This window comes from Carassius gibelio, chromosome B7 (genome assembly GCF_023724105.1).
Source record: "Carassius gibelio isolate Cgi1373 ecotype wild population from Czech Republic chromosome B7, carGib1.2-hapl.c, whole genome shotgun sequence".
NCBI classification, from domain to species: domain Eukaryota; kingdom Metazoa; phylum Chordata; class Actinopteri; order Cypriniformes; family Cyprinidae; genus Carassius; species Carassius gibelio.
This window is the reverse complement of record NC_068402.1, coordinates 6,500,494-6,788,851: the sequence shown is the minus strand read 5'-3', so window position 1 is coordinate 6,788,851 and position 288,358 is coordinate 6,500,494. Positions and strand designations below refer to the sequence as shown.

Genomic DNA, 288,358 nt, shown 5'->3' with positions numbered 1-288,358 from the left:
TTAGCAGACGCTTTTATTCAAAGCAACTTACAAATGAGATATATACATAAATACAAATATATATATATATATATATATATATATATATATATATATATATATATATATATATATATATATATATATATATATATATATATATATATATCATACATTCCTATCCAAACAGCAGTATTTCTGCAAATAAAGCTAAAAAAAAAAAAATTGAAGAGGAGGATCATTGAGGCAGAGTCAAGGACTGTGGTTGGTTCAAGGGAAGGAAAAAAAAGAAGAAACATTTGCAAGTCTATCAGAGTGGCTTTTAAAGCATCACACTAGCAGAAGCAACAACATTTGTCAAGTAATATTATTATTATTACTTTTGCCTGGCTGTTTTCATTATTATTTTTAATAAGACCTGATTTTTATTGTTTTGTGTTTTAAAATTAAATATATTATTCACAATCCATCTCATTTGTCTAATAAAAGTTTGTACAGGATGTTTCTCACAACTCTGTTAGTAGGTAAGTACTAAAAATGTTTGTTTATTTGTTTCACATTTAAGTTTAAAAAAGAATATTAAACAACACTTCCTTGCATTCCATACATTGATTAGAACAATACTGAAACGTTTCAATGTGTGTTTTTCAAGGATTTGCATGTCTTCCGTGGTGCTCTTCTTATCGTTATTATATCATCGATGAGTTCATGAACTGGACTGAGGCTCAAAATTACTGCAGAAAATACTACTATGATTTAGCAACATTTAACAACATGGAGCAACATGACCAAGTCGTTCAAACGCTGAAGAGCAAAGGTAACACTGACTCCGTTTGGATAGGAATGTATGATGATCGCTACAGCTGGAGATGGTCCAATGGTGAAAAAAAATTGACATACATCAACTGGGCAGTAAACGAACCAGACAGCTATCAATCAAAAGAGGCTTGTGCTATTTTCACTAACGGAGGAGATTGGTCTGATCAGCTATGTGAAAATCCCCATTTTTTCTTCTGTTACAATGGTAATTGAATGTGCTTTTCTAACTTGACTAATATATTTAAAAATAACTAAACAAATATCATGTCTAAATGAACTTTATGCCCACAGACACAACGAATACAACTGTCTTAATCCAAGAGAGGAAAAATTGGAGAGACGCATTAAACTACTGTAGACAGAATCACACTGATTTGGCTAAAATAGAAAACCAAGATGAGAACACAGAACTAAAGCAGCTGCTCAATGACCAGAATGTGGATAAAGCTTACATTGGTTTATACAGAGACACCTGGAAGTGGTCAGATCGGAGTAGCTCCATGTTCAGGGCTTGGATGCCCAATGAACCCAATAATGTCAATGGAACTGAATTTTGTGCACACTTATTTGTGTTTCATGCACAATGGAATGATGCACCATGCTCATGGAAACTCAGATTTGTCTGTGGCACTGGTAAGAAAACCTATTTGTTTGCTGATGTGTGCATGATCTTAGCCATCTATGGGACTCATTGTGAATTCACAGCTTGAAAAAATTATTGACTTTATATTTTACATATATTTAGGAGTAAAATTGTCCAAAATTTGTATTCTACATATGCCCTTTTACCTTTTTGGGGCACATTATTTTGTATTCCACATATGATCTTTGACCCATTAGGGTACATTATTTTTTGTAAAATTGTCTGAAACTTAAAGTGTGATTCTTTAGGGTCTATAACAATTTCTCAATGGTAGGGTAGTGTAAAAAAACATCCTTTTAACCTTGTCAAAATCAGCTCTGTTATATGTTGCATTAAATGTTAATGAGCTCTGCTTCTGTGTGGTGATGAGCATACTGTAAACTTTAGCCACATTTAGCTAGCATAAAACTTGCTAACTAGCACATTATTAGGAAAGGCGATTTGCAGAGATTTATTTTAAAAAACGTATACTCACTTATTTTGTAGGTAAAGTTGGATCTCAAATGATTTGCTCAAATATAGATGAATTTATGTAGTTGGGGGTCACATTCCCTTCAAAAACAAACTATGCTGAACTAAGTGACTGCTACGTTCATTATAACATCCAACTACAAAACACCTCAGTCACTTAATTGGAGATATTCTTGTCTTCCCCTGCACCAGAGTCAACACAATGGAGGACAGCTCCCACTCACACTCTATTTTACAGATAAAAGGTCAGCGTGGCACGAGCTCAGTAACATTGATCTGTTTTGTCCCACTTTCAGTGCATTTGGCTTCCCATATTTACAGCTTAACAGTGGTTCTCTCACTCTCAGTCATGTATCCCATAATAAGGACTTTGTCAATTATGCATGACGGTCAGATGTTTCTCTAAGATCTCCAACTTATTGTTTTTATAAAAGTACATAAAAAAAACTTTAAAAAAACACATTTGGATGTACAAATATATTTTTTCTAACTTTCATTTATATGTATTTTCTAGTCTACTGTAAAACGATTTCACTCTGGAGCTTTGAGAGCATGTGACCTAACGTGTGCTAATGTCTCCTTTACTACTCTGTTACCAAAAATGTGAAGCGAATGTAAATAAACTTACATTTTATTGGTTGAAGGGGATTTCATATGTCACAAAAAATACATTTTGTTAGGTGAACATTAATATTGCATTTTATTTGCTATTTTCTCGTAATTACATCATTTATAAATGACTATGTCCACATAAGGTTAGGACAGACAATTTACTGTTGCAAATGACTGATTTGAATATTTTGATCCCTGTAGCAAAGAAGATTAAAATACTGAAGATAAATATGCAGGCACCACTGAACCTTAACGTCAGTGATTTTAACAGCACCATTTTACAACAGGTCAGTGTCAAATAATACACAGTTGTTTTTGCAGCAAGGGTAATCATGTTATTTCATATGTGTCTTTACATTTTATAATATTTAGCCTGTGTTAAAGTAATGCAAAAGCTTGAATGACACTTTAAACATGTTTGATGGATCTGTTTGTCTTCAGTTGCAGCAAAAGCTGGGACTGCCGAGTGATACCAAATTAACGTGGAGGACACAACCTGATGGACAAATATTTCACACCCTGAAACAAACAAATATGACAAACTTGACAAACGTGACAAGAAACAAGAAATGTAAAACTGTAAACTGAATGTTTATCAGAAGAAAAGTTCAGAATGTGGTCAAATTTATGTGTAAAACTTGTCTTGTATGTGGTGCAAGTAAAATAGCATATTGCATTTTTGTACCTTATTGCATTGTTGTAATCAGTGAATTTTAATGGGACTGGACACTCACACAAAATCAACCATTGTAAATGTGAAATAAGCATTGTACATCATATCTCAATGTACAGAACATGTCATCAAACAATGTAAAGTATCTAAATGTTACAGGGACAAGAGAGACATATTATCAATAACAACTTAGAAATGTTTCATTTAGAATTAATAAAAATGTAACATATCCATGTCAAGTCTTGTTTTGAGGGATGGGGCAAGGACTGCAAAGAGATAATGGGTTTTTATAAACAAGAATAACAACAAAAACACAAACAGAACAATAACTCATTAATAAGGAAATGCACAAGATCCTCTGACAACACAGGACATGTCAAGGCGAGATAGTACAGTGGGAAAGTGAGCTCAACGTGCTGCAACTTCAGAAAACACATGCCACAAAAAGCATCAGCAAATCAAGAAAACCTCTTTATCAGTTTGACACCAGGTGCTGCAAATGCTCACAATACAAGCTAATAAAGAAATGCACTAACAGTGCTCACAACACAAAGAATTAAAGAATTTTATCTGCAGTGCTTTTCTTTGTTTGGTGGTATTGTGAGCATTTGCAGCTCGTGACTTGTCAAATTAATGATGTTCTTTTCTTAATCTTAATCTGCAGGTGTATTTTGTTTATTGTATTTTATATATACATATATATATATATATATATATATATATATATATATATATATATATATATATATATATATATATATATATATATTTGTCTTTTAGAATAAACAGTAACATATGCAGAGGATTGGTGGGGCAAATTAACTAATAGTCAGATAACAATAAAAGCACACATATGGCACACAGAAAAAAGCATAACAAAAGCCACTTGATCACACAAAACATGATGATTTCAGAGTATGCAGTATGCACCCAATGAAAAGCCTCACATGCCACATGCTATGGAGAGAGCAATTACAAATGTAAATTAGCATTCCAATTAATCTAAATCGAGTTGTTTTGACTGGTGCAGGTCACACTTCCCAAATTACACTGAAATTTGGTCTTCTATGAATATATAAATTCCTCATTTATGAATTTTTCAGAAATGCATATTATTCAGCAAAACGCAAGTATTTCATTTACTACTTGCATTTACTAACAATGGCAGGATTTCATTAATAATGCGAATCTACTCACTTTTGTATAAAATTATAACTGATTTTGCAAGGTAAATGTTGCACATGGCTCTTACATAATCAGTTTAATGTCAAATCAAAAAGTCCTTAGAATGGGAGGATCTTAAGGCAAAGATCGAGAGTCGAAGTCAGTGGAGTGCAAAAAAAAAAACAGCACGTCAAAGCTAATTATTACTATTGGCTTACTTTATGTATAATCAGTATTTTCAATAGAAAATTCATGGTTTTGTATTTCTCCACTAAAACATTCAATGTTCTTCATAATCCATTGCAATGATATAATCTCCATATTCATCCGGAAGAAGGAGGCGGGAACCGGCGGACAATCAAACAAAGACTTTAATTCAAAATAAACACAAAACAGCGCACCAGCCCCTCACGGACCACTGGTGCGCGCAAATAAAAAGCAAAACACAACTAAGACCCAGGCCTGTTCCTCTCTTGTCCTTCACTATCGTCGCTCCAGTTTTATATCCTTCCATCTCCTACGTGGGACTCGAGACCGGCGGTGGGGCGCAGGTGTCGCTGATTTCCCATTCATCCCACCGGCCTCACTCCTTGTTCCCACGTCTCTCGGCCCCGCCCCACTCGCCACATCCATCAATATATGTCTAAAAACGAAGCAATGGAGTTTGTACACAGGATGCTTCTCACAGCACTAGTAGTTTAATCATGATTATAAAACAGATAGTTCTGGTACTTGATTCCTATCAAACAATCCTTGTACGAGTATGTGAATTTCAGGATACTGAAGTGATCTGCCATGTAAAACCACAAACCATAGATAATTGTTTTTGTTGTTGTTTTCACTACATATTATATACATTAAGAAAATCTATAAAAGTACATCTGACCTAATCCAAGAAAAACAAACTACTTGGAGAGATGCTTTAAAATACTGCAGACTGTTTCACACTGATTTGGCTACAATAAAAAGCCAAGATGAGAAAAGTAATAATGGTACATCATATTACATTGTATAGAGACACTTAGAAATGGTCAGATAAGAGATAATAAGTCTCCTGAAGCTGACAATCTGGGAAACAGGGTTTGTGCAAAACTGTCTTCGCCAAATGTGCAGTGGAACGATGTATCAAGTTCACATAAACTCAAATTTGTCTGCATTGCTGGTAAGAATATCTCTTTATTTAGGCATGTGACCTTAGTATAAAGTCTGAAAAAAAGAGTGTTTTCTTTTGCAAATGACTAATTTGTATATTTCAATCCCTGTTGCAAAGAAGATTAAGATAAATATGCAGTCAGCATTCAACCCTAATGCCAGTGATTTTAAAAGCACCTTTTTAAAGCAGGTCAGTGTCAAATAATATGCAGAGGTTTTGCAAGTCACATTATTTTATATGCTCTTTACATTTTATAATATTTTATAACAATTGGGTCAAATTATGCAAATGCTTTAAAGGCTAATGAAAACAAGGTTTTGATCAATATAGCCTTAAATCTCTCTGTTCAGTTGCAGCAAAAACAGAGGAAACAAACACGACCAATGACTTACAATGTAAAACTGTAACATGAATATATATATATAATTGCCTTTTTTACTGTACATTTAATAAATTAAAAATAAGTTTAACATAACTAAAATAACAGATTTAACACACGTTTTATCTTTATTCTTCATGTGGTAAGTAAACAACTGTAGCTGTTTTGTAATGTTGCATTCAGTTCAATATCTTTGAATAATTTATCATTCATAATGCAATAATTTATCAGAATTAATCATAATTTATCATAATGCTTAGGCTTATAAATAACAAAAAAATGCCTTTTTGTTATTAATAAACCTAAGGGATGAAACTAGAGTTAAACTGAAAGGGTTAGTTCACCCAAAAATGAAAATAAGCCCATGTTTTACTCACCCTCATAGCAGGTGTATATGACTTTCTTCTTTCAGAGGAATCTATTCAGAGTTATTTTAAAAACGTTCCTTGCTCTTCCAAGCTTTAGAATTGGAGTATGCGGGGTGTTATGTTCAACAGGCCAAAAGTTGTCAAATGTATGTATGTGCATCCATAATGAAACGCGCCTCACACGGCTTCTGGGTGTCACGACCGGTGATACAAGAATTCACGGAGAGAGAACCAATTGCGAGTATGTTTTTATTATGGGGTAATCCAAAGAGAATAAGCAGTTTAGGCATGAGTCGAAACCAAAACATCAATCCAAACATAAACAAAACATGAACACAAGGCAAAGGCAAGAACTGACGGACATGAATTAAACAAGGACTCCGTGACACATGCTAAGACAGACCGGGTTAAATACACAAGGAGAGACAAACGCTAAAGGGGGAATTGAGTGCGATGATTGGTAACTAGTGACAGCTGGGTGCAATAATTAAGCAGAGAACGTGAGGAATGTGATTCATAAGGTGACAGACACCGTGGGGAAGGAGGACACCTAGTGGATTCCCAGGGAACACAACCCAGACACTGTGACTCGGGGGGTAAATAAAGGCCTCCTGTAGCCAATCAATGCTTTTTGTAAGAAAAAGATGTAAAATGTTAAAATGTTATAAATTTAGTCTTTACCTTGTCCCTACACCTAATCCTAATCCTAATCTTAACCATGAGTCCGCCCTAAAATCTGAGGAAATGATGAACAAGCTGATGCTGATGAACAAGCACCAAACACTGATTGTAAGTGTATACATGACAAAAACTATAAAGTGGTTCTTCAAATCTGATTGGATAATCACAATGTTGTTTCATGGTCAACCAGGAACATGTCACACTTGGTAAAATCAGGTTCTGTGGGTCAGGGGTTGATATCAAGGCTTTATAAGTACTGATTTGACAATAAAATACAATACATTTTTAAACTCATTTAAAATGCAAAGCAAACGTTAAAAATGTTTCCTTTTATTTTTTAAACAAATAAGCTTTTGATTATTTGTAACATTTTATTGAGAAGATTTTTGAGAATGATTTCAGCAAAATTACGCCAATTTTATTGTTGCAATAGTTCACTAATTATTACAGTAAAGATGCCAGTGGGTCAGTCCAGTGGTTGGAAAATGATCAAACCACGCTGCAAGCAAATCATGCTTGCAAAAGTAGGTGCAAACAAACCAACCTGCCCTCCAACCAATATGATCGTATAGGTCGTTTGTCCAAATCCCTGAAATACGACCCATCAGAGCGTACACTACAATTGTGCCCCTATAGGCAAAAGGTCGTTTTCATATTAATGTTTTGTACTCTTTTATTTGCACTTGATTTGTGTTTCGTGTATCTCAGTTGGTAGATTATTGTGTTATACCTTGATATGTAATCATGCTATCATGGGTTCGATCCCAGAGAATGGAGGTGCATGTAAAATGACTATTCTCAATAAATCATAATTTAGCATGATTTCTGTGAGGGTTAGGTTTAGGGGTGGGGTTAGGTGTGGTCATTCGAATGAATAAGCCACCTAGTAAAATATGTACAAATTACTGTGAGATCAGTGTAAAAAGTCCACACATTGCATTTAAATAAACGTTCGTTTCAAATGGTAATGATGTTATACAGTACGTCATTTCATGACTACAGACGCAACGCAATACTGTCAACACAATATTTTTACACCCGCTTAACTTTAAAACGTAAATATAGGTCGTAATAAGGTGATTGCACAAACAACCTATATGGTCGTTTTTTGTTGGAGGACAGGCTCTCTTATATTAAACCAAATTACTGATTTTAGTTTTCTAACATTTCATTATAATATAATATAATATAATATAATATAATATAATATAATATAATATAATATAATATAATATAATAATAATTGTGTTGTGTTTATGTCAGTGCAGAAGTTCAATATTCAGCTTCTTCCTGTCAGCCATTCCACAGGACATGATGTCATACACTGTGGCCTCTGACTGGAACTGTTTAGCAAAACATCTTCTCCTTATATGGACAGAATCATTTTAAGCATGACTCTGTGTCATAGCCCACAGTCCTTATAAGTCAAGGCAAGCATTGTTGCACATAATTATCATTATAACACTTTAATGTTGTGATATTGCAATCGCTTGTGGATGTTTGTGGTGAACATGTGGCTCAAACTGCCTATAGCTTTCAAGCTGAAGGTTCAATCAATTAGGGACCTCTGATGTGGTACAGTGGCTCTATCTTTAAACTCTTATGTTTTGTACAGTTGTCCTTTCTAGTGTTATGGTGCTTTACATGGAAAATAATAACAGGACATTAAAAACTGACTTTTCTGTATCCTATTTTTAAAACCCCTTTTGCAGATATTATTTAACCTGCCTGTTGTATCACAAAGTCTGACTGTTATTCAATAGTAACATTACCAGCGTCCAAATTTGTCTAATTCCCTTTAGCACACGAAACAAAGTACACTGTAAAATCCAATAGTTTACCTTACTTAAATTTAATTAGTTATAATTACTTAGTTATAAATAAGTTACAGCTACTTTCAAGGCAATTAAAAAAATGAACTTTCTGATTCGAGTGACACTTACAGTACTTAAAATATTCAAGTAACCACAAAAGAACCAAATTATACATTAATAAACCAATGAGAGGCAGCTTTGCACTAATATGTTAGTTGAGCAACATAACAACAGAAGTAGAAGAAAAGAAGGGTCTGTTGTTATCTTTCACTAGTTGCATTCACTCATTTCCCAAAGTCATCTTGAATGCTGAATTTTAAATAAAACTGAAATATTTGAGAGAACATCAGATGTGTTAACTTCATAAATTGATGTTGATTTGCCTACCTTTTTTTTTTTGACTAACCATTATAGTGGTTCCAACTTTGGTTGAGCACTTGGAACTTTGTTTATGTTACACTGATTTCCTTGACATCATGACGTCAGAGGTATTTGATTTTAAGAGAAGAAAAGAAACAAATTAATATGTTATGGTACCCTTTTTACTTGTTGAGGTGAATTTCCAGAACAACAGTGTGTATTTAAAAATAGTTTGCAACAGTAAGCAATCTTTCCGACCACAACACTGACCTCCCTTTCTACTCTTTGATCAAACCCAACCTTTCCAGTCTAGACCCTTTTTCAAGTATATAAGTATATATGTACTACACATATGCAAACCCCCCCACACACACTTAGAATCATGTTAAAGTTGTTCTTCATTAGCATAGGGAAGTGTGGCCTATATAAAGGCAAGCCTCTTTGTGTTTCTCTCTTTCAGTCTCACTATCAAGGAGGGGCACGAAACCTGTCTGATGATTTATATGGCACAGCCGCAGCATGATATTTAATTATGCCTGTAAGTATACCGTTTAAAAACAGACATTGGTTTGTTTAAGAGAGTATTTTTTTTTAGTATGTCAAGCTTATTTACTAATGGACCACAGTAACAGATGTTTTGAATTTCACTAACAGTCTCCTATTAAGTACTTCCTTGGAATTTTTGGTCAAATGAATTATAAATTATATTATAGAAAATATATGAATATTTTTTAGTAGTAGTAGTAGTGATATTATACATTTGGATATGTGTTTTCTTCCCCCTCTCTTGCTAGAGATTTCCATTTGTGGCCGTTTGTAGACACTTCTTTAAAATACTTCATTTTTTCATCTTAATTCTTAACATTTCAAAGGGTAAGTATTTTGTTACTAAATTCTTACCTATTTTTACTTTGCTAAATGATTGTTCTTAAAAGAAAGCAAAACTAAGTATCCTCTCACCTCTTTCTATTCATACTGATTTAATTTAGGCAGATCAAATAATGCAGACGTTGTGGCTCAGAATCATCTGAAGATTGTTCAAGCTGGAGACAGTGTTGATTTCACCTGTATTTTTCAAAGAGATATGAGACCCTCCATAGTTTGGGTCAAACAAAAAGTTGGAGAGAAGCCCCTTCCGATCGTAAAATCATTTCAGGGTTTACCTGCCAAATTTGAGAATGACTTTGACAAACATAACCGCTTTTTTGCAGAACAAAATGACAGCAGTTTTAATCTGAGGATCACAAACACAGAAGAATCAGACACTGCAACATACTACTGTGTTCAATATTCATATGATTTCAAATTTGATAAAGTCACTTATCTTATTGTTAAAGGTAAGATTAACAGTCACAGAATTTTTTTACATGTTGTATATTTATGCTAAATAATTAACTGGAAATAAAATTTAAAAAAAATGTTTTTAGGCAAACAACTGAACATGCAGTCTGATCATCAGACACCTGCCACAGATCCAGTGCATCCAGAAGACTCTGCAGTGGCGCTGCAGTGCACCGTCCTCACACAGAGCTGTGCAGGAGAACACAACGTCTACTGGTTCAGACGTGAATCTGGAGAATCTCCTCCAGGAATTATATTCACTCAGGACCGCAGGAACGCTCAATGTGAGAGGAGATCTGATGTGAACTCTACTGCACACAAATGTATCTACAGCCTGCCCAAGAGGAACCTCAGTCTCTCTGATGCTGGGATTTACCTCTGCGCTGTGGCCGCATGTGGAGAGATACTGTTTGGAGATGCAAGAAAACCTATCTTGACAGGTGCCCATTTAAGTTACATAATTTTCTCTGTCTGTTCTTAGATTTATTACTAACTTTTTTAATTACCTTAATTTTTAATTAAGGTTTTGAGACACCTTGGAGTATAATTGCCCTGGTTTTGGGAACTTTAAACTGTTTATCAGCAATTGTGATCATATTCTTGTGCACACAGTTGTACAAGCAACGACAAAAAGGTAGGAATTACTACATAAAATGTATTCAATATATAAGCAAATCAACATTCTTCAATGACAGTGCAGTTCCATTTCTTTCTTTTTTTTTCAAGATGGGACTCAGAATATTCAGACTGGTCACTTAATGGTAAGAGGTTTAATATTCCATGTGCTTTTATACCATATGTCGCCTATGTAATTCAGCAAAGATGCCTAGAGTTCATAGGCAATATATTTGACTGAACATAATTGACTGAAAACATAATTGTTTTAGGATGAAGACAGAGATGCTTTGAATTATGCTGCTTTGAGCTTTCAGCAAAGGTCCTGCGCCCCTAGAAGAACCAGAGAAAAACATACAAGATAACTGAATATATGCACTTGACAAATTTTGCAAATAATCAATTGAAAAGCTATAGGCAAAAAAACAATGATTATTGGAGTACTATTAAAATACCATTTCATTTTTTTTTACTTCAAAATTGCACATTTTATGCAGTGAGTTACTTGATGTTTTATTTGTAATTAATTGTGAAATTTACTAGCAATATCCTGAATTCAGTGAAAACTGTTTGTAGACAAATATTTTTGGTGTATGTTAAATTATTCTGTCAAATAAACTGAACTGATTGACATTTCATTTTAAGCAACCCTTATGGACACTTGTTTTTTGGATTTCTACATAAACATGTTTTACTAGATTTTTTTTAATAGTGGAGGAGTCTGATCAGCACATGCTAACATACAGCATATCAGTTTTAGATAGACTGATTTGTTGAAAAGTCTGAAGTTGAGAAATAGTGGAAGAGTTGAGATCCCTGTCCGTTGTACTGAAATGTGACAATTGTGACGCTTTTATGCAGATTCCTGCTTTCATAAGGTTATATTGTGCTACTGTATAAACACGTGCTGATAACATTTACTCATGACAACAACATGAATTAGTAAGTCAAAATATACTAATCATGTGTCTAGAATGTAGCATAGCAATATTTTCACAGGAACATTAAACAGAATGTTGAAGAAAAATGTTTATTGACCTATAGGATGCTACATACCCTTGTGGTAACACAAAATAGATAAATGGCTCACGAGGCCCCTCTAGTGGGCACCTGTGGCAAATCTCATTAAACCAAAATATGAGGCTATGATGCCTGTATACTACAACAGACTAAAGGTATACGAAAATCTCACATTCATGCTAAAATGTTAAAGCCTAATGTTAAAATTCAATGATTACTGTCAGGTTTAGGAGAGTGTTTTTTTTTAAGATATGTCTTATAAAGACTAGGATATGTCGTCTTTGACCATAACTAAAAACTAATACATTTAAGGTTTTTGCTATTTCAATTTATTGCTTTATTTTAATGCTTGCATTTTCCTAAATAAAAATGCTTACATTTTATGTTTATATTATATTTCATGGGCATATTTTAAAAAGGTTAATAAAGCACATTAGTTTAAAAATACAGTATAGTAAAATGGAAAATAACTTGATTTGTGTCCTGTCAAATGCATGCATTGTACTGTAATTTGCAAGCCCAGCTGAGCACATAAGGTGTTTCTAGTGTTAAAATAAACTGTTGCTAGTTATGCAATGTTTTTGACACCCATCAGTTATCATTGATAGATAATTTAATCCTTTACAAATGCAAGGTAAAATAATTACTGATTGAAAAAGATGCATGTGTGATTTTTGATTAAAAGAGAGGTGTGAAACACATTAGTGGGTCAGTCCTGTGGTTGGAAAATGTTCAAACCACACTGTGCTCAATCATGCATGAAAACATAACACATACAGAAGAACAAAGGTGCAAAAAAACAAACATCTGAACCCACAAACTAAACATCTCAGTGTGGTGGGTTATTCAATAAATAGTTAAACAGCTAAAGTGTGCACTCTACAAACAGTATACATATTTGGATAATTATTTTTCAGATCAAATTATTTTATATTAATAAAACACTTGAAAAATATAGTACAAATATATTATATATATCTTGTCTATTAAATAAACTAATTTTCAATTTAGAATTTAGAATGTTTTAGAATTTAAATGTATTCAGTGCTGACAATCATGTCAAAGGTTAAATGTTTCTCCGCTGATGTTCACCAAAGCAGTTCTCATTCTGTACTGAGCAGCTTCTTCCTGCCAGTCACTCTACAGGAAATTGTGTTCATTGTCTTCTCTTATGACTGGTGCTCTAGTTGGTGTCATGTGTTTTTACATGGGCATATGCTGACTTTGTGGAGTCGGTATTTTCTTGTAATAATGGCTTAAAGCCCAGATTGTATTCCACTACATAACTAGGGTTGTTTTGGGCTCCAGTGCAAAAACACTTGATGTGGCCTCCACCACCATGTTTTTATGTAAGTATATATGTACTGTACACACACAAACAGACACACACACACATACACATAGGCATACGCACACACACACATGTTCGTTTTTGTGAAAAGTGGAGACATCCCATAGGCGTAATGGTTTTTATACTGTACAAACTGTATATTCTAACGGCCCTCACCAACCCTACACCTAACCCTAACCCTCACAGGAAACTTTGTGCCATTTTACTTTCCCAAAAAAAAAATAATAATTCTGTATGATTTATAAGCGTTTTGAAAAATGAGGACATGGGTTACGTCCTCATAAGTCACCCTCTACTTGTAATACCTGTGTCATACCCATGTCATTTTACAGAGTTTTGTCCTGATATGTCACAAAAACAAGAGCACGCAAACACACACACACACACACTTAGAATCATGTTAAAGTTGTTGTTCGTGGCCTATATAAAGGCAAGCCTCTTTGTGTTTCTCTCTTTCAGTCTCACTATTAAGGAGGGACATAAAACCTGTCTGATGAGTTATATGGCACAGCCGCAGCATGATATTTAATTATGCCTGTTAGTATACAGTTTGGGTTTATTTAAGAGAGTAGTTGTCTACTTAAAGTAACTTTTAAAATTAATTATTGATTATATTATAGAAAATATCTGAATATTTTTTATTAGGATAAGTAGGGATATTATACATTTGGATATGTGTTTTCTTCCCTCTCTCTTTCATGCTAGAGATTTCCATTTGTAGCAGTTTGTAGCCACTTCTTCAAAATGCTTCATTTTTTCATCTTAATTCTTAACATTTCAAAGGGTAAGTATTTTGTGACAAAATTCTTACCTATTTTTACTTTGCTAAATGATTGTTCTTAAAAGAAAGCAAAACTAAGTATCCTCTCACCTCTTTCTATTCATACTGATTTCATTTAGGCAGATCAAATAATGCAGACGTTGTGGCTCAGAATCATCTGAAGATTGTTCAAGCTGGAGACAGTGTTAATTTCGCCTGTATTTTTCAAAGAGATACAAGACCCACCATTATTTGGGTCAAACAAAAAGTTGGAGAGAAGCCCCTTCCGATCGTAAAAACATTTCAGGGTTTACCTGCCAAATTTGAGAATGACTTCGACAAACATAACCGTTTTTTTACAGCGAAAGATGACAGCAGTTTTAATTTGAGCATCACAAACACAGAAGAATCAGACACTGCAACATACTATTGTGCTCAATATTCATATGATTTCAAATTTGATAAAGTCATTTATCTTATTGTTAAAGGTAAGATTAACAGTCACAGAATTTTTTTACATGTTGTATATTTATGCTAAATAATTAACTGGAAATAAAATGTAAAAAAAATGTTTTTAGGCAAACAACTGAACATGCAGTCTGATCATCAGACACCTGCCACAGATCCAGTGCATCCAGAAGACTCTGCAGTGGCGCTGCAGTGCACCGTCCTCACTCAGAGCTGTGCAGGAGAACACAACGTCTACTGGTTCAGACGTGAATCTGGAGAATCTCCTCCAGGAATTATATTCACTCAGGAGCGCAGGAACGCTCAATGTGAGAGGAGATCTGATGTGAACTCTACTGCACACAAATGTATCTACAGCCTGCCCAAGAGGAACCTCAGTCTCTCTGATGCTGGGATTTACCTCTGCGCTGTGGCCGCATGTGGAGAGATACTGTTTGGAGATGCAAGAAAACCTGATTTGCCAAGGCTAGGTATCCATGCTAATATATATATATATATATATATATATATATATATATATATATATATATATATATATATATATATAGAGAGAGAGAGAGAGAGAGAGAGAGAGAGAGAGAGAGAGAGTAATAATAGTTTTATCACTAATATCTTTGACATATGATGCCTTTTTCATAACTACAGAAACACCATGGAGCAAAATTGCAGTAGTTTTAGCATCTTCAAACTGTTTATCTGTGATTGTGATCATTATTCTGGGTGCACAGTTACACAAGCACCAGCAGAAAGGTATGATTTACATGCTTTATCGCCCTCCAAGTTACTATAGTCAAATAAGTATATATCCGTTGTAACATGAATTATTATTGTTCATTTAAGACAGAATCACCCACATTGTGCTGGATAAATCAGTGGTAAGCCCTTCTTTATCTGTAGCTTTCAGACTCAGCTTAATGTTGTGCCAATATACATAACACATGAAAATGCTAAGTGACTACATTACATTTTTATTATTTTTTCTTAATTATAATCCAGTTAGTCAGTATTTCCATAGTCAAAATATTCAAACAATGCAGCATTGTAATTGTGGTTCTGTTTCAGGCTGATGTCACCACTACTGTCAGTTATACAGTGAACGGTTGAAAGAATAAAGAATTTTAAAAAATGCTAATGCTTTTTTAATGCTAAACAAATAAATAAATCATCATCATCATCATCATCCTAACCCATCTCTTAGATTGTTTAAAACTATTGGAAACAAATAAAATAAAAAATAAGACAATAATACAATAATGGAATCCTGACTGGGTGAATCAGCATCAAGCCAAATGTTGTTGATAAAGATACTGTATAAAACCTAAAATGTTTTTCTAATACTGGAACGCTTTTTTATATTCCCATGTTATATTGATAATGATTATGGTTATATGTAATCTATGTATGTAAACAAAACAAAAATACTTTTTTAACTGAAATATTAATGTCTTGTGCTTCGGAATATTATTTGAATGCATTTTGTCTTATGCTGCATGTCTCTTGTTGTCTCATGTGATATTTAAATAAAATTTAAAATAAAATAAAAACCTAGTGTATTTAATTTGTCTTAACAGATGTTAGATGTCAGGACATAAAGACAGCAAAGTGAAGCAAAGTTTAGAGGTTGTCTGGTTAAAAGCTGTTTCTGTGGTTTCAATTTGATGTATGGTGCAAAAAGATAAGGAAAAAAAAACAGACAGCGGCCAGTCTGCGTAGGAAATGGCTTCAGCCATGCTGTGTGTGTGTCATGTGTCAAACATGTGATTGCAAACAGAAACATTCAAAGACATATGTTCAGTATATATAAGCTTCAAAACTGAAATTGTATCTGCTGACATTGACCTCAATACATTACACTCTACAATAAGCAGGTTCTTCCTGTCTCTCATTTAACAGGAAATTATGCAATTTCAGGGACAGCAACAGTCACATCCTCTCATCATATTATGTGCACAGTTTGATAGGGGCATAAACAAGGCGAAAAATTTGCTTAAAATGATATTTAAATAGAGAGACCTACTGTATACAACTTATCGAAACATTGACCTTGCAACTTAAGTTCATGTGTGTTTCATAACTATCCTGATTCACTGCTTTGGGAAAGATTTGGTGTGTAGTTTTAATGTTTTAATATTATTATTATTATTATTATTATTAAAGTGTTGCAATCTTGAACGAATAATTTGTTAAGCCATTTCTTACAATCAAAATTATGGTTGCACAGAAACTTTGTGTCTGCCTGTGTTTTCTGCATAAATACATATATGAGTTTGTTAGGTTATGTTGTATTGCAGAATAAAATAACTCATTATGTCTCTCTCCTTGGTGCTGAAATTACAAATCTGTGTCCCATAAACTCAACAAATGAATTAATGTATGAAATGTAGGACATGAGGACAAGAGAGAAATGTGTTTTTAATAATAATTTAAAACAGACACACAACCCTTCAGCAGTCTTTGATAGACACGCTTCATCCAGGGGATTCTGTGAGTTTGCAGTGCAGCATCTTCACTGAGAGTTGTGCAGAAGAACACAATGTCTACTGGTTCAGATGAAGCTCAGGGGATTCTCAGGGAGAGATTTAAACAAAGGGAGAGATAAATGGTCAGTGTGAGAACAGCACTGAGTCTCAAACACTGCAAACACAGAGCTGTGTCTACAATCTCTTCAAGAGAAATGTCTCTCTGATGCTGGGATTTATTACTGTGCTGTGGCCGCATGTGGAGACATACTGTTTGGAAAAGGAACTGAATGAATTCCTTAGGTTTTTGGTGAAAAAAATAATTCATGTTTTCACTCAGAAGTATTTTATTCAAATATTAGGAGAAATAATATCAATGAACTGATTTAGTATTAGCACTCCGAATTATATTTTTGGTCATTTCAGAGAGTGACGACATGAATCCAATGCTGTTCGTTCTTGGAGTTTTGAACATCATATGCTTGTCTGTTTTATTAGCCATAAAACTATGTCAGGATCCAAATAAAAGAAAGTTTATTTCTGCCACACAAACTAATAACACATTTATACAAACATTGGACCACAAAACCATAAGAAATTTTGATTTATGGAGCTTTCCATTGATGTAGGGTTTGTTAAGATAGGACAATATTTGGCCATTATATTACTGCCTGAATATCTGGAATCTGAGGGTGCAAAAAAAAATCTAAATATTGACAAATTGCCTTTAAAGCTGTCCAAATGAAATCCTCAGTGTGGCTGTCACATTGGTTTGAAGAAGCCTAAATCACAATTAATTTCATCCAACAACTAGAAAAATATCCCCCAAAAGGACACACAGGCAAGTTTAACAGTTGAGGGCAAAGAAATGAGAATGAAATGAGATGTGGGTACCAATACAAAATATATTTTATTATAAAATGTCAACAATAAGATATTCTCTCCCATACCACACACCACAAGTAAGAATTACGTATAAGGATAAATCTCAGGACCAGGCTTATAATTCTCAGAAATAAGGCAGGCCGGCTGCAGCTCAGGTCATTCAAATTTAAACCAAATGAGGCACTACGCACACACACCACAAGGAAGTTGTTAACACACCCCACACTCGGTGAAAAACACACCCAAACAAATGCAGCTAGCCTCCCCTGTTCCACACCACTCCCTCACCAGCTCCTGAAGGAAAAGAAAGAAAATGACACACGCATGCAAAAATGAACTTCACACAGTTTACAATAAATAATAAACAACATAACCAGTGTAAGGTTTACAAACAAAATGATGTGTGGTGGCTATAACACCTGGGCCTCCCAGCATCATCATGTAGAACACAATAGATAAACCTGAAAGCAAACAAGAATCAATCACTTTACAATAATACAAGATCATACATTAGGCCGAAAGAAATAAAAACAAAGAGTAGAAAAAACACACACAAAGTAGATCAAAACCAAAATTAATAACCAAGAAAATATATAAATAAATACAATTTTATATATATAAATACAATCTGAAAGGAAACCAAACTTGTCATAGCTCTTTATTATTTTAATTTGGTTTCTTTTCAGATTTTATTGTATTATTAATAAAGAGCCTGAATTTCTCCAGCCCAAATAACCAGCCAAATAGTAAAACCATAAGCAAAACAGCAGTGGCGTCATATGTAACATCTTCAACAAGAGATAGAGCTAAGAGCAGGGGTGCCCAGTCCTGCTCCTGGCGATCACAGTCCTGCAACTCTAATCAAACACACCTGCCTTTCATTTTCAAGTGATCCTGAAGACCTTAATTAGTTGCTTCAGGAGTCATTGATTAGATTTGGAGCTGAACTTTGCAGGACAGTCAATCGAAATTAAATGCTACAGCCGTTACCATCTCATTGGTCTGCCAACAGCTTATTAAATCATTGACCCTGCTGCATTCGCAATGCACATTACCAATCAAAAATTAAGTTTTAATATATTTATGGTAAGAAATTTACAAAACTATCCTCATGGAACACATATACGAAAATCTCAAAAGAGTCAAGTTCTTATTGCTTGCCATTTTGAAAATTGAAACAAATTTTTTTGTATTTATTTATTAGAATTATACGGTCAGTCTTATTAAGTGCAAATAATTATGCTTAAGTGCCTTCTTAAGATTCAGCTTTACATTTATGTGACATTGTAGTCTCTGATCTTTCATTATTATAGGGTGAAGATATTCTGAGTTATGCGGCACACAGTTCTTTCATGACAAATGAACCCAAAGTAAAAATTACTGAAGGACACTCCTTTGTGCCATACAGCATGCATACTAACTTTATCACTGCTGAGTCTGATTTGGTAGCAATTACAAGTGTACTGGGCAAACATTATGTCTAAGATTTTCCATGAAATGAGTGTTAAAATGGTATGCTTGTTAAGTTGGTTAATAATGTCATCAAAATATGGATTACAAGACGATCACTATAATGATCAAAATAATTGTGGGAAAGAAAGGGCAGCTTTTTGGGAAGCTTTGGAACTTTTTTTTTTTTTTTTTTTTTTTTTATAATTAAGAAAATGTAAAGACATCCAGGCATTGAACATCAGAAAGGCATTCAACAAGATTAAGGCATGTCAAAGAATGTTTCAATGTAAACTGTAATAGCCGTTACTGTTTATTATATGACCAAATCAAACTAAAATTATTATACAGCATGTAATTATTTCGATTAGATTTTGGAAGTTATTTAGTTTGACTGGTTTTTCAATCATTACAATAGCTACAGTACAGCCCATTAATAACTACTTGAACACAATTTATTCTGTTTATCGAAAATAACTGGCTTACTTAAATTACTCATAATTATGTTTTTAATGATTAATATGAGCCAATATACAACAATGTTTCACCATGGTCTTGTTTTGTCAAACCCAAATATCATATGTCCTTAAAGCTGGTGTTTCTTTTCACTCTTTGAGCATTTGGCGATGACGGGTGAAGAACAAAAGCTCACTTCCTCTTCCTTATACTACAAGAAAAACAGCATTGCAGACAAAATAATTTATATTTCCATATAATTATTAAAGTGATCATAAGTGTTTTTTTTTTAATCTGGAGAGTGACAAACCTCAGTTACTGACACATCATTATCAGTAGTCTGGATCGGCTTATATGTGCTTTCTGTTGCATTAATAGACTCTGTAATAAATGAGAAAATGGTCAGCATTAAAATGAATTAAACAGCAATAGAAGCAAGAGATTATTTCACCTAAAAACACCTACCATGTATCCTCATCAAACACAGAAGAATACTGATGGTAATATTTGATGTCAGGAGCACCGTGAGGACAATTACAAAGAGTAAGTGTGTGTTCTGGTTATTGAAGTTGTCTAAATCATGAGGAAAAAATATTTGATATATTTTAAGGAATGTATACACAAGTATTCAGAATGAACAATTTGGAAAGAAGTTGATTCTTCATATTAAAGATAAAAATGGAAGTGTTTTTATTCAAAGAAGTTTAGAATTTAGAACTGTACGGCTAAAAAGAGTTGTCTTGGCTAACCAAAGGTGTAGGATATGTTGAAATGCTCACACTTACCAGGATTGTGTTTATAAATGTTTCCAAATAAAGCCTCCCCACATGTGGCCAGTGCACAGTAAATTCCCGTTTGTGAGGAACTGATCTTTTTCTTTGGAAGGATGAATTCACAGGACGGTGAAAGACAGTCAGCTTCAGAGCTCCTCACGCATCCATCACTTGTGTTTCCATGAACATGAATGAATCCTGGAGGAGATTCGTCTGATCCATGTTTGAACCAGTAGAGATGATTTTCACCTCCACTGCTAACTATTTCATTTTGGATTGAACATTGTAGAGGCACGTTTACCTCTGATTTAACAAGTTCAGTCTTGGGCATCTTTAGACTCGTGGGTTTGCTGATTTCTGCTCCTAGAATGGATGATGTTTTGAACAGATAGCTTTTTTGTTTGTTTGTTTTTACTATAACATAATAATGACCACTCAAAGGTTGTGAGCTCTTACTCACCTTTAATAACCAGACGAGTACCATTTCCAAAATTAATTATATTAGAGAAAGATGTAGCACAATAGTATGTGCCTGAATCTGATTGTAAGGCATTTACAATTGTCAGATTAAAACTGTCAGTCCCTCTTACAACTTCAAAATGACTGCTGTTAAATTCATCATGAAATTGGCTTCTTGATGAATGGAGAAGTGAGGAAACAATGAGACGTGGTTCTCCTCCAGTGACTTGCTTGTACCACAATGCCATACTTATTTGTCCTGTTTTAATGAAGCAGGACAAAACCACAGGATCTCCATCATGAACTGATACAACTGGGTGAAGTTGTATAATGTCGCCATATAGTCCCACAACTGTAAAATAATTAACATCACACATCAAACAACTAAAAAGAAATGATCTGAAACAATGTCAGAAAATGTTTAAATGGAATTATTGAAATATGCACTTACACACTTGAGTTAAGAGTAACACCATCACACAAAGGTGTTTACCCATTTTCTTCTTCTGGCTGAGTGGAGAAGCTCAACGAAATGCAGGTATATGTTATATGACATACAGTACAGTTTGAAGTACGGCACTGTCACATGATCCTGTTCATTTAGCACTATCAGCTATTTCCTCGACCTGACACAGTTCTACATACACCACACTTGAAACCGCAGATTACAATCATGCAGTATATGCTAAAATAGAAACAAACATTTCATATGCATTATTTTCTGGGTAAGACATTCTTGTTTTTCAAGACCATTCAAATGAACATGTAAAGATGGGTTATATGAGTATTTTACACTTAGCACTGAATTATTTTCGATAATCAAGCTTCACATAGAGCTTCCTTAGTCTAGGCCTTGTATAGTGACTAGTTTATTTAATAGAAGAAATTAATGATTCAGTGTCAAATAGACAGTTACTTTGAACAATGTTATTATGATTTGTTAATATCAGCTCTGTTTCGTGGTCTGTTTTCCATGATCATATCTGTCATGAAGGCCTCAGTTTTTCACCATATAACTTATATTTTCACCAGTTTTCTAAAATTTCCATCTTGGATTTTTTGAAAAATATACTTGAAATTCTCAAGATCAGAGAGTTTATACTAAACTGATCTCTGTCTAGAAAATACATATCTGGCATTGATATAAACTAAATATACCTGCAAACCTAGAAATGTAACTAAGGTCATGTGGCCCCTTGCCCTGAATGTATAGCCTCTGCTGCCACCATGTGGATGTTTGATGCTGACTCTATTGTTTTTGTTAATTTAGTTAGTGAGCTATTAAAAAATAATAATAATGCATTTTCCTTATAAAACCTTTTTTTTTTTTTTCAAAAACAGTTTACATTAAAATTACAAATAATTTACTTTTCTAATTTTGAATGCTGATTAGGACTGTTTCTTTTCAAACTGATATGTACTACCACAGTCATTTACTGTTTTTATTTAATAGGTTAGATGACTCAAGACTTTAAATAGACACTTTAATCTGAATAAGCATGTGTGTGTTGAGAAAGTAATGTGTGTTTCTAGTAGAATGGGCCTAAAGTTCATCTTAAAGAAGAATGCTATTTTTTTGTTTCTAAATATTAACTGTAAATGATCCTCAAAAAAAAAAAAATTATATATATATATATATATATATATATATATATATATATATATATATATATATATATATATATAGTACATTTATTTGTACTATTTATTGATTATGCATCTTTTTTGCGAGAGAACAAAAAATTCTAAAATTAGATTGTTTTCATTAAAATCATATAAATATAATGGCAGTGAGGAAGGAGGGTTTTTTTTTACATTTTCAAATACTCTGCACCATATTAGCAAAATATTGTACCATGTCAATGTTATTTCATGTGTTGAGGAAAGTGATTTCTGCACAAAAGCGGGTCATTGGAAAGCCTGAGTAGATCGTATACCATTTTTTGTAACAAATATTTATTATGAAATTGTCTGTACGTTTTATAGTGTGATTTCTTTTGTCACTACACTAAAGCCAAGAAAAGAAAAAAAAATGAAAAAAAGATTTTCTTAAGTAAGAATAATTGTTTGTAAATCAAAACGTAAGCAAACATGTTGACAAAGCAATAGAAATAAATTAATGCAAATATGGTAACATTTGTAGTTTTCAGCTTTGTTGATGGCATGATAAACCAGAATACAGTGTGTCCTCAGGATGGCTCTCCCTCTTCATTCTTGTGTGTTTGGCGGAGGTTAGTACAGTAGCGTAAGTAATTTCCTTGTTCTAAAAAAAAAGACTTATTAAACCATTTATCATATTACTTATTATGTATGCTTCTCAGTGGCTTTAAGTCTGTTTCTTTTCTCTTTTTATTATTACCTTCATTGACACATCATCATTATCATCCTCGTTGGTAGTTTGTATCTGTTGAGACTTTATCCCTGTTTAAATAGAGATGTAACAGTTTGAGGATTTATTTTTAAAAGAGAATTGCCATTGCTCATACTTGGCTTAAAAATAAGAGAATAATACAGTATATTAGATTAGGGACAAAAATGTAATTACATTCATACAAATACTTACCACTTTTCCTCAAACAACAAAGTAGGATATTGATGGTAAAACTTATTGACAGTAGTGCTGCAAGGCCGATTTGGATGTAAAATAGTATGCGCTGATTCTCAAAGTTTTCTAAAAAAAAAAAAAAAAAAAAGAAGAAGAAGAAGTAAAAAAGATAAATTAATGGTACTTTGGAAAATGTCCAAATACAACATAAATAAATATATACATATTCCTCTGTTGTGCAAATACATCTTTACAACTTTACATTAGATACATACATAGTTATGGGTTTTTCTTTTTTCCTCAGCATTGATGCTCTTACTGATGAGATCACGGAGAGTGGCAGCTTTAGCAGGCTGCATTCACACCGATTAACACTAATTTATATTTATATTTCAATACATCATGATGGGTTGTCCTGTTCTGAAAATATAACTGACTGTGTTTCCATCAGTTTCGTATAAAATTATTTGGTGAGCCATCAAATACTGAAATAACAGGCAATGCGCAAGTGTCTCACAAACCATGCTCAGGGTCGATTTAGAATTGTTGAAGAGAGAATCGCGATGCATCAGAGAATCTACCTTTTTCTCCCACCCCTATTATATTTATGAAGGGTTCAGGTGCAAAAGCCTCTAAATGCTGTATGAAATGTTCATCTAAAATTTGAATTTTTATCAGGCTCCTATGTTTAGGTTTACATTTATTCTAATGGCAATATATAGATCCTTTTCTGTGCAATTAAAGTGAAATAATTAAAAACAAATGTAGGAGCCTGATAAAATTTTTACATTTTTAATTTTTAAATTTAAAAAGAACAGATGCCACTTAGAAGACTTTAGATCTGAACTCTTCATATAATTATATGTAATATTCATGATCAGTCACATTGTCAATTTTGTATTCAAATTTTAATAGGTGACCAGAATTAATATTACATTGGAATTTTTATTCAGCATTGTAGAAGTATATACATTTAAAGGTGACTTGAATTTATAATATTTACTTATCTGTTTTGTAATTATTTTTTATTATTAATTTTTTGCACTACATTATTGCAAGACCATATTTCCTGCTGTACAACTCTGCGTGTTTTAAAAAACACTTTTTATAAATACAAGTACAAAGACATAATAAAATGCTCACACTTACCAGGATTGTGTTTATAAACCTTTCCAAATAAAGCCTCCCCACATGTGGCCAGTGCACAGTAAATTCCCGTTTGTGAGGAACTGATCTTTTTCTTTGGGAGGATGAATTCACAGGACGGTGAAAGACAGTCAGCTTCAGAGCTCCTCACGCATCCATCACTTGTGTTTCCATGAACATGAATGAATCCTGGAGGAGATTCATCTGATCCATGTTTGAACCAGTAGAGATGATTTTCACCTCCACTGCTAACTATTTCATTTTGGACTGAACATTGTAGAGGCACGTTTACCTCTGATTTAACAAGTTCAGTCTTGGGCAACTTTAGACTCGTGGGTTTGCTGATTTCTGCTCCTAGAAATGGATGATGTTTTGCATAAATAGCTGTTTTTCCCACATCATCATTATAAACACTTTAACATGAAGGTGACATGCACTGACTCACCTTTAATAACCAGACGAGTACCATTTCCAAATTCAATTACATTAGAGAAAGATGTAGCACAATAGTATGTGCCTGAATCTGATTGTAAGGCATTTACAATTGTCAGATTAAAACTGTCAGTCCCTCTTACAACTTCAAAATGATTGCTGTTAAATTCATCTTGAAATTGGCTTCTTGATGAATGGAGAAGTGAGGAAACAATGAGACGTGGTTCTCCTCCAGTGACTTGCTTGTACCACAATGCCATACTTATTTGTTTTGTTTTAATGAAGCAGGGCAAAACCACAGGATCTCCATCATGAACTGATACAACTGGGTGAAGTTGTACAATGTTTCCATATATTGCCTTAACTGCTAAAAGATTGTAAACCATGCATAAATTCTGATGATCCTTACAAAAGCATGACCATTATTTGTTATATTTATGTCAAAATTATTGAAATGAAACTTACAGATTTCACACAAGAAGAAGATCATCACACAAACTCGTCTGTCCATTTTATCATCATACAGATCATTCTGTGTTCAGGCTAAAAAAAGAATCTCACACAAAGTTAACTGTTATATACACTTATATCTTAAGATCACATGGTTCTGTTTGTCAGCAAATCATCACCCATTTCCTGAACTTGACACAGTTTTATGTGCAGTGCTTCCAACCCACACATTAGTTCTGTAGGCAAAAAAGATTGATCCATGGATGAAGTCTTTACCTTTTTCCCCCAAATAGTGAATTTTATTTGTATTTTGTTTTCAACCTCAAATTATTAAAAAGCATAAATTAAAATTATTATTTATTCTAATCTCATCTTCAAGTATCCACATTTGACAATTAAATATATCTACATATGTGCATATATGGAAAAATAAAGTAAATTGGGCAATATTTAATTGTCATGCTCTACCAAATGTTTATTATTATTATTATTATTATTATTATTATTATTATTATTATTATTATTATTTTAATATTAGTTGTTTGATTCAGGCCATATGTAGATTAAACCTGACACAGAAAAACCCTGTCCATGGTCCTGAAATTACACAACTTTTGGATGTTGTGCTGATTTGTCAAAACAAAAGGCAATATCATATTTTGATGCACCATATTTAGTGTTCTTATTAATAAATTAAATGTGAAATTATTATGCATCATATTTGATTAGCTTCTATGAATGGGCCATTCTGCAGTAGTACTAATGACTAATAAACATAATTTGTATATATTTAAATACAGTTACTTACATTTTCTGTTTTTTTAAACATTTAATGAGTCTGTGGTTTGAATCTGTTTTATTACTTAATTTCGCTATCGATGAACCACAACCTAAAGGTGAATTATGTGATTGTTTTTCAATGTTAAAATACTTTTTAAAATACTTGTAGCATGATAATTATGTTTAAATCTCTTTTAATGGTTCATGTTGAGACAAGATTAAGCAACTTTAAGTTTAAGAAACATTAAGCTATTAATGGGTTATTTATTGAATCACTGTGCCTCTGTGGTGCTATCAAAACTTTGCCGGGTTTTTTTTTTTTTTTTTTTTTGTATTATGATGTAGCTCAACACAGCAATGTTGGCTTAACTGATGGTGTGAATTTAAGGTGGGACTACCTGTTTGTCTGAACACGAAACCATATGAGAGTTATGTTTGCAATTTAATTTGAGAATTACATATTGTAATCAAATCATTAAATTAAAATTTAAAAAATGTAATCATCATTAAATTAAAACCCTTATGCTCATATGCAAATTTGTGCAATTCATGTCTGTTTTTGGCCTGCCATAGGCAGACACATCACGTTGATCTAAACTATAATTTACACAAACAATGAGCTGATAATCATGCACATCAGAAGGTGAGGTTGAACATTTGTGTGTATGAGCAGGCTAAATTGTATTTTTGTTTATTGTAAAACATGAGCAGTGTCCTATGAGTTGGTGTTTTTTTTTCTTCTTCTTCTTTTAATCTAGAGCAGTGTCCTGTGAGAACAAATGTAACACTTTAAATCAAAAGTCTTTGTAGTTCAGTCTCACGCTTTCACAAGTGATAGTGATGCACTAAGTGTAAGCAACTGTAAAGGCATGTGACTGCTTTTGACACCTTTATTTTAGCAACATCAGACACTGTGGGGAAAATTTTGACCACTAAGATTAAGATCTAAAGAAGCCTGAAGGCTGCTTGATCTTTCCATTCTGTTTTCACTTTCATGCACTGACCACAAATGCAACACAGTGACTGACAGTCTGCACTGTGACCTCATAAATGAGATTGCTGATCTGTCTGCTCTGTTTTCCACTGTACTACTAAATAACACATAATATTAATAATAATTATGATCAGGGATGGGCAGTATATCAAATATAAGTATTTGAAATACTGCCCATCCCTGATTATGCTAATAATAATAATACAATATAACACTGTTACGCATTTGTAAGATGTTATATATATATACATGCATTTATATTAACTATTTTTAACATTCAATTAGATTTGTTTTTTTATTTGCATTTTACGAGACAGATCATTGCATAGCAATGGAAAAAACAATTAGAGGCGTAATCGAACAGACAACTAACACTATTAACAGCAATTATTATGATGCAATCAAACTTATAGCAAAATTTGGTAGTTCTCTGTATGTTTTTTCAGGGTTGGCATCATCTGAGGTTCTCTCATTTAATACACATAATACATATATTACCTCTGTGAAGATAGCTTAAAGAAGCATACACAGATCAAAATATTATATTTAGAAATGTACATATATTTAATGAAAAAAACTACCACAAACCAGCGTACCCTTACAATAATTTTTATGTCTGTTGTGTCATATTCTAACTTGGATGGTGTTAGTTTGCTATTCTCGCTCAGTTCTTCCTGTTTTTAGCAGCAGGGGGAGCAGGATAAGTGAAAAATATTAACATTTACATTACTATTTAATTTATGAAGTGTGATTAATTGTATGCACTGAACATATTTTATTATGTATTTATTTAACCCTTATGGTGTGCTAGAAAGCCTTTCCTGAAGTTGGTTTTCTGTTTACACAGTCCCAGCTTGTATATGACATTTTATCTTGGATTCTATATTTTTGCCAGCTTCGTTTTTATATTTTTTTCTTTTCATTGGCAATTGTATTAATTTTTTGAATTGATTGCTCATAGGGTTTATTGATCTGATATTATGCACAATAGTTCTTGAGTACAAATAAGCATCATGGTGAATAATTTTGACAAAATTCACATAAAAAATGCATGGCCTACAACCAGTTGTGCTTATTTAATTTAATAAAATTTTGGTGCTAACTTTTTCTAAGTGAAAGAAAACAAGCTATTTGTGATTTTGCTAATGGAAAGGGATGTGAACACAAAGGTTGGCGTCAGTATTTTTGTGGTTTTGAAGCAGCAAGTGAAAGAAAAATAAATGGGTCTTGTGTTGTGGGTGGAAACTACTTGATGCATGTTCATGCTCACACTGAGACCAAAGGTGTTGATCCATTTTTACTTTGTTTATTTTTAAGGTGTTTTATTTGTATAATTTATATATGTATTCATCTATTTATATTTATTTATTTTATTTTATTTGTAACATACTATAATTGTAATGTGCATACATGTATGTGTGTGGTTTTATTTCACATGGACAATTCAAAATAACATTACAGCAGCAGTTGCTCTATTTACTTCTAGCACAAAAATAAGAACAAACCCAAATTCAACACACAGTAATACAATATGTGTAAAAAAAAATACAAATAACCAATTATATAAAATAATTCTACCCTAAATAAAATGAATAATGTCCTCAAGATTTATTCTGTTTAGGCCAGAAGGATTCTGGATCAATCAAATGATGTATTTTGATCAAAGTTGTAAGCATACAGTACAAGATTCAATGCTGATCCGCTGATGTTCACCTCAGCAGTTTCTACTCTACACTAAACAGTTTCATCCTGTTACTCACTCAGCAGGATATGATGTCATTCTCTCACTCAGCCCCTCTTTTAGTTTGACTCACATGTTTAACCTGACCAGATTTCATTAGATTTTTCGAACTTTTCTTCTGGTCTTGAAATGAAATGAAGAGATTTTCCTGGTGGGAGTCATGTTTTCTTCTGTATCTGTATTCTGTATCTGAGTGAGGAGGGAGAGAATAGGCTGAGTAGGAGTTAAATAGACCAAAGGTTACTGCAAACAGTCTTATGCACATTGAATGGAAGAAGACTGTCTAAAACTCTTTTGCATATTTTGAGCAACTGATTAAAATCTTACCACAGAACAGGTGTGTAAACTGGGCTAACTATCTGTGGCATGACCTTGAGGTGTGTGGTATCGATCTTATCAAACTTTAATCAGATCCTTGCACCATTCACATTATAAAATAAATTAAATCCAGCAACAACAAAAAAATGTTTTATCACTTATCATGTTGCAATGGTGTCTGAAAATAAAATACACAGAGCATGGGGGTCTATTTCTGTTTTTATGAAAGAAAGAAAAATAAGACAAACATGCCATATTGCTCAAATTACAGTTTATTCACATACATTACACCAACACTAAAGCACATCAAGCATGACATAGATGTCTCTGGTTGTTTACAGAATAAAAAGATTGACTGTAAACATTTGAGTTTCATATTTATTCAGAACATAAGAATTATGATTTATCACATGGTATTCTGTACCAAAAATTTGCATATACAGTATTAAAGTACTAAAATTTGTATTTATTTATTTCCATCCAGAGTATTCTTTATGTCTTTGCCTCTCCTCTCACTGCTGTCTTTTGCTTTGGTTTTTGAATTTTAAGGCAACATAAATCAAATCAGAGGTCCTGTGGCACTAAAATACAAAAATATACATTAAGTGATACATCGTCAACACCAGCTTTATCAAAATACTTTTAACCGTTGCACTTGACACTATTTCATCTGTAGCATGAACATGTGGCCTGTTATAACATAAAATATCAGATAATTTTTAATGCTTAAAAAGGACATTAATAGTTTATACTGTCACAGCCTTCTGTCTTTCTGTCACTGTCTTCTGTGAGTGTTGTGTTTGTTTGGTGCCATGTGCTCTCTCCTGTCTTTTTCTGACCCCACCCACCTTGTTGCCTCATTATTGTTTAGTTGCTCTACCTGTGTTTTTCCCTTGCTCCCGGACACTTTACCTTCACTCCGCACACCTGTTTGACCCACTCTCACACACACACACACACACACACCTGGTGCCCATTGCCCCTTGGCAAAATATTCGTTATTTTAAAAATTGTCTTTGATCTTTCAAGCTGTTGGATGCAACTCAGTGGGTGTTGTGCTCCATCGATCATTGAGCAGTTTAATAAAAAGGTCATCTATTTTAAGTAAACATGACTCCTGTGGGTGAACAAAGGCCTCCCGTAGCAAATAAATGTGTTTTTGTTATATTCAAAATGTAATAATCACTTTAATCTAGCTTTAGAGAGACTTTAAATGTCTCTGTCTGTTTGTGATTCCTCACTGCCATCATCTGGTAGTTTATAATAGTTGTATGTCACATTGTTGTCACATGACCTCATGTATTGTATGTTTAGGAAAATGTTGTCCAGTTGTCATCTTGGAAAATTAAAACAGTTTAAAATTTTGTTAAACCATGTAGTCAATATGAATCAAAATGGACAATTTTTTATTGCAAGATTTCTCAGTGCACAGAACTTTAAAGAAAATTATCATTTAACCTTTCCTTTTTGCAGCATTAACAATCTCATTTATTTTTCAAGCCTTTCCCTGAAACTAAAACCAACATGTTTCTCCCACTTTTTCTATCACTTTTCACGAATTGTGAAATCAAGTCCCATCCTGATTTTTTCCCACATTGAATATTCTGTTTCACTCAAAACACATTCTGTTGAATTATTTGTCTGATCAAGTATTGAGTAAAGAAATATGTTTAAATATTATATTTGATATTTGTACCATATTCCTGAAACTAAAAATGGAAGGTCAAATCGAGTGCATTGTATTGTGGGATTCACTATTCAACACAGCATGCTCTGTCATAGAGGAAGTAACTATATTGTGTTGACCAAATTAGAAGTTTGACCTAAATCTAATTAGCCAAAGTTAAAAGGTGTATTGTCTCTGTACAAGTGATGAACACAGTACTTTCACACTTGCAGGATGTGGTTATTATTTTTATAGAATTTTGCACGTCGTCTCCCAGAAGTGTTTATCTTAACACATATAACACATTGCAAAATAAGCACAGTCGTGCATAGGCAGATTTGATCTTTATCTTAATATGGAATATTATGGTAAGTTTTGACAGTCAGCAGCAATAAGTTTCAAATCTCATCTCCTCTAAGGTCCTTTTTCTCTGACCTCTTTTTGTGGAAGGGTTCAGGACAGCATCAGTGTTGCAGTACTAGAATAAAAATAAGAATAATTTAAAAAAATTATGCACTCTATTACCCCATTTAATCCCACCGGTCAAAATAGTGAACGTAAAAAAAGGTTTTTATTGAAAATTATACTAATAGTTTAGCTCCAACCCTGATCAAACACACCTGAGCCTGTTAATCAATGTCTTTGGGGTCATTAGAAATCACACTGTATCGTCATTAGTTATCTGGATTTGTTGAGCCGATCTATCTGTTAGAATTAAAATGATAATAATAATAATGCTTAAACTGAAAGATTGCAAAAATGAAAAAGAAACTGGTTCTTACCTTTTTTTCTCAGTGTTATACAGAGTAAAATATTGACTGTAAAACTAACTGTACACAGTACTGCAAGGACAATTAAAATAAAATACTGCATCCCCTCACTATTAAATTCATCTGAAAAACATAAAAAATGATGCAAGTTTATGAATTTTGAGTGTGGGTTCAACAAATATTTTGTCAAATTAAATCAAATCCAAATAAAAGTTCATCACAAGTGACCACAGCATCAGAGAGACCAACATTCATTTGGTGAGGTTATACAGACAGCTCTGTGTAGGAAAGAAGGTACAGAGTTCTTCCCACACTCATTTTTTTCATGTCTCCATGAGTATAAACCATTCCTGGATTGATTGTGTCTGAACTTCATCTGAACCAGTAGACTAATTTTACTCCTATCTAACACATCTTTGCCTCTACTGTGCGCTGCAGAGTCATATCGCTTCCTGGCTTCACAACACCAAGCACAGGCTGTTGAATAACAACAGGTTTGATTTCTGCATCTATAATGAAAAAATAAAAAATAATAATAATAATTAACACTGACAATAAATCGTCCATCCTTTATAAGTTTAAATATCAGAACCCTCACCTTTAACCAGCAAAACACTTCCAGTGCTGAAGGAAATAATATTAGCATAGACAGTGCCACAGAAATATGTGCCTGAATCAGATTTGAAGGTCCTCAGGATGGTTAAATTAAAGATATCATCTTTTCGCACTTCATGAAAATGATTTGCTTCAAAGTCAGGGGAAAATTCATTTGGTTGAGAGTGGTGATATGATGACACTATTGAGACAGGTTTCTCCTCAAGAACCTGTTTATATAATAGTGCTCAGTGTTACTGAACATCTAAAATAAGACAAGGTAACAATACATTGCCTCCCTCTTTTACAGTTACAACCTGATCCACACTAGCAACATTGCAGTTATGTTCACCTTTTAGAATAATGATTAACATAGTATTCAATAATGACATGAAGATGATTAGGAAAAGAATGAATGAATGATGTAATATTTTGTACTTCATGAAGAAAAAGAAAGAGTATTATGTTACTGCATTGTTTCTCTGCATGCACAAATTACCGCTGGTTTCCTGAAGTAAGCTGCTAAGTATGGTGTGTAAACAGCTGCAACTAGTAGCCATCTAATCTTGCCCGCAGGCCAGTTGAATAAAATTTAGAGAGATGTTTAGGGGGATGTCATGCAAAAATCTCAATAACTTTTTTACATTGTTTTATGATATATGAACTATAATATGAAATGATTGTTACATTGTAGGACAAGTGCATGGTATGATGATGATACCAAAACCTCAGAGTAGTCTATAAGGGGAAGAAGAAAGAAAACAAACATTTGAAGAAGAGTTGTATAGTTTCACAAATGGAAACTATTGTATGGTACATTATTGTTATCTGACTGCCATCATCTGGAAGTGACTAGTAGTACATTTCAATATATTGAATCAGTTTGGACTGAAATATTTTTTTCCTCACATGCAAAATGTTGCCACTCTCCATGGTGCTGAATTCTATGGTAAGTTATTGTAAACCCACAATATGTATTTTTTTCTTGTGTTTAATGTGTACAATTAAAACATAATAATGTACATTTAGACACTGAATTACATGATAACCACACACTGCTATTGCCCTTTAAGAAAACAGCATGTAAAATCTACATAAGGCAGTCATTTCCTTAATCACTTTGTCAACTGTAAACCAGCATGGGACAACACTTGATGGGTGGGTAAAGATTCTTGTGTGTTCTCTGGAGTGCATTTGACCCCCAAAGTCTGGTCCAGCACCAGAACCTTTGTTATTCCTCTCTCTTATGCAACTTTTCCATGGGGCGTAATAGAGTGATAATTAGGCATTGTTCCCTGCATAAGTAAATTAAACTGATTTGCCATTGATTTGATAAGGAAATCTATGAATGTCTTATGTATTTTATTTCATTCAGCTTTTTAATTAAATAAAATAAAATACAATTAATGATTTTACATCATTAGCAAGTGTAAAGTGGCTTTTTAACTGGTGCAAGTCTCACTCCCAAACTGCCCCAGAACTAATATTATTTAATTATTCTACTAAGGTTAACTGGATTTATTAAAATTCATTCAAATCAACTCATTTGTGTGTGAACTCCTTTTGTTAAGTAAATTTTGTACATGGATCTAACATGGCTCTAACTTTTATGTCTATCAGATCGAAATAGGATACAAATATGTATCCAGATCAAAATAAGTTGCTGATGGTAATTTGATATGCAAATGAATTACCCTGAAAAGGCTCTTTTATTGTATATAAATGTATAGTTACAGTGGCTGCCATGTGGAGATCACATGACCAAATTCTAACTTTTTAGTGGGGTTTGTAATATTCTGGTCTGATAGAGTTAAAGTTAGCTTAGAAGGGGAGGATGATTGAGGCAGAGTCAATGACTGTGGTTGGTTCTGGGGGAAAAATAGAAAAGAAACATTTGCAAGTCAATCAATGTGGCTTTTAAGGCATGACACTGGCAAACAATGACACTTCAAGTAGGATAATATTATTATTACTACTATTGTTAGGCATATGTGTTCACATTATTGTCGGTATTGTATTTATTAAGATTTAATTTTTGTTGTTGTATGTTTTTTAATTTAAATATATAATTCACAATCTAAATAAAAATGGATTTTGTACATAGGATGCTTCTCACAACATTGTTAATAGGTAAATATAATATATGTATATTTTTTACATCTAAGTAAAAAAAAAAAAAAAAAAACATTTTAACAGCATTGAGAAATCTCACAGTATTTTTTTTTCAAGGATTTGTACTGTTTCCATGGTGGAAATTCCAAGATTACTGAAGAAAATACTACAATGATTTAGCAACATTTGACAACATGACAACTTTAAACTACTGCAGACTGTATCACACTGATTTTAAATCCCTGTAGAAAAGAAGATTCAAATACTGAGAATAAACATACAGTCATCACTGAACCTTAACTTCAGTGATTTTAACAGCATCATTTGACAGCAGGTCAGTATTAAAATAATACACAGGGTAATCAAATGTTATTTTTATACTCAATTCTCTTTGTCTTTCATAATATCTGGCCTGTGTTAAGTTGTGTAAATGTTTGAATGACACATGAAAACATGTTTATGATGACTATAAGCTCCAGCGGTTGATGGATCTGTTTGTCTTCAGTTGCAGCAAAAGCTGAGGAAACTGGGACTGCTGAGGGAAACCAATCTAACGTGGAGGACACAACCTGATGGCCAAATATTTCACACCCTGAACCCAAACACAACAAGACTAGCAATGTAAAACTGTAACATGAATATTTCTCAGACAAGTAGCTTCGATTGTGTTATGATAAATTGATAGGACTTGTATTTGGTGTAAATTAGCTTAGTTTCTAACAAATATAGTTTTGTATTGTTGTCTTCAGTAAATTTTTATGAAGTTCTACCTGCTTAAATTGAGTTGCTTCCTATAGTGTCAAGGTCTTTTAAAATGTTTTCTAAAATATGTATATTTCTGTCTGAATAATATGTTTGACATGTATGGGACATTGTGTTATAGGCCTAACTGAGTCAACAAAGATGGTGGGGGAAAATAAAATGATTTGTGAAGTAAAAGCATACTGTGGCCTGTTCATTTTCTGTTGTGTTACAGCACTAAATCACATTGGATTGTAAATATGATATAAAGAATATTCACAATTAAAAGAACCAAAGACTTAAACTACTTAAGTATGTGTGCATTGGATTTATTTAATACACGAGTTTCACAATTTGAGTTGAATTACTGAAATAAATGAACTTTTCCATGTCATTCTAATTCACTGAGATGCACCTGTATAGTTTAAAGCTGCAGTAGGTAACTTTTGTAAAAATATACATATTTTTACATATTTGTTAAACCTGTCATTATGTCCTGACAGTAGAATATGAGACAGATAATCTGTGAAAAAAATCAAGCTCCTCTGGCTCCTCCCAGTGGTCCTATTGCCATTTGCAGAAAGTCATCCGCTCCAGGTAAGAAACAACCAATCAGAGCTGCGGTCCGTAACTTTGTTTGTGTTCAAAATGTAGAAAAAAGTATATAATAAGCGAGTACACCATGAATCCATTTTCCAAACCGTGTTTTTGGCTTGTCCTGAATCACTAGGGTGCACCTATAATAAGTGTTTATGTTCGGACTATTTTAGATTGCTTCGGGGGTACCGCGGCGGAGTAACCCAGTACCTTTGTGATTCTTCATAGACATAAACAGAGAGAAGTAGTTCCGGCTACGATGTTCTTCCGCAAGACGCAAGCAGTTGTGTTTATTAACCGCTAGAGCGTCAAAAGTTCCCTACCGCAGCTTTAAAAGAATTTGCGTTCGGCAGGATGCATAGGCTGAGTCGCTTCATACAGCGCACCAGTAGCACTTCAACAGATCAAAACACTAATAGTTATACCTAAATACACCGTTTAGGCGAGTTACCTTGTAAACTTGCTCTTAAATCAGTTTTAAAGTCTTAAATGATCGTAAAGAGTTGGGAGAAAATTGGATATGTGTTAGATCCACGTCATGTGCATCAGGTTTTAAAGAGACATTGCTGATTTTAAAGTGAAACCTATTTAAGTCTGTCATTGATGTAAATCAAAGATCAAAGAACAAAAGAAAAAGAGAAATCATTGGACTGTTCTAGCACCTGATTAACTTTAATAGCTTGAATAAAGATTATTCTGTATAAGTTATGTATATATAATATAGTTAATGTGAAGATTGTTTTAAGATCACTTAAATTAAAAGTCGTTATATACTTCAGAGCCTATTAAATATTAAAATAATGGCTTTCAATTATACTGAAATGGGGGGGGGGCAAAAGAGGGAAGGGAGTTCAGAGTTCAGTGGTGCCTGAGGGCAAAAGATGATTGAAATATAATATATACCACTTTTAATAAGAGTGGATATATATATATATATATATATATATAATCATGTTTCTGTCACTAAACTGAGAACAAACAAAACTGAAAGAATCTTTGGAGAACCCTGTAAGACTCTGTTCCTTGTCTGTGTGTTTTCTTCCCCCATGTGCTCCATGTGATGTTTATGTCCTATTTCTGTCTTCCTTTTCCTGTTCCCTGATTTGGTTAATTTGTCCTAGATGTTTCCAATGTTTATTATGTCATTGATTTCAGGTGTTCCTCATTGTGTCCCTCTAGTACTGTGTATTTAATATTTTCCTGGTTTGAGTCTGTATTGTGAATATCAATTTCCTCAGTTATGTGTGATTTCTTGGTTCCTGGGATTTAATTAAAATCGCCATTGTGATTAATTTTATGTTCCTCACTTCCTCTCAACACTGGGGCAAATGTGACACACCCAAAATACTTTGTCCACGTTTTTAATATTAAATTTTAAAGTGTGCGAACCAAATAACAAAATGATGAATGCCACAAATCTATGTACAGATTTCAGAGAAGTTTTCTTCATTATTGTCTATCAGCAGCACATAAAAATATATTTTTGGTTAAGGAAGGACATTTGGGGGTTTAACATGTTGTGGTACGTGAAAAGGGACAGTCACTATTAGGTTCATTTTTTTCCTCATAGCTTACTTGAGGTCAGTGTGTTTGCATTTGTTCATACTGAAGTCATTTTCATCAGTAAACAAAATTACTGTTTTTACTATTCAGACAAAATGTATTTGCAACATCCTCAAAGATTCAGAACATGTTTTTGTTTTATTTTTGTTTTAGTTGAATATCATTAAACCTGATCTTAAAAATGAGTGAATTTGTTTTGGATTTGTAGTTGAGTTGTTCCCAGTGCAAGGATTAAAACTGCTTTGATAAGGAAATCTGAGTCTCTTGCACACAACTGCTTTTGCATATGGCGACAAAAGTTCTTTACAGACACCATTCCCTGACCCATTCTGAAGAATTTGCCTGCAATCCCTGGTAGTGCTGCTTTATTTGTATTGAACTGAAAAAGAAATATATTTTTTTAGGTCAATAACAAATATACAGTAGCATTCCAATTAATCTCAATGACAGTTGCTGGTTGCTGCAGGCCCCATTCCCCAAACTGCCCTGAAATGTATTTTTTCTCCAGAGTACAGAAAGTATTTATTGTACTACTAACTAACAATAACATAATTTAAATGGATTAAATCAAATTTACTTGTGAGTTAATTTTAGAGTAAAACTTTTCTGTCTGCCATTTCATTTTGCAATGTAAATGTTGCACATGACACTTGTATAATCATTTTAATTTCAAATCAAAAGGATCCTTAGAAAGGGAACAGCTTTAAGGCAAAATCAAGGACTGTGGATGGTTCTAGACCAAAAGAGAGCAAAGTGTCAAGCAAATTATTATGTGTATTCACAGTATTTTCAATAATGCATTTGTGGTTGTGTATTTATTCACTTAAAGTTGTCAGATATTCTTCATAATCCACCATATTTGTCTAATAAACAAAGTAATAAAGTTTGTACATGCTTCTCACAGCACTGTAAGTTTAAATGTGAGTTAACGTGTATAGAGAATTAGTTTGACCACAACAACTATTTCCCGTCCTCTAATCCGATTTCACATGTAGCAAAACAACACACTGTTTAATAAGCTTCTTATCACTAATAAACTAATAAATACTTTGGGATCAGCTTACATTGGTTTAAACAAAGACATCTGTGTCACGGTTATCTGCTCTGAAGGAGAAGGAGGAGTCTTTAATACATAGTTGTACACTGTTACATTCCATGTTTATTTATGATATTGTTGGTTGTTATGTGCTGCTGTGTGCTCTTTCTCTCTTTTTTGCTATTTCTCCATCCCAGCGTCTCAGTGTGCCAATACTACATCCTTAAAGTATATACTCTTTTGGTGCAGAAAAAGAACACTTTTTTTGAGTGTGTATTGAAGAGTAGGCAAGCTTTGGGACATACTATCACGTCACACAATTGCATATTTAAAGGACAGCTCTGTCACACCTGTTACATGAACCCTGTTACTGTAAACTGGCCTTTCAATCATCTTGTCACAGTTAAAATCCTCCTCATTTAATTTAATTTAATTTAACTTCCTACTGTTCTGGAGAGAAATGAAGTAGATCGTTGATCTTGCCAGTTGTGGGTTTTTCATGTGGAGAACTCTGCACATATTTTATGCATAATAATGCATTTAAAAGTTAATGACCAAATGGATGTTTATAAAAGTTCATATTACTGTTGCAGATGAAATATAACACGGATAAGGTTAAACATTGATTATTAGTAACTCAAACCTCTTTTTAGTACACCGTTCTACCTAACCAGAGATAGACACTGTGTAAAACGTCTCTAGGTTACGTATGTAACCCTAGTTCCTTGAGGGAACGAGACGCTGTGTCAATGCACTTTGGGGAACCGCCCAGCGTGCGCGACTCTGAATATCGTGTGAAATCAGTCCAATGGAAGAGCGTGACGTCACCGGCGGGGTGACGTTAGCGACCAGGAAGCTATAAAAGCCTGGCCACGTGCCAGTACTCAATATTGGTAAGCTTCGCCCCCTAAAGCGAACCTCAGAAACTTCCTGTGTTGTGGAAGGCTTTGAGGGCACTGCCGGGGCCTTTAGAGATAATGCCGCGCCAGGGGACAGATCGCTCTATAACCGTGCTCTCCCATCCCCACTACATTTCCATAGTAGTCTGGCGAGGGGATGTAGAGGCGGGCCGAAAATGGACGTTTCCACGACCTGGCAATCTCTTCATGCAGGTCGGGAAAAAATGGCAGGCCCCGGCTGGGAGGTGACTGACTCGCGCACAGGAAGCGTTCGTCAAGCTAGCTTCTCTGCGGTTCAGCTGTTTTCTCGGCGGGCCAATCGATGCTTAATTTGGCCACCGCGCGAGTAACCACCTCCAAGAGCACCTCATACTGGAGCGAGTGGGGTGGTGAATCCCTGTCGATCGACTTCACGTCAACCTCCTCACAGTGCGGGCAGTCAGCGTGCTTCGAACCCAGGCAAACCACGCACAGGCAAACCCCACCCGTTATATATCTCGGGCAGGGAGGAACACACAACCTATAACGCGATTTGGAATCGCCATCAGAGTGTTTAACTTTCGCCTTGCTTTTTGGCATGTCTAGGAGCTCTGAACTGGACAGACAACAGTAAATAAGACTCACAAGACAAACAGTTTGACATTCACACACAGAGCGCTTGCTGAAAGACGCGAAGCTGACGCCAGCTGCGTGGCACGTGATTTTATAGCTTCCTGGTCGCTTACGTCACCCCGCCGGTGACGTCACGCTCTTCCGTTGGACTGATTTCACACAACATTCAGAGTCGCGCACGCTGGGCTCGTTCCCCAAAGCGCATTGACGCAGCTCGAGTTCCTGAAGAGGAACTTACTCAAGTTATGGCTCATTATAGCCTTCTATATAAATAATTAGCATTGTTGTAGCGCTACGTCTCTCTTTATTGGAGGCCATGGGGGGGTGGGTGCCATTATGTTTCTGTGAATCTTTTTCTCTTGTTTTTGCTTAGTGAGTGTACTTTTCTGTTTTTCATTTTCTTTTGTTTTGTCAGTTTAGACAAAACTTTTTTTTTTCTTTTTACTTCTATTTTAGTTAGAGGGTTCTCTGGTTTGTTGTTTGGGCATTTCCCCCTACTGAAGTCTATTTTTGCTTCCAATTTGACTTTGTCATTTTGGAAATCTTAACGTGTTTGTTGTGTTGAGCAGGGGACTGGTTCTCACTCACCCCAGCCAAATTTATGATTACTTTTCTCTGTTATCCCCTTACCTTAGACCCCTTACATCTGGGACATAACAAACAAACCAAGGGGTTACACAGGGCAGGCAGTTAAAGTAAGGTTAAATCTGCACCTATACAGTTTTTTTATTATTATTATAAACCAAAGTGCAATGGTTGCAGATCATACAGACACAACATTTTTATTTAGGTAATTTATTAAGGAAATCAAAGTCACTCTTGTTGATGGGGTCTTAATGTCATCTTCTGCTATAGACATTGTTTTGCAAAGCACCCCAAATGAAAACCCTTAAGCCAATAGCAATTTATACATTTTAACAGGTCACCAGAGCAGCTACTGAGGAAAGCCAGAGGACAGAACCTGTAAATAACATGCATGAAAACAAGAGAGAATGGGGAACACCTCATCGTGACCCGTGTCTGAAGTATACCATGGTTACATTCGCAACCTGAGATGTTACCTTTCAAGGGAACTTCGAACTGCCTCCTCTAGGATGTTGCTATGGGGAACAGTATACCCACGCTGCCATGCTGAGGGGAGTGCAGGCCAGAATCATGGTGAACACTAAGTACCAACTCTACCATTTCCATAGGAGTTGCCCCTGGGACATTAGATAGCTGTCCGTGACATTATCCCTTACAACCAAAGGCCTAGGCTACATGCCTAACTTACTTGTGAGGGGTATTGCTGAAGGGTTGGAATCAAGAAAGTTTTCTTTAAAGGGATACGGCAAAGAACCAAGCATTTTATACTAAGTCTTGCCTGTCACACAGGGGTTACCGCTTGCTTTTGCATAAACTTGCTCAAGGATCAACAGTCTCAACAGATCCCTAGTAGCAACACCCTGTTTAGATAGGTATCCGAGGATACATAGGTGGAGTGGCACCCAAGATGAACGGGGCTTTTACCAACTCAAAAAAGGGCACGAAGCAACTGCGTGAAGCCCTTACCATATAGGATGATGCTTCAAGAGTATAAATAAAGACAAACTGGCTGAGTGGAGCCCAAGGAACCAAGGTCTAACCATCTCAAGAAAGGGAATGAAGCTGCGCGCGTAACCCTTAACTCCCTTTAGTCCAGACCATCAGTAAGGTGGGTACTATGAACATTGGACCAACCTAAACATCATAGGTCCAGCATAGGAGACTTGTTATGCAAGAAGTTCCCACCTAACCTCAGTCAGGTGGAGAGCTGGGATTTACAGGGGAATTATTTTGTTAGGGCTCAGACCTGGACCTTTTGTGTAATAAAGGATCTGAAGGCAACTGAGTGCGCCTTCGCTTCCCTGAAATTTTCGACTACCGTTTCAATGAAGGTACCCGTAGATGTCTCTACGTTATCACCATGGCCACCATAGACCAGTCCATGGTGGAGGCGGCCTGCTTGGTAGCATGGAGAGAGGAATCTGTGGTGCGGTGTAGCTCGGCTACCTGATCAGGAGAAAGGCCCTCGCCTTTATCCAGGTCTTTTAGCAAATCAGCCTGATATTCTTGAAGCACTGCCATCATGTGCAATGAAGCCACAGCCTGACCTGCTGCTGCGTATGCCTTGTTCTTTAAGTGAGATGTATCCTGAAGGGGCTTAGATGGCAAGGAGGGAGATTAAGAGAGGACATCTTCCCCACAGAAAGATAGCTCTTCTACAGGGGGCATCCTCTCATCGCCTCGATGTTGGCATAACTCTTATGCTGAAATTGATGGATGCAAGAAGAAATTGGCCTCTTGCATTCCTTTTCGATCTCTGGCATGGAGATCAGGCAGAAATGGAAGGCTCACCTGAGCTGGGGGGCTATGGCCAAAAAGATAACACTTGACCTTGCGGCATCACCTTGTTAGCGCACTTCCATGGCACGTCCAACTTTGCTGTTGATCCATAACCTCCAACAGAGGATTTAGAAGGCACAGCCTCTTCTTTCCTCGTCATCATTGGACATCTCCTGCTCTTCCTGGGTAGAGGAAGTCTAATCCGATTTGCACCTCAGTATCGGAAAGTGTCAAAGATATAACATCATCCTTCCGAGACTCTATCTTGTCCGCCGCCGACAAGTGCAAAAGGGAAAGTCCCTCTCTAAACTCTTCAAATAGAGCCACCTGTGATCCCCATGAGCTCATTCTCCTCTGTGCCTCAGCAGCGTCGGGTACTGAACCGCAGGAAGCAGATGGCTGCCCCTCTTTCCTCGAAAAGAGAGACGAATGGGAGCAGAGCATTTTCATTGAAATGCATGCAGATTGCCCCTTCAAAGACATCGCATGCGTGCAGAGCCGGCCCTAGACCTTTGGGGGCCCTAAGCAAAATTGGTTGGAGGCCCCTTTGACCGTTTTAAGTAAGGCCTACAGAAATTAATGACTACCTTGTAACTATACTGTACATATTATATCTACTATGTTATTTTTAATTTTTTTTAGTCTATTAAATTATGTTTTAATTATTCTATGTATGCTGTATGTTAATTATCTTTTTTCTTTATCTGCTGGCCCTGAGTAAGTATTTCGTTCTTATGTGGCAACATGTACAGAATGACAATAAAAGACCTTGAGTTTTTGAGTTGAGTTCCATGTTTGATGTCTAACAGGAAAATTATGATACCACTGAGCTGAATGGCAGTGCAGTGCAACGAACACACACTGATGAACTTGCTGAATAAAAAGACTGATAAAGTTATTTTCACTGACCATAAAATAAACATTTTTAATTGACACCAGAGTTTAAGAGGCACAAACAACAGCCTTTATATAGAATTTAAATGAAATAGAGCAAATAGAACTGAATACTGTGTTGTGAACCAGGAAAAGTATTATGTTATTAGCATTTCTTACATGGCTTGGTTGAATCCCAATGTAGAATGCGGTTTGTTATTTCTTAATAACAGACCGCTGCGAAGTAGAACACACCATTGCCATAAACAGAGCGTTGCTATAGACGCGGAGCGGACTATTTTCTTTAACATGGAGTCACAGTGTGCAGCGCTGCGCTGCTCAAGTGCGCATTTAAAAGTTCACGGCACAAAGCGAAGAAATGTCGAGCGCACAAATCCTAATGTATATCTGTCCAACAGTTTATTGATCATTTGTTTCTTCACAGTTTTAAATTCCAGTTAGTGTGTGTTTGATGCCTTTTCATAGTCCTTGTGATGTGTCCGTGATCTATCACTACACACGGTAGCGAGTCGTTTAAAAACAGCAACAAACATAAAATACAAATACACAAAATAAAGTCATCTTATGCAAATCCACAGCCTTTTATCTACAGATCAAGCATTATAATGTGAATATATCATATATTGAAGAGAGTTTTACCATGCACGAGGCGCGCGCGCTGTTTGAATAACCTTACTGAATGGAGAATGATTGATGAGGAAAAACGAGTTTCCGTAAACTTTAATTTAATGATGTAAATAGTCTTCTGTCCCTCACATTAAGCTATGGAATGGCTTCAGATGACTTCGTGAAATTATAATCAGACGGACCCTCTCAGATCCAAGTCACCCAAAATGACGAAAAAAAAGCGGGAGGCGCCGAAAAGCGCGCTGTAAGTGTTTGCATCCCAATATAAGACTTTTAGACTGCAGATTATCTATACAGGTATTGGAAAATTAAGCCTACAGGTTTAAGTACCTTTATCTTCTTGCTTCTTCTCTTCTTCCAGCCTTTTCTTTTGTCGTTTTTCATGACCAGAAAGATATTTTCGTTTCTTGTCTAAATAAAGAACTAAATAAAAAACAACTGTGCTTATCATGATGCCTGATAAAGAGCCCTGTAGGCCCATTTCTTTTTATTTATTTATTTTATGTTACTTTTGTTGTATGATTTTTTTCACCCACTATATAGCAGTGACTTTGCAATTGCAAGGGTCGCTTAGTGGCTTGGCCGGCTCTGCATGCGTGCTCTTCACCCAAAAAAATTATTGTGTGATTGTGCAAAGATTGTGTGCGTCATCAGATGTCAAAGACGCCGACACAGATGCACACAGTGTCTAAACGCTTTGCTAGTAGTCACCATAATAGACAGAGAAAGATCACTCTTACCATTTCTTTCAGATGCATGTTTCAAACAGAACAGTCAATATATCCAAATCCATAGCTGCGCCAGTAGTGACGTCAGGGGCTGTCACCGGCCAACTCATTGGTGTTTTTTCAATGTATGCTTCAGACACGGGTAACAAGGAGGTGTTCCCCATAGCAACCCCTAGGAAAGGAAACTGGTAATAAAGAGAGTTTCAGAGCTGTGCATCTGCCCTGTGCATGTGTGAACACTGTGCTTCATTGTACCTCAATGGTACACATTGTGAGGGGACAGAAAGGAAAGCCCAAAGCTTTGTTCCTTTTTAATGTGTTTTTGTCTTTGTTGTCAATAAACTTTCATTTGAAATAATATGGATTAAACAAATGTATTTAAAGTATATAAAAAAAATAATGTGATAATTTTGTATTTGAGGGATTGTGATGATTACTAATAAACTGATACAGTAAAACCAAACTGTACTAGACGTCTTAATCATATCCTGATTTTATTTTCAGTAAATAGTTGGCAAATAACAGAGGAGTTTGTATAGTTTGGAAATAAGCTAAATTGTTAATCTTTCTCAGTTAAAGGGATAGTTGACCCATATAGCAAAATTTTCATTAATAACTTACCCGGTTACATCTTCAGTTCTCTCTTCACATTAGTTCAGTCAGTGTACTGTTTGAGTAAAAGAATTACTCCGGGATATTGGTTTGTTTGAACTCAGAGGGAGTGTCAGCCACATTAAAAAAGTTAACAGCTTAAGTCATTTGTGGATTAATGCGTATTGGAGTTGCGAAACCGTTTAAAACAATTCAGTTTGATTTGGTGAACTGGTTCAAAAAGATCCAGTAACATCGAATGATTCGTTCGCGAACCAGATATCACAAACTACTTTGTTTTGAACTCTCTCTCACAACAGACACAGAAGAGAAGACAATGCTGAAAAAAATGTTATAGTTTTTGCTATTTTTAACCAAAATGTATTTCCGATGCTTCAAAAAAATCTAACTTACCCTCTGATGTCACATGAACTATTTTGATGATGTTTTTCTTACCTTTCTGGACATGGACAGTATACCGTACACACAGCTTCAATGGAGGGACTGAGAGCTCTCGGACTAAATCTAAAATATCTTAAACTGTGTCCCGAAGATAAACTGAGGTCTTACGGGTTTGGAACAACATGAGGGTAAGTTATTAATGACATCATTTTGCTATTTGGGTGAACTATCCCTTTAAGTGATCAGCCTCGTTGGTTAATTTTTAATCACTGACTGTATCAATCCTCAAGAGGGAGCTAAAACTATAGTAGCTAAATATTTTTATAATTTATGTGAAAAATTTTTTTTTATTAAATACATAATATTGTATATAATTTAAAAATGGAATGGAAATGTTTAATCTCGAATTTTTTTTAATTTTTATAAATACACATACACAAATGATGTAGAATTTTATATATATGTTAATATATAACACTATGATATATAATCAACTCTGCTATAGTGCTAGAGCAGAAAAGGACATTAAGACCCCATCAACACAAGTGACTTTGATTTCCTCAATAAATGACCTAGATGAAAACTTTTTGTCTGTATGCTCTTCAACAGGTGTGCTCTTGTTTATAATAAAAGATACAGGTAATTTAACCTTACATTAACTGCCTGTCCTGTGTTATCCCTTAATTTTTAAAAGTTTTCCTGCAACTTCTACCTCTCCTCACTCCTACACAGCAGATAACTGTGACACAGGTGTCTTCGTTTAAACCAATGTAAGCTGATCCCATAGTATTTTATAAGTTTATTAGTGATAAGAAGCTTATTAGTGATACAAACAGTGTGTTGTTTTGCTAAATGTCAAATCACGGGAAATAGGACGGGAAATAGCTGTGGTCAAACAAATTCTCAATGCACATAAAATTAACATTTAAACTTACCTACTAACAGTGCTGTGAGAAGCATCCTGTGTACACACTTTATTACTTTATTAGACAAATCTGATGAATTATGAAGAAAATTCATAATAAAAGAAAATCTGGCAACTTCAAGTGAAGAAATATACAACCACGAATGAATTATGTATTAGTTATCATTCATTATGTGAATACTGTGAATACACATAATAATTTGCTTGAAATTATGCTCTCTTTTGGTCTAGAACCATCCACAGTCCTTGATTTTGCTTTAAGGTTGTTCCCTTTCTAAGGATCCTTTTGATTTGACATTAAAATGATTATACAAGAGTCATGTGCAACATTTACATTGCAAAATGAGATGGCAGACTGAAAAGTTTTACAACTCATAAGTAAATTTGATTTAATCCATTTAAATTATGTTATTGTTAGTTAGTAGTACAGTCTGTACTCTGAAGAAAAATACATTTCAGGGCAGTTTGGGGAATGGGGCCTGCAGCAACCAGCAACTGTCATTGAGATTAATTGGAATGCTACTGTATATTTGGTATTGACCTAAAAATATATGTTTTTTTTTTTTTTTTTGTTCCATGCAGCACTACCAGGGATTGCAGTCAAATTCTTTACAATGGGTCAGGGAATGGTGTCTGTAAAGAACTTTTCACACCATATGCAAAAGCAGATTTGCGCGTGAGACTCTCATATTTCCATATCAAATCAAAAGCAGTTTTAATCCTTGCACTGGGAAGAACTCAACTACCAATACAACACAAATTCAATAACTTCTTAATCTCAAGTTTCATGATATTCAACTAAAACTGAAAAACCATGTTCTGAATCTTTCAAGATGTGGCAAATACATTTTTATTGATGAAACTGATGAAAATGACCGGTGTGAACAAATGCAAACAGAAGATGCTTTTTATATGAGTTTACATCTATTGCAAAGAAAATCCTCTATAATAACTTTGTTTTTTTTATATATATAATAAATATTTTACATAACAGGTTTTACTCTGTTTGTGTAAAATTAAAGCCTTATGTCTAAATAAGTTATGTTCCAAATTTGGAAAAATGTAGGTTGCTGTAAGTTTTTAAATATGAGGCATTATACCACTTTATTTCCATGGTAACACAACATCCGATTTCTAAATGGTTTTCTAAGCTTTCAAATGATATATAATTTATGATGATTACTAAAAGATTTGACAGAGAAAAAGGACAACAACAAAAGCGTTAGTGTATAATTTGTAAAAAAAAAATTACATGTTTGTGCTTGTTCTATATATATATATATATATATATATATTAGGGGTGTAACGATACGCGTATTCGTATTGAACCGTTCGGTACGAGGCTTTCGGTTCGGTACGCGGTACGCACTATGTACCGAACGGTTCATTGGACTAATTAATTATATTTGGAAAAAAGAATTGTGAAATATAATGATATGCATTCAACAAGGTAGCCCAATAACCCAAACGACGTAACAGGCAACGCCCCTGACACTCCCGAAGAAGAAAAAAGCACCAACTTATATGTTTATGTTATGCTGCTCAGTCAGGCGCTCGCTCACTCAGTACGCGCTGAAGGCTCGTTTAATAAACGGCCAATGCGTTTAAAAGACCAGAAATAGAAAATCCTCCAATAACCAACAGGTCTCGTGTTTGGGTGCACTTTACCAATCGATCGGGGCATCCAAACAAGCACGGAAATCAAAATGGACTAGTACTATACTGTGTCGGAATTTCCTGAGCAGTACGATACAATTAACAGGCCTGCACGTTATTAGATAGAAGAACTGTTATAAATAGAACGTATGCAAGGGCAGTTTTGAAAACTCCACCTACTTTGCTCTTGGTATGGTGCAGCGCAAATCGCGTTGTATCTGAAGGGCAACGCTGAGCCCAGGGTCCAGCACCGCGCATACCGCGTCCTGTGTAAAAGACCCTTTGGCCATTTTCCAACGAGCCTTCAGCGCGTACTGAGTGAGCGAGCGCCTTACTCTGTAGTGGAAAACGCAGGTTTTAAGAACATGCTTAATGTAATTGAGCCCCGTTACAATATTCCTTCACGAGCCTATTTCAGCCAGAGAGTAATTCCTGCTTTGTTCCAAAAAACATAAGCCCTATAGAGAACCAATTGAGTAAAAACACACTCAATATAAAGAGTTATAGAGTTCCATATAAAAGGTTACATCTTTCTATGTGTTCATAACTACTACAAAAATATGACATTTTCATTTTTTTTATTTTTTATAAGGAGCTGTTTTTGTTTATACAATATGCTGCTAAGAAAACACCATAGAATATGGGTAAAGAATAGCTCCATCATTGTTCAATGTAAAAAAAAAAAAAAAAAAAAAACATACTTTGTTAGTTTTAATAAATAAAACATTTTTTAAAAATCAAGGAAATTTATCTGCCAATTTTTCTTTTTGCTGTATCTAAAACGTACCGAACCGTACCGAACCGAACCGTGACACCAGTGAATCGTATCGAACCGAACCGTGAATTTTGTGAACCGTTACACCCCTAATATATATATATATATATATATATATATATATATATATACGTGGAGGGCTGCTCTTCAAAGGGTTGGTTCACCAAAAAATAAAAATGGTCCAGACTCAAGACAGAGACAGAGACAAACTCTGCTCATTTTTGGAACACATATAGATATATGTAATATTCTCTTAATTTTTGTCCTCCATTGCTAGTCTGGGAGACCAATATCTTATTTTGAACATACATGTTCGCTATCATATAATTTAAGATTTATTCATATATAAATATCAGAATGGATTTTACTTCTACAATAACAATAAATATTATTTATGAATCTTGAAAATACAGATTATCTAGACTCTCATTGGATTAACTAAAAATTATGAGAAAATAAAAAATATATTCATTTGTGTTGTGTTCTTAGAGGTTTGGAATGACATGAGGGCAAGAAAATGATTTTTTTGTATGAACTATTTCTTTAAGAGGGAAGACCAAGAATGATGACTCTCTAAACCAGACTGACGAGAGGATGTATTTATTTTATTTTATTTTTTATTTTTTTATTTTTTTACCGCTTTGACTAAAATAATACGAAAATGGCTTCAATTACTAATTTCTGCAGTTGGTCTGGTGCTTGCTTCTGTAGTGCTTGGCCCTGTATTTGCTGCTTGCAACTGTATTTCTAATCTGGGCCCGGTTCCCCAAAATGTTCTTATCGCTAAGTAGTTCTTAACCTATTACTTAACCTCTCTCTTAACCTTATGGCATGATTCCCGACACGTTCGTACTCTAAGTATATCTTCTATAAGTCACACTTTCATAAGGTTGGTGTGGACCATTCGTAAGCTCTCTCTTAGCGTTGTTTGAGCTCAAGACACTACTGTACAGCAGTCTTTAGAAATCAGTGCAGCGCAGTACAAGTCAAACTATGGTATGTTGACAATGTTTTGGCTCAACAACGATCTTATGTTATTGAAATTTTAAGATTAATAATAAAATGTGTTCGCAATGGATACAGGACTATTTATGAAGTTGACTTTATTTGGTATTAGAACTAATATGTTGGTAATTAGCCTAGGCTATTTCATAATGTCATTAAAGCGAATTGTCAATCACATTTGATAATGAAAATATTGCAAACAATTTGGCTCTAAATGGCTAATCTATCTATAAATGGGTAAGCATGTGGTGTCCAGTAAGCAACCAACTATGGCATTGATCCAACGTGTCCTTGTATTGAATCAAAGACGGCGCCGGCCACGGAGCCCATGTCAATTTTTAATTTTTTTTTGGCAAAACTTAAGCCCTTTTGACATTTTGCCTGACGTGGCTATATAAAAAAAATGCTTCCCAAGACAACTCATTATGGAGCTGCTGGACCTTCTCAGACCCGCGCTTGCCAGGCTAACATGGGAGAATTTTGCTTTAAGCCCTGAAGTCCAGCTGCTTGCAGCGCTAAGGTTTTTTTTTTAAAAAAAATAATTGCTATTTTAAAAAACAATTGCAATTGCTACAGGGAACTTCATCGAGGTCGTGGGAGAGGGCCACGATTTAAGCTAGGTGCCATTTTATACGTTGCTTCCCGACCATATTCTGTATCTAACTCTCTCTCTCTGTTCATAGGTTGCTTTTTATTGAAAACATTAACCAATGACAATCAATACCGCATTAAACAGAAGTAACTTCAGCTGCTTGCCAATCAATTCTGAATGTAAAGGACCTTACCATTAATATAAAAGTGTATTACATAATTTTTAGAAGTCGTTAAACCCATGTGAGAAAGCAGCACAAGTGGCACAACGGGATAAGGAGAGTGGATGATTAGCGAGGGATACCCGGTTCGTCTAACCGTCACAACATATCGTGTGAACATATTACTGACCATTTGATAATTTAATTTAGTCTATATTTTACTGCTAACTTAAACTGTTAAACAAATGTTACTGGAATAATTTGAGGGATGTTTTATTTGTATAGAACATGTTGTCTTTCTTAACGCTGTAATGCACCTTCACGTGAAGTGGAAAATCAATTCCTGAGCAATCGATGCCAACTAATTCAGCACCCTCACTTGGGACAGCGCTCTTGTAACATCGGACGTAAGAGGCAGCGTGCTAAGAAGTTTCCCAAGGGACACTTTAGGGAACACACTTAGGAACATAAATAACTTTGGTAAGATATGTCTTTCGAGGTCTTCTTAGCGCGCTAAGAGTGAGCGTTATCGGGGAACCGGGCCCTGGTCTTTTGTTTCTTCACAATTTAAAGCTGTGAGGCTACACAAATTAAACATATTATAAATTCTAATTGACATCATAGAAAGTTATATCACTCTTAGCACATTTTTTTTATATATTTCCCAAGAGAAACCAGTTAATGAAGAAATTCATTTTACCTTTCTTGTAAAGATTTACAAGTGCCTTGAGTATTTCATCTTTTCGGTTTGATATTTACCTCATATTATCCAAGGGGCACCAGTGATTATATGATGAGAACAGTGGGATCTTCTCGGCTACAATTGTTTTGCAATTTCTAAATTACTATTGAAAATACAATACAAAAGTCCCTGTAAATTTCAGATACCTTTTTCTTAACCTCAGCTAATATCTTTACTTTGGTTGATGACATTTTATGTTGCATTGAGGTATAATTCGTATTGTTTATATCACATTTAAAGTGGTTAATTCTTGAATTTACTCATGTCATTTATGTAAAACATGTAGGATTTTCACAGAGGTATCAAAAGGTGATGGCGAAAGTTAAATCTAGTGTGAACAAGTGCTGTAAAACAACAGAAAATGAACAGGCCACAGTATGCTGTTACTTCACAAATCATTTTATTTGCCACCACCATCTTTGTTGACTCAGTTAGGCCTATAACACAATGTCCCATACATGTCAAACATATTATTCAGACAGAAATATAAATATTTCAGAAAATAATTCTTAAAACCATGACACTATAGAATGAAACTCAATTTAAGCAGGTAGAACTTCATAACAATTTACTGAAGACAACAAAACAAAACTATATTTGTTAGAAACTATGCTAATTTACACCAAATACAAGTCCTATCAATTTATCGTTACACATTCTAAGCTACTTGTCTGAGAAATATTCATGTTACGGTTTTACATTGCTAGTTTTTTTTGTGTTTGCCGGGTTCAGGGTGTGAAATATTTGGCCATCAGGTTGTGTCCTCCATGTTAGATTGGTTTCCTTCAGCAGTCCCAGTTTCCTCAGCTTTTGCTGCAACTGAAGACAAACAGATCCATCAACCGCTGGAGCTTATAGCCATCATAAACATGTTTTCATGTGTCATTCAAACATTTACACAACTTAACACAGACCAGATATTATGAAAGACAAAGAGAATATAAAAAATAACATGATTACCCTGTGTATCATTTTAATACTGACCTGCTGTAAAATGGTGCTGTTAAAATCACTGATGTTAAGGTTCAGTGGTGACTGTATGTTTATTCTCAGTATTTGAATCTTCTTTTCTACAGGGATTTAAATAATCAGATCAGACATTTGCAAAAGTAAACACTGCACTGCTTTTATTCTTGAATCACACAAACACCAGCAGACAAAGAGTTTTTCTTACCAGTGCAGACAAATCTGTATTTCAATGAACATGATAGATCAACCCATTGGGAATATGGCAAATACAGTTGCGCACAATATTCTTCTCCCCAAGAATTATTGGGATCAGGGAACAACCAGGCCCTGAATTCAGAGCTACTCTGATCTGACCACTTCCAGGTGTCTCTGTATAAACCCATGAAAGCTTTTTCCACATTACTGATGTTGAGCAGCTGCTTTAGTTCTGTGTTCTCATCTTGGTTTTCTATTTTAGCCAAATCAGTGTGATACAGTCTGCAGTAGTTTAAAGCATCACTCCAGTTTTTTTTCTCTTGGATTAAGACAGTTGTATTCATTGTGGCTGTGGACATATAGTTTATTAAGACACTCTATTTGTTACATTTATGTTAGTCAAGTTAGAAAAGCAAATTCAATTACCATCATAGCACAAGACAGGAACGAGCTCTCCACATGACCGATCGAACCAATCTCCTGTGGAATATAACATACCACAAGCCTCTTTTGATTTATAGCTGTCTGGTTCGCTTACTGCCCAGTTGATGTACGTCATTTTTTTTTCACCATTGGACCATCTCCAGCTGTAGCGATCATCATACATTCCTATCCAAACTCCATCAGTGTAACCTCTGCTCTTCAGAGTTTGAACGACTTGGTCATGTTCCTCCATGTTGTTAAATGTTGCTAAATCATAGTAGTATTTTCTGCAGTAATCTTGAGCCTCGGTCCAGTTCATGAACTCATCGATGATGTAATATTGATGAGAAGTGCACCATGGAAAAAGTACAAATCCTTGAAAAAAATACAGTGAGATTTCTCATTGCTGTTAAAGTGTATTCTTTTTAAACTTAAATGTAAAACATATACATATTTTATACTTACCTGCTAGCAATGCTGTGAGAAGAATCCTATGTAAAAAATCCATTTTTATTTAGATAAATATGATAGATTGTGAATAATCAATTTAAATTAAAAACTTACAACAATAAACAACAAATCTTAATAAATACAATAACGACAATAATGTGAACACATATGCGAACAATAGTAGTAATAATAATATTATCCTACTTGAAGTGTCGTTGTTTGCCAGTGTCATTCCTTAAAAGCCACAGTGATTGACTTGCAAATGTTTCTTGTCTATTTTTTTCCCCCAGAACCAACCACAGTCATTGACTCTGCCTCAATCATCCTCCCCTTCTAAGCTAACTTTAACTCTATCAGACCAGAATATTACAAACCTCACCAAATACAACAAAAAGTTAGCATTGCCATGTGATCTCCACATGGCTGCCACTGTAACTATAGCTTTATATACAATAAAAGAACCTTTTCGGGGTAATTCATTTGCATATCAAATTACCATCAGCAACTTATTTTGATCTGGATACATTTGATAAGAGATAAAAGTGAGAGCCATAGAAGCCTTGTACAACATTTAACAAAACAATTCCTCATAAGCAATGACTAACTGATATATTTTGTTTATCAAGATTAAATTATCATCTTGATTGTTTTTGGGCAAAAATCATAAAAACGACTTGATGAGATATTAATATTGAAAGTTTTAACTCCAACGTTACCTGTGAACCTTAATGCAATGAGCCATTTATTCATGATTTATAAACATTAATAACCTGTGAAAGTGCACCTAATGTAACGTGAATAACTGTGAACCAGTTATTAATGAATTATAACCATTAATAACATCTAAAACTTAACCTTAATGTAAAGTGATCACCTGTGAACCATAATTAATGATCTATAAACGTTAGCCTGTGAAAGCAAACCTCATTTTCAAGTGAACACCTGTGAACCATTTATTAATGAGCTATAAAAGTTATTAACCTGTAAAAGTGAAATTGTATGCAAATGACGTACGCTCTACTGCTGCGCCACAAGGATATGTTTTTATCAGGTATCTATGCTTTCGTTTTAAAGCAAACAACACATTGGCGCAGCGTGGAGCGTACGCCATCTGTGTACAGATCAGATTTACCAAAATGGCACTACTCTGATTTGGAGAGACAAAGAGGAGAAGAATTGATGAAAAAAGTCATTGTTTTTGTTTTCTTTGTGTACAAAAAGTATTCTCGTCGATTCATAACGTTACGGTTGAATCACTGATGGCAGATGGACTATTCTGACGATGTGTTTCATACTTTTCTGGACCTTGACACTGTTATTTACTTGGCAGTTTATGGGACAGTCTCAAGCCTCCCGGCTTTCATCCAAAATATTTTAAATTGTGTTCTGAAGATGAACCAAGCTTTTACAGGTTTGGAACAACATGGGGGTAAGATACTGATGACAACACTTTTATTTTTGGGTGGAGTAACAGTTTTGAGAAAAATAATTAAATCAATGACTGAAAGCTGGGTTACAGAACTCTATCATATTAACAAGCAATCAGTAATTACCTTCGGATATCATGATAAAGCCCACTGTAATTTCAATATTAGTTCATCCACACATTTGCAGTAACTTTGCCTGCGCACAAGCAAATCATTTGCAGGTGTGCCAGAGCATTTATTTATTGGTATGGTAACTAATTAATTCAACTAACAAAGGGATTACACATGTTAACACTTGAAAAATATACTCTGCAGTGTCACCTCCCAGTTAACTGAGTAGTCAAATGAATAAACACAACATGAGAGCAACACAACAACAACAACAGAGCACGCTGGAACAATTTGACTTCTTCCTCTTCTTTGAAAACATGACTTTACATTGGATGCTCGCTAGCGCCATCTACAGGCTTTGGTGATGTGATCCTGAAAGAATATAATAAAATGCATTACTGTATATGGAGTGGACACTTAAGTGGATAGAGTGGACACTTAAGAACAATATGTTTTTGTAGGTTGTTTATAAACAGGTAAAAGATACAACTATGGGTGCTTGCTTTGCTTTGAATTATACAAAATTATTTTTATGATTGTGGGAATATAGATATTTTTTGAGTCATAAATCCTATTTTTGATAAAATTGTTCTGTGGGGTAGATATAATGAAGATGTCTTGTCTGAATTGCTCCTTGTGATGTTTATGTTCTTATTTGATCTTCCTGTTCCTGTTCTCTGATTAGGATAATTAATGCCAGGTGTTTATTATGTCATTGATTTCAGGTGTTCCTCATTTTGTCCCTCTTGTCCTGTGTATTTAATAGTTTCCTGGTTTGAGTCTGGTATTGTAAATGTCAACCTCCTCAGTTATGTGTGTTTTCTTGGTTCTCTAGATTTAATTAAAATCCCCATGTTGATGAACTTTATGATCCTCGCTTCCTCTCAACACTGTGGCAGATGTGACAAACCCAAAATGCTTCTTAAATGTTTTGCAATATTTCGTTTTAAAGTGTTCGAACCAAATAACAAAATGATAGCCACAAATCTATGTACAGATTTCATAGAAGTTTTCTACATGATTATGTGTCAGCAGCACATAAAAATATATTTTTGGTTAAGGAAGGTCATTTGGGGGTATAACATGTTGTGGTACGTGAAAAGGGACAGTCACTATTATGAACTATACAGTAAGGTTCATTTTTTTCCTCATGACTAACTTGTGGTCAGAGTGTTTGCATTTGCTCATACCGAAGTCTTTTTCATCGGTAAACACAATTACTGTTTTTACTATTCAGACAAAATGTATTTGCATTTTTTTTTTTTTGAATATCATTAAACTTGATCTTAAAAATTTGTGAATTTGCATTGGATTGGTAGTTGAGTTGTTCCCAGTGTGAGGATCAAATCTGCTTTTGCATATGGAGGCAAAAGTTCTTTACAGACACCATCCCCTGACCCATTCTGAAGAATTTGCCTGCAATCCCTGGTAGTGCTGCTTAATTTAGAACTGGGAAAAAAAATAGAAAAGAAAAATAAAACCTTTTTAGGTCAATACCAAATATACAATAGCATTCCAGTTCATCTCAATGGCAGTTGCTGGTTGCTGCAGGCCTCGTTCCCCAAACTGCCCTGAAATGTACTTTTCTTCAGAGTACAGAAAGTATTTGTTGTACTACTTAATAACAATAACATCATTTAAATAGATTAATTCAAATCAAATCAACTCACAAGTTGTAGATCTTTTCAGTCTGCCATCTCATTTTGCAATGTAAATGTTGCACATGACACTTGTATAATCATTTTAATGTCAGATCAAAAGGTGCAGAGGAGAGAAAGGTGATCACTCGCAAGGTCATATATCGATTGTTGTTTTCACCTTCCCAACACTCCTCCCCTCACCCCAAGTCTTTTTTACTTTGTCATTTTGGAAATCTTGTAAATAAAATATTAAATTTTAACGTGTCTTTGTGTTGGGCAGGGGACTGGTACTCACTCACTCCAGCCAAATTTATGATTATTTTTCTCTGTTACATCCTTACCCTAGACCCTTATCTACATAATAAAATGTATTTAATAAAAACATGCTATAACATACATTTCTGTTATTTACATTATGTTACAATATTTATCTACTGTAAAGCAGTAAGTTTTAGCTCCCTCTTGAGGATTAATACAGCTAGTGATAACAAATTAACCAACAATACAGATCACTTAACTGATCTGTATTAACTCAAAATTGCGGCTTATCTCCACACAGTCCTAAAAAACCTATACAAACTCCTCTGTTATTTGCCTTCTCTTTACTAAAAATAAAATCAGGATATGATTAAGACGTCTAGTACAGTTTGGTTTTACTGTATCAGTTTATTAGTAATCATCACAATCCTTCCATTACAAAATTATCACATGATCTTTTTTTTAATATACTGTAAATTCATTTGTTTAATACATATTATTTCAAATGAAATTTTATTGACAACAAAGACAAAAACACATTAAAAAAGAACAAGGCTTTGGGGATTCCTTTCTGTCCCCTCACAATGTGTACCAGTGAGACCGACTGAAGGACAGTGTGCACACATGCACAGGGCAGATGCACAGCTCTGAAACTCTCTCTCTCTCTCTCTCTCTCTCTCTCTCTCTCTCTCTCTCTCTCTCTCTCTTGTTGTCATGCATGTTATTTACAGGTTCTGTCCTCTGACTTTCCTCAGTAGCTGCTCTGGTGACCTGTTAAAATGTATAAATTGCTAGTGGCTGAAGGGTTTTCAGTTGGGGTGCTTTGCAAAACAATGTCTCTGTAAACCAAGATTGGAGGGGGAAAAAACAATAAGAAGAATTAAATTGAGTTTTTAATTCAAGTTAAAAAGAAAACAATGAGAAGAGGTGGAAGAGAGTCAATACCTGTGCGTGCCTAAAACTTTGAACACTCGGCTTTCGTCTGTGATTTCTTGTGTTACCTACAAGGACACACGAGGATGACTTTTTAAAATAAAAATATTAAATAAATAAATGATGACAATATGTACTGATACATAGTCTTGCAATGTTTACAATGACACACACTGTATAAAGCTTCTACGTTACGTATTTTTTAATGGGATATGTCTTTATTAAAATTATTTTATTATTATATTATTAAAATACACAAAACATCATAACTCTTTACCTCACAGTTGTGCAGACTAAGTCCTTTAAGCCCATGTTTCCAGAAAGCTAAAACACTTTCTTCTAAACAAACTGTTGAAAAACAGCACATGAAAACTTATGCCACTTGTATCATTTCATTGTGAGCAGATACTATGTTTTCCTATCATGTCAGATTTGTACCTAAAGTTTCGATTGGGAAGTCAAACTCCAGTTTAGATGCTAACTCCTCGCTGGGGACACCCTGCATATTGACAATCTTCACCATTTCTAGAAGATGACAGTGAGAATTCGTTTATAATGTAAGTATCAGTGCATGCGTTAGAAGTTGATTCATGGATTATTTATACATATAAATCATACATACTTTCCAGTGCAATTAAAACCGTGTCTCTGTCCAGTTGTGTCACTTGTACAGCTCTTACTGTCTCACTGTCTAAAGAAAGGCACAAAGAACACACATTTTCTCAAAATGTAAGCCCAAACAAAAGTTGTATATTTTTCCTATTTTCTGTACTGAAAGGGAATAATCTGTTGAAATCATAGGAATGTGTTCAAATGTGATGTTTGCTGTGAAATGCTTTAGCCCTAAATTCATGCAAGGCCAGCAGCCAGTCAATCACTTACCGGGCTGAGGGCTTGGTGTGCCGTTCAGGTGGATGATGTCAAACTTTAGCTGTCGTTCATTTTGCTGTTGGAGGCTTTCCTGGACGCCCACACAGAGCTGAGGAAGCTCATCTGTCATTAACACCAGCAGCTCAAAGATGGGCAATGGGTCCGGCAGGGGCACTGCAATGTGCTTCAATGGGAAGATGATAAGAAAGGAGAAATGTAATCAGAGGACGACTACAAGTGTTCGACTCTTATTAGTGAAAGAACAACATAGGTTGTTTTGTAGCAATAAATCATTTACTTGTAAATAAAATTGCATTACATTATTAACTGTAAATTCAACATCAACATAAAGTCGACATGAGTATCATATTTGATACATCAGACTTTTTTGGTCTCATATAGTGTGTTACAGCAGAGTATGGTGCTTATAATAAAAGAGGGGAAAAAAACACCAAATAGAGCAAAAATATGCAATTTGGTGCAGCTGCTGATATTTCTATGGCCAGAAAGTAAGATGAAATTCTGATGCTTTCAATGTAAATCCATGAGATCATTTTAGCAGACTTTATATAAATATCAGTTGCCACTCTATATCTCCCAATAATATGTCTTAGATGATATTTAAATGCTTAAAATATTTTGTTTTATCATAATTTTTGTTGTGGAGGGCAAAACATATAATCAAACTCGATGACTGAATGAGAGATGGACAAGTACCTCAAACGTCTGCTCTGGTGTATAATATTTGGAATTCTTTTTGTATATATTCTTAAAAAAAAAGTATAATCAAAAGTATAATCAAGTAAATCATAGTTGCTTCAGTACAGCAAGTGTTCATCCTGAAATACTATAACAAAAATAATCACAACCCAAAGGTGGAAAAGGCTAAAAAATGTGCTCAAAAATATAAACCATCACTCTAACGACAGAAAACATGCATTTAGAAATAATGTACCATATATATTACAGTAAGCTTTATAGGGTTACTGTTACCTTGAGATGCATGAATTTCTGCAGTGGTTCATACCACAATAGTAGCACAAGGCCAGAGGGAACAGCTGCACATAAGAATGTACTATCTGTGTATGGGTTACGAGCTGAGGGAGAAGAAAAATCAAGAAAACATGGCTTTTAGCATTTTTCCATCATAACCAATAACAGAAGGTCAGCAAAGACATTCATCGGGATGAAATGAAAAAACTTTGATCTATTATGATGTAGGAATTGACCCTCACCCACGCTGCACCTCCGACATCCCTTGGTGTCTGCAATCTTCACAGACACAGCAAACTTCCTGTGAAAAGATTATTTTAAGTTCCAAATGGACAACATATAAGCTGAATTATTAAATGTGTGTGTGTTTATGTGACCTGTGGATAATTCGTTCTGTGAAGCGGTTGGTGCCGAGGGACAAGTGACCCTGTTTCCTCTGCAAGTGCCCTCGCTGCTCAAACAGAGCTGTCAGTCTATGAGAGTAGAGATGAGATGACTTACCTAAGAATAGAATAGAATAGAATAGAATAGAATAGAATAGAATAGAATAGAATAGAATAGAATAGAATAGAAATAGAATAGAATAGATAAGCTGTTCACAGCCCACTGAGGTGTATATGTACTGTTTATTTATTTATTCAGTATATGATCTCTAAAAACAGTTGGCTGTTACTGGTATCACAACATCTAAGACTTCAACCATGTGACTATGCTAATGTTACGTACCAGAGATGGACATTAAGACATTATTCATGACGTAAAGCCAAGTGCATCTCTGTGGAAGCAGCTGCAATGGAGATCAAGTGTGAAAAACATATTACCCATTAAAAAGAAGATGTTCTTCTCTCATGTTGTATTTTATGGCAAACAGTTATTTGGTAAAAATGCTAAATACCTTTTCTAAGGTGTCTTCATGCAGTTCATTTAAGTTAAGGATATAAACACCCTCCTCCGCACCCAGAATTAAATACTGATCTATGAGGAAATGATTGATAAATCAAACAGAATTCAATAATACTCTGATTCTGTATTACGTTTTTAAATCTATATTTAAATTATATTTTATTTTAATCACAATTCTGGATCAGTGTGATGAATGGAAATCTGTACCTCTTGTTTTGGGCAAAACCCATGTTTCTGCACAGTGAATTGTCAGTGGACATCCGTTAAATACTTTAGTAAAACAGGCTCCCATCTATGCAACATGAATTATACAATGTTTCATAAATATAAAACATCAGATGTAAGTTTTAAGATAAATTCTTAGGCTCATACATAGATACTGCTCCCAAAGGTGAATTAATGATAAACTAGTCCTTAATTATATATTAGTATGCATACTGTCACACTCAAATTTAATAATAGCCAGGTTTATCACTTTTAAAAGGTGATGTTAGGTGGTTAAACTTACATAGACTTGGGGAGTGGGAGGAAGTCCATGAGAGTCGGCTCTCTATGAATTAAATGTTAAAAATACAAGGAACAGTTTGTATATGTCTCTTTTTAGTCTGTCAGTAATACTTTTAGTTACTCAAAAAAAACAAAAAATGTGTATTAACATAATAGGTTTTTGAGATCTGTCCATGGTGCTGAAACATTTATCATTATCAAAATAATGTGATAGATGTAATGAAGTAACACCCAAACATTTGATCTAATAATGTTTCAACCAGTTAAATCAATTTAAAACTACTTAAAAGTGGTGGTCTAATGTAGTTTCTTCAATGAACAATTTAATGCTGATATCTACCAATATATAAAAGACACAAAATCTGTACAAGGAATGCATTTGAATCAATTCTTTATACCTGACACAGTGATATACAAAAGGACATTAATGTACCTGAGATGCATTAAAGTGCGGGATACACAAATAGTTAAGTGTAAGTCTGTTATATGTAACATCCAACAGTGTGTAACTCACAGAGTCCTCTGTTTTCTTCCTCATGGTGCTCCACTCGGGAGAGAGAGCCGTGTCTCTGCTGAGAGTCCTTGTAAGAGTCCTCTGTTTGTTCTGGGTGTCATTACCATCAGGAGCACAAGGGTCGCTGCACCAGTGCCGCACATCCTGACTGCCTGTACACCTCAACAACACTGGCAAAATACAAAGAGAGAAATGTTTTGAAAACTCTGTAGGGTGAAATTCCTAGGTGTCTTGTATATGCACATAGCAATACCTGTTTTCGGACTTGATACTGTTTCAGGGCAAAGAGTAGCACTGGGTTGAAGTGTAAGGTCCTTATCCTCCAGATCAGAGTCTAAAGAGCTCATGGGAGGAAGTGATGTCGTAGCGGAGACGGGTGGTGGGCTAAACAGTTCACTTTTCCTCTTACTCCACTATGAAACATCAGAAACTGTTTACAGCCTTACATCATTTTTATATCACCATGAATTGATTATAAGAAAAGGTTCACAAATACCTCAAATTGTGAGAGTCTTTTTACTATCAAACTCCTAAAAGTAAAAGGAAGTTCAATGACAAAATATTAATTATACACATTAATAATATTTCTGCAGGTGAGTTTTAAATTGTGCATAAAAACAGGTACTAAGAAATTGTAATTGAAATAATTGTAAAAAAATAAAAATAAAAAAGGAAAGTAGAAAATGATGTTAGAAGTAAGAGACTATGACTAGAAATACAAACACACACACACACACACACACACATGATATCTACTAACAAAAATATAAGAATCAAGGCATAATTTCACTTTTTTTAGCTGACTCTTTTTTTTCACTCCACAAGATGGCGCAAGAATATAAGTTTGTCCCACCTCTGCTGTAACTCCTCCTCCACACTTTCCAAAAGACCCCTGCAATAATTATGAAGGTTATAATGACCTATAGTGCCTAGTGAACCTATAGTGCAATTATAAGTCCACTTAAATCAATCAGCACTCACGGTGACTCTGGTTCATCTCCAGATATGCTCCAATCATCACACGATCCCTGAGAACATAAATATACTTGATATACTTGACTTTTTTTTTTTTTTTTTTTTTTATAAACATGTAATATGACACAGAATATTTTATGAAGTGTAAAAGAATGCGGTTTGTGTTTTGTTTGTCCCATTAAATAGATAACATTATAGAGAACATCATAAAGAGAGAGTAATAAAACTGACCAGGTCAGGATAGGGTTCAGTCTCTTTCCTCCTGGGAGGGGTAAACTTGACCTGGTTAACTAAAACAAACAACAAACACATATTACATTTTACTACACTTGAAGTTTTTAAAGTCTTTTAGTCACTTATAGTCCTGGTAACACTTATAGCCTTCATTTATCAATTTTTACCATTCAAAAGTTTGGTATTCAGTCATGTTTTTGAAAGCAGTCACTTATGCTCACAAGGGCTGCATATATATATATATATATATATATATATATATATATATATATATATATATATATATATATATATATATATATATATATATATGTATGTATGTATGTATGTATGTTTTATAATGTCATTTATGTCTTTGATGGCAAAGCTGATCATCAGAATCATCACTCCAGCCTTTAGTGTCACATGACCCTTCAGAAATCATTATAATACTGTATGATGATTTGCTGCTTAGCAAGTTATCAATGTTAAAAACAGTTAGTACTTCTTCGTAATCATGTTGTTCAGATTTTTTTTCACATGTTTAGAACATCCTTCTAACATGTTCTTGTTGTTGCATATATATGAGACCTCCAAGAACTTCATTCATACTACATATATTAGTTTGAAAATCCCTTCCTCGTCTATTCTAAAGTATTTTCATTGTCAGTCTGCCTGATTTGTCTGCCTTTGAATGCAGTAATCTTACAGTCAAGAGTGGTTACAATGGTTTCTCAGTGAGAGTGGCATCAACTTGCCACACGATAATACACACACGCATCACAATCTCTGCTTGGCCTCGAATGTGAGCACTGGATCCAATTCACACGAGTGAGTGTGTGAGGGGGATGGATAAGCACATGCCATAGACGTGTGCTAAACAGTACCAGCTCTATGAGTTGTGTGCCTATTGACATCACTGAAGCTATGCTCAATAGCAGTCTTGTTAAAGCACCACCTCCTCTGCTACACTTCTATACATTAAACATTCTAATCATGCACACGATGCAATGAAAATAGCAACTGAAAACTAAATATAATCAAGAAACATTTTAAAAGATATAGCCAAAAATGTGTTTGCTACTCATTTTTACAGATAATACATGATTGCATATCAGAGGTATTTAATGACTTATTATAGTATAATGTAAAGTGTAACAAAGTATATAATACAATTTAATGATGAAAAAGTAGGATGCACATAGTATTTCTGAATAAAAAGACTTGTTTTATCAAATATTTATTTATAATGTCTGTCAAAACAGAAAAGAAAAGAAAAGAAAAGAAAAGAAAGGAAAGGAAAAGAAAAGAAAAGAAAAGAATTTTTTTTTATATAGGACACAAAAATAGAGATTAGGCACAGTTATCAATTGATACAGACAAAAGAACCAGAAGGGCGTAAGTGCAATTTCACCAACTTTACAAGAGGACCAAAACAAAAATTTCAGACAGTTTCACATTTCAGTCATTTATAATAAAAATTAATACACACATGGATATACAAACTTATGGATATACACACATCATACATTTATTGATCACTATTTTAACATTCATTAAGAAATTCTATAAAAAAATGTTATTTAAAAAAAATCACATGCACCTTTTTGGCACTAATGTTTTATTCCATTTTGCGTATAAAAACATGGGCGGATCTGATGACAGTATGAACAAAGCATTACATTAATGAGTTTAAAAGAAATAACTATCTATTGTGATAAAATAAGATATCACATAAAAAGTCCTTATATCAGATTAGTTCATTGAATGTGATTGATTTCACTAAAATAATAATCCCAGCCACTTAACAAAATGGCCAATGAAAAACTTTTATAAATGCCTTCCCTATAAAAAAGAAAAATACAGAAATGTATTTGAAATAAGTAAACTACATACATTTACATATTACTAAACTGGTATACTTAAAGTCTGCTAAATTAAAACAAGTCATTTTGTGCTTTATGCACTTTAATGCTAAGAAAGTAGTGCTGAAGTCCAACTAAAGATACACTGAGGTATATTTGATTGTGCTAAAGTGGGACTATTGCAAGTATACTTTATGTACACTTTAAATATCTTACATTTATAGAACAATATTATTCAAATTTCATAATCCTCCAAACCCATTTAATATTGAGAAATGTGTATTGTGCACAAGTAGCATTCCAAATAAAAGTTTAATTATATTTTTTATGTGTATTTGTAATTCTTGTGATATGTCAGTACAACATACAATAAATAAAGCATATAAAAATATTAGTCTTTTGGTTTAATATGAATAACTCCAAAATTATTAAGAGTTCACTTGTGTCCTTTTGGTAGTAGAAAAAGCTCATCAAGAGCTTGCATTTGATACAGTATATACTGTACATCTCAAATTTACCCAAAATGTCTCTTACATCCTTCTGGTTCTCACCCCTCGATACATAAAGAATTAGGAATTAATAGTGTATATTGTAGTATGTTAATAGTATGTTGAATATAAATGGTTATGTACAATTTCTACTGGAAATAGGGACAATGTTAACAAGAACTTACATTGTTCTTCTGATAAGCTTCTCTCCACTGGCATATGTTTCCCTTTAGACTGGATTGTATCTGGAGCTGTAATGTTTGCCTTTTACACACACACACATATATCGGCACTAAAAAAACTGTACACTTTGACAAACTGAACTCTGACATGACAGAAAACATTAAATGAAGTTGAAATAATTTAAGTAATATTAAGTAAGTCATTTGAAAGCTTAATCATGCTTTTAAGAAGTTCTGTCATTAAATTAAATTAACTTCTTAAACAGCTCGGATAAGATGGCATACAAACTCCCAGGAGGAGTTTAACACAGATGAAAACGAGTCTGTGAGAAATACAGTCTTTACAAAGGCACATACTGTATGTGATTTTCACAACTTGACTTTCAAAACTGTTTCATGCAGTTTCATCTACTAAATGTTTCTGCAAGAAAAGATGCTTTGTCAGCTGAACAATCTGTATATTGGTATGAACAACCATGCACTAACTTCAAAATACTATACTTTTGACCCTCACAGCCTCATTTTCATTCCTGTCAGAAATTAAATATGACGGTATCCCTGTGTTCATGTCATGTCCAAATTACTATAATTATGTAAAAGTTGCAAAAGACGTTTTGCATAAAAACATGTAATTTCTGAGCCTGAGTACATGAATAGCTCAGAGCAGAGTTGATATCTCATAATTACAGTAATTGCATTGCAACATAATGTAAGTGTGTCTTATTCTCACCTCTTCATTCTCTTCAAGATTGGGTGGATGATGGAGGTCTGGATTACTTGCCATGTCCAGTAGCTCAATCATCAATTTTCTGGTGAGTAACTGTGTTACGAAAGGGTGCTGCGGAGAGAGACAATAGCAAAAATTATTAACTTTTCTAGAAATACATTACTGTACATTTAATGTTCTCTTGTAGGGATGCTCCACTCCTAAAAAACAATCCCAGATTTTTCTTGATCGGCCAATCCAGATTTTATGATAGTTTTTACTTAGATCTGTTATATACATGAAATGCATCCTTTCTAACCATTATTTAAAAATAAATACATACATAAAAACATGTTTCCTTGTGCCTTAAAGCTTTAACACTTTTTATGACCACACAATGAAAAGTTATTATTGGGGTACGTGATATTCAGCTAATATTAACTTATGATTTTTGAGTTTGATTCATCTGTCACCTGGAGAAGAGTTTCTGCTGTCGGCCTCTTGCGAGGACTTTTGATCAAACACATCTTCACAAAGCTATGAAACCCTGAAGACCTGCGAAGACAAAGACACAAACCTCTCACCAATCATGTCAGCTACTAATGGGAAAACTTGCACTTTTCTTTTCTTTTCCCATTTCTAAGAAACTGTTTCTCTGGGGTTTTGAATCTTACCATTTGCTCTTGTCTTTCAGTTTGGGAGGCTGGAAACTGCTCTTAGACATCAACATCAGAGCTCTACAACAGAAAATAAAACCTCACTTCAAAAGTGCTTTGTTACAGGGTAATTTCTGTTAAATGAGTCATTCTGACCGCATGGGATGGAGGTCAAACATAGGTGGCTGTAGCTCTGCCAATTCAATGGCGGTGATGCCAGCTGCCCAGATATCACACAGATGGTTATATCCACCCTTCTTTTCCACTGCAGCCACCTCAGGGGCCATCCTAACAAAACAAAGACACATTTCCTTTAGACACCACAGCCTGCTGTCAGTCTGATTGTCTTTCAGATTTACCCAGAGAGTAAAGGAGAGGATGAAAGGGGCATATGGAAAATTTTGGATCATGCATTCTTTTTATATTGTTGTGTATTATTAAAAAACCTGTAATTATAATCAAATCACAGATACACACACACACACACACTACCATTTAAAGGTTTGGGGTTGTTAAGATTTTATTTATGCATTCAAAGACTGTCTTATGCTGAATTTATTCCTGTGATGCGAAGTTTTCAGTGTCATTACTCCAGTCTTCAGTGTCACAGGATCCTTCAGAAATCATTCTAATATACTGATGTGCTGCTAAAGAAAAAACATTACTATCAATGTTGAAATAATTGTGCATCTTTTTTATGTTAAAAAACTACTGCCACTTTGGATTAATTAAAGTATCTTGCCTAAATCTACTAATTTCGTTTAAAAAAATGTTTTTTTAATCTTACCAAACCCACACTTTTGAAAAAATAGAGTAGATAATATTTTTTTTTAAGCAGATAGATTTGAATGTACAGTTCACCTAACAATTCTGTCATCGTTTACACATCATTTGTTTTTCCCAAAAGCATTTGGAAAATGCAGCCCTGGTCATTTCTCCTTTTGAGGGTGAGTAAATCTGTACTTTCTACTAATCATAAGAGACAGTATGATAATTGCTTTACAAGAAAATCCAGACAGTGTGACTCAGCAGGACTCAAGGGCACATCTCTGTGCAGACGGCTCACCAGTAGGGAGTTCCTATGAAGGACTTCCTCTTGGCAACAGAAGCACTGATCTCAGCCGCAACCCCAAAATCAGCTACAGCAGCGAAAGAGAGAGAGACTCAATAATCCAAAATGTGCAACTTCAGATGTCTGTCTGACATAAAATCACTTACCCAGCTTGACATCTCCACGATCAGTAAGAAGAATATTAGCTCCCTGTATTAGAAGAGAAAATTCAGCTTTGCCATCACAGGAATACAATTTTTAATTTTAATAGTCATTCAAAATATTACAGCTTTTACTGGATGTTTAATCAATAAATGTAATCTTGAGCACTAGAGACTTCTTCAAATACAATAAAAAATCCTAAAGACCCCAACAATTAAACAGTATTGTCATGAAAAGCCTCCTGCAGTCACCTTGATGTCTCTGTGTATTTTGCCTGTCTCATGGAGATGATTCAAACCCTGGGTAAGACAAGGACAGAAATCTTCTCAAAATGTAGGCATGTGTCATTGAGAAAGATTCATGCCTCCAAAGATCAAATGATGACCAAAGATGAATTAGCCTCACCTGGAGTGTTTCCCTGCAGATGTAAGCAATCTGTTTTTCCTTTAAAGGTCCAGTTACTGTGAAGGGCATATTATATTAACTCTCACTTAACTGGGGCAGTGGTTAAAGGTAGACATTAAATTCTCAAAGGAAAAAAAACACCTCAAAAATGTGAGATGGAACTGTTGTTAGGAACAGCCTGAAATTTATAATGGTTTTGGGAAAATATTCCTTTCTTTAATGCAGTTTTCCCACCCCAGAATAAAAAAAATATATAATAATCTATGACTTTAAGATGTTTAAAGGAATAGTTTACCAAAAATTAAAATTTGCATTAAATGTATTCACCCTCAAGCCATCCACGATGTCTATGAGTTTGTTTTTGACCATCTATGGATTTGTGGATTATTGTGATGTTTTATCAGCTCTTTGAACTCTCATTCTGACGGCACCCATTCACTAGAGTGGACCCATCTGTGAGCAAGTAATGTAATGATAGTTCTCCTAAACTGTTCTGATGAAGAAATAAAACTCCTCTACATATTTGATAGCCTGAGAGTAATAACATTTTCAGCAAACTCCTTCAAGATGCGTCCTAATAACTCTTCCCTGTGATTTTCAATAGTCTTAAATTCTTGCACAGAATTTGAATGTTATCTACTGTATACCTTGGTAGATATCCTGCAGTGATCCTCCCCCACAGTATTCCATGCAGATCCACAATTTAGTATTCCTGAAAAAGTTGAACAGTTCAGTGCCTGGACTTCTGAGTCAATGCACACAAAGCATTTTCAAAAGAGACATACAATATGCACAAACCCATAACATACAAACCTTACAAGAATCTTATAAACATTTTGTAAGCTCGTGAGTGGGAATGCATGCCTTTGAAATAATATTCGGGAATGCACAATTCATCTAGAGCATGTGCTGACACATTTCGGCAGCTATTTACAAAAGCTATTAAAAATTTGAACTCCATATCTGATTGTGTAACTCTGCTTGCATAAAACATGTTGTGGAATGCACCTTTCTAAGCCCTGGCAACTATACTTGAGAAATACCAGGCAAGGCACAAACATTACCGTACCTGTGGTAAGTGCCATAATAAGCCACGATGTTCTTATGCTTACACTCCTTCATCATTGTTATCTCCTGCTGGATAGAGGTGATATCATCACCTGAATAAAGAGTGAAAGAACAACAAAAAGAGAATATACTGAAGAAAAAACGGTCTATACAAAATGTTTAAAGTATTTTTCTTCAGAAAGCAGCGATTGACAAATCTGAAACAACTATTCCAGAGAGCCATGTAAAAATAACTTCAATTCATGTGACACAATACAGTCCAATCGTTTTTAAAGTAGTAGTGCAGTGAGGCTTCTGAGAACTGTAATTATGTGTAAATATAGAGATCATTACAATAAAAAGCCTTCATACATGTAATCGATCCAATAAAATCATTTTGAGAGATTAGTTAGAAACAGCATTTGCCTCTAAATGTTTACTGTATGTTCACTACAGCACTTAAGCATTAAAATATCCCAATATGCAAATGTGTTCTGGTCAAAAACTTATACCATTAAAACTACTCACACACCTGGATCCAGTTTAACAATTTTGATAGCAGCCATTTCTGAGCTCCTAATGTTTCTAGCCTGAAAGAAAATAGATAATATTACATGATGAAACTGGAAAATGTGGTTTCTTTTACAACAATATTTATTATAAAATGGATAATTAGGTTTAACTACATATCAACAGTTGTAAAACAGCTGACATGCATCTGTGATTGTGCATACATTTTATATTAATAAGTCTATACCATTCCAAATGTTTGGAGTTGGTCAGATTTTTTTAAAGAAGTCTATTATGCTCACTAAGGCTGCAATTATTTCGTCAAAAGTATAGTAAAACAAAACTGTAATATTGTGAATTATCATAACAAATATATTAGTACTGTAATATGATTTTAAATGTAATTTATTAATGTAATGATAAAGCTGAATGTTCAGCCATTCTTCAGTGTCACAAGATCCTTTAGAAATCATTCTAATATACTGATTTGTTGTTCAGGAAAAAAAATCTTATTATTATCAATATAATAAACAATTGTTATGCTTAAAGTTCTAGAAACCATGATTTTACATTTAATTTATTGTATCCTAAATAAAAATAAAAAGCCTAAATAAGATGCTGTAATTTAACTTACAGTTAAAATAACTAGCTATATTACTTGGGAAAATAATTTTTAAATTGTGATTTTTTTATTATTATTTTTATTATTATTATTATTATTTTTAATACAAATACATTTTAGAACATTGTCTCTTATCATATGGCTATATATAGTGATGAGAGACAATGTGCTACAGTGATTTAGATGGGTTTAGGTTTAAAACACATTTAATTTTCATTTGTTTTGGTTTTCAAATAAACATTTTACAGCATACGTAAATGAACAAATGAAACATAGTGATGGGTAAATGTGACTTTAAGGCCATGTTTACTTTAGTGAAATGCCCGGGATACTGTATAAAAGCCAGGAACAGATCCAGCTCTCCTGGCAGGCATCTTAATGACAAATATCCTAGTGTCAGCGGCAGCCTGCTGTGTCCTTCACTGTAACCTTGTTCTATAGCTACTGCCAGGACCTGATCTTACTTCATCTTTCTAGATCGTATGATGCTTTAGCATTAGTTAATCGCTCATTCTATTTAGGAAGGATTCTATCAATTTACTAATAAAACCATTAATATCTCTTGCCAAGCTGATATGCATATGGGGTTGGTAAGATTTTTTGAAAGACCACTCTCTTATGCTCACTAAAGCTGCAATTATTTGATCAAAAATATAGTAAAAACGGTAATATTGTAAATTATTTTTCAATTATATTAGTACTGTAATATATTCTAAAATGTAATTTATCCATATAATGGCAAAGCTGAATCTTCAGCAAGTCTTCAGTGTCACAAGATCCTTCAGAAATCATTCTAATATAGTGATTCTATTAATTTACTATAAAACCATTTATACCACATGTCAAGGATTCATCCGTCTCATTTAACTGTGGAATAAAGAAATAGTTCAATTTGTTTCTTAAAAACATGCAGTCTTTCTTTTCACAAGACATTAACTGATGGACTAGACTAGTGTGGATTGCTCATTGATTATTGTGATGCTTTCATCAGCTGTTTGGACTTTCACTGCAGATGATTCATTGGTGAAGAAGTGATGCAATCATAAAATCATATCATTTCTTTAAATCTGCTCCAAAGAAGAAACAAATGAATCTACATCTTGGATGGCCTAAGGGTGAGTAAATATTCCGAATTTTTAGCTTATTTTAAGGGGAAACTCTCTTTTTTTAAATACCCAACTCATGCACATTAAAATAAGATCCATGCATACAGAGTGGTTCATTTAATACTTATGATCAGGACAAAAAGTTTGTCAGTACACTGGACTTCCATTTTGCTTTCAACTAGTCATAAACATAAAAAATGGAGCATTCTGGACAAAACCTGGAACGTCACTGAGCTGCCTTCCTGTTGTTTTTCCTGGCATGCCAGAGAGCTTCCTGTCACGACTAAAGCGACAGTGTAACGTTATCTTAATGGTTTAACTGTGCAACCTGAAATAATTCAGTCACAACCCAAGAACAATGGCTTGGGTTGGACATCTGTCCACACTTTGACCAGAAATCTCCAAAGCTTGCTATTCTTTATGTTGGCATAGTCAGACCTGACAAGTCTATCAAATGCAAAACAGACTGTTTTGTTCGAATGCAGCTGGGAATCCTCCCCATGGAATATTTTTAGATCTCGAGAACTTTCTGAGTTCAAGTTGAGAGAGCTAGAGGCCACTAGAAAGAATTCTTTGTGCATTGTAAGATGGGCATTGTAGGGGTTGTTGGCTCACCCACTGAATTATCATAAAGTGGACTGTGTTGGGGATTGCTACACAAGAGTGACATGATTTCAACATTAAACATATATAAAAGAGATAAAATGCACATGAAACCCAACAACATATTTGCACCTTGCAAACTTCTTGAAGAATAACACTACCACACCAGAGGGAGGCCTACATTTTAAGGTCCAGATTTGTAACATTCCACAAATGTTGTGGTTGTGCCAGTAGATTGCTCTTCAATCAAGTCAAATTTCTAAGCCAACCATATGCTATTCCACACTAGAATCACAAACTTTATATCTGATGATTTTTTAAACTATGCTTTTCTGTTTATACAGGACTGTAAAAAACAGACTGGCTGAAGTTATATGTTTTGTTGAGGAATACCTAGATGCCCTAACAAAGGCATTTAGACACAATAAAAATAAATAGTAAGCAGATGTCAGTCTGTGTGCATCATTTTGTGTTGTTTTGTGTTGAATGATAATCATATCACGGTACAGTAGTATATTCATGGTACTGGTAGCCTACTCCAGATAATATAATTGCACTATGATGTCAATACTTATATCATGGTATAATATCCAAAGACAAGTAGCCTAATAAAATCCTTGTAATACAATACAAACATGTCATAGAACACGTTATGGTAGATTTTTGTAAGTCATCCGGTAGGAAAAGTGTTTTAGTCATTGCTTAAACAATCACCACTGAGTTAAAAAAAGAAGGTTTTTTCTCACCTTAAAGACATCTCCATAAGTGCCGCTCCCGATCCTTTGAATAATCTCATAATAATCCAAGGGATCCAAAAATGAAACTCCTATAGTATTCATGCCTGCAGCTCTTTGTACGTTTCACTTAGTCTATTCATGACAGCTGTCACACAGTTTGATGTGCAGTAAACTCATCTCATCCCGGTGTACTGTTATCAGATTTGTCGAAAAAATATATAGGCTATATGGATTTATCTATAATGAAATGAAAATCAAAAACGAATCTTCACATCAACTTTAAGATGGAAAACGCGGTCTTTGTTTTATAATCTCTCTGCTCGTCCTTCTCACACTAGCGCACTCGTAGACTCACAGCCCCAAAATCCGATTCGTTAGCGAATCGTCCTTTGGAGTCGGACCTTTTCAATGAATCGGTTCACAAAACTGGTTGGAATGATTCATTAACGAATATGACTGCATTGTTCCGAGCGGTTTTCGAGCAGTTCGCTGACTGATCTCTTTTGAACAAGTCCTATTCACAGCATTTATACAATTTGGTTTCAGTAAAGAGAAGTTTATTTAAATGTACAAAAATAATAATAAGAAGAAGACTTTTAGCATTATTTTATGCAAATGGATAATGGTCTAAAATTCTATCTTTATGTTTAATTCTAGACACTGCAGGCAAAAATAGTTCTTTCGTGCACCTGTCAGTTATTAGATTTTGACTTTTCATAAAGTGTGCGTGTTAAAGGCCGTTTTCTCAAAATGAGTCTGAAACATAAATCTCCACTTCAATGGCACTTACACACACCGACCTTTACATATTTATTCCGGTCTATATCCTGAAGGTTTTTACAGAGGAATTTGTTCATATAAATTTCTTGATTGTAGGTATAGCCTACAACATTTTAGTATTATTTTATTACAATTATGCCTCATTTGAAACTTGTAATACAAAAATGTTTGCAATTATCAATGTAATCAATGAACTTGGTAAATAAAGTGAAAACTATTACTTTTTTTGTCGAATTGCAATAAACAATATTTTAGCGAAACGAAATAGAAACGGCAAAAATAAACCACAATAAACAAGCCTGCATAGACTGGCTGAGGAACTTTATAGACTAGAGCACGGCGAAATATGAGGAACCTCGGTGACATTAAAAAATATCACCTTTATAAGAATCACCTGCTTTTCGAACGTGCTCTTTGAAGTGAACTATTCAAAAGAGCCGATTCGCAGACACGAGCGATTTTTGCCCATCACCAGAACGCGATGCTCTTTGCTGTGTTTGGCCACGTGCATAGCATCAGCATCACATTGCAACTATTTACATACAATAATCCTTCAACATGGGTGCCCGTAAATAGCGGGAAGTAAACCACTCACTTGTTTTTTTTTCCAAGTTGTTTATTTAGTGGAAAATACGCTTTCACATAAAAAAAAATAGCGTTTTAACTGAAGCACTGACTGCGCTTTGCATTTTTCAAAAAAAAATACTTAACACTATAACCTTAAAACCACATTTGAAATCCAGCAGTTATGTGGACAATAACAAAACAAGTGCAAGACCTACACACATAGGCTGAAAATCCCAACATTGTTTCAACACATTAGACTTGTGTAGCAAACAAATGTTTAATTGTAGGCTATTGCAGACAAAATGTTTAGATGAAAAAAATAATCGCATCTATTCTAAAATCCTGAGTAAACAAAAGATAATGAATTCAGCTTGTCATAATTTGGAACTAATAGAACTAGTAATAATACAAAATTAAGGCAAATCAATAAAATTACTTGATGCTATAAAATAAAAGCAAATTTGCTGGTGTATGAAAGTTTTATTCGACTCGCAATGGGTTGTATTTTAACTCAACATTAGCTTATCAAACCATTTTATAACACTCAAATTGCAGATGAAACGAATTAACTTCACTCCAGGTGAAAATCTAAAAATTTGAAAAATGTATTTATAAACGGGTGATTTTAAAGAGTTTTGCGTGGGCGTTTCATGAAGGACAAGGTGTAATCTCCAGAGGGTGTGGGTTTCTGTCTCTTCATCTGCACTTGGGACTGGGCTGTGAGCTGCAGTTTAATGGCACTAGAGTTGATCTTGGCTGCAGAGAGGAGCTCCTTCATACCCTTCATCTTCTCACTTTGGAAAACCACCACCGGCCCGCCCTGCACTATGGCTGGTTGGGTAGGAGAAGGTGTGGGACTTGGGGATGAGGGCTCATTTTTGCCATCGGCCTCTTTACTTCGAGTGCTAGCAGAAGAACGTCTGCGTCCTCCTTCGCCTCCCACCTTTTTAGGCACTGGATTTTGAGGAGGCAATGGTGCACTTGGAGATGATGGTCCTGCTTGTTCATCTACCTTGGATTCTCGCCTCGGGACCCGTCTACGCCCCTCACGCTGGTCTTCACTGGACTGGTCATCGTCATCCACTGGTTCTGCATCTTTGGTGATGATTGACACTTTTTGTCTGATCTGCAAAAGAGCAAGAATGTAAAGTGGGGTGATAAATGTTATTTGAATGAAACTTAAAATTAGGAAAACTTAAGGGGTTTTACCTGTGCATCAAAGCGACTAAGGGACTGAACCAAATAGGTGGCCCAGCCTACATGAAGCACTGGCGTTGGACTTCCTTCTTCCCATTTACAAATACCATCATAGAACCGAAGCAAATGAGCAAAGCACTCTGGGTCCTGAAGGGCAGATAAAGCAGCTACCTGTCTGGGCTGCTCCTTTGAGGCAAAACCACAAGATACATTTTTGTTCACAACTTTGTTCTAAATAATAAAATACATATATTTGTAAATGTTTATTTTTATCTATAATTAAACAAGACCTCCTTTTCTGTTTCATCAGCCCCTTCTTCACCACTTTCAGCAGCAGCTGCGGTTTCTTTAAGGAGGGTGGGAATGACATCATTAGCGATGTCAAAAAACTCCTTATATATCTCCTCATCCTCCCTGCAGTAGTTGTAACTACAGACCAAGAAAAAGTTATAGAAATAAACATTACATTTTGTTTTTTGACTTGACTGAAGCATATTAAATTCCATTAAAACATAACAATTAAGTATATATAGATACACAATATATATTATATTAATGCTTACTGATGATTACATCGTATATATAATACAGCAAATCAGTCATAGTTCAAAGCAGCACAAACAAAATGAAAACACGTCAGAAGGACAGGGGGTAGGAGATCGCTATGTTGTCATGAAGGAAGAGGAAACCGGAAGAGCAGGAAAAGGAAGTGGATGGGAGTGAGCAGTGGTTCTAGGCGTGCTTTGTGCTGACATCCTTCAGGACATTAGAATATCGTATTTTTAGCATTCTGTCCTCTGTACTGTGTTTAGACGGAGGAAAGTACAGGCTGTCTCTCCAGACAGGGACCAATGCCAAGGCTAAGATAGGAATAAGCTTTCTTAAGACAAACAGCGTGAGGCAAAACAAACTGAATGCTGGCAAAGGCCACACTTTCCATTCTGTATATGAACCTTCAAGAGGCTTGAGAAGTTATCGTATTGCCATCTAATCATGATGTGCAGCAGTAGATACATTTTAAGTTTAGAGATTGATTCAGCCTTTTAACATAAATCTCTCTCTTTAATTAGATTTAAGGAGTTTTTAAATAAATCTTGGCAATAAGATTAATGCAAAAGACATAAACACTGCCCCCTGCTGTTGAAGTAAAATTAAAAAGGAGAAAATGTATTTGTGACCCTGGAGCACAAAACCAGTTAGAAGTAGCACAGGTATATATTTTTTGCACCCTCAGATTCCAGATTTTCAAATAGTTGTATCTCAGCCAAATACAATTTTTTTATCATGACTGGTTTGTGGTCCAAGGTCACATTTAGTTGTGTCTGATTATTACTTTAACAGAAACAACTACACATTCTGTATCATTTAATGTTCAGATTTCTGTGGTGCTTGACTTACTCTTGCGTTACTAAAGCAGCCTCTGCCCAGGCACCCAAAGCCTCTCGGACATTTCTGTGCCTATAATGATACCCTGCTAGATACATGAAAGGGTATATGTGCTCGTTGTTGTAATATTTTTTAGCAGAGTCAACAGCCTGAAATAAAAATAGAAATATATATATTTATATAGATTAGTGGTTTTTAATAATGATAACTTTGTAAATATCTCTGTTATAGCTCAAATCATATACCTTTAAGTGAATGGAGAGAGGGCTTTCCTTGCCAGTCATTGGTTCCTGATCTTCAAGGTCAGCCAAAGTGCCCATTGCCATAGGATACCTTCAACACACCCAATACAAGAGAACAAACATTCATAAAGAGTTATACAATAATCATATCAAACAAGTCACATCCCGGCTCTGAATTTGCCTGATTTATTAGAAATGTGTCGCACCTCTCCAGATCCCCTCGATCATATAGCAGCCATAACAGCCTCTGCAGGAAAAAAAGAAAATGCATTAAATTATCTGAATGACAAAAGACACATTCATATGCTTGAGTACATAATATATATGCCAGAATAATGACAGTTAACAGTAATAACACAGAGATGAAACATATAATGCAGGAAACAGAGTTTGATGAGGTAAAAGTTTGAAACAAATCAAATTTGAAGACCTACTTGCTGGAGCAGGAGTAGCTCTGTACTGTCTGTGTGCAGATCTAGAGATGGATTGATGGCGCAAACCATGAATGCAACCTCCATATTCCTGTTGCACTTCATGTAGGAGCCTTTAAGATATAACCAGCTCTAAGAAGAGAGAAATAAAATAAAATAAACGAGTAACATTTGCTTTGTGCTTTTTAACATCAAGCTACAGTTTGGTGTCAGAAGATTTATTGTTTTTCTTATACTCCCCAAGGCTGCATTTATTTGAGCAAAATTCAGTAAAACAGTAATGTGTGAAATATGATTACAATTTAAATTAACTGTTTTACATTTTAATACATTTAAAATGTGAATTTATTCTGGGATTGAGAAGCTGAATTTTCAGTGTTGCATGATCATTTCAAATCATTTTAATGTGGTGCTCAAGTAACATTTCTTATAATTACAATTAATCAATTAGTGTTGAAAACAGTTGTGCTACTTAATACTTTTCTGGACTCTGTGACTTTTGTGATTTCTGTGTGTACATTTTTAGGATTTTTGGGTGAATAGAAAGTTCATAACTGCATTGTTTTTTTTATAAATATATAAAAAAAATCTACATTCAAATATAAATAAATGCCACTCTACAGTCACTTTTTAACATTTGAATGCACCCTTGCTGAAAAATAGTATTATTTTTTCTAAAAATCATTCTCAACCCAAACTATTGTATGGTAGTGTATGCATGGTGTTTATGAAAATATAGTAGTTTATACTATCATGGTTTGTTTGTTTGTTCAACGCCATTCCAGCTTCTGTGGCTATTTCATGGCAAGAAATATTATGGCTAAATTATATCATGTTTTTATCATTTATTATTGCTTAAAACTCAAACTGTATGTAAAAACAAACTCTGCAAAAAATCTCTACTAAAGAGTTAACTGAAAAAAAAAATCTCAATGAGTTAAAACCAGCACAATCTAATAAAACATTCTTAATGGATGAAGGGATTCGGAAGATAGAACATGTTTGAGGATCTTCCCCTAGTATTAAAAACTTGTGTGTCATCCTGGAATGACCAATTCAACATCTGGTCCCATCAGTTAGAAAATGTATATAAAATTATTTTCCCAAAACTGGTACTCATTTCATAGAGTTTATTGATTGTATATAGATCCCACTGTTTTATAATATCATGGTAAACATGAATAATAGAACATTACATACCCTTTCAGTGATTCCAGCACTGACAGTCTGACCTCTTCTGTCTTCGTTGCCCTTCCCATGCCATGTGACCTCTGCAGTCTCCTCCCCGCCCTTGCCAAAGATCACCCAGGCGTGGTCCTCCGAGAGAGCCAGATGAACATCCTTCAGGCCCAACACCTGACACGCAGCTACCACTGCAAAAGCTACTCCTGAGCTGTCCAGCTTTGTGCCTTATAGAAATAGAGACAAAACAAAAATGCAATTGGAGTCTGCATGACCAAATTCCAACCATTAAATATACAACATAACAGACCCTGTAAGACTTTTGTTTAGTTCTACCTGTGATAAGACTGAAGAGGGACTGAATATGTGCCCTGTCTTTGAAATACGACCGGCTAAGACTGTTCCAGATCACATCTGAGACCTTTTTCACTAGCTCACGGCTGGAACCGCCAGCGGGTTTGCGGTATAGTGAGAGGTCCACAGCACCAAGAATCTGGGCGGTGAAGCGTTCGTAGAGGGCAGATATGAGATTCAGCTCTACTGTAGGGAAGCAAGAGTCAAGGCAGTCAGGTTTAAGAGGTTCGAACCGAACGCCAGGCACATTGACAGGAACAACTCTGTTGACAGTCAGGAAGTGCTCTACAAAACCCAGCACAAGGGACAGCAGAGTCAGGTCCGGTTCTGGGTTGCTAAGCTCAGACTCGAAAAGCTGCACCACTCCATCGATGCCCCGAAGAGGGAAATGATTCTTCTGAGCCGACCGAATCCTCATGGTTAGTGGTTGAGCTCAATCCCAGTCTGATTATATCTAAAAAGAAACAGAAATTAATTATTAACTAAAATATGATGTATAATGGTGTAATTGCAATAAATAAATAAGGAGCTGCTAAATGAATTGCATTAAAATATATAGGTATATATAGGTATTTTTATATATGCACATAATAAATATACACAGTTCACACACGTAAACAAACTTTTATTTTGAATGTGATTAATCACGCATCATCATTTTGTAGCCCTAAAATTGATTTTAAAAAGTATCGAAAGTGACATCCAAGTAACAGCTTTAATCAACATATATTTTAGCCCAGTTTACTCCCTCGTTGTGTTCTGTAGATACAAAGAACGTATTTCTTATCTAATATGAGTGTCTGATAGTGCGAGCAGGAGTTCAGGTTAATCTTTGCTAACCAGACTAGTTTTGATATTATACTACATTACTTTAATGGTTCTGCATAACAACTATATGTTTTATTTAATTATTTATTTTTAATTATGCCAAGTAATGGATTAGAATTTAGGGGAATTCCCAAAGACACGTGCAAGACCATACCTGATGTCCCAAATATGAAATGTAACGTTAAATTTGACATGTAATGGTTGCAATGCAAAATACAGCTTTAGGGCTGGCTGAATGTGACATCAATATATGATGATGGTTTTATATGATAACTTACTATACTATGCGTTTGCTTTATTCATACATGTAGGCAGAAATTCAACCCAGCTGTCTTGATGTATAACAAAAAATAATGAACCTACTGTAGAAATTACCAAAATGTAGCGTGAAATTCGAGCATGGATAACAAGGTTACTGCCACCCATGTGTGTCTGTGCGGACATCTGTGTGATGATCCTGCAGCTAGTTAGCTTAGGCTATTATCCGTCTGTGCTGATTTCCAGCTGAAAGAGCGTTTTGCAGTGAACCTATTGTTTTCTCCTTACTTCCTAGGCAATAAAGCGCAGCTCGAGTTCATTCTCACCACATACCTTTGTTGAAATTACATCCACATGCTTTTGTTTTGCCCCGTGCTTTTGCCGCGCAGTGGACAGACAGACGCTTCTACAAAAAACATCTGAGATGTATGCAATCTGTTCGCACGTCAAAACGTTACCTCGCCTGGATTATGCTTAGTATTATTGTGAACAGATCAGCGACACAAAAAGTGCTTCCTGTTGTCTGGAAGATTTTTGGGAAATGTAGTCTCCTAGTGTATCTTTGCGGTTTATTGACGAGACGTTGGCGCGTTATCGCCACCAATTGGACTGGAGTGAAAAACATCAACAGACAGATTACATAACAAGTAATACGATAGCTGTTAAATCTGTTTTTATTAACGATTTTTTTTTATTCTTCGTTTTCTCTGTGCTGAGGGAAATGTGGTAAAAATGTAGCCCTTTCTTTAACATCATAACACAACAAGCAAATTAAGACACGTCTGTTGTTTACCAAAAGAGCGCGCTGTTGAACAAGAAATTAAACGCTGACCCACTGTTTATTATTACAGCAGAAAAAACTCCAGAGCACAAATGCGAAAACATTACATAATCACGCCCCAAAGAGTTACATAGCGTTTTGTGTATGTTTTCTAAGTAGGCGATGATAGATTAGACATCAATCTAATCCAAACTGTCCGTAGCTTTCAGGGCTAACAACAACTGTGTGGAAATAGTAGAATGTAAAATCTGTGACAATAAATGGTGATATTATCGTGAGATTATTTAAAATAATGGACATATGTAACAACCACTTAAGTTACAGGTAATAGTGTGTAGATCGTAACTGTAATACAGAAAGCATTTGTTTGCAACACGTGATGCTGTCTCTGTATAAGAAAAGTCAGAGGTCTAGCTCTAAAATTTATGGGACACGTGAAGTAAAATGATTGTTTGTTGCAAAATATCGAATTCTAATTCTCTCTCTCTCTCTCTCTCTCTCTCTCTCTCTCTCTCTCTCACTCACTCATACCCGCCCTATTTGTCTTCCGCCGCCCCCATCCACTGCAACATTCAGGCAGGTTCACCTAATGTGCTTGTACAGGCTCGGTGACGCCGCTGCTGTACTCGGAAATACTCGGTGAACCGGGAGCGTTCAGAGTGTCCATCAGCAGCCAAACTTCAAACGACCATTCTAAACTACAGAACCTGTAGAACAACACGACAAACATGGCAGATCCAATGACCCAATCTTCTCAGATTTCGTCGTCACAAGGCCTCAACGATGCGCATTCTGCATCGTCCAAAGACTCCAAGTTTTCCGGTAAGAGAACGTGAACGTCATAGAACAGTTCCGTTGAACTGTGTTCTATTTGTTTAGAAGTTAAGATGGAATTTACCGACGTTCCAAATCGAAGTCGCACTGAATGGCGAATTTAAGAACAATAACGTACCAGTTCAAATCGTGTAAATCAGATCGATTTGAATGAATGTACAAGTTTAAAATGCCTGTAAGCTAGTACTGTGTCTCTCTGGCGTTATGTAATGTTAATAGTCTTGCACTTTTTATTTTTCACGTACACTTTCCATATCGCCTCCTTTTGGGCATAGTAGGAGGGGTTTTGGCATTACACTTTGCAGGCAGAAATGTTATGACGGATGTTGGACTCAGAATGAATGTGTGCACAGCTTTGACCTGACGTTTATTTTTAGGAGAAGGCCACGGAGAAATATGGGGACACATAATACCCCTTTGAACCCATGCTGAAATGGGCACATGTTGCGGCTCAGCTGATGCTCTGCACTGCAGATGCATCCGAAACAGGAAGACAGTGTAAACGAAGGAAGAACCTACATACACATCTACAGTGCTAGCGACGTGACAAGCTAGAATAATCAATGTAGCTGTTTTCAGTTTTTGAACCAAGAACCTTTACGAAACATTTATATTTGATTTTAATTAATTGTATTATTAGGGTATCATAAAAGTTCTAAAATATTTTTTTATGAACTAAATTATGGTTGTAGCATATTGAATTGGCACATAATAAATTAAAATAAACTGATATATTAATATTAATAATAAAAAAAAAGATTGCATATTACTATATTGGGATGTGTAAATATGCCCAGTCAGGGTGACGTAATTATGTCATGGCGGAAAAAAAATTCTAGGTTTGTTAAAATAGACAGTATTAAAGAATCGATTCGCGGGAATGAGTCAGAATTACCTTCTCCTCTGCCAAGTCCAAGCAAGGATTGATTTGTCAATAAATTGGTCTCGCTTATGTATGTATATGTATACACACACGCATTATGTATATATGTAGGAAAATGGAAAACAAACCCCTTGCCCTAATAAATGCAGTTAAGTTGTTCCATATTTACTCAACACTCAGTGTTGTGTTGAAATGATGAGCTGCCCTTTGTTCGGTTCCTGTATATTTTTCCGTGGTGAAAACAATGCAGCATGGTTTTTGTTGACTAGGGATGTTGGTTCAGTGCTTTTTGGGTCGTCAGCAATATATGGAGCACTTCTGGCCTCCTTGGTTTGGCTTCATTAAGTCGTCTGGGAATCTAATAGAATTAGAACATGAAGTTAAGACTCGTGACGTCACCCTGCTCTGAATTTTCAGCTCTCTTTCAAATCGTTTAATGCCTTCAGTTGCTTTTTTTTTACTCTTGAGCTTGGGCAAATTGATTTCAGTTAGGTATCAGAATATTGCTGGAAGAATAGACATGATGACTGGCCTACAGGCTTACTATCACAGACGCCATATGTGAAGGTGACATATTGAACTGGATGGTTAAATTTAGTTGCAATGGCCCTGCAAGACTCAATCTGAGATTCCTGTCTGGGTGCCATGTCACACTACACATAGTAAAAGCCTGTTTGTAAATATAAGGTATTAAATGATGCCATACCTAGCCAAATGTTGTTTTAATCCAATATTTTGGGTTAAATTCAGGTTAAGGTCCGTCAGTAGAATTGTAGCTGTGAACTGAGTTATGTTAGTGTCTTTTGCAAAGTGCATCACTTTTTTTCCTTCCTGGTTCATTTTGAATGAGATCAAGTAGTCTTTCAGGTGTATTTACATGAATGCAACTTACTTAATTATAAATTATTTTAATTAAAGGATTAGTTCACCCAAATATTAAAATGATGTCATTAATGACTCACCCTCATGTCGTTCCAAACCCGTATGACCTCCATTCATCTTCGGACCACAGTTTAAAATATTTTAGATTTTAGTCCGAGAGCTTTCTGACCCTCCATTGGAAATGTATGTACGGTATACTGTCCATATCCAGAAAGGTAATAAAAACATCATCAAAGTAGTCCATGTGACATCATTTGGTCAGTTAGAATTTGTTGAAGCATCGAAAATATATTTTGGTCCAAAAATAACGACTTTATTCAGTATTGTCTTCTCTTCCGGGTCTGTTGTGAACACGACTGCTGTGACAGTTGACGTTTGATTTTTGGACCAAAATATATTTTCGATGCTTCAACAAATTCTAAATGGTCCTCTGATGTCACATGGACTACTTTGAAGATGTTTTTCTTACCTTTCTGGACATGGACACTCAGTATACCGTACACACAGCTTCAATGGAGGGACTGAGAGCTCTCGGACTAAATCTAAAATATCTTAAACTGTGTTCCGAAGATAAACGGAGGTCTCACGGGTTTGGAACGACATGAGACATTCAAATCAAATTCATCTTCGCTATATCAATACTGTCTTTTGCTTTGTCAGGAAACGATTGGCCATGCTCCCTAGGGTCAATACAGCTTGCTGAGGCGGCACTCTTAAAGATTTAGGTGTCATCATTAAGTCCCCTCGGGAATAGAGCTGATATTGCTGGCATGACAGAGATGCCACACAGGCTCTTCTAGAGTCAGAGGTCAATCCAGTCCCACTATAAGCATTGCCCAGTAACACAAGCCATCTTGGTGTTAACCTTTTGTCCTTTGCAATGGATGTAATCTGTCTATCAGATCCTTGGATGTTGGATCACTACACCTTATTTCCTTATTAAATGTTTTCTGGCTAAACATGACCAACCGACCATGGTAGGATATCAGATTATGATGCTATAAATGCAGACGTGGTTGCTGCTATCACAAAAAGGGAAGCAGATTCTATATGGTCGACTCATAAGTGTGAAAAAACATCAATCAAGATGACTGAGGGTGTGTGGTTTTGTCAGGATTTTGGTGTCCACATCAATGGTGCAAGGTGTGCTGCTTATTTAAAGTGTTTGGGTGTGGTTTGGAGAAGGAATGCCGTGAAGCAGGGGTAGACTCCTTATTTGTGACCAGTAGAGCTTGCCCTGTTCAAAACTGTTGCATTACTCGATCAACCTGTTCTCTTAAACTTTCTCACCACTCTCACTCTTGGCACTCCCTGTTCTTGTTGAGATTCCAGTGTAGATGAATCCAATTCTGGTGACCTAGTGTTGCCTCTTTAGCCTAATGATTGACCCAACTGTTGTAAGTGGCTTCTGGATGAATGCAAATATTGTTTGCTTCCAAATCACATGGATTTTTGAAGTGTGGGTGATAATGGCTTCCCTTAACAGGTTACATAACACAGTGGTGCAACATGTGGGTGCTTTGCAGGGTTAGATGTCAGAAAGTATGGGAGGGATCATTGAAAATTCCATGAGAAAGTTCCATCATTTGACTATTTTGATTAAGTATTGTACACTATGCAGCTGAATCTTCAAGGAATGTTGTGTATGTGATTATTTCCGTTTGTATAGGAACAATGTGCTTTAATAGGTAGTATATGTTATGTGTATAATACACATGAAAATAGGATCATGTTTAATGTATAAGCAATGTTTTTTTTTATTTCTGGTACTGTGAATGATCACTCATGTTTTTTTATTTATTATTATTCTCACAAATTTAAAATTGTGTATCAAATGTTCAAACTTTCAAATATTAAATCAAATTCACAAAATGTATGTTAAAATGATTAATCAATTGCAAGTTCATTTCTTCATTTGTAGTAATCAGCTAGAACAAAAATAAAATGAAATTATTTGATATTTGTTTTTCTTTAACAATTAATTAAGTCCCAGTCATAATTAAAACTCTTAAATGCTTGTATAATAAAGTTGTCCTATGAGCCTTGTCAATTAAATACTATCTGTGGCCATTTTTATCATTTTATTTATTTATTTTTATTTTTTTATTTATGTATTTTTTTATTTTATAATTTTTTAGCATTTGAACCATTTAATTTAGCATTTTTTTAGGAAAAACTTCCATACAAATTCATTTGAGTACAGTATTCTGTAAAAGTCTTTCAAGTTAGTATAAGCTGCATACACAAAAGACTGAGGAATGTTTTTTTGGAATAGCTTTACAAAAATGATTATGGAATTATGGTAATGGTTGATTATCTCACAGATATGAAGTTAACTTACTTGAATAGTAGATTAAAGGGAAAGGTTACCAAGAAGTACAATTCTGTAATTATTCACTCACTCTTATGTTATTCCAAAACTGTATCGCACAATAGAAGGTCTTTTTTTTTCTTTACATTTAAAAGTCTACAAGATAAAAGTTTGTTTGGACTTAAAACATCTTGTAGTCCACAGAAGAAAATCGCTCCGGTTTAGAACGATACGAGGCTCAGTAAATGGTGACTTTCTCTCTCTCTCTATTCCTTGACAAGTAAAGCGCTTAGTTATTTGCTGTCAACTCTTTTTTTTTTTTTCATTTACTTTTCTAGATTCTTGAGATGTACAGTAGATGGTGCTTCGCTGAACATTTCACTAACATTTTCCCCTTTCAAATGTAGAGTATAAGAAGGATACTGAGACTTTTCTTCTCATTCTTCTGTCCTATTTTATTTTTTCAGATTCCTTTTTTTCTTCGCCTGTATCTCTCATTCAGTCTCCTCAAGGCAAGTGTATAGTTCTCTTATGATGCTCGCCTGCTTCTCTACCTTTTATCTTTCTCTCCATGCTCCTCTGTCATCTCTGTTCTATTAAGTATGCTATATCCCGCTGGGCTGCTGCTATGACGCTCTCCATCCCTCTCGCCAGTGACCCTCTCCTTCTCTGTACCAGACTAGATGTTCGCAGTAAGGGCTTCTTTTAGAGTTCTTCCTTTTAGTAGTAGGAAATGAAGCAGAGGACACCGAAAGAAGCTACCAACTGTTTTACTAAGGAGTTAGATCCTTAAGCTAGAATCCAACCAGTTTCTGTGGAATATCATCAGAATGTCCTCTTCTTCAATCGTTATGGTCTTGATAGCTAAGCTCTTACCTAAACATTAATAATTAAATTCATAGTTGGTCTCACACCTGCATGTCACTTGACCGTGTACTGTACAGTCCAACCACCCTCCCTGACCAGTTTTGTAACAAGACCCTTGCTGTTTCTAATGGTGAGCCCCTTGCAATCATGCATGTTGGAATCCATAATAAAATGCCATGTCCCTCCTGTTTTCTCCAGTTTTTTTTAAATCATCAAACTTTAATTCAATTCATGAATGCTCTTCAACTGAGGTCCAAATTTCTGTGACTTGTCTTCTAATGACTTAATTGATTTAACACTGTCTCTACTTATAAAACATATATATATATGTACATATATAAAACTTATATGGGTTCCCGGGCTAAAAATGTTGAATGTAGCCATTCTTGACAATAATTTGTGGTTAAAACCTCCTATCAACCATCAGTATCCTTTTTCGTTTCATAAGCACCCCACATCTGACATGGTTCACAGATTAAAAATGGGAAAGCTAAGTCCCCACAAATGCTAGAAATTCAACAGACTTGAGTCTGTACCCACTGCAAACATGATTTAGGTCAGCGTTACTGTGGGTCCAGCTTAATCCCAAGATTGCCACCTTATTTTAAGATAGCAGAGAAGTTCAAGTTCACTTTGTGCGAGAGCTGAATCCTAAAAATGGATCAGGTTGTGTCCCTGAGGATTCGTGTCCTTGATGTCCCCCTCCCCCATAACAAGTGGTGTTTGGAGCTACACCCCCAACACTGCACTGGTCCTGAAGGTAGAGCGCCACTGGGGAGGGATCTAGCAACAGGACGCTGCTTGGGGTTACATCCCCATGACTGCTGCGGCTGACTCTTCACCTGCTTTTTCCATGCATTTTGCATGTTGTCTTTTACCACAGAGTAAGAGGAAATCCTCAAATTTCAGTCTTTTTGTTTGTGTTTGTTTGTTCTTTTGTATCGTGTCTATTTACTTTTTAGTATTTTTATCACTGTAGAATTTATATATAGGAAGCAGAGTCTTCAGATAGCATAGGTATCCCTTCAATGTTAGGAATGCCATTATCTTGAATAAATAAATTTCAGTTGATACTATTTGCTATTTAAAACTGGTTTAAATACTTTGATTATGTGAAATATTTTGCATATTTTTTCATTAAGATTTTTTTTTCATAAAGATATACTATTTAAACGAATCATCATAATAGCGTTCCTCAGTTTGCACAATGGGTACTTAACCATACCACAATCTTAATTAGATTTTGATTTTGTTTAAAGTCTTCAAGTTGAAACAGTGGTGAGCAATAACATGTAAACTGACATGTAAAGTACAATAAGTTACGTATTGTCCATTTTGTATACTTATAAATTGAATCTATTTCTAGAAGGCTTTACTCTTACTACGTAAACCCTATATTTACAGAATTGGGAAAATACTAGTTTCTGTCAGTTGCAGAAATGTAGCCTACAGCATGCAAATTCAAAGATAGTATCTTCAAGTAAAACCAGGAAGTGTCATGTTTGTAAATGGACAAAATAATAAGGTTGTTAGAATGTGGTAGTCATAGTGTGTTATGTTACAGAGGTACCTGTAGTCCCTCCACAACTGGTTTTATCACCCTACAGGAGAGTCAGGAGAAAATATTAAACTTAAAATTATTGTTTAACATATGTAATGGAAACATTGTATTTAGATGTGCCTTGTTACCTACCTACCTCCACATAGTGCCTGTGATGGCAGAATTGTTCATCTTTCAGACAAAGTCATTGTGTTGCATAGTAAAGTGGTCAGAATTTCCTTTTTAGCATGTGTCCAGCATTTACTTTGCTGAATTTCCTGTGCTCTTATAATTCTGGACTCATTGTGTCATCTACACCATAATTTGATTACTTTGTCCTCTCTCTTTTTTTAGATGGTTTGATAGTTAGGGCATAGCTTAGACAGCCCTTTAGTGGAATCCACAATAACTATATAAAAATATATCATTTTTTTTAGTGTATTATACTTCATTTTGTTTGTCTGTTTTACAGTTGTGTAAATCTGCCCTTACAGGAATAATACATTAAAACCATTAAGAATCCTTTTGTGTGTCATTGAGATTCCTCAATGGTATCAGCGCATTGTCAAGCTGGCATGCAGACATCAAACTCCATCCATTAATATGTGAGACCATGCAGTGTGTGTGCATGATCGCTTTAGCTTCAGTTAAACGGATGCAAGCAAATTCAGCATCTTGGGGAATGCTCCATAAAGTTACAATGTAACTGCTGATTGCTAAAGTAGTTGGGATCTTTGGCTTTGAAATTGAAATTCCTGATTTGTTTAAGGCAATCCTATAAAAACCTGCGCTTTAGCATGTTCCCCTGCTTTAGCAAATCGGAATTAAGGTAAAGTATGCCTTGATCTTTATTTCCAACCCTCCTTTTCCTCCTCTTTCCTCCTGCATAATGGATGCAGACAAAAGAGTGGTACTGGGCTCTGATAAACCTTCAGAGAATTTGGCCACATCTCTTCGCTTTTCTTCTCAGTCAAGTTCCTCTTCACCAGTTGCTTATGGAAACGACTCCTCAGGATCACCTGCTGACAACATAGATCGTACCTTCAAAGAGAAACGGGAGCTTTTTGATTCATCTTTTGGCTCGCAAAAGCAGGACTCCCCTATAAAGACATCCCCAGTGTCTGAGAGAATCAAAGCACTAGAAGCTTTAGCTGCAAAGCAGAATGATTTTGATAAAAGTGATGGGGGGCTTCCACATTTTAAAGAGCGTCAATATGAGAAGGCCCCTACGGAATCACTTGGAAATTCCTCCCCCTTGTCCTTTCAGAAAAGGACAACATCAAATGAGCAGGAATCTCCAGAAGCACCCTTTCAGAAAAGGACCATGTCAAACGAGCAGGAATCTACAGAATCACCCTTTCAGAAAAGGACCATGTCAAACGAGCAGGAATCTACAGAATCACCCTTTCAGAAAAGGACCATGTCAAACGAGCAGGAATCTACAGAATCACCCTTTCAGAAAAGGACCATGTCAAAGGAGCAGGAATCTCCAGAATTGCCCTATGAGAAAAGGACCATGTCAAATGAGCAGGAATCTCCAGAATCACCCTTTCAGAAAAGGACCATCTCAAACGAGCAGGAATCTCCAGAATCACCATTTGAAGTGCTTGGAGAGGAAAGGCGTGGAAGTGACTTTGAGGACACTGCTGACTGGATGAAAGCTCACTTACCTCCAGCACCAGATTTCAACACTGAAGATCCAGATTCTCCTATGGTGCAAGAGAGTCCATCCAAAGTGATGAAACCAAACAATGTTGATACAGCAGAAGTTCCAGAACCTTTTGCAGGAGTTCCTGATCAGTTTATGGACAGTCCCATTGAAATGCCAGATGACATCAATCAGTCAAAGGAGGATGACAACAAGCAATCAAAACAAGAGAATGTTGAGGAAGATTCTGAATTTGACCTGAACTTTTTACCGACAGCCTATATGTGGGACAAACAAGAGAAAGCTGATATGGGCTATCAGGTATTCCCTGACAACCAAGAGCTTACTTCATCCCCTACTCCTCCTGCAGATTTTGAGTCTCCATCACCCCCTGTGTCCCAACAGATGGAGCCTAGTTCTTCGCAACATTCCAATATTTCAAAGGGAAACTTGGAGCCTGTTGAAATTCAAGAGGTAGACAGCTCTGGGGAGTCGGATGATACAGTGATTGAGGAAACCATGAGCATCCCAACAGTGGGAAACTTTGACACCAAAACCCACAAGGTAGAGGATAAGGTTCCAATCCCTGAAAAACAGCCAATTCTGGTACCTATTATCAATGTAATTGAAACCGAGGAACAAGTTTTAAGTGATGATGAGGAACCACTTGAGGTAGAAGCAGAAGAGGAGGAGGAGGATGAAAAGTGTCAGATATTTCAAGGTGACGGCAAAAGGTCACCAGAGCAACATGACTCCGATGTTCCAGAACAAGTATTTATAGAAACTATACATGATGAGCATAAGCCTGACCATGTCATTTCCTCTCACACAAATCAAAATGACTCTGATGCTGAGCACTCTCCTGAACACAACGTGATTGAAGATGATCATGAAAGTGGCATTTTTCTCCAGTCCTCTCCAGACTCTGGAGGCCTGAATTCAGAGGACTCTCAAGAGATTATGTCTCAGGATTTAGTGACCTTTGAACCCCTTAAAGAGTTATCCCTTGATAAAGACCTAGACAAGACTGCAGAAATACTTTCTGACCTTCCCACTGACATCAGTTACCGATCAAATGAGCCCAGTGATGTAGAGACTTATCTTGATCACTATGACAGTGAAGAGCTTGCTTTAAAAGACCAGCTGAATTCATCTTATTTTAAGGAAAGCAAAGGTGAGAAAACAGAGCTTTCAAAGTCAAGCTGTCTTCAAGATAATCAAAAACCAAATGTTCCAGAATCTTTTCAGCATATCCCTGATTATTTCAATGAGACACCCAACAAATGCAGGCTAGACTATGAATCTGTGCCTGACCCTTCCCTGTCTGACCCTTCATCTGATATTCCTGATGATATTGAGACTATAATCCCTCAAAACAAAATGCCAAGTATTGATTCAGAAGATCAGAAGTCATCAGTAGAAATCAAGGCTTCAGTCATGCAGGAACAGGAGTCGTCGACAGTCCAGTCCATTGATCGACAGCCACTAGTTCAAGAGAACCCACCTGCACCACTTCCCTCTTTTCACAATGAGCAGTCTTGCAAAATCAGAGAAGATATTTCTGGCCCTGTGGCAAATGAGGTTACTGAGGGATCAGTGATAACCAAGTCTGAACCTCATGTTGTGCCCACCAAAGATCTTTTAGATAGACCGGACTCACCAGAGACCCTAAGTGATACAGAGACATTTGAAACCGAATGTTCAGTAACCGCAGCGACTGACAGCTTCGTGGAGTTCATGAGGGAGTGTCTTAAGTCACGGCAGGATGAGGAACCTGAGGTCCTCAGTCCCGGACACGAAGCTATAGACCAGAATCCAAAATCTGATGCTCCTGCTTCCACTCAATCATCCCCAGCTATGATCTTGGACATGGAGCAGGAGCGCCTCACAATTTCTGCTTTAAAAGAGCTTGGTAGCAGCCAAGAGGACAAAGACAAGGGTATTCCCACTAAGAAGACTATCCTAAAGCCTGATAATGCTCCACTTCCTACACCTAGACCTGAGGCCTCAGTCACCTCCTCTTCTCACATGCTTCAAAACAAGTATCAGCCTGATGCCTTACTTTCCAAAGAGGTAGAGGCAATCGACATTTGGGTAGCAGAGGCCTACCACCTTGCAGAGCATGTCTTGACAGCAATACTAACCCATCTTACAGGTAACATGTCTTTCTTCTGGGCAAGTAGCCTGCTAACCTTGCAAGCATTGAATGCCCAGACACTAGATTTTACTTACCTCTTTTACTTTATAACTCTACTTTAATTTACTCAACTCTAACCTATAAGAATGCTTCTGAAAAATGGCAATAACTAAACACTCTCAAGTTATTACAATAGCCTTATGGAGATTATTAATGTCTTGTTTGTTGTGAGGTAATCTATCTTAAATGTACTGTTGTATTTTTTTTCCAAGGCATGTCTCATGACCTTAAAAACATGATGGTACAATATTAAAAGTGATAATTAACTGTATAAAACATTCCTGCAGGATGGCTGCATGCAAAGCCCTTGAAGTCAGATGGTAAAGTACATGTCTTGTCTCTGGTTTCATCTTTTTATGTAACCAGGATAAAGGATAAATGTGTCGTTTAACAGGAGTATCATTATCTTCCATTTGGCAGTTAATATGCTATTGCTTTATGTGTGAACTCACCTAGTGTGACACAAGAGAAAGTGATTAACTCAATTTTAAGCCGTTAACTAATTATAAATACTATGCACTCAAAATATGTTTTTAAGTATTATAGTCTTAATTATATTAGCCTCTTGTCACAGATTGCCCAGTAAAACTCATAGTTATTTCTCACACATGCAGAGAGAACGATCCAAAGCCTGACTCATTATCTAAAGCGTGTACATGTTTTGAATGCTTCATTTACCACATATGACTATGTTATGATGTCTACAATTAAGCTCTTAGCCGACACTTCCTTAATAAGAGGTATATTCAGGGTTTTATCAAGGTTAAAGATTACTGTGATTATTTATTATCAGCACAATTGTTCATTTCAATTAAACAAATAGCCTATATTATTATTATTATTATTATTATTATTATTATTATTATTATTATTATTATTATTTATTCTCTTTAAGTTTCCAAAACAAGCTGAGAATATTAAATATGTATTATGTATTTTTTTTTTTACCACATTTATTAATACAGGTAAATTATTATTTATTAATATACTATATTGTTATAAATATATTCTTTTGTTGTTCATTTATGTTCATTCATATGCATTGGAAATGTTAATTATATTCGTATCTTTAGAAATTAACACTGAGTAAAAGTAACTGATGTTAATGAATTCAGCTTAACTGTAAAGTGTTGCCAATTCATACTTCATTTCTTGTCCCAAATGCCATGTATAGCTGTAACAGAGTAAGTGGGTTATTTAATTGATCTAGAGCATTCTTTATCTCACTGTTCCGTCTGCTTGAATTGTTTACTGTGGGTGAGATTTATTTATTTTTTTAACAATGATTGCAACCTGGTATTTTAGCTGTCAGTCATCTAAATACAGCAGATTAAGTGCTTTCCATGGTTTTGATGGGAGTTTTAGTTGAGCTGTAGATAATAGCATGTGGTTGTGTGAACTCTAGTATAGGTTTGGCTAATCGCTGAACTCAATTATTTATTTATAAGAATATGAAGCTATATAAATAAATATTCATATTAGGCATTAGAAATTTTCCAAATTGGCTGCCTAGTAAAATATAGTAGTTGAATTTCACTTTAGACTTTAAAAGGATGAGAAGCAAGTGCAAACATTTTAAGCACCCTAAAACAGACCATAGTGTATAAATATCGCCAGTAGCCTTTAAATAAATGACCTCATTAGGGTTTCATTGCATGAAAATTGGCTCGTGCTGTTCGTTTCTGAACTTACAAATGAGCACTCACTGTGACGAGGAAATGTATTTTAAGTTGAGATTCGTGTACTTGGGTGGGATGGTTGATCTCATGCATGACTCTTAAATGATTCACACACACGTGGACTCACACACATGGTTTCGCACTAATGCATTAGATGGTGTATGTACCTTTAAGAGCCGAGCAATATGAGAACTAAAAGAGGCCACTGCAGCTCAGCAGCCACTGGGGCATGCGGTTGTATCTGGGTCCACTAACGCCAGCGAGGGAGGGAGGGAATGACTGATAACGAATAACTGTTTTCAGCCTAGTCTGTCTCCCCGTGGGCACTAGCAAAGCATTCTGGGAGGGACTCAGACCCCTGCAGCGTTTCAGCCTCCAAGCTGTGAGAGTGGACAAAAACAATGGCGCTCTCTCGGGCTCTGAATCATTTGCCACACACCAATGTGCTGTGTTGTTCTTTTTACCCACTTTTTCTCTTAAAATATAGCATTCAGCTGACTGGAGCTCAATAAAAATTTGAAAGGCATTTTTCATGTTATGAGAACCAGTTCAAATTGGGTGCGAATAAGATTTTTATTTTTAAATTAATACTAATGCATTACATTGATGGCAGTAATGACAATGTAAAAAATATATATTTCTATTTCAAATAAAAGCTGTTCTTTTGAACTTTCTAGTTATTTCAAAAGAAATCAGTTTCCACTGAAATACAAAGCAGAACATTTTCAACATGTTTTTGGTATCAATGTTTGATTTTGAAGAAATGTTTAGGAACGATTTCTGAAGGATCATGTGACTCTGAAGATTAGAGTAATAGCTTATGAAAGCTTGAAAATTAGAAAAAGAAAATTACTGTTTTTACTGTATATATGTATACTGTATATGTATACTGTATATATATATATTTATACAACCCAATTATATTTATTTACTTATTTACTTATTTTGGCCTCTCCCACCATAGTGACCTTGACCTTGGTTGTATTCAACAATTGAAATCCTGCAAAAATTTAATTTTATATGCCCTGTGGAACAGATATTAAATCAGTATATTTTATAAAATATCATTTCAGAGTTTAAAAGTTCCCTGAAAACATGAGGGGGAAAGCTGTTCCTGACCTTGTATAGCTTGAATCGAATGCATGAATGCATTGACAGTCTCCTTGAGGTGATATATTAAAACTGACAGACCAAACATAGTAACAGTGGAAGACGTGGTTGTGTTTTCAACCATCCAGTGCTTGCACGTGTATGGTCTTGTGTTACTGGACCCGTCCCCACACATGCCCAAGTTGGGAATCCTCCTCTAATAAAGACAGAAAAGACAGAAGAGTCTTTGCCAGGAAAATATATATGGGTGTATTTTTTTGTTCTTGTAGGGTACAAAATTGTGCATTCTCTTTCTGAAATTAGAGGTTTTGAATACCGCCGTGTTCCCCCACAGACCATATGTCCGTAATTTCCTGAAAAAAGGAAGGGACGCAGAGCCGAACCCCCTCAAGGCATCGCTCCACGTGGAGAATGCCTTTTATGTAAGGCTTCTTTAATAGGTTCCTTTCACGCTGCATCACCAGCCACTCGAAAACTGCATTATGTAACCACAGCCGTATGGAAAATATGAGCTCTATATTATTTATGAGAGACCTAACAGTTTTGCAGTTCAGGTACAAAAAGAGAACCCATTAAAATAATGTGTTGCTGCCTTTCACAGCTGCAGACTCGGGACTTAACGTGTTATGCACCAGTTCAACAATTCATTCATTTTGTCTCTGTGTCTATATATCATGTAACGTTCATCGAATCATGCCACACACACAGTTTTCACATACTCTCTCTGTCGTGCAGTGAATGACCTGGTGCACTGGCGGGACCCTAAGAAGTCAGGTGTGGTGTTTGGCGTGTCGCTGCTGTTGCTGCTCTCTCTGGCAGCGTTTAGCATGATCAGTGTGGTCTCCTACCTGCTGCTGGCCCTGCTCTGTGTCACCATCTCTTTCCGCATCTACAAATCTGTCATCCAGGCTGTGCAGAAGTCCAATGAAGGACATCCCTTCAAGTAAGAGCCTTGTGTTTTTGGCCTGACTGTCTTTGTGTCCTGTAAATAAACTGAAAAAATAGGGCCAGATTTACTAAATGGGGAAAATTGGCGTAAGAGCTGCACAATTCCATAAAAGTGCGATGGGAGGGGAAAATTCTGCATGTGATTTACTGACAGTGCAGACATTAAAGTACACTGGCACAACCAGATAATTTCCATAATGACCAGCGCAATCTACCAATTGATACCCATACATTTTGCATCTGAAAGGGAAATTCCTACAAGGTCAGACACAAAAATAACTGTCCATGCAACATATACTAAACACCATTATGGTGACACACATGATACTGAAATATTGCAATGAACATTAATTTAACAATATTAGATGCAAGATGTAACCCTAATGTACACAACGAAGAAACTAGTATTTCCACAAATAAAAACCTCAAAAAAGAGGTATCATGCAGGGAATTCTGTGACTGTCAATTAGTTTTTTCACTGTAAATTATATAATGACTCTTCCAAAAACTGTAATTTTAACAGTATTTTATTTCTAAAGTTACTTTAAATGTAATTATTCATTGTATATAATGACTAATTAACAGGTTTTTACTGTAGCATGTTTAGTCTTTTACTGTTAAAATCACAAAAATGTTTTACAGTTTATAGATAGCTTTAAAAACTAGCTAGAAAAACTTATATATAAAATAAATTATGAATATAAATATTTAAATTGTAATATTTTCGAAATATTTACGGTATGTGTGTGTATTTATATTTATTTATTTAAAATATTAAAAATATACACAGTACACAAACAATTATAAAGGCCACTAATCATTTGACAGTACTTCTATATGTACTGTGTGTGTGTGTGTGTGCGTATATAAATAATATGCACATCACTCTTCACCTTTAATATTATAGGTCATTTTGGCACTTTTAATGTTATTTGCTGTGTTAGTAAGTGTTGGTGCAGTGGTTCTCAGAAGTATGTGGGTATTCAGTGCTAATTGGGTTGACCCATGTTCCTGTGACAGGGCTCTGATGGAGAAAGATGTCACCGTGCCCCCCGAGACCTTCCGCAAGCACGTGGACACCTGTCTCACTCACGTCAACCGTGTGCTCAAGAAGATGAGCCGCCTCTTTCTGGTCGAGGATCTGGTGGATTCCCTCAAGGTCAGTGCAAGCAATTATAAAAGCCATGATTTAAAGAGATAGTTCCCCCAAAAAAGTATTTCTTTCACAATTTATTTTTCTGCTTGTTCAAAACATGCATGGTTCTCTCCAGTACATACAAAAATATAATGTGTGTGTGTGTGTGTGTGTGTGTGTATGTATATGTATGTGTATATATATATATATATATATATATATATATATATATGTGTATGTATATAAGACACGAGGCAACAAGGAGCAGTTATTTATTTAAATTACTCATTTTCAAGAAACATCTAAAGACTCATCTTTTTCGCCTGCACTTAACCTACTAACACCAGTACTTTAACTTTTCTTGTCTTTTTCATTTAATAAAATAAAAAAAAAACTGAGACTTGTCATGGCACTTGTATACTGTTGTTGTTCTCTTGTTGACCTGACTGCTTCTGTTCTTCTCATTTGTAAGTCGCTTTGGGTAAAAGCGTCTGCTAAATGATTAAATGTATTTCTTGCTATATTAGCTGTAGGTTTTTTATTAAAGCATTGCATTTACTTCCGAATTCATTCAAATGTTTGTGTTCTTTTGACCCACATTACCTTCTGATTTCAGCTGGCAGTGGTTATGTGGTTGATGACATATGTCGGAGCGGTCTTCAATGGCATCACTATCCTCATCCTCGGTAGGCCAAATGTTCCACTTTTAGCATCGCATTTAAATTTGAGGGGTATTTTTGATTTGTGGGGAACAAAATTGCTTGATGTCAATTATAGCCTGACCAATTGAAAAATAATTCACATAGATTTTAAGATTGGTTGTAATGATCTCATTCTGGGTGTTTTCTTTTCCAGCCGACATCCTGCTCTTCAGTGTACCGCCCATCTATGAGAAAAACAAGGTTAGATTAAGATCTTTCAGGTGCAAACTATACACTGTGTGCAATTGTACGATTTTTAAATTGTTTTTTTGTTTTTAATCTCATATGCTTGCCAAGGCTTCATTTATTGTAAATGGTAAATATAGTAAAAACAGTAATATTACGTAGTTTTATTTTAATTTTAAATAACTGTTTTCTTTTGGAATACATTTTCAGCAGCCATTACTTCCGTCTTTTGTGTCACATGATCCTTCAGAAATCATGATTTGCTGCTCAAGAAACATTTCTTATCAAAGCTTGATGTACTTTTTGTAAGCTGTGGTACATTTTTTCCCAGAATTCTTTGAATAGAATGTTGAAAATAAATAAAATAGAAAATGGCAAGCTTTTGTAACATTCTACTTGTCTTTAAAGGCATCTTATAATGGATGACACATGCTACGATGCAGTTTATGTTTGAGAGCAGGCGGCCCACTCAGATCGAATATTAATTAATATGTTAGATTATTACACCAGAGTGATCTTATGTAAGCCCTTACCAAAGACTTGTCATAATCTTTACTTAAAGCATTTGTCAAGTCCTAAATTCTTATATAACTTTGATTATTAATGAGTGCCTAAAGTAGTTTTTCCTCTTCCAACCTTTTCACAAATTAAATGCAGCAGTAATATACGGCTATAATGATGCATCTATAATGGTGCCACAAAACTCTGAACTGTCTCTTTAATTTCCATGGCGCAGAACACTATGCACTGACCTCAAAACTGCAGTAACCCAGTTTTTAATATCTTTACAGTGAGAAAATTAAAGCCACAGCTCTCTATTATAGCTTTTTACTATGAATCGTTATTTTGTCATTTTTGTATTCAAATGTTTTTTTTGTTTTTAGTTATTTTAGGACATCAAGAGATGTTTTCTCAGCAACTAGCTGAAATAAAATAAGTTTACGTTTTTATAAATGTATTTTATTTCAGTTTATTTTGTTTTAAGTAAAAAAGAATTTTAATGGTACCAGACCATATGTTGATCTGACACCTAGTTTGTGAAGATTCAGGTTTTCCACCGATATATATTTATATCTACAAAAGTGGCCTCAAGAAATATTCTCTGCACATTCTTAAAAAGTCCAATTTAATATATAAAATTAGATATGAGTTCTGTTTTTAATGGTATAAGAAAAGTTTCGTTACAATTTCATGCGGTTTTAAATTTGTAGACAGAAAAACTGAAATTGCAGTACAACCTACAACCTGATTATTAAACAGTGATTTAATCTAATAAATATTCACATATCAAAGCACATTGATGTTATAGTCATTGTTTCTTATGATGCAAGCTCTCTTTGCTCTTTCCACAGACCCAGATTGACCATTACATTGGCATTGTACGCACTCAAGTCAACACTACATTTGCAAAGTGAGTATGCTTTGAGTAGAGTAATACAGTAAAAATGTATACCGTCCGTGCGCTTCTATTTATCTATAAAGAACTGACTGTTGGAAATGGCTGCCAATGAGTGAGGCCTTGATGCCACATAGTTACATTGCCACCTAATGGGCATTTGTCTCATTTTTGTTTCTCCTTCAGGCTACAAGAGAAACTCCCAGGATCGATGAAGCGCTGTAAAGCAGAATGATCCGCCTCTCTGATCCATCGTTACCATGTTTACCATCCTTTAGCCGCATCCCCTTCCACTAAGCCCAGCCCCTTTCCCCTCTCTTCCCCTGTTTAACCCCACACCTTAAAACAACCATCTGCACTGAACCAGCTAGTATGTAAAATCTAAAAAGCTTCTTGATATTCAATGTTAACTCAGCAGCTTATTAATGAGCATTAGGAAAAGAAGCCCGGGGCTCCAGGGACTGGTGTTCTTCAACACAGGAAGTGATGTAATGCTACTGGATGCCCATTTTGAAAGCCAGTGCACGGAAGGATTTGTGAACTAGACTGAACCTATGACCTGGTTTTGAGTGTTGGATTGGGTGGTGTTGTAGTAATGAATACAGACTATAAAAAAATATAAATTAACATTTCACTGAAAAATGCTGACCAAAAAAAAAAAAAGAGAGAACTTTGAAACATACTTTATTTCCTCTTTGTTATGCAAAAAATGTGTATGTATCCGTCTGAAATGCACTGAACCGTTCTAGACTTGCACGTTTTGATCCGTTAGGATGGATCGGGATGCTAACAGCAGCGATAATTCGGTCTAGTTCACTCTCCTCCGTTATTGGCGCAGTTTTTAATTTTGTGTATGTATATATAGTTCGATTACAACAGGCTCTTTGCTGTGAAGTAGTTAGTGTTGCTTTTTATATTTAAAAAAACAAACAAATATACAGCTCTTATATTTGTCTCTTTCGCACCTCTCTCACAAATCTGAGAGGGGTGCGAGTTGAGTTCACATGCAAATGTTATTGTTATTACTCTTCAAATATTAGTTATTATATCTCGATTAGGATGGCTGCTTTAAGTCCCCTGTCTGACATTGGCTTCTTAACAATAAATATGAATAACCTTAAGACTGAGTTTTATGTATAGCATCGTCAGAGCACCAGAATACAGGAGAGGAAGGCAATAACTTTCTGCTTGATGTGATGTTGGCCCCACAAGTCATCGATTTTTGTTAAAACGGGGCCAGTGCCTATAATTCACGTCATCTAGAAAAGTAAGACCCCAGTATTTTGGGGCATCGTTTACCACCTTGGGCACTGAGGAAGTTTAAATATTTTAAAAAGGCTGCAAAGAACTATTATTAAAGCTGGATAATTACACTTACTAATCACATGTGGTAACACTGTTTTTCCTTGAAAGTCGAAACCCCACTGTAAACACTGTCGGCTTTTAGGATACAACTGCAAGGTTGAGTTTATTTCTGAAAGGGAAAGGGTAGCATGGGAAAAATAGCTTCAGGTAGGGCCGCTGTGTTTAAAGCAGCGTCAGTCCGCGCAAAAACTACTCAAATGCATTTATGCACACGGTTTGATGTGATAAATGGATTATCTACCATATATCAAGTTAGTCAAATTGTTGCTTTTGTTACTGCATAGTCTGTCCGCTCCTGATGGTTTTATGACATTGTTCGCTTAACATTCCAGCTGATGCAGTTGGAAGCATGTCCAAATTGGAAAATTTTAGTTTTAACACGAACACGTTCCATCACATTTTAAAAGTTTGTCTTCTAATATACTTTGATTTGCTGTTCATGAATTCTTTTTCTCTCTCTCTCTCACCTTTTGTGTCGTATGCATGTTTACACACACGATCAGATTCTGACAGAAGTGTCTTGTCATTGTGTTGCTTCACGAGCATGTTCTACAGTCGAGGTCACATGTGCGGTGTTGCTTTCCAAGAACAGGTCAAGCTCTGACAATTTGCATTACCACATTGTTTTCTTTGCGTTTAAGGGTAAATTATGACTATATAACTAATTATTTAATAGATGCAAACCTCTCTTTAGGTTCCTTGTCTTTATTTGCTTTCTCTTCTGAGGTTCAGTTTAATATATATATTTTTTTTTTTATTCCTGTAGTACTTTAGCATGTTTGCTGTTTTTATTTTTATTTTTTTTTGGAGGGTTGACAGAGGTCACATTCTTTTTGCTTTTGACTCTTGAAGAATAGATGTGATGACTAACATTGATGACATTCAGTTTGTTAGTTTTGAATTAAGTGAATATGTGGGAGCTTTCGAGAAAAAAAAAAAAGATGCAAACAGGAAATCTTGTGCTCCCTGTAATGATGTCAAAGTGAAATTAATAAAAATGCCAAAAACGCTTTATTTTGTGGTGCTTTTTTTTTTGAAGATTGAAAAATAAATGTATTAATACTTTTATTCAGCAAGGGTACATTAACTAAAATACACAAAAATATTAAGCAGGTACTTTAAACACCGACAATAATTTGATTACCAAATCAGAAGAATGATTTAATTATGATTTCTAAAGGATCGTGACACTGAAGACTGAAGTGATGATGCTGAAAATTCAGCTTTACCATATCAGGAATAAAAACGTATAACGTTTTAAATTGTAATAATATTTCACAATATTATAGATTTTACTCCTTTTTTATAAAAAAAAATAGTTTCAAAAACATTAAAATCATATAGATCACAAAGTTTAATTTGTACAGCTACAGCTGCATACATCTGAATCTATCATTTGTACAAGAAATGTTAAAGAAATTATTTTAATTACTAGGATTTTCATACCGACATTAACATTTTATTGATTTTTGGTGTTGCAGTAAATTATACAAGAGAAACTCACCAAACCTTAAAGATTGTGTGCCATTTTCCAGGAATCTCCATAAAAAGATCTGTGTGACGTTCCAAGCTTCGAAAGTGCCTCCAAGTTGCATTTGGTCAAGAAAAATGGCATTAAGAGAAGAGATTAAACAATTGTGCATCCTCGTGTGACACCAGTGCTGACACATTAGTTTTTTTAGTTCACTCTTGTACAGGATTAAAGAGAGAGCTGACAACGTTATGACGGTTTGTCATAGACCAGTGCAAAATTACTTTTTGTTATGAGAAATGAGCAAAAAGGATATTTGTTAATATTCTATTATTCTATGCTGTACAGTATCTTAAATAAATGCACCCAGGAAGTGTTAATTATTATAAAACATGCATGCATTGCCTGCCCATTTAATTGCACCTTCTTGATTAAATTCAATATTTAAACAAGACAAGATTCATAAATGCAGAAAATGATCGATGAATAAAACACTCCCTGAGACACGGATCGCAAAAGAAACCGGACTTTGCTTAAACAGAAAGCCCATAAGATTTTTATTTCAATATAACTTTTTGGTATACTGAACCAGTTTATATAATATTAACATTATAAACCATATATTATATTTATGCTTTTTCTTTCAAAACGCAAAATGTGATTGACAAAATGGCATGTGAAATCTGATTTCTTTTTTAACGGTCCCAAAAAGTTGTACTACGCACCCATTTTAAGTGCTATAATTAAAATAACATTGTTCACTGTAATGTGTGATGTCATGCAAAATCAATAACATAAGTCTTGCAGTCTACAAAAAAAATAGCAATGAATGTACAGATGCATTTAAGAGTGCTTATCCACAGAAGAGAAAATATAAGTTCAGCAGAAGTTTAAACGACATCGGTGGCTTTCTGTTTTACTTTCAAAAGTGATTCAAGCATAAATATTCTTTTTTAAGCTTATCAAACATTTCAGATGTTTCACGAAGACAAAAAGTACATGAATCTTCAACAATGTCACATCCTTAAAAAAAAAAAAAAAGCTTAACCCCGCACCAAACTTCCTGAGTGAAGGAAAACAAAAAACAGGATGTCAAAAAACACACCCCTAAACCTTCAGTTTCGATTAAGTGCTCTGGCTCGTAGTGCATTCGGTATTAACATAAGCATTACTGTTAGCATTCTCTTTATGGCCATGATTCGTGCCCAAAAAACAGTCGTCCGAATGAAAGTGCGCAGAGATCTGGTTGTAGCAAAGCAGGACCAGCTGCCTCTCCTCTGGGTTGTAGTCCAGCGAGTGAGGGTGCACCTGAAGGATGTGTCTCTTGATGGTGCTGACCTTCAGTGTTGCGAGCGTAGCACCACACACCATGCAGATCAAGCCGTGCTTCCTGCAGTCATAGTCCATTAGGAAGTCCATCTTCCAGCGCGCCTGGTAATTGCGCCGCTGGTCCTTCCCCGGGTAGTGCCTGTGCCGCCCAGGCATCTGTTTTGATGGGGTGATATTTGTGCTATTATTGTCTTCTGTTTCAGCTCCTTGCTCTGTGGTTTTCACAGGAGACACCTGCATGTCACCAACAGCATTTGTAGCAACAGGGCCACTTTGTTGGTCTTCAGTGGCAAACAAAAGAAAAGAGAGAGACACATTATTGTTTGATTTATACAAGGATTTTTCTTTAACAATCCAACACAAATACTTTCATTCAGAAATTTTAAGAAGTTCAGAAGTTTTGTTGTGACTAGTGCTAAGCGAAGTTGGCTCAGATGTACAACATGAATATTTTTACATCCTTAAAACAAGATAAATTCACCTGAGAAGCTAAATAATCTTTAGCTTTCAAGCTGTTAAAGCTAAAGAAGTGTAACTATTTTTAGCTTCTGAAATATAATGTTAGGTCATTTAAAAACATTAACAAGCATCTTTTCATGATTAAGTACAATCTGAATGTATAGCCTACTTTGTGAAACTGATTTACCTGAGAAGCTAAATATCTTTAGTTTACAAGCTGTTAGCTTGCCAGGCAAAGGCTAACTGAAAACTCTAGGAAAAATAAATATTTGACCATTTGAGCTTCCAAAATATAAAACTATATGTAATTTAAAGGACATTAATTAAAACAGTGTCATGATTAAGTAGATCTTCAATATCTTTACATCCATAAAACAAGATAGATTTACCTGAGAAGCTAATTAATCAAGCTATTAGCTTGCTAAGCAGAGGCTAACTGAAAACACTAGTAAAGATACATTTTTAATTAAAAAATTTTTAGCTTCTGAAATATAATGTGATATTATGTAATAATTTTAAAGGACATTAATGAAAATATTTTCAAGACCAAGTCAACTTGTATACATTTATATCTTTAAAACAAGGTAAATATACCTGAGAAGATAAATAATCTTTAATTTTAGAGAATCAGTTTAGCTTCTCAGGTTTAATTGATCTGGTTTGAAAGATGGGAAACAAAGTTGGAATTGATTTTTAAGAACTTTGGTTCTAATTCTAAATTTTTTATTTTTTATGATGATTTTCTTTTAATACAAAAATATGGCATATATAGTAAAGATAGTCTAGATAGTCTGAATCTCTCTATATTTGATGTTGTGGGTCTAGTTGTCTCTACTTACCATCCTCTTTCGGTGTAGCCTTGTCGATTCTCTCCTCCTTTATCCAGGCGCTGACCACCGCATCTCTCTCACTTCGGCTGAGGTTGCTCGTCTCCGGATGACACTCCTGGATGTGCTTGCGGAAGTTGCTGACCCTCGGCACAGGCAGGTGTTCAGAACACACCATACAGTAGCAGAGAGGGTTTTCCGGAGGACCGTACGCCACTAAATAATCCAGACGGAGACGCCAGGGGCTGCCGTATTTTAGTCTTCTCTTTCTGGGATAGTAAGGTAAGGACTGGGATCTCTGGCCAGTGTCTGGTGGATTCTCATCTCCCCTGTTGCAGCTCATCAAGTTTCCTTGAATGGGATCCACATTCAGAGGAATAAACGAGGCTGAACCATCTAAGTTTATTTCTTTGGCATGCGGTTCCGATTTGATTTGAGGTTGTAAAGAGTGGGACTCTGCATGACAAATGAGAAATGCAAAAATATTTTTTTTTTAATCAAAGCTGAGCAGAAAAAAAGGTGTGTAAATTACAGTTAAACAGAACTTTATGTTGTTTTGTCTTTTACAAGGGTTAAAAGAACAAATTTAAGCAGTTGCACCTTTTTAATACACCATTGTAGACCAAAAGAATGTATATATATATAAGCAATTGATGTTCTTTTATTTTGTATTTTTTATTTTTATTCATATTATATCTTTTTATCTGGTGATTTTAATTTAATTTGTTTGTTTTCTTGACTTTTCATAGCAGTATTAAAGAAAATTAATTATTTTATTCTGCACGGTTATTTTATAATAGACCGTTCAAGTAATAATATTTGTCAACATTGATATTTTTTTTATTTACACTGTATTTTGAATCAAATAAATGCAGCTTTCATGAGCATAAAATACTTCTTAAAATACATACAAACTGTATTAGCTTTTAATTTGAGCCTGTGCTTTTTTTCCACAAAAATTTTACTGACTCATAAATGTATTATATTTTTTGGACATCACATTTAAATTATTATTATTTATTTTATTTTTTTATTTTTTTACAAATAAAACAGTTTGTGTATGCAAAATATCCATCACATTTTAGAGATGTTTAACCTATTTTTTCAATAACTCTTTTTATATTTTCTAATTGAATGTGATTTGTTTTGTCTCTCACCTTCACCGTGCGTCTTAGCCCAGGTCTGCAGGATGGAGTGCTTTTCCTCAGCGCTGTACAGCAGAGAGTTGGGGTGCAGATCCAGCATGTGACTCTTGATGTGATCCAGGTGCAGTGAAGGCAGCAGACAGCTGCATACCATGCATACAAGACGACCCTCCTCTGCCTGATATTCCATCAGGAACTCCTGGCGGAACCAGGCGTGCAGCGAGTCGTTCAGGTAGCGCTCCATCACCTGAGCTGTGGGGCCTGGGAGCTCCTGGACCGAGGATGCCGGAGGGGATGGTGTGACCCTGCTAATGCCAGACTGGGCTTGAAGTACTGGAGAGATGGAACCACTAGACCTGCCTAGAATGACATGAAGAATGAGCACTCTATTTAATAATAATAATAAAAACTGGATGTTAGTTAAATGTTCTGAAATGAAAAAAAAAATAATGCATCCTATTTATAATGTGCATTCCTCATACTCAAAGCACTACAATACAATGCAAAAGTAAACATCTCAAGACGAGATAAAATAATAATAAAATTTAAGTAAATTTTAAAAACATATTTTTAATTTTTATATCTTATTATTTTTCTTACATTCAAGGTGCTACAATACAACATAAAAAAAGAACTAAGCAGAGATCAAATAATAATTGTATATAAAGTTTCATAAAGTTTAATATTAATATATATTTAAAGCTTTAAAAAGCATGACATATAGATATATTATATTCGATATTTATTATAATTGATATTCACATTTATTTTTAATCAAATCGAGTCATGATAATTAGGGGTAGGTGAATATGCATAATTAAAAACATAATCTCTTTAAAATAATGATAGATGGCAAAATATCTGTATTTTTCTAAAATTTTTTACTTTTCTATAAACAAAATATTATAGATTTCTTTGGGGGTGAACCTTAACACATGGTTTATCAGGTTTCATGTGATTCAGATATTTCACGCATTTAACTCAAAGCAGCACACAGAAATATAAACACAGACCTGTGGAGAGCTTGTTAACGTCCAGAAATTCCTGTGACTCTGGAGGAACATCTGGATCGGGACATAGCGGCTGGCAGTTCTCTCGGTTCAAATGACTCTCCCATCCCGACCGGATCACATCTTTATCAGACTCGGTCCACAGCAGCGAGTACGGATGCTTCTGATTGATGTGCCTCTTGATGGTGCTTAACTTCAGGGTGGCCAGGGAACTGCCACACACCATGCAGATCATCCCTTGTCTCTGTGGCTCAAAGTCCATGAGGTACTCGCTGCGCCAGTACTCATGGTAATAGCGCCGGTGGTCTCGGCCAGGTGTGTGCTTTGTTGGAGGAGGGTCTTTTTTAGATGGGCCTGGGATTGGAGACAGAAGGAAAGGAGAGTCTGCGCTCTCAGAGATACTCCAGTAACTGGTGCCTGGAGAGCATACAGAGGTGACAGGAACGTCCTGGCCTTCATGAGATGCGAGACCATTGGTCATGTCCTCTTGACCTGAGGAGGACACAAGAAGAGAGGGTCACTGATGAAGTATACTGTGAAATTATTCTATTGTTTTCAATCACAGGGAAATAAATAAAATAAAATACATAAATATAATATGATGGAGATGAATATGAAGTGAAAATGTATTTCTGTCAGCACTTTTTGTGCATAAATGTGTGTATTCATAAAATACAATATGTTGTACTGGACAAAAATTATTTTGTTATTATTACTTAAATAGGACTCTTGCTGATAGGTCATTCTTAATTTAGAAACTTTATAGGAACATTGAACATTTTTTGAATTTAGGAATTTTAAAATATGTATTTGTGATAGACAAATAATTGTACTTATATTTAATATATATTACAAATATTAAAAATATTGCCATGATTACCATAAAATGTTATATAATGTTAAAGTGTTTTTGTCTGCAAGCCAATTTGTGCATAAATCTATATAAAACAAAATCTGGTAGCACATATTCAAATCACTATTATTGTAAATATTAAGCAGTAGTAATATTTTAGTTTTTATATTGCTGATCTCAAAAGACAGCAAGATTAGTAATCTCATAAAACAATGCAAATTATTTTGTATTTCAGAAAAACAAATATTAAGAACTGGTGAGTATTAAACAAATATTAAAGTACATAAATTATTTTGCATAAACCTACAAATAATCTGTCAGCATATATGTATACATTCAAATGTTTATTATTATTATTTTTATTTATTTATTTAGCATTAATCTGTTGCTGATAGGCTTAAAGTCATTGTCAAATATTGTAACTGAAATTAGCGTCATCTAAAAATTATGCTAATTATTTGGTATTTCTTATATTTTATGATATACTAGTTATTTATTTAAAGTCAATATTCACTAATCAAAAATGTTGCATTATAAAATGTAACTATCAGCATATATTCTGATTGTTATTTTACTACTACTGGTAGTAGTCTCAAAATATAGTGTCAAACTGTTAAAATATTCAAATAACTTTTCATTTCAGAAAAATAGTAATAATTTAGCACGATTTAAATTGACATCAAAGTGGAAATGTGGTATTTTCGCAGGCCCATTTTTAGCAAAACAAGGGGGCGGCGGCATGGTGCAGTACCGCGCACTTCCGCTAGGTGGTGACCGCGCATCGCGTACACATATGCGTACACATGGTTATTTTGCCTTTGTTTATTGTGGAGCCCGACAGATTAGGGGCCATGCCGCTGCATGCTATTGTTTGTCAAGGGTTTTAACATTTCCAAGAGAGAACCATCGATCTAATGGACAACGTTAAATGCATAACACAACAATTACCTGCTGAGAGGTCCCCCGAGTGTCCCCGCTGCGGTGTCGCCTCCTCTTCCTCAGCTTTCATTATTAATGAGCGAGATTCTGTCTGCTCAGCTTTATGCACCGACTCTTTGGACTCCGCTTCGTCCATACCTGTGTGATGTTATCTTAACGTACAGGATTCGCACCTTTTGTACGTAGAAATGTCACAAGCGGAGGATTTCGTAGATGCATTCGTCGGGTGGTTGCCTAAATATCTGAAACACGCACTCACCCATTACAGTGTGATCAGTGTGTGTCTCTGCACTGAAGCCTCAACGCGGTTTGCTTTAAGTAAACTAAACTTTACGAGACGATACAAGTCGCATTTAGATCGAAGCTGGAGTGCAGGTCTTATGGTCGGTGATTTTAAGCGGTCTCCTGTTTGTATTTAGATGTTCTGCCTGTCTTCAGGGTGGAGAGCCGAGCTAGGGGCCCCTGGGGCTCCTTTAGGGGCTCCTGGGTAAATTTAAAGAGACAGTAGCGGCTGTGGTGTAGTGACGGGTGCACCATGGGGCCCATTTTGAAGGTTTTATTTTATATTTTTCATCAGATTGTAACCAAAATTATGCATTTCATACTGGTCATTAATGAATGAATTATAAAACAGGATTAAATATATTTAGTTTTCTAGTTTTGATTGGTTCATTTATTTACAGTCCATTCTACAATTATTCTACCTGAAATGACGGTTTAAATAAATGTATTATTCCTTTTATTGATAGTTGTGTGTGTTTCTTAAACTTGTGCATGTAACCTTGTGTATTTTATAGTGAAATTGATTTTTTAACAATTGAATTGTGTTCAATATTCGAAAAATCTGAATAAACATACATTTGTTTAATTTCTCTTAGGTTTAAACAGGTTTGCATATGTAATTGTAAAAATTATTTCATGTTAGGCATTGCGTTAGCAGCGCAAAAGGTTGTGGGTTCGATTCCCAGGGAACACATGTTGTGTAAAAAAAATGTTAGCCTTAATGCACTGCAAGTTGCTTTGGATAAAAGCTTCTGCTAAATGTATAAATGACATATAACAAATACCACTAAGTTATCTGCAACTAATTCATATTGTCAGGGTTTTTTTTTCCTTTTTTTTTTTTTTTTCTTTATGCAAAACGCATTTGTGTTTTATGGCGGAAGGGACTATCCGTCCACGCACATGCTTTAATTTCCTACATCCTGGTATTTTTTACTGTTGTCAAAGCACCGATAGAAAGAAAGGCTGCAACGGGAAGCGACCAGACTGCAGTGTCCTACAGAGACTGAGCTTAAAGAAAGTTAGGTGCATTTACCAGGTAAAAAACAAACGCATGCTTCGCGCACTCGGTGTTGTCATGACGCCTTTTACTTTAAAGACACGACAGTTCACAGGAGCTTACAGACAGACACACAGACCGCAGCTCTGGAGGGCAGATAGGGAAGACAACATTGTCTCTGATAGAGACAGCGACAGCTCGTTCAGTAAAACCACTCCAGTGTTTGCTATGATGCGTTTTAAATATACATTTTATATAAATAAGCACGCGCTGCCATTGCAGGGTCAAAACAAAACCCAATATGAATCGTCAGCTTGTGATTAAGATACGATTTAAAGCGACAGCAACGTGTTTGTCACCTCTTTGGGCTCTGTTTGAGATGAATTTATAATTTAATACACATTTGATTCATATAAGCATATTAGTATGCTTTCAATTCAAATAGTTTTGTATAAAACAAAAATTTAGCAATGCATAGCAGTTGTAATTTTACTAAATGAGTAGTTTAATAAAAATTAAAAGCAGGAATTGTTTACTTGCGGTCATGTTAATTTGAACCTATGATTTTCTTTCTAATCTGGAATGCACAAAAACATTTTGTAGAATCTGCTCTCTTTGATACAGGTAATGTAGACACAGAGACTATCAAGCTCCAAAAATGCACCAGAACATTAGTCCAGAAAAATCTCTAGGATAAGGAAAGAGGGATAAAGGAAAGAAGAAATCACTTGGGAGCTTGATTTTTACATTTATTTATATTCATATTTGCATATGTTTTTATACAGAGCGACTTGCATATGAGCAATACTACATTACGATTAATCATAGGGAGACAGTGACATAATTCTGCAATACAAAATCCCTAAGTTAGCTTGAAAGCATAGGCTAGTACTAAGATGGAGATAAGATTGGAAGTAACTTGGTAATGGTTGCAGACCAACTGTGAGTTGTCTTCAGACATTTCTTGAAGATTGAAGAACAATTTGTGACAAAAAGGATTGTTCCTATTTGCTCTGTTGAATAGATCTAAATTGAATTGATTTAATGTCAACGCTTGCATGGCAGTGCTTGATGTTCCTATAAATTCATATCAGCATTGCAGACACAGCATGTGTAGCACATTCCCCCGGGGCCCCAGACTTCCCCTTCCCCCACATGGGTAGAGGGCATCATTCTCTTATTTCTTGTATCTACATGTACTATTTAAGGGTGCACTTGTCATAGTGTACTGCATATATTACTGTTATGATAAATTGCATGCACTATTCCTTATTTGTAGGTCACTTTGGATAAAAGGGTCTACTAAATGACTAAATGTGCATATACTGAAACCCAGTATGTACTTGAGGGCCCCTTTTCTGAGTCCCAGGCTCCCAGCTATGCCTTTGGAAGACTACAGGGGCCAGTTGATGTCGTCTTTTGTTGCTTTATACTCACATGTGAATCACAATTAAAGATTTTGTCACAACACCAAACAAAGAGCTTTCTAGGGCCCTGTCCTCCAGCATAGGGGCCCTTTTATGTCCACTATTTTTAACCCTTAAACTACTAGTTTGAATTATTGGGCGTGATTTATGTATTCATGTAGGCTTTATGTCAGTGGTCTCCAACTCAATTCCAAAATTGTAGACATTTTATGTCGATTGTTTTTATTTTATTGTTGTTTTATTGTTGCTGAAGTGTAGCCTCAAGCTTATAGTTGATTGGTTTGTGTTAAAGAACATGGGTTGATAATGTCTCTCATTATTCATCAGTTCAATTATTTATTATGCATTTTGTTTAAAATGTTAAAAGTCAACTACTCTTGGTTTTTCAGAAAAAATGGACAGTTTGAATCAAGCACTGCATGCAAAATGCATCTAAACAGAAAAAGACCTTGAGAGACTGCTTCACATAAAGATGTGACCCCGCAGATAACCCTGTTTAGAGCAGGTTTTGCCAAGCCTAAGAAGACTTTCTCCAGCGGCTGACATTAGTATAATGATGGTGTAACCAAACAGCAGCCATGTCCAGCAAGACTTCCTCTAAACGTCGTTATCAACCAGCAGCAGAGTTTGATGATGCCACTATCGCCCGCAAAAGGGAATATTGGAGGAGCAAGAAAAGAGAGCAGAGGGCGAGAAAGTCATCTATCAAAAAGAAGATTGGAAATGAAAATCTGCGCATGTCTGTTGTTAGTAAAGCTAGCAGTGATCCCTCTCTACACAATAATAATGTTTCATTCAAACAGGAAGAGGCTGATGCTCTTAAAAACTGCTTGAGCTTAGGTTTATCAGTATCTGAGAGTAACATTACTATGGTGCCATGCCAAAAAGCGAGATGGTTTCAAAGGACCAAGCTCAACTACGCCTTACCTCAGTCTCAAGAAATAAGCACAAACACCTTGAAGGGTGTAATGGGTAATAATAAAATAAATCCCTCAGATACAGGGTCATCAAAATCAAATGCTTCAACAGTTGAATCTCTCTGCCCTACAGTCCATTCGGTGCCTACAACATGCATTGAGTTGCATCCGAACAATACTCTTGCTCAAAAATCTAAATCGGGAATGTCATCCCTAAATGGCAAGCATTTAACAACATCTCTGCAAAGCCGTGTATCCATGGTTTTACCAGTGCACAGTTACCAAAATAAGCCTCAGAACTCACTTAGACTCTTGACCTCTGCAGAATGTAAGGTTCGTGAAAACCAGAGTCCTATCACTAAGAGAAGAACATGTGCCTTCGCTTTAGAGCACAACACGGGAGAGGCTGTGACTGAAGAAGAGATGGTTGCTAAGCGTAGAGAGAACTGGCGTATCAAAAAGCGGGAACAGAGAGCAAAGCGTGCTGCAAAGTTGGCCCGGGACCGAGAAGGGAGTCTCAGACAAGGACAACCTTTATCTGTTGGTATCATGCATGCTTCATCTCCTACTAACAGTAAGGCCTTGAGAGGAATCAGCCTGAACTCAAACCTTGTATCTCTTAATCAGCAGTTGCTGGGAGCAAAATTTAACGGTTCTCAGACAGCACAACTACATGTTCAGAGTCCTAAACCAAACCATGCATCCTTAACCTCTGGTATTTTGCAGTCATCCTTAAGTAAGTCCAAATCCAAAGTACAGAAATTTGCACAAACTCAAAAGAGACGTCAAAACCAAATGAGGAGATCCACCCTTGGGGCTTCCAAAGTTGAGTCTCCCGAGGATCGCCATGCCAGGCAAAAAGAATACTGGAGAATTAAGAAACGTGAGCAAAGAGCAAGGCTGTCTATGGCATTGAAAGCACGACTCAAGGAACAAGAAGCACTAAAGCATCATGGGAAACATTCCTACAACAGTTTCAGTCAGGCATGTGGAGTTCAAGCGAGCAAAGCAAGTGCATTTGCAGTTTCCTCCGATACCATTGGTGGTTTTATCAAAGAAGATGGCACAGTGACGGTCTCCATTTCGAAGACATCTCCTAAAGCTTCCCTACCTGCAAGTCAAGACATTTCCAATGTGAAATGCATTGGAAATGTAAAACTCCAGGTTCAAGTAAATTCTCCCCTATATTCAGATGCTCCACCAGTCACAAAGCTAGATTCTGCTCAATGCAACATTTCTAGTAACTGTACTAAAGCTCACCAAAACTCTCCAGTAAAGTCTAGATTAACCAGAGGTGCAGTTCTGGGCAGTATGACAGTCACCATCAAGTCTGAAACCCCAACAGAAGAAGAAAGGGTCACCCGTTTGAGAGAGTATTGGAGGATTAAGAAACGACAGCAAAGGGCTAGTCAAGCTGCCCGACTTGGAAATGGTCTGCTCAGGTCGAAGGTTTCTGTGTTAAAGCAGAGAGAGCAAAACAAGAAGTCAAACCATAGGCAAAGTATTACTTCATCTATCACCACAACAGTTTGTCACTCCTCTACCAGTGCCCCAATGCCTATAAAAGAGGAGCATGTCTATCCCACTATACAAGCTGTGTTTTCCATCCCAGAAATTACTCCCTGCATCAGTGTTAATAGCAGCAAAACTTCACCCAGTGCATCCTTAGAATCACACATTGAGCCACCAACAGCTGTGGACCATCATGCCACCACTCTTCAGGCTGTTGCCTCCATGAAAAAGCTCCTAGAGGAATCAGTTTACACACCAGAAGAAAATAATGCCAGCGAAATCCACGTTAAGTGTGAAAATGAGCCTCTTCCTTTGACTAAAGATGAACTTTTTACATCTGAAGATGCAAAACCTAGTCTTACCTTACAACAAAATGTGTTATTACAGTGTGACCTCCCAAACGACACAAGCCTTAAAGATATCAAATTGAGTCCTCCGGCATCAACTTTTGAAAACATCAATCATTATAAGACTCATAACATCTGTCAAGAGGCTACAGATGGAAGTCATGCCATATCTCCAGTGGCTCTGCAACCTCATAATTTCAGTGAAAATGGAGCAGATCCCAAGCAGGCCTCCCCTATACAGGCCTTGCAAAAGCAGCAGCTTGGTGAAAGTGATGAGCTTCAACGAAAGAGAGAGTATTGGCGATTAAAGAAGAGACAACAGCGGGCTAGAAAAACCAACAAAGATGCAACCAAAAATGCAGTTCTTCGTAGTCTGCCACAGGTGAGTTGCATTGATATTTGAATGTCATGAGAAGTAATTATTAAAAAATTTGAATTATTAAATGTGTCGTCATTTGAACTATTGTGTTTCTCGGATTTCCCAGAAGAAAACACGAAGCACAACTTTCATGCAAGCCATGTCCCAGATCCCCATTCAGAAAAAAACAAGCAGGTGCACCAAGCCTTCTGGTCCACAGACACAGCCTACAGATAAATCAAGATGTGATCGAAGCCAAATAGTGGCAACGGCAAATCCACAAGAAGATCCCGAGGAGGTAATACGTAGAAGACGCATGCAGTGGAGGATCAAGAAACAGAAGCAGAGAGCTAGAAAGGCAGCACATGAGACAAAGCTACGCCAGGTGATGGTCCCTCCACAAAGCCAGGATTTACAGGTATTTAATTTTATATATACATATAGATTTATTGGCTTTATTTATGTGCTGTACCATCAAAGTTTGGGGGCAGTATGATTTTTTTTTTTTTTTCGGACAGCAAAGATATTTCTAATGTTACAAAAGACTGTTTAACAAAAATGCTGACTTAAAAAAAAAATTCACTAAAATATGTAGCACAACTATTTATTTTTATAACATTGATAAATGTATATTGTGTAGCAAATCAGCATATTAGAATGATTTCTGAAGGATCATGTTCAATTCAATTAAAGTTTATTTGTATAGTGCTTTTCACGATACAATTCATTGCAAAGCAGTAGTGGTGCACGATAAATCGCATGAGATATTTCATGCGCATCTTGTCAGTAAAGCTGACAAGAATCTCCATCACGTGCGTGCTTTCACATGGAGCAGCATTTACTACACAGAGCCGTTAATCACTGACAAGCTGCGCAAAATATGATCGTGATTTATCGCGGAGCCCTACAAAGCTGCTTTACAGAAAATTACATTTCTGAAATATACTCATGTGAGAGTAAAGACTGGAGAAATGACTGCTGAAAAATCAGCTTTGCCATCACAGGAATACATTACATTTTCAAATATCTTAAAATAGAAAACATTTATTTTATATTGTGATTTCTATTTTAGAATATTACTGTTTTTACTGTACTTTAATCAAATGAATGCAACCTTGGTGTGCATAAGAAACTTCTTTCAAAAACATGAAAAAAACCTTAGCAACTACAAATTTGAAAAGTAATGTAATTGCAGACAGAAAAAAGGACCCAAATAAAAGCACAATCATTGCAAAACACTGTCAGCAGTAGCATCCCCTTCATTTAGAGATTGTTCTAAAACAGACCAAAGTGCAGCTGAGTTTGAGTGGGACTGCGAGACCCAAGCAGTGCAACTGATCATGCAGTTGTTTACTCGTGTGACAGACCTGTTTGAACCATTTGTGAATTTGTGGTTTGCACAGTGCTGTGCAAACCGATCTGATCTTCACTATCAGTGGCTCATGCATCGAAACAGATCATCATTTACTCATCCCTATGTTGTTTCAAACCGGCTCGACTTTGTTTCTTTTACAGAACACACAAAAAAATAGATTTTTGCTTCTTTCTTTTTTTTTTTCATAAAAAGTCAGTAGGGTCCAAAACACTGACCATTGACTTTCATTTTGATAAGTATAAATAATTCAAACCATCTGATGTGTTCCACAGAAGAAAGAAAGTCATACAGGTTTGGAATTACATGAAGGCGAGTTTATACTGAGAACCAAACATCACAGTCTACCAGAACCCTGTAATAATAACACATGCTTTATGTCCCCTGGGGGCCCCAGCTATATCTCAGCACCAGAAATTCACAGACAAATGGGGGTAAGTTGTTTTGAATTGGAGCAGTGTTCACAGGGCCTCATGTGGGGCCCCAGCCATACCTCAGCACTAGAATATCACAGAAACATTTTGGAGGCCTCTTTTGAGAGAGGCCCTGTGTGGGGCCCCGTGCCTCCAGGCATTTCATTGCACCAGCATACTGTAGGGACATGCAAAACACAGGGAACAAAATTTAGGACTTTAGGTTTTTCTCCAAAATACATTTTTATGAAACAAACATTTATTTTAGCATTTAAGATCAGCAGCCTTCTCACGGCTTGCTGCTTCTAGATTACTAATACTATAGATAAAGATGGCGAGATGCTAGAGTTTTATACCAATCGACTGAATATTTTCATTGTTCCTTTCTCCAGTTTCTCAAATGATTGAACCCCCTCAGAATGGATTTAAGTGTTAAACTGTGTGATTATTTTAGGTTAAAAATGCCATGGCAGAAACATCTAAATTTGGTTTGTTCAATTAAGTAGCACTTTCTCCGATTGTTTGAGAATTGTTGTCATCTTCCCAGCCTCAAATCACTCAGAGCATTTACATATACTGTACGTGCTTTTATTTTTTTCATCCTTTGGTCAAGTGAATCTGCAGCTCTAGTGATTTGTTGTTGCTAATCGCTAGTTTGTTGTGTACATAGTTAATGTATGCACTATCCTTATTTTTTTCTTTAATCTTCCTAGAGTCAGAACTCCACCAGTCTCTGCTCAGCAGTAGTTCAGAGGTAAGTACATTAATTTATTTTATGCTCACAAAGCCTATATTTATTTGATACTGTAAAAACTGTAATATTTTCAAATATTATTACAGTTTAACTCAACTATTTTCAATTTTAACATATATTTTTTATTTTATTTTATGATAGCAAAGCTGCATTTTCAGTAGCCATTCTTCACCGTCACCTGATCCTATAATAATATGCTGAAAAGACCTTAATGTTGGCTTCTTTTCCAAACAGTGCAACTTTAGAAGACCAACTTGGCTACTTTGTTGAACCATGTCAACCTGCACTCAAAGGTTATTTTTAATGAATTTTCTAACACAAACTTTACCAGACAGTTTAAATGACTTCTTTTTTACTGACATTACTTACATCTTCTGTTTGAAGAGGAGTCAAGCTTTGTACCAAATGGTGCAATGGAGGGACCTTTATCACTGGCAGAGTGGAGAAATGTCTACCTCATGGACTTTGATCCTGTCAACCCGTTGTTGGTGTGTATGGTTTGTGGAGAGCAGCAGTACTCTGAGAGTGTGGAAGGCGTGAAGGCTCACATCGAGGAGGCGCATCCTGAAACACTATCACTGGGAGACAGTGAACGTCAAGGCATTCTTGATGCCTGGGATAAACAAGTGGCAGTCCGAGAGCACTTCATCACCCACCAGCTTCAACAGCAGTGCAGAGCTTCTACAGATAACACGGAAATCTGCTTTCAGTCTGGCTTTGAACATATGAAATAATTTATTTTATGAATCATTTTTCACAACAGAAATTAACATGCCCGGTCAAAGAAGCTAAGGTTGAGGCCGAAGACTTTGAGTGAGCTGATGGGTGACTGACAGACAAGACCCGTTTTGTCCTGATAGCGACAAGTTGACGAGTTTTTCGGAGGGGGTCTGTCTCTGTGGCTCATCTAGTTGACATGGTCTACGCTGACATTCACTAAAATCAATCTTCATGTCATAAAATTTTTTAACATTTAGAGCATTTTAAGATTTAGAACATTTACTTCGTAAGCTCCATCAGTCAAAATGTTGATTCACATTTTTCTCATTACTGAGCCTCATTAACTGCACTTTTAAATTCTCATAATACTCCAAACATTGCAGTGCATTTAAAGAACCTGTAAATCAGTTTACAAAATAAGATCCATCTAAACAAATACTCTCTCACACACACACATAGACCTAATCATAATAAGAACTGCATTTTGAGCATGTATTATTTTTTCTTTTAGTATTTATTTCTGTACAGTTTATTCAATTTTTAAAACATTTTGCAATACATTTTCCGTTTTATAATTTTTTGCACTGCATATAATTTTTTTTGTACTTTGACTTGCCATAATGTTTTCCAATAGTCTTGAATAGACCTTCTTCTTCAGTTTATAAAATGCTATAAAATCAAATGTAATTCATATCTACCATAATTTGAACTTCCTTGTAGTTAATTACTAGTTAAGCTTCTAAATTAACAGTGTGTTGTTAATGTTTGGTTATATACAGACCACATTTATAAAAAAAATAAAAAGCACAGGGATGAGAATGATCAAATATTATATATAGTGTAGCAAACATAGTTTGTTAGTCTTTACAGTCGACACCTAGTATAAGTAAAACGTTTGATTCTGATTCCCTCTTCAGACCTCATCTGTTTTAGATTAAATCTTTTAAATAAATAAAACCTTTTGTATACTTTGTTTGCTTGTCTGTAATTTAAAATGTTAATTCACTTAACATATGTGACCCTGGACCAATCTCAATTTTGAAATTATTATTCATCTGAAAGCTGAATAAATAATATTTCCATTGATGTATGGTTTGTTAGGACAGGACAATATTTGGCTAAAAGTCTGGAATCTGAGGGTGCAAAAAAAAATCGAAATATTGAGAAAATTGCCTTTAAAGTTGTCCAAGTGAAGTTGTCAGCAATGCATATTACTTAATCAAAAATTAAGTTCTGATATATTTATGGTAGGAAATTTACTAAGTATCTTTATGGAACATGATATTTACGTAATATCCTAATGATTTTTGGCATAAAAGAAAAATCTATAATTTTGACCCATACAGTGTTTTTTTGGCTATTGCTAAAAGTATACCCCAGTGACTTAAGACTGATGTTGTGCTCCAGGGTCACATATAATTTAGCATTACATGCACCTTTTTATGACAAAAATGTTGCATAGAGAATTGGCTACTTTTGCTTAGAATGGTGAAACTAAAATTGTTCTAAACTAATTATCAACTTAAAACGAATTCAATGAAATCAAAATATCGGATGAATGTATGTTTTATTGCACTGCCAAATCCATTTATGGCATATTCATATCATAGAGCATCTCTGCATACTGTAGACAGACCGCAACTCAAAAATAGTGTGTAATAGACAAGACATTACCTGGTAACTAAATTAAATATAAGGTTCATCATATTAGATTGATGTGAAACACAGTTCGTCGTCTTTAGACGCACATCTATTGGCATGGCTCTCACTGTTTCACTCTTTGTGAGAGTAGCGGCTCCTCCTCAATAATTTGTTCTGTTTCAACCTCCTGCTCAGGGGTTTGCTGAGCACCCGACGAGGTTTGCAGTTCTCTGGGTCCAGAATCCAGACGGAACACTGTTGGGATCTGGCCTAATATGGGACAGGTCTCCTGTAGACCAGAAATCCACTGAGACAGAGTCGCCTGGTCTCCTTGACCAGCCATACACATGGCGTAAACCGGCCCCTCTTCCACTGCAGGATCACATGAACAGACATCATTGTATGTGTCTGGTGATATGCAAACCATTGTATTCAAACCATGTTGACAAAACAACACGAGACTCACCATCATCCACAATGAAACTGAAATCATCACCCATGTCTCTTTCCAGGTCGAGCTCCACTCGCTGAGGGTAGAAGAGACTCTGCTCTGGACCAATCATCTCAGGGTCAAACTCTTCCTCAACCTACAGGAAAAGAAGAAGCCACATAATCTGGAATGCAAATTCTTTAAGAATGAAGTCTTAATTTATTTATTCATTTACTTTGAAGCATTACACTACTAAATTTGCAATAATACATTTCTTTTTTTCTCTTATCCTCACCAAGGCTGTATTTATTTGATCAAAAATATAGTAAAACAGTAACATTGTGAATAACTGTTATTTATTGTAATGTAATTGATTCCCATAATGGCAAAAATAAATTTTCAGCAGCCATTACTCTAGTTTTCAATGTAACATGATCCTTCAGAAATCATTCTGATATGTTGACCTTCATGAAATGCCATCATTAGCCCAATTCCTGTACCTTTTCCTCAGGCGGGATAGGGTCTGCCCTGAGTAGGTAATAATGAACACAAGTCTTTCTGAGCCACAGTGGAAACGGGCCTTCGACAAACACAGGCCTGCGGGGATTGTGTTTGGCCAGAAGAGAGCGCTGATCTGGACTTTGAATACCTGACAGCATAAAAGATCAGTTTTGTTTTGCTTAATTAATTTCACAAACAGTATCCAAAATCCCTTTTATGCCAATAATTATTTAAAAATTAAAAGCAACAACAACAAAAAGTAATGTCCAATCACTTATGAAAGCATTACAACTGGTCCTTAGTACTATGGTCAAATTATAGTTAAATATTTCAGGTTGAATGCTGCACAAGTTGGATAGTATTTGTAAAGAACTCTAAAGCATTTTGTGAGTTCTTATTATTTTCTGTGGTACAGATGATATACATTTAACCTAGAATATTCCTGAAATTTCAAGTTCAATTGCCAGTAATGGTAAAAGCAACATACCTACAATATGGGGACGCATAACTTCTTCACCGGTCTCAGTGATGTCTGTTGATGGATACTGCAATGTGTGAAACAAAGCACATTTATTAAACTGAAAACCCTTTATTTCCAGTAAATACACACTACCATTGAAAAGTCTGGTGTTACTAAGATATAATGTATAAGATGTACATTATATATATATATAATATATAATTTAAACAATTTACATATTAACATTTTTTAAATATAATTTTATTATATAATAGTAATTTAAAATAATTTATTTTAAACATTTTTAAATATAATAAAAAAAAGTGTCTTGTATATTATAATAATATTTCTGTAATTTTACTGTATTTTTTATCAAACAAATGCATCTTTAGGCCTGATCATAAAATACTTTTTTCCCAAAAAAATCTTATTAACCCCAAACTTTTGAACAGGAGTGGTTCTGCTTTTGTGATGCTGCTTTAAGTTGTAGATTTAACAGTCACCTGATAGATTGTTATTTTAGCATCCAGGTCATCTGCAATCCGGGTAAGACTGAATCGAGCGAGCTCTACTGGGTCACTGGGGAGCACATGTGGGACGGGGAAGGGGTTTGCGTGCTTGAATTTGGGAAACCAGTACATGATACGCTGGTACTTCCTCATCGGATGACTCTTTTCCCCAAATATCTGAGCCAGCAATACCTTGGTCTCTACATTCGGCATGAGACCTGGAAGTATTAAAAAGACAAAGGATTACCAAATCATTAAAGCAATGCATCAGTTTTTCTTTCTCTCCTACAAGAGTGCAAACACACCATAGTTCTCCATCTGCTCCAGCAGCTGTACTCCACACTCTTGCTGCCGTGGGTAGTGGTTAAACATCCTCTGAATGAAGTTACGTGGAACAAACACCTCTTTTGGAAACACATCCAGGAGTTTGTTGTAGACCGTAATGTCTTGTTCGACTCCAAATTCTGGCATCTTCTTCAGAGCAGCATAAATAAACTCCACATGGCCTCTTCGTCGAATGTCCTTCTTGCTGAAAACATCCACGACCCTGTTAAAATCAGCCTTGGTCTTTGAGTCTCTAGCAGCTCGCTCAAATAAATCATCATGTGTGACTAAACTTTTGCCTTTATTAAGTGTCTCATCATCAGCTGTGTTTTCAAGCTGTGTCTGACTCGGACGACTCGTGGAGCACACTGCGCTGTGGTGGAATGGCCTCAGAAGCTTAAGAAAATTGGACAGAAAAACACAGCACATTAATACAGGCACACAGTCTATAAAGCAGCATTATTCAGAGGCAAGTAGGTACCTGGCCGTAGTTGTGCTGTGATCCAGGGGTTTGCAGATGTGCTCCAGCAGGTAGAACCAATCGCTTCACAGGTTTCCCCAAAAAACATGCAACGCACCCAATACACTGGATCCGCAAAAGATGTCGAGGAGCATTCATGATTATTACATCACAAACCACAGCAGATGAATCACAAATGTGCTGAAATGAGCCTAGAAAGCAAACAGAAAAAATATCACTGTCAATATAATTTTTTATTAATTCATTTATGCAATGAATATCTTTGTATTTATCTATCTGTAATTAAATACTGCAATAATCATGTTGTTAGATCTATCTATTATATCCATGTTATAGTAGTGATATAATGCTTAACAATCACATAATTATATTAGATCTAAGTAATTAGAAATAAAATAAAATAATGCAATAATAACATTATTGTTAGATATATCTATATTTCCATGTTAGAGTAATTACATGTGTGTGTTAGCTATTAAATAATGCAATAATAACTTTATTATCAGATCTATATCCATGTTAGAATAATTACATGTGTGTTAGCTATTAAATTAAATAATGCAATAAACACATTATTGTTAGATGTATCTAGAAGTCCATATTAGAGTAATTGTTAATTATTCTGTCTATCAGTCTTTGAGTAATTAATCATTTATAATACAATTTGAATGTTCAGAGTAATTAATTGAAATATAATCAATGATAATCACTTTGTGACATTTGCTATTGCATTATTCTGTAATAATTTAATGACGCTTTAAAAATAAAATAATCATATAGTTAAGAGAAATGCGAGATAAGACTGTGGAAACTCACTATCACTCACTCACTCCACTCAGATTTCATTCTGCTGTAAGTCTATGGTCAAGTCCTTCAAACCAAACACGCATCGACTCGCTTCCTAGTGCGTCGTCTTTAAACTTCCCCCAGAAACGCTAAAGAAGAGTTCTTACGCACGTTGGTTCCGGGCTTGGTTTGTTATTCACAACATCAGCGCTAGATGGCAGAGAGGTATTGGATGAAATCTACAGGTGCTGCTGTCAAAGTTCTGTTTGAACTTTATCTTTTTAACCGGGGTTTGGGAGGAGGAATCTATACAGGAGCGACGTAGTGCGACGTATTTCATTAGCGCTTCGTGCAGTTAGAAGCGTAAAGTAGAAACAGCGCGCGCTTAATCAACTTTAAGTTACATGCACGCGGTTCCTAGAGTAAATCAAGCCCGTGAGTTCTTGCACTTGCCTCATGCGATAGAGAGGCTCGCTGCTCATTTCCTGGATTAGTGATTTTACAGTCACAACAGCTTCTGTAATTCTCAGTGGCTCCTCCACGATGCTGTTGACAGCATACATAGAGTTATGCATTGCGTTTCTGCCAATGAGGTTTACTAATATTAAACAATACTAAGGAGTGTTTGACTCAGACATGGATGGATCTACGAATAGTCTCGGTGAGTTGATAAATACGGTTGGTTTTGTAACTTACCATGTGCATGTCTATGAAATATAAACTAGTGAAGTTTATTGTTGTAGAACCAACTGACTAACGTTAGTTGGAGCAAAATGTTTTGCCAACAACATTTCTGAGTATGAGTTTGTAATTGTGCCAGTGAAGCCAGTCTGTTTTCTATGTGTACTTATGTATACTGTCAAAAGTTTTACAACTTATTTAACTAGGTATTGTAAAGTGTGTGTTGCAACTTCAGGATGTAACAGACTGTGTTACTGACACTATCAGACTTCCCTAGCAAAACAAATATTATAGTAACCAAGTTTCTTGCAACATATAGTAACTACAGTTATTGCTGCTGAATTAAAACTGGTAAGTTTTAACGATGACGAGACAGCGTTTTAAACAAGCCTAAACTGGCCTAAGTTGGTCTTCTAGCCTGGTCAGACAAACTGGTTGTTAGCTGGGAAGTCAAGATAGCTGAAATATGCACAAAACTCCTCTAAAACCAGACAGCAGGCCTGCCCAGGATGAGAGAGAAATACACTATCTTATGCTTATGAGAGATCACTGATTTTTTTAAAGTAACAGTTGAAATTGTGGTATTGTGTAGGAAATGTTTGTTAAACCTGGTAAAATCTGGAGAACCTGTTGTAAGTTAATGCTCAAAAGGTTTTCTGTGTCTTCTGGAGATATGCAGCCATTTGTGCACTATTGTATATCAAGTTATTCAATCTGTTGTTCTATTCTTTTTTTTATAGCATGCTTAAGTTTTATTGCCATGCAGACTTCAATGACAAAGACAACAGCTGCAGTTCAATGCATCGAGAAAAAGAAAATCCAAGCAATCCAAGTCTTACTTCCTCTGTTGGCCTTCATAGATAACTCATACTGTCTCTTTGTCTACATTAAAAGTTTCTGAGTCCCTATAGCAAGCCAATTTAACAGTTATCTGTTAACACCAACTAGTATCTAAAATAAAAATAAATGAAAGAAACACATTGTTAACTAGTACCCTGCTATATACCCTAGTAGTATTTCATTCTCACTAGTCACAGCTGTGCTTTTTCTTCTCGTACTGACTAGACAGGATGGCTACTCTTTATCATTTAATTAAACACTTTACTCATAAGATTAAACTGCTACCGTTGGAATCCATATTCAGCCACTCCTAAATAAAGAAAAACTGGACTAAATACTATTAGTAGTGAGATTGAAACCAGTACATGTATCCATTGGATTACTAGTATTTTAAGCATAAGTATTATTATTTGTAATGACTAAATGTTTATATCGCTTGCTATAGTGTGTTTGGTGTCTAGACAGCTTTGTTGGTTATAATGTGACATTGCTTGCACGGTAGGTTTTCAGTGTTGAATGGGTGTCTGTAGTGGTGACGCTGCGTGTGCTTTTGTTTTGTGTACTGTTTGGTAACATGCTGGGCCAGTGGAGAGCCGTAAATGTCATGCAGGAAGCCCTCTGGCATCATGCTTTTACCACACATGCTTAATTTCTCCCAGCTTGTCCTTCTGTGATGGGCTCTCTGTCTGTCTCAAGTGCCTCAAAGTCTGCATCATGTCAGAAGAGATGACTGCCAGAGATAGCAGATCATTGGTGCAATTGCAATAGTTGACATGGTGTTTGGTTTTCCTCATGTTGAAAAAAGCAGACTTTGAATCAGATTCAGATTATTAAAGAATTATCTTGGTTTTACACAGAAATCAGGGTAAATATAACTTTGTTGTGCTACCTGAAACCTTTACAAATAAATAGTTTTGCATAGGCTTCCAATTCATGAGACTTGTCAAAATGACATATCTTTGAAACAACATTTGGAAATCATTTTGGGTCCCACTTTATATTAAGTGGCCTTAACTACTATGTACTTAAACAAAAAATAAATACAATGTACTTATTGTGTTCATATTGTATTGCAACTTTTTTTGCTGCTATTGAGGTGGGAAACAGGTAAGGTTAGGGACAGATTTGGTGGTATGGTTAAGTTTAAGGGTGTGTTAAGGTGTAAGGGATGGGTCAGCGTGTAATTATACATGTAATTACAGAAATTAATTACAGATGTAATTATGTGCAGATATTTTTCAAATATAAGTACAATGTAAAAACATGTATGTACACAATAAGTGCATTGTACCAAAATAATAATTAAAATGTAACTACATAGTAGTTAAGGCCACTTAATATAAAGTGGGTCCTCATTTTGAAACTCCTACATACACAAAAAAAAAATGCTGTAGAAACCGTATTCACTTAGAAGTTGGCAGTACATTTTACAAAGAGATTGCAAGAAACATGTTGAATTAAAGGTGAAACTTTAAAATAGTAAAACTGTGATGGCATTTTCTTGTAATACACAAGTAGTGTTTCAGTAGCGTGATAGTTTGTTTCATTAAAAAAAAATTTTTTTTTTACAATGTAGCTTCGTGTACAGGGTTTGACTTAGGTTTAAAAGATGTCAAACGCATGAGTTATTCTTTCTCGCTATGAATTCCTCACTACCCTTTCTTGTCTTTCTTGTGTTTTGAGAGGCATAACAATGCTCACTTGACTTCATAACAGTAACAGATCGGAATCAGTTTGGACGTAAAATCTGGATCGACTCGGTCTAATTTGTTTCTCTTTATCCTGCAGAGAAAAAAATAAACATAACCGACAAATTTGTTTGGAGAAAAGCAAGAAAGCCTCCCAGCTAGTTAATATTTCTTTCTTCTACAAATAAACTTTGAAGGAGGTTGTATAAAGTTTTCTCTTGCTTTCTGTCTCATTGTGGGAGGTGAGAATTTGTGTTTGTGAGTAAGAATGAAGATGCAGGGGCGGACAGTGCCGTACAGGAAGTTCGCCGTAGCCATGAGCGATGCGATGCGACGCAACGCTGACAGGAAAGAGAGCAGCGAGAGGTGGGCGAACAGAAGTGGAGAAGTACCACACAGGCCTTATGACACTTTCATTTATGATATCATGGCTCAAAGTGAAAACGAACATTCTAATATTTGATTTTGATTCATATTACAGTTGTGCAAGGCCAGATTTATCCCAGAGTTAGTGGAAACTGTTTTGAATAATCAGTGATTGACAGTGGATACCAAATGCTCCACAGACTTGGTTCAGATAACTGTTTTGCATGGAGCATATGGTTTTGTAAACCATGGTTGAGATGCAGTCGCTCATCGTTGATTGATTTTTTTTTTGTGTATGTGTGTGTGTGTTTTATTTATTTGAACGTCTTTATTTGGGCTTGCAGATCCTGCCTGCACTTTTGCTTGGGGATCATAACTACTCCAAGCTGTTTGACTTTGATCTGCATTGTTTTTTAAAGTGTGAATTATTAGTTCTTTTATGATTTAAACAGGAAAACAGTTCAGTATTCCACAAAGAAATGCATTTGAACTGGCCTGCCTTCATGCCAGAATAAAACAGAATCTTTCTTGGCTTATTGTTGGGTATGACTGCCAGCTATATGCAAAATAACACATTAATTGCACATTGAAAAATTTACATGCTGCAGTCATGTGACAAGAAAAATTAAGTTACAGTATATGTAGCATTGCAAAATGCATAGTGTTTCTTCTCATACTATTTTAAGTGATGCTGTAAGCTATGTAATAGAACTCTATTCTCAGTGTTCAGGGGTCTTAGGGAAGATTATCTTTAATTAGGCTGCTAATGCACTGGCTTAAAGTGGTTTAATTCTGGAATTTTTTTTGCATTATCATAAATTCATGTTGTAATGTCTGTATTTAGTGAATGGTTGTGAAATAAGATATGAGATTTTTGTATGATGTTTCTCTTGTGCAAACAAGGCTTTTTTGTTGTTTAGAACGGCTGATAAACACATTTTTGCATATGGGTTGCATTAAGAAGAATGTCAGAGCAGAACACTTAGGGAAACGAAAGGGGAGTAAGGGAATGTAATTTGGGACATGGGTTGGCTCTGACATTCAAAGAAACCATGCAGGCCAGATCCAGATTGGTTTTTTCTTTTTTGAGTTTACAAATTTGATGTTGTGCCTGCATCTTTGCAGTTATTTTCCTCTGTCACTTTCTCTCTCATATCAATGTGACTCTAAATGTGCTCAAATTTCCCAGTGTTTCCGGCAAAATAAGTCCTCTTTGTTTCTAAAGTTTTACAGACCGTACGCTTCTCTAGTCCTGCAAGTCTCACTGGACTCATTCCACTGGACTCATGCTCCTCCTATCTGAAGATTTCCAGGATACAGATGTAGAAACTGATGTCTCTCACATTTATTAAATAAATATTAAGGGTTTGTCTTGAGCCAGTGCCAGGGTTATTTTCTTTACTTTTGTTAACTTATTTGTTTTGGTTAATTGCCAAAGCAACATTTCAGATCTTCTTATGAATCGTCTGAAGTTTTTCATCTAATATTAAAATTTTATTTCATTTCAGCTTTATTTCAATAGTTTTACTTCAATCATTTTAGTTTAGAAGAACTGCCAAATGTGAGTGAGAGCTCTCTCAAATGTTCTTTTTCACCTACAAGACTCATTTGCAATATTTTGTATGCAGAAAGAAAGCGCAAACTACCAAATGAAAATTACACACAAAAAAAAACCTTGGGAAGAAAAACCTCCAGATGAACACAAACCACTAATTGATTCCTCATGTGCACAGGAGTGCAGTTTGGCCTGCTCAAATCGCTGCCTGATAGATTGGCTCAGAGCACAACCGACAGACCTTTATGAATCTCTTAAAAAGAAACTGGCTTGCTGTTAATGAAACTGGTTCAGACTCTGCTGGACACTTTTACATTTTAGACTACAGCAGTTCTTGAAGCCAGAAGCATGAGGGCAATCATTGTCCTCTTGCTTCTGGCTTTTAAAATGTCAATACTCCAAATTCATAGAGGCCAATTAAAGTCTTTTTTACTGTCTGTTACTATCTCTGCAGTTATCGCCCACTCTATTCTCAAATGGCAGACAGACTGTGCCACATAATCGTGGCCTTGTTAGTGCCAGTATTACCAGCCCACTGGCATTTCTGTGTACACGCTGGCTTGATTTTAATAGGTGCAATCAAAAAAAAAACTTATGATTTCCTTTATGAGTTCTTCTTGACCAAAATATCAGCAAGGCATTTAGTACTTGGAGGACTACTGTTGGATAATCGTGCAGCATTTTGCATAAACACAACCAAGCCGAAACACTATTGTTTTGCTGTTGAAATGCAATCATTTATGTCACATCTGAGCTTGCAAACTGGATTTATTGGGGTTGCATGCTAAGGCACGCATTACTATTACTAATATTTCTCATAGAGTTAGTGATTCGACCAAACCCAGAGTATTACACTTGGGCTGAACTTGACATCTAACAACTGCTCTGAACACCTAGAATATATATTTTTTTATTATTTGTGTGCATAATGTTTTAATAATCCAAAATGCATTTTGTGCATTGAAAAGGTTCCATGGATTAAAGGTTCTTAGTGGAACCCTTGAATAAAGAACCTTTATTTTTTTTAAGACTGTAGAAGTGTAGATTTGCACCAATCCGAACGTGTGGGAACCTCGCAGATCAAAGGGTTGACTGGATTAAGTGAATGTGGAAAGATTGGATTCTTGAGACATCTGTCTCTCATTATTAACCATTTGGTAATCCTCATTCAAACAGGTGTTTAGAGAATATGGTGAGTTATAACGTTGGATCTGTAAATGGTGGGCATCTGTATTGGATCTGTACAATTTCCACACACAGACTGAAGAACTTAACATGCAAAAATAGAGCACTTCTTTGTTCCTTTCTTTTGATTACCGTCCAAACCAGTCGGGTCATATTGTGTTACACTGCAATTCGCTGTACTGACAAACAAAGTACTTGGCAGCTCAGACCTTTTGTTTGGTGACTGCACTGAAACTGCAACAGACAGAACATAGGTGGTCTTAATGTTGGAATCTTAGGCCAAACCACGCATGTAAGTGACATTAATTATTTCTGTTCCCATGTATTACGGTAGCAAGAATTGCAAGTTGCACTGTTAGCGCATTCTTTTTTATTTTTTTGAAGAAACAAAATGCTGTAGTGAAATAATTGGCCATTGTTCGAAAACTAAAAGAATACCTCATTCAGCGTTGGTGTAAGTTAAACACAGCAGTTTGTTCTGAAGTTGGACAGTTTCACTAGTTCCAATAGGTGTAGATTAATTTTTACTAGTATTGTACTGTACTTTTTATTACATTTGTACATTGTGTTAGATTTTCTAGATTACATTTACAACATAACACTATAATATTATACATGTTATATTTTCTGTAAAATTTTATGATTCTGTTTCTGGTTTATGTAAACTTGCACGTTTTATTTCCAATTCATATTCATTTGTAATTAGGTTAATTTTGTTCTATGTATGGAGAGTGGTAAAAAAGGCTGACCAACAGAATTTGAATGATAAATACATTTCATTATGAAAAAGTTTGATCGCCTTGGTGGTTTTTGAAAATTGCGTGAGATGTTTTCATTTGATCGCTTTCCAAAAAAATTTAACAGTGAGATAAATTACTAGTTATATAGTTCACCTATAAAACTTTCAATAATCTATTATTGCTGTTAAAGGTTTGATATCAGCATGGAATGATCTTGGCAGATCTGCATTACAATTATCCCTGTTGTTTTATCGTGAACGTGGTTTGCTCATATCTTTTAAGATCTCAAAAGTTGTTTGATTCTTTCTTGGGCATGTATCTGCCTGTTTTCCATCAGTTAAGAGACTGTTGGGCCACGTGGAGTTCAGCCAGAGGTTGATGTGGATGTAAATATACAGTAGATCTGTTGCCACATCCTAGTTCACTTGTCTGTGTTTATCCGAAATTTGCTGAAATGTCAGACTACGTCCACATGAAGCCAGAGCATTGCCTATCCAATCTTTTTTTTTTACTTCGTCTCAAGAAATATCTGCGTCTAATTCTGCAACAGAGATACAATAAAAATGGAGAAGATGACTTGGACTATGCGCATAAACCTTGCGCACAATATACAAACGAACATGGAACAATACATTAATATCTGTGTTAATTAAAATACAAACACGTTCAGTGTTAGTTCACATTTTTGTTTCTGTTACGTGACGTAGCGGGGTCTGACCAAGGGCGAGACGTGGGCTGATAATATCATCCTTTCGGAAAATACATGGATTCGCTCTCCATATGAAAACGCAAAGGGCGGCATTTTCAGATTTATTCACACTGGTACTAGGTTTCAAAATACATCGGTTTCACTCTCCCAAAATGCTGGATCCGTGTGGAAAAAGTGCCTATACGATACAAAATGTATGTGTTTTTTGTAATGTTAAACGAAACACTTCTCCATGTGGACTGGTATCAGCCCTGTAGTTGTTAACCCCATTGTAAAGTAAAATCTTCTAGAAAAGTGCCATTTAAAGGACTAGTCCTACCCAAAATAAAGTTATCCACTTCAGCTGTTATTTTGATTTTTTGAAGAATTAGGCATATGCAATATTGGTTGATGTGAGTTGGTGTGGTTTTAAACAGGTTTAAATCCATGTGAGTGAGTAAATGATGAATTGTAATTTTGGGGTGAACTATCAATTTTTTTTCTTGACTCATCGCCATCTGCAGTCAGAAATTAAGTTTATTTAACAAAAACAGGGCTATTAAATTATTTGTATCATGAAGCTCAGGTTATTTTCGTAGATTCACTATTAGTCCATATTTGTGGCTGCAGTGCACTCGCAGCACTTTGGCCCTGTTTAAATCGGTTTGGTGCATTTGTGGTTTTGGCCTCTGGTTGGTCTTGTGAAACTGAAAAACATGTTAGCTGGAAGAGAGCGTCCCACATCTTCAATGAACCCATTGTGGGAAGAAAGCAGAGGAGTCATGGTTCTCATCCAGAGGCGTTGAATAGCCTTGTTTATGAGAAAAGGAGAAAGCTAAGGTTTAGGCTTCATTTTGTCTCTCTCTGAAAGAGCACAAAATGCCTCAATTTGTGGTTCAGGAAGTCTGGACCTTTGGTTATGCGCACTTCCTGTTGTATTTCAAAGAACTCAAAGCAATCATTTGCAACAGCTTGCTTATATAAAATAGGTCATTCCTCACCTTGCTTTGTAAGAGCCAAATTAATATCTGACTGAAACTGAGTTATCATGTCAGACTGTAATTTTGTTTAATGATCAAAGGAATGTCATTGATTTGGAACCTCACAGAGAATCCTTTGCATTTATCCTTGTTTGTAAAATGTAAATGTAAAAATTTTTATATTAAAAGTCATTATAATAGTACAGTGCACCTATAACTAAAGGCACCGCTCCAGAATAAACTTTAAACTGCAAATTATTTGTGTTCCAGCTTCATCCACAGAAAAAATGAGTGTAAGGTTTTTTTTTTATGAATCTTTGCACATCTCCTTTCCCAATATGTGCTAGTTAGCAAGTTTTGCGACTTAAGTTTAAGTACAGTCTGCTCATCAACCCATGGAAGAGAGGGGCGGGGTCAGCAGAGTTCATTAGCATTTAAAGCAACATGAACTAGAACAGCATGCTGAAAAAAGGCTGATTTTGACAGGGTAAAAGGGGTGTTTTTTACACTACTATTGAGAAATTTTAACCAAAGTCATTATAGACTTTTCACAAAATTTCACAAGACCCTAAATCATATCAACTTGTGGAAAATGGGCATCCAATGACCCCTTAAAGGCATATCATAGTGCTGGGCGGTTTGACCAAAAATGTATATACTGTTTTTTTTTTCAAAATTATACCAGTTTTTTCCGGTTTATGAAGTTTTTTTTTTCATGCATAATCAGGTGTACAATGCATTTTCTGCTGGCTGATATTCCAAGACGTGCTTGCGGCTAAGGTGCTGGAGCAAATTGCTCGTGTTGCCGCCTTTGGCGACAATTTTAGACCGACAACACTTGCATAAAATGGATATTATTATGCATAATCTGCCTGCAGTGCATATGCAGTCCGCAGCACGGACTCATTTTGCTTTCACCCTGGACGTGTTTGCAGTCCGCCACTGATCCAGATTTGTTCATTGTTTTGATTTCATCCGGACCAGATGGTTAACAGATAAAACTTTTAATTTTAATAATGTATTAGTAAATGTTGAAATTAAAACGAATTTATTCAGTGCTTTAGTAGTATTGTTTATTGAATCGTTGTGCTGTATTTCCTGTTGGCAATTTGATATGCAGTTTTCATATGCTACACTTTGCCCACCCAATTTTGTGTAGGCCCGCCCACTTAAACATTTCTGGCCTTGCCCCTGCTCTAAACAATAGTCCAAGGCCAATTGTTGTTTGTACTGTAGCTCAGTTCTATGTAATTTGGGTAATAAAGGGTTATCATTTGAAGAGGAAACGCTTCAGGCTTGAAAAAAAATCTTGCGGCAGAAATAGATTAGTCATTAATTCCAGGTGATCAAAGCAAAACTAAATGGGTGTGTTGGGGCGAGGCCAGTGTGTGACTGATAATTCTGCCATTTATTTATGGTTTCATAGATTGATTAATCTTATTATAAAGCTTATTTTAATGCTATTTTATCTCATTGGCAGATTTTCTGACATGCATTGAGATAGTGGTTCACAAAAGGTTTTTTATTTTTTAATTATTATAATTGTTATGTATAATTGTTAATTGTTTGTGACTAATGCTGATATGTTGTATATATTAAAAATTAAAAAAAAAAATTACACTGTTTATTACTTGAAAGCAGGCACTGTTCATTAATAAAGGATTAATAAGGAAAACTTTGGATTCGGAAACTAGTAAAAAAAAAAAAAAAAAAGGGTTAAAAGTTTGTTTTGTCAGCCCTCACAGCTGTTACAACAAGTGGACTCAAAACTTGGTAAAATATTATTTGAGTTTTTAACATTACTGCTTTTATGAGGAGTGATGTGTAGTTACTTGAGCAACCTTTTAATGTTGCATATAGATGTGCCCATGTGTGTTTGTTTTTGTGTGGCTATTGTAACTGAGAGAATAGACATTCATTCCTTTGTAAATACAACAAACACATGCCATGTATTCACTAGATGCCTAGAATTCGTTGAAGCCTAGAGGCCAGAACATTCAGTCTGTAACACTTTCACTCTTAATGACACTCATGTAGTTTCTATTACATTCCAAAATGTAAAGCTTCAAAAACCTGTATTAAAATTTTTTAAGTGAAGCTTTTTAGGTTATAAAGAGTTGATATTTAACTGAAACCTATACACTTATCACTATAACATACTGCATAGAGAAAACAAATCCTTCTTTTAGGACCGAGCATCTTTTTGTGTCTCCTTACTGTAAGGTAAATAGATAATGATATATTATTTAAACTGTGAAATATTTAAGTTATATAAAATAGTATTATATGTTGTTCTGCCTTGGTTTTAATTTGAAAAAGTACATCATCCTTTTATTTTGGTGCAGAATTTGTCTAAGACATGTTTTTTTCGTGTGATCTTTATATTTACATTGTTTTTTTTCTAGATGATGTGTCTGCAGAAGGCAGCACAGAGTTTCCTGACAGGCTATCTTTAATGGAGGTGCGCCTCCAAGCACAGGAGGATGAGATAACGCTACTGAAGTCCTCATTGGCCGATGCCCTGCGTAAACTCCGCCTCCATGACCAACAGATACCCCTGATTAAACAGCAGTTGATTGCTGGTAAAAGGGATTGTTTATTTCAGTGTGCTAATATAAAGAGATTTCCAGATTTATTGATATTGTAAATGTATTGCAACAGATTGCATTGCATTGTTTTTCCTGAATTAAAGTTATTGCCATACATTTTTTTGCTTTGCTTATGTAAATGTATGTGTGTACAGTGAACCCTGCTGCGGCCCGAGTGTTAAATCAGTCCTGTTATGTGGATGGATTCTCTAAACCTTGCAGACTGTCTTCAAGCTCTCTTGATGGATTTCACCACACATCCAACAGGTATACAGAGGATTCTGGAAAGTTTTATTTGCTTTAATAATTATTTTAAAAGGTAACACAGCCGTTTCCTGTCTCAGTACCTTAGCAGAGCACGTTTGGGACATTTTGAACAGCATCCAGGGGAAAAGAAGAAAACAGTGAAAACTGTTACTTGTGTTTGTTATAATTTTAATATTACTTTGATGAGATTTTCTAATTTGTATGTTGGAAAATGTAAATGACAGTTCTTCTTTTAGGTTTCTTGCAGGTCTGGGTTATTGTAGTATTCTGGTTTAAAGAGTTGAGCTGGTAACTGAAAGGTTGTAGGTTTAGACCCTGCAATGACTGAACCTTGAACTATCAGCACTGTGCCACTGAGCAAGGCACTCCAGGTTCCAGTGACACTGGCAAGTTACAAGACGTAATAAAGAATAGTTCATTAATAAATGAAAGTTCTGTCCTCATATATTTAGCCTCATGTCATTCCAAAGCACATGACTCTCCTGTTGAACACAAATAAATATATTCAAAGAACATCTTGAAGAGCTTAAAACACCAAAAACAAATAGCACTCTAAACCAGTGGTTCTTAGCCAGGGGCCGGGGCCAAGACGAGCCATAGATTGACTGTTGTTTTTATTGTTTTTACACACAGTTCATGAAACTTCTAGAATCATAAAATGAATCATGGCTAATTTAAATTTATGCATTTAGCAGACGCTTTTATCCAAACTGACTTACAGTGCATCCAGGCTATCAATTTTTACCTATCATGTGTTCCCGGTAGGGCTGCATGATGTGTCGTTTAAGCATCAATATCGAGATGTACAAATCCACGAAAGTCACAACGCAGGATGTGCGATGTAGGCTGTCGTAGTTGGTCTGTTTTTCATTAACTGTCGCGGATTAATTGCACAGCTTAACCATCATAGAGTGAAAGTTTATAATTTGCATGTGTTTTTAAGTCCTGCCAGTTTAACAGGGCAGAGAGAGCGAGAGCGCGAGAGAGAGAGCGAGCGAGGAAGCCCCGGCCCAGCCTTTCTTGCTCTCTCTCCCTCACGCATATTAATCAATTGACACGATGGTGACGATGTTTAAATTATTTAAAATGAGAATTTGTGTGCTCACCCCATTTTTGTTTGTAAGAAAAAATTTGATTAGATTTCATATCGCAATATATATCGCAGAAAAATAATATATCGCAATGTAATTTTTTCCCAATATTGTGCAGCCCTAGTTCCTTGGGAATCGAACTCCCAACATTGCGCTTGATAGCATAATAATTTAATACATCGATATTCCAAGCTTCTGTTAATAAAAATTTAAACCAAGCATCTTTGTCATAATTACAGCAGAAATGCAATGTATGGGAAGGTCTTTGAATATTCTATCAGACTATCAACTGCGTCAACAAGACCAAAAGTTAAGAAACCACTGCTGGAAACATATAATTAAAGGAATCCATTTAAATTTTCAGAGATCTTTTGAGATCATGTGTTAGCTTTATGTGAAAAACATGATTGTATATGATTGCATTGAATTCAGAAATAGTTTTATAAATGTCTTGGTTTCTACACTTTTCACTGATTGGTACTTTTTTGTTTTCTATTTCTCATACAGTGCTATCATATGGCTACAAATAACTTGACTTGCAAGTTTCATGGACTACTGCTGATTCTTTTTTTGTTTTGTTTTATACATTTTGTAGCCTCAAAAAGGCATTTTAAATATTATGCAATACCTGTGCTGGTGTTCCATGGAAAGAAAGTCATAGATGTTTGGAATAAGTAAATGATTTTTGGGTTCATTCAGTTTAACCGACAAGTAGCCTTTTTAAGACATTCTTCATCTCAATCATTGTGTTTTATTTGTGTATCTATAGCCATATCTCAAACACAGCTGAAAACGGGGAGGGCGGGGCTAAAACCATTTCCAACCACAAACCGAGCACTTGTGACAGGTGCGCTCAGACTGAACCGTGGATCCCAAATCACGAGACTGTCCCGCTGGCCCTGACACGGGCCGTCCAGAGTCTCTCCCTGGAGGATGCATTACCAGAAAGCATCCCGTTTGCTGATGAAACCCCGATCAAGCTCCGCAGAGAGGAGGAAGATGCCGATGAAGTCGAGAGGGGGAAGGACCAAACCTGGAGCTCCATAGTAGAAGACACCATCCAGCCCACAACAGTCAGAACCCTTCAGAAACAACAGAGCAAAGGCAGCGAGGACAGCCAGGGCTCATGCCCTCAAACCCCAACATCCTCCTCGCCTGCACCCCCAAAAGAGCCGACGTCCAACCCACACGGAGGCCCACTCTCCCCCATTCGGGAGGGAGAGAAAATGCTGTGCGTTGACCATTAAAAGTGGAGTCAAGCATTGGCTGGCTGCTTGAGTTCACTGCTTCTGGTTTTGGTGTTAATCCTAACATTTTATGCTTATGTTACTGCACAAACCAAAGTTACAGCTTGTTGAGCCAGTTTTGGCTCCCAGATCGAGCTATATTTACACAGAAGCAGGAGTGGATAGTCAAAGAATCAGTGGGAGTATGTAATTTAGGTCAGCCCTGATTTCACTTGAGGTTGTTGCAAATATTTTTAAAAAGCATAACTTCTTAACTGACCTTTAGATTTATGCACTTGGCAGGTGTTTTCAAAGTGACTTGCATTGCATCCAAATTATACATTTGATCAGTGCATGCATTTCCTAGGAATCAATCCCATGGCCTTTACGTTTCTAGCTCCACGATCTACCGTTTGAGCTACAGCAATGTATCGGTCATTAAGTAATACCAGAGACAGATGTTTGTATCCCTAAGGGCACTATGACTGAATTGATGTGCTTCTGGCATTCATTCAGCTCTTTTAGAGCTCTGTACCAACAGAGTTTTACATTTGTTTTGGATCTAGTTAAAGCTTTGGCTTCTTTGGAAACGTTGTGTGATTTATCTGGGCAGATGTCAGAGCTTTGGAGATTGTAGCTTTGAGTTTTTAATAGGAAAAAAGGGAAGATCGCTGACACCAAGTGTTTGTTCAGTTGCAGTGTTGATTAGGTATGCATGACCGTTACCACAGTTGCAAGAATAGTACTGCATTCCGCATTCAATGTAGCAATAATAATGTCATCAAGACCCGTTCACTCTCCTTCAGGTGAATACAGAACCTATTAGATCACCGCTAATGCCAGAAAGCTGTCATTGTGACAGGAATGTCGAAATGCCTGAGTACATATGTCAAAACAGCTTCTGGGAATCTTGTCTGTAACATGGTTTTGCAGAAACACAAAAGCTCATGATTAAGGCATTGAAATCATACTAACCCATCATATAATCTCACTTAATCTCTTAAACAAAGGAAATCTCTTGATTCATTGACTGATTTATCTGCATGCATGCTTTGGGTGGTCTTTCGTGTAAATGTCTTCTTGGTTCCCACAAATGTATGTTAAGTCTTGTTCCATGTAAACCGTGCTTTACAGATAATTCTGCCTCATCCCTTCCTGGTATCCTTGCATGGGCGTCAAGGGTTATCAGGTTTACAAAGTAATGTGGTGCTAGATTGTTTTGCAACAGAACAGCAGGCAAAACTAAACAATGCTTGCCTCGTTAAACATTTCATGCCTTGTTTAGTTTCAGCGTTTGAGGGAAGCGTGACCAATGAATGTATGTAAATATGCAGTTAAGAATGTGGTTTACAGATGTTCAGTGTGAAATACCTTCTCATAATTAATTATTAATTCATGATAAAGTATGAAAAGTGTGAGGCACTGAATGAGATAATGCAAGATTACGTTGACAGAGAGTTAAAAATGACCTTTCGTGGCCCCTAAAACTATTTCAGATGGTGGTCTGTAACTTGTCACTCTTCTGCTGGATTAGCACTGAATGAAAACAAATGTGCAGTTTTTAATGGCATTCCATGCAGACAAACTCTGAAACTAACAGTGTACCATGAACCGTGCTAGCAAAATGCACTGATTAAGTGGACACTGACCATATGTTACATTCAAAACAAAGTTAGGAAACACGTAGTTTACCTTGTTTTCAGCCGTAAAGTGCTCTAAATTAATCTTGAATTTGGTTTTATTGTTTTAAAAATATTAGTGCATTAGGGGTAGTGCATTAGTTTAACGCTCATTTCGGCTGCTGTGTTATATGTTGCATATTAAGTGTGACAGGATTCAGGTTTATTTAAGAGTGGACAGCCCCCTTTATCAGCTGAGTTTCACTTCTCTGTCTGTCACCGCAAATATCATCATTGATCACATGACCACAGATATTTCCTGTTTCGTGTAGCTTTTATTGGATGCCTCTTAGGGTATTCAGAAGAACAGGAAATGGGGTGTGCTAAAGGAAACAATCCCTCAGTGAGCACAGACTCATACTCCCACGCACATAAGTTCAAATTCATTGTATCTCAAACAATTGCATTAACTCACTCATATTGGATTGACTTGCATGGTTTTGTCTGCATGATTGTGGGTGGTTGTGGGTTGTGGGTTTGGTAATGTGGGCCCATTTGCATGCTGCACATGTCCAAACTTGATGGGACACTTAAATGGAAACATGCTAAGCACGTTACGCCAGTTCTGTTACTGCATGTCAGCATGCGCATATCTGCATTAATGCATTACTTACTGCTTGCATGAGCTCTGTGCATCTGATTTGAATGTCACATGCATTGACTGACTAATGTCTGTTCTTGAGATCAGGGTGAGGAGGAACAGTGAGAAAAGCAGAGACTCCCAAGAAAAGACCAAACAGCGGCTTTCTAAGAAAGCGGCCTCTTCTACAAACTTACTCACACGATCCCCAAGTCTGGAGAGGTGAGAGACGCTTCTCTTTTGTTCAAGCATGCACGTTAACATAACAGAATGTTTCTGAGTGAATAAATAATTTAAGCTCTATCAGCACAATCTATGAGATGCTGTCGGTTTCCGCAGAAATCTGCGTGACTCATCCCTCAGTTTATAGAAACAACATACGGGACAGCTCACCTCCTTGGATGTTTTAGGCAATATTAAAATCCTGGCCTGGACATGTCCCGTATGAATGGCGCATATGGCCACCCTAACAATGGACAATTATGGGGCAAATGTATAAGGGGCTTCAAATAATATTTTTGTGAAAGCATCAATGTAAACTGTATGTTTATAAACATACAAACATACATATATATATATATATATATATATATATATATATATATATATATATATATATATATATATATATATATATATATATATATATATATATATATATATATATGTGTGTGTATGTCCATGTATATATTTATGTATGTTTTCTGCCACTAATTAATTGATGTGTTTGTCTCCATAGCCGGGCAAAAGACCTCATCTCCAGTACAGGTAATAAGGCATCGCTCGTCTCCTTTTCTTAACTATTTTTTTTAAGCATTTCTAAGGAGCATTAATCTTAGCAGGTAAGCTTTGTCATAATTCAGTCTTGCATTAGGCCAGTGTTTCATAATTTCTTTTTTTTTTTTTTTTTTTTTTTTACTTCTGCTGTTTGTATAGAGATAGTCAGTTACTCATGCTGTTTACAGTGCTTGTTTCTATTCTCATGTCTTGTGGTCTGCTTGATTACCTGCAAAGCTGCTATTGGTTATGAATATAGGACTTTTAATCTTTCACTCATCATGTGGTCAGTTTCTGCTCTGTTTCTTACAGTCAGGATTGTCTGGTTTCATTTTCTTGAATATTTTTTTTCCTCAGCCAAAGAAGGAAAAGGAATGTTTATAACACACTGTCTTAATAAATGAACATTTGTCTGCCTAAATGAACTTAAGCTGAGGCAAATCAGAAATTAATTAGTTTGGTCCTAGGGAAAATGTTGCTTTTAATTTTGATCTTGGCTTCCTCACTCCGTATAACACAAAGTGTGCCAGAAACTTGGGCATTTTATTTGACTCCAGTTTAAAGTTTAATAAACAGATTTCATCTGTAGTTAAGTCATGTTTTTACCAACTTCGCCTTCTCAGTAAAGTTAAACCCTTCCTATCTAGAAAAAATCTTGAAACTGCTGTCCATGCCTTCATATCATGTTGGCTTTATTATTGTAACTCTTTGTATTTTGGTATTTCTCAGTCTTCAATTTCTCGTCTTCAGTTAGTTCAGAATGCAGCCACTAGACTGCTTGAAGGGAAGCAAAAATATGATCATATTACTCCTATTTTAATGTCCCTACACTGGCTCCCTGTCAAGTATATGATAAATCTAAAAATCTTATTATTTGTTTACAAAGCCCTCAGTAACCTGGCTTTTCAATACTTCACTGATTTGCTGCTTCCATATGCCCTTTCTAGAACCTAAAGAGCTTGTGACCTTTGCTTACTCATTGTCGCTAGAGTTCAACTTAAAAATCATGGTGATCGCGCCTTTGCTACTGTGGAAGCCTTGGAATAGCCTTCCTCCATTTATCAGATGTGCCCCATCTATTAGCATTTTTAAATCTTATCTAAAGACATATTTTTTTCACCCTGGCTTATAACACCCCTTGGTATGTTTCCTGGGTTTTTTACTGTACTCTGCTGATCTTATTTGTTTGTAGAGTTCCTTGTTACTCTTATATTTTATTTTTTTTATTCTTGTGAAGCAGTTTGGTCAACCTCGGTTTTGTTTAAATGTGCTCTATAAATAAACATTGTTGTGGTTGTTGTTTTAATTTCTCACCCAAACATAAACCTGTGGATTCAGAATAACTGGACCGTTAATTATTGTCTTGATATTTATTGATGAAGGTGGTGAATTTATGCAGGTGAAGGTGCAGCTTTGATTGCTGCAGCAGTGTCAACATCTCTGACAGATTTTCTAAGCTGACTGTTGGCACCCCAGTCAAGTTAAGTCACTGTCATTTATATAGTGCTTTTTACAATACAGAAATTAACCAGAAAATGGTGTGCTGAAGGAACCAAAACTTCATCGTTCTCCGTTGACCAGACGAATCCTGCAGTTTAATTCCAGGCTGCAGCAAAGTCAGATTGTGCAGAGCACTCCTCTGGTTCCCGTGGTCTTGGTCATGAGGTCTCTGTTGGGGATCTGTCTCTGAGGCTCAACTAGTTTTCATGGTCTCCGCTGACATTCAGCGCTGTCTATTTTTCACAGTTAAACCATAAATTATTAAAATAACTGTCAGGTGGAGGTAAGGGAGGAACTCAAGCGCAGACAGGAATCACAGCACAACGGGGTTTATTAAAGACAAATAGGGGAAAAACAAAACCCACGAGGGGGAAAACAACGACTAGGGCAGAGACTAAATGACTTAACAGGACTAGGTTGACACGATAAACAAAGACTCTTAACACAAGAACACTAACTCTACAGATAAACAATCACAAGCTAGACAACGTATCTTCAATGGGTAACAATATAACATATAGAAACACAATGAACCGCACAAGACAAAGCACACTAGGGGATATAAATAAGACTAATCAAGACACAACAGGTGGCACAGGTAAGGCAATCACGACAAAACTAGGATAACAAGGGGGCGGGGCAAGGGAACGAGACAACACAAGTGTTGTGCTTGTACACAAAACACGGGTCTGTCATGATCCTGCCTCAAGACTAGGGAAAAATCAAGGAGACGAGGGCAGAATCATGACAATAACTAGTCAGCCTTACTTATCCCAGCCCATCCAATATTTTTATAATTAGTGTGTGTTTATATACATTACTATTCAAAAGATTTTTTTAAAGTTTTTAAAAGAAAAACTCTTACACTCACCAAGGTTGCATTTTATTTAATCAAAATGCAGTAGAAATTGTATTATTTTGTAATATTATTACAATTTAAAATGTCTATTTTCTATTTTAATATATTTTAAAACTTCATTACTCCAATCTTTAGTGTCACATGATCCTTCAGAAATCATTCTAACATGCTTTTTTTCTGCTCAAGAAACATTTATTCTTATTATTAACGTTGTAAACAGTTGTGCTGTTTAATATTTTTACGAAAAATGGTGACACTTTTTTCAGGATACTTTGATTATAGCAGAAAAGAACAGCGATTATTTGAAGTGGAAATCTTCTGTAACATTATAAATGTTTTAAAGGTCACTTTTGACCAATTTAATGCATCTTTGCACAATAAAAGTATAATTTTTTTTAAATAAAAAAATCTTACTGACAACTAACCTTTAAAAAGTAGCATATCTATCCACAGACCCCTATCAGCAGCTTCATGGACCGCAGATTGAAAACCCAATTCAAGAATAGAAACATCTTCGAGATCATTGAGGTGCAGTGAGGTCACTGTGCGTATAAACTTTAACGAGCATGCATTACTCAGCACAGCCGACTTAGCAAGCCATTAGTGGCCTCGTGTTTCATCTTTATATATTTGTGTGTTTGTTTATTCATTATGCGTGTACAAGTGCAGGTTTCCTTCAGCAGTGAGACACAGGAAAGCTTGTGCTCACACTGGAAAGTTACTCTCGCTGGTTATGCAACCGCACTACTCTAGTTTTCTGTCCAGGATGATGGATGTGTGTTTCCCTTTCCCTGCGTGCCAGATATTCACACCACCTTTACACAGCACTGCCTTGACCGTTTCGTCCGTGTGCGCGTGGCGTTTTAATAATTTATTCACCTGCATTTAATGGCTGGGAAAAGTAAACAAGGGGTTTTATTTGAAATATCATGACTGCGTTCAACATCAAACAGAAGTGTTTTTTCCATCGGGGTATGAAACTGACACATTTATGGAATTTTCTTTCGGCGTCCCCTGGATGACATTCATCTGATAACATTGGGATAAGAGTTCTTCTGATGTCGTATATGGTTTCAACTCAAAACCATATGATGCTTCTGAGGAATTTGAGATATTACCGCTTTCTCTTGTATCAAAACAACCCATATAATATATATTATATATTTATAAAAGATCTTTGAAGGTCAGTGATGTTGTGACGCAGACTTTGATTATTAGATTCTGGCTGTAGCTTTTATTGTCATTCCATTGCAGCAGACACACAGATTGACTTGCTTGCCTCATTGCTTTTAAAAAGCCCTGTTAAAAACCGAGTTTTCCCCCTCAGTGCAGACCAGAACCAGGTCCAGCCAATGATACCGATGACTCAGAGAGTTGTTCTAAGTGGAGCTCCCTGTAGAGTCAGTTGGAGCTCAGTTAGGCTGCAGGAATTCCTGATGTGTTCTGCAGCTGCAGAGATAATGTTTGTTTGTGTTTTCTCTTTTAACAGGATCTCAGGGGTCCAGGAGAGGAACTCAGAGTAGGTTTCAATCATGGTTTTGGTTCGAAGTAATTGGTGCCTAAAAATAATTTATTATAAAATATTCATTTTGAATTTTGAAGTTATTAAAATTGTATTCTTAAAGTTAACAAATCTGAATTATAGTACTTTATTGCCACTCAGAGTCAATAAAATTTTCATGTTGTGCATTCTCCCGTTTATTTTGTTCACAGGTCAGTCAATCAAGATGTTCATCCGTGGACGACCAATCACCATGTACATTCCTTCCAACATTCTAAACTACGAGGAGCTGAGAATGGATCTCCCCTCACAGAAACTGGATCTGGATTGGGTGTATCCTAAAAAAAAATATTTTATCTTATTTTATGAAATCTTTAAGTAATTAATTACATTTTAATTGAATTTACTTTCATATAAATTAATTGTAAGTAGTTATAGAATAGATTATATACAATTTTTAAATGCATGCAATTTTATTATAAAACTAATTATATTTTGTATATATGTAATTAATTATTTTACTGCGGATCTGTCTATCATCTATGTATAGAGAGAGAAAAATCTGATTCTAAAAGAGGAAAAAAGAATTATGCGTATTACAATTATATGTTTAAAAATTCCAAAAATAAATGTTTTATTTTTTAAATACATCTGTTCCATGCTTAGTCGCCTATAGTTTTAAGCTGAGAAATATGCAAACAGTTCCCCTAACTATTGACTTATGGAAAGACATCACATATTCTTCCAATGCATAGACCTTATGCTTTCTCAATTTCATAATTTTTGGGTATATACCCAAAAAAAAGCAAAGTCTGGAGCAAAACCTGTTCTCTCTGTTATTTTGGAAACCGTATCTATCATCTTGCTTAAAAGCTTATATTATATCACGTTGCTAAACACAGTGAATTAGATTTCCTTTATATAATGAATACATATTAGCAATTGTTCCTTGACCTTTTTATTTTCAGCTATGGTTACCGGGGACGGGACTGTCGAGCGAACCTTTACCTGTTGCCGTCTGGAGAAGCAGTTTATTTTATTGCATGTGTGGTGGTTCTGTATCATATCAGCAACCAAACGCAAAGACATTACCAGAAACACACAGACTGCGTCAGATGGTGAGTTTGAAGTGTTATTTAGATGTGCACCAAATTTGTTTTTCTTAATATAATGTTCTTACTTTTCCTGTTACTTGTTGGCATGTAGTCTTGCCATCCACCCAGACAAGGTGCGTGTAGCATCCGGACAGACAGCGGGAGTAGACAAAGATGGCAAGGTGAGGAATTTTATAAGATGTGATGCTATCATGTATTTTCAGTTTTACAGGGCAAATAATTAGTATGTTATTTGAAATTGAATACTTTTGGGAAGTTAGAATTGTGGTGTGACATGCTATGTGCCATATAAAAACTACTTTATACAGCATTTTGCTAATTCCATAATTTATCTATTATTTATCGTGTTGATTTTATGGCCTTATACGCAATTGTAAAATTTTACTTAAAAAAACTGATTTGCTGTTGACCAGGGCTATTTTCAGTTGATGAATTGCTGGTTTTGTAAGATTCTTTGGATAACATTAAATATGATAAATGGATTGCACTTTATTTTACAGTAAATGTACTTACGTGTACTTATAGTGTACTTACAGTGTATTTATCTAAGAAAGTTCTGGTAATACAAGGTAAATACATGGGGTAGGGTTAGGTTTAGGAATCGGTTCAGGGTTAGTACCTAGTTATTACATAGTTATTCTAATTACTATAATAAGTGCATAGTATGTACATGAGGAACAGGACTGTAAAATAAAGTGCTTCCGATAAATGCATTAATGTAAATTAAGCAGTGAAGGCAAAATTATTATCATTTTGAAAAATTCGAAAACAAGTTATACAATCCTAAAAACATTAACTTAATATTTTGAACAAAACAAACAAATAATCTTTGTGTGCTTTCTGTGTGCGCATGCATCTTTGTCAGCCTCTTCAGCCCTTTGTGCACATCTGGGACTCCAAAACGCTAGTGACACTGCAACAGATCGGCCTCGGCACATTTGAGCGAGGTGTCGGAGGCCTAGCATTTTCCAGTTCAGTAAGTATTGCTTCCCATTCTGCATTCTTTCCAATCCAAACACAGCAGACAGACAGACAGGACTGTTGTTCACACGTATTAAACATACAAAATTTTAATAATTATAAAATATTTCAAACAATACTATAATCCAGGATCCAAATCACTTCACAAACATTTCTAGACTAGAATCATTGAATTGTGGCACTCTTTTGGATTGTATACTGTTTATATATCTATGTATGCATGTGTGTATATGCTCACAAATGAGATAGAGAATAAAATAATAACATAAAACAGTACATAAATAAAACAGTGAATATACAGTAATATTGTGAAATTATCACAATTTTAAAACAACCGTTGAATAAGCATTTTTTTAATGATACTTTTTCAACACTTATAATAATGAGAAGCACCAAATCAGCATATTATAATGTTAATTAGGGGTGCTCCGATCACGATCGGCCGATCGTTAATGCGCATTTCGTCAGTAAAGCCGGTTTTCTAATCAGCGGTTAATTCTATCAGGTGCGTGATTTCACATAGAGCAGCTGTTACTACACAGAGCCGTTGTTAACTGAGAAGATGCGCCAAAAAACGCTGAAAATTAACGTGATTTGCGCATCCTCTCTATTAACAATGGCTCTGTGTAGTAACAGCTGCTCTATGAGAAAACACGCACCTGATGGAATTAACCGCTGATTAGAGAACCGGCTTTACTGACGAAATGCGCATTAACGATCGGCCGATCGTGATCGGAGCACCCCTAATGTTAATATTAAATGGGTGCTGAAAATTCAGTAATTGCAGCACAAAAATCATCTTTCATGAATATGAAAAAAAAGTATTCCCTACTTTTGAGTGGAAGTGTATTATTGTTATTTTAATTTATTTATTAATTTTTTTACAGGATGCTGGTACATTACTGTGTGTGATTGACGATTCCAATGAACACATGCTTTCTGTGTGGGACTGGAATAAAAACATAAAGCATCTTGAAGTTAAGGTGTGTTCACGCTCACACTCACACACAAACACACACTCACACACAGAAATGCATGTTCGGTGTATTCTATCTACCAGACAATATATATGTGAAGCTACACGGATGTAGTTTACATTCTCATGATTAGAAGCGTAGCAATATTTTTTCAAGCACATGTGCAGTATTTCCTAAAAAGAAATTCCGGGTTCAACCCTCCATCATGTCGGAGTAAATTTGACTTTCTAAGATATATTATCCTAGGGATTATTTCAGCAGCTCTTGACTGAATCTACAGCCAGCTGCCTGTGTTCTGTAAAGCCGTCAGCTTTATTGTGGATGGTTTTCTAGCTCTGTGGGATCCTTTGTCTTAAATGTTTCCTCCTACTTTTGCATGAGCGTTTTGAGCGGGGTTGCTATGGGAGCGGCTAAATATTTTACTGTACATTTGTGTGAGTGATTGCGAGTGTTTTAAGAACTGCCCATTTGTATGAAGAAATTTTTCTTCCTCGTGTTTTATTTTTGGGCTGTACTGCTAGTAATGGATTTAGGAAGCAGTTGGACTTAGAATAGCATCACGCTTTGTCAAGGGAGTTCTGTTTGCTGACTGAGTTCATAGATTTTCATCTCAATGTGAATTGGTTTATTTTTTTTAAAGTCAGTTTGCGGTGAGATAAATATCATTCAGAAATTCCACAAGCCCTCTAGATGTATGTTTGAGACGAATTTCAGGAAACAGTAGTGCTTGAAGATGATTACTCAGAACAAAGTTAAGGAGCCTGAACAGTTTAGAAATCATAAACAATGACAATATCTTCTGCAGAGCTTTGAAGATGTATTTACAGTTTCTGGATTACACCTTTTAATAACAGGAAAATTACAGTCATTAAACTAACATGAACTGCTATTGCAGCTGAAGATTGACTGGATGTTTGAAGTTGAATTGCAGCTTTTCTCCTATAATAACACAGAGCCATTGGCACATAGACATATATACTGTGGAAAACCATATGTCTTCATGCTGTGTGACTATGTGTGTGTGTTTTAGAGCACTAATGAGGCAGTTCTGGCTGTGGACTTCAGCCCAACAGACACCAACAACATCATCTCCTGTGGCAAGTCCCACGTCTACTTCTGGACCATGAGCGCTGGCACACTGACCAAGAAACAGGGCATCTTTGGAGTGAGTCCACATTTAGCAACTAAGTTGACTGTCCTCCACTGTAAATTTGGTATCATTTGCTTTTCCATGTATGGGTAAAAAATACGTAGAAATTATTAGTAGTAGTAATAGTGGATTTTGCCGATACTGATAGCTAGGTTGAATACCACACTGGCCAATACCGATTAATTAACCTATAGTTTTTAAAATTGATACTGAACAAAAACTAAAATAGTGCTTTATTTAAAAAAAAAAAACATTACTGAACCATTTCACACTGTATAATTCTGATAACCGATTGTTTCAGCAATCAACTATCGGTGCCAATTAATCGGCAAAACCGATACATCGGTTGACCTCTAGAAATTATGTGAATTAACATCAATTCACTTACAAAATTGAGTATGATATTACCATTTTTTATGAAGTTATCATATAAGATGAATATAAAAAAATATATGAAAGAAGTGTATCACAGTTTAATACAATTTCAGTGTTTTCGACATAAAAAAATAAGATATGTTTCTTATTCACCAAATCATCATTAAAATGATTTCTAAAGGATCATGTGATACTCAAGACTGGAGTAATTCAAATAATGATGCTGAAAATTCAGCTTTGCATCAAAGGAATAAATTGCATTTTATATAAGTGAATGTATAAAAAGTTATTTTAAATTGTAATAATATTTACATTTTAATGTGTTTTTGACCTCTTTTAAAAACGTCTAAAATAATTCTTATGAAACCCCAAACTTTTGAACTGTAATATACCTTTGATGGTATTTATAGGTGATACCATCATATTATTTTTTTTTATGTAATATGCCTTATGACTAGCTTATGATTAGCTTTAAAGGATAGAACCGCTTCATAATGTATTAAACTATGAATTTACTTATTGTTTGGTATTTGTCAGTGTTGGTGATTTTTTTCATTGTTTTATTAACAGAAATACAAAAAGCCCAAGTTCGTCCTGTGCTTCGTGTTCAGTCTTACGGGTGACGTGTTGACTGGAGACTCTGAGGGGAACATTCTCACATGGGGAAAATCAGCTGCTGATACCAAAACTTTAGGAAAAGGAGCAAAGGGTAAGCAAAATTATTTCTTAATTTTTGCCTGATAGACTTAAATTTTAAGTTTTACTAGGGATACACAATATTTATCTTTACTGTATCGGTTTTCATCTCAAATTAAATAATCCATTTCATGTGGCTGTATGATAAAATACGGAAGAAATAGTATTAAGTAAAATCAAGTCAAGTCTGTTTTATTGTCAGTTCTTCCACAAGTACAGTACATAGCACATACAGAGAATTTAAATTGCGTTACTCTCAGACCCTTTGTGCATACAGATAACTAACTGTAGAGCATTAAAATACAGTTAGATACAGATTAAATATAAATACAACTAAATAAAGCAGCACAAGGCGCATGGCAGATAAGAGTGCAAACCGGTGTGTAAACAAACAGGGCTGACTGAAGAGGTAGTTGAATGAGATGAGGTAGTGGGCAGACCAATGCTGCACAAAGTGTCTGGTGCAGGTCACAGTTTGTTAGTGGGAGTGGAAGGACCTGGGGATGTGGGAGCTTGGGGGGGGGGTGCAAAAGAGGGGAGGGGGGTCAGGTGGCTCACCTCACTCCTGTAGTTTGTCTCATCTTTGTTGCTGATGAGACCCACTACAGTTGTGTCATTCGCAAAATTAATCAAGAGGTTGGAATTGTGTGACGATGTGCAGTCTTGTGTTAACAGAGTGAAGAGGAGGGGCTCAGCACACATCCTTGGGGGTGGGTTCAGTGTGTTGGTGCTGGATGTGTTAGTGCTGACCCGTACTGCTTGAGGTCTTCCAGTCAGAAAGTCCAACAGCCAGTTGCACAGCGAAGTGTTGAGTCCCAGCTGGATCAGTTTGTAAATTAGCTGTTGAGGGGTGATTGTGTTGAATGCTGAACTGAAGTCTATTAACAGCATTCTGACATATTAGTCTTTTTTGTTTAGATGTGTGAGTGCTGAGTGGAGGGCAGTGGTGCTGTTTTGTTTCTCAAAGCGAGCAAAGAAGGCGTTCAGTTCGTTCAGCAGGGAGATGGTGCTGTCACAGGTCCGTGGTGGGGGTTTGTAGTCCGTAATGGTCTGTATCCCCTGCCACAGGCTCCGAGTGTCTATGCTGTCGCTGAATTTTTAGGCTATCCTCCTGATATGTATCTTAGCCTCTCTGATGCCGCAGGATAGGTTGGCCCTAGCTGTCCTCAGGCCCACCTCATCTCCAGCTCTGAAGGCAGCGTTGAGTTGAGCATAGTAGTCATATGTAATCCAGTTTATTGTCCAAAGAGTGTACGTTAGCCAATGCGAAGGATGGGGACAGCTGGCTTGTGTGGGTTAGCCGTTAGTCTTGCCCGGATACCTCTGCGCTTACCCCTCTTCTGCTTCCTCTCTTGCCACTTGCAGCGCCTCCGCTCTGGGTGAGGTGCAGTAGTGGGGGTCAGTGATGGTTTCACATTTCATATATATATATATATATATATATATATATATATAATATGAAAATTTTTCGGCTTATCAGTATCAGCCAGAATTCTTAACAGTATCAACGTACAATACTTTTTCCTTTACTTTTAACTATTTTTTTTAATAAAGGCTCTATTACTTACTTGAAAAACAATATATACTGTCCGTCTTTGGCACTTTTTTCTTTTCTCCCTGCTTGCAGAGACATTTCAGATCATGAAGCAGACGCGTGCTCACGAGGGCAGTGTTTTCGCTATGTGCATCCTGCAGGGTGGAGGTATACTCAGCGGTGGCGGCAAGGACCGCAAGGTCATCCGCTGGAGTGCAGACCTGGCACCTGAAAGAGAGTGTGAGGTGAGACATAAATCTGCATTCTCTTTAAATCTGTGTGTTTGCAGCAATGTGAGTATATTAAACTATAGAGTTTCTAAATTAGAAATGTCTTAAATGGCCTTTGCTTTTCCAGATTCCTGAGAAATTTGGTGCAGTTCGCACTATTGCGGATGTAGATGGAGAAGAACTGCTCGTTGGCACAACACGAAATGCAATCCTAAGAGGAACATTTTCGGATGGGTTTGTGGCCATTGTACAGGTAGATATATTGGAGTTATATGCAAATATAGTTTTGTGTTATTTATAAAACATTTTTCAATACATTTAATTAAAAGATCTTATACTGCACTCTAAAAATGTGTAATGAATTGTCAGGGTCATGTGGATGAAATGTGGGGTCTGGCCACACACCCCACTCAGAACATATTTCTTACATGTGGAAATGACCGACAAGTGTGTGTGTGGAATGCAGAGGACCACAAACTGGACTGGTGCACAACACTAGAGGTCAGAGAGGTCACAGAAAAGTGTGTGTGTGTGTGTGTGTGTGTGTGTGTGTGTGTGGGCCACTGCCTGTATACTACATTTTATGCTGACACCTATTGGTATGGATTCTGCTTCATATAGTATGCTTGGAATAGAGTGGAAGTACACAGCTCAAAGTATTTGATAATATGAACATTACTGTGATATATTTGGTCTCAACATTAACAAATGGTTATTTATTCATTTTAAAATGTATTTGAAAGAAGTCTCTTATTCTCAGTTAGGCTGCATTTGTTTGATTCAAATATTAAATAAAAACAGTAATATTGTGAAACTGCATATTTTTATATATTAATTACTAAAATCATATAAATAATCCTAAAAACTAATATTTATTTTTCAGTATTTTTTTATGTAATTTATCCCTGTGATGCTAAGCTGAATTTTCAGCATCATTACTCCAGTCTTTAGTGTCACATGATCCTTCAAAAATCATTCTAATATACTGATTTGCTGCTCAAGAAACATTTCCTATTACTAGTAATGATGAAAACAGTTGTGCTAGTTAATATTTTGTGGAAACCATGATGCATTTTTTCAGGATAATTTGATGAATAAAAATGTTAAAAAAAAAAAAAAAAGCATTTATTTAAAAATCGAAACCTTTTTTTTTTTGACCACTTTTGATCAATTCGTGCATTTTCTTTCAAAAAAGAGACCCCAATCTTTTGAATGTCAGTATATGTAGTATACAATTTTTGTTTACACCACTGATGTCACTAAAGCTCATTTGATTTGACTCATTTTGGAAATACTAATATTCCTTTATTTAAACTTTTATGTTGGTGCACCTTTAAAATGGATACCAGTATTATCGTAAACACTATGTAAAGTGACAATGAATTTAACATTGATCTTCATCTCTTTCAGGAATCTGGCCTGTGTGCTGATTTCAGCCCAAATGGAGCGGTTGTCTCTGTTGGGCTGAGTACTGGAAGGTAAAACATTTACAGCACAGCTGATAACAGTTACCATTTCAGTTTTATAGTAAGCTTTTTACAGTGAAACGTTCCCATTTTTAATGGCTTTATGATGGTTTTTAACTGCTTACCTATTTAGATGGGTTGTACTGGATCTGCAAACCAAAGAAGTGGTGTCAGACCTGACTGATGGCAACGAGCAGCTGTCCGTAATGAGATACTCACCAGGTCAGAGGTCAACAAAATCACAATAATAAAGGGCACAGTATTAAACAGAACTGAACCTTTTCTGCTGCAAGCTTAAATCTTGCTTGTTTGTGGCACAATGTGGCAGTTTTTACTGCATGCAGATTGTTTTGCAAGCCTGTTTATAGTCGATAACTTATATTTTACTGCTTACAAAAACACAGATGGCAGCTTTTTGGCAGTTGGTTCCCATGACAACTTCATCTACATTTACAACGTCACTGAGGGTGGCCGGCGCTATACACGATTCGGAAAGTGCACAGTAAGCAAAGCATTTGAGTCAAGTACTCTAAAAGATATCAGACTGTTTAATGGTGGTTTGTTGTGTGTAATGTTTTATAGCAGTCTGTTTCTGTTAAAAAGCACAATAAGTTGTGCAGATAAAATGCATTTCCTGTATGTAACATTACAGGGGCACTCCAGTTTCATTACTCACCTCGACTGGTCCAAAGATGGAAAATACATCATGTCCAACTCTGGAGATTATGAAATTCTATACTGTAAGGCTGCATGCTTGGGTTCATAACACAGATACATATTCCAAGAAGACAATGAGTAATATAAATGATAATGCATTTAAACATTTTTGTGGAAAAAGGGGATATTGCAAGTGGCTGTAAGCTGTTGAGGAACCGGTTTGAGAGTAAAGATCGAGAGTGGGCATCCTATACCTGTGTGCTTGGATTCCATGTCATGGGTGAGAGAAAATATATATATATATATTTTAAATGATTCTAGGTATAAGTGGTCCTTGCTAAGGAAGCAGCACAACTTGTTTTGAGTGTAGTTCACTATACACCAAGCAGGTTTTCTTTTAACTTTTTAAATTTTTTATTTGCACATTCACACTTCTGAATTTAATGAAATCCAAAATCAACTTTATACTGCTTTAACAAACAATGCTGATGTTAAAAATAAAAATAAAAACAGAAGACCACTTGGAGGTTTTGCATTGGTAAACGGCACTCATATTTTATTTAGAAAATGTACATTTGTTAAAAATAAAATTTTAAATGTTTTTTTTTTGTATGTGTGTGTGTGTGTGTGTTTCTTAAGTATGTTTTAGATCATATTTATTAATATTAATTAATTTATTATTATTATTAAATCATAAATGCATTAAGTGTGTTCCCCGTAGTCCCCAAAGTCCTGTGCATTGAAAGCATATGTAAGTGTATGTTGACCATCTTTCTAAACTGTAATGCTGTCTAGGTGTGTGGCTCGAGGGATCAGATGGGACAGACATCAATGCCTTGTGTCGATCACACAGTGAGAGTATGGTGGCAGTTGCTGATGACTTCTGTAAGGTTCATTTGTTCCAGTATCCATGTCCCAAACCAAAGGTCAGTCGCTGCCTGATGTATTTATTGAGAGTCAAAGAAATGATCATTTTAGAATAGAAATAAAATGAAACGATAAATCTCATTAGACTCAGTATGCTTAACATTGCATTAAAGTTTGATGTAACAGGCCAGCTGATGTAGTATGTATTGTATGCAGATTAATAATTCACATATTTATTGTAGGTAATTTGTTAGATAAGGTGTTTGTTTATACTGCAAGACATTAATAATTTATTTCCTGATTTCCCTGTTAGGCTCCAAGTTATAAGTACGAGGGTCATGGCAGTCATGTGACTAATGTTCGTTTCACACATAATGACAGTCACCTTCTGTCAATGGGCGGCAAAGACACCTGCATCCTCCAGTGGCGTGTTAAAGGGGCAGGGACTGGAGACCATTACAAAGAACATCTAGCTTCTTCCTCTTCTGTCTGCTCTTCTTCTAGCTCTCCAGTGAATGGAACATAGAGAGACATACCAGGAATACCAAGAAAGAAACAGGCATGAAGATATTTAAGGAAATTAAATAAGGAGGAAATATCCCACTGCACAATCTGCTGTGACATGAGGAATTTGGAAGGTTATGCCAGCTTTTATGAAACATGTCACAGTGTTGTTTTACCATTGAGAAGTCATAAATAATGCATGGCAGTTCACTACCTACATTTCTGTTTTTGAAATTCAAAAAAGATTTGTATTATTCAAAAAAGAAATGTATTATTGCATTCCAAAATTAAAAGGAAAAATAATAATAAATATATATGGAATATGAAAATTAAAAAAAAATGTGGTGGTCTTAAACATGTGTATGTCCTTAATGCAAAAAAAAAATTATAATTACCTTTTTTCCCTTACGTTTGATTTTTTTTTTTTATAGTGAGATTCACAAATTTGTGAATTTTGACAATTGTGAAATTCAACACTTCAACACATTTCAACACATCACAAGACGAGGACATATTAAATGAAAGTAATCTGTTGTTTTAACATGTATCATGCTTTACTCATGTACATGTCCTTGTTTACTTCATATTGCTTTCATATGCTTATTTTAATCATCTACTGTTTTTCCGGTCGTTAAATACTATATGGATAATTGTCTGACATTACATTATTAACCATAAATCATGTCTCTGTGAAGCATTGTTATGGGCATGCAGGATAATCAATGCTTTATTTGTAGTCATGAATATGTCCTTTGTTCAAAAACTTTTATCGATTTAGTCAGCTTTTATAGCTTGTTAAACAATGTGAAATGTTTGAAATTTAATCAAATAAATACATTTTAAAGTAATGTTTTTGTCTGTGTGTGCTTTTAAGTTACATACGGTTACTGAGGTAAATCAGTTTTAGTATTAAGAAACGCCATCTAGAGGACAATAGGTGCAAGTCTTTTTTTAATAACAGATTGCGTTGCTGTCTGTAAGTCTATAGAGGGAAGTATTGCACCACTTTTCAATATGCTAACCGGATTCTACGTTATGTTCGCAAGTGAACATTTCTGATAGTTTGGACCAAACTATAACCTACCTGCATAAAATATAAGAAATTTCATGTTTTGTTTAAATCTAATGAAAAGAAACGTTGCTAGGTCTTAAGGTCTATGCTAATTTATATTTTTATTTGTTTTACAACTGATTACAAAATGTAAAAAAAAAAAGCACTATTATCTCATGGTGCTGATTTTTATTTTAAAATGTAATTTTAATTATTTTTATTTTTAAAATGGTAAATGGTTTGTGTTTGTTAATGGTAAATAGTATGTGTTTCTTTTTTATTTGTTGTTTTCAGAATTACATTAACAATGTACACATGTGAATTACAATACATCTTGAAAAAAAACGACATTCAACGATTAATGAATGTAATATCCTTATTATGCAACATTTATGTATGCATAGCCATGTATGTACATGCAAAATTCTTTCTAATAATAAATAATCAATGATATTAAATTTTGATTTCTAAAGTGGTATAAACCTATCCACATTAACTTGGTGCCACAAAATACATTTATAATAACCGCATTCTGCCCCTTAGAGAGAGAGAGAAAAAACAATACTTCATGTAATGTCTTTTGATTTTTTTATAGTAATTATTTACCGAAGATTAAGTTTCTATTTCTCCGTGAGTTTGTCGAATTCTAAGTGACGTTATGAGCTTCCGAAAATGACGTTGGAGAAGGGGTTGCGTGCACGCGCGCCCGTATGTGTGTGTGTATGCGCGCGTGTGTGTGAAACAGAGCGGAGGTGAAGAAGAGGAGGATGAAGCAGGGAGCGGAGGATGGGAGGAAGAGTGGTGTGAGAGAGAGAGAAAGAGAGAGGCAGGCTGGCTATCAAGGGCTCGTGTGAAGTGTGTATGTCTGGAAGGGGCTTCGATGGGAGTTTTATCGCAGCGCCGAAACAAAGACGCGATTTTTTTCCCATCCGGAGAAACATTGTAGCGGAAACTTTAAACTTTTACCCGCCAGAGCGGCAGCGCCGTGCCGGGTCCCGGCTTTGTCTCGCGACGGGGGGAAGTACGCCAGTACACGCGAGGATATAAAGAACCAGCAGCACTTTTGGATACGCGTTTTTATCCACACAACGAGATAATCCGTGATTATTGTGTTTGTTTAGGAGAGTGAGAGAATGGCGGCCAACATGTACCGAGTTGGAGGTGAGTATTATTGTTAAGGCTAACACTAGCAGCAGGCTCGCGGGGGTTAGCATTAGCATTAGCGCGAGCGGCTGTTTCCGCCTTAGTTACAATGAGCGGAACCCCGTTGCTAAGCGAGCTAGGCTAGTTTGGTCACGGCTGAATTTGGGTTAACTCGAAATTAATTATTTTATAGGCATTTAACTCAACTTTCAAAATCACGTGGATGTGAAAACTTGGATCGGGTCGCAAGCTCGTTCTTTTGTTCTTAGTTTTGGTTCTTTAAGTAATTAGCCGCCGCAAGCAAACGAGCTAATTATAAGAGAACCCTTCCGTTAGTTTATACACCTACGATGCTTTTTACTCACTTTTTCGAGTTTCATTCAAGTTTTTTGTCGTACACGTTGCCTGAACTGTGCCATTCTGTCAAACTCTTGACAGCTCAGTTATAGGGAGTCTCACAGAACGGGATGCAAAGACTTTCACTTTTGTTACCTGTTTGAAAAGGAACGTGGTTTGTTTTTACGGATATTGGATCATTTAAACATTTGGAACTTGATGAACCTAGATTCAGAGTTCGATGAATGGTTCAGAACAGGAAAACGACTTGGGTTGTTCATAAGTGGTACTATAAGTTAACTTATTACATTTGATCACAGTTAAATACAATGCAAAAAAAAATTAAAAACGAACTAGCCAAATATAAAGCATTGTTGTACAGTTCAGAATACGTGAAATAAGGAATAGAAAAACAAAAATACAAGGGCAACAAATATATTAAGGTAAATAAGGAATAAAGTAAAATAAAAATGCATTATTTATAGTTACATACAAGTAAACAATGTCACATAAAAATTCAATATTTATAAAGTTACATAAACTTAAAGAGCTTTAATTGATTATTTTCATATATATATATATATATATATATATATATATATATATTTAGAAGCATTCTAATGTTTAAAAGGGCTTCATAGCCCATTGTGAAATAAACTTCAAAAGGTAATACATAGGGGTTTGCTTTAGTCATTTTTGTCTTTTGCCCCACAAAAAAGTTGTTTAGAAGTAGTAAAAAAAAATGAATAAATAAAAACATAAAACATTTATATATTAAGGTAAAATATCATAAGGTTCTGAATGTAGAGTTTTGTGGGGGTTTTTATTTATTGCTTATGTCCACATAAAGATCCAAAAAGAAAGGGCAATAATAAATTTAAAAAGTTCAGTAGCTTCAACTGTAAGTTTATCTTTGGGTTGTGAATAATTTCTGTGCTCATGCATGTGCCGATGTCATACGATAACATAGGGTGTATTCACACCTGTCTTGTTTGATTCGATTGAATCAAGTTTAAGTTCTCATGTTCGTTTCCTCCTTGGTGGAGGCAGATGTGAGTAATACAGCAATTGCATTTTGGTGCAGGACAAACAACCGTACCAAGACCCAGCTGAAGAGGTGGTCTCGGTCTGGTTCCAAACAAATTCTGCTATGGTTGAATGGAGGAACCAATGAATGAATAACTTTATTCACATGTGTGGTTTTGTCTACGATTTCTGGTTAACTTGCAAAAAAGAGTGGTGTGAAAGCAAACCGCACCAAAAAAAAAAAAATCAACATTGTATTTGGTCCAGACCAAAGCAAGTGAACTAGTGGACTTTTCTGGTGTGAAACTGTGAATACATCTATTTCAAATGCAGTTTTTATTATATGAAGATACCCATCAGACTACTGTACAGTGTCATGCATTCACATCCTTTGTCAGGGAGATGCTCCTCACTGTGCATTCTAATGCAGTTTACCTTATAATGATATTGTATGTACATTAGCATCATCGACTCTAGCATGACATGTGACCATGCGCATTTTAGTGCTTTTATTTTCTTAAATCCCAGAGTTGGCTGTAAATAGGTCACGGTAATCAGGCTGTGTTGCTTTAGCAGATGCAGCTGATTTCTTTATTGCAGTTGCAGATTAAACAGGCAGGGTTTGATGGGACGTTCTTGAGGAAAAACTCACTTATTACACGCTTGTCAAGATGTATTAGAGTTTATGGCTCAAGACTAGGTTTAGAGGAAGGCGAAGTCTGCGTCTGCTCAAAACAGTCGTCTTAAATGTTGTATAAAATTAAGATTCTGGCCGTCATACTATGTAGTAGGATTGTATTGTAATGATGGTTTTTCTTAGATTTTATTGCTCTGTTTGCTAGTGTTTTGGTAGATGCAGTTGCAGGTTTAAGTCATTGAACTTGACCTCCTATTCTGGCCTCGAGCTCTTGCGTCCCTACATTTTATGACTAAATGCTGTTTACCTGTTTGATCAGAGTGTGTTTTTGTCATTGAGCTTCCTAGAATGCATTAGTGACAGGCCGACATCTCACCCAATATCTGCTGAATAGTGCTAGACCGATATATTGCCAGGCTGTATTATTAGACTATATTTGACAATTTTGAGAAAACTGGTATCTGGTATACCAATAACTGTCTCTTCTGCTGTATCTGTATCTGCTTGAAAATTCTGTTTTCTAAATTGATCGTTTTTTTTATGATTTGCCTGAGCGTTTCAATTTTTAAAAATCTATTAATTATCACAACTTGAACTTCTGAGACCTCCCTTTCCATTCATTTAGTCCATATAAACTCCAATTGTTTCTTATAATAGACTGCTACCTCACATTCAAACCTTCTCAATGGATAATACATGGTTTCTGTTTTTATTTTGTAGTGAATCACTGGGATCTGATCATATATGCACAATGCCAAATTCCAGCATCACACAACAACACTTAATATGAAGTGAAGATAATCTGATACGCTCTTCTTGCCAGAGTCCATTGTCTCTTAAACACATTTTTATTAAACTGTGTTGGCTTAAGTTCTTCTATGAAATGATATTACCTGGAGGACACTCTAAAATAAATTCTAAACAAAGTTAATCCTAAACCTATTTTAGAATTTCTATCTAAAGATTTTAAATTGTTCTTTTATACATTTTCAATATGTTACACACCATGAAAACAGCCAAGAGAGCTGGCATGGTGTTAAACAACCAACCAATAGTCTTTTGTAGTGCATTTTAAATGTCAAATTTTAATTTCAGAATTGTTCTCTCGTTTGCAGTCATTAAATTGTATGCATATATTGGCATTATATACCTGTCAGCTCTCTCATACACAGTCTAGATGTGTTTATTGGCAATGGGTTGTTAAATGTCTGTATTGGTTGACCAGTAACATACATGTTGTGTTATCATTGTGTTCTGGTCACTTATCCTCATTTAACTGTTCGTTTGAATGTCGCTGTCCTACTATGCAAAAAGATGGCACAGTGTTCAATAGTTTACTGTTTCAAATGTTACTGTAACAACCCAGATGCGGAGAGTACAGGGAGAGCTGCATCCTCGTGATGCTAAATGAAATGTGCCATGTCAGTAAATTCTCACGGCATGCATGTTTCTATCAGTGAATAAGGCTGTGTGTAAAATCAGATTGTTCTTGCATTGTAAAATAGGGAGTTTTGGAGCAAGTGGGTAATGACGGTTGAGATTAACTTGAAGAACCCATTGTATAATGTAGCTTGGTTTTTATGTTATTTGATTTCCCACATTATATCTTCATCACTGGTCTTTGAACAAACATGAAGCATGCTAAAGGATGAGGGCTTGTCTTCTCTTTTGTGGTGCATTAAGTTCATACAAGGAAAGTGCAACCACATTGTTTGTCAGCAAGAGAGAATTGAAGTGTGTTTCATACCAGCACTATAATTGAGATGGTTTTGGTTCAGTGAAGCTTGCATTGTTTTTCACGGGGTGTTAATTGAGACCTCTAATGAAGATGCATTGAGGATACTTGTCAAGTGATGCAAATAGAAAGCTCAGCTCGCACGCATGTGGGCAAATGTATATATCGGGTGACGTTGTGTGGTCTGTTAAATGAGCATCCTGCTCTGTATGTGCATATACTGCCAGACAGATGATTCATTAAAAACACACACTGACTGCATTTAAGTCAGCATTTTGTAATCCTTTACTCTAGTAGTTGTCAACCATTGTGGGTTTTTTAAATGGCCAGTTCCTACAGGTATCTAGAACAGAGCAGATAGTTCAAGACAAGTTGTACCTTTTATCAGTTCATGCATCATGTGCTCCCATCAAACTAGGGATGTCAACGATTAATTGATGATCAATAAGAGGTCAGTTTAAATAGACTGTAGTATAGGCCCTACTGGAAGTTTTTACTCCTATGAAGAGGATGATCTTTTCCATCAATATGCAAATGCATGTGTAAAGTACAAGCCTAGTTTACATTATAAATAACAGTTTAACATTCAAATACATTGCTAAAATGGAAACATTTGGATTTGTGCCAAATGAGACATGAGCAATAACCTCCAAATAAATCTAGCCAAAGCCGCGCTCGCTCATCCTCGTCTGCACGCATGCACTGTCACAATCTAATGCACTGTATGCCGGATTTTTAAAAACAAATAGGCCTACAGGAACGCAAAAATTCTAAATCTGACATTTTTCTGAACAGGATCCAGCAGCATCAAATGAATTACTGGTCATAATAATCAATGTGAGCAACAGTGTGTTTTGCCGCAGCGGCACCGCCGATGTAAGCCGTTCTCTGCACAGCCATACGCACGCCACAGTTATGTTTGGGATCATTTTATAGTAAATGCCATAATGTCAGTTGAAAACATTGCAATTGTGTTTTAAAATACAACAACAAGCACCATGAAAACATTTAAAGAGTCGCGTTCTGTGGTCTCCGTGCGGGATAGGAGACAGTCAACAAAGTAAAATGACCTCAAATGTATGGCACGCTCTCTTCATTTTATCAAATGATCGTAATCACATATATTCATTTTATTTAAACTAAAACCAATTTAATTCAAGTGAGAAAGCATTTTTGTGTGTGTGTGTGGCTTTAGTACATCCTGTCATGCCGGTGATCGCTTGGCTGTAATAGACGCATTTTGCAGCATTAGGGTTAACGATTAATTTATCGTTAATTTAAATGACGATCGATCATGGATATGATTTGAAAATTGACATCAAGGGAAAAAATTAATACAATTATAAAATTGTTCATTTGTGGACTGTATGGGCTTTTTTTTTTTTTTGCATGTCATGTAGAATATCACAGAAATATTTGGAAACCAGCATTTGCACTGTCTATTCACAGGATGAGCATCTTAAAATGTTCAAAAGAGTATCCTGATTAACCTGAAAAAAAAATTAAACCCTACCTTAGTGATGGCTAAGTAAGCCATAGGTATTTTTCCCTCAATAAGTATAAACGCTTATAGACATTTCTGGTTTGTTTGAGCATCCCAACCATCCCAAGACGGCATTATTAGCTGAATTGATGTAAGTTTGAGAAGTGAATGACTCTGTTTATCCAGAGGATTGTTCAAGAAACTTCTCATACATTGTGTTTAGTGAGGCTAGTAATGCAGAAATTACACATTTCACCTTTAAGTTTAGTTGGTCTGCTATTTTTGTCCATGTCAGTATCTCAAAGCCTCAGCGGATTTCAGGTGTCTCCGAGCACCAGATGCCATGAGCTAACAATACAGCACATCCCTGCTTGAAGAGCAGATGGCTAGACCCTGTATCTCCTTGAGGGAAATTATTGATCCATGCGGCTTAGCCTCTCTTCACTGTCTCTCTGATTGATGAAGCTCATGAACTTGGGAGAGAGACCTCCATTTTGAGTTATCCCTTGCGGCACAGCTTAAGAACATGGCTGAGCAGAGGAGAGAACAGAAAGCGTTAGTCCGATCAAAGATCAACGTTGTCTACCAGAATGAAAGTTGACCAGACCAGAAGAGAGTGATTACATAACTGAAGTGATGTGTTCTGTGTACACATTGTTGACTGTGTGTCATCTCATGTTCTCTCAATATTGACCCATACCATTGCTCGGGTCACCACATATATGGTTTGCGTTATGGAATTTCTGCCCTATAATGATTTGATTGTTCATGTGTTTAGTGATGGACTTCACATTTTTTCTCCACACCTTTGGATTTGAATACAGTACTGCTTAGATTCTGAATGGTCCTACTGATGAAATGTTACTGACCCTGTTTCAGCACTGATCAATAAGGATGCACATTATATTGGTACCATATAATTTATCAGCTAATTTTTTTTTTCCCCAACTTTAATCGATTTTGGGTATTTTGTGCATGCTTATTTTCCCACTTTTATTACGTTTCTTAAATCTGTTCACTTAAACACATCAGTTTAGCTATTGTAAAAAAATTCATAGCCATTTTCACACTGTATATTAAAATGTTGTGACTAAATGTACTATAAATTATTCATAATTCATCAAAGGCCTCCTGTAGCGAATCGATGCATTTTTGTACGAAAAATATTCATATTCAAAATGTAATAATCATTTTAATGTAGTTTGCGCTAGGGCTGTGCAAAAAAAATCAAATGCGATTTTCATGTGCATCTCATCAGTAAAGCCGCTCCTATGATTAATATTAAATCTCCAGCACGTGCTTTCAGATGGAGCGCCATTTACTACATAGTGCCGTAGTTCACTGACAAGCTAAACAAAATCACGTTTATTATCGGCAATTAATCACCTGCCATTTTGAACACCGTTTTGCCTAGCTTGTCAGTGATCCACGGCTCTGTGTAGTAAGTGCCACTCCATCTGAAAGCACGTGCTGGAGATTTACTACTAATCTCAGGAGTGCCTTTACTGATAAGATGCGCATGACAATCGCATTGGATTTTTTTGCACGACCCTAGCTAGCGCCAATAGTTGTACATGGAAGCAGCTCCAAGCTTATGACGAATGAGGTTGGCGCTGCACATGCGCCTGTGTATCATGAAAACCAACGTTTGTTAACAGGAGAAAAGGAAGCAAAGTTTCCTTACTTTAGCAAAGGAAAACCAGCCTGTTCTTGGCTTCTATCAAAATCCTCCAACATTCTTCTTTAGCCCCTTTCACTCTGCGATTCCATAAAATATATGGGAAATTTGTTCCGGCAATTGTTCCCGGGTCGCTAGCTTTTGCCCATTTCACACTGCCAGTGATTACCCGGAATATGTGCGTGCGTTCACACACAACCCGTAAAGGTCCTGTAAAGACACGTGACATCAAGGTGTGACGTGTAATGTACGAGTCGAAAACGCTAGGCATGTTAACTTTCACTGAAGCTGGCGAACGATCTCAGCTTCAGTATGGGAATAACTGATTTCTGCTTCATTACAGTTTGCACTTTTTTTTTTGCCTTCAAAACACTCAGCCCAGATTTTTCATTTTGGTGCATCCCTAGTACATATGTGTGTTTTTTTTTTTAATAGTATATATATATATATATATATATATATATATATATACACACAGAAGAATATTAACATAAAAAAACACAGACAAATTATGATTATTGACACATGATTATGATTATTATATAATAATAATTTACAATTTATAATTTGTTTTTGTCTATTGCAGATTATGTGTATTTTGAAAACTCCTCCAGTAACCCGTATCTGATTCGACGAATAGAAGAACTCAACAAGGTGAGGTTGTCACATGTTAAATTATATTGTCATCATTTTTTATACAAAATGTCATGCTTTCTTCTCCTTTTTTTACTTTATGCAAGCAGATTCCTTTATTGTTGTCGTTTTTTTCCCTTTGTTTATTTTGCTATGAGCTGTTTTTGACCAGTATGACTTGTAGTGCCAATATATCAGCGTACATAATGAATCTGGTGTGTCACTGTTCTTACATCCTAGAGTCGGGCTACCTGTGATTGGGTGGGGCTTTTGATGTCCACCAATCATTTATCATACATCATTAATTGCGTGTGCAGATATTTGAACATTTACACTGAACATGGATGATTGACACATGCCAGCTCTCTGCTTATGCATTGTCACTCATAGCATCGTAACAGACTGTCTCTGTCACCTACTTCCCTCTGTTGTGCATTGCTGATGCTCAGCCATCGTGCTGTTGTCTACTGATTCACACTGGGCTGTTTGAGATGAAGATCCAGCTGAAAGAGACTTACATAATGCTGAGAATGACACAGACATTTTTCCTGGAGCAGGGATTAAAATACTTTATATAACCTCATTTTGAAGGGCTACGAAGCTCAGCAGGATGGCTAAACTAATGGAAGTGGTATCTGTGTTCAATATGTATACGTGTTAGTCAGACTTCAGTGCTGTCTTGAATATACACAACTCTAACCCACACTGTGTTGCATTAATGAGGAAGATGTGGTTTTCATTTCCATATAGAGTAGTTCGTTTTCAATGCTGGAAACTGAGTAGAACTTTAGTTATTAATAGGACTCACAACTTTTTACTTGGCAGCTTAAATATTGGTGCACTTGCATGTAAATTATAGGCAGTATCATTCAGTTCAAGTTTTATTTTAATAGTTATACTTAAATTATGGATTTTTACAAGAACATGACACGAAGACAGTAAGAGCACTTTAAGCACTTACTTTACACACTGTCTGATCTTTTTCTGTGAATGGTCTTTCTAACACAGTTTTTATTTGCATGTCTCCCTAAGACTGCCAATGGAAATGTAGAAGCCAAGGTGGTCTGTCTCTTCAGGCGGAGGGATATATCCACCAACCTGAACACTCTGGCTGATAGCAATGCAAGTAAGTATCTTACTGTTTCAGTCTCCTCTAATTCACTCCTCTTCATCATTAAAGATAAAGATACGGTGCCACTATGTAGATGTAGAAGTTCTCTAAGTTGCATCAATAATGTTTTAAAATTCTAGTAATTTGAGACATTTTCTGCTAGACTTTTATATCAACTGGTTTAATTGGTGTTTCAGACAGTAAGTGTAATCATCACAATTTTTTATTTCTTTGAGGACGGTGTTGGTTTTGTGCACTAAAATGCTATTGATATTCAAATTTGTTTTTTATATATATTTGAGTATCTGTCAATTTCCTGTTGAAAGAACTTAAGTCCTTGAATTATTTTCACCCTGTTGTTGTTCTTCACACATACAGATAATTGTCTTTGTCCATTGTACCACACAATGAGAGGTGTAAATTCTCATTAATAATCTCAACATCGAAAAATGTCTGGAAACCGATGTCCTCCGTTGTGCTCCAATTTGAAAAACATCCTGTGTGAACGCCCTCTGAGAAATGCATCTGATGGCGTTGCTTTGATTAGTCATTCAGACAACCCACTGACTAGTTGATTTTGAAAATGTGTAGCTTTGCACATCCCTAATTATTTGTATAACACCGCTGCAAACATCCCGCATGTCTGATGAAGATTTTTTTTTATCTCTCCTACATGCCTGAGGTAGTGGTTCATTTAAATGTAAATTTTGTGTACGTGAACTGCCATAAAACTGTCATAATGCAGTGCATTTACCTAACCATTCCAGAGTAGGGTCAGGTTTGAGCTGATGAGGTTGCATTGGCATGGGTTGGAGTTAGTATTCAAATCCTTTGCAGTCATGAGAGGTCAGTGTCTGCTTGGCTGGCTGTTTACTACTGAATGTATCCTCTTTGTCATGGCACTCTACAGCACCAGCACTGTCCTGTTACACAAGATCAGGGCTCCCATTTACATCACCTCCTCCCTTCGCTACCTTCTGCCCATCTTCCGCACCCCCCACCCCCAGCTACTCTTTGCGTATCCTCAGCTGCCATCCACCCCGTGCTCTCAGAACAAAAGAGCCTTCATGGGACCCAGCGGGCCACGGTGCTCAAAGGGTTAACACTAGGTTAACACTGTCTGGCTGCTGTCTTTGTCAAGGAGTGAAAGTGTTTATAAATGTATGTATACGTGTGCGTGTTTGGCTTTGAGAATGTGCAGTTATGATGGATTTGTCGTACATGTGTCTTGAGTGCTCGTCTGCTTGTGCATGTGTGAAAGGGAGCTTGTGGCATTTTTTTTTTAAATGCGTACTTGTGCATGGGGGGGGGGGGGGGGGGGGTGTTGCTCAATGGGGGGATGGGCGCCTCAGGTTTATTGCACAGGGTTTCCCAGTAAAGCTGGCAGGGACGCATTGGCCAAGGGGAGAGAAAGGAGGGGGCAGGGCCACCGGGGTGGCAGGAGGGTTTAATGGAAAGAGGTGTGGTTTGATATCCCGCCCTCTTCATTGACAGGGTTTCCTTTGGCTCTGTGCAGGGGTGGAGTCCGGTCAGATCGGCTGATAAAGTCCTGCCAAGTCTCCTCACACGAGCATCTTTTTAAGAAATGTCTCTGTTAGCATTGCAAATTTGTGTTAAAGTCAGAAGTAATGTTTTGGAAATGCATTCAGTTCAAGTCATTTTGTGGTGGACCTGCATTATAATCGTTAACTTCCCTTACAAGTCAACAGTTCTCATGAAGGATATTTAAGTTACTTGTATCTGAATGAGTGTGAAATTGATCACAACCATTACTAATAACCTAAAGTGATGTGTAAACTTAAGATTTGGTGTGTGTGTGTTCTGAGAGGAAGTTGTTTCACCTCAGAATGGTTCACTCTCTCATAGTTGCGCGTGTGTATTTTAGGAGACTTTGAAGAGGAGTCCAAGCAGCCTTCAATGTCGGAACAGCAGAAACACCAGCTCAAGCATAGAGAACTGTTCCTGTCTCGACAGTTTGAGTCTCTCCCGGCCACACACATACGGTAAATACACTCACAGCGCTCACAGACACAAACATCTCTGAATTGAATGGTATAATCCCATCAGAGCTCAGACTGTATATAAGGTAATTGATTTGTAGCCATAGTCTTATTTATACCATGCATGTTCTGTCTTATTGTTTCTCTACAGAGGAAAATGCAACGTCACACTTCTGAATGAAACTGATGTTTTAACTGGCTACCTAGAGAGAGAGGTAAGAGTCCACCTGCAGGACAAGAGCACACTGTGGTTTATCATGGAGTGTCACAAAACTACCACCATCACTAAAGCCATGATTGAGAGATAAGCCATAACATGACAAGTGAATCTCATGAAATCTGTTAAAAGTTCTGGGGTTTTTTTCAGGTGTGAATTTTTTTTTTTTTATGCTTTAATTTCACAAAGCTTGTTCTTAAGAACAGTTTTTAATTGTATTGATGTTTTCATAAGAATTGAAGGGGTCATATGATGCAATTTCAAGTTTTCGTTTCTCTTTGGAGTGTTACAAGCGATTTGAATAAGATCCCTAAAGTTGCAAAGACTGAAGTCTCAAAGCCAAAGAGATATTATTTATAAAAGTTAAGACTTGTCCACACTCTCCTAAAACTCCTAGTTTAAACACTTTTTCAGACAGGCAAGGCATAGAGGAGAAACAATGTACGTTATGTGGAAAATGTGTTTTTTTTAACATTAAACCACATAAACACATTTCATTACACCAAATACACAAAATAGTGTTCTTTTTGTTTGCAACATCATATGACCCCTTTATGATGGTAGATGGTGGAGCCAATTGTCAGCAGTCATTACTCCAGTCTTCTTTCGTGATCCTTCAGAAACATTTCTTATTATCATTGTTGCTACTTCATATTTTTGTGTAAACCATGGTACATTTCACATTATCTGATGAATAAAAATAGCATTATTTGAAACCAAAATCTTTCATAACACTATAAATGCTGAAAGTATAAAAAAAAACTAATCTCAATTTGAACAGTAGTGTATGGTTTTAAATTTCTTTTTTATATTTTAGTTTTTTTTTTTTTTTTTTTTTTTGATTTAAGGCAAAATCTAGTTATTAGACAAGTGAACACCTTTTGTTGGTTTAAAATGATCAAATGGCCAACTGCATGAAGTGTTTGTGTTTTATAATGTGTGTGTTTGTTCTGTAGGACTGCTTCTTCTACTCTCTGGTGTTTGACCCAGTGCAGAAGACTCTGCTGGCTGACCAGGGCGAGATCAGGGTGGGATCCAAATACCAGGCAGAGATCCCTGACAAACTGGCTGAAGGTCAGAAAATATTCATCTCCACGCCTTGGTGTTACAAAATTTTTTTCGTTTTGATGTTTAAAAGAAACTCCATCAATTTTCAAGATGCTCCAGTAGTGGCAATATCAGATGTCTGATGCTGAAACCTCTGCAGTGTTAACAATGTGTCCTTCGCACATGATTCTCATCACAGTATTGCATCAGTACTAAATTCAGCACACATTTTAGGGAGAGGTGTTGGATATTGAATGGCTAATTCAAAACTGATTCACTAATTCAAAACCAATCTTTAATACAATGTTTTCCCCACCCAACACTCATCAGTGGATTTAGACAATCGAGTGCAGGAGAAGCTTGAGACAAAGGTTTGGGATCCTAATAACCAGTTGAAGGATCCCCAGATAGACCAGTTCCTGGTGGTGGCACGGTTAGTATTTCACTCTTTGACTGTCCATCATTGCTGCTTTAAAATAGTTGTCTTCATTAGCATGATGTTAATTCAACTACTATATACCTTTAGGGCTGTTGGCACTTTTGCACGTGCACTAGACTGCAGCAGTTCAATCCGCCAACCCAGTCTGCACATGAGTGCAGCGGCAGCATCTAGAGACATCACGCTGGTGAGAGAATGAAAGCATCCAATCACAATCTCTTCCTTAATTACTCCATAAGAGCGATTCATTCACTGCCACCTCACTGAGTTTGAATGCACATTAGATATTCACACTGTCCCGTCTACCTGTAGTTCCACGCCATGGACACTCTGCAGAAGAACGGCTATGATCTCGCCAAGGCCATGTCGACACTGGTGCCTCAGGGTGGCCCGGTGCTGTGCAGGGACGAGATGGAAGAGTGGAGCGCCTCTGAAGCCATGCTGTTTGAGGAGGCTCTGGAGAAATACGGCAAAGACTTCAATGACATTCGCCAAGACTTTGTGAGTTTGAAACGCCGTACTTGAGCATGTGCTTTCATACACAACTGCACTATTTGGGAAAGCTCCGAAGATTTAAATGAATGTATTTGTTGTCATGCAGTTGCCCTGGAAGTCATTAGCTAGTGTGGTCCAGTTCTACTACATGTGGAAGACTACTGATCGTTACATCCAGCAGGTAACAAACTTTTTTTTTTAAACCTAAGTTTATCTTGATATGTGAACATTTATGCATGCATACGAATGTTTTTTAAACCATGTTTATTCCCCAGAAAAGACTAAAGGCAGCAGAGGCTGACAGCAAGCTGAAGCAGGTGTACATCCCCACCTAGTGAGTATCTAGTGGCACTGCACCTTTTTTTTATATGAATTCAAGTGGCACTTTCCAAATAAAAACATCAAATCGGTGTCCATTAATAAAGGGCCTAATCTTTCTCTCTCTCTTTTTTTTTTTTTTCAAAAGATTACGTTTTTCAGGCTGATTGAGTGTCTCAGGCTCATCACACTGACTGCATTTATTTGATTATAAATATTTATTTAGTGAAATATTATTACAATTTAAAATAAGTATTCTATCTGAATATATTGGAAAATGTAACTTTTTTCGCAGATGGTAAAGCTGAAGTTTTAGCAGCCATTATTGTAGTCTTGATCCTTCAGAAATCATTAGAATATGCTGATCTGCTTCTCATTTCTTCTCCGTGTTGAAAACAACTGCTCAATATTTTTGTCAAAACTGTGATAATTATTTTAAGATCTTTTGATGCATAGAAGTTCAGAAGAACAATAACAGTGTTCTGTAACAATATAAAAATCTCTACTGTCAATTTTGAGCAATGCTTCCTTGAATGAAAACATTTTTATTTATTTTTTTACTGACCCCAGTTTTCTCAATAACACTATATTAGCACAGAATGAAAAGTAGCTATTTATCTAGTCTGTTGTTTGTATACATTTGTTAGATTAAGATATTTTTAACTTTTCAAAATGTTGTCCTTTCCTTCAGCACCAAACCCAACCCCAACCAGATCAATGCACCTGGAAGTAAACCTGGCATGAATGGAGCCACTGGCTACCAGAAAGGCCTCAGTTGTGAAAGTTGCCACAGTGAGTGAACTCAAGTATTTAAATAGAAACTCAATTATTCCTCTGCATTATAATGTATGCATTGATCTGTGTGACAGCTGCTCAGTCCCAGCAGTGGTACGCATGGGGACCTCCCAACATGCAGTGCCGACTATGTTCATCCTGTTGGATTTACTGGAAGAAGTATGGTGGTCTTAAGACCCCTACTCAACTAGAGGGTGCAACAAGAACTGGCTCAGTATGTAAACCCTGTGTTTGTTTGTTTTTTTATGTACCTGTTTACTGTATTTTAAAATATCTAATGCATACAAAAATCAACAGTGAGAAATTTTGTTGGTTTCATTCGTATATTGTATATTCAGTTGTATATCTTTCCAATAGGATGCAGCTCCACGTGGTCACATGACTCGCCAGGAGGTTCAGGGCATGTCCCCGTTTACCAGCAGCGCAGGGAGAGCTAAACTTCTGGCTAAAAATCGGCAGACCTTCATCCTGCAGACCACTAAACTCACTCGAATCGCCCGTCGGGTGTGCCAGGACATCCTGCAGTCCCGCCGAGCAGCTCGACGCCCCTACGCTTCCATCAATGCCAATGCTGTCAAAGCAGAGTGTGAGTATTCAACTGCTAACACACAAACTTGTTTTCTCCCTCAATTTTTATGCAGTAGCATAAACGTGTTTTTTATCTCAAGATTTTTTTGACTGTTTCTTTTTCTCTTTTTAGGTATGATAAGACTTCCTAAAGCAGCAAAGAGTGCTGTGAAGAACCGCCTTATTCCTCGACCATCCCTCATCAGTATAGTTAAAGAATTGGGTATGGCTTCAGTCTTGAATCAAAACCAAAATAGGGATCGAAAACTATTTTGACATGGGGGAAAAATGAACTTGTATTGTCTTTATTGATGAGACATAAGTCAACTGTTTGGCATAATGTTATATTTGAAAGCGGATCATTTGGAGTGATTGTGATTGTTTTAATCTTCAGCTGTTCAAGCTCCTTTGAAACTCAAAGCCCCTCGAGGTGCTCCAACCCCTATCAACCGTAACCAGGTTAACCAGCCTCGGAGCGCGTCCGCCCTACTGGGCAAGAGGCCCTTCGACAATGTGAGTATCACATACAAAGACACATTAACCTTCCCGCAGGTAGAAAACAGTGTACACAGATCTAAGCACTCTCATTGGCTGCAGGCTGGAGGTAATTCTTTGTCCACCAATGGAAGACCGTTCGCATTGGGAATAAGAGCAGCCACCCAGTCTGTCATTAAGAGGCAGAAGGTCAGTCAAGGAGATGCTCCGAACCCAGTGGTGTTTGTGGCTACAAAAGACACCAGGTAAGTTTCCAAAACATCCCATCCACATGTTGTTGTTTTTTTTTTGCAATTTCCTGAGACTAATTCCACGTATATGTGGTTTACAGAGCCCTGAGGAAACACCTCACTCAGGCCGAGATGAGGCGGGTGGCCAGAAAACCACACCTCCCGGTCAGAATCAAACTTCCTGTGCCGCCCCGGCCACTTCCCATACCCATCATACCCTCCAGCACCAGCGAGCCAATCGTGTTGGAGGACTGAGCGATGTTCCAGTAGACCACATCCATTGCCAGAGCATGTTATACCCGCCATCTTTATTCCTCGTCTTCTGTTGTCCCCCCAGATCCCATACGCACACCACGCTCACGTGCTCGGGATGATGACATACCGCTTACTCTTACACCAGCATACACCACTCTTCATTGCGTTTTACTCCCAGTGTTATAGTTTAAGGGTTCGGTGCCCTGCTGTCCCGTTGCTTTTTTAAATTGCAAATCCTTTTAACTGTGTAATTGAAAGCAAATCATGTTCATTCTAAGATGGTGGAAAAGCACACTTTATTTTTCTCCAGTTCTGTCGTTATTTGTATAAATATTAACAGGATTTTCAAGAGTTTGATTCTTGCGTGTATGGAAAGTGGGATTTAATGTGTGAGGGAGTACGTGGTCTTTTTACCGTCATTTTCTTAATTTCTTAGGTTGCTTATGTTAAAAACATAAATCACCCTTTTTCATGCTTTATAGACAAATAAATGATTGCGCTTGCTCATTTTATTTCAGCCAGTACTTGTGGTTCCAGCCTTTCAGGCCTAGCTGAATTGTGGAAAGATGGTGTCATGAAATGCATTGCAGCAAAAGTATCGCTTGCTTTACAGCAGATCTGCAGTCGAGTTGGTGTTTATTGATAGCGACCTGGTTTCTCAAACTTTTTTTTTTTTTTTTTTTTTTTGTGATCATGAATCCAAATCTCCTGCAGTGTAGCTACTCCAGTCAGTGATATTTGAAGGTCCTGTAGGTCTTAGTATGAAACCACGTTTGATGACTTAGGAAGGCTTCTGGTTGTAGTTAAGTGTTGAAGGTGTTCATGAATGTAAGGCGAATCTTGGTTTGAGGTGGTTGGATGTCGCAATCAGTTTGGCCTGTTTTGTACCTCAATAATTGAGCCTTTTCCATATGACATCATGAACAAAGCCATAAAAGTTTGTTTTCCATGTCTGTTCTTTTTCCAAACATGTTAACGCACTCGCATTTGTGTTGTAAAGGTCTTGTGGGCTACTGGGAAGCTATTGTTAGCAGTTGTAGATAATGAGAGGGAAGAGATGTTTTTCTAGTAATGACTCGATTATAGGCTGATATTGATGCATATTTCCCCCTCAGGTTTTTTTTTTTTTTTTTTTTTTGTGTGTAAACTGGATCCAGTGAGATGGAAAAAAAAATGTTTTGGAGTTTTCTTAGACATGGCTCAACTATAGGCTGATATTGATGCATATTTTTGCCTTATGATTAAGCTTTTTCTTTTTGAGCTGAACGGTTGGGCTCTTTTGACAGACTTCCTGGCTTGTTGAGATTAGTCAACACAAAATTTCATTGTAAATCGTTCCCCCGATTAGGGGTTTTGTAATGTTTCTTAAACAAATGGAGCGTGCACTGCACACTAAAGAACACCAATAAATGTTAACATGTCCCCTTTTAATTGTCACCCGTTTTTTATGAAGTGGGTTCGTTACCCCACAATGTTTTGGCAAAGCTTGGAAAATAAAAAAAGGGAAAGAAAAAAAAACGTTAACATTGATCTCCATTGTGGGATATAGTTTGGGGAGGGAAGACTGGTTGATTTTAGGGTTTGATTCAAGGATGTGAAGGATTTCAGTTTTGTATATCAATGAGAAATATCTTTCAACTCACAACTCAAACTTTTTTTTTTTTAATATTCCAGTGTCTCTGTATCCTTTAATGTATCTTGTGATAAGAAAATAAAGATCTTTTGTTTGTGGTCCTGATCAGACAGTGTTTCATGTTTCTTTAGAGCAGCTACAAGGGTAATGATTTATTTACACTTGCAGTGGATTTTATTCATGGTAGACACCATATTTGTTTTATGGGGGGTTTTTTGTGAATGAAAATGAGGCTGTAAAGTGTGAATGTCTGGTTGGTTTTACAGTTTTGTAAATTTGGAGGATTTAGTCAATGTAACATTGAAAATGCATATTTCCAAATAAATGCAATTGCCTCATTTTCATTCATAAAAAAATTAATCTGATGTCAAATAAAGACCTGCCAATGAATGAAAAAAATAAAATTGTCATTTGCACCCACAATTAGTTTTATCTTTCTTGAGCTGACCATTAAAATATATATTATAGAGAGTTTCTTCCCCATTTATTTTCACAGTATTTCCCCCCATATAATGTAAGTTAATGGGCTCCAGCAACTATTGTCTTCTATGTTCAACTGAAGAAAGAGGAACAATGTACAGGTTTAAAACAACTTGAGGGTGAGTAAAAGATAACAATTTAAATAAAAATAATTATAAAAATAATTCAGCACATTATCAAGTGCTTTACTGTTGATTTTATAAATTAAGATCAAGCTTTAAAACTTGTTTATTATTGGGTTGCCGAATAACAACTTAATGTAGCACATTATGGAAAGCCCTATTAACATTAACTTATAAACTACTAGTATCTGTTTTCATTGCTTCTAGTATGCTACTACAAAGGATGTTGATCCAGGAACATGTACTTGATGAACTCACACTCACCGTTCTTCAAGCCATCTCAGGTTTCTTTATAAGAATAAATTAAATCTGAAATCCAGTGCTAAACAACATAGCATTTATCATTGAAGTGGCCTGATTCTTTTTAATGAAACAAACCATGTCAGATCACATTAGTAAAAATATCTCAGTATGCTTTTGTTTGACAACAGGTTTGTAATTTTTTGTAATTTTTTTAATGTTAACCGATTACCAAGATAAGCTAACATACAATGGAAATTATTTTATTTGAAACAGGGACAATGCACAAATAAACATTAAACTTGTTAAACAAGAAAATATGTCTTGGGCCAGGTTATAGCAACAATTGCTAATTTCCACCTGTAGTCCCTACAAAGCCAGTTATCACTACTTAAAGTTTTTTGGGTGATAGCATCAATATGTTAGTCTTAAGTTGTTAGTCAAAACAGTGGCAAAATTCGCATTTAGAAGATATAAACATGCAAAGCTAGCAGTTCATCTCTTCATCTTCTAAAACGGCTCAACGGATTTCTTGATGTCACATCATACTTCATGTTCTCATCAAATCTTCTGATCAATCAAATGCTCTCTAGAATCCGAAATACCCTCCTCCTGCTCTATAAATGTAGACGCTGAGATCAGTCACTTGTTCACAGTGTAGTATTTCCTGTACAGTGAATGCCTCCTAGTGCACAGCGGATCTCCATAGAAGTCAATGGCAAAATTTTACATTTGTTATTAGTAACAAAATACAACTGTCACTAGTCAGTATTGAAATCAGTACTAGTATCTAGTAAATGAGTACTAGTTTTTGATCAGTCGTTACAAAAAAAAAGAGAAAATGTTATGGTACCAGAAGTACCGGTGGTGCTGAGTACCTGGATAACCTGGTCTTGATTCGCTATAAAAGTGCGAGTTTGTGTTTCCCATACATTGTTTTTTTTTTTTTTTTTTTTTTTTTTTTTTGTGGCGGTCTGCCACAATATCAGAACTGACAGCCACAAATAGATTTTCCAAAAGGCTTTGACTTCTTGAATAAACATCAGCAATGCACGAGTCAAAGACGAAGATACTAGTCCGGTTTATAGATTAAATGTTAAAACGTCTTGCCATAAGCACATTAATATCAAATTCTACTTTACTCGTCCAATCAGTCAAAACTTTCACATTCAATATATATATATATTGAATACACACACACACACACACACATATATATATATATATATATATATATATATATATATATATATATATATATATATATATATACATATATATTCATGACGTTTAATATAGCATTATAAGCGTATTTGAAATGACAAAATTAGCTTGTTCCCTTTTAAAGTCAGTGGGGTAATTTAAGATTGTAATGGTCCATTGCTTGTTTTCGGAAAATGTATATCCTCATCTCAAGCCTTACAATAAACATAATAGAAAGACTCTGATCTGCACTTCACAGACAAACACTCAGTTAACAACTCGAGGTGTGACGCGGTGATTGATACAGGATGGGCCTGTGTGTATATTCGGATTTCGCTTTGAAGTCTACTAAACAAGCTTGTCAAATGTTTATTCCAGTAGAACCTGCTAGGCACCGGCAATATCCCAATTTGATCAAATTCAAAACACCCACAGCAAAGCAGACAAACCCATTCTTAGTTCAGACTAGTTCCAAATTAGATTGATGGTCACCTAGGCCGAACCTGATTGGCTAATTCGAACGTTCAACGATTCGGACGTTTCACAGCTGATTCATATTTTAAAGGGGACGCGGAAACGGAATCCGGGTCAGCTTTAAAACAACAGGGTGAATAGTTGTTGGTACGTTGGGCTTGCCAGGCACAGGGTGTAGTCCGCGTCTTTAATCTGGGATAGAGCAACGGAGTCAAGTGTTTGTCCGGAGTGCAGTCAGGTTTAGCATCACTTTTTAAACGACCAAAGACAACAAGTTTTGTTGAGCTGCTGTTGAGTTTTGTAAAGCGGTCTAAAATGTTTGAGGTAAGCTTATCTTGTCTTCCTTTTCATTCTGTTACTGTCACCTGTGGCTAATTATTATTCAAATGTCTCGGGTAATAGCTGTTTACTTTGAGTCACTGCATGAAATGTGTTACCATTTCTAACAACTTAAAATGTAAATTGGTATCTTGAATTTGCGTGTTTTATTATATATATATATATATATATATATATATATATATATATATATATATATATATATATTATATAATTTCCTCTAGTGGGAAATGGTAAATGATAGTTTTAATGGACCTGGCATGTAGGCAATATTTTTAGTGTTGGCTTTGGATAAGTGTTTTTCTCTCTCCCCCAGAACAGTCAAGATGACCTGTTTCTGTTCCCCACTGATAGCCTGAATGAGGCTTTCTTCCCTGAGGAGGGTTTAGGCAGTGGGAGCTTGTCCCTTGCCAAGGCCTTGCTTCCCCTGGTTGACTCCCCATCACCCCCGATGACGCCTTGGCTCTGCTCCACCCGTTACAAGACAGAACTGTGCAGCCGTTATGCTGAGACGGGTACCTGCAAGTATGCCGAATGCTGCCAGTTTGCCCATGGACTCCATGACCTCCATGTACCCTCCTGTCATCCCAAGTACAAAACCGAGCTGTGCCGTACCTACCACACTGCTGGCTACTGTGTCTATGGCACACGGTGTCTCTTCGTGCACAACCTTAAAGAGCAGAGGCCTGTTCGTCAACGACGCAGGAGTGTGCCTTGCCGTACCTTTCGTGCGTTTGGGGTCTGCCCCTTCGGGAACCGATGCCACTTTTTGCATGTTGGGGGCAGTTCAGAATCAGATGGTGGGGAGGAAGAGCGAACCTGGCAACCTACGTCACAGTCACAAGAGTGGAAGCCTCGTGGTGCCCTCTGTCACACCTTCAGTGCTTTTGGTTTCTGTCTCTATGGCACCCGTTGTCGCTTCCAACATGGGCTTCCCAACTCGATCAAAGGTGTCAACTCAGCCCACACATCCTGGCCTCATCAGATGACCAATGGGGGATCTCTTTCACCTGCCTCGGACATATGCTCTTCACCATCTCCACCATCCTCATCCCCTCCATCTGCGTTGGCTTCACCGGTGTACCCTGATGGTTCTGGTCCAGTCACCCCACCATCGGTAGCAGTAGCCAACAATGCTTTCACCTTCAGCAGCCAACATCTGAACGACCTTCTGCTCCCCCTGGCCCTCCGGCTCCAGCAGCTGGAGAACACTGCCACTGCTGGTCCTCAAGATGCTGTGGATAAGATGATGACAAGATGATCCCAGAAGCTAACTGCTGTAAACTTTAACAGTGACTGTGCTGAATTTCTATTAACTTTGTTTTTACTTTGTAGTTGTGTACAGTGTCTCTTTGCTAATTTTTTTTTTTTTTTTTAACTACCTTTTTGAGACCAATTCTCAAATGCTTGCTTTTTCTTAATTCAAGTCGGTCTTGTACTTCTAAAGCCACTTATTTGACTGACTGAATGAAGCCCCTTAAGTGTAAATTGAGACCATTTTAAACAGTGTGTGTATTTATGAAGGATTTGACTATGTATGTTTCTAACTTGTGGATTTGTTCTATTTAAACTAAAATTTTATTTTAGAAACATCTGCATCCTCTGCTCTCAATAAAACCACCTAAGAGGACTTGTGTATGTGGGTATTGTTTTTAACTGCAATGCTAACTGATGACAAGGTAACTGAACATTTGAAAGTATTTGCAAAACTTAGATTATAAGTGTCGATAAGGTTAGGCATTTATGACCCTGACTGTGAAAACCAAGCTAAAGTTTTTTTGGGGGGGCGGGGTCTCGGAAAATGGTTGCTTTGAGTATTAAGCTTTTTTTTTTTTTTTTTTTTTTTTCACACCACAAAAAGCTATCAACATTAACACAAATATAGTCTAAACGAGAGGATTTAAGAGCTCTCCACCACTTGCTAACTACTTTTGGATTTATAGCCTTGCACTGAAGAAAAACAAGTTGCTTATATTTTGTTTTTTCAATGTCTGTTTACTGATATTGGAAACCACAAGATCACTTTGTGAACCGATTCAAAAGATTCACTAAAATGAGTCAATATACCTGAGCCCAGAATATATGCGCATGCGCGGAGAATAAGCCAATCAGGCGCGTTCCACCAGTGTGTTGTATACCAGTCTGGAGAGATTAGCTGCTTGTGCTAATGTAGGAGTATAACGCTGATGAAACCTTGTCGTTTTAGCTCTAAATATTTAATGTAATTCACAGCGTCTTTATTTAGTGATCTCACTAACTTAAATATGACGGAAAGGGAGGAACGGCGCTTCGCCGAGGTGCCCCGGGAATCCATCAAACTAATGGCCGAGAGCACCGGAGTGGAGCTCAGCGAGGAGGTGGCAGCTCTGCTGGCCGAGGATGTGTGCTACCGCCTCAGAGAGGCAACACAGGTCACAGACGACTTCAGGACTTCATCATATATATTTGAATTGCATTCATTGCGTGCTATTGTATATTACTGTGTTTTAATGTCCCCTGCAAGCTGTTTCTGATGGGTTCTACCGTCTCAGCAAGGCCATTCTAATCGCTTAAATATTCACGACTGTCATTCCGAGGCTTTTACGGATTGTTGTACATGCATTGCATGCTCTCATACATGCACCTGTTTTATTATTTAAAGCAATTGTAATGTGTGTTGTTAATCCAGATTTAAAATTATAACGCTTATCTGAAATGCATTTCATGCTCTTTACATATAGATGTCTTGTTCTTTTTTGTGCTGATGGATACTACTGCATAAGAGATGCATCCTCACACGAACCTAGTTTTTGCTTTAAAGCAGTGCTCATTTGTGCTACTGTCTTATAAATTGTTTCCTGCTGAGGTTTTGTAGATGTTATTTTGTTTGCATGTGTTTATATTCAACTAAAGTATTTGTAATACAAGACTTTGTAAAGTGTCACACATTTTAATATTTAAGTTTGTACATTTCATCTCTTTGTTCCACTACAGAACAGCTCACAGTTCATGAGACATGCAAAGAGAAGGAAGCTGAGTGTGGAAGACTTCAACCGAGCGCTACGGTGGAGCAATACTGAGGTATATATTCGTCATTCGGTTTGAAAGAGTTTTTAATGTTAATTGGCATTGTGGTGGTGTTTCTTACACTTCAACACCTGGAGAACAGCATTACACTCGCTGCATGTTTTCTAGACTGTTTGCGGCTATGGTGCACAAGATGCCCTACCGTTCCGTCCATTAAAGGAAGGAGAGCTTTTCTTTGTAGAGGATCGGGAGATAAATCTGGTCGAGTTGGCACTTGCTACTAACATCCCCAAAGGCTGTGCAGAGACGATGGTTCGAGGTATGCCAGGTATCGTTAGTGTAATGTTCTCAAGTTTACCATCTTGCATTTGTTTAAAAGACATGTCTGCTTTGTGTCATCGGCAGTGCATGTGTCATATCTTGATGGAAAAGGCAATCTGGAACCTCAAGGCACAGGTAAACCTCAAATATCTTAATTTCTGTTTATTTTAATGGGCTTAAAATAAACAAGATAACATACTGCAAGTATTCAATAGTTCACCCAGCTCTATTCTGTGTTGGTTTATTTGTGTTGTCTTATTAGTGCCCACTGCTGTTCAGTCTCTATCAGAGGATCTGCTGAAGTATTACCAGCAAATAACACGAGCCATTTTAGGAGAGGACCCACATCTCATGAAGGTACTTACTAGGACAGCACGTGATCGTCATGTGTATCTCGTCAGTAAAGCCAGTTCTGTGATTAGTAGTAAATCTCCATCACGTGCTTTAAGATGGAGTGGCATTTAATACACAGAGCCGTAGTTCGCTGACAAGCTACGCAATATTGCGTTCATAATCGCAAATGAATCACATTCGATTATGAACATTGCAATCATACCATCCCAAAACTTTTTAACTGTAGCGTATTTATTTTATTAATGTGCCTAGTGTTTTCCATTGTTAGTATAATAATGTTTTTATTTTTCCATCAGGTGGCTTTGCTAGACCTCCAGTCCAATTCAAAGATCGCCGCACTCCTGCCTTACTTTGTTTACGTCATCAGTGGGGTAAGTTTGTCCATGGCATGCAAAATCAAATATTTCCTTATATAATAATGACCTTTTTTGTAATTAATATAAAAATGTGCACCTTGATTTATTATGCATGACTGTCTTTCTTTCCTCTTTCTTAGGTAAAGTCAGTAAGTCATGATCTGGACCAGTTAAATAGACTCCTACACATGGTGAAGAGTTTGGTGCAGAACCCGTACCTGTACCTGGGCTCATATGTGCGCAGTCTGGTGTCTAGTGTCATGTACTGCATCCTGGAGCCTCTGGCTGCGTCCATCAACCCCCTCAATGACCACTGGACCCTGAGAGACTATGCAGCCCTTCTGCTCAGCCACATCTTCTGGTATTTCTTTAGCATCCTTCAGTAAAGTAATACTTGCTAAATTCTGAACTTTTATTGTAAGTGTTCTGGTAACCTGAAACTTTAATCAATCGATCCAGTTTAACTGATTGTTTTTTTTTTCTTTTCATGTTGACTTGTAGGACACATGGTGATCTTGTGAGTGGGCTGTATCATCAGATTCTTCTGTCTCTGCAGAAGGTTCTCTCCGATCCGGTTAGACCTCTCTGTTCACACTATGGAGCTGTAGTGGGTCTGCATGCTCTTGGCTGGAAGGTAAACACAGACTGCATTAACACACAACACAATGTGTTTTACTAATGAATATTAAACTGTTTGTGTGTATGTGTTTGACACAGGCTGTTGAACGTGTGCTGTATCCTCACCTCCCTGCCTACTGGGCGAATCTACAAGCTGTGTTAGATGATTACTCTGTGTCCAACGCTCAGGTGAAAGCAGACGGCCACAAAGTCTATGGAGCCATTTTGGTAAGTACAGTACTTTAGACCGTGACTGTGGTGCTTAAGTTTTATTTCAGGATGCTGATATAAATGTATTGATTTTATTCAAGTTCTATGTTTGTACACATCTTTTATTTTGCTGGAAAGCACAGAGAGTCCTAAAAGCTGCTTTTTTTTTGTTAACAACAACTGGTTTATAAGAGCTCCTCATTGCAAGTTTGGAAAGATGGTTTGAGCATTTTGTGTTACCAGTTGCAAGTTATAAGAGACCGACTCTGGAAAACTAAAAGACACTAGATTCATGCGAAGCTCACATGTAAAAAATTGAGGTTTAATTTTCATTGTTCACACTACCTTCCATCCAACACTTCATCATTAGCCCAGCCTAAATGTCTCTTATCTAAACCTCTAAAGTCAAGTGACCACTTTACTTTCCTCCCTGAAGGTGGCGGTAGAGCGTTTGCTGAAGATGAAGGCTCTCAGTCTGACCTTGGCAGCAGAAGGAAGTGGTGCTGTTCTACCAGGCACTACCACAGGGGCTGTCGGCTTCAGAGAAAACTCGCCTGGCCTCAGCCCGCCTCCCGAACCTCTTTCAGAACCCCCTCTTGGCATTGCGAGCCATCTCCAAGCAGGTGGAGCTGGCTGCCCATGGGAAGAATGGACTCCTGTATCTCTTCCTGCCATGTACTGTGAACTCTACTCCTTTTTTGGAGACAGTCTGGCTGTTCGCTTCAGCACCGACCCGCCACTAGGTGGCACCGCTCCTCCAGGTCCCTGCCAACCACTAGAGGGCAGGAAAGAGCCAGCAAGCAGTGCCCCAAATCTTGAGAATACCCGGAAAATGCCCCAGCTAACTGCCAGTATGAATATAAGCCCACGACAGGATGGAAGCCCTCGTATGGAACCACAACCACCTAGTCTGGCTGCCACCGTCCCAGGGAGGTAGGAGTTGAACAACATTTTAGTAATTTTCTCCATAGGGGAATTTATCATTTTTTTTTCTCTCAAAATCAGAATTGCGAGATATAACGGTAAAACGATAAAAAACGTCTGAATTCTGAGATAAATGTCACAATGACGTTTTATTTTTTATTTTATTTTTTGTAGTGGAAACAAAATAAACTAGATATTAACTCAGGAACATTTTTTTCTTTTCTGTTTTAGAAAAAGTATCATAATTTCTTGAGAGAAAGTCCAGAGAGATATTCTATAAAAAGTCTAAATTGCGAGATGGAAAAAGTCACAATTACCTTTTATATTTTTTATCCTGTGGTCAAAAACAAGTTTCTGTAGATTGTTAATGATAACCTTCAAACACAGACCTACTGTGAGTGTGAGCTACTAGATTGTTAATAGATGGTGTATGCTTTTGTTAAAGCCAGCATTCTTTAGCTTATTTTTTAAATAATTGTTTAATGTAGGAATTCCTAGTGAAAAACTACATTACCCATGATCCTCCAAAGGAATCTCTGATTTGTGACAAACAAATTGCCAAAAGATGACATAAGTCATTCTCTTTTCACTCTCAGACTGCTTCAATATATTTGTTGATTTAGATATTGTAATCATTGTCAAATATATTGTTTACATATATCCTTACATTTCAAATCTTCTATTTTTACTTTTTGATTGCTGTTCGCAGTGTTTCATGGGGTTTCTTTTTTTTCTCTGCTGTTCAATCCATTTAGTCTTGTGTCTTTGTCTTTTTGTCCAATTTTCAAACACAAACAATGTAATATTGTGATTCTCCCCATAACTGGTTGGAACATGGCTCCAACAAAGTCTTTTTAAAAATCCCTATGTTGAGAATGAATGTGAAAAATGACACTGACCCAATCATAAAACTGTCCAAAATGTTTAGCAAAACTTGGTTCATATTATGATGATGATCACATTTTGTTGTGTTGTGCATTTCTCACTGGATGTCTCTTTATGTCCTGTGTCTGCAGATCTCTTGCCCGCTCCTCCTCTTCTTCCTCCTCCTCTTCTTCTGTCTCACGTTCCAGGTCATCTTCGTCACGTCCTGGACGATCAACCAGCCAATCCCGAGACATTTTCCCTAAAGCCCGCTTCCCGCTGCCTCAGGCTGGACCTCCTGCTTTCTCTTTCATCATTGGTGGGCGGCAGATGGGGCGACGCTGTCAGGGAAGGCGCTTCCAGACGAGCTTTACCCCAACTCCACCTCTTACTACCCTCCCACCTCGTGTTTATGCCCACAAGCTGCCAGTCATAGGGAGAGTCAGCAAACCTGTGCGCCGCTGGACGTGTTCCCATTACTCCCTTCACCTGCCGCTTTAAAATCCACAGACAATGTTTGTGTTTAGAGACGCATGATCACAGTGACATCTCATCAGTTGGCTGCATCCTAGTAATTACAGATGAACAATTCTATATGCTCTATGCAACAAGGCAAGTTTTAATGGGAGGAAATTATTTTGAATCAATATCCAGGATTCTTATGCTATAGCTCTACTGATTCTCTTATAGTTATTTCTGTTTGTATTGCAGATAGTATAATAGAACCTGATACCAAATAGTGTTTATTTTTTAAGTACAGCAGGATGAAGTTGAACAGATACTTCTATACAATTGCCTTGTTTATTAGAGTATGTATGTGTGTAAATGCCCTTTCTTATGATGTAGGCCTCTAAAAATAAATGCATTTAATGTACTTGGTGATACTTTATTATTTTGTATTTAAACTATCCCGTTTGTTTATAATGCTAATGATTTTCATTTTCTTAAGCCTGGTATAATAATCTGCATGTCAAATCTAAACAGTCCCATCATGACCCCTTTTAATTAGTTTACCAAAAACTGCTTTATGCATTACTCTATAGGAGTTACTTTAGAATAATTCCAGAGAATAATTCTTAAATGATTATGCATTTTGATAAATCTGAAGCATTCTTTTTAAAGGGGCAGTTCATCAGGCTTTGTATTCTTTCATTGAACACAAAAGAAGTTTACAAAGTCCTGTAATATTTTTTTTTAAAACTTAACAATTGAAAGAAAATAGTGATGCACTTGGCACCTGCCAGTGATGCCTTCACAATGTACCAAGTTTGATTAAGCACATATGTGAATAAGAGAGAGATGGTGGGACAATTGTCAGTGACTAACTTAAATATCAGTCTATTCAAGTCAAGTCAAGTAACATTTATATAGTGCTTTTAACAAAACAGATTGTGTCAAAGCAACTGAACAACATTAGTTAATAATGCAAAATGAAAGTTAAAGGCAGTTCATCATTGAAATACAGTGATGTCATCCAGCTCAGTTTAGTTTAAACAGTATCTGTGCAATCATTTGAAATTAAGTCAACGATATCGCTGTAAATGAAGTGACCCCAACTAAGCAAGCCAGAGGTGACAGCGGCAAAGAACCAAAACTCCATCAGTGACAGAATGGAGAAAAAACCTCAGTCGGGGGGCCAGTTCGCCTCTGAACAGATGAAACCAACAGTTCAATTCCAGCATGCAGCAAAGTCAGATTGTGCAGAAGAATCAGCTGTTTCCTGTGGTCTTCTCCCAGTAGTCGTCTGAGACAAGGTCTTTACAGGGGATCTGTATCTGGGGCTCTAGTTGTCCTGGTCTCCGCTGTCTTTCAGGGCTGAAGAAGTCCTTTCTAGGTGCTGATCCACCATCTGGTCTGGATACGTACTGGATCTGGGTGACTGCAGTGAGTAAGTGACCCTCTAATCTGTATACAGACTGGATCTCTGGTGGCTACGGTGACCTCGGAATAAAAGAGAAACAGACTAATATTAGCGTAGATGCCATTCTTTTAATAATGTAGCAACTACATCGGGTGTTATGGGAAGTGTTCCCGGTTTTGGTTTACTTAATTAATGCAGCCTAAAAATCCTTTAACAGATTTAGATAGAAGCATATTTGTGTGTTATGTGTAAGACAGGTTAAAGAGATGGGTCTTTAATCTAAATTTAAAATGCAAGCGTGTGTCTGCCTCCCGGACAATGTTAGGTAGGTTATTCCAAAGTTTATGCACTAAATATCCCAGGTATTATCAAATTGCCAGAGTTTTGAGAGCGCAGCGGATGTGGAGGACTATGATGTAACGAGCTTGTTCAAATATTGAGGTGCTAAACCATTCAGGGCAAGTAATAAGCAAGATTTAAAATCTATACGATGTAATAGGTAGCCAGTGCAGTGTTGACAGAACCGGGCAAATATGGTCACATTTCCTGGTAGTAAGAACTCTAGCTACTACATTTTGGACTAGCTGTAGTTTGTGCATTAAGCATGCAGTACAACTACCCAATAAACCATTACAATAATCTATCCTGGAGACCATTAATGCATGGATTAACATCTGAATTTGACATTGAGAGCATAGGTCGTAATTTAGATCTATTTTTTAAATGGAAAAATGGTTTAGATGATTTAACAAATGTATACAATTCTTCCTCTCCTATAGAAGAGAATGAGTGGAACTGTTCCTTTAAGCTGCATTTTAATTTTTTTTTCTGTCCCTTTTGATAAAATCTAATGCATTACTATCCCTAAGCTTTTGAATAGTAGTGTATAATGAATGAAAATGCCCAAAATTATCATATATTTTACGTTATTCAAGATAACAGCTCAACCAAATGCATGTGAAACATCCTGGGAGTAAAATATTAAAATATTTCTCATGTAGTTTAGCCTTTTTTTTTTTTCTTTCTGTTTTTTTTTCTCCCTTAAAATTCAGCAGTTTGAAAGGTAAATACATCCATTACAATTACAGTTTTGTAATTTAACAGACACAGTTTATCTTCAAAATAATTTAATGATTTAAAATGTATTTGATTTGTACAAGATTTTTTTATTAATTCAAGTATGCAGCCTATTACAATAAAATTTTTCAAATTGAGATGCTCATATTTCACATGTTCTTCACAGCTGCAGAAGGGGGAGGGGGCAGGTGCGTGTGTGCGCCTGTGTGTGTGCTTGAGTCTCTGTGTGTGGGACGGTGACTCAGAATCTGTGCCCAGTGCTGATGGCTCTACCAGTCAGACATAAACACACTTCACTGGCTCCACCTCTTACTTTTCAATAAGGTCATATTCTTCTATTATGGTCTTCAGTCTTTTATAGTCCTATTCTGCTGTTGCCTAGTTGTGCTGAAGCAGAGGGCACATTTATGTTCAGTCAATTACTTTTAATGAATTGTTGTGTGTGTGTGTTACATAGTCTTTTTATTTAAGCACGTGATGTAACCCAAATTTTGACTTCTGTCATGTGTGCATTTGCTACTTGCTTAAAAGTACAGGACAGCCTGTGCTGAAGGCCTCAGCTGAACTTTAGACTTAGAAGACTTCTATACAAATATGGAAATAAGAAAAGTTAAAGATAAAAGATTTCCACGAAATGTTTATACTTCTAAAAACCGCATGATTCAGAGACGTTTATATTCCATCACACGTCTGCTATTTGGAGTCATTCGAACCCCCCCCTGTGGGTTCTTAACAAAAGAGAACCAGACGAATAATCTTCTGAGGTAGGACAGTTGGACTTTGAACATACAATCTGCTGACCTTACGAAATAGGGAACTGAAATTAGGCTGCAAGGGCTAGTATGTATTTTCTGAGAAAGATGACGAAGGTTTTGATATCTGTCTGAGACGTGGCTGCAGAGACGTGGCATGGGTTTGATATAGATTTGCAGGAGTATAAGAGGAGGAAAATTCACCCCTTCTCTCGCTCTCTCTCTCTCAGACTGAGTTCAGCATAGACCCTTCTAGCTGGACTTAGTCTTTTCTCACCTTCTTTATCTTTGATTCCGGGCTCACTTGAATACTTTGAACTTCTCTCAGGTTTTATTCATCTCAGATATGATTATTATTATATTATTTGTTATTATATGAATATTAGTATAACTTTTGACTTTGGATATACAGGTATTGTTGTATACTTTGTATTATTATTTTTAACATCTTGATTACTTTTGAATATTATAATGCATTTTGTATTACTTTTAATTGGGCAACATCCATCATACATGGATTGCTTTTAAAACTATATTAATTTTGGGATTTGTATTTTCTATATTTGAAGCTGATTTTAATACTTACTAATCTGTTTGCAAGTTATGAGTTGTATTCTCATTTCCTATATTCTTTGAATAAATTTGCATACTAAAATACCACCCCACCGTCTGACCAAGATTGAAGTCTCTAATTTTTTGCATCAGTTTTGGAGGCACCCGCTGGAGATCGTTGAAGTTTTCATTTCATTAAGTTTTGATGCAACGCAAGACAAAATAAAGAGAGGTGAGTAGCTCATCTTTTTCTCTTTATGGGCTTCTGTGGTGTTGCCTGCCGGGTCTAGGAGATATATCTGTGGACCCACCTCGTTCATTAATCTTGACTGCAGCAAGAGAACGAGCCTGGGTCATAGCCGGTGGTATAACCGTAGACGGTGGTTTAACCGTATTTGAAAAATCAGCGCGCGCTGGGGGACGAGACGGCGATCCGCGGCATTAAATGTGTTGTTCACTATTGAGGGTTACTGGTAGTGTGGATAAATATCTGCGCTTTACATCCTGCGGGGTTACCGGGGGTGTATTGCGAGCACTTTTGGGTTAAACCGAAAATGCAACAGTATTTTGAGACACGCGCTGTGAGGGTTTACTTACAGCGTGCTGGTCGGGTCTGAATGCCGTCTCTTGTTTTTGGATATAGTCTCTGGGATTAGACTTGGCAGTTTACGACACAAACAGAACCCCACCTTGCGACTAAATTTAGATCAATAAATTGTCAGACGGTGCATTAAGTAAAAATAAGTAGAAATTAAGTAAAAATGGGTGGAAATTAAGTAGAATGAGTAAAGGAATTAAGTAAAGTAAGTAAAGATAAATAAAAATAAGTAAAGATAAGTAAAAATAAGTTAAGATAGATAAATAATTAATTTTAATTAAGTGTATCTGAATTGAATAAACCTTTTCCTTGTTGGATTTGTCAGCACATGAGATAATGGCACCTGTTCAAATAAAAGAAACTCCAAATGAATATGTGATGTAGAAGAAATAAGACAGAAAATGGTTAAAGATGGATTTAGAGAGATTTCGGTTCCACGCAGACAGAGTGAATGGGTGTTGACCCCTTAACGGTCACTCACGTTTTTGAAGATAGACTTGAATTTGCATAATACAAACCAAAAATTTTACAATTCATGACCAAAAATATTTTGTAACATGATTTTGATGTGCCATTTACATGGTAATGTAATTGTCTGATTTTAAAATGGGATTTAAAGGATGAATTTTGAGATTTTATGTTTTCAAGTGATATATCACTTCTGATGATTTATGAAATGTGATAGAGAAAAAGGCAACGAGGAAGTCTTCTTTTGTAATGTAGATTTCTGAGTGTGTACTCTTGTCATAAATGAATTTTATTACTTTTCCTACATAGTCTTTTAACAAGAATATTGGTAAAATATATATTTGAGAGTCTTGGACTTTTCCAATGGTATATAGTTTGTCAGGATTGGATTTGATTTGATTGTGGTGTGGTGTAGTCGGCGCAGGCGTCCCGTATTCGGGACGGGGTGACAGTTAACAGGTTGAAGGAAATTACTGATCACAAAGAACCAGACATGGGGACTTGTGACTTGGTGACTTGGACTCGAGTCGACTCGAGTCGCTATTTTTAGGACTTGAGACTTGACTCGGACTTGGAAGTTAAAGACTCGGGACTTGACTTGACTTGAGACACGATGACTTGAATGACTTGAGTGTTAATTACATCATGTTTTCAGTTTGAATATAAAATATATAAATTATTTTTTAAAATAAAGTTGATTACTCAGCTGGAGCGCAGACTGAGAATAGCGTCGAGACTGGATCAGGACACTATCATCAGTCATGCCCTCTCTACCTTACACACACCACGCCCACTTAAATCAGATATCACATCACATCAACATGTCAGCCTGAGAGGTACCGAGGGTCATCGCTTTTGTCTTCAATAGTTCGCGCCTAAAAACGCGTGGAAAACGCTGGGTGCGCCGCTTTCTCCGTCTTTCCAAAGCGCTCGGGCAGAAGTGCTCCTGGGGCGTCTGTCGTTGCTAAGCATCCATGACACGCTCTCTCTCAATGAAAACGCGGAAATTTCAGCAAAGGATAAATGGATTTGCAGCACTAAAAATCGCTCGCAGTAGCTCTGCTACTAAAATCATTTCAAAATGACAATCCATATACAGCTATGAACAGCTGTTCCTTCATCTTAGCTGAGCTTTCAACGTTGATACGAGAAAGGATGAAGCTGATTGGTTAGTTATTGTCACATGACCTGCGGTGCGCTTGCGGCATTCTGAAAAAGTTTAGATGTTGAGCGCGTTGCTTCCATTATGAGCGCGCATACCGCGCGCCTACATTGGAAATAACGAACTTGCGCGCACAAAAGACGTGATGTGAACAGCCCCTAATGATCTGCTAGCAGGCCGTCAAAAAAACGCATTCCAGGGGCGGCGCTAGGGCTGGGCTAAGGGGGCATAAGCCCCGAATATTTTGTTACCTTGTCTTTCTCATAGAGCAAAACAATTAATCAGAAAAAACAAATGTAGCTGCCGCGATTACCCAGTCATGACAAGTGCATATTACATACATATATATATATATATATATATATATATTAGTGCTGTCAAAATTAGCGCGTTAACGCATTCGATTAATTTGAAATATTTAACGCGTTAAAAAAAAATAACGCAATTAACGCGGTTGCAGTTTTTTTTATTTCCAGTTGTGGCCTATGTGTGTTCAACGTGCAAAGAAATATGGATAAGACCAAGGAAGGACTTTTAGACAGAAAGTTTCAGTATAAAACTCTGCCGGATTACTCTTCAGTCTGCCACAAGAAACATTACTCTTCATTTAGTCTGCCACAAGAAACAGCAACATTAAAATCATGAACTCAAATGTCATTGTTTAAAAAAAAAAAAAAACAATGACTGTAACAGTGCGTAAATCAGACCTTTCTGTAACGCTAACGTTAATAAGCTTAAAAGAAAATAAAGAAATAATTGTGTAGCGGAGTATTTTTTGTACACAGTGCCGCGAACTGTCAATCACTCCTGTGCGCGTGCATCACTGTCCTCCTCAGCTGCAGCAACTTGCGCTCTCTCTCTTCATCAAGCTTTAAAACAAAAAGGGGACAAAAAGATCATATTGTCTTTGTGCATAGGCTATAGATTAATTAGATAAATGAATATCTAAATTTGTGCCTTGCCGTCTACGGTATTTTTTTAGAACTTAGAAAAAAGATTCTGCAGCCAATGAACAGCCAGCGGGGGCTGCAGGACGACTCAACCTCCGCAGACAGTTTTTAATGTTTATCAGACAATAAATACTCAAGATTTTGCTTTAGTATAACTCACAACGAGTTTCACACACCTTCTCCGGCCACGTTGAGTTGTTGACACTTAACAGTGGGAAAAGCGACACATGCGCTATTCACTTGTATAACTTAAGGGTGAATGGGTAATGTAGTTTCTGCTCTGGGTGGGATGAATTAGGAAGCTTGCATTGTGAAGGGCGCTCTGAAAATCGGCAAAAAGATTAAAACCTCTATTAAAACAGATGTCCAAATGAGCGTACCGGTACGCTACAAGCACGTTCTGGGCGCACGGAGAGGTGGCGGTATGCTCAAGAGCTATATTTGGAAGTGGCGGTGAGTACCGGTGCATACCGGCCCACTTAAAGCACTGGCAATGACTATACTTTGGAATTTTTTTGCAATCCACTTAGAATTCAACATGGAAATCATTTTTGTTTTTTATTGGCATTGATTGTTTTGAAATTCAAATGGTACTTACATGCCTGTGTTTTTATTTCTGTAATAAATATGGCTTTCAAGCCAACAGTTAATTTCGAGGATATTGATGGTTTATTGCTGTTTACATGAGAAAATCTGTGTTACAAGTTAAACAAAAATTCCAATAAACAATCATATTTTGAATTTAAATAGTTTCTTTGTCTTGAGTTTACATTAATTATTTACATTTTACATTTACATATCCAAAAAGTTTCAGTCTTTTAATTGCGATTTGTAAAAAATTGTGCGATTAATTAGTTAATTTTTTTAATCGATTGACAGCACTAATATATATATATATATATATATATATATATATATATATATATATATATATGTATGTATATATACAGTACAGAATATAAATATGAAGTATTTTCAGTTGTTTCATACTTTTTTGTTATGTACAGTACAGACCAAAAGTTTGGACACACCTTCTCATTCAAAGAGTTTTCTTTATTTTCATGACTATGAGAATTGTAGAGTCACACTGAAGGCATCAAGGGCTATTTGACCAAGAAGGAGAGTGATGGGGTGCTGCTCCAGATGACCTGGCCTCCACAGTCACCGGACCTGAACCCAATCCAGATGGTTTAGGGGTGAGCTGGACCGCAGACAGAAGGCAAAAGGGCCAAACAGTGCTAAGCATCTATCAGGGAACTCCTTCAAGACTGTTGGAAGACCATTTCAGGTGACTACCTCTTGAAGCTCATCAAGAGAATGCCAAGAGTGTGCAAAGCAGTAATCAAAGCAAAAAGTGGCTACTTTGAAGAACCAAGAATATTACATATTTTCGGTTGTTTCACACTTTTTTGTTATGTATATAATTCCATATATAATTCCACATGTGTTGATTCATAGTTTTGATGCCTTCAGTGTGAATCTACAATTTTCATAGTCATGAAAATAAAGAAAACTCTTTGAATGAGAAGGTGTGTCCAAACTTTTGGTCTGTACTGTACATAACAAAAAAGTATGAAACAATATACTCTCTATACTCTGAGAGAGAGAGTGTGAGAGAGAGAGAGAGAGAGAGAGAGAGGAGAAATGTAACAAAGTTTAATGTTGTATGTAAACTGTGTTTGAGAGAGAGAGAGAGAGAGGTGTTCAGAGAGGAGTCTGTTGGATGTTTAGTTTTATGGACTCAATGTTGAAAATGTAAAACATTTCAAACACTGTTGGCAGAAGTGAAGAAATAAATAATTTTAGGAACTTACAATTTTGTTTGATTCCATGATGTATTTTACTGAACATGAGTATTTACAATGCAAATCCAAATTATTTTAATTTACTGACAGTTACTTATATCTTGTCTTTTAACTTTATTAAGATCAGATTCTGCAGGTAAAATAACAATATTAAGGTGACTTGACTTGGACTTGACTTGACCTAGCTTGTGACTTGACTTGACTTGACTTGCCCAAGAAAAAAATACTTGGGACTTACTTGAGACTTGAAGGTTAAGACTTGAGACTTACTTGAGACTTGCACATGTGTGACTTGGTCCCATCTCTGCAAAGAACAGAAGAAATAGGCACGTGTTTTATGTTGTCTATGGATAAGGAAAGTCAAAGGGCTTTTGACAGACAGAAATGGTAGAATTGTACAGGTTTATAATTTAGCGCAAGCAGCTAGAGAGGCTATAAGATATGTGGGATTTATTAAAAATCTTGTAACAAAGGAGCCGATGTAGGCAAAGCTCCTAAGATTGATGACATTTATAACTGGCAGAAATGTAACAGATTTCTGAGAATTGTGAATATAGTTTGTTATTTCTCCTGGCAATTTGGAAGAGCTGAGGCTGAGTGGGGCAAATATGTGAAATTATATTCAAGGTTACCATGCTATAAGCAGGTGGCCAAGTGGGGGTCTATCGAACTATTGGTGTGCGTGATTTACCTAGCATTGTAAACACGCTGCCAATTATGAAATCTAACTGTACTAATTACAACCGCAAATGATTTTGCTACTTAATTTAACGAACTGCGTATTGAAGTACAGCATGTGATTGGATCAGGAATCCAAATTTTTACTAATGTAACATTGATCAGACAGGGCACTAACGAGCCCTTTGTTAAATATACTGAGCATTTCACATGAGCTTTGAAGGAGTTTGTTGCTACAAAAGAAGCTGTTGATTTGAAATCTCATATACTGTTACACACGGCACACGTGGGGAACCAGAGCTCAAGATATTGTTGACCAAACGAAAAGAGCAGATGATGCGATTGGATCGCCCTCTGTCTCTGTAATTACCTGTTATAATTGTCAGGAAACAGGCCACTACGTAAATAGGTGCCCTGAGCGAGATGGAGAGCGAGGGTTTTAAAAATGTTTAAAAAGGTTCCTCTTTTCAGCAACAGCGACGGCTACCAAAGTAGCCCCCCCCCTACGGCCTCGCTCTGAAAATAGAGGTGATGCAGAGAAAGGGAGTCGACATGCGGGCACAGCTTAAGCTGCTGATGCCACAGGCTGACCAAAGCACTTGAGATCAGGATAGCTACATATTTATTTAGCTACTCTAATTTACATTTTACAAATAAACACATGACTCTTCGAGGATTATCTGATGGCAGTCTTTTCACAGTCTCAATTAATCCCCTTAATAATTTATACACTTAAGCAAACCCTTTCGGGTGCAATTCTGGGTTGGAGAAAGTCAAGTTGGCACTGTAGTGGGAATGATTATATTGGAGAAATTGGAAGCAGATATTTTATTAACTAAATCAAATAGTTAGTCAATTTTTGCCAGTTCCCATTCCAGTCGTCAGAAAAATTGAACTCCTAAATTTAACATTGGAGCTGTTACAACAAATGAGAAAGAGTCTACTGACTCTCCAATGATACAATATTTTTCTGAGAAATTTTCAGATTTGTGGTCAACTTCTAAACTTGATGGTGGTCTTTGCAGAATTAAACCTCTGAATGTTTCAGGTCCTGCACCTCCTCCAGTATTCCAGTATCCTCTTCGGAGAGAAAGAGAGAGCGGCACAGGCAAATTGTGACCCAGCTCGAGAAAGGGATTGTGGTAAGATGTGCCTCTCAATGTGATTCACATGTGGCCTGTAAGAAAGCCAGATGATAACTATAGGCTTACTATAGACTATACCGCATTGAATGCTGTGACCACCAAAGCAACCCCATTGTTGCCAATCATTCAACCATTTTAAAAGAATAGTGCGCGCCGTCCGTTATAATTCAATATTGTGATGACATTCTTTTTGCATCTCCAAATAAGGTGCAGCATCTGAGTGTACTCACTCTCTTGTTGAGAGCACTTCAAGAGGCTGGCTTCCTCCTGAACAAACGGGAAGTACAGCTGTTTCAACCATTATTACATTTTTAGGTCAGAGTGTTGGTCGTGAGGGAGAAATACCTCTTCCAGATCGGGTCATAACAATTACAAAATTAAAGAAGCCAACCACAGTCACTGGTTTAAGATCATTAATGGGGCTATTTAATTTTAATCGGGTTTATTTCCCTGATTTTTCTGATTTGGCTGAACCTCTAACCGAGGCTCTTAAGGAAGGCCTTCTGGGTGCTTTCCCTCTAGAGTGGACAGCAGACATGGCTGAGCCTTTCACTCTTCTCAAATCCGCACTAGCCTCTTCTCCTGCGTTACATGAACAAAACCGCTCCACATTTGGACACATGTAGGCCCGAATGCTTACAACTGCGTGCTGGGACAGCATAAAAGTGACAAAAGTTTTGGAACTGATGGATATTATTCAATTGTGATTCCTTCTTCTATGAAAGGACAGATGCCATGCTTGATGGCGTTGGACTGTGCAGAGTGAGCACTGAAGTTCACCGAGCACATCGTCGGCTACAACCAGACTATTTTACATACCCCACACCGCTTTTTACGTTTGCTACCTGAAACAAAGGTGAAGTCGATCTCAAATCAGCGACCTGCTAAGTGGGAAACTGCTCTAATGAGTCCTCAGCTTACTGTTGTTGCAGATAACCGGACGAACCCTGCCTCCCTGATGGACAACGAAGGGAGTGCACATGACTGTGCTGTGGTGGTTATTTGTGACAGAGGACATTTCGTCAGAAATTAGACATTTGCAAATGTCATGGACATGTTCGTGGATGGCAGCAGCTTTTATGAGAGGGAAACACGCTACACAGGTTGGGCGGTAGTAGAGGGGAGGATGGGCGAAGTCTTGGCTGAAGGGTCGCTACGGGGAGAAAGTGCTCAGATCGCTGAACCGCATGCTTTGAAAGCTGCTTTAAATTTTACACTTAAATTAACTGCAAGCGAAAATAGCTCCATTTATGTGAATATTTTTACTGACAGTGCCTACAGTTATCATGTAGTGCGGAGTTATGGCCCTGTCTGGAAACGTCGCGGTTATCTGACCACCGCCGGTACGCCAATAAGTCATCAAACCATGATTAAAGAAATTCTTGAAACGTGCGAGAAAATTTCACCTAACAGTGTTGCGGTTTGCAAGGTTACAGGTCACAGTACTTTCAATGATTGGTGGGCAAAAGGAAACTCGCTAGCTGATAAGGCTGTGAGAGAGGCGGCCAGGGGTGCATCACTTGGAGAGGTAACTCGAATTTTCCCTGTTCATCCAAATTGTGCAGGATCAGAAACCCTATCTAAATTGTACACAAATGAAGATAATGAAATATGTCAAAAAGGTTAGGAGCTATTTTAACTGAAGAAGGAATTAATGCTCTAAATGAAAAGGGTGTTCCACCCAGCAGATATTAATTGATCTATACCACAGGATTGCACACCAAGGGGTTCATAAAACTTATACTATGTTACAACAAACATGGTTTTGACCAGAGATGTTACAAACTGTGAGGGACAGACTGTCCAGATATATCCATCATTTACAAACAAAGCCACGATTATGAAGAGGTATGATATCAATAAGCCACAGTCCTCGCCCGCGAGGACCTTTTACACATTGGCAGGTAGATTTTATTTTTGTACCCTCTGATCATGGGTACACCTTATGCGCATTTAAGGATGCCCGTTCAGTGCCCTAAGCGTCCAAATTGCGGGAGACTTAAAGACTGCTGCATTTAATTTAACGGCTAAAATCCTGTACAAGTGGGGGACAAAGTAATGGTTCAGAAATAGGGAATTTAGGTCCAATGTCTTCCAGGTATGAAGGTCCTTACTCAGTGTTGCTGACTACTCCAACTTTTCTCTCTACTCATTGAAATCGAGCCAGGCTTGACTCGATGGAAGCATCTTGCACAAGTGAAGCCCCTGTTACAGCTTGCTTATACTAAACAATATCTCTCAGTGCACAATAGATTTTCTTTTATAGACTAAGGGTACCCTTTCTAAAATTAAGGTTGTAATCAATGTTTGTTTTCAACCTCTGTGAGGTGATTGAGGGTCTGACTTATGTCAGGAGTGTAATAATTGATTGATTCAATTATCGATTATTTATTTAGTGATTGTTCACTTGCTTCCAGAGAATCAAAATTAACCAAAATTCACAATATCTGTTCCTTAGGTTGTTGATGATACCGTTTCCACTTTGAATTTGTCCAACAGGTGTGAGCTCTATCAGACGAATTGCTGCTAAGGACGAACAATGATTAATGATTAATTGTTTACTTCTCTCCAGGTTTCCAATGCTGAGTTCCCCTGGATCTAATGTATTTATTTGTTTATAAAATGATGAAATTAAACTGAAAACCATAATGTTTACATGTAACAATTGTGATTAATGTTGTTTTATCTGTCTTGTTGTGTCCTTGTTCGTGTGTGTGTGTGTAAATGTTATATGTAATGTTTGTCGCTTCGCTTTGGCATTATGTGTGTGTGTGTTTGTGTTCGTGTTCTTTTTGTTTCCACATATTTCTGTTCCTACTACTCTAAAACTTAACAGGTATGAGTGCATGCTGATACGGAACCTATCCTGCGTATATTTACCACACGACTGGTTCTAAGGGTGACCCCTTTGGTGTGACTTCTGCAACAGTGCAGCTCATCGACGATTCGGGAGAGGTTGCTGTGCTCGTAGCTGGACATCTGTGTTGGATCCCAAGAACTGGACGCATCGTCATCACATCGCACGCTAACTCTACATCATCTGAGAGACTTGTGCTTTAATCTACCAGCTGATATATAGATTTACAAATCCCTACATCAAGATGCCTCACAAGATTATTGATCAAAAAGATTCTTTTACTCCTATTGCTACCAGCAGTGATGAAGAAATGTATGAATTAGAGGTGAAGGGTAAGGAAAGATACGAGATGTTGAAAAAGATCAACGAAAGTTTGGAAATTTGCGACATGATACCCCAATCCGATAAGGACAAATATCTTAAGAAGCTACCCATTAAGAAGAGAAAGTATGATGATAAGTTTAGAGATGGAAAGAAGGGTATGCTGTAGTAAGTCCTCGACTCAGCAAAAGTCCAGGTGAGGTCAGGGGTCGGATGCTTTTAGTGCTCCTCGTCTGATCAGCTTGGTGAAGAATTCCTGTCAACTTTAACGCGGCTGGGGTTAAAGAGGTATCTGCAGTCTACCTGAAAAGATTCATTCGCTTTTATATTTCCTTTATGCTTACACGATTAAGTGCTTATCTGAAATGTTTTACTTACTTATTTTTCTGCATATGTATTTGTTACCTTTGACTATTATGTATCTTATTTTCAAGGGAAAGGATTTTGGGTGCGAGTCTTTTTGTCAAGACTCGAGTGGGGGACTGATGTAACCCAAATTTTGACTTCTGTCATGTGTGCATTTGCTACTTGCTTAAAAGTACAGGACAGCCTGTGCTGAAGGCCTCAGCTGAACTTTAGACTTAGAAGACTTCTATACAAATATGGAAATAAGAAAAGTTAAAGATAAAAGATTTCCACGAAATGTTTATACTTCTAAAAACCGCATGATTCAGAGACGTTTATATTCCATCACACGTCTGCTATTTGGAGTCATTCGAACCCCCCCCTGTGGGTTCTTAACAAAAGAGAACCAGACGAATAATCTTCTGAGGTAGGACAGTTGGACTTTGAACATACAATCTGCTGACCTTACGAAATAGGGAACTGAAATTAGGCTGCAAGGGCTAGTATGTATTTTCTGAGAAAGATGACGAAGGTTTTGATATCTGTCTGAGACGTGGCTGCAGAGACGTGGCATGGGTTTGATATAGATTTGCAGGAGTATAAGAGGAGGAAAATTCACCCCTTCTCTCGCTCTCTCTCTCTCAGACTGAGTTCAGCATAGACCCTTCTAGCTGGACTTAGTCTTTTCTCACCTTCTTTATCTTTGATTCCGGGCTCACTTGAATACTTTGAACTTCTCTCAGGTTTTATTCATCTCAGATATGATTATTATTATATTATTTGTTATTATATGAATATTAGTATAACTTTTGACTTTGGATATACAGGTATTGTTGTATACTTTGTATTATTATTTTTAACATCTTGATTACTTTTGAATATTATAATGCATTTTGTATTACTTTTAATTGGGCAACATCCATCATACATGGATTGCTTTTAAAACTATATTAATTTTGGGATTTGTATTTTCTATATTTGAAGCTGATTTTAATACTTACTAATCTGTTTGCAAGTTATGAGTTGTATTCTCATTTCCTATATTCTTTGAATAAATTTGCATACTAAAATACCACCCCACCGTCTGACCAAGATTGAAGTCTCTAATTTTTTGCATCAGCACGTCACTTCAAGAACTGGTTACATATATGTATTTAATTGTGTGTGTATTGAAACAGCTGCTTCTGAGATCTGTTGATATGGTTAGAAGAGTTGTATGTAGGTCAGGACTGAAGTAAGGTTAGACCCCAAAAGCTGGTGCAGTGCTGGGTAACAAAACCTCAACCCAATTTTAGTCACTTGAATTAAACAGTAGTTTAATAAGCTTCAAAAAAATAGTCTGTAAATAGCAAACCCATAGGATAAAAATAGGAAATGAGTAAGATTGTTTCTCCTCAAATTATCCTAATGGCAGAACTGCTGACATCTGTTAACAAACACAGGACACAAGTCCTTGACTGAAGGAGGTGTGACGTGAACTTCCCAGAGGAGCTGAAGAAATTATGGGGGGGTTCCCCGCTCATTTACCGTAAGGACCATGAAGCATAAACAGCATTTTTCCAAAACCCGCTGGCCCTAACCTTTTCAAATCCTCATCAGGTCAGTATAGAGCTCATTAAATCAAACATTTAACATTTCATTGGCTTTAACACATTAAAAACATTTTAAATATATTAAAGCCATTTTTGACACATGCATGTGGTGGATACATATGACCTTGTTACCAAAGTACCTAATGCTTTCACACTGTCATATGCTCTTTCATTCAGATTGACAGTTAGCAGGTGTTACATGCATTTCTATATTTGTCACGCTGGTTTAAATGTTATCCCTGATCGTGAACAGATGGGGTAACATTGACACAATGTAGTTTTCCAAACTAGAAAGTGATGTGTGTTGAAAGGTCATGAAATGTTATCTTCCTGTGAAATTAAGTTCACATTGTTTATTGTTCATATTGTGCTCTTATAGAATGCAAGATGATAGATTGGACATCTGGAATCTAGGTTTGAGGCAGTTCTTAACCTTCTGTTTCTTATTGGTGATAATTGTTTAAATCAGTTACTTAAAAAAAATAAAAAAATACAATGAATGTAAAAAATATGATTAACATTTTCCCAAATAAAGTGAGTTGAGAGCACAATCAATATCAATTGAAATGTCCATAAAATCTAATTTAATTGTATAAAATTGTGAAATAAAAAAAATTATGTACTCTTCATAGGTAATCAGACAAATGTAAGTAAATATGTGACACGGTTCACATGAATCCCGTTGTTCAGAAGGTCAGATGTTCCTGTTTCCATTGAAGTACAATATGCTCTTGGAGAACATGATCATCAGATCTTAATAAATGTTTTATCAAGTTCAAGCCAGTTCAGTTGGTGCTTTTATTAAAGGTAATTTCATTCGCCAGAAGTGGCGCAAACCTGTCGAAATATTTTCATATAGTTTTTCACTCTGATTGTTATGCTGATTATATAATTTGTCCCTTACACAACTTATTTTCAAAAATGTTTTTTGAAACAAGACTCTCCAAAGCTGCATTGTTTTTGGTCAGAAATATGGAAAAAAACTATATATATATTTTGAAATATTATTGCCATTTAAAATAACTGTTATTTTGAATATGTTTTCAGGATTCTTTGATAAATAGAAGGTTTTAGCACATTTATATATATATATATATATATATATATATATATATATATATATATATAAAATCGGTAACAATGTGAAAGTGTTTACTGACACTTTTGATCAGTTTACTGAACTTTTTGAATGGTGTCCAGTTTGTAAGCAGTCATTGTTATGGCTGAAATTGTTTAAAGATGAAACTAAGAAATGTACCAATGACGCTTAGATTTGTCTTCTTTTAGAACATTTCCTGCTGTTGGTACTTGAGGAGGTCAATGTCACAGGAAAACAGGAAGTACTGAAACCACGACAAGCTCAACTAACAGGAAGTAGAAGTGTACGGCTGTGAGCGAGAACCTTATTCTTGATCCTTATGTTTATATTATGCCCCCCCCCCCCCCCCCCCCTTTCCCAATCCTTTTCTTGGCTTGATGAACAAATTAAAATGATCCAACTAATTAAATTAAAATAATTAAATGAATCTGTTGTCATATTCCAGAGATGACTTCAGAAGAGAAATTGCTGTAATAGAATACAAGAGCATTTTGGATAGAAGATCTCAGTGGATCTATTTTAGATCTGGTCATCTTTTCTAAAGACTAGAACAAAGCAGAGCTTCAGAGATTTTTATCTTGCTTTGCGTGCAGAACTTCTCCTTTGGTTTTGGACTTGCCACACCTGAGCAAATCTAAACTTTCATCAGAAGGGGCAAGTTCCAGCCTGTCCCACTCACACTGATCTAGAATCAGCTCCAGGTGCCCATATTAGGATTAAAATGATGCTATGATGTCTACAAAACTGGTCTCAGGTCATAATAAGATAACATAACATCAGGCTATCCGCTGCTATTTTAGCCACACCTAACAGTATGACTGTACTGAGCAAGAACTAACAGTCACCTGTATTACTTATAGAAGCAATGCAAAGTAATATCCCACTCTTGCTGACACTAGTCTTTGGTTTCATTCTATTGTTTAAAGCACAGTGAAAAAAACTGCTTGCAAATGAGGTAACAGTGACCTTTAACCTTTCACAGAGTCATCTCAATAGCCCTGCCAACCACCATTCACTTCAACAAGACAAACTGCTTCCCATGGCAAGGTAAGAAATATTACTTTGCCTTCCCCAGAAGGAAAGATCTGTACTTTCACATTTTCTTTGTTCCTGGTAATATTTGTAAAGTTCATTTTACGTGCTCACAATGGTGGGACATGTTGTCACATTGTAATTTATCAATAAACAGCCTTTTTTTAATTCTGTTAAACAGTAAAACATCAAAAAATATTAATGGTGTAGAAAAAAAATCACATAGAAATTGCTAGTAAATTTTACTGTTATAGAGAAACAGCAAGTAATACATTGGAATAACTGTAAACAACTTAGAAACTTAGAGAAATAAGTTTACAGAGTATATAATATTGCTATTAACTGTGAATATATACATTATCTTTTTTACAACTTAGAAAAATACGTTTACAGTGTATATAATATTGCTATTAATATATATATATATATATATATATATATATATATATATATATATATATATATATATATATATATATATATATATATTAATTATGGACTTTTTAATCAAAACGTTAGCCCTTTTACATAAAAATGGCTATATTAAAATAGCTACACTATTAATTTAATGAGGAAAATAAGGCTATTCTTCCTATAGCCAAACTCTTTATTGTCTTATTACATTGACTATATAAATATATAAACTATATAAAACCGCTGCATTTCTGTTTCCCCGCCATTCTAAGGGTTTGCTGTGCAGGATATATCATTTCAACCCAAGTGGTTGGTTATAGATATGTTTCCTCTGATCTGTCTGCGCTTATCTTCTGCAGCCTTCACTTTGACATTTGGAGCATGGGGGCGCGGAACTGTCCCTGAAACATCGGGGAAGGCGAAGTGACACAGCAGTTCCCACGATGCACTTTTAATTCAGCGGTCTCTTCTGTGAGGATTTGTCTAATATAAGTGCAGTCATCATGACATCGGTTTGGAAGAGACTTCAGCGCGCTGGCAAAAGAGCGACGAAGTTCCAGTTTGCCGCGTCCTTTCAAGAACTCACCGTTGAGTGCACTAAGAAGTGGTAAGAAATGCGATTTCTCTTTTCATTATCATGTACTGTTGTTACACACTATATGTTTAACGCTTCTTTAAAGGTTGACGTAGCTACATTGACACCCGTTTAGAAAGCGACGCGACGCTATAAAATTAGAACGCATCGCTCTCATTATAAACAACAGAACTTGTGCGGTTACAGTGTGTAGGGATGGTGTCGTTTACTGTCAGTGTGCTGTGGGACATCAACGGACAGTATATGATGGCTTGTTGACTCTGGCAAGCACATTTCTGTTTGTAGTAGTGGGTTTTGTTATTAGTTCCTCTTCTTTTCCGTTTTACTTTCAGTTCTCTCGAACACATACATCTTAATGCTTCCACTTGAAGCGCATCTTAAAGGACACTTTGATTAGCAGCTACAGACCAACTTCATTAAGCCCTGTTTATGTGATACTCTTCCATTCTGATGCTGATGGGAGGGTCCTAGACATGTTGATAAGCCAAGGTACTAACCAGAGGCATTTATTTTAACATTCAGTCATGCATGTAGTCTCTGTCTTATATGTATTTCACTATTTCAAAAACATTTTTGTTCAATCACATTTGCTAGCGTTTAATCTAGATCGCAGCTCTGCACACTCCTTTTCTAAAGTGCAAGAGGTGCATTCTGGGATGTTTTTGAGCACTTGTTGATTGGTTTTCCTTGATTTTAATGTCCTACTCATTCATTAAGCACAGTTTCAGGTCAAGTCAAGTGGAGCTTTATTCTAGGTGTGTGGAAATGGAACAAAATGTTGTGTCTCGCATGACCATGGTACATAATAATTAAACATATATAAACATTAAAAATGATTTTTAATAAACATTCAGAAAAAAAATCAGTCAGGTTTGCCAGACTTCTTGTCAGTGTTGCAAATCCAAACAGACCTTGCATTAGACACAGACTATGTCTTAATATGTTTAGGAAGGATGTGTTTCATATATAAAGAGTTCTAGTGTCCTTTATTTCCTGAGTTATTAGTTGAGTTCAGTCATCTAAATCTGCAATAATTTCAATGCAGTTCTCTCAATTATCCCTTTTAGCAAATAAATGCTTCTGAATTGTAGGCCGTCAATCTTGAAAATGTATTATTTTCCTGACAGCCAACATCATAATGTGCATTAGCATCATGTGTCAGTGAATTTTTGTGGTAATCGATATTCCTTCAAAACAATGTTAGTAGAAGGATAATAAGTAACCATATTCTTGTCTTTATCATAGAGATTTAAGAGAAACATGGCTAGCTCAGAAGAATTTGTAGTATGGGGAATGACTGGAACGATTAAAATGTTGGTTATTGTTTTTATTTATTTACTGAAAAATAGGCATCAAGCCTAGAAAGAAGACAGAACTATTACATCCTATGTTGTACTAGACATTACTTTATTTATTAGCTGAAACATGTTCACTTAGAGACACTACATTGTTGTTCACTTTGAAAACACTACGTTTAGCTTTTTATACACTTTTGTTCAAAAAAGTAGTTTTTGAACTCTCCTACTCACTATTTAATAAAAAACAATAAAAGCAGCAATGTTGTGAAATATTATTAAACTGTAAAATAGTTACCTGTTTTATAATATATTAATAATAATTTTACATTTTTAATAATTGTAATATATTTTAGTGTTGTCAACAGATTAATCGTGATTAACCACATCCAAAATAAAAGTTTTTGTTTACATTATATATGTGTGCTTGTGTACTGTGTATATTTATTATATATATATATATATATATATATATATATATATATATATATATATATATATATATATATATATATATATATATATATATATATATAATACATATTAAATTAAGACAGTACACATATTATGTAAACAAAAACTTTTATTTTGGATGCAATTAATCATGATTAATCATTTTGACCGCAGTAATTTGAATGCGTAATTTATTTGTGTGATATCTGGAGTCTCAGCATCATTACCCCAGTCTTCACTGCCACTGATCATTCAGAAATCATTTGCTGATTTACAATTATTTATTTATTATTATTATCAATGTTAAAAACAATTGTGCCACTAAAAAAATTTTGAAGACCATAACACAATTTTTTCTGAATTCTAGAACTTTTTCCAACAATTTTTCAGAATTCTTTATTTGGAATAGAATACTTTTGAAATTTTTAAAATGCATTTATTATTTACTTTAGATGAATGTAATGCACCCATGCTGAATACAAGTATTATTTTCTTTCGAAAATATTACTGACCCCAAAGCTTTGAACACTAGTGTATTTCATGGAACATTCAGTAATATTAGCTGATGCTGTGATGATGTCATCTGACTTCTGTGGCCACTGCAGCCCTCTCTGTGCTCCATTGACAGTGTGCCTTGTGTAGTCACATGACTTAACAATGTCTGACCTCTGAACAGCTGTTTGATTCTGTCAGTTAAATGACTCGGCTAGTTCTTGAATGTGGTCAGTGTTACAAGACTTCTACAAATGAAACATTTAGAATCTTTGATTCGTAATGTATGAACTGGGTTATTTATATTATTTTACACAATATATATATGAAAAAAGTGTAACATTTACTTTTAAGATTAAACATCGCACCATCTAATACCTCAAATCTAAATAGTTGTTTAAAAAGCATAAAATTTGATTCCCTTCATATGCAGTTTAATAGATGTAGCACAGTGTTTCAGCCGCTTTATATCAATGTGTGTCCCATTTCCCAGTCTATTTCTGTGGACCCCATGACTCTGTCACCACGTCGCTTGGCCTCTTGCATCCATTCACGCAGCTGCTGCTGACACTGACCTGCAATACGAGACCCAGAGGCCCTCGATTTTCTCTCTCCGCCTTTCCTTTCCTTTATTATGACTCAAATGTCATGTTAGCATGCGAAGACAGTCTACTGCAATCATTTGGTTTTTCATCAGTTTGAGGAAATTATTTTATAGAAGCACTTATTCCCCCATTTATTTGACCAATCAGCACTTTTCCAGATGTACAGTACTATTGAGTGATAGATGTTACAGGTGTGTTGCATGGGATGCCCGACCTGCCCCATGAGAGTTGCATAACTGCACAGTCATCTGACTGCATGTATAAATAATAGTGTGTTTTTTGTACTTTTGTGTAATACAAAATAAATTGTGTAATTTATGGTAAGAAACAGCAGCTGTGGTTGCCAGAAATACAACAAATATATAAATAACATTTTAGGTTTTACTGATTGAACTTAAATATGCAGTACGTTCATTAACTGATATAATGTTAAACTACCAACCTACTGAAATAGTAAAAAAAAAACAGACCTTTGCCCTTAATTCCGATCGGTCCAACGCAATAACGAAATCTGAGCAGGTCTAAAAACTGAAACTGTTCATGCTGCTCTTTACACTTTGGAAAGGTTATATATATTTTTTTAATTTGAGCAGGCCTACAAGCTACTCAATTGATAATGCTGCACTGTAATCATAGTTATTTATTTATATTTTTCATTATATTTTATTATATGATATAGGTTTGAGACTGAGAGTATTTTATTTAGTGGAGAACTTTGCAGCAGTATTTTATTTCTTATTCTTTATTTATTTTATATATATTTTATTAAAAAGTATTTTTTTAAGTGAAAACAAATTGTTAAACAAAGTTTATAGTAATTAATAACCTGCAGTTTAATGTTTGCATTTCTTTCCCTTACTGTACCGAAAATGAACCGAACCGTGACTTTAAAACTGAGGTACGTACCGAACCGTGATTTTTGTGTACCGTTACACCCCTATAAGATAACATAAAACCCTAATGTATATAACTGGTAGGCTACTGAAAATAAAACAAAACAGTTATTTCATAGAAAAAAAAAACAATAAATGTAAAATGTAAGCTGACTTGTTTCTTTTTCACTTGCAAAAATGGAAAATTTAATTTTTTAACTTTATACAATGAGGGAACTTAATAAACATTAAGGTAATTGGTAAACAGAAAAACTGGTTAAAAATTAGACATTTGAGCCAAAAAGACTTCCATGGGGAAGTGGCATTGTGTATGTAAGTTACACAGCTGATCTTACCATGTTATTGTGAGAAGAGTCCACACCCTCCATTGAGAGAAGAGAGATCAGACTGACGTAAACACACTGGGGAAAAGGAGAACAAGGCTCAGGTTATATTTCCCACAACCACACTAAAGGGAAACCCTCATCACACCCCACTCTGCTAATACTCAGTTACTGAAGCTTACAAATGACTTGCACTACTTATGACAATTTTTGTAAAAATAGGTAATAGGTGATAGGTTTTTATGTAAAAAAAAATTTAAATGTAAATGTAAAAATAGATTAAAATAATTTCACTGTAAGTATAGAACGAATCCTTTTTGTACCTTGGTTTAATTAAATGGTGTTTTTAGAGGTTTGAGATGAAAATTACAGTATGTTTTCATAGTACAGTGAACTCTTTTATCTCAAATGATTCCTCATGATGTGAACCCTCTTATCTAATTATTTTTCAGCTATATGCTTTGCTTGTCCAGAATGTTAGCATGGACATATTTTAAGATGTGTCACAGGTGTTGGATACTGACCCTTCTGCACCTCATGTTGAGTCTCCAAGTTATTTTTTTAAATAGCAGAAACATATTTTGTTCTGCGATTGCTCACATTATGACACAGTGTTAGCCTGTTTGAACAGGAACAAATAATTTCACTCGATCTTAAAGACGCTACAGCATTCCATGCACTGAAACCCAGCTAATGCTTTCCTGCATGTGGGTCAGATGAGTAACCTAATAACCAAACTGAGTGCGCATGATAGTAGTTTCCTTCTTCTTGCTGATGGAGACTAACTTCCTTAAAGCAATTACCAAGGGAATTTTAGGTGAAAGTCCTAGTTATGTTTTCTGAGTTTCATGAATACTTTCAAAAGTCAGTACTTTGTGGCGTGAAATACAGCTTTATGCAATATTACATGTTTACTAAAACTAAATATTAGTATATGTACTTTCAGTGTGGAACAGGAGCTATGATGTAGTTGTATTGTACTGTGTTATTTGATGTTATTTGTCATTCACAGGCAGCCAGACAAACTTCGAGTGGTTTGGACCAGACGAAACAGACGCATCTGCAGCAAGGTAAACGGAGGATGTGGGTTTCTAGTGTTATTGTTCACACATTTATAGCTTTGCAGCTGTCATTAGGTTAACTTCATCTTATTCATATAGAATTACAGGTGTTTTAATAGCTACTGGAATAGTAAAGTTATTTAAGTTAAGTAAAGTTGTAAGTACAGAACAACACATAATAGTTGTTTTTATCTCATTTAAGATTATGGTTGGATAGTGTTTTGCTGTACTATACATTATTATTAATGTGTGTTTTTTAATGAAGAAATGTGCATAATCGTCATCCAGGCAGCTGTCATGTTAAGATTTTCTGTTTCATTATTAGCTTCATGGCTGGCAACCAGGTATCAAGAACCCATACAGGGGGACTGTGGTTTGGCAGGTTGCTGAGAGTGTGGATATCACTGTCACTCTTTTTAAGGTGAATATATAATATGATATAAAAAGAAATCAGTGTAAAATGCAATTCAAAAGTTTGAGTTAGATTTTTTTTTTTTTTTAAAGAAATGCATAGTTTTATTTAGCAATTATGATTTAAATGATTCAATCTTTTATATTGTTAAAAACTTATTTCGAATAAATGCTGTTCCTCAGACAATATATATATGCAGCACAACTGTTTACGAAAATGAAGTACCAAATCAGCATATTTTCATTTTGCATTTGCATCATGTGAAACAGGACTGGAGCAATGATGCTGAGAATTCGCTTTATCGTAACAGGAATAAATTATGTTTTAAAAAATATTATAAAATATATAATAGTTTATAAGACTATTTAAAAAAATATAAAAGATCATAAGAGATTATAAAAACATTTCACAATATTCCTGTCGTTACTGTCTTTTTAATTAAATAAATGTAGCTTTGGTAAGCATATAAAGACTTCTTTCAAAAGCATTAAAAATCATCTTTTGAATAGTAGCAGATAATTTGTGATACAGTGCTTAAATTTGCAAGTAATAAACTAATAAGAAACTAATAATTCCCTTTCCCTTTAGGATCCAAATGCAGATGAATTTGAGGACAAAGACTGGACTTTCATCATAGAGAATGTGAGTCTGTTTACTGTATAATCTCACCCTGTTTATTAAAGGTGCTGCTAGCAATTTTAGCTGTTAGCTAACCTCATCCACAATAGCATTTCTGTTTTGGTTTAAAAGTATGGGCCACCCCCTGCCTCTTTTTCTCCATTTAATAAAGGGCTCTCACAGAAATGGGTCAAGTTGTACATTTTATGTATTGTTCTTGCTCTTTTGCATGATTTTGTCATCAAAAGACAGCGTTTTTGAAAAAGCATGTCTCGAACTATGTTGTGATGTCTTCACTGATTTTGCAGTACACTACAGTTTGAAGGTACTGTGCTCTAACATCCACAGGAAACAAAGGGCCACCGAAAGGTTTTAGCATCAGTGGATGTGAACATGAAGAAGTACGCAAGCGTGACCCCGGCTCAGTTTGACCTGACGCTTACACTAAAGCCTCTGTCTGTGAAAGTGTTGGATGCCACACTTAAACTCACACTGTCCTGTGTCTTCCTGAAGGAGGGCAAAGCTACGTGAGTTCAGTGTGTTCCAGTTGTGTTTCTCTAGATCTTTGTAATGATGGGGAAGCATCAGTCCAAGCACATGACACATACAGAATCAACTGAATTTTCTGTACTTTACTGATCTATAGTGGGTTTCAGTAGGCCTTCAATTATTTTCACTAGTGCTGCATTCTGTGTTGTGCATTCAGTGATGAAGACATGCAAAGTCTGGCGAGTCTGATGAGTTTGAAGCAGTCCGACATTGGAAACCTGGATGACTTCAATGACAGCGATGAAGAGGAGGACAGAAGAATGAATGCGGCAGTGAAAATGGCCACAGCTGTAATAGGTAATATTGACATATACATGTACTCTCAGTCTTAAGTACACACACTAGAAAATTTGAAGCTGAACCTAGAAGTTTGGAAACAAGTTTAGAAACAGGCATTTCCTGTTCTGAAAAGGTATTCGCATTTTTTCCACCCTTGGCATTGTGTGGTTTCCTGATTTATGAAAATTGATGTGGATGTAGATAACTTGGTGATTGTTTGCTGTTTTTAGTTGTTTGGATGTATTGAGTTTATTTAATGTTTGCCCAAGTTTAATACTGTATTTCAGATTTACATTTAGTCATTTAGTCATTTAGCACACACTTTCATCCAAAGCGACTTACAAATGAGAGCAATGGAAGCAATCAAAATCAACCAAAGAGCAATAATATGCAAGTGCTATAACAAGTCTCAGTTAGCTTAGGGCAGTACATGTAGCAAATTTTTTATTATTATTATATAATAAATAAAAAGAAAACAAATAGATAGAATACAAAAAATAATAGAGAAGCTTTTTTTTTTAAAGAAAACAAGCAGTTAGTAAATGAATAGAGTGCAAGTCTAAAAGGGGCACTTTAAAAAAAAAGGTACATTTAGAATAGAGTGTGCTAGAGTTAGAGGGTTAAATATAGGTTTAATTTAAAGGTAGCTTCCATGTGGTTAGCCATGACAGACACAGAATCTGACAATATTATCTCTCATTCACGTTGTAGATTTGTTTATTTGTTTATTTCTTTTTGGTTATTTTTTTCTCAACTGCTATCTTGCTTTTCTTTTTCATTCTTTGCCTTTGGCTCTATTCTTCCTGTATGTGGTCAGATCCTCTTCCTCCTGCTAGGAGAATACATGACAAAGCCTGGAGACCTGCTGTAGACACAGGTCCCTCTGACACAGGTAGATTACTGAATGCTCTGGCTTCTAGTTCCACTCTCTTTCTTCCCTTAACACTGGAATCAACATCGTATTAAAAAATTCACACTGCTCAATTTGTATCATGGTGGTTTTAGGTTGGTAAATACTTGAATCACAATTGTGGAACACTTTTTTATAAATTTTTATAGTCCTAATTGAATATTTGACACGTGATCTGCTGATATTTATATAATATTATGTATTAAGATTATTTTTCGCATTCTTTCACATTATTAAATTATTTATATATAATAAAAATATAAATAAATATAATAATATATAAATAAATAAATACAAACCCGATTCCCGAAAAGTTGGGACACTGTACAGATTGTGAGTAAAAAAGGAATGGAATAATTTACAAATCTCATAAACTTATATTTTATTCTCAATAGAATATAGAAACATATCAAATGTTGAAAGTGAGACATTTTGAAATGTCATGCCAAATATTGGCTCATTTTGGATTTCATGAGAGCTACACATTCCAAAGAAGTTGGGACAGGTAGCAATAAGAGGCCGGAAATGCACATATAAGGAACAGCTGGAGGACCAATTTGCAACTTATTAGATCCATTGGCAACATGATTGGGTAGAAAAAGAGCCTCTCAGGGTGGTAGTGTCTCTCAGAAGTCAAGATGGGCAGAAGATCACCAATTCCCCCAATGCTGCGGTGAAAAATAGTGGAGCTATATCAGAAAGGAGTTTCTAAGAGAAAAACTGCAAAGAGTTTGATGTTTTCATCATCTACAGTGCATGACAATCTCTGTGTGTAAGGGTCAAGGCTGGAAAACCATACTGGATGCCCGTGTTCTTCGTACCCTTGGACGGCACTGCATCACATACAGGAATGCTACTGTAATGGAAATCACAACATGGGCTCAGGAATACTTACAGAAAACACTGTCGGTGAAGACAATCCACCGTGACATTCGCCGTTACTGGCTAACACTCTATAGGTCAAAAAAGAAGCCATATCTATACATTATCCAGAAACGCAGGCGTTTTCTCTGGGCCAAGGCTCATTTAAAATGGACTGTGGCAAAGTGGAAAACTGTTCTGTGGTCAGACGAATCAAAATGTGAAGTTCTTTTTGTAAAAATGGGATGCCATGTCATTCGGACTAAAGAGGACAGGACAATCCCACACATCTGGAAAGGCACCATCAATGCTGAAAGATAAATTCAAGTTCTAGAACAACATATGCTCCCATTCAGACGTCGTCTCTTTCAGGGAAGACCTTGCATTTTCCAACATGACAATGCCAGACCACATACTGCATCAATTACAACATCATGGCTGCGTAGAAGAAGCATCCGCGTACTGAAATGGCCAGTCTGCAGTCCAGATCTTTCACCCATAGAAAACATTTGGCGCTTCATAAAGGAAGATGCGACAAAGAAGACCTAAGCAGTTGAGCAACTAGAAGTAGGGGTGTAACGGTTCACAAAATTCACGGTTCGGTTCGATACGATACACTGATGTCACGGTTCGGTTCGGTTCGGTTCGATACGTTTTAGATACAGCAAAATGTAAAAACATCTCAACTTTTCAGAATGCCGCAAGCGCACCGCGGGTCATGTGACAAGAACCAACCAATCAGCTTCATCCTTTCCCGTAACAACGTTGAGAGCTCAGCCAAGATGAAGGAACAGCTGATCATAGTTGTATATGGATTGCAATTTTGAAATAAATTCAGTAGCAGAGCTACTGCAAGCGATTTTTAGAGCTGCAAATCCATTTATCCTTCGCTGAAATTTCCGCGTCTCATGGAGAGAGCACGTCATTGTTGCTTAGCAAAGACAGACGCCTCATGAGCGCTTCTGCCCGAGCGCTTTGGAAAGGAGGAGAAAGACGTGCTTAGCGTTTTCCACGCGTTTTTAGGCACGATATGTGAACGGCCCCTAAGGCGCTCGCTCACTCAGCACGCGCTGAAGGCTCGTTGCAAAATGTCTAATGCATTTAACAGACCAGAAATATAAGATCCTAAAATAACCAACAGGTCTGGTGTTTGGGTTGGATTCCCTGTAAGCTATAGTGTCTAAATGCTGCAGGGATAGTTTGCTGCGTGCATGTTTCTCCTTTTTTTCGTCTTTTCCCAGATAGTACTGACGCATATATCCCAGATATTCCCGCTGTTTTTTTTTTTGTTTTTTTTGTAATCCCGCTGGTGTACCCTGTCATGTTGCAGATGCGACATACCGTTGTTTTTTTATCCACCACTCTCTTGCCATCACCATTATAGCTTAAAGGGAATCCAAAGTGCACCCAAACACCAGACCTGTTGGTTATTGGAGGATCTTCTCATTTCTAGTCTGTTAAACGCATTGGCTATTTTGCAACGAGCCTTCAGCGCGTACTGAGTGAGCGAGCGCCTGCTGAGTAGCCTAACATAAACATATAAGATGGTGTTTTTTTCTTCTTCGGGAGTGTCAGGGGCGTTGCCTGTTACGTTGTTTGGGTTATTGGGCTACCTTGTTGAACGCATATCATTATATTTCTTTCTCTCTCTCTTTTTTTTTTTTTCAAATATAATTAATTACTCCAACGAACGGTTCAATACGAATACGCGTATCGTTACACCCCTAACTAGAAGCCTGTATTAGACAAGAATGGGACAACATTCCTATTCCTAAACTTGAGCGACTTGTCTCCTCAGTCCCCAGACGTTTGCAGACTGTTATAAAAAGAAGAGGGGATGCCACACAGTGGTAAACATGGCCTCGTCCAACTTTTTTGAGATGTGTTGATGCCATGAAATTTTAAATTAAAATGATACATTTTCCCAGTTTAAATATTTGATATGTCATCTATGTTGTACTGTGAATAAAATATTAAAATTTGAACCTTCCACATCATTGCATTCTATTTTTATTCAAAAGTGTGTGTCTGTGTGTATAAATATTACAAAAATGCATATTTATTGTATTTTTATATATTTCTTATTGTGTATATTTAATATTTTTTTAATATTTTATACATAAACCATGGATATATTGGTGCACATCTGGTGTGTTCACCCCTGTTTATTATTATTGTTATTATGCACTCAAGTGTAAATTACTTTAGTGTAATATAGTATAATAACTGAGCATAATGTTACTACTTAAACTTGTGGAAGCATCTAAAAGCCAAAACCAGAAATGTAAAAGTAGAGATCATGAATATCACAAAAAACCTTTTCACACATACACCCCCCCCCCACACACACACACATATATAAATAGAATATATAATTGTTTCACTTCTTCATTTTGTATCAGATAGAAATAAGATCATAAGTAATGCACTTTCTAACTTGTGTTTGAGAGAGCATTTGGAAAGACTGGATTCATTGGAATGTTTTAACTCTGTCAGAAAATGGGTGAAATTGCATAATGCATTCCCATGACCTCAGCATACCAGTGGTCACTTTTTTTCTCAGAGTTAATCTAAGATCTGCATCTTTTCCTGGTTTCCTTTACTTCTCTACTAAATTATTCCCTCCTCATATCAGTTTTTCTTTATCTCTCTGCATTTTTTGTCTGCTACCTGTCAACTCTTCTTTAGCAAATGCACCTTCACTCTAATTTCCTCTGTTTTTGTCTGTTCCTCTCCATGATCATCATCATTTCTCTCAGCTCATTCTGAACCGGAGCGGATGAGCTGTTCCTTCATTACACCTAACGTTCCTCTCCAGGACCGCCCCCTGTCATACACCGCTCTTGACCCGTCTGCCCCGCCCCTCTTCCCTTCCTGTATCCAACTCCCCCGTGCTGCTGGCAGCGTCCCGCAGGCACGCCCCTCCCCATATGCCTTCACTATACCTGCATTTGTACGTGCTCATCCACCTGCCCTGCCCAAAATCTTCCAGCCACCGACCGGCTCAGGTACAAACACTCATCCACCCGGTGCAATGCAGCAGATCACCACAGAGTTGTGCTGGTCTCCATCCACTGCACTGTGTACATGTCCATACTACATACCTCATAGATCATCCACAGACTCACTCTTCTGTCTTATTACTTACAGTACATGTTTTCACCATTTATGTTTTTAGAAGATATTGGTGTGCTTTAAAGGTTAAGTAATAGTACTATGGAAGTCCATTTTTTGCCTAACAAAAAGAAAGCAAATATATTATTATTTAAAGTATAATATATGGTGGTCTCGTGTATATATATAGTTTACATTTATGCATTTAGCAAACACTATCCAAAGTGACTTCGAGTGCATTCAGGCTATACAATTGTTTTTTAACAGCATGTGTGTTCCCTGGGAATTGAACTCACAACCTTTTGCACTGCTAATGCAATGTTCTACCACTGAGCCACAGGAACAACAATATATATATAATTATTAATAACTTTCTTTTTATATGCAAAAGGTTAACTTAAAGCCTTTATGTATAAGGCATTATTGTAATGCACCTTATAATGTATTGTTCAATCTTATGAATAATTGTAACCACAGTTAATACATTGTAACACTATAATTACAATATGCATTTTAAATTTGGATTTAATTATTGACAAAAATATGCAATGTATTACACTGCACATTATGAAAAATTATAATGCATTAAACCCTAAAATGTATTATACATGAAGTCTTTAAGTACCAAACTTTTGAACAGTAGTGTATTTCATAAACTGACCATATAGCTAACAATTGTGCATAGTTTTTCTTTCTGCCTCACATTCTGACTACTTTAAACTAAATTTGTTATATTCATGCTGAATATCTGCATGACATTACTACATGAATATTTGCATTAAATTCTGAGACAGCTATTTTTAAATGATGTAGTTTAATTACAAATGATTGTTTCTGCAGAGGCATTGTGTGGAACTTTTGTAGAATTTATTTGTCTTTGAACGTACATCACTTCTAGATTCTTTAAAAGGAATCTTAATTGACTTCTTCTGAAAAACTGTCCGTTAAAAACAACAGAAAACAGTTTTAAGGCTGCTGTTTAAGGAAATAGCAGCCTGACCACCATAGTAACTGCTGTAGCTCCCTGTGAATTTGTTCATCAAACAGCTATATATCCAGCCCCTGACTTTTATTATTCTTGCCCTATCACAACTTGATCTAATGAACCTTATTTACCTCACTCCAATGAGTGTTTTTGCCTCCTTTTAAACACACACATCAACAGATTTACACAAAGCTGTAGCTTTACTCTATTTTCTGCTATTTCTTCCCTCTCTTACTCTCATCATGCTATAAATTTTCCCTCTCTCCTTAAGTTGCTGTATCTGTCACTAAAAGGCCGTCTGGAGGTCTTGCTAGGTCTGAGTTAATGGAGAGCAGTCGCTCTGCTGAGGGCAGTGCAGCTCCTCCCCAAAGGCCTCTCTCTTTTCTTCCTGGGACTAGCACACCTTTCTCTCTTTCCTCTGCTCAATCCTCCTCATCCCCTCAACAGACTCCTCTGCCTGACATAACCCAGAAAGGTAAAGAATAAATCAGTAAAGATATAGCTTTTAAATAGTTGTATTGTAGCTTGCATTAACTGTGTAATGTATTTTTGCTTATTTGATATTTGCATATCTTTCATTTTTATCTGTCCTGTTGCTGCTTCATCTTGCTTCCATTTTGTCTTTTCTTCATTCTTCTCTTTTCTGTCTCATCATTTTCTCCCTTGACTTAGCCACCCATTCGGTTGCTCGTAGCAAGACCCGGAGACCTCAGAGTTTTCCCTCTTCACACTCCTCCCTTTCTGATTTACACCCCTCCTCCTTTGAGTTTGGCTCTTCTCCTCAGGGCACAATGACTTTACCTGCACCACGGCCCTCAAAAATGTATCGCGCCTCATTGGCTGAGCCAGGCTCTGCCCTTACAAAGCCTACAAGCATGCCCTCTGCCACTGAGACAGGTACATGGGGCAGATTTAATTTGATGCCATTTAAAATTAAGTTTCATGTTGATTACCCAGGTTTCTGAAAATGATTTGGAGGTAATAAAGAGCCATAAAGTCACTGAAAGACTCTATGAAAGAGTTTTATAGCTTTTAGTCCATTTTTGTTAGCTACAAGTCTGTTCATATACTTGTGTACTCTTAAAAGTTGAAAAGTATAATTCAGTATATTTTACAGATGCAAAGAATCAACCACAAAATGTTGGAATAAAATATGTTAATTGTATGTTATGGAAAGATTAACCAAAAGTTGGTGACTCTCTAGTATATCAATATCACCTACCCTTAATTATAAATACCTCATTCCTCTAATTAAAAATAGCAAGTAGCTAATGGCTGTATCATAAAATATTTGAATTAAAAAATGTATAATTATATTTTTCAAACATATTTGCAAATCAATGCTAATCATACCTTTTTCTTTTTTCTTCTTCTTTCTTCCCTGTAAAAACTGTCTACTTATCATACATGCACTCCATCATTATTTACTATGGTAAACTCCAGCATCTTGGCAAAAAGAGTGGAGGCCTCCTAAGCTGCACCCTACTCTGTGTCCTGCTCCCCTTACCTCTCCAGAACACATTAACAGAGAGTGTCATCCAGCCTCAGTGATCTCCTCTCCTCCTGCACAAACCTCTCCCCTAACGTATGTCCCCCTTCCTGCAATGTCTTCATCCTGTGTGCTTCCTCAACCAATGGACTCTTCTACCATTAGTCTCAATCCTGCTGTAACATCTCCCAGTGTGGCTCCTTCCTCTGAGATGCCCAGTGTTGAGTCAGTCTCTACGTCTTGCTCTCAAACCCTGTCAGCTGCCATCCTCTCTCCTGCTCCAGCATCACTGGTTTCTCCCTCCATTGCTCCTGCTGCTACGTCTAGTTCTCAGTCCACCCTGTATCCATTTGTCTCTACTCTCTTGTCATCTCCTCATCTCACTCTTTCTGATGCTCCTCTAAGTTCCACTCCCGATGTTGGTCGTATGGTCACTGCACCTGTTGTTGCCGAATCAGGTAGAGAGCAAACACTGTAGGATAACTGTATTCTAAACCTGTTTGCATGTGTTAAACTAAACTCGTTTTCATATGTTGAGTTCAAGATTTAAAAGAAATAATGCATTGTTATGGGGTTTTGGATGCCCTTTAAATGGAGCATGAATATTGTGAAATTTCTAATCCTGAATCAACCATGCCTAATTTTTTAAAGGGAAAATTCATCCAAAAATGAAAATTGCCATCATTTACTTACCCTCGTGATGCTCCAAAACTGCTGGATTTTGAAAATAGTATTAGGAAGTAAAATAATGATAAATGTCACTTTGCAACATCAACTCAATAACAACTTTGTGTTATTATTTATTAATTATTGAGTTATTATTAAGATGCTTTGAAACAGTCTGTATTGTATAAAGCACTATTAAAATAAATGCAATTTCTTTAAATTAAATGCATTTTAAAGAAATAGTTGACTCAAAAATGAAAATGTGTTGAATATTTACTCTCAGGCCATCCATGATGTAGATTAATTTGTTTCTTAATCTGAATTTATAGTAACATCACTTGCTCACCAATAAATCCACTGCAGTGAATGGGTGCCGTCAGAATGAGACTCCAAACAGCTGATTAGAACCTCACAATAATCCACAAGAAATCCACATGACTCCAGTCCATCAATTGACCTCTTGTTAAGCGAAAATCTGTGTGTTTGCAAGAAACAAATCCATTATTATGATGATTTTAACTTCTTATTTCTGGCTAAAATATGAGTCTTCTATTCATAATGTTACTTTCTCCAGTGAAAAGGACTGAATCTTGTCGGAATCAAGAGAGAAATATGCACAGTTTAAGCATGTTTACAAGTGAAAACAGGATTTTGATGTGAAAGGACAACATTGGATAAACTTTTTCACTGGAGGAAGTGTTATTATGGATTTTGACCAGAAGCAATGGTTTGAAGTTAAAACATCTTAAATATGGATTTGTTTCTTATACAGGCACAAACATTTTTGCTTCACATTCATTAATTGATGTACTGGAATCATGTGGATTACATGTGGATTATTTTGATGTTTTTACCAGCTGTTTGGACTCTCATTCTGACGGCACCCATTCATCTACATCTTGGATGGCCTTTTTCTTTTTCTTTTTTTTTCTTCTTTTTTTCAGGTTAACTATTCCTTTAAGCTGTGTACATATTTTGAACATACACATTTCAAATGCATTTTATTATTACAAATTCAGCAATCAATTTTCACATTCCAAAGTTAATTTCCAAAATATTATAATAATAAAAAAAGAAATGCCTCCTACAATTTTCAACAGACAATTTTCAGTCATTTTAATTTACTTTACCAATTTTCTTCCGTATTTGTACATTCAGTGGATATGTTGCATATCTGGTTACTGTAGGAATAGCAGTAAATCACCATCTGCTCCAGCAGTCAACTTCACCATTAGGTTTTGCTTTAAAAACACGTGTCATTAATTTACTTCCATACGAACCTGAACAAAAGTAAAAGAACTGTCATTTTTGGGTGAACCTAAACCCTTTAAATAGTTTCCTTTCTGCACTCACCTTCTCATCCCATTCTTCTTTTGTAATCATTCTCTCCTTTTTCTGTCATCTTCCATTCTCTTCTGGTTAATGTCAACCTCAGAGCCTCTCCCAGAGGTCCAGACGTACGAATGGAGGCATCAGGTTGTGCCCACAGTGGTTAGGCCTAATGTGCGCAGACCAGTAGCCCCTCTTCCTGTTAATGCCCCTACATCTCCTTTCATTCTCCCCCCACCCTCACGATCCACGATCCCTGTCCCCTACATTTATGCCCAAACGTCCACTGTAGCCCCTGCCATTGCCTCCATTTCAGTCCCTTCCACTGACACACTCACAGGTACATGTGCTTGCCTGAATCCTTCTCTGTGCTTCATTCTCATTCTGTGTTTGTTTGCTGTGAATATGTGTGTTGTACATTGAGTAGATAACAGAGAACTGATTTTAAATGCTTTGAGCTGGTGAGATCTGTTTTAGATCACACTTCAACATTTCTTGCATAACCGTACACTGTTGGAAAGCCAAACATTCCATTCTTCCCAGTGGACTGATCCATCATACTTATAAAACTGTTCAGTGTTTCTGACTCACTATTTTTTGAAACATTGTCTTAAGACAGCATTATGTTAAATAATATGTTATTTTTCATAAACACACAAAAGATTCAACAAGACATGCTTTTGTAGAAGAGAACAGAATTTGGAGATTATCAACAACAGTCAGAAAACACATTGCAAATATTTTGCTAATTATTTTGTAAATCATATTAAATGATGTTACACCCCCTGTAGGACACATGAATGAAATTACTTTGCAAAAGCAAACTATTAATATAAAATATACTATTTTGTTTAAAATTTGAGGTTGCTAAGTTATTTATTTATGTATTTAGTTCTTCTTCACTTCTTATCATTAGGAATTCTGAAAACAGTTGTGCTTTAAGATTTTTTTTATTATTAATAGAACATTTAAAAGAACCGTGTTTATCTGAAATTGAAATGGTTTGTACAAATGTTAATGCATTTAGTGTCTTTTGATCAAATTAATGCATTTTTGCTAATTGGAAGTATACTTTTTTACATGGATAATAGATTGATAAGTTCCTTGTTGTTTCATGCATGTTGCTTGTATGATTTGCATGAATTTTATTAAATACCGATCTTCCAACAGCAGATCTGTAGCTTCACAAACATGTATGAGACTTGAACTTCCTCTTTTATGTTCTGTGTTAACTGCAACAGATGGATAAGATTTTTAAAAATGCCTCAGTAGAAGGCTGGAATGCTGCTTTAGTGCTTAATAATTTGTTAAAGATATACTATATTATATTATTATGGCATATTTGACATTTCTGTTTCAGAGCAACACAGACAGTTAAGTGTATTAGCAGAGGAGGAATGTCCCAATACAGTTTCTTCTAGTGAGTATACACTACAGCTGCTTTAACAGCTAACCTCTCATTGTATCGTATATACATTTTAGTGTTTTCTTTGACTTATTAGTAATACTTGTGTGGTGTCTGGGTATATATTTCTACAGCTGATGAGGATGCAGACGCTAAGCCCACAGATCTTCATCAAAACCATGAACCTCAACCTCGCAGAGCCGGAGTCATCAGTATAGCCAAACAAAAACCAAACAACAGTATGGACAAGCAACGGCCTGTTTTTGGACTTGAGGTTGTGCGGCCTGCAAAAGGGTGAGTCATATATGTAGAAAACAGGTTTTTGATTTGTTGATTTCAGTAACAAGTGCATTGAAGTGAACAAATGTTGGCTGACACCAGCAAAGCACTGACAATTTGATTTCAATATCTGGTATGCTTGAGTATGGATTTTAATACTTTGGGTGACTTTTTGGGGAAATCTTTGATGAAACAATAAAAGCCTAATTTATTTTATGTATTTATTCTTTATTTAATTTTATTTAAATGTTGTGTTTGTATTGTATTGTATATTATGTTGAACCAACCTGAAAGTTGTTTGATGTGTTTCTAAATGTTTTTCATAAATGCTGATAATCACTTACAATTGTGAAGACTTTAACACTGCTCTAAAACCAAAAGTTAACAATGTTATGATATAAATTTAATCAAATTAGGCAACGGACAGCAAAGTCACAAAAGCAACAAAAGAGTTTTGAATTTTAAGTTTTAGAAATGTTTACTGAGGCTTTGGTTTAAATCCAGGGTTAAAGTCACTTAATTAGCTTTTTTGTATTAGTTTGTATCTGAAGGGGAAAATATATGAAGTTGTTATGTTCATACAGTTATTTTTTTTTATTACTTTGCGTTTCAGCATGGTCTTTTATTAAACACTTTATTAATTTCAGAAAATGGTCATTCACATTTTTTCAAGGTGATGCAATGCAGTCACATTTAGATTTCTTCATTCTTGCTGTCTTCCCAGCACACTTCCTCAGTTCTGATGTGTTTTCCTCCTAGACCAGAGAGTATGACCTCTCTGCTGCCCAGTGACCAAAAGTCACTTTCTATGACTGATGTCACATATTTTGAGCTGCCAAAGTCCGAGCTGTCTGATACAAATAAAATACACCCCAGCGCAGCCCTTGAAAATGTTGCAGAACCTGCTGCGGTGCCTACATTCACCAGCCCATTAACTGAGGTCCAGATCAGTCAGTCAGACAATTCACAGAGCTCTGCTGAGCTGGCTGTTTTACACTCAGCTGCACATGAGCAGACAGAAGATGAGGCGATTCTTCATAAAGACAAGACAGAGCCCTTTCAAAGTAGCTCTCAACTAGCAGAAATAGAAGCACAAGAGGCCAGCCCAGAATCTGTGCCACAGCTGCTCACAAATACAGAAATGTCCCAGTCAGATCGTACTAAAGAAGGGTAAGTGTTGAATGATGCACGTGAAGTCCGTTGAATTTGCCAGCATAGTTACTGTGTTACATATGAAGCTTATGCTATATTAATATAAAATGCAAATACTGTATATGTCGTGGTCTGTTTGCTTATTATTATTTATAAATCCATTTTACATCCTCCCTCTGATCTCTGTTCTAATGTCCCTGTCCCTCAGCACCAAAAGCATGGCTGCTTTACTGCCCTCTTGCCCAAAAGAGTCCCATTCTCCTTGGTCACCATCCATATTAGCTGAAGACATAGCTGAGAATCAAATAGGAGACTTATTTGTAGACCGACCACCTTGGGTGAAACAAGAAGGAGAAGAGCCTAATTTTGACAGTTCTCCATATGTTCCCAGTATGATATATCTTCTTCCAGCCTGTCCGAGAACTGCTTTTACACCTGGGATGCCATCTATAACCTTTCAAGACACTAAGTGGCCTTGGGATGAGTCCGTGAAGATACTGAAAGAGAAAATTCAAAAGGAGAAATCAGCAAAACATATTCAAGATATGGATTGCTCACTGTATGACCAGAGTACTGTGGAAAATATGATATCCCTACATTTAACTTGTCCAAGAGCTGCCAGCATCCCAGGATTTCCGTCTTTGCCGTTCTGTATGGGCGATCTTCTTCCATTATGTCCAGATGTCTCTGTAGTTCCAGGTTTATCTTCAAGATATCCAGTCATTTGCACAGATGAAACCTGGCCTAAAGATAATTTAGTATTTTATTTGAGGAAAAACAAGGAACCAATTTTGCCAATGTCTTCAGTGAAGGTGGATTTTGAAACTGCAAGAAAGATGGTTGCATTGAGATCCTCTTGCTCAGCAGCACCCAAGGCTCCAGGATTTCCATCAGCTCCAAAACCAGTTGCACCAAGTATGGTCAGGATTTTACCATGTTGTCCAACGATTTCCTGCATTGCTGGATTTGCATCTGCAAAAGAACTTGCCAGTCAGAATGTCTTCCAACAGTGGCCACCCAACAATCAATCATCTCTGATAATAGCACAAAGGAACCAGCCCAGTTTGCCTCTAGTTCAAAGCATACTGAAAGAGGACCAGTCAACAGAGATGGTGAACTTAGTACCATCTTGCCCCAGGAAAGCAAGGACTCCTGGTTTTCCATCTGCACCAAAAAGAAAACAGGACATTGCATTCTGTATGACAAAACTCATGCCTCTATGTCCAACAACCTCTTGTGTCACTGGAATATCAGCCATACACATTCTTCCAAACACTTCAGATTCATTTAAGGAGTGGCCAAAGGACATTCAACCATTTTGGATGAAGACGAATGCATCTCAGCCGTGTCATTTAATCCGTCCATGTCCTCGGTATGAAGTTACAGAGAGCAATATGCTGTCATTGATACCATCATGCCCAAGAAAAGCAAGAACACCTGGATTTCCTTCTGCACCTTGGCTCATCCCTGAAACACAAATAATGTCTGGTACTCTATCAGCATGTCCACAGATGGCTAAAACACCAGGCTTTCCCTCTTTAGTTCAAAGCAAAGTTGATAAGACTTTGGTATATAATTGGCTTTTTAAGGAGAAAGCTCTTTGTATGAGGAGTCTGCCAGTGTACACATTTGACAACCTAGACATTGCTTATCCGGACAACGAGAGTTTTAAAGGAATGTATGCTATTTTGCCAAGTTGTCCAGTGAAAGCAAGTGTCCCGGGCTTTCCATCTGCACCAAAGCCCAAATTAATGGTTTATCTTTTCCATTGCTTCCCAACAGTCTCAAATGTATCTGGGATGCTATCAAACATATTATCTGAGGTAGAATTACAATGGCCTGTAAATGAAAGGCCATTATGGGTAAAACAATTAAGCAGAAAAGTTCAGTCCATACATGCTGTTCCTCCTCAGTACAGAGAAATAAATGATAAAGCCTTCATTAAGCTTATGGTAGCTTTGCGCCCAACTTGTGCAATCAGTTCTAAATTGCCTGGCTTCCCATCTGCTCCGAGAAAAATAACTGAGAAGAAAGCACCAGATATGGTGTCTCTCGTGCCATCTTGTCCACATTTTTCAAAGGTATTAGGTATGGCGTCTGTTGACTTGGGAAATGAAGCAATAGATTCAAGTGCATGGTCTCTGGATGGGAAGCAACTGTACAAGAGGTCCTCAAAGAACAAGTCCGATATAATGTGTTCTTCGTTGAATCAAACATATGATGACCAGCTGAATATCCACATAGAAGACATGGCTATGATTACGCCCTCCTGTGCAAAGCAATCCAATATCCCTGGTTTTCCATCCACATATTCAGAATCTCCACATATGTTTTTTCATGCAAATAATACCCCAGAGTTACCAGAAGATGTTGGCCATAAAGAAAAAAAATCAACTCTGCTTAGTCCAGCAGATAATGAGATAGACCTGTCTAGTGCAAACAATTCTGATAATAGTTCCACATTAGAGAAGGCCAAGGAGAATGTGAACTTTTGGGCAAGATGTGAGGAAGGACAAAAGGGAATTCTGGAGAGGGGGTAAGTTCAGAATTGCCCAAGTGTTTTTTTTTTTTTTTTTTTGCAAGGAAGACATGTTGTATTGCACATTCTGCAGGCAGTGAATAGTGCATGAAATACTTTGACAATTGTTTCTAGGAAAATGCATTGCAGAATGTGGCACTCCATACCAGACATGCCACTATTACTGACTGTTGAGGAGAGGTGAGTTTTGAAAAGAAACATAACATAGAGAATTTATTGCTTTGCCTTGCCGCAACAGCATCTGTTTTTTTTCTCCACACGCATAAAGGCATAGTTCAACCCAAAATAAAAAATCTGTCACTCACCTTTATGTTGTTACAAACCTGTATGCATTTCTTTCTTCTGTTGACACCTATTAATATATTTAGAAAAATACCTCAGTGGTTTTTGACCATACAAGTTTAGAACAACATGAAGATAAGTAAATGATGACAGAATTGTCATTTGGGTCACCAGTGCCTTTAATATCATAAATGCATAATGGTGTGAAAACTAAGCACAGCTTGTGAGTTGTAACAGAGACAATTTATGCCTGCTGCCTGCATCATGTATATGGAATCGCTTAAATGGCTTCCAGTAAACAGAATGGTGCATGCAGTCAAATCTTCTTGCAACCTCACATCTGACATCTGATCATACGCTTATTTTTCTCAGATGTCAAAGTATAAGTGCTCAGATTCCACCTTCTGAAAACTACAGGGAAACTCTGGTTAAAAATGATGACATGGATCAAGGTGTATTATGGACATCCCAAGGCAGACCAGAACAGTTTTCAGAAGGTTTTAAGCAAGAAGAGACTACAAAAGATTATAATAGAATGGTACCCTCAACAGCTGAAGATCAGCCTACAGAACCGCAGCAAGAGTGTGTCCCAAACATGGTAGATCTTCTTCCATCATGTCCACTGTTCTCAAGAGTTTTTGGATCTCCATCAACAGCGCTATCTAGCATATGTAAAACAGACATAATCAACTGGCCTACTGAGTTAAATATAATTTGGGATGAGCCACATAAATCAACAAAAAATATTTTAATGCCACACTTGGAAAAATCCCGCTTTGAGGAAAAAATGGTATCCCTCATGTGCACATGTCCAAATGAAACAAGAATTCCTGGCTTTCCATCTGCTAAGAGACTCACAGAGGCCCCATGTATATCTTTTCCAGAAACATTTGTTGTTGTTGACACATCTACACAGACCCCAATTCCAGAGAAAAAGCATCATGAGGAGTGCCTGAGCATGGAAATATCATTATTGGAAGAACATCCTAAAGCAAAGCCAATTTTACACATCGAAAGTCCAGTTGAGTATTCAGAGACGACTATAATGATGGTGAATACAGTTCCATCTTCAAAACTTGATTTCATATCTGCTCCAAAGAGTGAAGAAATACATATATCATGTGAAGAATTAATTCTTCAAGAGCCTACAATTGCTGAGTCAGAACTGAGGGAAGATTCAAAACCTACAAATGAGATATTAACCTTTGTGTCTGAAAATGCTACACAAATGCCAGATTCTATCCCTGAAACCCAAGCAGAGCCAAATATGTTGGAGCTTCTTCCATCCTGTCCATTGCTTTCTAGAATCCCTGGATGTCCTTCTCTAAGGGTCCGTGAAGGAATGAAGTGCATTGATGATCAAGCAGTAATCTATTGCAAATCATTAAAAGATAGACAGAGTGGTATTTTTGGCCCGGTTAAAGATGAAAAAGAATCACAGATTATAGCTCTGGCACCAACATGCCCAAAAGCATCATGTATTCCAGGCTTTCCATCTAGACCACATTGTAAATCACAGATGGAGCCGAACATGCAAAACATTTGTCCCTCTTGCCCAGAGATTTCGCATATAGCTGGTTGTCCGAGCATCCAGACCCCTAAGATGTCCAATTGGCCTTTGAGTGCAGTTATTTTGCATTCAAATCCATTAAAGGAACCCCCTGTTGTTTTGGACATGGACAAGATATGCAAAGAAAATGGCCATAGAATGTTTGCTTTGGCTCCTACATGTCCATCAGTGGTCCATGTTCCAGGTTTTCCATCTGTGTCTGAGCCAATAATGCTGCACATGCTTCCCTCTTGCCCAGAGAAGTCTAATATTATAGGATTTTCTTCTAAAAGGGAGCATTTAGATTGGTTTGTTGACAAGAAAACATTGTACAATGTATCTTTTAAAAAGCAACCTGTTGTTCTTAATGACAGAGTTGATTGGCTTAGTGAATTAACTAAAATAATGTTTGCATTGGCTCCAACCTGTCCATCAAAGGAAAGAATACCAGGATTCCCACATGCACACAAGTGCAAAGCTACACTTCCCCACAGTATGGTTGATCTACATCAGTGCGTTCCAAAGAAGTCAAGAATCACGGGATTCTCATCAAGTGAGGAAATAAAAGCAGGAACATGGTTTGAGAATGAAAGGCCTCTGTTGGAGAGGCCACTGAGAACGAGGTCAGAGATGCCTGTCCAGTTTAATTTCGCAACTCCGCATAAAGAAATAGACCAACATATTTTGCAGAGGATGTTTGCACTTGTACCCACCTGTCCAAGAGAAGCATGCATAGCTGGTTTCCCTTCTCTACCTCAGGTTAAAGTGGAGGGTTTCTATCTCCATAAAGAACCAGATGTTGTAAGCATTTTGCATTCTTGCCCGATGTCTTCTTTCATTGTAGGTGTTCCTACAGTTAAATCTGTGCCCATAGAAAAATCTCAAGAAAGCATATGGTCAACTCAGAAGCCCATATGGGTTAAACCTCTTAAAGAAAGACAGTTTTGGTCTTTAAGTTATACAAAGGATAATGATGAATATTCAGAACCCATGTTCTTGCTTGCCCCAACGTGCCCTAATAAGGCCAGACATGATGGTTTTCCATGCTCAGAAAAGCTTGAGGGTCCAGTGACAACGGTCTTCCCAACTTCTCCAGAGTCTCCGTTTTCTGCAACCAATGAAACAGAATTTAGTCACCTGGTCCCTGAAGTGACATGTTCCCTGGTTGAAGCAAGGCTTCCTGATTTCCCAGATGCTTTTACATATGCAATTTCTCCATCAATTCCAACCCAAGAACACACCAAATTTGAAGCCAAATTTACCCAAAACATAGAACCTGAAAATGATCAAACACTGGATATAACAGGCCCTGGTAAGATAGCCATTTTAGACTGTGGCTTGAACACTGAGCAATATGTATTCTCAGAAATCTATAGACTTCTTTACTTTTTGTTTGTTTGATTTTTTTTTAAGAAAATCCAAAAGAAATAGGAAGTTCTTATGAAATGCTCTTGGCTGGAGGGTGAGTTACATAGCATGTTTTTGTGAGTGGCGTGTGAAAACATTTTAGAAATTAATTTGTGTTCTTTTCTTGCATGTGCAAGATATTGTTTTGACATCGTTTGGGTTGTTTTGTACGTTAATTGAGGCCACATTTATTTTATTGTAGTTTTATATATGTATTCTATATTATTTATTGACATTGTTGAGGCTTAACTTGGAGCTTTATGCAAGTTTGTTCATGTAAAGCAACACCCATTGTGTCATTCAAAATAATCCAATAAAACATGGCTCGCCATTATTTGTTTTTACCTTAGTAATATATGACTTTTGCTTCACTTACTTGGTTATATTACCTGAATGTATGTTGTGCCTGAAAACACCTTTGGTGCATGTACACGAGAGAGACGCATGGTGCATGTGAATTGCATCATGGACCATGCTGATTATTGAATTAGTGTATTCTTTATCAGTAATGAAAACCATGAGGTGAAGTTTTTTCTGGGAGAGCAACATGTTGGGGAGCAGTCTGCTAGTAAAACTCATGATACTGCAGAGCCTGGAGAGACTGCTATAGCCTTAGGATGGGAAGTTTTGGAGGCAGATGATACTTCCACTGAAAAAGAAGGATCTTCTGGTCTTGTTAGGACTATAGTTGATGTCTTTCACAGAGGGTAAGATTAAATAACAGTGGGTGAAATCACTGTGCACATTTGCTTTAATTTTATTTGAAAAACACTTGGAAACTATGTAGAATCGTTTTATTTTATAGTTTTATAAGATTCATATCAATATGCTGAGAAATGATTAAAACTACTCAAACCTATATTCCAAAGTGTTCTTTTGTTAAAGTAATTTTCATTAGTATCGTATTTTTACATTTATCTTTCTGGAAACTTTTTTTTTTTTTTTTACTTTTTACATCTCAAGTGTTGCTTTCTTTTAGTTATGAGACAGTTGCTGCAATACTGCAGCCCTCTAGCTCTGGATCAGTCACAGACGCAGACACGTCAGATCCTCTCGACAGTCTTTCATCCTCTGTGAGTCCCAAGGACAGTCCCACTGGAAGTGATCATTCATTAGAGGAACTCGTACAGGCAGCGGAGTCTGAGGTCTTTGATTCTGCTGAACCCTACATGTGGCGTTTGGTTGGTGGTTCAGAAACATCACTGTCATCAAAAGAGACTGAAAGCTGGTTCGTTGAAGATGAAGAATTTTGCCTAATGAGGAAGTGGCCCCCTTTAACAGAGGAGGAGCTTCATGAGATAACCAGAGACGAGGAGGACAAAACAGATATTGGCTCATTGATACAGGAGTGTACATCTTCGGTTCAAGAGGAAACTGGTAATGTTGAGATTGTGACAAAAAGTAAAATGTTGAAGGATGAGTTGTCAACCACACTATTTCCAGAGGAGGGGTGAGTTCATCAGGAGTGTTGCATTCAAACCCAACCTGCAAGTCCTGTAAACGGCAGCACGGCTTTATTCATTTTTCTTTTAGTGTTGTCCAACTCACATCTGCACACATTTTGCATTGAAATGGCTTTTATTTTATTTTATTTATTTTTTGTTTGTTTGTTTTTCTTTAAATATTATGTTCATGTGTCTGTAATTTAGCTTTTTGCTCTAAGGTGCAGTGTGTCATTTCAATGCCACTAGTGGCACCTAATGGAATTGCAGAAATATTAATTGTGTCCAGATATGCAACACACCTACCGCCCTTTCATTTTAGCCCCTTCTTCCATTATTTGACCAGAATGAATTGTCCTGCCACAAATCAAGCCTTTGAAATATTTAAGCAGGCTGAAACTATTTTGAAATCTCCACTGAATACCAGAGTGATATTTTTTAAAACAAAGAAATTATGCACTTCACCTTGAAAGATGATTATTTGTTCAGCTAAGACTGTAGGCTGTGATCTTCTGTGCTTTTATTACTAAATCCACTTTTGTTGTGACTTTAATTTATTTGTTGCATGACGCAAAGGTATATGCAATTTCTGAAGACACCATTTAATGCAGTGGTACAACTGCATGTTAAACAGGATGTTTGGTTGTGATTTATAAGTGTGTCGTGGTACAGTCAGTGCATTCATTATCTCAACAGAAAATAAAGTAGTGATACTGTATTTTTGTTCTTAAGGCCACAACATCATTTTGTCCCAGAAGTCTCTCTTTTCATCCAACGGACTAAGCACGAATTGCTTGATGAAGTAAAACCACCTATGTCCTTACTGTCTTCAGTAAATTCTCATAACCAAAGGACGATCACAGAACAGACTGTTTCAGCTTCAAAAGAACCTATGCCACCAAGAAGGACTAAGAAGCAAGACATTCTTCAAGAGACATTTCCATCACCATCACCAGTTTCCAACCCAGCTGATCCAAAAGATCAGAGTGATAACGTCTGTGTCATAAAACAAACGGATCATTATTCTCAGAGTACATCACAAATTGTACAGCCAGATACTCCACTCACCACCATCCAGAGTTCTTCAGCTGTGGTAGATAAAGGTACATCTTTAGAAACTGATCGCTTGACGTATATACCTGTCCCACTGACAAGCACTTCTTTTCCTGAAGGGACCTCTGTGATAGAAACAGCCGAAGCTGAAAATGTAGTAGAAGTGTCCAGAATTGTGATTTCTTCACCAGAAACCAAAGAGAAGTCCACACCTAAAGAAATTATACCATCATGTCATAGCAACAGCGAAGAAAATTTTCCCTTAGTGCCTGCTGAAGACACAGTCACACAGTTACGTGCTCCTCAGAGGCGGAAGAATAAAGCTCAAACCAGCAATGTTGATGAAGCTGGAGGAGAGTGTGAAGAAAAGAGTACATTGTCTTCTGTTATCACCAGTATGTCCCAGTCTGAAGACAAAAGAAAGACCCATGCTGGTGATGAATTGAGCATGAAAGACCAGGTACAACTGGATTTAAATGTTCCTGAGGTGTCGGAAGTAAAAATGCGAATCAGTTGCACTGATCTTCCAGTCCCAGTGCCACGTGTTAAGAAACGTCTCAGTGGATCTTTTGCAGATGATCTTCCTTCTCCTTCAACTTCCCCTTTACCTGAAACAGATCCAGGAAACATTGTTCTCCAAACAGAAGACCATCATGATTCAAGTCTACCAGTACCAGTGCCACGTGTGAAGAAACGTCTCAGTGGTTCTTTCCCAGATGATCTTCCTGTCCCTTCATCAGCCTCTTCATCTCAAGCAGATTCAGACAACATTGTTCACAATAGAGAAGTCCATCAAGATTCAAATCTGCCAGTTCCAGTTCCACGTGTGAAGAAACGTCTCAGTGGTTCTTTTCCAGATGATCTTCCAGCCCCTTCACCTTCTCTTCCATCACAAGCTGGTTCAGATAGCCTTGCTCCACAAACAGAAGACCATCAAGGTTCAAGTCTTCCAATACCAGTGCCACGTGTGAAGAAACGTCTCAGTGTTTCTTTTCCAGATGATCTTCCAGCCCCTTTATCCACCCTTTTATCTGAAACAGATCAAGGTAATATTGTTCTCCAAACAGAAGACCATCAAGATTCAAATCTGCCAGTTCCAGTCCCACGTGTGAAGAAACGTCTCAGTAGTTCTTTTCCAGATGATCTTCCAGCCCCTTCACCTTCTCTTCCATCACAAGCTGGTTCAGATAGCCTTGCTCCACAAACAGAAGACCATCAAGGTTCAAGTCTTCCAGTACCAGTGCCACGTGTGAAGAAACGTCTCAGTGGTTCTTTTCCAGATGATCTTCCAGGCCCTTCATCCTCCCTTCCATCTCAAGCAAGTTCAGATAAAATTGTTCCCCAAACAGATGACTACCGAGACTCAGGTCTTCCAGTCCCTGTCCCACGTGTAAAGAAACGTCTCAGTGGTTCTATTGCAGATGATCTTCCAGGCCCTTCATCCTCCCTTCCATCTCAAGCAGGTTCAGACATCATTGCTCCACAAACAGAAGACCATGGAGATTCAAGTCTTCCAGTCCCAGTGCCACGTGTGAAGAAACATCTCAGTGGTTCTTTTCCAGATGATCTTCCAGCCCCTTCATTCACCACTTCATCTCAAGCAGATTCAGACAACATTGTTCTCCAAACCAGAGACCCTCAAGATTCAAATCTGCCAGCCCTGGCTCCACGTGTTAAGAAACGTCTCAGTGGTTCTTTTCCAGATGATCTTCCAGGCCCTTCACCCCCCCTTCCATCTCAAGCAGGTTCAGACATCATTGCACCCCAAACAGAAGACCATGGAGATTCAAGTCTTCCAGTGCCAATGCCACGTGTGAAGAAACGTCTAAGTGGCTCATTTCCAGATGATCTAACTGTTCCCTCAAGTTGTCCACCTCCTTTAGATTTATCTAACATGGTCCTTGACGGATCAACAAGTGATGCAAACATGCCCATCCAAATTCCCCATTCAGAGAAACTTAGTGATAAGTTCTCTGATGAGAACCTTCCAAGCTTGCCTCAAGAAGAAGAAGGCAAGCTTCATCTCTCAGAAAACAAACAATGTTCTGTTGAAGTGGACATGCAGGGGAGGGCAGAAGCAGAGGTTGAGAGCCTGGAGGATTCCACCACCTCAGGTGCCAATAAAGTAGAGCTAAACGAAAAAGGCCTGGGGGAGTCTGGTTTAGCCCCTGATGTAACAGTTATCAGTGAAAAACCTAAGACTAGTGCTCCAACTGGTGAACATTGTAAGGACAAGGGAGAGACAGACCAACACATTAAAAAAGATAAAAGTGTTGAGGAAGAAATGGATGCTGTACATTCTGGAGATGATGAGGTTGATTTGAGCATGGACACTGTAGATGATACAGGTGTTATCATAGATGTATTTAGGTAAGTTTCATAGGATAAACTGTTGCAACATTTGTAGACATTTCAAAAGCCAATTTTTGACAAACGTGCAGTAATTGCTTTCTAACTGGTGCTCTGTCCACTGATCCAATACTGGTGTTCCTTTGATGCTGGGTTTTAAAAAAACAATGAGTTTAATAATAATTTACTCATTATGGGTTTGACCTTTAAATTGTTTGTCTTTATGAAAAATGTGCACAATGTAAATAAAAATAAATGATTGTTTGATGCTGTTGTTAGTGCTTGTTTAATTTTGTTGTTATGTATATGTTGGTTATGCAAAACTAAATATACATTTCTTTTAGGCTTCAGAATTATATTTAAATGAGTTGGTTAGATTTTGCAATACTAGTTAATTTCAATGTAGAAATCAGTTTTGTTTAATATTTCTTTTCTTTCTTTAATCCAGACAAGAAGTAGCTGAAGACTCCTCCAGTCTTCCTGTGCCAATGCCTCGCGTGAAGAAACGTTTAAGTGCCTCTTTCCCTGAAGACGACTCCATTCCCAGTTCCTCGTCAGCCAATCAACATGAGGTTTCAGAGAAGGCAAATAATGAGCCGGCAGTGACTGTTCGTAATAAACGAAGAGCTGCAGCGGATGCCATAGACCTTCAGGGAAGTTCCACAGCTCCCACATCGCCAACCAGTGAAACAGAGGTTGTTAAATCTGCTGTTTTTTAATTACATTGATCATAATACCATAGTGACATCAATGAGCAGGTGGTTAATTTGTTTTTGCCTTCAATTTATAGATTGCGACCTTGGTGAATTCGAGTCAGTCTCTGCTGGAATGGTGCCAAAAGGTCACACAAGGTTACAAGGGTGTCCGGATCACAAACTTCAGCACCTCTTGGAGAAACGGCCTCGCTTTCTGTGCCATCCTGCATCACTTCCATCCAGATAAAGTGTGGGTGTTTTTTTATGTGGAAGAAGCCATTAAGCTCATTTCATAAATGTTACATGGGTTATGGATTTTTTAATCAATCCAGTTCTACTCAGCATTTTGTCTATTTTGTCTTTAGAAATTATGAAATGCTGGATCCATATGATATTAAGCGCAACAACAAGAAGGTGATACACCCATTTTCAAATTAGATAATTTCCTTTGACTGTGATCTAATTGACTGACCGTATTAAATGTTGTTTTATTTTAAGTCTAATCTGTATGTTCAAATGTTACTGTTCAAAACAAATTACTAGACCATTTTTGCTGTGCACTTACCTCAATGATTATAATTCTGTCATTAGCAAATTGCAAAAATGAAGATTTCCTATTTTATTCATAGGCGTTTGATGGCTTTGCTGAACTGGGAATCTCTAGGTTGATAGAGCCCTCTGACATGGTGCTGCTGGCAGTTCCCGACAGGCTCATTGTGATGACGTATCTCAACCAGATCCGCACCTGTTTCATGGGCCAGGAGCTCAGTGTCATACAGATCGAGAAGAACAGCAGTGAGTCCAGTTACGCTGTTGGTGAGAAGAGGGAGGAAGCCGACCCAGAAGCCGCTGTTCGCTACTGCACAGAAAGGCTCCAGGGCAGCGGCATTACTCTAGAGACCAATGGGAGCTTACCTGAAAAGGAGGTCAAGGTGCCACCTCCAAGAACGAAGCGAACGCAGGATCCGAGCCAGGCTGGAGGATCAGGTGACGCTCAGCCTCCGGTGGCACCACCAAGAACTCACACCTCAAAGGCTTTTTCTCATCTCAAGGATGCAGATCTTGTTAAAAAGCGCAGATCAAAGCTGCGGGGAGAGTCACTGGATGAGGCTGAACCACACGAACAGCAGAGCGGTACAGAGGTAAAACATTTCAATTATACTTTACTGGTCAAATGTTTGGAATTATTAAAAAAACATTTTTGCTAAAAGTCTCTTATGCTCACCAAGGCTGTATTTATTTGAACATACTGTGTTTTAATATATAATTTATTCCTGCGATGGCATTTTCAGCATCGTGATTAATCGCATCCAAAATAAAAGTTTTCGTTTAAAAAATATGTGTGTGTGTACTGTGTATATGTATTATGTATATGTAAATACACACACATATATTTAGAAAATATTTACGTGTATATATTTATGTTCATATAAATAATATCATATATAAATATATTTCATATATAAACGTATATTTTTTTTTAAATATAAACATGCATGTGTGTGTGTGTATTATATATACATACTTAATATACAAATATACAAAGTACTCATAAAATCTTTTCTTTTGGATGTGACTAATCGTGATTAATCATTTGAAAGCACTAGTTATTAGTCTTAAATTGAATAGAATGGAGTATGGTCAGTGCTTGAAGATGAGTTTGAAACACACACAAAATTGTTAATAATAACTATCATGCGTAAAAGCTAAACATTTTAAGTGAAATGAGATTTGTAAATGGTCTGTGTACTTTGCAGTTTCATGCATTTTTCATGAAATTCATTTTAACGAAACATAACTCATCATATGTGACTATGCAGTAGATGTGTTGTGATGGCTCTGGTTGGCAGTGTGCGCTCTGTTTAATTCAGGTTTTTGAGCATGTGGTTCATGTTTCATGAGAAAGATATTATTATTGGAACTGGGTTGTATGGCACTGTATTTTTGTCTCCTTTTGGTATAATTGAGTTATCTTTATAAACAGTGTATTACTGAGCTTCTGTGCATTATGTTTTTGTACCCAGGAAAGTGAAGCAGCCAAAGGAGGTTCAGAGTCACGTAAGTTTTAACTCAAAACATAATTTTCAAAGACTTTATGCTCTGACATGTTAAATCCATAACATATTTTCTGCAAAATGTAAGAAATGACCAATGTTTTTTGGTTGTATACTATTGTAAGGTGTAAATTAAATGACCTATGGCATGCATTTAAACAGTTTAAGATTATTGTTCTTCTGTCTTGTTTGTGTAGAAAACGTAGAGAAGAATGTTGAAGAAGGCACTGCAGGAGAGCATCAGGTCATTTGACGATTCGTTTGAAATTTCGGCTAAATATAAAAAGTATTTAATAGATTGGCTTATATGTAATAGTATTGTATAGTAAACTAACTCCAAACCAATGCTTTATAGGGTGGTAAAATGCGTATAAATGGGTGTGAGTATTGTGTATTTGCAGGATGTCAGTCAATATGTACTAAGTGAGATGCAAGCGCTGGAGGCGGAACAAAAGCAGATAGACCGCAGAGCAGACATTGTGGAAAGGAAACTAAGAAGACTTATGGAGTCTGGTAAATCACTGTTTAAAGTAGTAGTATTATATATATATAATATATGAATAATTTACACACATCTCCAGAACTTTAACTCCAGAACTAACTTTAGATTATGATAGATTATGTGCTAAGCAAACGTGTGGCTTGATGAAGTTGTTCTCTTGTCTACACTTGAAGGTAGTGATCGTGTAGAAGAAGAGACACTGATTCAGGAGTGGTTTACCCTGGTCAACAAGAAGAACGCTTTGATCAGGAGACAAGACCATTTGCAGTTACTGTAAGTCTTTTCACACTTACTCCAATTTGGTTTCACTATACTTCTTTAGATGATGATCTCTCTAAAGTTTTGTTCAAACAGAGGCTGATTTAATATACATAGCTAATAAATAATTATCATTCATTTTGTGTGACAGACAAGAAGAGCAAGATTTGGAGAGGAAGTTTGAGCTGCTGAAGAAAGAGCTACAAGATTTAATGGCTGTGGAAGGTACGACTGTGAAGCTAACTACATATATAGCTAAGAATGAAAGAAAATGTGTACATACCAGGAGCATATGCATGTGTTTTTACATATTAAGGACATTTTGGCACTCAAATACCAGTTGTGGCATGTGGCACCTCTCATTATCCTCAACTTTTTGTCTTGCTTGTTTTGTAAAACTGAAGAATGGAAGAAAACCCAGGCCCATAAAACCAGAGAGCAGCTGTTGTTGCAGGAGCTGGTGTCTTTAGTCAACCAGAGAGATGAGCTCGTGCATGATATAGACGCCAAAGAGAGAGGGTGAGATTCATTCACATTACAAAATATACTCAGTTCTTTTTTTAGACCAGAATTGAAATGTTGTAGCTTTGTGTAGCAAAGACTGAAATAAATAAAATACATTCAAATAGAAATTTGAGATTTTAAATCATGATATTTCACAATATTTTATATTAATGTATTTTTGCTTGTTGAGCGTTTCTCTTTTTCTTACTTTTTCTCTGTCGTCTCATTCTCAAGGGCTCTTGAAGAGGACGAGAGGTTGGAGAGAGGACTAGAAATGAGGCGCAGGAAATACGGAAGCCGGAAAGAGAAGTGTGTGTTACAGTGAGGGATCCTGTGCACCTGCTTTTATTCAGGATTGTCCCCCGTTAAACACTGTGCTGATGGACTAGTGAGGTGTGTGTGGACCACATCACATTAAATGATAAGGAGAGTGTGACTAGATGAATTCTCAGTCCTCGTGTTGAACCACGAATGCTCATTTCAGGGTGGATTAAAAGTTTATTTCTTTCAGAGACATTTTTAGTCTGAATAAGTGAAATAGACAGTAATGGTCAATAGACTTCTGACACCAGTTCTCGTTTTACATTTTCAGTAAAAATAATATACGTGACCTTTGCAGTGTTATTACCTTATTTAACTTGTGTGTAAAGTTGGCTGCTGCAGTGATTTTAAGGGATCTCAAAGTTATTTAAAATAGTACAGTAACAAGTATGAAAGAAGGATCAGGCAGTTTTATACAAGACACTGCTTTGAAACAAAGTCACATATTTAACTCACCCAACAAACATACAAAAACAGCACAAAAGCATGAGAGAAAATACACATTTTGCACAAAATGTCTCTATTGAGACATCATTTGAACAATATGATCTTAATGATGTCCCTCCAAATACTGTAACAGTGGTTGTTTGTTTTATTTGAAGAACCTAATTTCACAGGATATAAAAAAAATACAAACTGTCAAAAAGAGAGTATGTGCATGAACATTGAGTGTTTGCATTTTGTTTTAAAATATTTGAATGAAAAAAAATTGGGATTGTATTTATATAAGATCATTTTTTTATCCATGTATGGTACAGAATGCAAAGGAAAATGTACCTTCAGCAATTCATAAGAATTTCTCCTTTAAAAAGTGTGTGTTATAGAATTTTTCTTTTTTTGAGTGACTGGTTGTTTCGAGACTCTCAGCTCTTTGATTTTAGCTGTGACCCTGTTTACACTGTTTGAAATGAATTGTTTTTGAAAAGTCCTGGTGTCAGCTAACACACCTACAGGTGACAGGTCTTTTGGAAATAAAATTGTTTTAAAATTCTTCATTGCATCCAAACTGGTGGTTGTTGAACAGAAACAGGTTCAATAGTGTGTTTACAAGTATTGCGCAGTTTTCTTTTAGGAAATATGTGGTCATCATCAGTATGTGCAAAGGGTTCTAAGTAAGCCCACTGGACGCCAGTAATAGAAAGTGCAGATTTAGCAGAGCTCTATATAGGTTTATATAGCTACAGAGCTCCAACCAAAATACAATGATTCACCATGCCATGTGTCTTATGTCAAGCAAGCATAAACGCAGATGCACACACACATAATCATTTCTCTACCAACAAGGGAGTTGTAGGGAGTGTATTGAGGGTTGTGTAAGCATGGGGGAAAAATGTTTGTTTGTTTGTTTTATTAAAAGAAATGTTCCATGAAGTGTTTATATAGAACTTTAGCCATTTTTTTTTTTTTTTGTAAAAGGCTATAAAACATTTTTTATCAAATAATAAAGGCTAATTGTTAGATATTATATTTTTTATTGATGGTTGTATGGTTCACTTCCCTATTAAATGGAAACATCAGCACATAACCATTTCTCAAAAATTCCATATATACCACAGTCTTGCACAACATTTCTACAAAAGAAGCACTGCTTACACAGATATGCTTCCTAATGGAACAAAAACTAGCCTATTAAAGTGCGCTTTTCCCCTTTCTCTCTTCTTCTTTCTGACAGTCACTGACCGAATACCTGATAAACATTTTAAAGTTCATAGAAAGCAGGGATTTGTTCACCAAACAGGCCTCGAGTTATTCCGCTTGACGCTGGACTACAATCAAAGAAAGACATATAAAACATTATTAGTGATATTAAGTTCTACTGGCGTTTAAAATAGGGGGGGAAAGAAACGAAACTATCGCTAAGGACTGCTGAAGTTTGAAGTGGAATCGGAAGTAATAGTGAAAACTTTTATTTCTGTCGGACTAAAGGAACCTTTCTTCAATATGTTTTATTTTGTATTATTCATTTCATGGACTGTCTCTGCTGATGTGTCCGTAGAGCTAACACCAATCAGAGGTAAGACTCGGAGGATATGTTATGGGATATTATGTCATAACATATCAGCCTCTATAAAAGTGCGTTTCTTTTTAGAAGAAATATTTGATTCAAGCAAACAGCCTCGGCTACAATGGACATTCTCCCCATCAAACGCTGTAAGTAGCTTACACAGTTTCTATGTTATCTATTCGCCTAATTCCATAAAGGTCTGGGTTTTGTGTTCCTCAAACAATGACTTTTAAGAAGAAAGCCTGTTTTTATAATAGGCTACACATTTACTTTTTTTATTTACAAAAAAAAAAACACATTCATATTCATCCATTTCCCGGAATAGGCTGTTTTTATAAATGCATGTTACATTTTTATGAATAATTTTTAACTGTACATAAATATAGTATATATATTTCAAACGTTTCTGAAGGAAGTTTCTCATATATATATATATATATATATGGTAAAAGTGATATTTAAAAAAAAAAAAAAACGAAATGTAGCCTTAATTTTTAATTAATATTTTAAAATGTCTTCGGTGTCACATGATTCTTCAGAAATCATTCTAATATGCTGATAGTGCTGAAAAACGTTGAACAGTTGTGCTGCTTAATTTAATGTGGAAACCTTTTTATTTTCAGGATTCTTTGATGAACAGAAAGTTCAAAAGAACAGCATTTATGTATAACATTACAATATTGCCATGTTTTATTACATTATAAATGTTTTGAATGTAATTTTCTTGCTAAATAAAAATTATAAAAAAGTATTCATGCTGATAATTATTGATCATTTTATACAGATAATAAACTAATAAAACCGATAACAGATGTATTGTTTAATACTGGTCAATGTTTAATAATTAAGAATTGAATAATGAAATCAAAATAATGATTTGCTTCTCTTTTGGTCGATTTAAGTGGAATGAAACAAAAATGAAGCTTGGAAAAGACTATAAACACTCTATCTATCAAGCTTGTAACCCAGAATTGGATAATGATCACAAAACACTGTGGACCAAATGGATCCCCAAACAAGATGCCCATGAGCTTTTTCTGCACCTAAGTTTTGCCCAAGCGGACCAGGAGCCTCTTCATATCTATGTGCGAGAATCGGACCAAATGCACGATCAGTACTATAGAAAACCAAAAATGCAAGCTGTTTTCAAGATCGCAGTCGATCATCCGTTTCCTGATGCTGTCCCTCAGGATGAACACCTGATCCATGCTAAGGACCTTAAATTGGGAAAGATCTCTAAGAAGGGTTTTTTCCTGGGATTTAGCCACAGCAGCAAGTGCACTTTTATTGCTTCAATCCAGGTGTTCTTCCTAAAATGCCCAGCATTTGTTTGGAACCAAACGAAATTTGAGGAAACAGCAGCAGGAGGGTTGGGGAGAGGAGCTTGTGTTAACGGTTCTGTGGAGATCAGCACCCCAATGAGGGAATGTAAAACAAATGGGACGTGGGGTCCACCGCAGGGGTCATGTGTCTGTGAAACAGGATACCAGACAGATGGAAACTGTTCAGAAGGTGAGACAATGTAATATATGTCTTAAATGACAAGTTTTCATCATCTGAAACCTGAATAAATAAGCTTTTCGTTAATGTATGGTTTGTTAGGATCGGACAATATTAGACTGAGATACAACTACTTGAAAATCTGGAATCTGAGGGTACAACAAATCTAAATAGTGAGAAAATTGCCTTTAAATTTGTCCAAATGAAGTTCTCAGCAATGCATGGTACTAATCAAAAATTAAGTTTTGATATATTTACTGTAGGAAATTTACAAAATATCCATACAATGTTTTTTTGGCTATTGCTAATATACTTATTTGTAATATAAGTAAATAAATATGCGCGATAGATAAAGATAAAATGATTCTTCAGTGTTAATATAAGATAATATAAGTCTTTACTGTCACATGATGCTTTAGAAATCCTTCTCATATGCAGCTTTTTATATCATAGTAAAACCACAGAGCATCGTAGCATGACATCATAGAAAGGATTTTTGCACAGAAAAGCTCTACTGACTGATATTGTCCTTAAAATGTGGTGTTAGTTTTTGTGTTATACTTTATACAGTGCTTAAACTGTATGTTGTGTTGTATGTTTCAGTAAGCCCTCCAGTCAGCCTGTTGTCCCCCGCTGACACCACAGCTGATTCCAGCCTGGGACTCTCTGCTGGTCTAGTGTGTTCTCTTATGGTTCTTCTCATTCTCATTGCTGTTGTGTTCATCTTTGTAAGGAGTCACAAGCTCAGGTAAACATATTGTATTTGAAAATTGTAATGTTTATGCATTTGCATGCTTGTCCAACATAAATAAGTCTTGGTCCTTCAAAATCTCTGAAATAATGGTCAGTGCATAACATTTTCATTTAAATTTGTATAACATTTTAGCATGGCAATGGATTTTTTTTTTCTGTTTAGGGCAAGTGAATATATATTTACTGCATAAAATATATTGTTTACTGCTTTGTGTGTATGTATTCAGTGAAGGTCAAGAAACAGAGCCCTTATCCATATCTGGTGTGACTCGATATCGACGCTCTCAAGAACAAGTTTACACCGTTCACCCGGAGCCAGTCAGCAGTGAGTCTGCTTCTGTTTTCACCAGTTTATGCTTTTCTTCTCAGAAATGCATGTTATAAACTCAGTTGTGAGTTACAGTCTCACAATTCTGAGTTTATGAATCTAACATTTTTATTTTTGCTCAGAATTGCTAGAAAATAAGTTAGAATTGCACTCAGAAAAGCCTTATTGTGAGATCACCATTTTAATCAATTTGTCATGCTTTGGAAACAGGCTTCTATATTTTCTCCTATATCATAGAGAAATAGACATAGAAAAAAAAATATATATATTTACATTTTAAAGTAAACTATAAAGCCATAAAATGAATGTGGATGGATTTCTATAATTTGGGGTCTTGCAAATCCCAATAACAGCTCATCAAGATCACAGTCCAGTTGTGTATACACAGTTAAAATGATGATTTTCATTCAGCTTGTAGGATGAGCAGCTGTGATCAGATTGGTGAAAATAGGCCTTTTCCTACCAGAAGTACAGCACTTGTAGGGGAAGTGTCTCAGCGTGATAATGGATATGTACAGCTGCATACTGACCGACTTCAGCTGGAATCCACAAGTATGTTTGAGTGAGAAGTCACTTTTGCAATTCATTCCTGTCATCTACGCATTCAAATTTCCGACAGCACTGACTCATACCAAGTGTGTTACCAAAAATCATAATACTCAATAGAAATATAAAAATTGTGTCAAATATGTTTTTCCTGTGTGTCTGTCTTCCTGTGTCAGGATCAGTTGAGGTGCTGGAAGGAATGAGTGATAGGCTGCTGTGTTATCTTAGAGACGTGATGGTGGAACGGACAAAGCTGACAATGGGCCAAAAGCTTGGGAAAGGTATAGACAAACTCTCACCCTGATCTCTTTTTCTGGGTTTTGTACATTTTTCTGCACAGACATAAAAACACACCTTTGAACAGGTTGAAATGCATCCATTATTATATATAGTATTTATTATTTATGCAAAAATAAATAAATAAATAAATAAAATAAATCCACATTCAAATTTTTTTTTAATCAAAAATACATTTGCTTTGACAAAAAAAAAAATATATATATTTTTTTATTTTTATAACAAAGAGAAACGTTTATGTATATGTGTATAAATATATAGTATATAAACAATATTTAGTATTTCATTTCAGCATTGGAAATCCTTTCTTTGTACTTTTTTCAGTTAAATAAAGGTTAAAGTGAATTAACATCACAGATTCTTGACAAAAAAATGCCCAACTTTTTTTTTTTTTTGGAATAAGGCTGCATTTTAAAAAAGGAATATTTGAATAAGGAATAATTTGATTGAAAACAGTATTTTGATTGTCATTTTGCAATCTGCAAACGGATTCTTATACTGGATTTTTTCCATCTGTAGGAGAATTTGGGGCCGTCTATGAAGGTATATTTTCCCCTCAGAAAGGACAAGATATCAGAGTGGCAGTGAAAACCTTGAAAGGTATATAGCGTGAATAATGCAACGAGCAAGTGATAATTCGGATAATAAGTAAAAAAAGTATGATCTTAATTTAGAATTAAGTACAAGCTTGAGACAATGCAGTTTACACAATAAATGAAATCAGCCTCTTTCTTGCTGTCATGTCATTAATCATTTCTGTCAAATCAGGTGCAGTCCACAGTAAAGAAGATCTGGAGTCCTTCCTTAAGGAAGCAGAAATTATGAAGCATTTTGATCATGTGAATGTTGTGAAATTGCTTGGTATGTCTCTCCTTAATGAAAGATTATTTCATGCTTGAAATCTAGGCTAAAATCTATAATTTATATGTAGTTGGAGTGGGATATTTGGGATAACCTGATTTCAAAGGGCACAGACGTTTCCATGGCAACTGAGCATCTGTGGCCTGTATAGTCCTGTCCAAGGGCAAAGTGTGAACTTCCACACGTTCCTCTGGTGATGCCTGTAGCTGCACATTAACAGTGGGATACGCTTGACTTTTACCTCCTGCTTCTCTTTGACCTGAATAATTATGGGTGGTGGTGGGGGGGGGGATTCTGTTATGGATCATAGCAACTGTAATGAGTAATAATGTAATTGGCATCTGTCCAATGCTATGATGTTTATCAGCCAGTCAAGGTCATGCATTATTTAGTGATTCCTTTAAAGGAGCAGTGCAGCTACAATGGAAATGATTTATATATTGATTGTATAACCTATAATAGACTTCCAGTGTCATCTGCTTCTATTAATTTTACCTGTCCAAAAAAATCAGTCTATTTTGCTTGATATTGCATAAGTAATTCTTACTGTATTATTTAAATGTATTATGCTACTGACAGATAAGGTTGTTTATGTCCACCAGGGGTCGCACTGGAGCGGGACCCGGGGTCCTCCATCCACACACCGCTTGTTATTCTTCCCTTCATGAAGCATGGAGATCTGCACAGCTTCCTTAAAGCAAGCCGCTACGGTGATATTCCCATGGTCAGTCTCACATGTGTACAAAACCTGCTTGAGGACTTCTCCTTCTTTATACTCTTGTCTTACCTAAAGGGTTGGTTCAAATAACCACACAGCTGATTATATACAAAAATGGTTCCTTCTCTCCAGTTTGTGCCTTATCAGAGTCTTCTGGGTTTCATGATTGACATTGCTGCAGGAATGGAGTATCTCAGCCTGCAGGGTTTCTTACACAGAGACCTGGCTGCCCGCAATTGCATGTGAGTCCACAGCAGGGCAGCAGAGAGCACATTACGCACATTACACAATAATGTCCTGCTAATACTTGCATTGTCTTGAGAAGAAGCCACGCCTAATGTTGAATAAAATGTTTTTCCCCCATACTTACCCAGTGCTGGATTCACACACCTAGTTTGGCTTTCACAGGTTGGGGGATGATATGCATGTCTGTGTGGCTGACTTTGGTCTGTCTAAGAACATCTATTCCAGTAACTACTATAGGCAGAAGAATATGGATGTTAACATGCCTGTGAGGTGGATGGCTATAGAGAGTCTGTCTGACTTCTTATTCACCACCAAGAGTGATGTGGTCAGTCCTATTTATGCTTCTAATGAATTATTAATAGAGTGCTTTGTTTTAAAATTGATCACTGCTTTGTGTGTGTGTGTGTCTAATTTAGAAATGAGTGAAATAGTTTCTTTGTATCATATTACAAGCTGAACAACTGAAGAATCAGAAGAATTTTTTCCCCCTGTATAGAACATTGAGGACATTTCTGACGCCGATTCTCACAATCTTACTGAAAATTAAATAATAATAAAAATTGTTTTTTATTTTTTATTTAGTGTTTTGCAGTGAAGGAATAGTTCACTCAAAAATGAAAACCAATGGATGCTCTACAGTGAATGGGTGCCGTCAGAATGAGAGTCAAGTAATCAATGACCTCCAATCCATCAGTTAACATTCCTTTGAGTGGAAAACAGCATGTTTGTAAGAAGCAAATCATTGAGACATTTTCAACTTCTAATAATCGGTACTGAGTTCTCTATCTGTAATATTGCTTTCTCCAGTAAAAAGTCTTATCTGAATCCGGAGAGAAGTGTTTTACAAATATGCTGCTTTTCACTTCACAAGATGTTTGTTGATGGACTGTTGTGTAGATAGATTGTGGATTATTGTGATGTTTTTCTCAAATCAAGTCACTTTTATTTATAAAGTGCTTTTAACAACATAGATTGTATCAAAGCAATTGAACAGTATTAAATAATAAAATAGTTTGTCAATAATGCAAAAAGGCAGTACATCACTGAATTCAGTGATGTCATCATCCAGCTCAGTTCAGCTTAAATAGTATCGGTGCACTCAAATCAACAATATCGCTAGAAATGTAATTTTATCAGATGTTTGGACTCTCATTCTGACGGCACCCAACTGTAATGCAATGATAAATTCTCCAAATCAGATCTGATAGAGAAACAAACTCACGTACATTTTGAATGTCATGAGGGTGTTAAGTTTTGTTGATATATACTGGTGTGTGTGTGTGTGTTTATATGGGTTTTAAACATCAAGTTAAACACAAACTGTTCGAATAGAACTGGTCCTAAAATGGTTTGTATATATATATATATATATATATATATATATATATATATATATATTTTTTTTTTAGAAAACATAAAAATATGACCTGTATACGTTTTTTAATAGCATTTACCCACCAAAAATATTTATACCTTATGTCTCCCAGTGGTCTTTTGGAATAACCATGTGGGAGATCACATCCAGAGGGAAGGTGCCTTATCCAGGTATCTCTGGCCATGAGCTCCTACACTTCCTGGAAAACGGACACCGTCTCAAACAAGGGGACAATGACAGTAAACTGTAAGCACATTTTTCATCAAAGCATCCCAAAAAGTAGCACTGAGAAAACTGAATGATTATTTATAGAAAATTCTGTTTTATCAGGAATCTGTGACTAAGCCTTTATCAAGACCTGTCTATTGCAAGACTAATGAAATGAGTAGCAGAAGTTTAGGTCTGTTTTTAGAATCCTCATGAGTCACGGCAGTAATGTGCATAATCAGCTGAATTATAAATCATTGTATATGATAATGTTTTGTGTATGTTTTAGAAGTGTAAATGGCAAGAGGGGTTTTTAAACTACAGTTCTGGAAGATGATTCGGTCTAGTGCTTTATGTGTTCTCTCATTGCTGCTCTCCTTCTCTATTTTCCTTTGATTCTTCCTCTGTCAGATATGAGCTTATGTTGAGCTGCTGGCACAGAGATCCCTCTCAGAGGCCAGGATTTGGAGAGCTGGGCCAGAGCCTCAAAGCACTTCTGTCTGAGCTTCCGGCCCTGGAGGCCAGCGATGAGGGTCACTACATCAACCTGAGTCTGAAGGCAGCCAGTGATCACCAGGAGAGCACAGAGACCCTGGAGCCTGAGGGGGAGAGGATGATGTAAACCACATGTACTATACCTGCCTGAACCAGTGGGCGGCTTTGTTCTTTACTAGACTCGTGAGGGAAGAGGAGGAAGACCTGCTGTGCATTACAATCTAATATGAGAATGTAGTCCACAATATGCATTTATTAACACATTTTTTTTTTTAAGCATTATGGTGAGATTTCGGTTTCAGAAATGACATAAAAGTAAACATTGCTAGAAGTACATATAAGAATTCACATTTATCAAAACATATATTATGTTTATACATATACAGTATTGTGATTCATATTTTTATTTTTCTACTTTTCTTCTACACTGTAGCCAATATATATATATATATATATATATATATATATATATATATATATATATATATATATATATATAAAAGACATGAATAAACACGAAAAAGCAAAAACTGTGGAATTGTTTGTCAGTGGAATACATTTTTTTATGATCTGATGTGCCATTTTGCTTTATGCAATAATATATGTGTAAAATATCCATATATATAATCATTAGTTGAAAATCTCACTTGATCAGCTGAATCTCTGGCTTGTGTCTGTGAGATCGGTCCGTGATGCCACGTCATCTGATGTCACTGCCGCACCTGCGCAGCCATCTTGTACTTCGAGCGAGGGGCAGATCGGAAGGAAGGAAGAAAAGCAGAACAAAATAACAGTGTTTTGAGTTACATGGTCAGTAATGTCCGTCAAGTGACTGAATCCGACGACAAGACAGTGTTGAGGTGTGATCGGAGAACGCTGCCCCAGTGCCTCGTTATTCCAGACCTAACGTTACAAGTCATCCTCTTCATCATTATCGAAACGAGTCCGATCTCCTGCTGAACCCGAAGGCAACGACACAAACACGCCATGAATCCAGAATAGTGAGTATTTGTCGGTTAGACTAGTGTTGCGGATGTCAGTGTTTGTATAACGTTAGTCACGAAGCGTCAGTGTGAGGAACGGTACGTTAGCTTTGTCTAGCCTCAACGGCTAACAACGTCCGGAACTTACGGCGAATTCAAAGAATATTTGCTCATTCAGCCTTTATTTAGACGGGGGTTGACTCTTACGAGCAGTATTGTCGCTACTGTACTAATAACTGTCGTCATTTAGTGTTTATAGCACGTAATTTTAGCATTTGCCGTATTGCGTGACGTCATCTTGGTGTGTTGCGTTGCGACGGAGTGACGTCATAAGTTTACGAACGCCAGGCCAAATCCAGCTGTCAAAATGGATCATGCATGTTAGCCCTTTAAATGCACTCAGTTTTTTGAGCCACATACGAGCTTGTCATTGTGAGGCATTCAAGTGTCATGTGGTTTTTATTAGGCCTGTGAATCGCAAGTCAGTTTTACAGCTGGAAGAGGTCGCGAGGAGGAGAAGCTTCGCATTAATTGTGTTTTCTTAGTAGCATGCAGTCAGCTTACAAGTCTGCTTACATACAGACGTCTTTAGTTTATCAATTAGATTATTTGTAACGTTCATCTATTTCACTGGCAACAAAAAAACCAACCATGTTTCAAACTCTTCCCTGTTTGCCATTGGTCAGTTAAACAGGTAGTCCCGCCCCAAACTCTTACCATTGAGCCAATGTTGATATGCCAGACCTGGTCAGTTTGCTCAAACAGATTTCACTTCCTTTCTGTGTTGTAAAAGGCGAAGTTGTACACTTTCAAATGTCAGTTTGTAAGTGTTCATCCTTAATTAAATTAACTAAAATATTTGTATCAGCATTGTGGCCTTTGACTGACCCACTTATATCCAATTTATGGTGTTGTTTTAATTGCAAAAAAAGTGTTCGACTGAAATGTCCTTGTTAAAACCGATAACTGAACACTGAAAGGCTTTGCTTGTTTGAGATTATTGTTTGAGGGTATAACACGTCTTTTGGTTTTCCCTTGACACATGCAAGCTCTCTGTGTGTCATTAGCCTGCTGAGAGTCACGGTTGCTTCACAACTGTTGTGTGATGCAACATTTCTCAGTCTAATGTTAGTACTTGAATTCAGAAACCAGAATAGACCGTCGTTGAGACGGTCATCGCTGGAATCAGATTGGCTCAGCTGTATTTGGAGCTGGTGTCAGGGGATACTTTGTTTATGCTGATTTTGTTTTGAACCTACTTTACCATCAGTGTGAACCAGATTCCTCGCTGTTGGTTTTTGAAAATGGCAGTTGATTTTGCAACTTGTTTACTTGTAACATTTTCACAATACTGAGGCCAGTTTAACCTATATGATAACCCAATGTGATGTGCTGTATGATTAGTTCAAGACTTTAATGCAGTGTCATTGATATTTTAACATAAGAAGACTAACACCATTCCTACAATCAGTATACACACCAAACTCTTTACAGTCCAAGCATCTTTGTTGTTGGTCTTACTGTGTACAAAGAGACACTTATGTTCCCATTAGCCAAACTATTTTAGACCACATGAATTACAATATCCTAGCATATTGTATGCTTATCATCACTAAAGTAACTACTGTAGCAGTGTTGTCATTGTAAATTAAAACTAAAAGTATAAAAAAAGCCTTTGTTAATTTAAATGAAGCTTGGATAAAGTAAAAAATAAATAAATGAAATTCCTGTTCCTGTGACTCAGTGGTAGAGCATTGCTTTAGCAGCGCAAAATGTTGTGGGTTCGATTCCCAATTTAAAAAAAATAGCCTGAATGCACTGTAAGGCGCAGTACATAAGTGCATAAATGTAAAATACATATAACGAATAGAAATGTAACTAATGAGTTGAAATAAATAGAAATAATAATAATAAATACTGTAGTAGTATATCAGTAATACTCACATAACACTGTATGGAATAATAAAATAAAACTTGGTTTTATTTCATTTGAATAAACCATTTAATAAACAATTTATATTCAAAACTGAAATACAATCATGTTGATGTATTTTAATATATTTGTTTCCTTTTAGTGAAAAAGGCATTACAGAATTATGAAAACAAACTAAAATGAAAAATATAACAAATAAAGGTAATTCAAAATATGAATAGTATAAGACTGAATGGAGTTCTACATCTTTAGATTTTTAAAATGTTTTAGTAACCCTTTTGACTTGTAAATGTCATAGGATTTTAAATGGATCTTCCAAACTGAAATATATTGATGTTGGTCTATTTAACGTATTACTGTTGTTCATTTTAGTGACTACCTGTTCAAACTGCTCCTCATCGGTGACTCTGGAGTCGGGAAGTCGTGTCTGCTGTTGAGATTTGCTGTGAGTACAGGCACAGATGGGTTGCTTTGTCAGCTTCTGCTCATAAACATGAATTAAAAATCAACTGAAAACATGCAGTCTGCAAATGATATAGAATTGACTGTATTTATTTTATATTAGATGTAATATATCCACACATTCTCTCTTCTGTTTGTCTTGGCTCCTGCAGGATGACACATACACTGAGAGCTACATCAGCACCATAGGTGTGGACTTCAAGATCCGCACCATTGAACTTGATGGCAAAACCATTAAGCTACAGATTGTAAGTCTATTCATTCTCTCTCATAACACTCATTTTTCACACATTCTATGATAGCATGACAGTGTCTAGTATGCACACCAGCTTATGATGACGATGACCTGCTTTCTTGGGACAGGAGATGAATCTAGTAACTCATTACACTGTACATGTGAAAAGGGGGCCAAAGCTTTATTAGAAACATGCATAGTTTGATATTACTTTGTTTCTTTCTTTTTCTTTCTCATAGTGGGACACTGCAGGGCAAGAAAGATTTCGAACCATCACCTCCAGTTACTACCGAGGGGCTCACGGTATCATTGTGGTTTATGATGTCACGGATCAGGTGAGACGTCATGAGCAATTCTCCTCCCTAGTTTGATCTTAATTTAACAAGGCACAATTTGACACTGCTTTTTATGCAGATTTATCACATGAAATGTTGAAATTAAGAGTTGTTCTCTGTTCCCTGCTTTCTCTTAAGGAATCATATAACAATGTTAAACAGTGGCTACAGGAAATAGACCGCTACGCAAGCGAGAACGTTAATAAGCTGCTGGTGGGGAACAAATGTGACCTTACCACCAAGAAAGTAGTGGACTACACAACAGCCAAGGTACTGATATGTCAAAATAGACGAATCTAATCTGTATTAGTTTTTGATTTAAAATCTCTGTTCCCTTTTTTATCAAAACTAGTGGACTTTTCAAGCCCAATTGCTTCCCATTTTTGTGACATTGGTAGCGAAATAAAGCACTTACCCCTACAAATACTGCAGCACATGCTAAGGGTTAGAGATTTGAATAAACCTTAACTTAATGTTTAAACGGCCTTGCACCATTTTGATATTCCTGGACATGAATGATACATACAAATGTGAAGCTTGTTCTAAGTGCATTGATTTAGACTTAATAAACACATAGGCTACAGCCAACTGTATTTAATGTATTGTGCCCAAAATGTAATGACATTTTTTTTTTTAAAGATATATAAAAACATTTTAAAATGGTTGTAACTTGCATGTTCAGTTGATCAGCAGTTTCTAGCCATGCAGCCTTTCTCTCTGGTTTTAACTATACCTTTTATGGTTATCAGAAGAACATTAAAACATTACAATACAAAATTACTCTTTCAAGCCTTAAAAACACTAAATTAAAAGTTAAAATCAATATCTATGTTTCAATTTAAACTTTTGCACAAAACTGGAATATTGCATAAAAACTGCAAATAAAGTACCATTTCTATCCAACGAGTCAAAGAGAACAAAATTGTCACGTCCTGGTAAACTGTGGCACTAAATATCACTAAGAATATAGGAGAAGCCACTGAATATAATAATTTTCATACATGATATAAATTACTTGTACCTTAGAGTAAATGCCTTGTATGTGCATAGGGGAATTTATTTGGTAAATGTTTCCATCATACTTTATGCACATTTTTTTTTTCAAAAAAAGAAAAGTTTATCCTACTCAAATGTGCGCATACGCATCTTGCCGTTTCCATCCAGCATTTTTTTTTTCATGCGATATGCCAAAATGTGCATTAAAAAGTGGGATAGAAACGCAGCATATGACTTAAAAATGAAAATAAATAATATTAAGCAGACTATATTTTTACTGATAATAAGAATACACATTTAACAAATTTTAGCTAGTGTAGGGATGTATTAGCCAGCTTAAATTTGATTTACAGTTACTGCTGTCATTAACATACACTTATATGTAGAATTAAAATTCTACGTGTCCCAGTTAATGTCCAACAACAACATATTTTAGCAGAATGTATATTTTACTCGTGAAACCTCGCCCACTCACTCCTGACAGTAAAATGGATATATTTGCATGACTTTCAAACATTTACATGTGGAGAAAACAGTGTCTCAAATAGGCTTTTTGCCATAGTGGATCTATTTGATCCATGATCGACATTAGGACTGCGTAAGAACAAGTGTGCACTGTGGACATCACATGATCTTGACTCATTGAACCTGGATCCAATTAGTAAAATTTTATGAAACAGCCCCCAGATATAATCATGAAGACTTGGGTTAAAAATCACTTTGACTGTAGCCACTTATAACACTTCAGTAAAAAAACATCAGTATAAAAAAAAAACACATTTTGAAATGCCTCACTCTTTTCTTTTTACCTCAAAGGAATTTGCTGATTCTTTAGCAATCCCCTTCCTTGAGACGAGCGCCAAGAATGCCACGAATGTGGAGCAGGCCTTCATGACTATGGCTGCTGAGATCAAGAAGCGCATGGGCCCTGGAGCGACAACCGGAGGAGACAAGCCCAACCTGAAGATCGAGAGCACTCCTGTGCGGCAGTCTGGCGGCGGCTGCTGTTGAAGAGCCTTAGCGTGCACACACACACACACATACACACACAACCATCCCTGTCCCTCTCAAATGCATTTCTCACACACACCAAAAAAAAAAAAAAACGTTCTCACGGGAGGAACCACTGCATTAAGAGCCAACGTCTAACAGCCTTACGGCTTCATTCATGACACCATAGTTTTTTTTGTTTTTATTCTCCTTAACCTTTCCTTTTGTTTAAAACACCTCAGCCCTTTTTCCTCCCTGTGCACATTAATAACCCCACCCACATCCATAACCCCGCCCTCTGTACTGAAAGTCCATGATGGAGCTTTAGTACAGTCATGAGTCCATGTATAGAAACAAATGAGAGCAGATCTAGGGGCGATTTTCAAATCCTCCTTTTAAACAACTAGCGAGGTTGCGTTAAGAACGTAAATCCGTCTCCTAGTATTTCTAATTCTCACATGTCGTCACTTGAATGAGGTTTTGTGGGCGAAAGCATGGCTTCTGAAGCTGAATCGACAGGAAGTCCACTGCATACAAAGTCGGCAATATTCTTTACTTGTTCTCATCCTACTAGTATATTATTGTTATTATGGTGATTTTTAAGACTGATTTGTGTTTTCTTTTTTTTTTTTCTGTTGGTTTTTGTTTTTCTAATGAAGGCTTGTACAAAGGCTTACTGCTGTCATTGATATAGTCTGGTCAGGGAATGGGGGAAGATAGGGATGGTTTGTGTTCATAATGTGGATTTTGGGGGTCTAGGCTTTAGGCTGGCTGATGAAAGCTACTGTTCCCTCTATTACTTCAATGACCTCGGCTACTTTGAATCGTGCATTCAGAATTAATGCATGAACACCATCTTGACACATCGAGGTTGTATTTTCCTGCTGTCAGCAGTTTTTTGGCTTTGGTTTGACTCCTCAGATCTATAATTTTGTGTCGTTTTACCATTTAATTGTGCCAGACTTCCAATCCATAGTGGTCGCTGCTGCCAAAAACGGTCCATCATGCATTATGTGTGTCCTCTGTATTTATTTACATATGGTAAATATATTTACATATTTGTGAAGAGCCTTAATTTTGCCACAGATGAAAGCATGGTAGCTCCATGGATCTGGTTTAGTGTGCTGTGTGTTTGTGTGGGAATATTGTGTTACATCTAGGACTATTGGGATTGACTGGTCCAGCGCATGAGACCGGATATGACCTCCCGTGTTCTTTAATGAGAAATATTCATACACTTTTAAATCCACCTAAAGATGGATCTTTAAAGGTCTAGAAGCTCACTTAGACGTTGCCTTCAGTGATCAAAGAGGCTTTTACGGATCCTGCCCTCTTCTCCACATGGTTGCAACTCAATCTTATCAGCATTTTCAAACAAAAAACAAAACTGCAAATGATTGGTCTGATGACAGTGTTTTTGACCTGGCTGTTTTATTATGTACAACGTGGATCTAGAAAACGTAGAGTTTGTGAACTTCATTAGTATTAGTGCATCACTTGATCTTAACTAGTCTCACCATCGTGATATTAGATCACTTTCGCGCACTGAGCCGGTGTAATCTAGTTTTACATCTGCTGACATAACCGCACATACTTGTCACTAATATTGTGTGCTGGATTTGCTCGTACTATTTTGTAAGTGAACTGGTAGCGTTGGGATGGAGGGAGCAGTAGCTGGGATATGGGTGCGTGTGCAATGGCTGGGAAGGAGGGATGGGCAAGGGGCAAAAGCGTTTGGGAACATTCCTTTGATTTTAAAGCCGATCCGTCGTGGATCCCGTGTTACGTCTGTGTGAAAATCAAGTCTCATTTAAACCTGCACTCATTCACACACTAAACAAGTGCTTTTTTTGGGATGTGTTCGGAAGGGTCTCTGTTTTCTCAGACCGTCTGCTGTCTTTTGATCTATGAATTTTGTGGTAATGTGTGGGGTTATCAGAAAGATGAAGGGTATGGGGTGGGGGGTGGTTACTTAGGAATGTGATGGAGCATTTTTGTCTTTTTACCCATGTCATTTGCACATCTAATTTTTGGAATAAAGACACGGCGATGGTAAAATGGCAAGCACCTCTTTAGTAGTTTCCCTGTCTGATATACACAGTCTTTCTCTATCGCCCTTTGCTTGCTCACCCCAGCGCGGTTTCACAGCTGGGTTTGATCTTGTTTTCTCTTCTCTGTACATATTATAAATATATATAATAAAATGATCAACATGAGACTTAAAGATGTCTGTTCCTGCTTGCTTTTCTGTTGTGAAATATTGCGTGGGTGGTGAGGTAAGTATTCACTTCCTGTGTTTGCTGTAAATTTGATGACTTATCATTTTGAAAGTTGAATCGCACAAAACCTGTCAGGAACATGTCTGTGGCAATTACAAAATATTTGTCACTTTTAATAATAAAAATCATTTTGTCTGGACTGGATGATTCTCATTACTCTGTTACACTATAATGTAGAATGTAATGAGAATTACAGACAACATCTGGAGACATTATAGTAATGAGAATTGGTGAATGAAACGTGGCTGGTTGTCATGATATAACATCATACATTTTTTTTTTTTTGCATAAAATAATAAATTTTTACTATTTTCTTTTGTTTTGGGTAAAATATGACCAGGTCATAAATTTGTATCATTTGCCCATTAAAGCTGCAGTAGGTAACTTTTGTAAAAATATATTTTTTACATATTTGTTAAACCTGTCATTATGTCCTGACAGTAGAATATGAGACAGATAATCTGTGAAAAAATCAAGCACCTCTGGCTCCTCCCAGTGGTCCTATTGCCATTTGCAGAAACTCCATCGCTCCTGATAAGAAAACAACCAATAGGAGTTGCGGTCCGTAACTTTGTTTGTGTTCAAAATGTAGAAAATTTTATATAATAAGCGAGTACACCATGAATCCATTTTCCAAACCGTGTTTTTGGCTTGTCCTGAATCACTAGGGTGCACCTATAATAAGTGTTTATATTCGGACTATTTTAGATTGCTTCGGGGATACCGCGGCGGAGTAACCCAGTACCTTTGTGATTCTTCATAGACAAACAGAGAGAAGTAGTTCCGGCTACGATGTTCTTCCGCAAGACGCAAACAGTTCTGTTTATTAACCGCTAGAGCGTCAAAAGTTACCTACCAGCTGCTTTAAGCTAAATAATTTGTAAACTCATTATATACTAATTAAATACTTTTATTTATTTGATTTTAATATTGTTTATATTGAATATGCATTTTTAAACTTAAAAAAAGAAAAAGGTCAAAATATAAAATATTTTAACATCGATTTAAAATTTGTGTAGGTTTTCATTTAATATTTATATTTTATTACATATTATTTTTAATTCACAATAAAAAAAACTTTCTTACAGAACTATTGATCTCCATTTTTTTTTACATTTACTTTTTAAGCACATCATAAAGTAGGTCTTTAAGCTATGTACCATGTGGTAGCAGAGTGAAGGTCACATGAATCCTCCTTTTCCCTGTGTGTGTGCCTACTGGTCTCAACCTAGTGCCCTGTTAGCATCCTAACAAATGATTATGCGTATAGCATATTTTACATTGAGCATAATACATTGCTATCCATTTTGTCTTAAAATCAGTGACTGTGTAGTAGCAGGCTGATGCATGCAAGACATTCTGCTTTTATCTGTTTATTTTACTCTATTTCTCCTATCAGGTGACCGACTATAAACACCATAAATAGAAACCATTTGATATCATATTTGACCTGTTGATTTACTATATCTCGTGTGCTGGTTTTTTGTCTCTGAACAGACACGTTTGGAGGTGTACATGTGTAGTAGGGCTGAGCCAATGACCTTGAGTTATTTATAGCCAGTCAGAGTAGCTGCAGTCAGTATGCAGGATCGTACCGTTCTGCTCAGACTCCCCTGAGAGAGAGAGAGAGAGAGAGAGAGAGAGAAAAGAGGAGATAAAAGCAGATGCAGCATCTCTCTAATTTCTCACAGTGCCAGCTCATCAGAATCACTAAACTGAGACCCTGAAAATGTAAAGCGATCTGAGCATCCCTGTTTAGTTCATGCAGCATCACACACACATACACACACACACACAAGCACACACACGTGGATGCTAAATTTAAACTGTGTTGCTTTTCTGACTGAGAGCTGTTTGATCTTCTTTTATCTTCATCTTTTTGCTTTTCATTATGTTCTCTATAATGCAAAAAGTCTTCTCATTTTATTTTTTTTCTGTGATTTAGTGGTGAAAAGTGACTCCATTGCTAAGAGCTGACTGCAGCTGCTTTTTCAACATTACACATTATGTAAATTAAGGCCTTGCACAGAGCTCTTACAAATGCAAATGTATGCAATTTCCATTCGCTGCTTCTTACACACAATGCTTGTGTTTTTCAACTTTTATTTCATCACTTATTTACACATTCTGCATCACATAAAGTATATTCCCTTTTTATGTCATCCTTGCCTTATTCACAAGCTCTTAATTTTGCGTCCTCCACAGTCCAAACTCTCCGTTTCTGTTATTCAGTCTCAACATCTCACTCTCCACATGGCAGCTGCTCCTCTCAGTCGACAGGCCCTTGGAAGATGAGTTTGATGTGGCCTTGTTCCCCCGTCAGCCATGTTCCACAGAAAGGACAAGCAGCGTGGAAGGCATGCGTGCCGTGCGGCAGTGGGATCTGACTCCAGCCTTGCACCGTCTTTTCCGAGCACACGTGACCGCAGGGGCAGAACGCATGTGTGGGGGGCCCTGCATCAAGATACAGACCCCCTTCGCACCCGAGCCAGAGGGGCACATAGGGGCCCACCCCTCTGCACATGGGACACTCTCGCTCTCCTGTGGTAGCCGGAGCTGTGCCTCCGCCCCCGGTTAACGCCAGCGCAGATGATCCCGCTTTCTCTTTACGAAACCCCCAGTTGTGGTAGCCGTGCACATGGCCGCAGTTCATATAGACCCAGGGCTGTTTCTTGTCAATGGTGGCGCGATGTGCCAGGCTGGGAAAGGCGAGCGTGTTGAAACCCACAGGACACTGGGGACGGGCGGCGTTTAGTTCCTGGCGTAGAGACTCGAGCTGTTTGAGAGTCGGGGTGTGACGAAGACCGCTAGGGGTACGCCAAAGCAGAGTGGCCCCGCAGAGATCGATGAGAGAGCCATCCTGCAGCATGTTTGACTCGTTCTCTACCTGTCGGGTAAAAAACACACACATGAAATCACTCAGGTCATTCTTCAATTGGGTTCCACAGAAAAAAAGAGGTAGGTTTGGATTGACATGAGTGTGAATAAATAATGACACATGCAGGTGAATTGACCTTTTAAGCATGAAACTTGCAATTATATCTAACTTATTTCACCATTTTTGCTAGTTAGAAGATGACAAAAGCACAGCTAGTCAAATAAACTCATCTTAGATTTAATAGATCTTAATTAAAAATGTAAAAAAATTATATTTATTTTTGTCTTCTGCATTTGAATTGATGTAGTGAATGCTACAGTCCAATTAAAATTTTTATGCAAGAAAGTAAAACTATAACAAGTTGACAGTGAGTTAACTAGAAAAGCAAATTTTGTCAAGACTTTTTCGGGCATTTTTTAAAACCTTGTTTTAAAAGAAAAGAAAAGAAAGATAAAACTGTTTTAAAAGTTTTTTTTTTTTTTTTTTTTTTAAGTTTATAAGCCTTGCGAACAGAAATATAGTTAGATCTTTCAAATGGCACTTAAACAATTTTGTATTTGGTATATATACACTACTGTTTAAAAGTTTGGGGGAAGAAATTTTTTTTTTCTGCGGTTTACCTCTGAAGCATTTTTACTGGTGCTTCATTACCGAGATTAAAGCAGATTCTCACCAGTTTTCCTCTCTGCTGGGCGGACCGTGTCTCTCGGAGGGCAAAAACATTCCCACATACTGAGATCTCCCTCCACACGCCTGGAGCGGGTTCAGAAACAAATTCCCCTGCTGGGTGCATCACCAGCACCCCGTTGGTTGTCAGTCCATCCATCAAACCATCTGAGGTCCTCCATTTAGCAGCTCGCTCCTGGAAATCAAGCACATCAAGAGGATTTGAATAACCTCTACTGTAGCCTACTCACAGCGAAATCAAAACGTGTCATGGCTTACTGTCAGAATAATATCGCTTCTCTTTTAATGTACACGTATGTAGCGAGTTATATAATAAATCACTGACTAACTGAGCTTAGAGGATTATAATGCACAGACAGACTTGTAGGCTTTCCTTTTATAGCTACTAGCACTTACACAACACACCTACTATACAGTGGGAGTCTGAAATATTTATACCCGACTAGAACACAGTCTCCATTCCTTCTCTCTCGTTCTTTTTCCACCTCCACAGAACAGCGGTGAGCAGAGAGCCTGTCAAGGACATTTGTTTGAGGCTGTAGCCGTGTGTTGATATGTCATGCATCACTGCCAGCTACTGGACCATTACTGTCCTCCAGGTGTCTGTGTTTTTTTGAGAGGCGCAGATCTCCACTATCGAGTTACAGTAGCTACTATCAAGGTCAAAGCAAATATTAAAGACACTATTTGAAAAGGCTTGGAATAAAAGAGTACACATAGTAGTGTCCCATTCAAGTCTACTTCCATTGCTTAGTGTATGAAAAATGATGTTAATCCATATCTCCTCAACAATTAAAGGGATAGTTCACCCACAAATTTTAATTCTGTCTCCATTCACTCAACCTTGTCATTTTTGTCTATACAGTGAAAATCAGTGCACTCAAAAATGCATTAGACCATTATTGTATGGACAAAAAAAAACTGATTTAGAACAACATTAAGGTAAGTAAACAATTACAGAATTTAAAATGCAATCACTTTAAGTCAAATGCACATGATTTGAAACAGTTGATAGTTTAATCAAGCGCATTAAATGTGAGTAGCGATGTGAAATGAAGGGAAATGAGTCATTTTGAGCTTAAGCATCTCAGTCGGTGACAGCAGGAAGATTAAAGCTCTGTAATGTGCCTGCTGTTTGCTATGAATGATATGCATCTCTAGATTCAGCATGTTTTTATGTTCTCATTTTATTGAATGATGCATGGTCTTATCTACAGTCACTCTTTGCTTCTGAATGAACAAGCAAAACCTTTGTCCCCATGAAAATGTTTTTCATAGCTCATGTCAGCGTGAGCGACACTGAGTATGTTTACACCGATGTTAATATCAGTCTGTGATGTAAAATGTTGTAAATATAGATCTACTGTATGTAATTAGAGCTGTTTGCTAAGGCAACAAACCTGTATAAACAAAGCCTTTACACTAAGTAAATCATCAAACGCTGTTTGTACTGTAAACAGCAGTGATATTCAAATCATGCCTGCTCAGGACAGGTGTGCTATACATTTCTAAGCAATCAAACTGAACACATCTGAAAACAGATTGAAAAGTGTATATTCACTTTACTTATTTACAAAGCTTACCAGGTCTACAAATCAAAATGTTAAAACTAAAATTGTAATGTATTAATTTTTATTACACACCGGCTGCCAAAAGTGTATTTTGTGTAAAAATGTGATTTTTTTGTTTTTGTTTAAAAAAACGTATTTTTACGCTCACCGAGGCTGTATATATATATATATATATATATATATATATTTGATAAAACAATACAGTAAAATAATAATAATAATATTTACAATTTGGCAATTTAACATGTTTTATATTCAAATATATTTTCAAATGTAATTTATTCATGTGATGGCAAAGCTGAATTTTCAGCATCATTACTCCAGTCTTCAGTGTCACATGATCCTTCAGAAATCATTCTATCAAAATGCTGATTTGAAGCTTAATTGTTATTGGTGCTCAATTATTAGTAATGGTTCTTCTTTTTATTAAATTTTCATATTGATATTCCCAGGTTTTATATCGGTTTTACAGCATCTGTAACTTCTTTAAAAGGAAATAACCACTCACATAATTTTTTTTTTTTTAAATCTAATTAGATTATTTTTGTCAGAATGGAGCAGCTGCATACAAGTTACTGCACATGTTAGGGAGTAAAGCCTTGGTGCTTGTTGGGCAATGCAAGTTCATTTCTGACACATGACATTCCTCAAACGTGTTCATCTTTCCATAATTCACAACAAACGATATCTAATAAACAAACCACTAGGCTGACATTTTACGTGATTATTTTGCCTGTTAAGGCAACACAACTAAACTTTAACAGGCAAACCAGCAGGAAAATACTGTAACGTGTCCTCTTCTACTGTGTTGCTGTTTTGTTGTCAGTGTAAATAATTCTTCTTCTGTACTTTGGCAAAGATTCTGCATTAGTGAACGCGGCTGTGACTCAATAGCCTGTTATGACTCACCCCGAGGAAGATGTTTTTGGAAGAGTCAAAGCCCGCTGCATATATTCGTGCTTTGTAGGGAGCACTACGCTCACACATGATGCGGCAAGCGTAGCGGGAGATGGTGCTCTGGGCCGACTGTCCCCCCTCTCCATTAGCACCCCCCTGCCCTTGTCCTCCACCGCCGCTGCTCGCTGTGTCTGTCACCACAAAGTCTATCATGCTTTCTGTGGAACGGCCGATCTAAAGACACGTCAACAACCAGAGTAAGTGAGATATTCAAGCATCATTTTTATTGATTACTCCTCCTCATGATGTTTTAAACCCTTCAACTTTCTATTCACCAAAGAATACTAAAAAGCTGCTTTCAAGATCCTCAACAGCATTGTAAATTACATTGTAAAATATTCAATTGCATAATATTTTAAAATATTACTGTTTTTACTGTATTTTTTTATCAAATAAATGCATACTTGGTAAGTATAATAGACTTCTAAGCTTTTGAATGGTAGTGTTTATACCATATTGACTTTTTTTTTTGGGGGTATTACTTGCTATCAGTCAATATTTTATTTAATTGTGCATGCTCATTTCAACCTATTTTTACACTTTGATTACTGATACCTTAGCCACAATGCTTACTTAAATGTAATATTTATTATTGATAATAATTCAGTAACACAGTTAAACATAATATTCAGCAAATCACAAAACTAATATCCATCTTTCATGCTTTATGTTTTGATGCCTAAATATATATATAATTTTCTTTTTTTTTTACGTTTAGAATGGCATGAGGGTGAATAAATGACAAAATGTTCATTTGTGGGTGAAATGATCATATGTTATACATAATTGAGGCCAAAAAAATATAGTTAAAGACATTAACCAGGATACATTAACCATAAGTCAGAATACTGAATACATTTAAATTCATTTGCGTGTTTAACAACCTCAATAATAAGATTTAAACAGGCAGTTAAATGAATGAATCCTCTCTTCTTCTATTATGATACTTTACTCACCTGAAACATGTCAGTGTTGGGGTCATGTGTATATTCCACTATAACAGAATGACTCCGGGACAGTGTGTAGGATATGCTGTGCTGGCTTTTGTTGCTTAGGGCCTGCAAACACACATACACACACACACATAGAACTTTTTGACTAATTGCCTTTGTTGCATCATTCATCCCTCAACAAGTCAGAGGAACATAAGGTACTTTCAGGTTCCCTAACCTTATGCAATAGATTGGCATAACACCCGGTCGGATGCAGTGTTATGCAATGACTCTTACAGAATTGTGGGTGGGTCAAGAGGACACTTATGTTGGAAGAGATTTCACATCTTTTGGAAGCCATGAATAAATCTGTTTTAGATAACGTATCTGGTCCTATCAAGCATTAAGGCATTACCATTTATGTTTTCAACTTTAAGCAAATGATGTCACCTTAGACACCAGAGGTGTGGAGACGTTGTGGATGACATCAGGTTTGACGCCGTTGGCTTTGGGCCGTTTGTAAAGGGCCAGCCGACTCCTCCTGCGGCCCTTGTCCCCGCTAGCCAGCGAACCATTATGCCTGCGTGTAACAAAACAACAACAGTCCCATCTGAGCTTAGCAAATACTTTGAACAATAAAGAATGAATTAATCAAAAACACACGCGGTGCTTGATTTAGAAGCAGCACCTCACCTGCTGACTGCTTTTGATAGAGCTGACAGATTGAGGACAGACTGTTGTCTTGGGGATGACAAAAACTAGGCAATACTTGTTTTCACTTAAGATCACTGGCGTGTACTTAAAAATAATTAAATGTCATAAATCTATCTCTCTGTCAATACTATGACAGGAGTCATGAGCCGTCCACAAAATGGCTGATGTAGGCCTCTCAGAGCCTGTCAATGAGGAGGTTAGGCCATCTTATAATTTATCTAGACAACGATCAATAGGCCAGACACTTAAATGAGCTCTCTACTTTCATCTCACTGTGAGGCAGTCTTCATTTTTACCGTTTAAAAAGTAAAAAAATATTTCAGTTGTAGCATGTATTGAGGAAAACGTCCTTTGAAGGAACACTCCACTATTTTTGAAAATAGGCTCATTTTCCAACACCCCTAGACATAGGCGGAGGGTGACCCAACTCCAGGGTAAAGCTAAAAGCTGCCAAATCTATTAAATACAAACATGTATTTTTATGCATTGTGTCGTGCAGGCTAATAAAATTTGTTTAATGGGACTGTGTTTATATTTGACGTGATAACAGTTTAATCAGAACATTAGAAATTGATAATTATAAAATGTTTCCTTTCCACGGTTATTTGAACGGAGAATAAATTACAAAGCCTACAGAAAGTGACATTAACTTAGATTTATCGCGAGTTTAAGTGCCCTAAAAAAACTAAACCTTCGTTAAAATCACTGAGGCTATCTACACTGCAAAATTAATCTACGTACGTACATCTGCGCTTTGTTGTTTATGATGAGAGAATTCACAAGCGTCTGGATTTCAGTCAGCGAATGCGTGCGCATTCAACAAAGCTGTTTCAGCAATGACTCATCTGAACGCCTCTGATTGGCCATTGCATTCCTAAACTCAACAGAATCGTGTGGGATTAGTTATAATGTGCAAAACTGTAAAAACGCCTAAAATTAAATACAGTGCAACTGAGCAGATCTTAATTAATGCAGCAATCAACACTTTTTATTAATTTTCACTTTGTTAATAATAGACACAATAGATTTAATTTGTTTGTGTAGGAGCATTTTTGAAAAATTTTTTGCCATAAGGCCCCATGGCCAAGGGCAGGCTAATCCATCCCCAGCTTTACACACGCTCCGCCTATGCCCCTAGAGTTAAACAGTTGAGGTTTACAGTTTTTGAATCCATTTAGCCAATCTCTGGGTGTGGCAGTAGCACTTTTAGCTTAGCTTAGCATAGATCATTGATTCTGATTAGACCGTTAGCATCTCGCTTAAAAATGACCAAAGAGTTCTGATATTTTTCCTATTTAAAACTTGACTCTTTTGTAGTTACATTGTGACCGAAAGAAAATGAAAAGTTGTGATTTTAGGCCGATATGGCTAGGACTATACTCTCATTCCGCTGTATTAATCAAGAACCTTTGCTGCCGTAACACGGGTGCAGCAGGTGCAATGATATTACGCAGAGTAATGAGAGTATACTGGAATGAGAGCATAGTTGATATATATTAACTATATAGTTGAGAGTATAGAGATGCTTCGGTCTAATCAGATTTAATTATCTATGCTAAGCTAAGCTTAGCGTGCTACCGATCAGACCCGGAGATCGTCTGAATGGATTCACAAACTGTAAAACTCCACTGTTTAACTCATGGGGAGTCTGAAAAGTGGAGTGTTCCTTTAAATTAGCACATTTTTGGCTATTTCACTCTGAATACTGTTTTGGGCCACATTTACTAACAGCTTGTGCCAAAGTAAACCTTTTTTTGGCATTAAAGAACTACTGTCAGGATTTATGTCAGGACATATTGCATGTGCATTTGCAGGAGATTCTTTTTTTAGAAGCAAAAATTTAAAGGAGGAGAGTACTTAAATGAATCTTGCAAAGTGATTTGCTAAGGTTTGGAATAGTCAGTTTACTGGTATTCCCGTTATTTAACACCTTAAAAAGCAAGTCGTAACCCTAATCGTGAGCCTGTGTTGTTATCATCCGTTCTGTTTGTTAATGACTTAATTTGCACTACTCTATAAAGACTGCATTGGTCATGATGGAAATCATCTGGCTGCATCTGTGAACATTAATTTTGCATACAGTAGATCACCCATTTCATTTTCCACTCCCATAGCCACTTTTGAGGGATTGAAGTCTCACGCTAATTTTCCCTGTTCAGTAAATCAGGCCCTTAGTCTTCAAAACATATTTTTAATTGTTGATCATGTGCAAAATAACACAATGATGTTCAAGTGTCTCAGACTAATTCACTCAACTGTCTGTGCAAATTTAAATTTAAATTTTCATATAATGTTTTCAATGCATATCATGTGATATAATGTACTGGATGTCATTTTAAGCAGCCATTACTCAGTGTCCCATGATCATTCAGATATTGTTCTAATATGCTGATTTGAAACATTTCAAGAAACATTTCTTATTATCAATGTTGAAAACAGTTCAACATTGATATCTGTCTTTTCCTGACACTTTTGATCAATTGAATCTGTTGACAAAAAAAAAAAAAAAACCTAAAGACATTATTATTGTTGTTTAAAAAGATTTTTTTAACATATATTTGATTTTATTCTATAATAGTAGTGCGAAATGCAAAAGAAATGAACACTTGTGAGTGATACAAACACTATGTTGTAGCTCAAGGGTTAAACCCTGCTCCCCTCCTGGCCCTGGAAACACTCATCGCTCTGCTCTGCTCCATGACTGTGTGATTTGAATGACACCTTTGTTGGAAGTCAAATGAAGTGTTTTGCATCCGCAGCTGAAATCTAAAGATAAGTCCGGAAACCAGCCGCAGGTACACCATAGGAGCCAACTGGCCCGGATGACGTGGTGTTCATTCATCTGCGAGAAAAGATGTTAATTGAAGTCATATTTATTTGAGGGTAATTTTACCCTTGAACTCCCACTGAACTCCTGCATTCAGCAAAACGCTGGCTGAGTGGAGGGGCTGTAATTTAGATAAATGGGTTTTCAAGAATCGGAGACAGTACCACACAGTTCCAATGTGTGTGGGAATGGTTAAACCCGACAGATGATAAACTTAGTGCTGCTGATTTCAAAGGTTTTGTTTATTCATAACTAAATATGTTCAGATTCAATCCATTAAATACTTAACTTTTGACATCTCTTTTGGAATGATTTTATGATTCCCCTTCTTTGCAACAATGAATGTTCTAGGCTGAAAAGCTTTATAAAAATAAAAAAAACATTATTATTTATTTTTATTAATTAAGATTTTCATGCGCTTGCAGTAGAAGTCTAAGACATTACAGAGAGATTTAAAGCACAAATGAGAAGCTTGTATTTTTGGTAAGAAAATTGTATTTATTTGAACTGTCTAAACAGCTGTTTTTTCCCCTCTCCTTTTCCCATATCCTTGTTCATTTCATCAAATTTACAAAGTTTACCAGCTTTACAGATCATGACATAATAATGGATTGGTTATTAATTCTAATTAAGTAATACATTGTTACATTGTTTTTGTACAGACAGTGTGCACATTTGTATATTTATTGGATTGTCTCTTCACTGACTTTTTTTGTGAAGTTACTTTTAATTTTTGAACGAAAATAGCAGCATGATTATTTACAATATTGATAATAATAAGAAATTATTCATGAGCAATAAATCAGCATATTAGAATGATTTCTAAAGGATCACGTGAGACTGAAGACTGAAGTAATGACTGAAAATTCAGCTTTGTATCACAAAAATAAATTAAATGTTAAAATATATTAAAGTAGAAAATAAGATTTTAAAGAGTAAATTTTTTGTTATATTTTCTTTTTTTCTGTATACACACACACACACACATGAAGATTTTTGTGAATTATTCTGTAAATTCTGTTGCACGATTTGAAAGAAAGAGCTAATCTGAACTATAGAAATTTAAGGAGCTTACCTATAATTTCATCCTTTTTTAATATTAATATTATTCCCTCAGGGTTGGTCGTATTCTTACCCAAGTACAATCAGCTCCCCGTACTTGATGGGCTCCTTGTCCTCGGGGCAGAGAGCATCATGGGACTGAGATCCTGAGCCCAGAGGAGGAGACGGCTGGTTCTTGTTGCACGATGGGCGCAGCTCCAGGGACGGAGGAGGACAAAGAGCTTCGGAGCTCCCCTCCAAAACCATATCCAGAAGAACGACTCACAGCTATAAGAGAGAGGGAGAGAGAGAGAGAGAGTGAGGGGAAGAATGAGAGCTTGATATTGTTGCTCAGCACATTTGCTTGTTTTCTCACGGTGAAATGACAACTTTATTTAATAAGCGCTACAGAGAAAGGAAATGGAAAACAGTATGATTCTTATCTGTATCCCCAACCCCCCCCCCAACATCAGTTACTCCACCTGTAAAAACAATAACAGACGAATCCCGGATCAGCTGTTATGTATTTCTGTAACTGCTGATCCTGTGAGAACAGCCTGAGATAGTGTGGCTGTCTCGGCAGTGTTCTGAAGTCTATAAGGAGCCAACCATCACTTGACAACCTGTCGGGGACGGGAGATTTAACCCATCTCAGGAGAATAACAACCTCTCTGCAAGCACGCAGTCAAGTGCTCCAATGCAAATGACTTCATTGTTGTTTTTCATACAGACTTAATGGAACACAGTCACAGCAGTGGCATTTCAAAGGTTCGATACGGTCAGATAAATTGCTGTTGTCATTACTCTGAGTACTTAATGTGTGTTATTTAGGGGAAAATCTATCTATCTATCTATCTATCTATCTATCTATCTTACTATCATGTCTGTCTATCTATCTGTCTGTCTGTCTGCCTGCCTGCCTATCTATCTATCTATCTATCTTACTATCATGTCTGTCTATCTATCTGTCTGTCTGTCTGTCTGCCTGCCTGCCTATCTATCTATCTATCTATCTATCTATCTATCTATCTATCTATCTATCTATCTATCATGTCTTTCTGTGAATCCATCTGTCCATCCATCCTCATGATGTTATTTTAGTGTTATTTCACAATTCAATGTTATTTTAGTATTACTATTTACTAGGGGTGTCACGATTTCGATTTTAAATCGAAATCGATCGAAATTAAGTCACAGTCTCGAACTTCGAATTAAAAAATGGAATCGTCGATGCTGCCACGCCCCCATGTTGTATGACGGCAAATCAATGACAAAAATAACCGAGCATTCGCGCGCTATATGGCTTCCGCGAGAGGAAAACTGAATCGGATGCGAAGAAACGGGAGCCCGCGAGCTCATATCAAACTCTCGCGCGCGCGTGACATGTACTCTGCGCGCAATAAAAGCCCTCGCGCGCGTGCGCATTCCCCACATCCTCGCGCTCGATCATCTCACCTCTGCTCGCGCGAACAATTTTATTTTTGTCAGTCGTAGGGCGGGGCTTGCTGTTTTAATTGTTATCTCAAATGTCATTGGTTATTCCCCTTTTCCTAAAGTCAGTATTCGACGCCTGTTAGAAAATGAGTAATAATTCACTTGACTTGACCCATGACTTCATCAGTGGACCAGATACATGCGAGTAATCATTTCTTTTGCTTGTTTAATTTATTTTTGTCTTTAATGTAATTTAATGCATTGTTTATAGAGTAGATCTTTTGTAGATACTTGATTAACTGGAATTCTTCTGATTGCTAGTGACTGCAGTCTTGTAATAAGAGATACACATATTTTACAGACTGTAATGATGCACACACACACACACTGTTCATACATACATATATATATATATATATATATATATATATATATATAAATAAATCTAAATGAATGACAGTGAAGTGTTTAACAAGTGTTTTATCTTTAATCTTTTAAATAGATACTTTGTAATATTTGAAGGTTAGTTTAGTCATTTTTTATTGTTTTTGTTTGTTTTGTTATGAACTTGAATGTCATCTTTTGTGACTGCACTTACAAAAGAGAAACTGGATGGCAGTTTATTTTAAGTTTTCAATTGACTAAAGATATAAGTTATTGTTACATTATGTTGTTAATAAAAGTTTTAAATTTGACAGTGTAATGTTGTACATTGCAAACAAAGGTCAGATATTATATTACATAAAAGTCTAGTTTGAAAAATGACAATCTGTGCTTTAAAGAGAATAAATGTAAAAATCGAGAATCGAATCGAACCGTGACCTTAGAATCGAAAATTCAATCGAATCGAGGATTTGGAGAATCGTGACACCCCTACTATTTACTATAATATTATTTACTATTATAATATTTATTAGTTATTTTATTTATAGATATATTTTAAGTTTTCATTTTCATTTTAGAATTAGTAATTTTTTTATGTGCTTTAGCCGTTTGTATGACATTTTTAATGTTTTTTCTTTTTCCAACTATTTCTGCTTCGCTTTAATTTATTTCAGTTTTAGTAATTGAATACTTACAATTATTTTTCATCTAATATTTATATTAAATTTTATTTCAGATGTTAATTTTATTTTATATTTCAGCTTATTTTAGTTTTATATACCTATCTACCTAACACACACACACACACACGTGCACGTACATAATTTCTATTATTTTTTCTTTTTTTGTCAAATAAATCTGTTATGATGCTTCCTCTACAGTTCACTAAACACACTAAATCACTTTCATTTTTTAAATAAGCATCTTGCAGATTCTGCATTTTTTTAATTATAACTGCATTTATAATGATCAACTAAATTCCCACGACATAAATTTTTTTTACACAAGGTAAAAAAAAATATAGAATACATAAAACCTTTGTTGTGCAAAAACATAAAAAATATTAGCAGCAACTGGTTATATGTCTATTTACTTCTTCCAGTCTCCCTTATGCAGCAAATTAATCTCAACCGAGTGCAAACCCACAGGAAGCTGACTGGTTTAGAGATGACGGACAGCTCAGATGAGCCAATCACTGCGCTATCAGGGCACTGCATGACTGTGGGTGTGCAATGGTGAGAGGTGGACTGGAGGCTGAGAGGGTGAGTAAGGAGAGTGAGGGAAATTGAGAGAGGACAAAAATAGAAATAGCATGGTGGTGCAGGTGATGGAGGGGAGAGGACAGGAGAGGAGCAGGGAGGGCCAGCCGGATGGAGAAGGGTATGTAGAGGTGTAATAGAGTGCTTGCAAAACAGCAGATTGTAGATAACAGAAGATTACTAGGGATGAACAAGCACCATTACGAAGAGATTGTTTGTGTGTGTGTGTGTGTGTGCGTGCTGAGATTTGGCAGGGTGATGGATTGTCTTTTCTATGCCACGCATTTTCTAATCAGCCCACAACCTGGGGGAGGAACAAGGGAATGAGAGATATGGGAAAGGAAGATCAACAGGAAAGCAGGAATATGGAGGGGTGGTGAGGACAAGATGCACATCATGGAATGAGATCTTTCTAGACACAACAGCCTTAGTGTATAGTGGTTTATTGTATAATAAAATGACAAGCACTGTCTCTGAGCTCGAACTGTTCTCCACACATTACTGGGCAGCTTATCAATAATTCATTGGCTTCTGGTGCCTTTATTAAAAGACTTGAGTCCCACAGTGTCGGTAGCTCTAATATCTTCCTCTTTATTCCCTTCATCTCCACTTCTCAGATCACCACGTCCTCTCTCTGGTCTGATTTTATGTCCTCCTTGGTTACTGTATTATGTCCCGTCACCTTCACTCCTCATTCCCACAATCCTCTCTGCTGCCTCTGTAGCGGGGTGAGCGAGTGCAGCGCATGAGAACGAGCGTATGAGTGTGAGCGGGGTAGACAGAGAGCGAGTCTGCCTCATCCATCTCTATCAGGAGCCAGATGAAGAGGCTTCTAAATATACACACACGAGGAAATGATCTCACGAATAACTTATGAGGCTTTACTCGAGTCCAGCCTTGCCAAACTTAATTCTTCAAAATGGATATCTGCTTTTCAGCAGATCATTAGCTATTTTGCCGTTTTGTCAGAGCTGCATTTTTTTCTTGGATACTGGTACGGCTGCAAAATTTCTGTTTGCATTGTTGTTCTTGTCTGCAAACAATAGTATTGGTGTTATGCTTTCACACATTTGGCACGCTGTAGCAAAGTGAATTTGTATAGGTAGCAGAATGTAGTTTGCACTAGTAGTATTGTCTGCTGGAGTCAGCTCAAAGTGATGGCATCTCATAAATGCAATGATATACTATTATGTATTCATAGTGTCTACAATGGTCTGTTATTGTTTATGATTGCATGGCTCTCTGGAATACTTCTGATTAGTCAATGGCAGCAATCTTGGGTTAAATATATTCGTATAACAAGCAATTTCCTTCACAGCTAGTATGATGTTTCTCAGCCGTCTCTCTTCTCATGTAAGTTTTAACATACATTTAATTTTATGTATATTTGGAAAGCAGCAAAACGTGGTAACCTGCCAGTTTCAGTTTAAGGAATTGCTTTAACCTGATCTAACCCTTAAGGTTTGCTGGTGTAACCTTATGTATTTAGGCTGATTCAGTGATGTTAAATAATCATTTTGACTTGAATTAAATCATTCATTTAGATATTACCACACACAAAACATTTTCAGGTTAACATTTTCTCAGTTTACAGTAGGTATGTTATTTTTTCAAAACTCCTTGTTGTACATTACGTCAAAGTTTTATTTTGCAATAATTGTATTAACAAACTCATTGTATGTTAACACTTATGTATTAGCTAAAGTTTGCAATAACTATTAGATATTGTTTAAAATGTCTGCAGAGTTACATTTGGTCAATGTCTGTAACTCTGCTATATAGTCTTTACTGCCCAACAAATCTGTATTTATTTGATCAAAAATACAGTAAAAACTGTACCATTGTGAAATAATAACAGATTTGAACATTACTGTTTTCTATTTGAATAGCAAATGTGATAGCAAAGCTGAATTTTCAACATCATTCATCCAGTATTCAGTGTCACGTGATCCTTCAGAAATCATTCTGACATTTTTTGTTGTTGTTAAAATAGAAATCTTTTGTAACTTTATACATGCATTTACTGTCACTTTTGATCAATTTAATGCATCATTCCTAAATACAACTGTTTCTTTTAAAAACGTCAACAAAAGCAATGTATTTTCAAATTTGATGATTGTTACCTTGCAAACCATTAGGCTAAATTAATGTAATATTTGTCCACCAAACCAGGATGCACCTTTCTTGTAACCGGTACACTATGTTCTACATTAGCATCATGTTGTCTATTACATTCTCTTTTAACAGGATAACATTATCTATCTGTTCTGGTGAGCTGAGTAGCTAAGGTCTGCTATAGACTGTGGTGCAACAATGGTGCTTATTGCATAATTAATGCGAAAACACCATCTATAACAGTGTTGGTCACTGTACCGTATAATATCATTATTTCTGACAGTGTAAGTCTGTAGTCAGCTGCAGCTTGTTGAATGGCTGTCATGGCTGTTGTCTGTTGCAGTGAGCACTGAAGCTGTGGTGTGCAGCAGGTGTGTGTGTGTGTGTGTGTGTGTGCGTCTCATGATGGAGTGAGTGTCCTACAGTGCTGTCTGACCCCGCTGCTCCTGTCTGGCCGAGCAGTGGAAAGAGCTGCAGCCACCAAAAGCAGGGAATGAGAGAAAGTGCGAGAACATGTTGACATGCTCTCCCTGTTAGAGGACCTGTGATACTTGATAGTGACCTTCAGAGGCAGGAACCTCCGCAGGAGCTCTATCACTTACACTCTTCCTGTTTTAACAGCACATCAGCATTCACAGATGCATGTCAGCAAACCCGTATATGGGTCACCTATGTGACATTGCAAAGACATTTTGTTTATAATTTGATTTAATAAATAATTATGACGTTTTTTCAGCATGCCGATCAAGAATGAACCCTGTATTAACAATGAAAAGGGTAAATACTATGCAGCACACAAAGAAAACCATGGCAATGAAGAAATAAATAAGATGAATGAACAGGAATATTACAAATAACTTCAAGCATAATGGCCTTACTCAGAATATTAGTTAAAAAAAAAAACATTAGCATTGCACAATAAATTGACACGTTACAATTATTCTACAACACAAGCAAATTTAGATCATGTAAAACTAAATTGCACTTTCCCAACCTTAGTAGTCTCATTCTCCAAGTATAAATCCTCAATCATGCAAACAGTCTGCCTATAAGCATTCATTTTTTCCTTAAATATTTTTATCCTTATAAGACATTAATAAGTAATAAGACAGAACTTGTTTTTGAAATGATGTTATGTTTTGTTCAACAAGAACAACCATCCCTCTTAATATAAAGACAATTGAGAAATGTCTCCTCTCAGGCTTAGTCCACAATGCAAAACAATCATTTTCTTAATCACTGCCTTGTTTTCCTTAAAACAAGACAGATTTCCTTGACAAGCAAAATATATAATGTCTAGATTTTAATGAAACCTCTTGGGTCATTATCCTTCTCCAGTAAATTTGCTCTATATTGTTTTGAGGATATTTACTGGAAATTTAACTAATTATTATGACTTCTATTTTTGCTGTTGCATGACTACTCCCCATATACACATCATCACATGCAGTCAATGGAAACATCCAAACCACAGCCTCTTTTCTTAAGACAGACTGATTATTCACCTCAACAAATATTTACTGGACAAACATACTGTAACCATTCATGATTATTCATTATTTAAATAATAACAATATAGGCTGTGCTAATTTAATGTGCTTCTAATGCTTTTTTTTATTTTGTAGTAATTCAAGCAAGTTGTAAACAGGATAGCAGGACTAGCTCAGCAGTTAAGAAAAAAAAAATGAAATGAACAAACTATCGAAATAATTAATTATAGAAATAATAAACTAAATTGCCTTCTTTAATTTTTAATGTTCACTCAACATTTTGTGATGTAACTTCACCACACTGTTGTGCAATTTAGGTTTCCAACAGGCCCTGTGAAAGTAGTTTTTTCATAATCATTTCTATAAACATCCGATATTATTGTACCCATCAGAAACTAACATTATATTCAAGATTATGTAATGGCATTGCTGGTATTCTGCTCATTTACTCGAGCCAGCATGACCCGTGGACCAGCCCGTGCTCTCAGACGACAGATTGCTGCGGATTGCGTCTCAGTAACAGCTGAATGCAAAGATTCGAATTCTAAGATCCGAATTATATACTTCGATGTCTAAATTCGAATTTTGCGACGTAATCATACAATACCGATTCCCCCAGGAAATACACGCACGCACGCGAGACGTTTAGTAGATGAAATATGAAAGTCAGGCAACACTTTTTAACAGCTGATTTATAAGACGCCAGCATGATCTAAGAGTCACACTTGTATCATTGCCATTCCTTTTAATCCGTCGGTAAAGACTGCTCAAATGCACATTACATATGGACATATTACATAACGTTATCATACCAAAACCTGACCTATTTGGTATTCACCAGAATCATCACTGCAATTGTTTCCCACTACACCAACATACAGGCTAATTAAGATGCTCTTATTTATTTATACTAAGCAATCTCACGCTGCCTATGAGGCCTGGGAAGTAGCCTACACAAGGGATTTCACGGAAAAATTAATTAATTAATAATTTTATTTATTACACATTGTAGGCTATAATTTTAATAAAACAGTTTATATATAGCCTATATATATATATATATATATATATATATATATATATATATATATATATAGGCTATAGATATAGATATATATATATATATATAGATATATAAATTACAAATGATTTGCACAGGAAATAACCAACTACAGAAGAACACACGCATCTACATAACACTGACATATAAGGAGAAGACTGTTTAAGTGACAATAAAAAGAGGAACAGATTTCGTTGAACAAGCGCGCCAAGCAAAAACTATCCAAATACGCACCTGATGATGTTACAGACCCCTGCCTTGAATATCCTTGGCTTGTCAATCCCCGTGTGGCCTTAAAATAGGGCGTCGTACTGTTAATTCGTCGCTCACGGTGTTAAACTGGATGGCACGCGCATCGCGTCGTGTGGTTTGCATTGCCACACTCCGTTGTCATCAGTTACACGGAAGACAGCGCGGATCTTAATCCAGGAGAAGTGTTTTCAGTCTAGTCCATACACTCCGTTGTCACGCCCATCTCTCGCTCGCAGCTCTCCGCCGTTAAAGAAATCCGAGGATGGGTTTTGCCCTCGCCCACATCATGCGCCTCTGCGGTTGGTCAGAGTGCCACGACACGGATAAGCCCCGCCCCCGGATGTTAAATTACCAATCCTAATATGGTAGTGGCGTTATTAATATTCACGAGCCAAGCCTTTGCCATTGGACCGTAAAAGCGCAACGTCAGGAGTAGGTCATTAATATTCAGAAACCAGGCATCGCCATTAGAGGATTTTTTTCCGCCTGATTAATATTAATGAGCGTTACATACGCGCGCAGTGACGCTCGAACGAGGGATCTGACAGCTTGCGGAATCCTCCGCATTTAGGAATACACCTTTGGAAGTCAGTCATTTACACCTTTAGGCTAATATATGCAGTGATTGTGCTGTGTCACTGTCGTCAACACCTCTCAATTAAGACGACCATCTGCGTGGTAATGCGCATGCTTAACCTAATTTTTATAAAGACAGTTGTATAAAGCTCTTTAACTGTAGGACATTAATAATATTTCCACAACAAAATGAACTAAAGCTAATACATGTCACAGTCTTTATGGAAGTCAGAAAATATATAGCTAGGCTAGACCACTTGTCACAAGGGCTATATATGTATGAATCAAAACTCTATATATTACACACAAATATATTTTTCAGTGGTTGTGGTTTGCTTGGTTGTTTTAACTAATTGTGAATTCTGTCCTCCATTTCAAAAATTATTTTCATCAACATCAATATGCAAAAAAAAAGTTAACAGTGGGATGATATTCCTGTTACAGTTTAGAGTTTTCCATAAATCATTTCGTGCTTTATTTTAATTGTTTTAATGAATAATTAGGATGAAAAGTCTGCAATAAACAGTGCGATTGAAAAATAAACAGAAATAGAGATGGGACAATGGGGAGAACGTATTGTATCGCAACCATATTGTACTGGTTCGAGCATCTCAGTGGGCCATTATGCGTTTTATAAATTGCCCGTAATTTTTCTTCTTCTCATTCAACATACAGTGCATCTTCATCAACAGCTGTCATCGTGAGTTGGTTGTGAATGGAAATATGGTCCGGAGTCAGGACCGTCTCACGTCGATGACGTCATTATGTGGCGCCAAAACATTCTCCTCTCAGCTTCTTCAGACTCAGAGTACCTCCATTGTGGACATACACACTTATCTAGGACAAAAACATAGCTGACTGTGTGGTGTTTAATGGGTCACCCATACCTGTAGTTTTTAAGCGCATATAGTGGATTTTTAGCCCCTGTCGGTCTCGCTATGAACGACGACGATTATTTGATGGGAAGTTTTCATTCAGGTCAGCTCCGTGCTAATATGCCGTCTGTTCCTGATGGACTTTGCTGGGTGTCAATTCTCTCCTGTCTACTACTAGCGTGCTCCTATGTTGGAAGTTTATACGTTTGGAAAAGCGATTTACCAAGGTATTTTTCATAGTCTTTGGCTGTGTCACAAAACCCAGTGAGCTCCCTACCTAGGCAGCATTATAACGACAGATTCGACGCTTACAGTATACTTATTGTTTAAAACTAGTGTTCGAAAAAACATTGTTTCAAGCGAATGCTGAACCAAATGTATCGTAAAAATGTTTAAATGTCGTTTGAACCTAATGTTCAAATGCAGCTTGAGGCAAACGTCTAGTATTGCTTGAGTCATATATATATATATATATATATATATATATATATATATATATATATATATATATATATATATATATAATAAAATGAAAAATAGTTCCAAACGTATCATTTGATCAACAGTTTTAACATGCGATTTGGAACGCATTTTAATTCGAATCAAATGTTTTAAAATGCGTTCCAAATCGAACGTTAAAACTGTTAATCACTATATATATATATATATATATATATATATATATATATATATATATATATATATATATATATATTTAAGTAAACAATCATATTTTATATTTTGAATTAATTATTCATATTTTGTGTCAGCCTGTCTGATTCCCCCTCCCCCCATTGTTTATATATTTGTCTTGTTTTATGTAACAAACTGGTGGCAAGATGCAAACTTGTTACTGTATAATGCACTTTAACAATCTGATAGTTGTTTGTTTACGCTAACAGAGATCATCCTGCAGTGATAAAGAGGCGCTTCACCAGTGTACTGATTGTATCCGCTCTGTCTCCAGTCTTTGTGTGGGCATGGAAAGAGTTCACAGGCATTCAGGTTAGTTTACGGCTACACGTCTAGTCCTAACTGTTGTTTGCGGTATGTGTTTACCATGCTCTATTAGATATGTTGTCCTTTATCTCACCGCATCATACAGTTTTGCTGTGAAGAATTTTGTATTAAGTTTTTGCCAATGTGTTTAACCTTATTTGACGGAGAAACACCAGACTTACTCAGATTTGTTTGATTTCTTCTATAGACTGGTCCCTCATTACTGGCTCTAATGGGGATCCGGTTGGATGGTCTTATTCTTGCTATCATTCTTCCACTGCTATTGACCATGGTTAGTAGGTGGCTTTTCTTTTTTCTTTTTATTTTTGATAATGGAAAACAAGTGTTTATCTTCAACCTAAAGCCACACAATCCTGAAATGTACGATTCTGAGGGACTTTCAGATTGTGGAATAGTCTTTCTATTGGACACATGATCTAGCACATTTTTTTGTGTTATATTTGATTATTTAATTACTCAGTTTTTTGTCAGGTGCTGTTTCTGGGTCCTCTGATCCAACTAGCCATGGATTGCCCCTGGGGTTTCATTGATGGGATGAAAGTCGCAGTTGGTAAGCAGTCTTCTCCACTCCAGTGAATCTCTCTCTTTATAAATCTATTTTGGGATTTAAATAATCTGGTTGTGAGCTGTCATGATGGTAAGTTATTACAGACAACAACAAGTGACAGCCAAATCACTTTTGGAAGTGAATCTGTATCTTCGTTTTATGCCAAATAAATCGGCTAGGTTTATCTCTGTTGCTGTAAAAGAATCAGTTTGGCTTCAGTTTCAGTGTTGTTGTAAATGTGACTGGTCTGTTATGTCTTTGCAGACCCTTGTTTCTGGTCGCTGTGTCTGAGTGACATGCGCTGGCTGAGGAACCAGGTTGTGGCGCCATTGACAGAGGAGTTGGTTTTTCGGGCATGCATGCTTCCCATGCTAGTACCCTGTGCAGGCCCCTCCACCGCAATCTTCACATGTCCACTCTTCTTTGGTGTTGGTGAGTGGTGATGTACCATTTGCTAAGAAACAGGTTGGGGTAAATACACCAATTATTTGTTTCTACTTCATCCTGCTTTTAACATTAGGTCAACAAGAAATAAAAAATGACTCTTTGCATTCTTGATACACATCTTAATGTTGACTATTCATCAGTGCATGTTACTCTAAATAACAAAAGTAGTCTTTCATCAAATGTAATACAACTGCTGTTTTGGCTGATGTCACCAAGGCTGTGCAAATCTGGAATATGTTTTTGCCAAGTAACTGTGTATACATTCGGTTTCAATGAATAATAATTCTGTGGATTGTTCATATTTAAGGACACTTTCTCAAGTAAATTTTCTTCCTACTTTACAACACATACGTACACACAAGAATTTGTTCTTAACCATGATCTAATAATGTTAATGAATTTAGTGTAATTTAAATTACTGAACCCCCCCCCCAACCCCCCCGCCCCAACCTTCATTATTTCAATATATGGGTTTTCCACAAAACTTTTCAATTTCAGCCTTTCGTTACTCTCCTCTTAGCAAAAATATAACACTCTAAAGCTGCATGTGATGTTTGTATGCAGAGTTCATTCACAAATTTGTGCATGCATGTGGATAGTGAATAAGACCCATTGTGTTAGGCTACTTTTGTAGATAATGCACTCTTTCCAACCTAAATAAAAGTTGCTCACACTTTTCCTGGAAGGTTGAGTTATGATATTTTGATGAAAAATTTCGGTAGCACTTTAGAATAGGTAACGCCTATTAGTTGCTTATTAGCATTGTTGGGAACTCAGAAACGAAGAATAGGAGACTCTTGGGTAATCTTCAGCAGGATTCTTTATTGAGAACGCTCTGCGTGGCGCTGCAGTCATCAACAGTCTAACGTGTCCTTAAGACATTGTAGTTTTTATATACATTCAAGTGGGAGGGATCCATACAGTAGAGGTGGAGACCATTTTAACAAAGCATGCAAATGCAATCAGGAAAGTACCAGACACTGGCATCTTCCCAGCCTTGATCTTATCAGCATAACAGTGTCATTTAAATACAGAGGTGCCTGACAGTACACTGATACCTTCACATTATCATAGAGACAAAAGGCACAGCTGTGCCTTGAGCTTCAAGGAAGAACACAAAGACAAAAGGTTACTGTCTCAGACACTTGATTTTCCTGATTTGAGCTTCTTGGATGTCAGCTTTATTACCCCAAAAAGTCTACTATTATATTGGAACCTAGATTTAACATTTTATAAATTTGTAATCCCACACATGCATATTACTAGAATATTAGCCATGCATTAGTGCTAATTAAGAATATATTAATGCCTTATTGTACTTGAGATTATTCTACATCCCTAATCTTACCCAATACCTAAACCTAACAACTACCTTACTAACTATTTAGTTAAATTAAGCAGCAAATTAACAATTTATTGAGAGAAATGTCGTAGTTAATAGTTAACAAGTGTTACCTATTCTAAAATGTTAACAACATTCATACATGGAAGCATGGATGACTTTTTTTTTACAATAAAATCTATAACATGCATTTACAAGATAGATTGAATTTTCCTTTCATAGCAACTAATGTAATAAAGGTTACTGCAATAATAGCAAATACTAAAAACAGATTTGAAAAAAATTAAAGATTCTGTTTGGATAATCTCCAGGGAAATTATTGTTGGTACTTGGCACTACCTAGATATCTGGTAATTGGTAACCCAAGCATTTAATGCGGTTCTCTGAAAATAGCTGGAAATCAACCTTTGCAAGTCTTATTTGACCGAAAATGTCACTTCTGTATTAATGTGTTTGAATGCCTGATCACTGAATTGCTCAGGAAAAACAAGACTGTTTATAATTTAATTTGCATTGCTTTGTAGACCATTATTGTTATGGTAACCTTTTCTTCTTTCTCTCTCTGTGTTTTCATGTGACTGCAGCTCATTTTCACCATGTAATCGAGCTCCTGCGGTTCAGACAGGGCACTGTCTCAGGGATTTTCCTCTCTGCAGGTAATCGAGTCATTAGTTTACTGTCATCTTTAATGCGAGGAATGCTGCCCGTGAGACGTAATTACTCATGTGTTTGTTTATTTGTGTATTTTTCAGTGTTCCAGTTCTCCTACACTGCAGTATTTGGAGCTTATACAGCCTTTATATTCATCAGGACAGGTGCATCTATTTTTTTAAATACTACTGATGCATGCACTACTTGACAAGAGGACTGAAAATTGTCAAATTGTCAGTTTTGTTTTAGAAATATTATTTGTGGCCTCTAAGATAATTTTTGTATTGTGACTATTTTCATGCCAGTTAAGCACGTTGACTTCCCAGTTCATATTTCCGTAATGCAAAAAAAAAAAAAATTTTAATTGTATTTTATTTTTGTATTGTACAGTGTTTGTGGTTTTGCCTCTCTGTGACTTATATTAAAATATCATTGTGTCCGGACACAATTAAGATTCATAATGTAAACTAGATAAAGTTTGCTTAAGAAAGCATAGCAACAAAGATTGAAGTAGTTTGAAAAGCTTGAGGCTTGAAGATTGAGTTTAAATCATTTTTAAGTTCTAAGTAATTTTAAAAGCATTTAATGTAAGTCTGTTGGATTTTTGATTTACTTTTAGTCTGTATTGCAGACAGTAATGATAATTAGGGAATGAATTAAGCTCAGCTGTCATCACAATTCACAAATTGTCTTTGTTTTCTGTGTATAAAATACATTTCTAGTTTTTTTGTCTTTTGGATGAAATGTGATCAGGAAATGGTATTGACAGACCTGAAACGCTGAGACAATGTTTATTCTAGTTTTAATTCAACTAGATTTGTATCAAACAAACTGTAATGGCATACAAAGAAACAACTGCATCTATCTTTATGTATGTGTATGTAGGTCATTTGGTGGGTCCTGTGCTGTGCCACTCCTTCTGCAATTACATGGGTTTTCCAGCGGTCAGCACGGCCCTGGACCACCCGCACCGCCTCACGATTCTCTCCTTCTACGTGCTGGGGGTCGTTCTCTTCTTCCTTCTCATCTTCCCCATGACTGACCCGCTCTTCTATGGTTTTCCCACACCCGTCTGCACCCTGACCTCCACACCTGGATCCATCTGCTCCTGATCCATCCATGCCTCCATCCAGCATGTCATCCATTCCTTCTCTCCAGCCATTTGAAAAGGGATGGCTGTTTTGCTGCTGGTTTCACCAGGGGAGCGAGGGACTGCTGGAGAACAGGTATGAGAATTCACAGCCTCTGTGAGGTGGTGCGTGGAAGAACTCGGTGGATGCAAAACATCCTCAGGTTGCACTGACCATTCTTTTCACCATTCAGCCGATGTTGCATTATCAAGTGACTTCAGCAAGACAAGTTAATTATATGTGTCTGCATGTTTATATGACAATATTTCAGTGTATTTATCATGAGATTGGTGCTGGGGATAAAGATCAGACACTATTACGGGTTCCTAGGAGAATTTGTATGCTGAAATGTGCATTGCTGAAATGCTAGATTCCCTATTTCTTTGTTGTGACATTAGAAACTTGTTCACATACACCGTACCTTGTTTGGTCTGGTGCCCTTACTTGAAAACGCCATTCATTTTTACAGAATTATTTAGTTTTACTCTTGATTTTTATTGTCTAAATATCACGCCACTTAAGTCAGTTGGCTTAAATTTAAATAAATGTCTTTAGGTACGCTTTTGAAGCAATAGACCTAGATTAATAGGAGTTACAAAATGTAGTGATTGAGTATCAGAAGTGTAATTGCCCTGGCCTGAACATGCAGCTTTATGTGTAGGTCTAGATAGAATTGCGACCTCATGCACTTTTCAAATATGAGGTCTTTTTAAAGCATTGATCAGTCCTGCCTTGGCTTTTTGCTTATTAGAAAAAAAAAAAGATGAAATACCAATTACTGTTTATATTGTATAGTGGATATTCATTAATAGATTTTGACCAAATGGTATTTCATTCATATTAAATGTAGGACTGTGCAAAAAATCGAATGCGATTTTCATGCGCATCTCATCAGTAAAGACGCTCCTGTAATTAGAAGTATATCTCCAGCACGTGCGTTCAGATCAGGGTTGCCCAGGTTCTCAAAACAAATCCTGCCCAGTTGCTTCTTAAAACTAGTCCAAAACTAGCCTAATCGAGTTTCCAGGAGGTTCCCTGATAAAAATTGCTTCCCGGGGTTAAAATATAAATTTTTTGGAATGGTTGCCCTGGTAAAATTCGCATTTTATGGGCTAAATATCACATTATTGGACTAGTTTTGAGAAGCAACTGGGCAGGATTTGTTGTGAAAACCTGGCAACCATGATACTTCTAATTACAGGAGCATCTTTACTGATGAGATGTGCATGAAAATCGCATTCAATTTTTTGCACAGCCCTAATTAAATGCAGAGCTAAAGACATCCTTTTTTTACATCAACATAGGATCTCTTGTGAATGTAGTATGGTAGCACTGGAGGATGCTGAGTTAAATTCTAGACTTCTGCTTTAGTAATGGTGCAAATTCCAACACTTTCTTTTCACTTTCTAAACCACCTGCAACAACATTGAAACTACCTATAACAGAATTACACTCGGAGTTCTTTGGCCGATATGTTTTAAGTTCTAAATCTAAATGCTTAACCTTTTATAAATCTTTTATATATTAAAAAGGACAGTAACGGCCTCATGAATTTTTATGCGGGTTCCTACACCATGAAGTGTTAGTGAAAACATACCACTGATCTGCATGCTGCTACACTGCTGACATATGGATGTTCGAATGATGATTGATACAGAAACACACCAAATACAACTCTTAACAGCTTCTAGGAAAATTAAATCCCTGCCATCATTTAACTAACGCTTGTGTCTGAAAACCACAAAATGAGATATTAGACAGAATGTTCCTGCTGCTCTTTTCTGTATAGTGAATGCATATATTATGCTCATCCAAAATGCATAACATTTCTTGTGTGTTCCAAGAAAGAAAGAAAGAAATGTGACCATGGACCACAAATTTACATGTATACAACATCTGAAAGCTGAATAAATAAGCTTTCCATTGATGTATGGTTTATTAGGATCGGAAAATATTTGAAAAAATCTAAATATTGAGAAAATTAGTTGTCCAAATTAAGTTCTCAGCAATGCATATTACTAATCAGAAATTACATTTTGAAATATTTACAGTAGGAAATTTACAAAATATCTTCATGGAGCAAGATCTTTACTTAATATTTCAATGATTTATGGCATAAAAGAAAAATTGCTCATTTTTACCCATACGATGTATTTTTGGCTATTGCTACAAATATACCCCAGCGATTTAAGACTGGTTTTGTGCTCCAGGGTCGCAAATGAGTGTAAAAATGTAATTTTGTGTGAACTGTCCCTTTGGCAAGTGTGGCTTTTAATGTTATGTAGGCCTAGCTGTATTTGGTTTCAGTTCTCATTAATTGTGAAAGCAGAGTGTAAAGAGAGTGTATATATATAGAACTATAATTTACTTTATTGCTTGTAATTTGTTGATTAATATATCGGCATGGCTTGCCCTCACATTTATTATGTGTGTATCTTAAGGTCATTTGTAGGCTTTTCTGTGTTGTGAGAGACCATGCAAAGTAAACCTTTTAAGCAATAGTCTCACAAACAGGATAAAATCAGGGATTTCCATCTAGTGCCACATAAGAGGTTTGTTTTGGGTGTTTATTTCTTAGTTCCCAAAATAATTTCTTATGTGGCTCGCTTCAAAGAAAACAGTGATATTTATAACATTTAAAACAGCCAAAGTCATGGTAGGAATTGATCGCAACTTGTCCAAATTACTGCAAGCGATCTGGTTTACTTGTCTCTAGGATTCAAAAAATTGTGCTTCAAGTGTGCCATAGTGTATATGAGTGTACTGACGCGTTTACCCAAGGAGGATGCTGTATGTGAGCACTGTTTAACTGTGACTGGCTTCATGAATGCTGCTTTAGTTTAGTTCATTTGTGGGTGAGGTCAACAGAGGGCGCCAGAGGACCATTGTTGTGAGTGGTGTCGTGGTTGTCAAGATTAAGAAGCAGTCACCTCCTTGTGTTTATTAAGAAACTTTATCCGCATATTTAATCCTGTTATTAGATAATTTAATTAAACTATGTTTAAATTATGCCCTGATACGCATAGAACCTGTTGAAGAAGGTAAACTTTTAGTTTTTCTGTGCATCTGTGGGAATTCACTCATTGTTCTTGATTTGAGCTGCACTATGGGATGTTTGGATTGGATGCCATGTTGAAGTGTGATTGTTAGGGAAAGCTGAACGCACAGATGCTCTGGCAGGACAGGCTTCCTGTCAGTGCTGTGATTGATGACTGGTGTAACTTTTAGTAGGAGAATGTTTGTAGTGATTTATGTGTCAGGAGCTTGTTAGTTTCTCACAGTCCAGTACTCTTATCCTCACTATCTTCATTTGTAACGTCACTGAAATCATTTATTTTACAAGAGAGTTTTGACAGTTTCTTTTCACCCTTAGAAGTGTCTTTCATCCCCTGTTTAGAGATCAGTGTTCTTTCTTTTATTTGGGTGTTTGCAAGCAAAACATTTGCAGCAGGGCTTGCATTTTAGATGCTTTGAATGTCATATTTACAGTAAGGAGGAGCAATAGACATTCAAATCTATTTTTGCAAATGTGAAAAGTAGTTGAGCGCTGTTTTAGCTCATTGAAACATCTTCTTGAAAAATTTTAAAGTATTTGAGAATCTCTACACAGATGAATTGTATAGACAAGTCTGATGTTTATACTGAGAGCTATATTTTGTAATCTAATCTATTTTGGTGACTTGGAGAATAATATGCATGCTAGTTGTTTTTGACTAATGTGCAATGCAATTTTCTGTAATTCACTGATGGACAAATGTTTTATGACAATCTTTTTGGGGGTCTTTCAGTCCACTCTGCAAAACTCTGCCATTTGTAAATAAATCAAAGATTTTTAAACCCCTTACTCGGAGTTGTGTTTTCTTTTTTATCCCTGTATCTCTTCAGAAGGTGACGTGTGTAATTTCTGCATGTGTGTAAAGTTGACTTGCATGGTAAACTAGGGCTTTTGGGCATTGCAAAAGTTGAACACTTCAGCTTTAAGTGATATTTTAATAATGGAGGCTCACAAATGGGTTTGATCTGATGTGTAGAAACTGTATTTGTTTCTACAAAATGTTTTTTAAGCTCAATATATTTTATTTTCTTTTAGTTCAAACTTGTGTTTTCAGATTTTGACCACCAGGGAGAGATGTGGTAATAAAAATTTTCCATTTAGGCATATATATATATACATACATCCTTCCATACATACGCACGCACGCACACACACACACACACACACACACACACACACACACACACACACACACGCACACACACACACACACACACACACACACACACAGTACAGACCAAAAGTTTGGACACATCTTCTCATTCAAAGAGTTTTCTTTATCTTCATGACTATGAAAATTGTAGATTCACACTGAATGCATCAAAACTATGAAACATGTGGAATTATATACATAACAAAAAAGTGTGAAACAACTGAAAATATGTCATATTGTAGGTTCTTCAAAGCACCTTTTGCTTTGATTACTGCTTTGCACACTCTTGGCATTCTCTTGATGAGCTTCAAGAGGTAGTCACCTGAAATGGTCTTCCAACAGTCTTGAAGGAGTTCCCCGAGAGATGCTTATCACCCTCTGTCTGCGGTCCAGCTCACCCCTAAACCATCTGGATTGGGTTCAGGTCCGGTGACTGTGGAGGCCAGGCCCCATCACTCTCCTTCTTGGTCAAATAGCCCTTGAAATCTTCAGTGTGACTCATAGTCATGAAAATAAAGAAAACTCTTTGAATGAGAAGGTGTGTCCAAACTTTTGGTCTGTACTGTATATATATATATATATATATATATATATATATATATATATATATATATATATATATATATATACACAGTTCAGTACAAGTGACAGCTCATCTTCTCACATTTTTTGAGTATTGACAAAACTGGGCCAAAACAGTTGGAAACTGACCAAATGTACTATTGTGGTCTCTTGTTCAGCCACAGGAGAGATGTCAAGGCATGTATCTATTAGATTAGTTTGAATGTGAATGTTTGAAGTTTTGAATCATTCTCTGCAGGCCTGGCATTCTTCACAAGTGGGTGTATGGATCACTGTTAACACTAAATCATGTTGCCTCATCTGTGATGACTAATTTGCTTCATACAGCTATACCCAACATCTGAAATGCGGTTGGTAAGAGTATCATTTATTTAATGTCTCTTATGCTCACCAGAGATGCATTTATTTTTTATGAAAAACACAGTAAAACAGTAATATCATTACAATTGTAAAGTAATGTTTCTATTGTAACATATAATTTATTGCTGTCATGACCAAAAAAAATGTTCCGCATCATTGCTCCAGTCTTCAGAGTCCTTCAGAAATCATTATAATGTGATGATGGTTTGGGTTTTATTAAAGTGGCTTTATAAAGTTTTTGGAGAAACCATGATATATTGTGTCTAGATTCTTTTCAGTGAATAGAACGTTTAAAAAGAACTAGCAATCTATTGTAACATTATAAATGTCTTTATTGTTACTTTTGATAAATTTAATGCATCATTGCTAAATAAAAGTATTAATTTCTTAATAAACTGCCCAAAACGTTTGAGCAATAATACTTTTTTTTTTTTTCTTAGAGACATTGCAAAGATAGCAGGAGGTCTGCTTCACTTTTCTTTGGCTTCAACCCAGAATGCTTTGCTGTCTCTTTGTCAGTCTGTTTTCAGTCTCTTTCGAGTATCTTTTTCGAAATCTTGCTCCAAGCTTTTGAATGGCTAGCTGTGAAAACTGCAATGACTAAAAGCAAATCTGTATCTGTTGTATGAATTCTCATAAAAGCTTCTCTCAGTCAAATCTTAATTAAATCCAAGTGAAAGTGAGCACTAATCTTGATAAGTAAAATTGTTTTTTCATTTTCCGTGCTTGATTTAACCCGGTGAGAGCGCATTGTTGACATGAAGTATCAATGCAAGCAAATGAACTGAAGAACGCAATGTTTATTATTAATATCGACCTGTTGGGTGAAGAAGACTCTGCAGGTGCCCTGCAGGAAAGGAACTGGTAATGATTCATTTGCATAGATGAACAAACATCAGGGTTTTCTGGCTTCCGTAGATTTATTTTGCAAGTGCTCTTTTCTTTGTATTTATTAAGGTAGATTTTTTTATTGGGGGGGGGAGGGGTGCATAAAAAAAGTAGTTATTGTACATTAGTTTTCTTGCTTGGTAGTCTGACTGAAGTCAAAAGAGCCTTTGCATAAGTCTATGGAATTTTCCCAAATAGTGTACTTGATGTACTTTACAATTTGCCTTCACAATAGACTAATACTTGTAAATATAGTATTACGTCATTATAATGTGGACTTTGAGGAGGCATTTGGGACAGGGCCTGTATATTCTTGGGCCATTTCTGAACCAGTTTTATGAGTGGCTTTTGGCCTTTTTTTTGTCCACCATGCAAAATGTGTAAATGTTTGCTCAAAGTAACAACACAGTTTTCCTCAACGAGACATCTTTTTTTTTAAGGAGTTCAATCATGTCTGTCGCAGAAATAGTGCACATGTAGGCATTTTCATGAACGAAGCACATGTTTATTTTGATCTGAGATGCGATGCATTTCTTTGCATGTGTTTTGCATGCTTGATGTTAGTTGCATTATGTAAGTCACTTTGGAAATTGCAGCACGTTTCGACTATAACGCTAAATACTGCAAGTTTGAAATTGTCAGATGCATTATTCAACATTTTGGCAGCAATGAATACGTTGCACAGAAAGGAATATTTGGCATATTCATATCCTTTTGTGTGAAGCTATTCATCACTTGAGAGAATGCATGTAAATTCAGGTATGTAAATATCACACCTGGCCCTTGTTTTAAAAAAGCTGGGAATATGTCCGGATTACTTGTCACAATCCTTCAGTTCTTTCATTGGTGTGTATTGGAAAATTAATAAGATACAGAAAGGGATGACTTTGAAAATGAATCTGATAGAGAACCAGAAATGCCTTGTAGCCGTCTTCGAAAGCTCTTGATCACTTTAACAGTAAAACTATTCTAACAGGAATGCCGCTCCACATGTCTTTCACCAGGTTTTTACACCAGCAAGAGGCTATACATCATATTTGAGATTTTCTTGCCTTCTATGTCTTGGCCTCTCATGTGGACTCTTGATTATTATAACTGCATATATGCATTCCAAGGGAAGCAGAGGCTAAATGCAAGGTTTCATGCAAACTGACATCGAAACTCACTAATTATATTCTACTGCAGTAACACTTTGAAAGAGTTTTAGAATTGCCTTCATTTTAACTCAACATTGAGTTTCTGCACTTTGTAAGTTTCTAATAACTTTCTCTAAACTGTTTGCAAGGAAAGGACCTTATTGATTGAACAGTTCATGCATTTGTTGTAGAAGGAGACAGTGAAAGCGCTGTCCTGCTGTGACCTTTCTGCAAACGTGCATGTCTCTAGGGTGAAGGTCTGACTTCAGAGAGGATCCATCCGCTCAGCTGTGAAGGACATTACCATTGCTAACTCACAGGTGTGTCGTGTCTGCCATATAAACTTCAAGAGGTTTTATTTTTATGTTTTATTTTTTTTCCATGCACTTTTGCAGAAGAACACTTTTTTTTACTGTGCATGGAATGACAGAAAGTCTAGCAACGTTTATAAGTGGTGACTTTACAGAAAACATTATACAGTATGCATAGTTTATTAATTATAGTTTTTTATTTTATTTTACTGATTTTTGTAAAAGAAACCGAGCAGAAGCACAGCATTTCACATAATATTATAACAATTTGATGTATTCTCTGTTCAAAATAATCATTAGTTAAGACCGGTTGGTTAAAAGAATAGTTCACCCAAAAATAAATATTTGCTTAAATGTACTCACCCTCTGGTCAAGATGTAGATGAGTTTGTTTCGTCATCAGAACAGATTTGGAGAAATGTAGCATTATATCACTTGCTAACCAATGGA

At 36.4% G+C, this 288,358-nt stretch overlaps 19 protein-coding genes, 1 long non-coding RNA gene and 1 pseudogene across 45 annotated transcripts; 13 read left to right on the top strand and 8 right to left on the bottom strand.

The window, feature by feature from the left end:
• Positions 1-9,495: 9,495 nt before the first annotated feature.
• On the top strand, positions 9,496-11,715 carry LOC127961755 (uncharacterized). Its single transcript, XM_052561000.1, has 7 exons — positions 9,496-9,654; positions 9,911-9,989; positions 10,106-10,453; positions 10,544-10,897; positions 10,981-11,091; positions 11,184-11,218; positions 11,345-11,715. The coding sequence occupies exons 1-7, from the start codon at positions 9,649-9,651 to the stop codon at positions 11,435-11,437; spliced, it is 1,026 nt and encodes a 341-aa protein (XP_052416960.1). The 5' UTR covers positions 9,496-9,648; the 3' UTR covers positions 11,438-11,715.
• A 2,192-nt stretch (positions 11,716-13,907) lies between these two features.
• Positions 13,908-15,971, top strand: LOC127961837 (uncharacterized). The gene is made up of 7 exons (XM_052561106.1): positions 13,908-13,980; positions 14,149-14,227; positions 14,344-14,691; positions 14,782-15,141; positions 15,317-15,421; positions 15,512-15,546; positions 15,734-15,971. The coding sequence occupies exons 1-7, from the start codon at positions 13,975-13,977 to the stop codon at positions 15,773-15,775; spliced, it is 975 nt and encodes a 324-aa protein (XP_052417066.1). The 5' UTR covers positions 13,908-13,974; the 3' UTR covers positions 15,776-15,971.
• Positions 15,972-19,741: 3,770 nt separating this feature from the next.
• On the bottom strand, positions 19,742-21,669 carry LOC127961759 (T-cell surface glycoprotein CD8 beta chain-like). Its single transcript, XM_052561005.1, has 6 exons — positions 21,604-21,669; positions 21,154-21,504; positions 20,706-21,056; positions 20,386-20,493; positions 20,231-20,301; positions 19,742-20,131 (listed from the first exon to the last, which is right to left on the bottom strand). Exons 1-6 carry the CDS (start codon positions 21,647-21,649, stop codon positions 20,051-20,053), a joined length of 1,008 nt encoding a protein of 335 aa, XP_052416965.1. The 5' UTR covers positions 21,650-21,669; the 3' UTR covers positions 19,742-20,050.
• A 1,427-nt stretch (positions 21,670-23,096) lies between these two features.
• LOC127961752 (uncharacterized) lies at positions 23,097-25,806 on the bottom strand. Of its 2 annotated transcripts, none has more exons than XM_052560994.1 (6): positions 25,741-25,806; positions 25,289-25,642; positions 24,847-25,197; positions 23,716-23,823; positions 23,512-23,573; positions 23,097-23,415 (listed from the first exon to the last, which is right to left on the bottom strand). In XM_052560994.1, exons 1-6 carry the CDS (start codon positions 25,784-25,786, stop codon positions 23,299-23,301), a joined length of 1,038 nt encoding a protein of 345 aa, XP_052416954.1. In that variant the 5' UTR covers positions 25,787-25,806; the 3' UTR covers positions 23,097-23,298. The 2 variants fall into 2 exon arrangements, with proteins under 2 accessions (XP_052416954.1, XP_052416955.1); XM_052560995.1 differs by having other exon boundaries at positions 25,289-25,639; positions 25,741-25,802.
• Positions 25,807-32,258: 6,452 nt separating this feature from the next.
• On the bottom strand, positions 32,259-32,962 carry LOC127961836 (uncharacterized; annotated as a pseudogene).
• A 24,508-nt stretch (positions 32,963-57,470) lies between these two features.
• On the bottom strand, positions 57,471-73,482 carry map4k2 (mitogen-activated protein kinase kinase kinase kinase 2). 3 transcript variants are annotated; one of them, XM_052562180.1, is made up of 32 exons: positions 73,140-73,482; positions 70,085-70,142; positions 69,575-69,665; positions 69,153-69,217; positions 68,506-68,561; positions 68,352-68,399; positions 68,106-68,148; positions 67,954-68,026; positions 67,044-67,175; positions 66,906-66,968; positions 66,705-66,786; positions 66,256-66,363; positions 65,529-65,607; positions 63,009-63,067; positions 62,784-62,830; positions 62,656-62,694; positions 62,299-62,332; positions 62,056-62,215; positions 61,803-61,972; positions 61,290-61,331; positions 60,989-61,073; positions 60,774-60,853; positions 60,605-60,665; positions 60,256-60,379; positions 60,121-60,179; positions 59,879-59,982; positions 58,898-59,069; positions 58,638-58,706; positions 58,454-58,540; positions 58,293-58,363; positions 58,028-58,083; positions 57,471-57,921 (listed from the first exon to the last, which is right to left on the bottom strand). In XM_052562180.1, the coding sequence occupies exons 1-32, from the start codon at positions 73,230-73,232 to the stop codon at positions 57,834-57,836; spliced, it is 2,598 nt and encodes an 865-aa protein (XP_052418140.1). In that variant the 5' UTR covers positions 73,233-73,482; the 3' UTR covers positions 57,471-57,833. The 3 variants fall into 3 exon arrangements, with proteins under 3 accessions (XP_052418140.1, XP_052418141.1, XP_052418142.1); XM_052562181.1 differs by lacking the exon at positions 61,290-61,331; XM_052562182.1 differs by lacking the exon at positions 70,085-70,142.
• Positions 73,483-74,505: 1,023 nt separating this feature from the next.
• LOC127961505 (menin-like) lies at positions 74,506-80,886 on the bottom strand. Of its 4 annotated transcripts, none has more exons than XM_052560665.1 (10): positions 80,689-80,886; positions 79,252-79,723; positions 78,934-79,142; positions 77,737-77,865; positions 77,509-77,549; positions 77,306-77,393; positions 77,073-77,209; positions 75,965-76,103; positions 75,687-75,854; positions 74,506-75,603 (listed from the first exon to the last, which is right to left on the bottom strand). In XM_052560665.1, exons 2-10 carry the CDS (start codon positions 79,685-79,687, stop codon positions 75,103-75,105), a joined length of 1,848 nt encoding a protein of 615 aa, XP_052416625.1. In that variant the 5' UTR covers positions 79,688-79,723; positions 80,689-80,886; the 3' UTR covers positions 74,506-75,102. The 4 variants fall into 4 exon arrangements, with proteins under 4 accessions (XP_052416625.1, XP_052416622.1, XP_052416623.1 ...); XM_052560662.1 differs by having other exon boundaries at positions 75,687-75,860; positions 80,689-80,885; XM_052560663.1 differs by lacking the exon at positions 80,689-80,886 and adding an exon at positions 80,461-80,655 and having other exon boundaries at positions 75,687-75,860.
• A 783-nt stretch (positions 80,887-81,669) lies between these two features.
• Positions 81,670-101,832, top strand: rtn3 (reticulon 3). 3 transcript variants are annotated; one of them, XM_052560659.1, is made up of 9 exons: positions 81,670-81,958; positions 86,514-86,558; positions 89,353-92,256; positions 95,823-96,030; positions 97,056-97,194; positions 97,787-97,856; positions 98,026-98,072; positions 99,410-99,468; positions 99,640-101,832. In XM_052560659.1, exons 1-9 carry the CDS (start codon positions 81,865-81,867, stop codon positions 99,686-99,688), a joined length of 3,615 nt encoding a protein of 1,204 aa, XP_052416619.1. In that variant the 5' UTR covers positions 81,670-81,864; the 3' UTR covers positions 99,689-101,832. The 3 variants fall into 3 exon arrangements, with proteins under 3 accessions (XP_052416619.1, XP_052416621.1, XP_052416620.1); XM_052560660.1 differs by lacking the exon at positions 89,353-92,256 and having other exon boundaries at positions 81,683-81,958; XM_052560661.1 differs by lacking the exons at positions 86,514-86,558; positions 89,353-92,256 and having other exon boundaries at positions 81,675-81,958.
• Positions 101,833-102,799: 967 nt separating this feature from the next.
• Positions 102,800-109,445, bottom strand: zfta (zinc finger translocation associated). Its single transcript, XM_052560084.1, has 5 exons — positions 108,861-109,445; positions 107,063-107,551; positions 106,062-106,409; positions 104,917-105,360; positions 102,800-103,899 (listed from the first exon to the last, which is right to left on the bottom strand). The coding sequence occupies exons 1-5, from the start codon at positions 108,985-108,987 to the stop codon at positions 103,415-103,417; spliced, it is 1,893 nt and encodes a 630-aa protein (XP_052416044.1). The 5' UTR covers positions 108,988-109,445; the 3' UTR covers positions 102,800-103,414.
• A 599-nt stretch (positions 109,446-110,044) lies between these two features.
• On the top strand, positions 110,045-118,921 carry si:dkey-28a3.2 (uncharacterized). Its single transcript, XM_052560384.1, has 6 exons — positions 110,045-110,172; positions 111,950-114,718; positions 114,822-115,112; positions 117,193-117,233; positions 117,468-117,526; positions 117,618-118,921. The coding sequence occupies exons 2-6, from the start codon at positions 112,139-112,141 to the stop codon at positions 117,965-117,967; spliced, it is 3,321 nt and encodes a 1,106-aa protein (XP_052416344.1). The 5' UTR covers positions 110,045-110,172; positions 111,950-112,138; the 3' UTR covers positions 117,968-118,921.
• A 584-nt stretch (positions 118,922-119,505) lies between these two features.
• Positions 119,506-123,245, bottom strand: ecsit (ECSIT signaling integrator). Of its 2 annotated transcripts, none has more exons than XM_052560388.1 (8): positions 123,116-123,245; positions 122,300-122,490; positions 121,800-122,214; positions 121,489-121,712; positions 121,013-121,070; positions 120,525-120,673; positions 120,061-120,181; positions 119,506-119,966 (listed from the first exon to the last, which is right to left on the bottom strand). In XM_052560388.1, the coding sequence occupies exons 2-8, from the start codon at positions 122,435-122,437 to the stop codon at positions 119,719-119,721; spliced, it is 1,353 nt and encodes a 450-aa protein (XP_052416348.1). In that variant the 5' UTR covers positions 122,438-122,490; positions 123,116-123,245; the 3' UTR covers positions 119,506-119,718. The 2 variants fall into 2 exon arrangements, with proteins under 2 accessions (XP_052416348.1, XP_052416347.1); XM_052560387.1 differs by having other exon boundaries at positions 123,130-123,191.
• Positions 123,246-123,284: 39 nt separating this feature from the next.
• On the top strand, positions 123,285-155,276 carry eml3 (EMAP like 3). 2 transcript variants are annotated; one of them, XM_052560385.1, is made up of 24 exons: positions 123,289-123,746; positions 134,214-134,390; positions 134,552-134,663; positions 136,524-136,985; positions 139,348-139,461; positions 139,979-140,007; positions 143,865-143,894; positions 144,089-144,209; positions 144,845-144,994; positions 145,083-145,152; positions 145,857-145,967; positions 146,860-146,955; positions 147,980-148,114; positions 149,045-149,183; positions 150,798-150,949; positions 151,062-151,187; positions 151,304-151,435; positions 152,345-152,412; positions 152,534-152,622; positions 152,805-152,902; positions 153,053-153,140; positions 153,239-153,337; positions 153,853-153,983; positions 154,238-155,276. In XM_052560385.1, exons 1-24 carry the CDS (start codon positions 123,722-123,724, stop codon positions 154,448-154,450), a joined length of 2,967 nt encoding a protein of 988 aa, XP_052416345.1. In that variant the 5' UTR covers positions 123,289-123,721; the 3' UTR covers positions 154,451-155,276. The 2 variants fall into 2 exon arrangements, with proteins under 2 accessions (XP_052416346.1, XP_052416345.1); XM_052560386.1 differs by lacking the exon at positions 136,524-136,985 and having other exon boundaries at positions 123,285-123,746.
• Positions 155,277-156,198: 922 nt separating this feature from the next.
• Positions 156,199-173,857, top strand: mta2 (metastasis associated 1 family, member 2). The gene is made up of 18 exons (XM_052560498.1): positions 156,199-156,640; positions 164,104-164,171; positions 165,183-165,276; positions 167,147-167,264; positions 167,413-167,476; positions 168,435-168,552; positions 168,856-168,958; positions 169,052-169,151; positions 169,277-169,465; positions 169,566-169,640; positions 169,735-169,793; positions 170,469-170,569; positions 170,647-170,786; positions 170,930-171,158; positions 171,273-171,362; positions 171,534-171,652; positions 171,737-171,879; positions 171,966-173,857. The coding sequence occupies exons 1-18, from the start codon at positions 156,613-156,615 to the stop codon at positions 172,117-172,119; spliced, it is 1,992 nt and encodes a 663-aa protein (XP_052416458.1). The 5' UTR covers positions 156,199-156,612; the 3' UTR covers positions 172,120-173,857.
• A 2,528-nt stretch (positions 173,858-176,385) lies between these two features.
• cth1 (cysteine three histidine 1) lies at positions 176,386-178,240 on the top strand. Its single transcript, XM_052560500.1, has 2 exons — positions 176,386-176,595; positions 176,927-178,240. The coding sequence occupies exons 1-2, from the start codon at positions 176,587-176,589 to the stop codon at positions 177,869-177,871; spliced, it is 954 nt and encodes a 317-aa protein (XP_052416460.1). The 5' UTR covers positions 176,386-176,586; the 3' UTR covers positions 177,872-178,240.
• A 477-nt stretch (positions 178,241-178,717) lies between these two features.
• taf6l (TAF6-like RNA polymerase II, p300/CBP-associated factor (PCAF)-associated factor) lies at positions 178,718-184,137 on the top strand. The gene is made up of 11 exons (XM_052560499.1): positions 178,718-179,021; positions 179,584-179,670; positions 179,785-179,935; positions 180,022-180,072; positions 180,200-180,294; positions 180,588-180,662; positions 180,788-181,008; positions 181,149-181,281; positions 181,365-181,493; positions 181,912-182,408; positions 183,416-184,137. Exons 1-11 carry the CDS (start codon positions 178,875-178,877, stop codon positions 183,762-183,764), a joined length of 1,935 nt encoding a protein of 644 aa, XP_052416459.1. The 5' UTR covers positions 178,718-178,874; the 3' UTR covers positions 183,765-184,137.
• A 2,545-nt stretch (positions 184,138-186,682) lies between these two features.
• On the top strand, positions 186,683-198,909 carry LOC127962089 (uncharacterized). The gene is made up of 2 exons (XR_008154521.1): positions 186,683-187,737; positions 197,148-198,909. It is a non-coding gene; the product is annotated as an uncharacterized LOC127962089 (long non-coding RNA).
• Positions 198,910-199,287: 378 nt separating this feature from the next.
• ehbp1l1a (EH domain binding protein 1-like 1a) lies at positions 199,288-237,684 on the top strand. 16 transcript variants are annotated; one of them, XM_052562104.1, is made up of 37 exons: positions 199,288-199,433; positions 200,714-200,816; positions 201,508-201,572; positions 202,331-202,578; positions 207,640-207,697; positions 208,014-208,109; positions 208,689-208,742; positions 209,067-209,245; positions 209,425-209,564; positions 210,364-210,438; positions 214,077-214,325; positions 215,688-215,891; positions 216,089-216,313; positions 216,860-217,001; positions 217,071-217,363; positions 219,007-219,240; positions 220,261-220,320; positions 220,440-220,599; positions 221,344-221,754; positions 221,945-224,272; positions 224,390-224,455; positions 224,930-227,418; positions 227,520-227,568; positions 228,020-228,220; positions 228,493-228,963; positions 229,688-232,378; positions 232,806-233,052; positions 233,148-233,302; positions 233,418-233,466; positions 233,682-234,194; positions 235,077-235,110; positions 235,304-235,350; positions 235,508-235,619; positions 235,782-235,881; positions 236,018-236,091; positions 236,271-236,385; positions 236,605-237,684. In XM_052562104.1, exons 4-37 carry the CDS (start codon positions 202,475-202,477, stop codon positions 236,693-236,695), a joined length of 12,516 nt encoding a protein of 4,171 aa, XP_052418064.1. In that variant the 5' UTR covers positions 199,288-199,433; positions 200,714-200,816; positions 201,508-201,572; positions 202,331-202,474; the 3' UTR covers positions 236,696-237,684. The 16 variants fall into 16 exon arrangements, with proteins under 16 accessions (XP_052418064.1, XP_052418065.1, XP_052418069.1 ...); XM_052562105.1 differs by having other exon boundaries at positions 216,860-217,363; positions 229,688-230,058; positions 230,128-232,378; XM_052562109.1 differs by having other exon boundaries at positions 216,860-217,363; positions 229,688-230,946; positions 231,229-232,378.
• Positions 237,685-238,283: 599 nt separating this feature from the next.
• Positions 238,284-246,483, top strand: si:ch73-40a2.1 (hepatocyte growth factor receptor). The gene is made up of 14 exons (XM_052562116.1): positions 238,284-238,705; positions 238,781-238,842; positions 239,599-240,208; positions 240,800-240,944; positions 241,177-241,274; positions 241,689-241,829; positions 242,000-242,104; positions 242,640-242,720; positions 242,889-242,981; positions 243,584-243,705; positions 243,832-243,941; positions 244,108-244,270; positions 245,433-245,566; positions 245,939-246,483. Exons 1-14 carry the CDS (start codon positions 238,633-238,635, stop codon positions 246,147-246,149), a joined length of 2,148 nt encoding a protein of 715 aa, XP_052418076.1. The 5' UTR covers positions 238,284-238,632; the 3' UTR covers positions 246,150-246,483.
• Positions 246,484-246,705: 222 nt separating this feature from the next.
• rab1ba (zRAB1B, member RAS oncogene family a) lies at positions 246,706-254,180 on the top strand. Its single transcript, XM_052562118.1, has 6 exons — positions 246,706-247,023; positions 249,311-249,383; positions 249,553-249,648; positions 249,875-249,970; positions 250,109-250,240; positions 251,783-254,180. Exons 1-6 carry the CDS (start codon positions 247,010-247,012, stop codon positions 251,975-251,977), a joined length of 606 nt encoding a protein of 201 aa, XP_052418078.1. The 5' UTR covers positions 246,706-247,009; the 3' UTR covers positions 251,978-254,180.
• Positions 254,181-256,321: 2,141 nt separating this feature from the next.
• peli3 (pellino E3 ubiquitin protein ligase family member 3) lies at positions 256,322-266,109 on the bottom strand. The gene is made up of 6 exons (XM_052562117.1): positions 265,937-266,109; positions 261,711-261,840; positions 261,285-261,386; positions 260,281-260,502; positions 257,787-257,975; positions 256,322-257,122 (listed from the first exon to the last, which is right to left on the bottom strand). Exons 1-6 carry the CDS (start codon positions 266,107-266,109, stop codon positions 256,505-256,507), a joined length of 1,434 nt encoding a protein of 477 aa, XP_052418077.1. The 3' UTR covers positions 256,322-256,504.
• Positions 266,110-275,169: 9,060 nt separating this feature from the next.
• On the top strand, positions 275,170-284,268 carry LOC127962624 (CAAX prenyl protease 2). Its single transcript, XM_052562247.1, has 8 exons — positions 275,170-275,514; positions 276,190-276,292; positions 276,495-276,578; positions 276,779-276,857; positions 277,119-277,286; positions 279,228-279,299; positions 279,396-279,458; positions 280,180-284,268. Exons 1-8 carry the CDS (start codon positions 275,351-275,353, stop codon positions 280,404-280,406), a joined length of 960 nt encoding a protein of 319 aa, XP_052418207.1. The 5' UTR covers positions 275,170-275,350; the 3' UTR covers positions 280,407-284,268.
• Positions 284,269-288,358: the final 4,090 nt, after the last annotated feature.

Bases quoted from the DNA above. Each gene is read 5' to 3' on its own strand.
- LOC127961755 (XM_052561000.1), top strand. The intron at 10,454-10,543 runs GTAAGATTAACA...AAATGTTTTTAG, and splicing joins CACTTATCTTATTGTTAAAG to GCAAACAACTGAACATGCAG. The intron at 10,898-10,980 runs GTGCCCATTTAA...TTTTTAATTAAG, and splicing joins AAGAAAACCTATCTTGACAG to GTTTTGAGACACCTTGGAGT.
- LOC127961837 (XM_052561106.1), top strand. The intron at 14,692-14,781 runs GTAAGATTAACA...AAATGTTTTTAG, and splicing joins CATTTATCTTATTGTTAAAG to GCAAACAACTGAACATGCAG. The intron at 15,142-15,316 runs GTATCCATGCTA...TCATAACTACAG, and splicing joins ACCTGATTTGCCAAGGCTAG to AAACACCATGGAGCAAAATT.
- LOC127961759 (XM_052561005.1), bottom strand. From the start codon at position 21,649: ATGGGTAAACACCTTTGTGTGATGGTGTTACTCTTAACTCAAGTGT. The intron at 20,302-20,385 runs GTAGGTGTTTTT...CATTTATTACAG, and splicing joins GTGTTTGATGAGGATACATG to AGTCTATTAATGCAACAGAA. The intron at 20,132-20,230 runs GTTTGTCACTCT...TTTTTCTTGTAG, and splicing joins ATGATGTGTCAGTAACTGAG to TATAAGGAAGAGGAAGTGAG.
- LOC127961752 (XM_052560994.1), bottom strand. From the start codon at position 25,786: ATGGACAGACGAGTTTGTGTGATGATCTTCTTCTTGTGTGAAATCT. The intron at 23,824-24,846 runs GTAAGTGTGAGC...TTTTTTTTTTAG, and splicing joins GGTTTATAAACACAATCCTG to AAAACTTTGAGAATCAGCGC. The intron at 23,574-23,715 runs GTAAGTATTTGT...CTATTTAAACAG, and splicing joins TTGTTGTTTGAGGAAAAGTG to GGATAAAGTCTCAACAGATA.
- map4k2 (XM_052562180.1), bottom strand. From the start codon at position 73,232: ATGAATACTATAGGAGTTTCATTTTTGGATCCCTTGGATTATTATGAG. The intron at 60,666-60,773 runs GTATTTAGCATT...TCTCCATTGCAG, and splicing joins ATGAAGACACCTTAGAAAAG to CTGCTTCCACAGAGATGCAC. The intron at 57,922-58,027 runs GTATTGACTCTC...CTTGGTTTACAG, and splicing joins AAAGTTTTAGGCACGCACAG to AGACATTGTTTTGCAAAGCA.
- LOC127961505 (XM_052560662.1), bottom strand. From the start codon at position 79,687: ATGAGGATTCGGTCGGCTCAGAAGAATCATTTCCCTCTTCGGGGCATC. The intron at 76,104-77,072 runs GTAAGTCAAGCA...CTTGGTCTGTAG, and splicing joins GCTGCTTTAGTAACGCAAGA to TTACAACTACTGCAGGGAGG. The intron at 75,604-75,686 runs GTAAAACCCCTT...GCTCTTTTGCAG, and splicing joins TTAGTCGCTTTGATGCACAG to ATCAGACAAAAAGTGTCAAT.
- rtn3 (XM_052560659.1), top strand. From the start codon at position 81,865: ATGGCAGATCCAATGACCCAATCTTCTCAGATTTCGTCGTCACAAGGC. The intron at 96,031-97,055 runs GTAAGAGCCTTG...TTCCTGTGACAG, and splicing joins AATGAAGGACATCCCTTCAA to GGCTCTGATGGAGAAAGATG. The intron at 97,195-97,786 runs GTCAGTGCAAGC...TTCTGATTTCAG, and splicing joins ATCTGGTGGATTCCCTCAAG to CTGGCAGTGGTTATGTGGTT.
- zfta (XM_052560084.1), bottom strand. From the start codon at position 108,987: ATGGACGAAGCGGAGTCCAAAGAGTCGGTGCATAAAGCTGAGCAGACA. The intron at 107,552-108,860 runs GTAATTGTTGTG...TGTCCTCCTCAG, and splicing joins CTCGGGGGACCTCTCAGCAG to GTCAAGAGGACATGACCAAT. The intron at 103,900-104,916 runs GTAAGTAGAGAC...TTGCCACTGAAG, and splicing joins GGCTACACCGAAAGAGGATG to ACCAACAAAGTGGCCCTGTT.
- si:dkey-28a3.2 (XM_052560384.1), top strand. From the start codon at position 112,139: ATGTCCAGCAAGACTTCCTCTAAACGTCGTTATCAACCAGCAGCAGAG. The intron at 115,113-117,192 runs GTATTTAATTTT...TAATCTTCCTAG, and splicing joins CACAAAGCCAGGATTTACAG to AGTCAGAACTCCACCAGTCT. The intron at 117,527-117,617 runs GTTATTTTTAAT...TTCTGTTTGAAG, and splicing joins ATGTCAACCTGCACTCAAAG to AGGAGTCAAGCTTTGTACCA.
- ecsit (XM_052560387.1), bottom strand. The intron at 122,215-122,299 runs GTACCTACTTGC...AATTTTCTTAAG, and splicing joins CACAGCACAACTACGGCCAG to CTTCTGAGGCCATTCCACCA. The intron at 121,713-121,799 runs GTGTGTTTGCAC...TAATACTTCCAG, and splicing joins GGAGCAGATGGAGAACTATG to GTCTCATGCCGAATGTAGAG.
- eml3 (XM_052560385.1), top strand. From the start codon at position 123,722: ATGGATGGATCTACGAATAGTCTCG. The intron at 145,968-146,859 runs GTAAGTATTGCT...ATTTTTTTACAG, and splicing joins GCCTAGCATTTTCCAGTTCA to GATGCTGGTACATTACTGTG. The intron at 149,184-150,797 runs GTAAGCAAAATT...CCCTGCTTGCAG, and splicing joins TTTAGGAAAAGGAGCAAAGG to AGACATTTCAGATCATGAAG.
- mta2 (XM_052560498.1), top strand. From the start codon at position 156,613: ATGGCGGCCAACATGTACCGAGTTGGAG. The intron at 165,277-167,146 runs GTAAGTATCTTA...TGTGTATTTTAG, and splicing joins TCTGGCTGATAGCAATGCAA to GAGACTTTGAAGAGGAGTCC. The intron at 169,794-170,468 runs GTGAGTATCTAG...CCTTTCCTTCAG, and splicing joins CAGGTGTACATCCCCACCTA to CACCAAACCCAACCCCAACC.
- taf6l (XM_052560499.1), top strand. From the start codon at position 178,875: ATGACGGAAAGGGAGGAACGGCGCTTCGCCGAGGTGCCCCGGGAATCC. The intron at 179,022-179,583 runs GTCACAGACGAC...GTTCCACTACAG, and splicing joins GCCTCAGAGAGGCAACACAG to AACAGCTCACAGTTCATGAG. The intron at 179,671-179,784 runs GTATATATTCGT...CATGTTTTCTAG, and splicing joins TACGGTGGAGCAATACTGAG to ACTGTTTGCGGCTATGGTGC.
- ehbp1l1a (XM_052562102.1), top strand. From the start codon at position 202,475: ATGACATCGGTTTGGAAGAGACTTCAGCGCGCTGGCAAAAGAGCGACG. The intron at 221,755-221,944 runs GTAAGTGTTGAA...CCTGTCCCTCAG, and splicing joins TCAGATCGTACTAAAGAAGG to CACCAAAAGCATGGCTGCTT. The intron at 227,569-228,019 runs GTGAGTTACATA...ATTCTTTATCAG, and splicing joins GAAATGCTCTTGGCTGGAGG to TAATGAAAACCATGAGGTGA.
- si:ch73-40a2.1 (XM_052562116.1), top strand. From the start codon at position 238,633: ATGTTTTATTTTGTATTATTCATTTCATGGACTGTCTCTGCTGATGTG. The intron at 241,275-241,688 runs GTGAGTCTGCTT...ATTTTCATTCAG, and splicing joins TCACCCGGAGCCAGTCAGCA to CTTGTAGGATGAGCAGCTGT. The intron at 244,271-245,432 runs GTCAGTCCTATT...TATGTCTCCCAG, and splicing joins TCACCACCAAGAGTGATGTG to TGGTCTTTTGGAATAACCAT.
- rab1ba (XM_052562118.1), top strand. The intron at 249,384-249,552 runs GTGAGTACAGGC...TGGCTCCTGCAG, and splicing joins GTCTGCTGTTGAGATTTGCT to GATGACACATACACTGAGAG. The intron at 249,649-249,874 runs GTAAGTCTATTC...TCTTTCTCATAG, and splicing joins AAACCATTAAGCTACAGATT to TGGGACACTGCAGGGCAAGA.
- peli3 (XM_052562117.1), bottom strand. From the start codon at position 266,109: ATGGTTTTGGAGGGGAGCTCCGAAGCTCTTTGTCCTCCTCCGTCCCTG. The intron at 261,387-261,710 runs GTGACATCATTT...GTGTGTTTGCAG, and splicing joins CCACACCTCTGGTGTCTAAG to GCCCTAAGCAACAAAAGCCA. The intron at 257,123-257,786 runs GTGAGAATCTGC...TTTACCCGACAG, and splicing joins CCCAGCAGAGAGGAAAACTG to GTAGAGAACGAGTCAAACAT.
- LOC127962624 (XM_052562247.1), top strand. From the start codon at position 275,351: ATGAACGACGACGATTATTTGATGGGAAGTTTTCATTCAGGTCAGCTC. The intron at 276,293-276,494 runs GTTAGTTTACGG...TTTCTTCTATAG, and splicing joins AAGAGTTCACAGGCATTCAG to ACTGGTCCCTCATTACTGGC. The intron at 279,300-279,395 runs GTAATCGAGTCA...TGTATTTTTCAG, and splicing joins AGGGATTTTCCTCTCTGCAG to TGTTCCAGTTCTCCTACACT.